Source organism: Trachypithecus francoisi, unplaced genomic scaffold (genome assembly GCF_009764315.1).
Source record: "Trachypithecus francoisi isolate TF-2019V2 unplaced genomic scaffold, Tfra_2.0 Lachesis_group8, whole genome shotgun sequence".
Classification (NCBI taxonomy): Eukaryota; Metazoa; Chordata; class Mammalia; order Primates; family Cercopithecidae; genus Trachypithecus; species Trachypithecus francoisi.
The window spans coordinates 106,723,419-106,939,776 of NW_022681473.1; the positions used below are offsets into that span (position 1 = coordinate 106,723,419).

Below are 216,358 nucleotides of genomic sequence, written 5' to 3' on the forward strand. Positions count from 1 at the left end.
TGGTATTCTCAGTATGTATCTTTCTAACATCTTTAACAGTAGCACAGAGCCCTACATTAGAAATCTGATTTTGATGTGTGTTATTCGTTTGTCTGGTTTTACTGCCTTTGCAGAAACAAAATGCCCTACAGATATTTAAACAAGGTAATAATTTAGCATCTTCCCGGGATCTAAATAGTATATTACATCCTGAAGTAAATGAAATGATTGGTATTAGTCTGTCTTCTGGAGCGATTTTATTGGGTACGTAGGAGAGATTGATCATTCCTTGGCTTTTCCCGGGGATCTTAAAATCCTTAATTGACTCACTGGTACTTTCCTAAATCCACTGTTATTCCTGCAGCCACAGCAAAACATACAATACCAACTGATGATAACCAAAAGGTGGTTGCATATTTATTATAAAAGCATTATGGCTCACAATATAGTATTATTAATCCTTTAATAGTGTTGAACCTTTATCCAGTCAATCCCAAATTTACCCACTGCATTTAGAACACTGCTATTTTAGCCTAATAAACGGCACAGCTTATCTAAGTGATAGGCAAGAAAGTTCCCATAGAGACTACCACGCTGCTAAAATGTGAAGTAATGCCTAACTTACTCCTGCAATAAACAGGTGGTCAAAACTGAAACGGCCTCTTTTCAAAAAGTGCTCAAAAAGACTGATATGAGAATGGCAGTCAGTTTCTTTTTCATACAGTGCATGATTATTCAAATTAACCGAAAAAAAACAAGGTAGGAGATCAGCTAGTACTAGTTAAAACCTACAGACACCTAGTTGATTAATGATATGTAATGTGATTGTTTATAACACCACTGTCACACCAGAAGGTCCTCAAAATAAACATTTGCTACTCACTTCACTGCAACTTCCTCTTTTGCCATACAGAACACCTCTGGTCTCCCCTGTGGCTAATAGTGCATGTACAGAATTTTCTTAGGTTAAAAAATAGCAGTGAGCTCCTTGAAGTGACCACTTGACTTCACCAGGCTTGTTTCTCTATTTTTTTTTTTTTTGTCCTCATGAACCCCAAATGTCTTCTAACAGAACTACTGAGGCTTTCACTGAATTTGTGTGCTGCCAAGTGTTTGTCATTGGCAAACTCGGTGTTTATTGTGCACCTCCTAAGTGTAGGCACAATTAAAATGGCAGAAACATTCAGGAACAAGACTGTTACCTGTTTCACAGAGTTTGATCTGTTAAGACAGGTAATTAGGCATGCAATTACTATAAGATGTGAGAAGTACTGTAATGAGGGAAGGGGAAGGTATGCTTGAAAGGCTAATCCAGGGCTGGGCGCAGTGGTTCACGCATGGAATCCCACCACTTTGGAAGGCTGAGATGGGCAGATAATGAGGTCAGGAGTTTGAGACCAGCCTGGCCAATATAGTGAAACCCTGCCTCTACTAAAAATACAAAAATTAGCCAGGTGTGGTGACGTGCACCTGTAGTCCCAGCTACTCGGGAGGCTGAGGCAGGAGAATCACTTGAACCCAGGAGGTGGAGGTTGCAATGAGCCAAGATCACGCCACTGCACTCCAGCCTGGGCAACAGAGTGGGACTCGTCGCAAAAAAAAAAAAAAAAAGGAAGGCTAACCCAGATGAGAAGGAGGTTCAAGAGAAGTTGTCAGAGACAATAGTAACTATATAAACCAGGAAAGTAAGTTAGCCAAGAAGAATGGAGCAAGGTATGCTGGGCGGGTGAAACAACCTGTGCAAAAGCTATTGTCAGAAAAAGTGTAGTACACTGATGATCTGAGAGTGTAAGTGTGGCCACATTGCCAGGCAGAGGAGGGCACTGAGAGGTAAAGCCAGAGATGGTGGGGACCAGATTGTATTTTATACCTGTTAAGGCTTGGACTTCTTTAAGGACAATGAATGGAAAGCCATTGAAAGATTTTGACAAGGCACAGTCCTGCCCTGAAGTAACTTGTGTGGTCTAACATCAGCAGGTAATTTCAGTTCCATGTAACAAAAGCCAGAATAGAAACCTGCAAACTTGCGTAGGGTTCATGTAACAGTGCATGTGGTCCTGCAATTTTCTCAGTATGTAAAAGTAGAAGTAAGTACTCATTTAGTAGTAGGCATCACGAGGAGAGAACATAATGGTTAAGTCAAAGCTAGTTATACGAATATTTGTCACTGTGGTCCAAAGGTTTATTCCTAAGGAAACTGCTATCTATATGTAAGTAAATGAGGCTTTTTGTTGAGGCTTTCATCATTTCAAAACTAATGTGGCCAGGCGCAGTGGCTCACGCCTGTAATCCCAGCACTTTGGGAGGCTGAGGTGGGCAGATCACGAGGTCAAGATATCAAGACCATCCTGGCCAACATGGTGAAACCCATCTCTACGAAGAATACAAAAATTAGCTGGACGTGGTGGCACATGCCTGTAGTCCCAGCTACTTGGGAAGCTGAGGCAGGAGAATCACTTGAACCTGGGAGGCGGAGGTTACAGTGAGCCGAGATGGTGCCACTGCACTCCAGCCTGGCAAAGAGCGAGACTTCATCTCAGAAAAAAAAAACTAATGTGAGGCCGGGTGTGGTGGCTCACACCTGTAATCCCAGCACTTTGGACGGATCACCTGAGGTCACGAGTTGGAGACCAGCCTGACGAACATGGTGAAACCCTGTCTCCACTAAAAATACAAAATTACCCGGGCGTCGGCACACATGCTACTTGGGAGGCTGAGGCGGGAAAATCTCTTGAACCTGGGAGGTGGAGGTTGCAGTGAGCCGAGATCATGCCATTGCACTCCAGCCTGGGCAACAAGAGCGAAACTCAGTCTCAAAAAAAAAAAAAAAAAAAAACGTGAAACTGTCCACATTGCATATTTCATCCCTTTTTCTTTTTTTTTTTTTTTGAGATGGAGTCTCAAAAACATGGCGTGCCACCATGCCTGGCTAATTTTTTGTATTTTTAGTAGAGTCAGGGTTTCACCATGTTGGCCAGGATGATCTCGATCTCTTGACCTCGTGATCTGCCCGCCTCAGCCTCCCAAAGTGCTGGAAGTACAGGAGTCAGCCACCATGCCTGGCCTCATCCTTTGTTTTATACATCTCAGCATTGTTCTTAGATTAACAGTTTCTCCTTTCTTTTCCATTCATCTCTTACATACCTAAGTATTCTACCCTGATTTCTAAGGATAGCTCAATACTTTCTTTTAAAATATTTCATATTTGTATAATACTTTACCTTTTCAAAGCACTTGCACCAGCTATCTCATGTAGCCCTCAGCTTTCCTCTGAAGCACGTGCCATAAATGATATACCATTTAACAAGAGAGGAACTAAGCAGAAAACATGAAAAGGCAGAAAATCCTTTATAAAAGACAATTTGGCTAGGATCCCAAGAGCAGTAAGTGGTGGAGACATAAGCTGGGCCAAGGTCATGATCCTGTGTTGTGCCCTGACTCTCTACCTGTGACCAGCTTGTGGATCCTGCTTTGTATTTCCAGTTCCATTCTGTATTATATATTCTTGGTCCTGCTTTGCCCTACTATTAAGTTATTTAAGATTTCTTGTCTCATTAGATATCAACCTCCCTAATCTTATGTAAAGTGATAGGTAGTTTAGTAGGACTTACTGTTTCCTAATTAGTGTGGTTTTTGTTTCTACCAGGACGTAAGATTCTGATCACCCTTGTGATGAATTCAGTAACAGTTCCACCAGAGGTAATCCCTTAGCAGGGAACTTACACTAGACCTGTTTACCAAACAAAAGGCCCTGATATAATAAAATAGTAGCATGCAAAGCCCTTGGCAATCTCCCTTCTGCCTCACCTTAGTCTCATTAGCTACCAACCATTGTTTCAGCCACAATTTCTTTTTTTTTTTTTTTGAGACGGAGTCTCGCTCTGTCGCCCAGGCTGGAGTGCAGTGGCTGGATCTCAGCTCACTGCAAGCTCCGCCTCCGGGTTTACGCCATTCTCCTGCCTCAGCCTCCGAGTAGCTGGGACTACAGGCGCCCGCCACCTCGCCCGGCTAGTTTTTTGTATTTTTTTTTTTTTAGTAGAGACGGGGTTCACCGTGTTCGCCAGGATGGTCTCGATCTCCTGACCTTGTGATCCGCCCGTCTCGGCCTCCCAAAGTGCTGGGATTACAGGCTTGAGCCACCGCGCCCGGCCCAGCCACAATTTCTAAACAATCCCCATAAAACCTAGCTTTAAACGTCATGTTATTAGAGCGTATATCCACTGTCCCTGATTGTTGCAGTTTTCCACTAATCAGTTCATTCCTTTTTATATCTTTTTGTCTTTTTTTTTTTTTTTTGAGACAGAGTCTCGCTCTGTCACCCAGGCTGGAGTGCAGTGGCGCAATCTCGGCTCACTGCAAGCTCCGCCTCCCGGGTTCACGCCATTCTCCTGCCTCAGCCTCCCGAGCAGCTGGGACTACAGGCGCCCACCACCACTCCCAGCTAATTTTTTTGTATTTTTAGTAGAGACGGGGTTTCACCGTGTTAGCCAGAATGGTCTCGATCTCCTGACGTCGTGATCCGCCCGCCTCGGCCTCCCAAAGTGCTGGGATTACAGGCTTGAGCCACCGCACCCGGCCTATCTTTTTGTCTTTTGAGACAGGGTCTTGCTGTGTCGCCTGGGCTGGAGTATAGTGGCATGATCACAGCTTACTGCAGTCTCAACCTCCCAGGCTCACTCAAGATCCTCCCATCTCAGCTTCCCAAATAGCTGGAACTACAGGCACATGCCACCACGCACAGCTATTTTTTTGTAGAGACAGGGTAGCCACATTGCCCAGGCTGGTCTCAAACTCCTAGGTTGAAGGAATCCCCCACCTTGGCTCCCAAAGTGTTGGGATTACAAGCGTGAGCCACCTCACCTGGTCCCCTTTATTTCTTGCCAATTTTGTGTCCTGGCTCACTGTTACTTTATAACACTACTTCTACCTTAATTCTTGACAATTGCAATTTCAACATACACATGGGTCAGTAGTTTCCAAAGTACAGTCCCTGGACCACAGCAGCATCAGCATCACCAGGGAATTCAGAAATGAAAATTACCAGGCTTTACCCCAGAAACTAGGAGTGGGATCTTGCAATCTGTATTTCTGTTGTTGTTGTTGTGTTGTTTTGCATTTTTTTAGAGATAGTCTCACTATGTTACCTGGACTGGTCTCAAACTCCTGAGCTCAAGCAATCTTCCCTCAGCCTCCCAAGTAGCTGAGACTACAGGCATATGTCATCGCACCCAGCACAATCTGTGTTTTAATCAACTTTCCATATATAAGTCTAATGCATGCTAAAGTTTAGGAACTACTAACATAAATGATCCTTCAACCAACCTGGGCTTTTGATTTCCTAAAAACTTAACAGTTACACCTTTCACCTTCCTTAAATACTGATTCCCATCTTTTTACCAAAAACATCAACCATCTTAGTTTCAATTTCATGCATCCCTCTCTCTGACCACCTATTATCTTCCTAGCCCATTCTGTCAAATATCTCAACTACACAAATTCAGAGTTTTCATGACCATCAATAAATTGATCCTACCATCTCCCTCATCCCCTTGATGTCAGCTTTTCCCTCCTGATACAACGTATGTTCCATGATCAATCATAAGCATTCTCCTGAATACACCTTCAACTTCCTTGCTTCTCACTCTCTTCGTTGTACTCACTTACCAAAACCACCTCCTTGGCTTAATTCAGCTTTCCACCTGCTCTGCACCTACGTAGCCAAATGAAGTTGGAGAAAACAAAGTAACTAGTCTGGCCAGGTGTGGTGGCTCACGCCTGTAATCCCAACACTTTGGGTGGATCCCTTGAGGCCAGGAGTTCGAGACCAGCCTGGCCAACATGGCAAAAACCCCTCTCTACTAAAAATACAAAAATTAACTGAGCATGGTGGCACACACCTGTAGTCCCAGCTACTTGGGAGGCTGAGGCATAAGAATCACTTGAACCCAGGAGCTGGAGGTTGCAATTAGCCGAGATCGCACCACTGCCCTCCATCCTGTTTTGGTGACAGAGTGAGACTCTGTCTCAAAAAAAAAAAAAAAAAAAGGAATCTCACTCTGTATTCATGATGGTCAGAACCTTAAGAGAGCACTTAATACTACCAGCCAATCATATTATGTTTCTTCAGACCGCAATTACATCCTTCAACAGATGACCTTACTTCCTACTTGACTAAGAAAATTTAAGCAATTGGAGAACTTCCAGTTACTCCCACAACATCATTATCTCATCTTACCACTCTCTCCACCTATACATATATATACACACACCACCTTGCCTGTACTAGATGGTTCATATCACATGCTCCAAGCACACAGAAGTCACTCAGTGCAAATGTGATGAATAAAGTGAATGTATCCATTAATGAATCTATATAAATGCTTTCCCCTCTGCCTTCATTCCTGGCACTTTCTACCTAGCACATCCACTTTCTTTTTTTTTTTTTTTTTTTTTTTTTTGAGACGGAGTCTCGCTCTGTCACCCAGGCTGGAGTGCAGTGGCCGGATCTCAGCTCACTGCAAGCCCGCCTCCCGGGTTTACGCCATTCTCCTGCCTCAGCCTCCCGAGTAGCTGGGACTACAGGTGCCCGCTACCTCGCCCGGCTAGTTTTTTGTATTTTTTAGTAGAGACGGGGTTTCACCGTGTTAGCCAGGATGGTCTCGATCTCCTGACCTCGTGATCCGCCCGTCTCGGCCTCCCAAAGTGCTGGGATTACAGGCTTGAGCCACCGCGCCCGGCCTTGCACATCCACTTTCAAAACCACTTCATCACCTTTTCGGAGAGGTTTTTTCTGATTTTCCCGAACTGCTTCCCTTTACCCTCCTGTTGATGCTTCTTGTAGCACACATCATTGTACTCTAATGCTATATTTACATTTATTTCCTTACTAAACTGTAAACTTCTTAAGGGAAATACTGTATCTAATACACCTTTGTAATACTATCCCGTCATATAATCTGGCTTCTATGTTTTTGGTTTTGTTGAAAACAGTGAAACAGCAGACTCTTCCTACTGTGTTTGGTACTGGGTTCATAAACAGCAGAGTTTAGTGGCAATTTGCCACAGAGGGAGATGCAGGCCTGGAGGACTCACTTCCTGAAGGCCTGCAGGCTGAGACTGCTACAGAGCTGATGCCAGCTGAGTCACTCTTGCATCTCAACCTCCAACTCTGAAACAGAGATTTGGATCTCTGATTAGCCTTCTCTACTGTGCTAGCTAATGCAAAGCTACTTTTGCATATATGAGGTCTAGCAGGGAAGAACCAGGAGGTATGCAGCAGAAGATCCTTTATAAAAGACCAAGCCTGAAATCTGAAAATCCCTGAAATTCCTTAGAAATTGATCATCTTAACTCTTTCTTTGCCAAGCCTGCATTTCCTGATTTATATCCTTGTTACAGCTCAAAGAAGCACATCATATAAAGGTTTATAGCACCACCATTTTCCTCAGAGGATTTTACGTATGCAACCTATGGATGGATTTTTATAAGAACTATACCTTGGACTTTTTGCATAAAGTTAGGAAGATTATCTTCAGAGGCTCCAAGTTTTAATGCATTCCAGTGTTGTCAAATCCAAAAGCAATTAAATACTGTTGTGTGGTTTTGAATTATAGCCTGCTTGTTAAAATAGCTATTGTTTCCCCTAAGGACAGCCTGCATTTTTACCTGATGTCATCTGACTCTGGGTCTCAAGAGAGTGGGGAACCTAATAGAACAACTGAATAAATGTAGTTCTAAGACAGTGAATTATGAGGTGATGGTGGAAGAGTGGTTACCAATTTTAGTGACCTCCAGGTAGAACAATGGAAAGAAAGTCATGTGAGCCCCAGATTGGTGAAAAAAATGAAAGGAATAATGACCAAGTAAACATTAAGTCAGGGGTGATGTGGAAGATAGTGTGGTGATTCCTCAAAGACCTAGAACCAGAAATACCATTGGAACCAGCAATCCTAATACTGGGTATATACCCAAAGGAATATAAATCATTCTATTATACCATTATAAATGATATAAATCATTCTATTACACAATGATGTGTGCTACAGGAAGCATCAACAGGAGGGTAAAGGGAAGCAGTTCGGGAAAATCAGAAAAAAACTTCTCCAAAAAGATGATTAAATGGTTTTGAAAGTGGATGTACTAGGTACATATAAAGATACATACATATTGCAGCACTAGTCACAATAGCAAAGACATGGAATCAACCCAAATGCCCATCAGTGATAGACTGGATAAAGAAAATGTGGTATATATACACTATGGAATACTATGCAGCCATAAAAAGGAACGATATCATGTCCTTTGCAGGGATGTGGATGGAGCTGGAAGCCATTATCCTCAGCAAACTAACACAGGAACAGAAAATCAAACACCACATGTTCTCAAAAGTGAGACTGAACAATGACAACACATGGACACAAGGAGGGGAACAACACCCACTGGAGCCTGTCAAGGGGAGGACAGAGGGAGGGAGAGCATCAAGAAATACAGCCAATGCATGCTGGGCTTAACACCTAGGTGAGGGGTTGATAGGTGCAGCAAACCACCATGACACACATTTACCTATGTAACAAACCTGCACATCCTGCACATGTACCCTGGAACATAAAATAAAATGACATTTTAAAAAGTCAGGGGTGATATTTTGCTCATCATAGCTTTACCTGAAACCCCTGTATAGTTTCATCTGCCTTTAGAATATGCTGGTGGAAATATGCTTTATTATCTGATACCCGTTACTACTGCAGCAGGGAAACTAATTTCTACCTCACCCTAGGCTCCAAATTTCACCCCCACTGCACTGAGGGTAAACACTGAAGCCAAAAGGGCCTTGATTTGGGACCTTTGTGTTCCTTTGCTCTCCCATCACCATCTGACCCCACCCCATGCCTCATATCCACCCATTCCAGAAGGAAGCTGCCTCTAAGGACTAAGTAGTAAATCTCTCAAAGTTATCTGTGGAGAGTCCTAAGGACACAAATCAGCAACAAAATCCGTTGGGTTTTTTCTCACCTCTCTTAAAACAATCTATAGTTGCATATTTTCCTTATTTGTTCATCTCAACTTCAGCAAAAGCCTTGCAAGGGAGCAGAGCCCACTCACCAATGAAAATTTGAAACAGGCCCGGCGCGGTGGCTCAAGCCTGTAATCCCAGCACTTTGGGAGGCCGAGACGGGCGGATCACAAGGTCAGGAGATCGAGACCATCCTGGCTAACACGGTGAAACCCCGTCTCTACTAAAAATACAAAAAACTAGCCGGGCGAGGTGGCGGCGCCTGTAGTCCCAGCTACTCGGGAGGCTGAGGCAGGAGAATGGCGTGAACCCGGGAGGCAGAGCTTGCAGTGAGCTGAGATCCGGCCACTGCACTCCAGCCTGGGTGACAGAGCAAGACTCCGTCTCAAAAAAAAAAAAAAAAAAAAAGAAAATTTGAAACAAAATATTACTCTCCTCACTTTTCAGTACAAAATGAAATGAAGTGGAACCATTTGCCTGAGGTGAATGAGTCAGTGGTAGAGGACTGGAATGCAGGACTTGATTCCTCGGTGTCCTAACTCTAACCACATTCCCTCTACTTTGCGATATTTAAGTTTTTTATTGTACTGTGAGGAGCAGGAGTAGGTAAGGGAGATGGTTCGCTTTTTATGTTTTTATTCAGAAACTTACATCTGAACTCTAATTCACATGTAAGACACTCCATTTCAACTTTAGCAGGAGTAAGTGAAGATTAGTAACATATAATTTGCATCAAGCCTTGGATACGGTGACTTTTCCTGGGCCTTAAGCAAGACTATTTGCTATATATTGATAGAGAGGGCTCTTAGTAAAGAAGAGAATAAGGCAAATAGCTGAGGGTGTTAATACCTAACCCTAAACATTTTAAAAAGTCATCAGTTAACTCCCTAGTCTCTACCCATGATGTTTCAAAATAAGTTCTCAGTTTTTAAACTTGACACCAGGAGCTTATATAACTTTTCATATGAGAGACATTAAGAAATGTATCTTTTAATTCAGGCTTATCTTTTTGCATCAGAGAGTATGAGGCCTTGAACAATGATGGCCATGTTCTCTTGGTTTTATCTGCTTTTACTTTAGTTATTACCAAAATATATACAGTTTTTTAAAAATCTAGGAATAAACAAATAAGCACAATGAATGCATTATAATGTATATTCAAAAATATATCAAAACAGCCTTACCCAACTGGTCTTGAAAAAGATAACCTTTGGGAAATCTTCCAGGCCAGTCATGACTGCTGGAAAGAAAATAAGCAAATGCCTACTAAAGGGCTTTCTCCAAGTGACATAGTTTTCTTTTTTTTTTTTTTTTTTTTGAGACGGAGTCTCGCTCTGTCACCCAAGCTGGAGTGCACTGGCCAGATCTCAGCTCACTGCAAGCTCCGCCTCCCGGGTTCACGCCATTCTCCTGCCTCAGCCTCCCGAGTAGCTGGGACTACAGGCGCCCACCACCTCGCCTGGCTAGTTTTTTGTAGTTTTTAGTAGAGACGGGGTTTCACCGTGTTAGCCAGGATGGTCTCGATCTCCTGACCTTGTGATCCGCCCGTCTCGGCCTCCCAAAGTGCTGGGATTACAGGCTTGAGCCACCGCGCCCGGCAGTGACATAGTTTTCTTAGAATTTCTAGTCTTTGGATACGGACACCTTCACCTTCATCTCAGATGATGTAGAAATTCATCTCAGAATTCAGAAATGGATAGCTTCTAGTTCCTCTGAGAATATTCCTCAATCAACAAGTTGTCTACCTAGCTAAGGCACAGCTTCCTGGAATTAAGACTGCATAACCTAGGTTATAATTAACTCAGATTTCCTCCTCCTCTTGTACCTTGTCCATGACCTTAATCCTCACCTAGATTTTCCATCCCATCTACGGATACAAATTTGTTCTAAATTAGATCAACTGAACTCTATTCCTGTTAGCCTAAGGTAAGTTGGCACTGGTGGCTGAAAGGAATCCTAAACCAACTGTAGACTACATAGTTAAACTTTAAGCATGACTCAGAAAAAAGCTAGACATCTCAGTGGGGAGATAATATTGCTCCGTTTTATCCATTTTTCCTCAAAAAAAAAAAAAAAAAAAAAGGGAGGACTTTGAGAATAGTCAGTAGCATTAGAATAATGAGAGCAATTGAAGCTATGTGAAGAATGATAGTTGATAGTGATTTATGCCTGTAATCCCAACACTTTGGGAGGCTGAGTTGGGAGGATCGCTTGAGGCCAGGAGTTCACGACCAGCCTCATCAACATAGCGAGACTTCATCTGTACAGAAAATTTAAAATAAAGCCAGGTGTGCCTCATGCCTGTGATCCCAACACTTTGGGAGACTGAGGCAGGTGGATCCCTTGAGTTCAGGAGTTTGAGACCAGCCTGGGCAATATGGCAAAACCCTGTCTCTGCAAAAAAAATAAATAAATAAAACCCAAAATTAGCTAGGCATGGTGGTGTGCACCTGCAGTTCCAACTCCACAAGAGGCTGAAGCTAGAGGATTGCTTGAGCCTGGGAGGTACAGGCTGCAGTGAGCCATGATCACACCACTGCTGCATGGGCAACAGAGCAAGACCCACTCTCAAAAAATAATAATAAAAACTAAACTGAAAACTTAGCTGAGGGTGGTGGTGCACACCTGTAGTTCCAGCTGCTCGGAAGGTTGAGGCAGGATGATTGCTTGAGCCCAGAAGTTCATGGCTGCAGTGAGCTATCATTGTGCCACTGTACTCCAGCCTGGTGACAGAGTGAGACCTATGTCAAAGAAAAAAAAAAACGAAAGAAAGAAAGAAAGGCCAGGCTCAGGCTCAGTGGCTCACGCTTGTAATCCCAACACTTTGGGAGGCTGAGGCGGGCAGATCACTTGAGGTCGGGAGTTCGAGACCAGCCAACATGGTGAAACCCCATCTCTACTAAAAATACAAAAATTAGCTAGGTGTGGTGATGAACACTTGCCATCCCAGCTGAGGAAGGAGAATAACGTGAACCCGGGAGGTGGAGGCTGCAGTGAGCCAAGATTGTGCCATAGCACTCTAGCCTGGGCAACGGAGTGAGACTCTGTCTCAAAAAAGACAAACAGTAATACTAGGCCTAGTGAATTTTTTTCAAAGCAATTTGGAGGCAAACAAAACATTTACAATTCTGGGAACTGCAGCATTGAAAATACACAGAAATAAAAGGAATGATAAAATGGCAGGGGCTTTGGAATTCAGCCGCTTTCAACTTCATGGATTTAAAGTCAGATTTAAGTGATTATCAGTAGGTCCATTGCTACTTATCTAAAGAGCTCAAAGCCCTATCCTATATGATCTTGTTGGTTCTCACAACTTTACAAGAGATATGGGTTAGAGAGTAGAATCAAGAATTTTGCTGGTATGAAAGTTGAGATTTAAAGAAACTGTTAGGTAACTTCACTGACATGCAGTGTCTTCCAAAAAAGAGGAATGCCTTACCTATTATGTTAGAGAGAAAATAGAAACCATCCAGCATGAACTCCTTCAGTTTTCTCCCTTTCAATTCGAACTGATGTACTTTTTTTTTTTTTTTTTTGAAACAGAGTCTTACTCTGTCATCTAGGCTGGAGTGCAGTGGCATGATCTTAGCTCACTGCCACCTCAACCTCCTGAGTCCAAGTGGTTCTCCTGTCTCAGCCTCCCAAGTAGTAGGGATTACAGGCATGTGCCACCATGCCCGGCTATTTTTAGTAGAGACAGGGTTTTCACCATGTTGGCCAGGCTGGTCTCGAACTCCTGGCCTCAGGTGATCCACCCGCCTCAGCCTCCCAAAGTGCTGGGATTACAGGTGTGAGCCACCACACCTGGCCTGAACAGATCTACTTCTGATTACACCCTCTTTCTGCTGTCCCTTCCCTTCTTTCTCCTATCGCAGAGGAAAACAGGACATTCTTTCCAAAACTATCTTTCTATGTTTGCTCTTGATTCTCTTCCTTTTCACTCTTCAGTAATCTGTCCCTATTTATTCCTCATTTTCATCGGTCCATTTATTTATTTGTTCAGCAAACATTTATTACGTTCTTGTTAGGCATCAGATTGTGCTTCTGAAATTTTAAAAGATATGTTTCCTATCTTCAAGGGGCTCACGGTCTAGTGGAAGAGGCAGTAAAAGAAACAACTACAAATCATACAACTGTGACACAGTATTTAAAGATCAACAAGAAAAGTCTGCACATTATGCTATGGTTGTGCATATAGCAGAGCTGGGTCTGGAGCTTAACCAAGAGGACAAGGGGGAAAGGCATTTTAAACAAAGATGCCTGCACCAAAGAATGATCACACAAGAGAATTCAAATAAAATTAGTTCACTAAGGCAAGAATACAAATAAAGATGTGTTTTGAAGACAAGGGGTAAGGGAGAGTTACACCAAAAAATAAAGGATCTTGAAGGTGATAAGGAACTATTAAAATACATTAAGGATGGAATAATATGGTCAGATATGCATTTTAGGAAATTCAATCCTATGTCAGAGGAGGAGACTGGGAACTGCCAGGGCGTGGTGGCTCACACCTGTAACCCCAGCACTTTGGGAGGCCAAGGCGGGCAGATCACCTGAGGTCAGGAGTTCCAGACCAGCCTGGCCAACATGGTGAAACCCTGTCTCTACTAAAAGTACAAAAATTAACTGGGCGTGGTGGCACATGCCTGTAGTCCCAGCTACTCTGGAGGCAGAGGCAGGAGACTCCCTCGAACCTGCAGTGAGCCAAGGTCGCACCACTGTACCCTAGCCTGGGCGACAGAGTGAGACTCTATCTCAAAATAGAAAAAAATAAAAGACTGGGAACTACTGCATAATCTTGAAGAGAAATGGGCAATTGGAAGTGTATGGTGGTATAATTAGAAGAGGGAATACAGGCCGGGTGCAGTGGCTCACACCTGTAATCCCAGCACTTTCGGAGGCCGAGGCAGGCAGATCACCTGAGGTCAGGAGTTCAAGACCAGCCTGGCCAACGTGGTGAAACCCCGTCTCTATTAAAAATACAAAAATTAGCCAGGTGTAGTATCACATGCCTATAGTCCCAGCTCCTCGGGAGGCTGAGGCAGGAGAATCCCTTGAACTCGGGAGGCGGAGGTTGCAATGAGCGGAGGTCCTACCACTGTACTCCAGCCTGGGCATCACAGCAAGACTCTGTCTCAAAAAAAAAAAAGAAGAAGAAGAAGAAGAGGGAATATACAAAGAGGCAAATTTCAGTGTAAAGAGGAATTCGATTTAAGGACATACAAATGAAGATGACTTACATAGTATTGGCTATATGTGTCTGAAATTCAAGAGTGGTTAGTGCTGGAGATGTAAATTTAGAAGCGATCAGCAGCTTGAGTATAGGTGAGATTGCTTAGGAAGAGTAGGTAAGCTCCATAAGGGAAAGCCAGGCATTTTTGTAGGTTTTGCTTATTGCTATATCCTCATCGCCTAGAAATGTGCCTGGCACATAGTAAACATTCAATATTTGAATGAATGAATGGAATAGTGAAAAAAAAAGGAGAGCTAAGAACATGACTCTGAGAAACATGAGCATTTAGGGGTTAAACAAGAAAAGAAGCCCAGGAAGGCGTTTGAGATGGAAAGGTTAGAGAGGTAGGAGGAAAGCAGGAGAGAGAGAGGTCACAGAAACCAAGGGAAGAAAGCTCCTCGAAAATCAACAATGCTGCAAACAGATCAAATACAATAAGACCTAAAAAGTGTTCCTTAGCCAGGCACAAGGACATGCACCTGTAGTTTCAGCTACTCAGGAGTCTGAGGCTGGAGAGTTCTAGGCCAGCCTGGGCAATACAGTGAGACCCCACCTCTTTAAAAAAAAAAAAGTGTGCTAGACTGGGTGTGGTGGCTCACGTCTGTAATTCCAGCACTACTGGGAGGCCGAGGCAGGTGGATCACTTGAGGTCAGGAGTTCCAGACCAGCCTGACCAACATGGTGAAACCCCGTCTCTACTAAAAATACAAAAATTAGCCTGGTGTGGTGGCACATGCCTGTAATCCCAGCTACTTGGGAGGCTGAGGCAGGAAAATCACTTGAACCCGGGAGGCAGAGGTTGCAGTGAGCAGAGACTGCTCCATTGCACTCTAGCCTGGGCAACAAGAGCGAAACTCCATCTCAAAAAAAAAAAAAGTGTCCATTAATTTTGGCAAATAGAAAGCCATTGGTGTTTTTTTGTGACAGTAGTTTCAACGGAGATGGCAGTCAGATGATACAGGCCTAAAGAGTATATGGGGCCAAGATCACATCACTGCACTCCAGCCTGGGTGACAGAGTGAGACTCCATCTCACACACACACACAAAAAAAAAAAATGCATGGAACATGACAAGGAAGTGGAGACTGTGAATGTAGGTGACTCTTTTCAGAAGTGTGGCTTTTTGGCCGGGCGCGGTGGCTCAAGCCTGTAATCCCAGCACTTTGGGAGGCCGAGACGGGCGGATCACAAGGTCAGGAGATCGAGACCATCCTGGCTAACACAGTGAAACCCCGTCTCTACTAAAAATACAAAAACTAGCCGGGCGAGGTGGCGGGCGCCTGTAGTCCCAGCTACTCGGGAGGCTGAGGCAGGAGAATGGCGTAAACCCGGAGGCGGAGCTTGCAGTGAGCTGAGATCTGGCCACTGCACTCCAGTCCGGGCGACAGAGCGAGACTCCGCCTCAAAAAAAAAAAAAAAGAAGTGTGGCTTTTTGTATGTGTGTGTGAGACGAAGTCTCACTCTGTCGCCCAGGCTAGAGTACAATGGGGAGATCTCGGCTCACTGCAACCTCTGCATCCTGGGTTCAAGTGATTCTCCTGCCTCAGCCTCCTGAGTAGCTGGGATTACAGGCATGTGCCACCACGCCCAGCTAATTTTGTGTTTTTAGTAGAGACGGGGTTTCTCCATGTTGGTCAGGCTGATCTCGAACTCCCAACCTCAGGTGATCTGCTTGCCTCGGCCTCCCAAAGTGCTGGGATTACAGGCGTGAGCCACCACACCCAACCTATTTTTTATATTAAATATTAAATATATATATATATATACTTTTTTTTTTCTTTTTGCTGTGGAGTCTCGCTGTGTCGCCCAGGCTGGAGTGCAATGGTGCAATCTCGGATCACTGCAACCTCCACTTCCTGGGTTCAAGCAATTCTTCTGCCTCAGCCTCCTCAGTAGTTGAGACTACAAGCATGTGCCACCACACCCGGCTAATTTTTGGTTTTTTGTTTGTTTGTTTTTTGTTTTTTTGAGATGGAGTCTCACTCTGTCATCCAGGCTAGAGTGCAGTGGCACGATCTCAGCTCACTGCAACCTCTGCCTCCGTTCAATCAATTCTCCTGACTCAGCCTCCCAAGTAGCTGGGATTACAGGTGCCCGCCACCACCACGCCTGGCTAATTTTTGCATTTTTAGTAGAGACAGGGTTTCACCAAGTTGGCCAGGCTGGTCTCAAACTCCTGACCTCAGGTGATCTGCCTGCCTCGGCCTCCCAAAGTGCTGGGATTACAGGCATGAGCCACCATGCCTGGACTAATTTTTGTATTTTTAGTAGGGACAGAGTTTCACCATGTTGGCCAGGCTAGTCTTGAAATCCTGACTTCAGGTGATCCGCCTACCTCAGCCTCCTAAAGTGCTGGGATTACAGTCATGAGCCGCCATGCCCAGCCCCAATATTTAAATTTTTAAAAAATCTTGGCTAGGCATGGTGGCTCATGCCTGTAATCCCAGCACTTTGGGAGGCCAAAGTTGGCAGATCACCTGAGGAGAGCGTCAGGAGTTCAAGACCAGTAAAACCCATCTCTACTAAAAACACAAACAAATTAGCTGGGCGAGGTGGCGGGCGCCTGTAATCCCAGCTACTCTGGAGGCTGAGACAGGAGAATCACTTGAACCCGGAAGGTGGAGGTTGCAGTTAGCGGAGATCATGCCACTGCACTCCATCCTGGGTGACAGAATGAGACTGTGTCTCAAAAACAAACAAACAAACAAAAAACTTCCCTTTACTTCATTCTCAAACTACTGACTTATCTTTCATTACTCTTCCCTATGAGTGAATGGTAGGGTATATGAGTGTATTTTGAATCCTCTTTCTTCTGTTGGTTCTCCTAATGTTTTCCAACTATTTATATTCTGACCTAATCAAGCATTTACTTATCTCTGCATCCTTGCCTTCTCTTTCACACCTTACATTTAATACAATCAGCAAATCAGCAAATCCTTACTTTTTTTTTTTCCATTTTTTCTTTTTCTTAGAGCCTACAGCTATTGTATCATCTGTCTTCAAAATGTATCCTGAATCTGACAATATTCCATCACCTCCACACTACTACCCAAGGCCCAGACACCATCTTCTCTCACCCAGACCACTGCAATAGCCTTCTGACTGCTCTCTCCACTTTCACCCTTGCCTTTCTATTGTTTATTCTTGTTTTGTTGTTGTTGTTGTTGAGATGGAGTCTCACTCTGTTGTCCAGGCTGGAGTGCAGTGACATGATCTCGGCTCACGGCAACCTCTGCCTCCTGGGTTCAAGCGATTCTCCTGCCTTAACCTCCTGAATAGCTGGGATTACAGGTATGCCACCACGCCCAGCTAATTTTTATATTTTTAGTAGAGACAGGGTTTCACCATGTTGTTCAGGCTGGTCTCGAACTCCTGACCTTGTGATCCACCCACCTTGGCCTCCCAAAGTGCTGGGATTACAGGCGTGAGCCACCGCGCCTGGCCTATTGTTTATTCTTAAACCAGCAGACAGAGTGATCCTTTCAAACATTAAGTCATATTTTGTTGGTCTTCAGAACCTTCCAATGGCTTCTCCTCTCATTTTGCATTCTCATATGCTCTGAAACCATCACCACCACAGACTTCCCTCATCTAGTTTCCTACCACTCTTCCTCCAGTCACCCTGGGCCTCTTCACCTCCAAACACACTTCACCTCGGGGCTTCTGCATTTGCTGTTTTATGCTTGGAATGCTTTTCCTGCAGACATCATTTGGTTTACTCTCATTTCCTTCAATGCTCTGTTCAAATAGCCCCTTAACCCAAAGTCTGGCCATATTTCATAAACTATTGTACCTCAGCCGCTCCCAACTCTCTACTCTCTATCCTGCTTATGTCACACTGATCACCACCTGACTTGTCCTAGTTATTTATTTATTGTCTGGTTCCCTTCACTAGACTGTGAGCACTCACAAAGCATACCTACCAAGAGCAGCTCACCTAAAGGAGCAGAGATAAAGATAGCCAGAGGCCGGGCGCGGTGGCTCACACCTGCAATCCCAGTACTTTCTGAGGCCAAGGCGGGTGGATCATGAAGTCAAGAGATTGAGCCCATCCTGGCCAACATGGTGAAACCCCATCTCTACTAAAAACACAAAAATTAGCCTGGTGTGGTGGCGCATACCTGTAGTCCCACCTACTTGAAAGGCTGAGGCAGGAGAATCGCTTGAACCCAGGAGGTGGAGGTTGCAGTGAGCCAAGATCACACCACTGCACTCCAGCCTGGTGATAGAGCAAGACTCCGTTTAAAAAAAAAAAAAAAAAAAAAGATAGCCAGGGAACTATTCCTGCCCTTGAGGAACCCACACCTCAGTGAGTCATATAACCTAACAAGTAATTAGAATGGAAATACTCAAAGCAGTTGGATGCCACAGACTGAGGCCCTGGGGAACCATGTGGTTTGGATGGCAGTTATGGCACTTTTCGGCCTGGGTGATAGTTAAAACTATGAGTTCACTCTAAGAGAATGTGAGAAATGAGAAACACTTAGGAGACACCACTGTTTAAGGGGCGAAGGACAAAGAAAGGAGGCTGAGACGGAATAATCAAAGAGAGGAAGAAGAGCTGGACCAGTAGGTCCCCAGATGGCAAAGCTCTTAGATTGCCTTTATCGAATACTACCGATAATCATGGCAATGGACATTTACTAACAATTCTCTACCCGTCAATTACTATTGTAAGCATGTTCCATATTTTCACACATTAATCCTCACAACAACCCAAGGAGTGAGGCACTAGTATAACCTCATTATACAGATGAGGAAACTGATTCACTCACCCAAGTGCACACACCTAATAAGAAATAAAGATTTGGGTCAGGCAGAGTGGCTCACGCCTGTAAAACCAGCACTTTGGGAGGCTGCAGCAGGCGGATCACTTGAGGTCAGGAGTTCAAGACCAGCCTGGCCAACGTGGTGAAACCCTATCTCTACTAAAAATACAAAAATTAGCTGGGCATGATAGCACGTGCCTGTAGTCCCAGCTACTCAGGAGACTGAGGCAGGAGAATCACTTGAACCCAGTAGGTAGAGGTTGCGGTGAGCCAAGATCATGCCACTGCCCTCCAGCCTGGGCGACAGAGCAAGACTCCGTCTCAAAAAATAAATAAATAAAAATACAAATACAAAAATTAGCCAGGCGTGTTGGTGGGTGCCTGTAATCCCAGCTACTCCGGAGTCTGAGGCAGGAGAATCACTTGAACCTGGAAGGCAGAGGTTGCAGTGAGCTGAGATCGCACCACTGCACTCCAGCCTGGGTGACAGAGTGATACTTCATCTCAAAAAGAAAAAAAAAAAAAGAAAGATTGGAATGCAAGCAATTTGAGCTTGCTCTTAATCATTACATTGTTATCCATAAGACCATATTCTGCCCACTCTCCATGCTTCTTCATATTTTCCTTTTTTTTTTTTTTTTTTTGAGACGGAGTCTGACTCTGTCTCCCAGGCTAGAGTGCAGTGGTCGGATCTCAGCTCACTGCAAGCTCCGCCTTCCGGGTTTACACCATTCTCCTGCCTCAGCCTCCGGAGTAGCTGGGACTACAGGCGCCCGCCACCTCGCCCCGCTAGTTTTTAGTAGAGACGGGGTTTCAACGTGTTAGCCAGGATGGTCTTGATCTCCTGACCTTGTGATCTGCCCGTCTCAGCCTCCCAAAGTGCTGGGATTACAGGCTTGAGCCACCGCGCCCGGCTGCTTCTTCATATTTTCTTGACCCTATTAAGGGTCATACGCTGTTCTGGGCTCTGGGTATGGAACAATGAAGCAAAGCCCCCTCCCTTCATGGAGCTTATATCCTTGTGGAGGAGACCGACGTTAAACAAGTAAACGAATCCATGGTAATAAGTGCTGTGAAGAAAAATGAAGTAGTATAAGGTATCATGAATGATAAGTGGTGGCCTCTGAGAAAGTGACATTTAAAGAGAGATCTGAAGGAAAAGAGAGAGTGAGCCAAGAGGATATCTGGAGGAAGAACATTCCAGGCAGAAGGAACAGCAAGTGCAAAGGCCTTAAGGTGTAAGTGTGCCTGACGTGTTCCAGGAACTCCAAGGAGGTCAAAGCAGTAGGGATACGACGAACTAGGGGTAGAGAGGCAGGAGGTAAGGTCAGAAAGAAATGAAAGGTTTCCAGGACATGCTGCTAAATGAAAAGATTAAATTACTCAGCATAGTAGCTTGTGTGGCATAATCACATTGATTAAAAAGATATATGGGTGTATGCTTATGTGTATATGCTTATATACACACACACATATATATACACATACACACACTTCTTTATAGTCTGAAATATCAGACAACAAAGTTAACAGTGATTACCTTGTGGGAGTTAGACTACAGTTGAAGAGAAGGAAGGGATATTTAGACTTTTTATTTTATTTTATTTAGTTTTTGAGAAGGAGCCTCCCTCTGTTGCCCAGGCTGGAGTGCAGTGGCATGATCTCAGCTCACTGCAACCTCTGTCTCCTGGGTTCAAGCAATTCTCCTGCCTCAGCCTCCCAAGTAACTGGGACTACAAGCACCCACCACCACGCCTGGCTCATATTTGTATTTTTAGTAGAGACGGGGTTTCACCATGTTGCTCAGGCTGGTCTCGAACTTCTGAGCTCAAGAGATCCATCCGCCTTGGCCTCCTCGGCTGGGATTATAGGTGTGAGCTGCCGCCCCCAGCCTAGATTTTCTATCTTATATTCTTACATAGTATTTGTAACTCCTTACCTTGCATATCCTACTTTTATAGTAACCAAAAATTAGCTTACAAAATCAACATTTCTTTTTTTTTTTTTGAGATGGAGTCTCGCTTTGGTTGCCTAGGCTGGAGCGCAGTGGTGTGATCTCAGCTCACTGCAACCTCTGCCTCCCAGGTTCAAGCGATTCTCCTGCCTCAGCCTCCCAAGTAGCCAGGATTACAGGTGCCTGCCACCATACCCATAATTTTTGTCTTTTTAGTGGAGATGGGGTTTCACCATGTTGGCCAGGCTGGTCTCAAACTCCTGAACTCAGGTGATCCGCCCACCTCAGGCCAAAATCAACTCTTAACCATGTGTTAAGGGGCTACAGCTAAAGCCCCTTCTCCTTCCTTTTGCAGCTGAGCTTCCTGAAAGAGTTTCCTACACGTGTTCCTCCTTGCCTTCTCCATTTTCTCCTTAACCAAATGCCATCTGATTTAGACTTCACCTTTCCCCCACGCCTACTCTTCCTGGGAACACTTGTGACTTCCCTCTGACTACAACGAACACTCTGCAGTCCTCTTGCTTCTTGACCTCTCTGCCACATTTGACATTGTTTACAGCTCCTCTGAAACGTTCTCCTTTGCTTTCCTTCTTGCCCCCTTTTGCCTTCCTGAGCTTTCTTTCTCAGTCTCCTTTCATTGGCTACTTTTTATAGCCCATCCCACAGACCTGGGTTTCTTCTGGTTCCAGTCTTAATGCCTTTGCCTCTGTGTGCTACACATACTCTTGTGTGGTTCATGCCCATAGTTTCAACTACCATCTCCATGCTTCCAAATCCCAGATCTGTATTTTTACCACTTTTTCCTGAGCCCGTGGCCAATGTACCCACCTGCTTGCCAGACAGCTCCACCTGCAGATCTCACAGACATCTCAAACTCTACTGTTCCAAAACCAAAGTCATCATCTCGAATTAAAAACATCGGCTTCCTCTTGTTCTCCTTAACTTAGTTGGTGGTATCACCATCTGCCCTATTGACCCCACCTAGCAACCTGAGAAAAGCCCTTTTTCTTTATCTTCTGTATCTAAATGGACAACAAAAGTGATGCTATTTGCTAAGAATCTCGGCAATCTGTCTTCATTCCTACATCTTCACTGTCACTGCATTCATTACCAATGATCTGGACTACTGCATGTGGATATATGAGTCTGGACCCCTAGGAAGAGACCAGAAATATCCTAACTGCATTTTCTGCCTCTATTCTCACTACCAGCCTTATACGCAGCTGCCAAGGGATGTGGCACAAATTCTATTATATCGGCTCCTGCTCAAAACTTTTCAATTTTTTCCTGACCTTTATGGAATAAAATTCAGACTCCTTAATATGCTCTGGCCAGTCATCTTCTGACACTTTCCCACATGTATCTTTTTTTTTTTTTTTTTTTCAGACAAGTCTCACTCAGTCTCCCAGGCTGGAGTGCAATGGGGCAGTCATGGCTCACTGCAGCCTCAACTTTCCAGGCCCAAGAGATCCTCCCACCTCAGCCCCCCAAGTAGCTGGGACTAGAGCACATACCACCATACCCGTCTAATTTCTTCATTTATTTTTTGTAGAAACAAGGTCTCACTATGTTTCCCAGGCTGGTTTTGAACTCCCGGGCTCAAGCGACCCGCCTGACTCAGTCTCCCAAAGTGCTGGGATTATAGGCATGAGCCACCTGCCCAGTCACCCACATATATCTTTTTTGTTGTTGAGGCAGAATCTCAATCTCAGCTAACTGCAACCTCTGCCCCCCAGGTTCAAGCGATTGTCGTGGAGCTGGGATTACAGGCGTGCACCACCACACTCAGCTAATTTTTGTATTTTTAATAGAGACTTGGTTTCACCATTTTGGCCAGGCTGGTCTTGAACTCTAGCCTCAAGTGATCTGCCCGCCTCAGCCTCCTAAAGTGCTGGGATTACAGGCATGAGCCACCGTGCCCAGCCACATATCTTAGGTTTAAATAATACCGAAGCACTCTTTGTTTCTCAAAAAAACCCTTGCCTTTTCCTGCTTCTGTGAAAGTTTTATGATGTAGCACCTTTGTATCTCCAGTTCTTACATAGTACCTGGTACAGAGTAGGTGCTCAACAAATACTTGTTGAATAAATAAAAGGACAAAAGAAAATCAGAAAGTACAAAGGTTGAAAGTAAGGACACTGATCAGAAGACTACTATGAGAGTAAAGTTTGGAGTAATCAGAAAGAAAGGGAAAGAAAATGCTTTAGTGTAATATTTCCTTCAAGCTTCTACGAGGTGAAACAATCATAATCAAATAATAATTACTCCTGTAATTTGTCTCTCTTTGAAAAATATGAACTTTTGTCATTGGTATGATTTCAAATGGGAACTGCTTAAGTGATTTTAAATAAAATGTTTCTTTAAAACACACACACACACACACACACACACACACAACCCCAAACAGCCCAGGACATGACATGTGACTGCCAAAATCCTGACAGAACATGACCCTTTCAGTATAAATCCCAAGGTCCAAGAGTGCATCTGGAAAGAGTCATTTATTTTGCAAACATTAATTGGGCTGGTATAGACACTCTTCGGCACAGGGAATACAACAATAAGTAATACACGGTTTCCTGTCCTCAGAGAGCTCATGGTCCAAGAAGCATCTAGCCCTTGCCTTTGTGCAGAACTCTACTGAATTCTTTTTTCTTTTTTTTCTTAATGGAGTCTCGCTCTGTCACCAAGGCTAGAGTGCAGTGGTGCGATCTCAGCTTACTGCAACCTCCGCCTCTCAGGTTCAAGCGATTCTCCTGCCTGGGCCTCCCGAGTAGCTGGGACTACAAGTGTTCCCCACCATGCCTGGCTAATTTTTGTATTTGTAGTAGAGACGGGGTTTTGTCATGTTGGCCAGGCTGGTCTCGAACTCCTGAGCTCTTTACAGAAAGCCAGATGTCTATGCTAGGGTTGTATTTAAAGTCCTTTTAGGCTAGGCATGGGGGCTCATGCCTATAATCCCAGCACTTTGGAAGCCAAGGCCAAACTCCTCTCCCACACTTAAGGTCAGGAGTTTAAGACCAGCATGGCCAAGGTGGTGAAACCCTGTCTCTACTAAAAGTACAAAAAGTAAGGCTGGGTGCAGTGGCTCACACCTGTAATCCCAGCACGTTCGGAGGCCGAGGCAGGCAGATCACTTGAGGTCAGGAGTTCAAGACCAGCCTGGCCAACATGGTGAAACCCTGTCTCTACTAAAAATACAGAAGTTAGCTGGGCGTGCTGACGCACACCTGTAATCCCAGCTACTAGGGAGGCTGAGGCAGGAGAATTCCTTGAGCCCATGAGATGGAGGTTGCAGTGAACCAAGATCACGCCACTGCACTCCAGCCTGGATGACACAGCAAGACTGTCTCTCAAAAAAAAAGTACAAAAATTAGCCAGGTGTCGTGGTGGGTGCCTGTAATCCCAGCTACTCAGGAGGCTGAGGCAGGAGAATCGCTTGAACTTGAGGGCAGAGGTTGCAGTGAGCCGAGTTTGCACCACTGCACCCCAACCTGGACGAGAGTGAGACTCTGTTTCAAACAAACAAAAAAGTCCTTTTACTCATAGGAATAGCTATATATAATTTTTCTTTTTTTTTTTTGAGACGAAGTTTTGCTTTTGTTGCCCAGGCTGGAGTGCAATGACGGATCTCAACTCACTGCAACCTCCACCTCCCGGGTTCGAGCGATACTCCTGCTTCAGCCTCCCAAGTAGCTGGGATTACAGGCATGCGCCACCATACCCGGCTAATTTTGTATTTTTAGTAGAGACAGGGTTTCTCCATGTTGGCCAGGCTGGTCTCGAACTCCCAACCGTAGGTCATCCGCTCACCTCAGCCTCCCAAAGTGCTGGGATTACAAGTGTGAGCCACCACGCACAGCCAATATAGATAATTTTTTTTTTAAAGCTCAGAAATGGAAATTCACGGATTCAGAGCAAAATGCAGCCATTGCTCCCTTATTTAGAAGAGTGCTTTTGTGGAAGAGTAATGGACTGTACCCTTCTTTCTCTAGAAAAAAAGCAGCACCTGAGCATTCTGAACAGTTCTCTGCTCAGTGATAATCAAGCCTTCCTTTGGACAAGCTTAAATAACTCAACCACTGTTCTTTGTTAGAGGCCTTTGGGACTACTGATTCAATGTGTCCACTTGGGGGCCCTTTGGAGAAAAAAATTGCTAATTTCAGAGGGGTAGCCGCACCAATGGTTAAGGAAATCCCTGGGGAGAAAATGTTTCTGTCTGAATTAGAGAGAAGACACTTTATTTACTCATTCAATCTTCAATGATAATCTTGTGAAGCTGTAATTAATATCTTTATTTTTGCAGATTAGGAAACTAAGACAGACTGAGGCTGGGTGCCTGGTTCAAGATCGTATAGCTAACATTATTGGACATGCAAATCAAGCCCAGATTTGTGACTGAGCTGAAGTTAATTCTATCACAATATTGGTTCTCAACATAAATCTTTCCAGATGAGGGGGAAAGGGAATAAATATCTAGAAGTCCCCTTAAACCAGAAGTAATTAATTAGTTTGCAGAAATTGGCAAAATTTGGGGTTCCCTTCTTAAAAGTTTCCTTCTGTTACTTAGAAAAAATTCAAAATGTGTGCATTAGGTTGACAAAGATCAAAAAAAGTTTTAAAAACCCTTTTTGGAACACCGTGGAGAAAGGAGCACTTTTATTTATTTATTATTTACTTATTTTATTTTATTAATGAATTAATTTTTTTCTTCTTCTTCTGAGACAAGGTCTCATCTCACTCTCTTGCCCAGGCTAGAGTGCAGTGGCCTGATCTCGGCTCACTGCAGCCTCAACCTCCTGGAGTCAAGGGATCCTCCACCTCAGCTCCACTAGTAGCTGGGATTACAGGCACATGCCACCACGCCCAGCTAACTTTTTCATTTATTTTTCATGGAAACGAGGTCTCACTGTGTTTCCCAGGCTGCTGTTGAACTCCTAGGCTCAAGCGATCCTCTCACCTCTTCCTTCCACCACGCCCAGCTAATTTTTGTATTTTCTTGTAAAGACAGTTTCCCCAAGTTTCCCAGGTTGGTCTCGAACTCCTGAGCTTGAGATCCTCCCATCTCAGCCTCCCGAGGCACTTTCTTCTTCTTCTTCTTCTTCTTTTTTTTTTTTTTTTTGAGACACTCTCACTCTGTCTTCCAGGTTGGAGTGCAATGGGGTGATTTTGGCTCATTGCAACCTCCACCTCCCTGGTTCAAGCGATTCTGGTGCCTCAGCCTCCCGAGTAGCTAGGACTACAGGTGTGCGCCACCACGTCAGGCTAATTTTTCTATTTTTAGTAGAGATGGAGTTTTGCCCTGTTGGCCTGGCTGGTCTCGAACCCCTGCCCTCAGGTGACTTGCCCACCTCTGCCTCCCAAAAATGTTGGAATTACAGTTATGAGCCACCGCACTAGGCCAAAAGGCACTCTTGAACATTGCTGGTGGGAGTATGAATTAGCATAACCTCTACTGGGGACAACTTGACACTATCTATTAAAACTATAAATGTACATACTCAGCAACTGCTCTTCTAGAAATCTATACTACAGATACATTTGAACATTTGCAAAATGACGTATATTAAAGGTTATGCACTGCAGCATTGTTCGAAATACATACAACAGATTGGAAACAAGTGCCCACTGATAGAGAACTGATTAAAGTAAGCTCTATTTCTATTCCATACAGCCCTAATAATGAGGAAACGGTCTACTGATAGTAATGATTTCCAAGATATAAGTGAAATAAGCAAAATTCAGGAAATGGGTTTGATATGCTTTTATTCATGGAAAAACTTCTATATGTGTATGCTTTTGTAGGCATAGACTATGTCTGGAAGAATATACAATAGACTGATAACAGTAACCCCTACTAAAGGGTAAGTAATATTACCGGGGTTGGGGAGAGGATAGTTCAGAACAAAAATAAAGTGAGGACTTTAATGACTTTAATTCCTTCAATTTTTTTTTGAGATGGAGTTTTGCTCTGTCACCCAGGTTGGAATGCAGTGGTGGGATCTAAGCTCCCTGCAACCTCCGCCTCCCAGGTTCAAGCGATTCCCCTGCTTCAACCTCCCAAGTAGCTGGGATTACAGGTGCCTGCCACCACACCCGGCTAATTTTTGTATTTTTCGTAGAGATGGGGTTTCACCATGTTAGCCAGACTGGTTTCAAACTCCTGACCTCATGATCCGCCTGCTTTGGCCTCCCAAAGTACTGGAATTACAGGCATGAGCCACCATGCCTGGCCTCCTTTAATTTTTTTGTTGTCGTTGTTTTAGAGGCGGAGTCTCACTCTGTCGCCCAGGCTGGAGTGCAGTGGTGCAGTGTGGGCTCACTGCAACCTCTGCCTCCCGGGTTCAAGTTATTCCCCTGCCTCAGCCTCCCAAGTAACTGATTACAGGCGCCCGCCACCACATCGCCAACTTTTGTATTTTTAGTCGAGACGGGGGTTTCACCATGTTGGCTAGGCTGGTCTTGAACTCCTGACCTCAGGGGATCCGCCCAGGCTGGCCTCTCAAAGTACTAGGATTACAGGCGTGAGCCACGATGCGTGGCCTTAAATTTTTAACTGTATGAATGTATTAGATATTCAAGAAAAATATGTTGAATGAAAATTTAAAATAAAAAGTAAAGCACATGGAGTTTAAGGTACCTAATGTGTAAGGCATAGAATGTCTTTTTATGATCAACAGGATGGTTAATGGATATTTGGTGTCAGACCCCAATTAGTTTTAGCACTTCTACTTTCTAGCTGTGTGACTTTAGACATTATTCTAAGCCTCAGTTTCCCCATATGTAAAATCAAATTTATCTCATAGGATTGGAGAGAATTGAATGCACATAAAGCACTTAGGCTCACAGAAAGCACTCAAAATGTTATTATTAATATTTTTGCCCTAAAATCTCCAACAATAAACCAAATTCTGACTTGCTCTGCTCCTTTTGAACTAGTCTAGAGGCAAAGAGTCAAACTATGTGATTTCTCAAGGAATTTTTCTGCTCAGAGGCTTGAGTCTGGAGACTGCAAACAATATTCGAAGACATTCTTCCTTCTTTCTGCTGCCTTCCAACCTGCAGACCTCCCACCTGTGTTAAATGAAGAGTGCTTGAAGTGAGGTTACTCAGAACCCACCCGGTTCATGTTTTCTCAAGGGTAGAAGGCGGGAAGAAATCTGTTGACACAGTTATATAAAGCCTGTCATTCAGTCCCCTGCCTATTACCTCTGCAGACCGTTATGCATATTAAAGAAGGGGGGGCGGTAAATACAAAAGAAAAATAAGCGAGAGAGAGAGAGAGAGAGAGAACAAATCAGGATGCTTGAGGGAATACACGTGGTCGCCAATCTGTAACTGATCAGAGCAGTTACACTGAAGCAAAAAACCCAGCGCCCAACGCTAAATATATTGCAATGGAGAAACCGTCCACAATGGGGTGTCTCTGTCCTTGGCAGAGCCTTGGGGCTGCCGTTTAAGACCCTCCTGCTACTCCCACCCTTTTAGCATCTAGTAAACCACGCGCTGTAACAACGGGATCTTGTTCTGTGTATGCGTTGTGTGAGTGTGCGCTTTGCAAACCATCTGGGCCCCATCCTGCGCGGTTGGAATGAAGATCGATTCGGGACGAGTTGGGGGAGTTGGGACTTGCCTGTGTCTCCTCCCTTTCACTGCTCCCCCCCAGCCCCCATCCCATCGTCCGCTCTGCACAAATGTTTCGCCAGTGGAGGGACGTAGGTTTTCAGCACCAGGAGGCTGTGGACCTTCTCTGGAGGCGTGCAGTGCACCCTCCGGAGGGCCAGAGCTGAGTGCAACCTGCTCACCACGACCCTCTCCCTCCTTCCCAAATTCGCCGCCCCAGGCTGTAATATTACATGCAGCGCGCTGTACCGGTGCGGGAGTCCAGGAAGGCTGCGTGACCTTCCAGCGAACTCCACCTCGGCTGGGGGGATGGAGGCTGCCCCGGGGCCTGCAGGCTGTGTATCGATCCCCCAGCTTCAACCAACGCAAGTTCCCCCGACACAAACCCCTCCCTACCCTCTCGGCTTTCCCAGCCTTGCAGGCTTCTAACGCTATGCTCGAGGCGCCCTCCCCTCTTTCCCGCAATAAAGTAAACCCAGTGGATATTCATTCCCCTCCCTAACTCGCCTCCTTCTTTCCCCCTCCCCCCCTCAGCTTACTAACCCCGCGCACAGAGCTCGCCGCCGGCGGGCCCCTTCCACCCAGTGTATCATAATGCCCAACGCTCTCCTCCTCCCCCTCTCTTAATCAGAAACGTGCTCGCGAGCCCCCCTCCCTCTGCGTGCATACATTAGGGTCTGCTTTGCATGCAGCGGCAGGCAGAGACCGGAGGAAGAAGGGGCGGGGGCGCTTTTGCCCGCCTCTTCCCTCCAGGCCCCGTTAGCCACCCAGCTTCAGCTTCGTTGTAACACCGCGTCGTTAGCGGAGCACGCCGTGGCCTCAGTGCCCGGGCTGGAGAAACACAACCCAACTCCCTGCAGAAGGGCACAAAAGCCAGACGAGTGCACAGTAGAGCGAGGAGGTGGCAGGAGACCTGCCACTCGTGTGTGCATTTTGGAGAGAGCTCCAGCATGAAAATGGGAGGGGCTCCTTTTTTATTTTTTAAAGTGCGTTCATTGAGGGCCTTTCTGTTTTGCATATAGTAAACTGGGCAGTGCTTCTGTTTTGCATGTAGTACAATAAGGGCTCTTTTATTCTAGAAGCGTTCAATTCGGGCTAACCCATCTTGTATCCGTGCCCTGGGGCGGAGGAGAAGGCTCATTGCTCCCCGACCCAGCCGCCGCGTTATACTGGAAGCTGCTCTCCCGGGCGGTTCGATTCCCAGCGCGTCCCGGGAACGTGTGTAATCGGCCTCTCAGCGCTCAAGGCTGCAGGCGGCCCGGCTCCCTCCGCCTCCATCTCCGCGTAGCCCTCGCCCCCTCCCCCTCTCTCCGGAACCCGCGCTCTGCTCCGGGCTCCCGGGCTTCCTTCCCCCCTCCTTTTCCCGAGCAATGCTTCTCCCGGAGGGCGGGGCATGCAGTTATCCAGGTTGCGGGGCGGGCGGGCGGGCAGGAGGGGGCGGCCCGGGCCTCGGGATGGAGTTGCAGCGCCCAGGCGTCAGAGGCAGAGGCCCGAGGCCGCTATACAGATTGCCGGGCTGGCGGGCGCGGCCCGGCGCTCTGCATAGCGGCCTGTAGAGTGCAGGCGGCCAGGCGGCGCCGAGCGGGTTAGGCAGGTTCCGGGGCCCCGTGCCCCCCCCTCCACCTCCCCGCCCCCCTGTGTTGTCGCCTCTCCCTCTCGCTGCTTCACTTCACGGGGCGAACATGGCGCACAGCTGTCGGTGGCGCTTCCCCGCCCGACCCGGGACCACCGGGGGCGGCGGCGGCGGGGGGCGCCGGGGCCTAGGGGGCGCCCCGCGGCAACGCGTCCCGGCCCTGCTGCTTCCCCCCGGGCCCCCGGTCGGCGGTGGCGGCCCCGGGGCGCCCCCCTCCCCCCCGGCTGTGGCGGCCGCGGCGGCGGCGGCGGGAAGCAGCGGGGCTGGGGTTCCAGGGGGAGCGGCCGCCGCCTCAGCAGCCTCCTCGTCGTCCGCCTCGTCTTCGTCTTCGTCATCGTCCTCAGCCTCTTCAGGGCCGGCCCTGCTCCGGGTGGGCCCGGGCTTCGACGCGGCGCTGCAGGTCTCGGCCGCCATCGGCACCAACCTGCGCCGGTTCCGGGCCGTGTTTGGGGAGAGCGGCGGGGGAGGCGGCAGCGGAGAGGTAAGGGGGCGAGGAACCCCCAGGTCCGGGGTCTCGACCCTCTGCGGAGCCCCCTCCCCTCCCCCATCCGGGATTGAGGAGCATCCCAATTCTGGGACCATCTCGGGGTCCCTCACCCGGGGCGAATGGCTCTCCCATCTTGGGACCCCCATGCAGGGCTGCAGACCCCCAGGCGCCCCCACCCCGGGATTTGGGCCCATCTGGCTGAGGGCGTTTGCCCCCCGCTCTCCTCCCCCTGACCCTTCCCCAAATCCCTTGGCACAGACCCCCTCGCCGGGGTTTCCCATCCCGGGACTGAACCCCTCCTCCCTTTCACAGATTACCTCATCCGAGCAAGATTCCTCCCTCCCTCCCTCCTAGAGACCTGATCCCGCCACATCCCCGCCTCCCTCTCTGGGCAGATGTGTTACTCCTAGGGCAGTTTTCCTCTCGGGCATCTCTCGGGTGATGGCCTCATCCAGGGCCACGTTCTCCTAGCCCTTGGGGATCGATGTCCCTTCCAGCACCTTGCTTTCGAAAACCCGATGAACCCTCGCCCCATCCCCGGGCCCGGTCCCTATACTGCCAGCCACTCCCCCTTGCTTCACCTCCACCCTCTACCCCCACCCCAAGCAGACAGATCCTCCCCCATTCCTCCCTACCCCACCGGGGAAAATCTCTCCTCTGCACCTTTCCTGGTCTCACCTCCTTTTCCTCTGAAGATAACGGTGATTCCTCATACAGCAGTCTCTTCCCCCCGCCCCCCCACCTCGTCTTACAGGGCTACAGTTTCTAGCCTATTGGTAGCCGGGAATTACTCTACCTTCACTCCACCCTTTCCCTCCTTTAGAATGAAGGATTAGTGGCATCTTGGAGGGGAAAATAGTCCACTGTCCCCTAGGCTTAGAGAAGAGCAGCTTTCCACCACTCCCCCTGGAGACGAGGCAGGCTTTCCCTCCAGCTCTGGGGAAGGGGGCCCCTGTGAGGGGAGGTGTTTGTGGGGGGACTGGGGCAGCATCCTCCCAGGGGAAGCAGCTGCTCTCCTACCCCACCCACTGCGCCTGAGAGCACGCAGTCTCCAACCCGAGCTCCCTCCCGCCCTTCTCTTCTCGTCATTTCATTATTGATCCACCTTTTCCTAGGCCAATCCTGGGGCTTGGAAGAGGTGGGGGAAGCCAGGTTGGGGTGAGGAGAGTAGATAAGGGACAGTTATACTTTAGTGTGGTGGCGGTGGTTGCTTTGGGATGGTAGAAAGAGGAGGACTGTGAAGCAAAGTTATCCCTTAGAAAGGACTTGGGGTTCTCTCTGATTCTTACAAGGAGACCCAAGGTGGATGAAGGGTCAGAGCGTTGCCCCTTCCCCATTAGTACTGGGGCAATAACGGAGTTGCTTCTGTAAACATTTTTCAGTCCCCTTCAGCAAAAAGGAAAGTTGCCCAGGGAAGGGAAGTTGAGTTCAGGTTCAGCCAGTGGCGTTGCGCATTTGTTTTCCATTGGATGCAGGAGGGGGGAGTTTGAATTGTAGAGGGGGGAGAATGGCATGGGGGATGCTAGGAGGAGGAAGAGCAGCTGCTAGGGGCTGAAGAGAAGGGGGGTAGGGGGTTGCTGCTCTGGAGTGCTCTTGATTGAAACAGAAAGGGAAAGATAACAACCAGCCGTTTCCTGCGTGCTCTGCCGTTGGTGCACACAAAATATCCTGGGCAAACCCCTTGTCCCCTATTGTGCCCCGCACCCCTTTAGATTTACAGAAAGATCCTGGGAAGAAGGGGAGGGAGGAGATCCCAAGGACCCCGGCCCCTCCTTTCGAGGAGCTGGCATTTTTTGGTTGTTAGTCTTCCTGCCTCCTTTTTTTTAATCGTTTCTAAGGCAGCCTGATCAGGAGACTGACAACAACCCGCCTTCTGACAGAGCAAGGAGGACATGATGGGGGCGTGTTCCTTGCTATGTAGCTAGCTGCAGCGTCCCCTTTCCCTGCCTCTCTCTGCGCTATCTCCACCTCCTTTTCCCAGCCTTCAGAAGGCAGCTGCAGTCAGCAGGGTTGTTTGAGACTATTTATTGGTTGCTGTAGATTATTATTTTTTTTTGAAAGGCCAATTCTGTATTTTTTAAGCTAACAACACAGATCCCATGTAGTTGGAGAACCAAAGGCCACATACTTGACAAAAAGACTGAACCGTTCAGGTTACTTGCATGGAGTTGGTGCTTAAATGTGAGTTGATTTTGCTTTTTTAAAAGATACAGCAGCAAAAAAAAAAAAAAAACTGACATTTCATTTATTTTCAAAATTGAGACTTGCCTGGTTATATGTAGCATTTTAGCGCCGTGTATATTTGAGTTTAATAAGAAAGTCTCTGTTAGGAGAAGTTAGTCCATTTTAAGGGGATCCTGAGAAGCATTTCTTCTTGTTCAGTATGCTTATTTATTTTGTACTGAAGGACCAAATGTTATCACATATTCAAAAGCAAAGTTTTATGCTGACAGCTTCCAATCATAGTTTTTCAAGAGACTGGTTAGAAAGAGAGCCACCTGGATTCAGGGACCTAATGTCTGGGCACCAGAATATTTTATCTGTTGGTCTTTGACAAATCACTTTTAAAGTTTTAATCAGGGGCTAAACGTTTTCTTACCTACTGGCATTATGAGATAATTGTAAACTAGTGTTTTATTTTGCTTAACACTAGTATATAGTGTAAAGCCTGTCAAGGAATTGCAGTTACTTCAAATTGGATCATATTTATAAGGGGTTTTTGTCTTTAAAACTTTTTCCTGAACAGTAGTTGCTGCTTCGTTATGAGAAGAGTAGTTGACTCCTTACATTAAACTTGAGTATTTTTTCTGACTTGGACTTGAATGAGCTCTGTTCCATGGGTAGGCTTTTTATGTGGTGTTTGAGGCAATCCAGTGTGAGTTGATGGTACGCATTGAGTAGCGGTAAACCTCTGACCTGGTAGTTTTCATTGTAGAAGCCAAGCATATATATATATATATTTTTTTTAACATAGCCTTACTAATCAATGATAAAGTTCCAAAAGGGAAGTTTAGGTTCACCCTGGGCTGACATAGAATTCTAAAGGTTGCTTCTCAGAACTCACTCATGGCTCTATATCAAGTCTTATCTGGATTCATGAAGAAATGGTTATATGATCCAAAATGATTCTAACCTCTTTAAACTCTGGTTCGCCTTCAGTGAATAATGACTATAACTTGCCTCTAACACCACCTGTGTTAATACTTCTAAAACTAGGTAACAGAACTTCCAGATGACTTTGTTGTTTGAACTCCCTTAGCCATAGGAGACTTGTCCTTCACTGCTGCTGGTTCCTGACTTCCTTTGTATGACAATTAGGAAGTAGAATTGAGGTTCTGTTTTATTGAGCACTGTAAGAAATCAGAGGTCCATTTTTTTCTTTCCCCTTCCCTCTGTAGTGTCAGTATCCCATTTTTCTAAGGATTGTCTCAGGTAATGTTCATGTTACTGTACTTTGCCATCTAAATAAACATAGTACAGCAGCACCCTTTCTGTTGACTAGAAGTTAGGCTTTTGTAATAATAAACCCCTGAAACAGTATATTTATCAGTAACTAGTCTTTGTTTATTAATGTCATAATCCGGTTACCTTCCCTACTACTTCACAAAATATTAAAAGCAAAATTTCCATCTTGATCATAACATAACAAACTTTAATTAGATACAAATTGAAACTGAGTTACAGCATTGGTGTGTATTTGTTTTCACTTGAAATTGCAGTTTAGTTCCTGTGGACTGAGACAGGCTTTTGGATTGGACCTGAAAAGATAGTACTCCTGCAGCTGAAAGGTAGTAGGAGAGTGTATGTGATTTTTTTTTTTTTTTTTATGTTTACTGATCACGTATGTACCAAGAGTGGGAGCTGCTCCTTCATTGCCTTCACAGCTAATCCTAAGATTGGCAGAAGGTAAATGAAGGAGGGAACACAAGTACAGTGGAGTGCACTAAGCCTCTGAGTAGAAGTCAGTGGATGTGGGCTCTCATCTCCGTTACTGAACAGTTACGAGACCCTGGGCAAATTCACTTTTAACGTTAAATTTCTGATCTGTAAAATGAAAAGTTTGGACTAAATAGCTCATGAATCTGTTCTGTGTCAGTATTATGATTCCTTTCTATTGTATTAAATTTTGGGTCAGATCAGAATTTCTTATTCTGAGTTCATTTCAAGAGTCAGAGTCAAGTGAGACAATTTGGTAATTTTTGTTTTTTTTTTGAGTCAGGGTCTCACTATGTTGCCCAGGTGCGTCCTGAACTCCTGATCCTCCTGCCTCAGCCTCCTGAGTAGCTGGGATTCTGTTTGGCAATTTTTTTTTTTTTTTTTTTGAGACGGAGTCTCACTCTATCGCCCAGGCTGGAGTGCAGTGGCGCGATCTCGGCTCACTGCAAGCTCCGCCCCGTGGGTTCACGCCATTCTCCTGCCTCAGCCTCCGGAGTAGCTAGGACTACAGGCGCCCCCACCGCGCCCGGCTAATTTTTTGTATTTTTAGTAGAGACGGGGTTTCACTGTGTTAGCCAGGATGGTCTCGATCTCCTGACCTTGTGATCCGCCCGCCTCGGCCTCCCAAAGTGCTGGGATTACAGGCGTGAGCCACCGCACCCGGCTGGTAATTTTTAGTATCAGATCATACCTTTGCCCGTATAACTGGCATTATTATTAGGAGGAGAAATTTCAAGTTGGAAATTTTTCATTGTGTAGAAAAAACATAAGGACTTTGGTGAAGTTGACCAGTTTCATTTATAAGAAAAATGAGGATAAAGTTTAAAAACACATAGTTCTGAGAACCTACAGAATCCCAGGCATTATCTGGTGTTTAGAGGCCCTTTTGTTTGGCTAAATGTGTTTTCTTTGTTGTGAATGCCAGACTATCCAAAAGAGAAGTTATTTTCAGTCTAGGTGGTGTATTCCTTTAGGTGTGTGAATTTTGAATGAAAAGAAAAATTCAGTACATCAATGTATTTATAAACTGAAGTGATAGTGCCTGCTTCATAGGAAGTAGTTATTAATATATTCTGAAATGGTTTATACTGAGCATTAGAAATTCAGTCTTTAGAACTTTTCTTCCTCTGTGACTGAAAGCCAGATGACATGTCCCCATCTTTCACTTCCATTTAATTATCTTAAGGCACATACTCCTGGAGGACATCATCATTCACACAACAGTGATCTGTCTTCTTATTGGAAGTTGAGAGAAACTATTCCCATCTTGACTTAATTCTCATTTCTTTGTTCACCTTGGAGCTATCCTTCCGGAGGGCAGCTGTGCAGACTCTATACCAATTGCCTCCCTTACCCTGTGGCTAGAGGGGGTGGCAACAGTGCTTTGCTTGCTCAGAGGCATAACAGACTGCAGTGCCTCTCTCTTTTGGAAACTCGCTGTGTTTTAATTGTAGGTCTCCTAATTAAGATCTCTTTGTGCCTGCCCACATTCCACTAGCGTTGGCACAGAACTTCAGCTTCCTTCTAGCACTTAACTGAAGGCCTTCAATCGGGCCTTTTGTGAATATCTTGTCTCCTTCCATTCTTCCTCTGCCAAGGTGGAGGGCCCAATGGCATAGACCTTTGAGAAGGGGGAAGCTTTGTGACTATCACTACTTTGGGAGGAATTTACTCAAGGATTGCTGGGATGGGACCTTCCTTTGTTTGCATATGTTATTTTCAGGGATTAAGAAAGGTTAAATTACTAATGAGTCTGGCATGACATACCTACATTTTAATCAGATTCTTAACCCTGTAGGCACTAGTAGGAAAGAGGATGCCACAGAGTTCACTGTTACAAAGTATTTCCTTGGATCTTATCTAGACTGGTTTATGAAGCTTGATGACTAAAATATTGTCATGGAGTAAATCTCAGACTTGTGATTTTTGTGGACTCCGAGGTTGTTGAAGACAAGACAATCAGATGAAATTATTGATTGCTCCTAGATTGTATCAGCTTTGAGACACAGACTGAATTAAAGTTAGCTTTGAGATCTGAATTAACTTTTGATTAGAAAGACTTTAGGAGGTTCTGGAAATTGTTGAGTTAATTAAGAATACCCTTGCAGGCTCCAGTATTTCTTGAGAAGTTCAAGAATTGTCTAGGCTTCTAGAGTATTTTCAGAATAAGATAAAATAGCTTTTCTGGAAAAAGTAGTTTGACTTTAGTTTCCAGGACCTTCGTATTCAAAATACAGTATGTTCTTTACTAGATCTACATGTGGCATGCTAGAGAATATGCTACCTTTTATTAAGAAAAAGGAATCTTAAATCCTTTACCTGGACCCAGATGGCTTCATTGATCACATCAGTATGAGGTTACGCAGACAAAGGGCTATTTTTGTTGTTGTTGTTGTCATTTCATTGGTTGTTGAAGAAGGCCTGGAAGAAGGAAGTACAGGATCTTTTATGGCATGCATTAAATAAAGCTGGAGGCCTGCACTCTTATACCTGAGTGGGTGGTTTTATGGCCTAATTCTCTAATTGCTGGCATTTATGACAGTGTGGATGGTACTGGCCCTGTGGCTGAGGTAGATTATGCTGGGAATAGGGAGAAAAAAGGGGTCCTTTTGTTAGCCTTTTCATTTTCCCCCTCAATAAAGTCTCTGAGAAAGCCCCAAGGAAATACAGAGACACTTGGACTGAGGGAATGATTTCCCATAAAATGGTTCTTTATGTTTTTAAAATGATGAGCTGCTTTTCTTGACCTATCCAAAGAAATCCATACCACCACTGTTAAATATTTCAATGAGTTTTTTACCTTGTCAGGTTACACACCAGGGGAAGCCAACCATGAGACTGTAGCTGCTGCCAGACATTTGCTTCTAAAGACTTAAGACATTTGAAAGAAGAATTTTGTTATGTGATTTGTAATTGTTGTGGATGATATAAATCCTCTTGAAGGATTAGTCTAAAACTTCTAAGAGGCCAAGCTTGGTTTAACTTTCAGATGTTGAATTGAACGTATTGCCCTAATGAGTTTTAGTTTTAAGGAAACAACAAAGATATGAGTTAGTTGGCAGTTTTCTGTGCAGTGTATGAAAATTCCCCTTCCCTTGAAATGAGTAGTTGTTTTTCTATTTGACAAATAGACTGAAGGGATTTCCCCAGATATCTTACCTTTAATTATTGCTACAGCAGTACCCTGTGAGGTACCTTTGGGTAGCATCTGTCCAGTGGCATCTATTTCAGGAGATGGAGTTTTTCCATATATAGTATTTTGTCCATTTTCTTGCATTTCTGGTTTTGTGTTTTGTTGGAATGTTTGGGTGTAGATGTTTTGATGTCTTTCAGCAACAAAAGCTATGAATCTTTCTAACATACTGTTTTAGAGAGATCCACTTGTATTATCTATGCTTTGCTGAGGCATCATTGTTTCATTCTCATTTTACAGCATCAATGTAATGGTAGCTTTCTGTCTTGAATTAGGAGAGTGATATTACTTGTGAGAAGTGTTTTTAGAGAAAAGTTTTTTCTTTAGGCTCTCCTTTATACTACCTCAGTTCTAAAAACTAGGGAGAAGTTAATTGTTATCTCTAATAAATATCCTACACCTAGAGAAATATTTACACCTGCCCATATTCAACCTCTGCCCATCCATGAAGATTGACCACTTTTTAGATCAAACACAAACATTGTCCCTAGATTATTGCCTTTAATTATAAGCAGTAAAACCTTGTGGATAACATCTCTTTAAGCTTAGCTAATGAGGAAATCCTTTTGTAATCTCTTTGGCTAGGATTTTTTATTTGTGCATATTTAAATGCCTTTACCGAAGAAAGGGAGAATCTCATAATCTAATCTGTACTGGTGTGAGACAGTATAGCACAGTAATTAAGAGTCGTTAAGACCATGGGCTCTGGATTTAAACTGCCTGAGTTCAAATCTAAGCTCAGCCATCTTGAAAAAGTTTTTTTTGTGTTTTGTTCAGTTTGTTTGTGACAGGGTATTGCTCTGTTGCCTAGGTTATAGTGTAATGGCACAAACATTTCATTTCAGCCTCAACCTCCAGGGCTCAAGCAATCCTCTTGTCTCAGCCTCCTAAGTAGCTGGGACTACAGGCATGCGCCACCACACTCAGCTAATTGTTTTCTTTGTTGTAGAGATGGGGGTCTCACCATGTTGCCCGGGTTGGTCTTGAACTCCTGGCCTCAAGTGGTCCCCCCACCTCAGCCTCCCAAAGTGTTGGGATTACAAATGTGAAGCACTGCACCCAACCAGAAAAGTTTTTGGACCTCTCCATGCCTCCGTTTCTTCATTTGTAAGTCAGGGGTACTCATGCTTCATAGCCTTATTATGAGGCTTAAGCGTGATCATGCATGTAATGTAAGCACTTAGCACTTTGCCTGGCACATAGGAAGCCCTAATTATTAGAACCAAGAGATTGAAAGGGAAGCAGGGTTATAATCTTTTTTTTTTCATCAAAATAACTGGTTTTTATTACATTGAGTTATACCTGTATATGTATGCATACGTACACCTGTTTGAGGGCTATAATCTTAGAATGTTCTTGATATTAGTTTGAGTGTCAAGTTCTTCTATAAGCTAGGTAGAACCAAATTGAAGGCCAGCCACCTATCTTGGTAACAACATTAGTGTCCAACTAAAACATATTAGAGATACGGCAAAAAAGAAGAAAGAGAACAAGATGGTAAATAGGCAGGTAAGATACCAAGGAACACAGTGCCTCCATGAGTTGCTCATTATCAGGCCAAGGCAGCTATAATGGGATTGCTACCTGTTGTCTCTATAACTAGTGTTCCTGATCTTTTTATGAGGAGAGCACTTGGTGGTTCCTTACAACAGCTCTGAGGCTCTTCAGGGTTCTTAGGCTCCAGGTTCAGATCCATTAGTCTATACTTGGTGACATTTGTTCTTAAGTGTCAACTTGAGGAGAATGAGTGCTGGTCTACAGAGATCAATGCAAGTAACCATTTAATTATAGAAGAAATGCTGAATTGTAGGTTGCAATTTCTGAGGGTTGGAACTTGAGCAGAATGGTCAAAAGCAGATTAGAGTTTTTTTTTTTTTTTTTTTTTTGAGGCGGAGTCTCGCTCTGTCGCCCGGACTGGAGTGCAGTGGCCGGATCTCAGCTCACTGCAAGCTCCGCCTCCCGGGTTTACGCCATTCTCCTGCCTCAGCCTCCGAGTAGCTGGGACTACAGGCGCCCGCCGCCTCGCCCGGCTAGTTTTTTTGTATTTTTAGTAGAGACGGGGTTTCACCGTGTTCGCCAGGATGGTCTCGATCTCCTGACCTCGTGATCCGCCCTCTCAGCCTCCCAAAGTGCTGGGATTACAGGCTTGAGCCACCGCGCCCGGCAAAAGCAGATTAGAGTTTAAGGGTAACTAGTTAAGAGTAGTGTGTTTAAGGAGGAAAAGTACAGTTTTGGGCCAGGCGCAGTGGCTCACGCCTGTAATCCCAGCACTTTGGGAGGCCAAGGTGGGAAGATTGCCTGAGGTCAGGAGTTTGAGACCAGCCTGGCTAACATGGTGAAACCCTGTCTCTACTAAAAATACAAAAATTAGCTGGGCGTTATGGCTGGCACCTGTACTCCCAGCTACTCGGGAAGCTGAGGCAGGAGAATCGCTTGAACCTGGGAGGTGGAGGTTGCAGTAAGCCAAGACTGTGCCACTGCACTCCAGCCTGGGCAACAGAGCAAGATTCCGTCTCCCAAAAAAAAAAGAAGAAAAGTACAGTTTTGCCATACTCTTTTTAAAAAAAGATTTGCAGGCCAGGTGGGGTGGCTCAGTCCTGTAATCCCAACACTTTGGAAGGCCGAGGCAGGCAGATCACTTGAGGTCAGGAGTTTGAGACCAGCCTGGCCAACATGGTGAAACCCTGTCTCTACTTAAAATACAAAAATTAGCTAGGTGTGGTGGTGTGCGCACCTGCAATCCCAGCTACTTGGGAGGCTGAGGCACGCGAATCACTTTAACCCAGGAGGCAGAGGTTGCAGTGAGCCAAGATCACACCACTGCATTCCAGCCTGTAGGACAGAGTGAGACTCTGTCTCAAAAGAAAGAAAAGAAAAGATTTGCTAATGTACTCAATACACCATCAGAAACCATCAATACACCTCAGAAACTGAGGCACAGACAAGTTAAGTAATTTTCTTTAAGTTATATGGCTAGTAAGTGGCAGAGCTAGAATTTAAATCTGAACCTACATCTTGCTTGAAAGTTGATTCTTGCTCTCTACACTGTGCTATCTTTAAGTCCTTTCTCTTCCCACTCCCCTCCAATCAATTTCTGAGTCTTGTCCATTATTTTACTGTAGTGTTTCTTTCCTCTGTCCTTGCTGTTCTGTTCCTGCTGTTCTAGTTTAAATTTCCATTACTTTTGGATAGTTTATTGTGGTAATCTTCTCATTGGTCTTCCCACCTATCTTTTCACCCCGCACAGTGCTACACAATATAATGGTTTTCTTAAATACAGATCTGATTATGTCACTTTATTCCTAAAATCCTTTGGCTTCTCACTGAATATAAAATTTAAGATTCTCAGCCCTGTATGATCTTGCTAGCCTGTATTTCTAAATTTTGAACCGTGTCTCCTGAATGTACATTGTTACTGCTTCAACCACATTGGACTACTGAACTATTAGGTATTCTCCACAGTCTTTGTTTATCTGCCTTTGTACCTTTGCTAAAGCCTCTCCTTTGCCTTAAAGTCTTTCCCATTTTGACCTGTCTTGGGCTTCTTACTCATCTCCCATGGTTCAACTCAGATCCCCAGATCCTAACTCTTCCATGTTTTCACAGATTGTACTGCTAGTTGAAACTCAACTTCTTTCTTGTTTTCTTTTTGTGTTTTGTACATTACCCTTAAAGAATTTAACCCAGTATACCTTATGCTGTGATACTTTTGAAATGTGTCTTTGTCCCATTAGATAGTGACTCCCTTAAGACATGGGCCATTTTTAAGTCATCATTTATGTTTTATGTTTTTTATAATGGTGACTTTTTATGTAGTATTTGTTGAATTGAAAATCTGATCTACATATAACTTTTAGGAATACTTTGCTAGGACACATTACATAAACTAGGAGAACTTAAGACTACGAACAGAATATTTGGACTAATCATTAAGAAATACTAATTTAAGTATGGCAAAGGAAACCATAGTAGCCATGATGGGACATTTTTGTAAAGGTACTGATTGGGTTTTGAAAGCGATGTTAAGGTATCCTGATGGAATGGCATTATCTTTTATGTAGATAATACTTGGCACTGATCATCCCCTTACTTGAGTGTTGTTTCCATTTCTAGGTTCCTCAACTTAAAAGGGATGAGGAGACCTTGGAGACGGTTCTGAGGAGACTCAAAAGATGATTATATGATTGGAAGTCAGTCCTATGAGGAAAGGTTGAGAGAATGAAAGGTTAAGAGGCAACTTAATAACTCTTCAAAAAACATGAATGGATCCATTATTAGGAATGGTAACCAGCGGTTTCCCAGCTCCACTGACAGCAGAATAAGAGAAAATAGGTTTAAACTGAAATAAGGGTTAGTTGTGTAAAGAACTTGTTGGTAATGATGGTTGTCATTATAGTCATGATAAAAAGGTTGCCAAAATAATTTTATTATCTTCTCTGGAAGTATATTTTTAAAGTACAGTCCTGCCTATATATGTATAAAATGACCTCTCAAGCTACCTTTTCCTTCTGTGAATCAGTAAATAAATTCTTATTCAGCTCCTCGAAGCAATAATTACTTTTCAGTAGGAAGCTTCCAGAGAAATTTCTTTATGAAGTAATGGTTTTTGTAGTGACTTTATAGGAGAATAAAAATTTTGTAAGTGGAGCTAAGAGAGAAATCTTAAACATCAAGAGAAACCAAGGAAAATAGTAGGTGTGGTATCAGTATAGGAAACAAATAAGTATTTGTAGCTTTTATGTTCATTTTCAGTTGTCATTTAAAGAGGTATGGTTCAGAATAGCTCTTGTTAAGGCTGTCACTGCTTGTGGATACATTATAACAAATGCTTATTAATCATTTCCAAACTAATATAAGTTTGCTTCATGTTAGTATTATAAAAGCCTCTGACCCTTGGCTTTTGAGGCTATGTAGAGGGCTTGCATCACTCAGAATGAAACCTTTTTAGATATGTTGGGTTGCAGAAAGCATTTCCTGTACAGTCAGAATGAAAACTTGAATTGGGATTATTCATGTAGATTACCAAAAGTCTAGGCAGAGCTGATATTACCACCAGCCAGTTTTCCTACTAACTCTTAACTCCAAAACCTTCATTGGGTTATTGAAGCTTTAGGACTTTTGAATTTCCTACTGGAATTGTGTATGAATTCCTTCTTTCAAGTGAACTGATACTAGATTTAAGATTAGTTGTATATCAAGTATTTTTTAAGTTGCATATAATAAATGGTCTCTACTTTTAACCAGTCTCATAAAATGCCTGTAGTTCATAGGTGAAGCTGGATTGTTGCAGGAATTCTGCAATTGTTGGCAAAGTGAAGGGCAGTTTGACTCCTTAATTATAAAGTTGGATGTCATTTGAGAAACTCTGGGAATTGGAAGTAGAACAAATTCATACTTTCCCTATAACTTTTAATTGCTTGTCATACATTCAGTAAACAACAGATATAAAATTCAAAAAACTGCTTGTATAAATTCAGAAAACGGCATTATAAAAGCAAAGACAATTTCTCTTATGATTCTTTGTTCTACTTGAGAGATTCAAGTGTTGGAGTAATAAAAAAATACCAGGGACTTTCTTTTTTTTAATAGGTTAATGCCACCTAATGTGGGCTTCTCAGAATGTGATGGCAAACTTCCAAATATGATGTGGTAGCCAGAAGAGACCAACTGGTTTTACAAAATATTAAGAACACAAAATTTCCCAACTCATATATTTGAATATTCCTAAAAAATAATAAGTCAAAATTGTGTTGGTGGGCTGGGCACAGTGGCTCACAAGTGTAATACCAGCACTGTGGGAGGCTGAGGTGAGAGGATTGCTTAAGGCCAAGAGTTCAAGACTAGCCTGGGCAACTTGATGAGACCTGATCTCTACAAAATAAAAATTTAAAATTTAAAAAATTAAAACAACAAAAACAGCCACGCATGGTGGCCTGCGCCTTATAGTCGCAGCTACTCGGGAAGCTATGATGGGAGGATTGCTTGAGCCCAACGGGTTGAGGCTGCAGTGAGCCATGATCATGACACTGCACTCTAGCCTGGGCAACAGAGTGAGACTCCGTCTCAAAAAAAAAAAAACAAAAAACAAGAAAAAAATTGTATTGGCCGACTTGGAGGCTTCGGTGTTATTTTGCCAAGAAGAATGTTCATTTTTGTCATCTAATTTTACACTGCTCCTTCAGCAAACTGACTTTACGGAGAGATAACCCTGTTTACCTTTAGAAGGAAGGAAGTTGTGGATTCCTCAGTGTTACTCTCGTTACTGTTGGTCATTCAACAGCCCATCTTCCCAGAAGGAAAGATGTAACATGACTTTTGCACCAGGATAAGAACAACAAACGGAAGAAAAAAACTGAGTTTTATAGTAGAAGTTTGTAGTTGAATGAGAATGTGGCTCAAAATGAAGTTAACCACTTAAACTTGTCATATGGGGGACCAAAATTTCTTATAATAAAAAGAACCATATCTGAAAATAAAGTTGGTGTTTGTTTAATTTTTCTAGCCTATTCAAATCAAGCTGGTCATTTATGGTACTTTCCTATTAGAGAAAAATAAACCCTGTGATTGTGATGCTTAACTTAATTTTCTACAGTGAATCAGTTAAGTGGGCTTATTTTTTCTGCTTTAGCAAGTAGATACATCAGTTCAGACTTGGAACCTGAGGAGTCTGGGAATACACCTTTTTTGAGTTTTTTTAATAAAGATTCTGCAGAATAATTTGGGGCATTGCCAGGAATCAGAATAGTTTACTATCTGAAGTAGTGCATTCATTTTGCTGTGTTTTTTTTTTTTTTTAAAGACAAATAAGCTACTTTGTGACTACCTCTTCTTCTGAAGCAGGATGGGTGGAGTTCACCTGTTTCATTTGCTTTGCTGTTTTCAGCATCTTTGCTGCTTGTTCTTGTTGACATGGAGTGGGGATGATGGGTAGTACCTATTTCTCTAGTTACAAAGTGAGTAGCATTTGTGTTTCTTAGGTGACAATTGCTAGGTAGAATTGAATTAAATATTTGAAAACTGGACTTCATTCTTGTGTGGGTGAAATTTTTACCTTCTGTTGTTATTGAAGAACAGAGAATTATTGTCTTGGCGCTCTTTAATCCTAAGTGACCTTTTTGTGTTAACATTTCTCAATATCAGGCAGAGATCATATTTAAACAGTTTAAATCTCTTCCTATCTGTTATGCATTCAAATAATCATTGTTCTCTTGATGCACCAATAACCAGAGAGAATCTGCCCTTGTTCCTACCCCTGACAATCTGTTCATAAGAGAATATGATGTCAGTTCATTAACAGCGTACATTTCTTGACTGGTGGAATTTCATTAACCATTTTGGCTTAAGAAGTTTGCCCCTTGATGTCTGTGTATTTGACTATGCTTGGGTATATTATACTTTTCTTACTGATTGAGCAGCATTATTTTTATATTCTGCTTTTGGAAATTATTTACAAGTATCACTGCATTTTTTTTCTACTGCAAATAATGAAAAAGTACCTGCAAAGAGGCACATCTTCCTACAAATGGCCATCATAAATATTGCATTACAAAGTAAGAAATAAAAATTGAAAAATCTAATTCATCTTTCAAAGAACATCTTTTGTATTCTAGGCAGATGACCAGCTATTGGGGCTCTACTACTGGAGATGTCCCTTCCCTCATGGCACTTGCTATCTAATTCTTTTTTTTTTTTTTTTTTTTTTAAGAGACAGGTTTTTGCTCTTTCACTCAGGCTGGAATGCAGTGGCACAAACACAGCTCACTGCAGCCTCAAACTCCTGGGCTCAAGGGATCCTCCTTCCTCAGCCTCCTGAGTAGCTGGGATCATAAGCTCACAACACCATGCCTGACTAATTTTTAATTTTCTTTTCTTTTATTTTTTGAGACAAAGTCTTGCCCTGTCACCCAGGCTGGAGTGCAGTGGCGCAAGTTCAGCTCACTGCAACCTCCACCTCCTGGGCTCAAGTGATTCTCTTGCCTAAGCCTCCTGAGTAGCCAGGACTACAGGCGTGTGCCACCACACCTGGCTAATTTTTTGTGTTTTTAGTAGAGACAGGGTTTCACCATGTTAGCCAGGCTTGTTCTCAAACTCCTGACCTCAGGTGATCCACCCACCTTGGCCTCCCAAAGTGAATTTTTTTTTTTTTTGTAGAAATGGGGGTCTCACCATCTTGTGTAGCTGGTCTCAAACTCCCAGGCTCAAGTAGTCATCCTGCCTTGACCTCTCAAAGTGCTGGGATTATTATTACCATGCCTAGCCTCTCATTCTTTTAATGAGCTCACCTTAAAATATAGCAGGAATATAAGTATTCACATTTTTATTTTAATACTTTGCAAGATACTTTGGAAATTGATAATATGAAGGTTGAAGCTCTCAGAACTAATGTTAACAGAATTGTCATTGGAAGCAATTCAGCTATTCTTCATTTACGGATTTAGTGGTTCTTGAGTCAGTTGTCTTATACCAAGAATGTAATATGTGAATCAGGAGGGGTTTTTTTGTTTGTTTGCTTTTTGTTTTTTTAAGAGATGAAGTCTCACTATGTTACCTGCGCTGGAGGGCAGTGGCTGTTCACAGGCATAATCATCATGTATTAAAGCCTTGAACTCCTGGGCTTAAGCGATTCTACTTCTTCAGCCTCCCAAGTAGCTGAGACTACAGGTGCACACAACTATGTCTGGCTCTAAATCAGGAGATTTTAAATGTTCTCAAAGTATGTAATAGCTTTTTCAGCCAGGCATGGTGGCTCATGCCTGTAATGCCAACACTTTGGGAGGCCGAAGAGGAAGGACTGCATGAGCTCGGGAGTTCAAGACAGTCTGAACAACATAGTGAGACCCCTTCTCTATAAGAGAATAAGAATAACCAGGCATTGTGGTGAGCACTGTAGTCCCAGCTCCTCTGGAGGCTGAGATGGAAGGATCACTTAAGCCCAGGAATTGGAGGCTACAGTGAGGTATGATCATACCACTGCACTCCAGCCTGGGCGACAGAATAAGATGCTGTCTCAAAAAACAAAACAACTTTTTTCCCTCCTGTTAAAATGGAATTTAAATGTGACTACATACTCTGCTACCTTCTACAATCAAAGAAGTGCCGCCTTCTTTTTTTTTTCTTTTTTTTTGAGGTGGAATCTCACTCTGTCGCCCAGGCTGGAGTCCAGTGGCGCCATCTTAGCTCACTGCAACCTCCGCCTCCTGGGTTCAAGCGATTCTTCTGTCTCAGCCTCCTGAATAGCTGGGATTACAGGCGCACACCACCACGCCCTGCTAATTTTTGTATTTTTAGTAGAGACAGGAGTTCCCCATATTGGCCAGGCTGGTCTCGAACTCCTGACCTCATAATCTGCCCACCTCGGCCTCCCAAAGTGCTGGGATTACAGGTGTGAGCCACCGTGCCTGGCTGAAGTGCCCCCTTCTATCTAAGGCCAACCTCTCCATTTGAGCTCTGCATTCCATCCTCTCTCATCTACTCAGGGTTATACCTGCAGTTATCTCATCTCTCCTGCTGCATAGGCAATTTCTCTCTCACAACTAGATTGGTCCCATCACCATATAAAACTATCTGCTTTAATATAATCCTTTAAAAAAACGCTGGACCCCACGTCCACCTCTAGCTACTACCTGATTCTTTTCTCCCTTTTCACAACAAAACTCCTTGAATGTGCTGTGTGTAATTGCTGTTTCTACTTTCTCACCTTTCATTCTCTCCCCAACTACTCCAGTTGGGCTTTTATCCCCATGATGCCTCTGAAGTAGCTCTTACCAAGGTCCTCAAGGAGCTCTGTTTTACCAGATTGAATAGATGATTCTCAGTCCTCATCTTGTTAAACCCTTTGGCAGCATTTGAACCAGCTGACCACTCCCTTCTTGGATTTTTTTTTTAACATTGTACTCACCTGTTTTTCTTCTTAACTCATTGGCTGTTAATTTTCAGTATTCTGTATGGCTCCCTCCTCTGCTTAACTCTTCCTGAATGTCTGAGATTCCCAGGAGTCTACTTTTCACTGCCTTCTCTGTCTACACACACTTCCTAGGTCATCTCATCCAGGCCTCATCTATACGCTGAGAACTAAGAAACCTTTTTCTCTAACACTAATGACTTCTCAGAGTTCCAGGCTTGTATAGCCTGCTGCCTATTTGATATTTCCATTTGGCTAATATTTACTGTGTGTTTATTGTGGGCCAGGCTTATTCTGAGCACTTCACATGAATTATCTCACCTAACTTTCATGACCATTGTCTGAAGTATCACTACTATTCCCATTTCATAGTCAAGGAAACACATATCCATTGAAGCACTTGGATGCCTAATAGATATCTCATACTTACCATATCTAAAAAGTCTTGACTTTCTCCCTCAAACCTTTTCCATTCCCAGTCTCTTCGTTTCTTAATTATTCCACCAAAAATCCAGTTGCTCAGGCCTAAGATGTAAGAGTTACCATCAATTTCTCTGTTTTATTCACATCCCACATCTATCCCATCAGCAAATTCTGTCTGCATTACATGCAAAATCAGCCCTAAATTCAACTACCTCTCAACAACTTCGCTACCAAAACCTGAGAGTCTCCCATTATAGTCTCTTGGTTGGACTTGCTTGTGTTATTGCCTCACTAAAGTTTGTTCCTCACATAGCAACAGTAAACTCCGGTATCAAATCCTATTCCTTCACTTTAAACCCCTCTGTGTCTCCCCACACTGCTAGGGTAAATCCAGATTCCTTACTATGGCCAACAAAGCCACACGTAATTTGGCCTCTGGTCAAGCCTACTTCTCGAGCACTGTCTCTTCTCATTTTCATCCATTCTGCTGTGCAGCCACACTCGCCTTTTTCTGTCAGGCATGCTGTGCCTGTTGCTGTCTTGGGGCCTTTGCACTTGCTCTCAGGCTAGAACACTACTCCACCAAGGTCTTTATATGTCTGACTTTTTCTCATTTAGGTCTAACCAGGTTTGGCAAGTTTTTTTCTGCAAAGGGCCAGATGGCCTCTGTTGAAACTACTCGACTCTTGTTGTTGTAGTGCAAAAGCAACCATAGGCAATGCAGATGCTCCCCAACTTACGATGGGGCTACATCCTGAAAAACCCATAAATCAAAATTGTCATAAGTCAAAGATACATTTAATACACTTACAAGCTCATTGTAAAGTCAAAAATTGTAAGTCAAACCATTGTTAGTCAGGGACCGTCTGTCCATCAACAATTGAACCTGGCCATGTTCCAATACAATTTTATTTATGAACACTGAAATTTGAATTTCATATAGTTTTCATATACACAAAATATTCTTTTGACTTTAAAAAAATGACTAAAAGTTTTTTAAAATTTTAATTTGCAGAACAAACAATAGGCGGTGGGCCAAATTTAGCCTGTGGCTCATGGATTTCTAGTCTTTGGTAAACCATTACCTTAGAGAAGCCTTTCCTGACCACCCTAGTGAACATAACCCCGCAGCTAACCCCTCCCCACCCCCTACTCCTGTCAATTCTTATTGGCCTAATGTCTTTTTTCTTCTTAGAGATGGGGTTTCACCCTGTCACCCAGGTTGGAGTGCAGTGGCTCAGTCAGTTCACTGCAGCCTCAAACTCTTGGGCTCACGTGAACCTCCTGCCTCAGCCTACCTGGTAGCTAGGATTACAGGCGAGAGCCACCATGCCCAGCCCCTAGTGTCTTTTATTTATTTGTTATATGTTTTATTTTCTGTCTGTCCATTAGATTGTAGCTTCATGGGGCAGGAATTTTGTTCTTTACATGTATCTTGAGAGTCAAACAGTACCTGGCAATACTCAGTAAATACTTATTGAATGATTGAATGACAGTCATATTTGAATTATGCCTGTAGCCTGCTATCTGGTCCCCCTTTTTTTAAGTCTTTCTTACTCTAGTTCATTATATATACCATTTCCAGAATAAACTTTACAGTTAATGCCTTCTCTACATTTGAGAACCAATGGTAGCAGTTTGTGTTCATTGCATTCACTTTGACCATACCATACTAGAATTAACAAGGTCCTGATATTTCATTTGTCTTATATCTTGGCCCTAGTGTGGCTACCCCTTTTGAGCCTAATCAGTTTTTACCAATCCTCCAATCCTTGCATCTGATTTTCTTCCCACCTCTCCATCCCTTATTATTTTTTTTTCTTTTTTTTTTTGAGACAGGGTCTCGCTCTGTTATCCAGGCTGGAGTTCAGTGGTGCAGTCATGGCTCACTGCAACCTTGACCTCCTGGGCTCTGGTGATCTTCCCATCTCAGCCTTCCGAGTAGTTGAGACTATAGGCACAAGCCACCATACCCAGCTAATTTTTGTATTTTTTGTAGAGATGGGGTTTCACATTGTTGCCCAGGCTGGTCTTGAACTGCTGACTCAAGCAAGCTGCCTGCCTCACCCTCCCAAAGTGCTGGGATTATAGGCATGAGCCAGTGTGCCCAGCCCTGGCTACATTTTTAATACATTTTTAATTATTTTGTAGATATGTCATCTCCCTGTGTTGCCAGGCTGATCTCAAACTCCTGGAATATCCCACTGCCTCAGGCTCCCAAAGTGCTAGGATTATAGATGTGAGCCACTGCACCTGGCCTCTCCCTATTACTGTTAATCAGCCATTGCTCATTACCTTCATGATCTATTTCCTTCAGAGCTGCATTCTTTAAAACTTTTAGAGCCATGCATGGTGGCTAATGCCTGTAATCCTAGCACTTTGGGAGGATTGCTTGAGCTCAGGAGTTTCAGACCAGCCTGCGCAATATAGTGAGACCTCGTCTCTACTAAAAATAAAAAAAAATGAACCTTTTTTTTTGAGACAGAGTCTTGCACTGTCCCCTGGGCTGGAGTACAATGACGTGACCTCGGTTCACTGCAATCTCCGCCTCCCGGGCTTAAGCGACTCTCTTGCCTCAGCCTCCCAAGTAGCTGGGATTACAAGCACCCACCACCATGCTCAGTTAATTTTTTGTGTTTTTAGTAGAGACGGGGTTTCACTATGTTGGCCAGGCTGGTCTCAATCTCCTGACCTCACGATCCGCCCGCCTTGGCCTCCTAGAGTGCTGGGATTACAGATATGAGCCACCGTGCCCGGCATGCCTGTATGTTTTTAAGTATATAGGTATTCCTCAGAGCTCTGCCATCTACCCTCCTTTTCTCTCAGTACTATATTCTTTCCCTGGGTGATTGAATTCATACACAGTTTCAGCATTCATATATTCATTAGTCAGATGTGTCTTCTTCAGATCATTATACCCTTTAGACAACGTGGATAAACATTTCAAATTCAGACGTCTAAAATGATCTCTCTTCCCACTCCTTTAAACCTGTCTCCTTTCTGTGTTCCCAGTCTTGGTAAATACCACCATAAACCTAATCAACCTAAGCCAGACATCCACAAGTGTTTTATTGATTCTTTGCACTCCCTTAAACCTTTATATCAAAGTCTTGTCCATTTTGCTTCCTATTGTCTATAGGATCTGTCCTTTTCCCCTCAATCCCTGTGGCCACTACCGTCATTTTATAACTGTTCTTCCTGCCTCTACTTCTCCACTGCTGTCATAGCTTTTGGCAGCAAAAATCCAAATTTAATCATGCTTCTCTCCTACCTGAGTCACTAATAGGCTATAGCCTTCAGGATGAGGTCTACACTTCCTCAAAGATAAACTTCAAACTACTGAAGGCATATAAGACCTTTCATGATACACCTCCTGCCTTTTATTTTTATTTTATTTATTATTTTTTTTTGAGACAGTCTCGCTGTGTCACCCAGGCTGGAGTTCAGTGGCACGATCTTGGCTCACTGCAGCCTCTGCCTCCTGGGTTCAAGTGATTCTCTGCCTCGGCCTCCTGAGTGGCTGGGACTACAGGCGCCCACCACCATGCCCAACTAATTTTTTTTTGTATTTTTTTAGTAGAGACGGGGTTTCACCATGTTGGCCAGGCTGGTCTCAAACTCCTAACCTCATGATCCGCCCACCTTGGCCTCCCAAAGTGCTGGGATGACAGGCGTGAGCACCACGCCTGGTCGCCTTTTTTCCCCCTCAGTATCTTCTGCCCCTTTCCCATATCAGCTAAGGCCTCAGTCATATGGAACTGTTTGTAATTTCACTCCATACCACATTCTTTTGTGCCTCTGTGCCTTTGTATGTGTTATTCTCTTCTGCTTGCAGTACACTCCTCCCCCACCCCCCACCAGCTTTATCATCCTTCGAAAGATTAAGTTTTCATCCTCTCTGCAATGGCTTTCCCGATCCTTTCTCCCTGACTGGGTTAATTGTCTTTCTGCTGTGCTCCTCTAGCAGTGTCTTCCTCTAGCATAGCAGGCAACATACTCTATTTCATTAATTTACTCATCTGTTTTTAAGACTAGCAGGTCCTTAAAGATAGAAGCTGTCCTTTATCTCTGTTTTCATACCGTAGCCTAGTAATGGCCGATACATATTTTAATGAGTGAGTGAATGAATGAATTGGTACAGTCTGTCCTCCCAACCTGAGGGCATTCTCCCTATGCATTTTTTTTAGATGCTTTAAAATTTATTTTGTTTTGTTTTATTTTTGAGATAGGGTCTCACTCTGTCACCTAGCCTGGAGTGCAGTGTCTCAATCACAGTTCACTGCAACCTGTATCTTCTGGACTTAAGTAATTCTCCTACCATAACCTCCCAAGTAGCTGGGACTACAGGCATCCACCACCACACCCAGTTAATTTTTTCTATTTTTTGTAGAGAGAGGGTTTCACTATGTTGGTCTAGAACTAGGCTGGTCTAGAACTCCCGGGCTCAAGCCATCCTCCCTCCTCCACCTCCCATTGTTATGATTTCAGGTGTGAGCCACCTCGTCCTTTCCCTATGCATTCTTTTTTTTTTTTTTTTTTTTTTTTTTTTGAGACGGAGTCTTGCTCTGTCGCCCGGGCTGGAGTGCAGTGGCCGGATCTCAGCTCACTGCAAGCTCCGCCTCCCAGGTTTACGCCATTCTCCTGCCTCAGCCTCCCGAGTAGCTGGGACTACAGGTGCCAGCCACCTCGCCCGGCTAGCTTTTTGTATTTTTTTTTATTAGAGACAGGGTTTCACCGTGTTAGCCAGGGTGGTCTCAAACTCCTGACCTCGTGATCCGCCCGTCTCGGCCTCCCAAAGTGCTGGGATTACAGGCTTGAGCCACCGCGCCCGGCCTCCCTATGCATTCTTAAAAGTAAGAATCATATTATGTAATTCTTTGAAGTCCTTCAGTAATTTCTACTATAGTACTATTACCACAGTAGGTATTTAATGTTTTTAAAATGAGTTTATTGAATTTCTTTTATTTTCATTTTACAAACATTTATTGGGTGCCAAATTTGTGCTAGATATTAGCAATACAAAAATGGATAGGGAAACTGTTTCTATCCTCAGAGTACACACTCTAAAGAAGACAAATGTGTGAACACATTTTTAAAAATTCCTTCTGCTAATACGAGTAATTATGTGAGCATGTCTTTAAAGTGCGACATTAAGACCTTGGTATTTTAAAGCTCGTGGCAGTAGCCACAAGGGGAAAATGTGCCAGCTGAAGTTATAGCTACCTGGAATAAATTCCCAAAGGGGAAGTGATATTCTTTTTAAACTTGTCGCTGCCAAGATGCACAATTTGCCTCCTGGATATTTCTTCAACTTTAGTTGTTTAGTTATAATTTTGTTAGTTCTCCTGTGGGCTCCTTGTTTGATTGAATGATATATAATGATACCAAAAACTGGAAGCCTTCAAAACAAAGTATTTCAAAAAACAAGTGCATCAGGAGTGATTTTGATACTGTCTATGGTGTTGATGTTAGTTTCAATTGATTCATTGAAATTAATTTTGCAATTGAAGGAATTTGATTTTTCAAACTCTTTTTTTCTTTTTTTTTTCTTTGAGACAGAGTCTTGCTCTGTTACCTAGGCTGGAGTGCAGTGCACGATCTCAGCTCACTGCAGCCTCTGCCCCCTGGGTTCAAGTGATTCTTGTGCATCAGCCACCTAAGAAGCTGGGATTAAAGGCATGCACCACTACACCCACCAAATTTTTTATTTCAGTAGAGACAGGGTTTCACCATGTTGGCCAGGCTGATCCTGAACTCTGGCCTCAAGTGATCCATCCACCTCAGCCTCCCAAAGTGCTGGGATTACAGGTGTAAGCCACAATGCTAGGCCCTGATTTTTCATAAGACTAAAAATTTTGGAGACAGAAGAATGCTAAGATACAGCTGCTAAAGGGCATGTTTGAGATGCCTACCACTTAATTAAGTGCTGTGAAGTACCTGGGAGTCTCTTGCTAGAAAAGGAAGGTGAGGATATGAGCAAAGTCATCCTAGGCTATATTCATCTGAGGCCAGGAGTACTGGAGCTTATTCAATAGAAGAATTCTCGGCCGGGCGCGGTGGCTCAAGCCTGTAATCCCAGCACTTTGGGAGGCCGAGATGGGCGGATCACGAGGTCAGGAGATTGAGGCCATCCTGGCTAACCCGGTGAAACCCCGTCTCTACTAAAAAATACAAAAAAACTAGCCGGGCGAGGTGGCGGGCGCCTGTAGTCCCAGCTACTGGGGAGGCTGAGGCAGGAGAACGGCGTTAACCCGGGAGACAGAGCTTGCAGTGAGCCAAGATCCAGCCACTGCACTCCAGCCTGGGCGACAGAGCGAGACTCCGTCTCAAAAAAAAAAAAAAAAAAAAAGAATTCTCAAAGTAGCCCTGGAGCCTCCATCTTAGCCTGGTAGGTAAAGAACTCTAGGCGGGTGATTTTTGCTCTGACTATGGTATATTGAAAATAATTTTTTTTTTTTTTTTTTTGGAGATGGAGTCGCTCCATTGCCCAGGCTGGAGTACAGTGGCATGAGTTACTGGCTTACTGCAACCTCTCCCTGACCCCCTACAACCCCCTGCCCTGGGTTCAAGCATTCTACCTCAGCTTCCTGAGTAGCTGGGATTACAGGCAGGCACTACCATGCCTGGCTAATTTTTGTATTTTTAGTAGAGACAGGGTTTCACCATGTCTCTGGTCATGCCAGGATGGTCTCAAACTCCTGACCTCAAGTGATCTGCCTGCCTTGGCCTCCCAAAGTGCTGGGATTACAGGCGTGAGCTACCTACCGCACCTGGCCCAACTGGGAAGAATTTAAGGGAGGAACTAAAAGCTATGCATTTTAGTTGGGGGTAGGGAAGAAAACATTGCAGTTTATCAGTTGAAATTTTATCAGATCAGTGGTATTACTAGAAACTGTGTCACATCTAATTACTACAAATAATTTAGGTCTTGATTGCCTAAACACTAATTCCCAGCTCTGGAGTGCCTAGTTATGATACTAAGGAATGGAGATATACATTGCCATCCTTTGAAAGAATTTTGAAATTTGAATATTTCTCCATGAACCATATATTAATATAGGAGGAAGAATGAGCTAACTTTTTTTTTTTTTGCGATAGGGACCTGCTCTGTCACCCAGGCTGGAGTGCAATGGCATGATCTCAGCCCACTTCAACCTCTGCCCCCGAGGCTCAAGGATCCTCCTATCTCAGCCTCCCTAGTAGCTGGACCACAGGCGTGCACCACCACACCCAGCTATTTTTTTGTATTTTTAGTGGAGATGGGGGTCTCACCATGTTGCCCAGCCTCGTCTCGAACTCCCTGAGCTCACGCAATCCACCTGCCTTGGCCTCACAAAATTCTGGGTTTATAGTCATGAGACACTACACCCAGCCTTCAAGATGTAAGCAAAATTTTTTATTCCAGAATATGAATTACATACTATTTTATCCTTCAGTAACATTGTTTTTTTAGAGACGGGATCTGGCTATGTTGCTCAGGCTGGAGTGCGGTGGATTCACAGGTGCAATAATAGGGCACCACAGCCTTGAACTCCTTGTCTCCAGTGATCCTTCTGTTTCAGCCTCCCAAATACTTGGGACTACAGGCGCATACCACCATACCCAGCTATTCTTTAGTGACATTTTAATGCGACTGAATTTTAAAAGGAAGACTGAAATTGCACACTGCCTGTCTGCCTTAGATACTTCTTGGGAGCAGGAATCATGTCTTATTCAATGTTGTATCTGGAACATATAGCCCTAGGGCAAGTGTATAAATGTTTTTTGAATGAACAAATGAATTAAATATTGCTTTGTTTGAAAAGTTGTCTTAGTAGTACATAATTTCTTGAAACACAGAATTTCATGTATTTTAAAAATATAGCTTATATTTTATACACAAACATTATGTGTAATACTTATTTGGGGTTCACTTAGGTTCTCTTGTGAGAGAAATATTCCTATTGCTTCGTCACTCACAAAAATAACTGGCCACTAAAGAACTGGCCGGGCGCGGTGGCTCAAGCCTGTAATCCCAGCACTTTAGGAGGCTGAGATGGGTGGATCACGAGGTCAGGAGATCGAGACCATCCTGGCTAACACGGTGAAACCCCATCTCTACTAAAAAAAAATACAAAAAAACTAGCCGGGCAAGGTGGCGGGCGCCTGTAGTCCCAGCCACTCGGGAGGCTGAGGCAGGAGAATGGTGTAAACCTAGGAGGCGGAGCTTGCAGTGAGCTGAGATCCGGCCACTGCACTCCAGCCCGGGCGACAGAGCGAGACTCCGTCTCAAAAAAAAAAAAAGAATTAAAATTTTGTCACTAAAATAAATTTCTGAATATTAAGATATTTATGAGTAAGCTGAATCTAGTGGTAAAGGTATGCTTGGAAGCTCTCAAAAACTGGTTACCCTAGAGTGGAGATGCAGGGGTCAGAAAGAAATTCTACATGTTTATTATTTCTACAATTGATTTGACTTAGGAAGTGACATTACACAGTGTAATTTGCTGTCTTAATCACTGGAAACTAAATATGATTTAATAGTATTTTACAGTGCTCTACTTGGCAAGGGTAGTTTTCTGTCTTTGCTGGTAAGAAGATGAAATCTTGGTGATCTAGTCTCCAAGGACATCAGTGTCAGCAAGGTTTAGGTTCTGTGGCTACACTGTCTTGGAATGCTGCGCTTATCAGAGTAGGCCATGTTGAAAGGAAAAGTATGTGTGATGAATGGTTACCTGGACCCAGTTCCCAGGAATCCTTAGTCATATATAGCATGATGTCTCCTGTACCCTCTCTCTTCAGGGCTTTCCAGGCTTATGATGCCACGATGCCAAATGTGGATTTAACTGCAGCTTCTTTTGTCTTTTTTATACACATATTACCTTAGTCTTTTGATTTCTAGGTAAGTTTAAATCCTTGGGAAGCCAACACTCTTGCCTTGTTTCCAACCTCCAGGGACCCCATGTGCTTAAGATGGGTGATGGAGCAAGCTGTTGATAGTGCAGTGTGTGCTACAAGGAGGACATTTTTGCAGCACCCTCTTTATTTATTTATTTATTTATTTATTTATTTTTGAGACGGAGTTTCGCTTTGTCACTCAGGCTGGAGTGCAGTGGCATGAGCTCTTGGCTCGCTGCAACCTGTGCCTCCCAGGTTCAAGTAATTCTCGTGCCTCAGCCTCCCAAGTAGTTGGGACTACAGGCACGTGCCACAACACCTGGATAATTTTTTATTTTTTGTAGAGACAGAGTTTCGGAGTTTCACCGTGCTGGCCAGGCTGATCTCGAACTCCTGGCCTCAGGTGACCCGCCCACCTCTACCTTCCAAAGTGCTGGGATTACAGGTGTAAACCACCGTGCCTAGCTGCAGCACCTTCTTGTAGCCTTCTTTCCCAGTGCTTTCTCAACTTGGCTTTACTTAGTTTTTTTGTTTGGTTTGGTTTGGTTTGGTTTTTTAGGGCTCTTACATAGGCTTGGAAGTTCAAAGTTAAAAGACTGGAGCTCTTTAACATAACAATGAGGGCTTTTGGTTTTGACTAAGCTGTCTGGATTATTTAAACAATGGTTACTTATGTTTTAAAGCGTGCTTCACGAAATCAGTATTTCAAGTGCAAAGAAAGTTCTTGGGTAAAAGTATAGTTCATTTTGACTACTTATTTTTATTTATTTTTTGAGACGGAGTTTCGCTTTGTCACTCAGGCTGGAGTGCAGTGGCATGAGCTCTTGGCTCGCTGCAACCTGTGCCTCCCAGGTTCAAGTAATTCTCGTGCCTCAGCCTCCCAAGTAGTTGGGACTACAGGCACGTGCCACAACACCTGGATAATTTTTTATTTTTTGTAGAGACAGAGTTTCGGAGTTTCACCGTGCTGGCCAGGCTGATCTCGAACTCCTGGCCTCAGGTGACCCGCCCACCTCTACCTTCCAAAGTGCTGGGATTACAGGTGTAAACCACCGTGCCTAGCTGCAGCACCTTCTTGTAGCCTTCTTTCCCAGTGCTTTCTCAACTTGGCTTTACTTAGTTTTTTTGTTTGGTTTGGTTTGGTTTGGTTTTTTAGGGCTCTTACATAGGCTTGGAAGTTCAAAGTTAAAAGACTGGAGCTCTTTAACATAACAATGAGGGCTTTTGGTTTTGACTAAGCTGTCTGGATTATTTAAACAATGGTTACTTATGTTTTAAAGCGTGCTTCACGAAATCAGTATTTCAAGTGCAAAGAAAGTTCTTGGGTAAAAGTATAGTTCATTTTGACTACTTATTTTTATTTATTTATTTTTTGAGACGGCAACTCCCTCTGTCGCTCAGGCTGGAGTGCAGTGGCGCGATCTCGGCTCACTGCAAGCTCCGCCTCCCGGGTTCACGCCATTTTCCTGCCTCAGCCTCCTGAGTAGCTGGGACTACGGGCGCCCGCCATCACGCCTGGCTAATTTTTTTGTATTTTTTAGTAGAGACAGGGTTTCGTGGTGTTAGCCAGGATGTTCTTGATCTCCTAACCCCGTGATCCTCCCGCCTCGGCCTCCCAAAGTGCTGGGATTACAGGCGTGAGCCACGGCGCCCGGCCTGACCTCTTATTTTTTTATTTCCTTATTCCAGCTACAAGACCAGAAGGAAAACGAATTAATGCTTCCTGTCATTTTGGAAAGTACTTAGAAACTTTAAATATTGACAGTTAAACTGCCTGACAGCTCAGTGGAACTCTTGTTTTGAAACACATTGCAGGCCGGGCGCGGTGGCTCAAGCCTGTAATCCCAGCACTTTGGGAGGCCGAGACGGGCAGATCACGAGGTCAGGAGATCGAGACCATCCTGGCTAACACTGTGAAACCCCGTCTCTACTAAAAAAATACAAAAAACTAGCCGGGCGAGGTGGCGGGCGCCTGTAGTCCCAGCTACTCGGGAGGCTGAGGCAGGAGAATGGCGTGAACCCGGGAGGCGGAGCTTGCAGTGAGCTGAGATCCGGCCACTGCACTCCAGCCCGGGCGACAGAGCGAGACTCCGTCTCAAAAAAAAAAAAAAAGAAACACATTGCAGTTAGGATTATATAGTTACATTTTGTTAAAGTTTGAAATATATAAAAATGACTCATTAGGTTGTTAATAATGAACCTAGCAGTGTGTATCTCTTACATTTATCTTTATTTCTTTTCTTTTTTTTTTTTTTTTGAGACGGAGTCTCGCTCTGTCGCCCAGGCTGGAGTGCAGTGGCCGGATTTCAGCTCACTGCAAGCTCCGCCTCCCGGGTTCACGCCATTCTCCTGCCTCAGCCTCCGGAGCAGCTGGGAGTACAGGCGCCCGCCACCGCGCCCGGCTAGTTTTTTTTTTTTTTTTTTTTTGTATTTTTAGTAGAGACGGGGTTTCACCGTGTTCGCCAGGATGGTCTCGATCTCCTGACCTCGTGATCCGCCCATCTCGGCCTCCCAAAGTGCTGGGATTACAGGCTTGAGCCACCGTGCCCGGCCTTCTTTTTTTTTTTTTAAATAAAGATGGAGTCTTGCTATGTTGCCCAGGCTGGTCTTGAACTCCTGGGGTCAAGCACTCCTCCTACCTTGTCCTCCCAAAGTGCTGGGATTACAGGCATGAGCCACTGAACCCAGCCCATTTCTTTTAAAGATTAATAACTTTTTATTACCTGTTGAATACTTTACCTGTTGATTATTACATGTATAGTTGCTTGAGCTGTCAGTCATTGTAGCATTTGGAGCATAAAATACATGTATTTAGCAATGTAGTCGTCCCCTAGTAAGTGTTGGAAAATCCCCAGATGCCTTTGTGAAATGCATAGATTAGCAGGTTGTTCCATGAGTATAATTCAGGAAAAGAATGAATTAATCAGAAATTTGAAGGATCTGAAAATGGCCATCATATGACTTTTACAGTAGCTAAAAGAATAGCATATTTTGTGGGCCGGGCGCGGTGGCTCAAGCCTGTAATCCCAGCACTTTGGGAGGCCGAGACGGGCGGATCACGAGGTCAGGAGATCGAGACCATCCTGGCGAACACGGTGAAACCCCGTCTCTACTAAAAAAATACAAAAAACTAGCCGGGCGAGGTAGCGGGCGCCTGTAGTCCCAGCTACTCGGGAGGCTGAGGCAGGAGAATGGCGGGAACCCGGGAGGTGGAGCTTGCAGTGAGCTGAGATCCGGCCACTGCACTCCAGCCGGGGCGACAGAGCCAGACTCTGTCTCAAAAAAAAAAAAAAAAAAAAGAATAGCATATTTTGTACTATAGACAACTTACTCAATTCCTTTAAATATTTACTGTTTTATATTGTACCTATTATGGTAGGAAGACTATTGTACAGCCAATTTAGACACTTAGGTTCTTTGTAGCTAACTGTGTGATCTTGGGCCTCTTAGAGCTTCATTTTCTTCAAACACAGCAAGAACCACTATGTGAGGGGACTTCAAAAAAAACTCATGGAAAATACATATTATGAAAAAACTGCAGAATTTCAAAATTTTTTTATGTACCAAAATAAACTTGCACTAACTTGTCATAACATGTCTGAACAAGATGCAGTTTGAGGCACTAAGAAGGATAAGACATCAGTTTGAAACGAGCCCCTATCAGAGCAGCATAAGTTGTACTAAAATTGAAGCAAAAACAAACGTAAAATTTATGGTGAAGCTGAGTGAAAGAATGGTGAAATCACTGACGCTTTACGTAAAGTTTATGGGGACCGTGCCCCAAATAAATAATTGGATAGCATTTTAAGAAGGGACAAGATGATGTTGAAGATGAAGCCTGTAGCAGACTGTCCAGTTTGCAAGGAAAAAATTCATCTTGTTCCATGCAGTAATTGAAGAGGAATGTTGATTAACAGCACAAATAATAGCCAGCACCATAGACATCTCAATTGGTTCAGCTTACACAGTTCTGACTGAAAAACTGAAGTTGGCTGGGCGTGGTGGCTCACGCCTGTTATCCCAGCACTTTCAGAGGCCAAAGTGGGTGGATCACCTGAGGTGAGGAGTTCGAGAACAGCCTGGCCAACATAACAAAACCCCGTCTCCACTAAAAATACAAAAATAGCCAGGTGTGGTGGTGCATGCCTGTAGTCCCAGCTACTTGGGAGGTTGAGGCAGGAGAATCACTTGAACCCAGGAGGTGGAGGTTGCAGTAAGCCAAGATTGTACCATTGCACTCCAGCCTGGGTGACAAGAGCGAAACTCTGTCTCAAAAAAAAAAAAAACACTAAACTAAACTAAAGTTGAGCAGCTTTCTATCAAATGGGTACCAAAACCATTGCACCCAAATCAGCTGCAGACAAGTGTAGAGCATTCAGTGGAAATTTTAAACAAGTGGGAGCGGCGGGGCGCGGTGGCTCAAGCCTGTAATCCCAGCACCGTCTCAAAAAAAAAAAAAAAAAAAAAAGAGCAAAGGTCAAGGCAACAGTTTTTTCAGGATGCTCAGGGCATTTTGCTTGTTGACTTTCTGGAGGACCAAAGAATGACAGCATCAGCTTATTTGAAAGTGTTTTTGGGCCGGGCGCGGTGGCTCAAGCCTGTAATCCCAGCACTTTCGGAGGCCGAGACGGGCAGATCACGAGGTCAGGAGATCGAGACCATCCTGGCTAACACGGTGAAACCCCGTCTCTACTAAAAAATACAAAAAACTAGCCGGGCGAGGTGGCGGGCGCCTGTAGTCCCAGCTACTTGGGAGGCTGAGGCAGGAGAATGGCGGGAACCCGGAGGCGGAGCTTGCAGTGAGCTGAGATCCGGCCACTGCACTCCAGCCCGGGCAACAGAGCGAGACTCCGTCTCAAAAAAAAAAAAAAAAAAGAAAGTGTTTTTGAGAAAGTTAACCAAAGCTTTAGTAAAAAAATACCCAGGAAAACTTCACCAGAGAGTCCTGCTCCATCATGATAATGTTCCTGCTCATTCCTCTCATCAAACAAGGGCAATTTTGTGAGAATTTTGATAAGAAGTCATTCAGTATCATTAAATATGCTGATTTGGCTCCTTGGCCTGTCTTGTTTCCCAATCTTAAAAATCTATGAAGGAAGCAGAGCATCTAGGCTGAGGCAGGAGAATCGCTTGAACCCATGAGATGGAGGTTGCAGTGAGCCAAGACTGTGCCACTGCACTACAGCTGAGTGACAGAGTGAGACTCCATCTTAAAAAGAAAAAAAAAAAAAAAAAACTATGAAGGGCACCCATTTTTCTTCAGTTAATAATGTAAAAGAAACTGCATTAAAAGGTTTCAATTCCCATGACCCCCAGTTCATGGGAATGGGCTAAATGGCTGGTATCATGGCTTACAAAAGTGTCTTGACCTTGGAGATTATGTTGAGAAATAAAATTTATATTTTTAATTTTTATCTTTTAATTCCATTTTTCCATGAACTTTTTGAAGACCCCTTATATGTATGTTGCCTATAGCTTTCCAAGTGATTTCACATAAATTATTTATTCCTTACAATGCTCAAATAAAAAATGAAATTGAGGGATAGATACAGTAAGTGAGTTGTCTAAGATTACATAGTCTGAGAGAACCAGACTGAGACCCTAAACCAACCCTTCTCTCCTCACATCGAGCAGTGTCCTTACTGGCATCATGTATGAGAAGATTGGATTGGCTGTCTACATCTACATGTATATAATATCTACAATTACATTCTATGATTTTTTTTGTTTCTGTTTTGTTTTTTATAGCATCTGAAGTGATTTGCCATTGCCTATTTTATTTGCTTTTTCCTCAAAATGTACTTTAGGGTTGCTATTTTTAATGTCTTTTTTTTCCTGCCCGAAAGTACATTTTAAAAGTTAACAGTATGGAATTTCATTATTGTGATAAGATGTTCTATTAATTGTGCTGTTAGGAGTTTTGGCTTGTTTTGTTTTGTTTTGTTTGGTAACATTGTAGCCTATAGTGTAAACCCTGAAAATGATTCCAGAAATTTATTTGGGGTTAAGATTCACATGTCTTAGGTTAGTTATATACTAACTTATTTCAAGATGAAAAGAGAGAGATAATTTTTTTATTTTAAAATTATTTTTAGTTTTTTTTAGATTGGGAGGCCAATGTGGGAGGATCACTTGGGCCCAGAAGTTTGAGACCAGCCTGGGGAACATAGCGAGACCCCGTCTCTGTAAAAGATTTTAAAATTAGCTAGGTGCTGGTACATGCCTGTAGTCCCAGCTGCCCAGGAGGCTAAGGCAGGAGCATTGCTAGAGCCCAGGAGTTTGAGGCTGTGGTGAGCCGTGATCACACCACTGCAGTCCAGCCTAAGTGACAGAGTGAGCACTGGCTAATTTTAAAATTTTCTGTAAAGACTCACTATGTTGGGTCTCACTATGTTGCCCAGGTTAGTCTTGAACTCCTGGCCTCAAACAGTCCTTCCAATCTTGGCCTCTCAAGGCGCTGGGATTAAGGTGTGAGCTACTGTGCTGGTCAGGAGAAAATTGTTTTATTCACAAATAATGTTCACAGTAATAATTTACTTTAAACTTTCTTAAAGTAAAAAGAACCGGCTGGGCACAGTGGCTCACACCTGTAATCCCAACACTTTGGGAGGCCGAGGTGGGTGGATCACTTGAGGCCAGGAGTTCAAGACCAGCCTGGCCAACATTGCAAAAGCCCCATCTCTACTAAAACTACGAAATTAGCCAGGTGTGGTAGCACATGCCTGTAACTCCAGCCACTTGGGAGGCTGAGGCATGAGAATCTCTTGAACCCGGGAGGCAGAGGCTGCAGCAAGCTCTGAGGTGGTGCCATTGCACTCCAGCTTGGGTGACAGAGCAAGACTCTGTCTCAAAAAAACAAAAAACAAACAAAAAAACAACAGAAAAAGAACTTACATGTAAGAATTTAAATTAGTGATGAAAGATGAAACTGTAAAAAGTACTCCAGTAAGCCAGGCATGGTGGTGCATGTATGTAGTCCCAGCTACTCAGGAGGCTGAGGCAGGAGTATCACTTGAGACCAGGAATTAAAGACCTGCCCGAGCAAAATAGGTAATTTTTTTAAAAAAGTACTCTAGTCTGTATTCCTTAAATTTAGGTTTCATACATTCTTAGAATTATAATACTTTTTCATGGCTGGGCATAGTGGTGCATGCCTGTAATCACAGCTGTTTGGGAGGGTGAGGCGGGCAGATTACTTGAGGTCAGGAGTTTGAGACCAACCTGGCCAACATGGTAAAACCTTATCTCTAATAAAAATACAAAAATTAGTTGGACATGGTGGCAAGGGCCTGTAGTCTTAGCTACTCAGGAGGCTGAGGCAAGAGAATCGCTTGAACCCAGGAGGCGGAGGTTGCAGTGAACTGAGATCACGCCACTGCACTCCAGCCTGGGTGACAGAGCAAGACTCAAAAAAAAAACAAAATTATAATGCTTTTTCAGATGTCTTTGAAGAGGAGAATTTCAGCCTTGTATTAGATAGTCCAATATGTTAATCTTAGCAATCTCAGAGCAAAAAGCCTTTTTAGATGCCAATAAGACTTGTCTCTCAGTTGCCTAGTATGCAAAGACTGGGCCTTAAATGTTTTGCTCCTCTGAAGCGTTTAAATTTAAGAGATGAACCTGCTAATTTGTCCTAAAAGTTACATATGTCTTTTAATATAGTCATGGCTGAAAAATGGCTAAGATGGTTAGCACCTGACTCTAGTTTTAAATTAACTGAGAAAATAATCCTTCAGAAAATTCATTGATGTTGTCCACATACCTGTGATCTTACCTCTTGAGAGGAAAATGTCAGTGCTTTTATCATTGGAACTCAGTTTGGGACTTACCACTATAAATTGGAGGTTCCAGAATGTCTGTTCTTCATTCCTTATTTTGTTCTTGTTTTATATGGATTTTGTTTCCGGAATCTGAAATTCTATCATTGTGTCTCTCTCTGGAAAGAACTCAATCTCTGAATCATTGACTTTCTATTAATCAGTTTGTTTAAATAGACCATCTTTCTTGATAACTTGTGCAAAATAGGTTAAACAAATCCTTTTTTTTTTTTTTTTTTAATAGAGCAGGTTAAAAATTAGAGGTGGCCGGGCGCGGTGGCTCAAGCCTGTAATCCCAGCACTTTGGGAGGCCGAGACGGGCGGATCACGAGGTCAGGAGATCGAGACCATCCTGGCTAACACGGTGAAACCCCTTCTCTACTAAAAATACAAAAACTAGCTGGGCGAGGTGGCGGGCGCCTGTAGTCCCAGCTCCTCGGGAGGCTGAGGTAGGTGAATGGCGTAAACCCGGGAGGCGGAGCTTGCAGTGAGCTGAGATCTGGCCACTGCACTCCAGTCCGGGTGATAGAGCGAGACTCCGCCTCAAAAAAAAAAAAAAAAAAAAAAAATTAGAGGTAAGCAGAAGCTTTTGCTTTTTGTCTTTTCCAACTATAACTGAAAATAGGATGTTTCCCTAAGTTTTAGTAAAGGATTTCATCCTATATGTGGTCAATTCATGATCCCTTTCACAAACACTGCTGCCCACCATTAAGTCTCTTATCACAGGCATTTTTAAAATTATACCATAAAATGCATGTTGAGACTCTCTGGATCTCAAATGTACAGAAATCACATCTAAATGTCAATTCCTGAGTTAAGGAACTGACAATTATGGCACTTTCAGTCTCTATTAATATTTAGAAGGCAAGAGATTATTATATTGTTTATGTTACTCCTTATGTGTCTATAGACTTAAATACTTGTTGAAAAGCATTTGTTGTATTGGGGCTGTATGTTTCTGCCATTATACTTATTTGCTTACCTGATTTAAAGTTGTCCTTTAATTGTTTTGGGCTGTATCTATAGTTTGAAATTTAGGACTATCCTCTGTGTACTATGCACCAAAGATGACATTTCAATGCATTGTTCAGTTACTACACAGCTCCTATTTGTCTATAATAAAGCTGTATGACTGGGTCCATTTATTTCTATATTAGTTATTTTATAGTATCCATTTGAATGATGATAATTAATATAAAAAGGCAAATTTTCCAAATTCATTTGTGCCTCCTCCGGGCATTTCTTTGGGATGTGTTTGTATGCACGTTTTTGCTTCTGATTTTAAAATAATTTTCCTTTGTTGTAGGATGAGCAATTCTTAGGTTTTGGCTCAGATGAAGAAGTCAGAGTGCGAAGTCCCACAAGGTCTCCTTCAGGTACGGCCAATTAAGTGCATGGTGCCTTTAAGTTTTGTTTGTTAGGCGATTGTGGCTTCCCCTTGCCTTCTTTGCATGTAAAGGATGCTCTACCATACTGGGGTTAGGAAATGGCTTATGAGCTAGACTTCTTTATGGGACTCTTCTCTGTCAGGCCACATTGGGCTTATTCTTTCTCTCTGGGAACAACTTGGGACATGGGAAGTAGGTTTCTACAGAATTACTGGGAAATCTGGTAGGCAAACTGAAGGTAACCTACTAAAAGCATCCTCAGATTTACACATTTTGTGTTATGTGGTAGTGTATATGTCTTTGGGAATAATTTGGCCATTGTTTTTTTCAGATTAAATTTGGTCTACTGTTGTCAAAGAACCAAAAACAAAATATTGGCATTATGTGAAACATTTTTACCTGATTCTTGAAAGGCTGTATTAAAATAAAAAAATGGAAAATTAGCAATATTTGTCATCATTCTCACCAACAAAATATCTAGAATATCTTGAAATTCTAGACCTACAAGCAGTTTCCTAAGAGAAGACCCTCAATGGGAATAACATTTAATGGCTTGCAGAATTCAGTTCTATATAGGAGAAAGCTATGCATCTTTTGATGAAAATGCATTCCCTATCTGTGCTGCCATTCTAACTTTATATATGGTTTTCTTTTGATTTTATGTGGATAGACACTCCAGCTAAATATGATATTGTTAGCTGTTTCTGCTTTTTGACATTGACTTAGCTTGTGATATGTGCTAGCATTAGGGTCTCACTTAAGAGTCATATATTATCATGTAATTCAAACATCCAAGTTGACAGTTTTCTTAAATAGGGGTGGTATTGTCATTCTAGTTGGGGCAGTAGTGTCCCAGTATCTGTGCTGTTCAGACAGTAGCAGTGTTCTCTTTAACATGTGATGAAGTCTTAAAACTTCATATAGGAAAGGAATTTGAGAGATCATCAGGGCTTTTTTTGGTTTATAGATGACAAAATGAGGTCCATAAAATATATGAGTAATGATTTATAACCAGTTTGAGAGTTCTTTGGATATGTTGTGGATCAGGGAAGTTAGCAGCAGTGCTGGGACTCTTCTCTGTTCTGCTGCTTCTACTTGTCTACCAAAAGCAATTTTTAAAAAGTAGGATAGAAGAGGTTTTCAGAATTGATAAAGCCCTCTGATTGGCCAGGTTCAAGTCTACCACAATGTTAAGGAATCGTTTGATGTATTTCCGGGCAGGAGTTGTTTTGTTTGTTTGTTCTTGTTTTTGAAACAGAGTCTCACTCTGTCACCCAGACTCCGGGCAGGAGTTTTATTTTGTTAATTCACCACTTTTTCATGATAGTTTTCCTCTTAAGTTTTTTTTCTTGACTACCAGTCTACCTTGAATGTTGTCTTCTTTTCTAAGAAACCATCTCGATATGTTTCATTATTTGAGAAATGAAACATGGTTTCTCTGCTGTCTCCTAGTTTATTACCTTTGTTGTAATTAGAATATGTTGAGAAAGGAGCTGTGAATCCTTAGTCTATTAAAGGAACTCTCATAAATTAATTGATGAGGAATGCATTTATATTTAGAAATCTCAACAATAAAATCTTTGTTGACTTCTGTTCTGTTAGAAAGTAGTTCCATTATAAAAATGTTCATCATAATGGCATAAATCTCTTTTGGTGCCTATTAAGGGAAGTTTTAATCTCAGAAGAATGTTATCAAGAGGGAAGAGAAGATTTGATAAAATAGCCAACTGTTACTACTTTTTAAAATGTAGACTTATACAAGGGTGTTTTAAAAACAGTCTTGTTTTCTTGAATGGCTTGAAAAGTAGCAAACTGAGCTTATTTATACATTGGAAAATTCCTTTTATTTAGAACAGAACTTTGATTTATTAAGTTGTCACTTTGCTGCTTACATCAGTTAAGGTTAAATCTTTTTGCAACTTGAGACTAACTAGCTCAAGAACCTCTATGCAGGGGAGTAGATTTAGTAGACACATCATTACGTTACTTCACTGATTAGTTCACATGCCACTGAGTTCAGTGATCTTATTCTGATGTGTCATGAATGAACATTTTTCTATTCAGTAAAACTTTTCTTAGTCTACTTTGGGAAAATAGATTGAAATATGGTACTCTGAACTGCCCAGGGAGTTGGTATGTTGATGATTAAAGAGCAGCGTGTTCAAATTTGTTCAAAGACAGAATTCTGAATTGAAAAGATGGGATGACTGACTAGAAGCATGTTCTTAAATGTTAATGTTGGTGGCTAGGATATGGCAAGGAAGTTCAGATTTTTTTTCTTTACAATTCCTTTGAATTCAGAAAAAACCTTCTTGCTCATCTAAAATTGTAGGAAAATCAGTTTTGTGGATTAATTGTTCAGTGGAAAACTCTTAATTATCTTTTTGTATCAAAAAAGTAATTAAATGTTCTTTCAGGTGGCATGTTATTTGCTGACTTCTTTGAGGCAAATTTTGGGTGAAAAGAAACTAAGCACAATTAAGATGTTTGATTGACTCATTAGACTCAAGTTGAACTCAGTACAAAATGGCCAGTGCTAAGTTATATTCAGCTTAGTTAAAACCTAAACTACACAGCTAAATATATGCTCTTCATTGTTTAATTTCTATACGCAGTTAAAACTAGTCCTCGAAAACCTCGTGGGAGACCTAGAAGTGGCTCTGACCGAAATTCAGCTATCCTCTCAGATCCATCTGTGTTTTCCCCTCTAAATAAATCAGAGACCAAATCTGGAGATAAGATCAAGAAGAAAGATTCTAAAAGTATAGAAAAGAAGAGAGGAAGACCTCCCACCTTCCCTGGAGTAAAAATCAAAATAACACATGGAAAGGACATTTCAGAGTTACCAAAGGGAAACAAAGAAGATAACCTGAAAAAAATTAAAAGGACACCTTCTGCTACGTTTCAGCAAGCCACAAAGATTAAAAAATTAAGAGCAGGTAAACTGTCTCCTCTCAAGTCTAAGTTTAAGACAGGGAAGCTTCAAATAGGAAGGAAGGGGGTACAGATTGTACGACGGAGAGGAAGGCCACCATCAACAGAAAGGATAAAGACCCCTTCGGGTCTCCTCATTAATTCTGAACTGGAAAAGCCCCAGAAAGTCCGGAAAGACAAGGAAGGAACACCTCCACTTACAAAAGAAGATAAGACAGTTGTCAGACAAAGCCCTCGAAGGATTAAGCCAGTTAGGATTATTCCTTCTTCGAAAAGGACAGATGCAACCATTGCTAAGCAACTCTTGCAGAGGGCGAAAAAGGGGGCTCAAAAGAAAATTGAAAAAGAAGCAGCTCAGCTGCAGGGAAGAAAGGTGAAGACACAGGTCAAAAATATTCGACAGTTCATCATGCCTGTTGTCAGTGCTATCTCCTCGCGGATCATTAAGACCCCTCGGCGGTTTATAGAGGATGAGGATTATGACCCTCCAATTAAAATTGCCCGATTAGAGTCTACACCGAATAGTAGATTCAGTGCCCCGTCCTGTGGATCTTCTGAAAAATCAAGTGCAGCTTCTCAGCACTCCTCTCAAATGTCTTCAGACTCCTCCCGATCTAGTAGCCCCAGTGTTGATACCTCCACAGACTCTCAGGCTTCTGAGGAGATTCAGGTACTTCCTGAGGAGCGGAGCGATACCCCTGAAGTTCATACTCCACTGCCCATTTCCCAGTCCCCAGAAAATGAGAGTAATGATAGGAGAAGCCGAAGGTATTCAGTGTCGGAGAGAAGTTTCGGATCTAGAACGACGAAAAAATTATCAACTCTACAAAGTGCCCCCCAGCAGCAGACCTCCTCGTCTCCACCTCCACCTCTGCTGACTCCACCCCCACCACTGCAGCCAGCCTCCAGTATCTCTGACCACACACCTTGGCTTATGCCTCCAACAATTCCCTTAGCATCACCATTTTTGCCTGCTTCCACTGCTCCTATGCAAGGGAAGCGAAAATCTATTTTGCGAGAACCGACATTTAGGTGGACTTCTTTAAAGCATTCTAGGTCAGAGCCACAATACTTTTCCTCAGCAAAGTATGCCAAAGAAGGTCTTATTCGCAAACCAATATTTGATAATTTCCGACCCCCTCCGCTAACTCCCGAGGACGTTGGCTTTGCGTCTGGTTTTTCTGCATCTGGTACTGCTACTTCAGCCCGATTGTTTTCGCCACTCCATTCTGGAACAAGGTTTGATATGCACAAAAGGAGCCCTCTTCTGAGAGCTCCAAGATTTACTCCAAGTGAGGCTCACTCTAGAATATTTGAGTCTGTAACCTTGCCTAGTAATCGAACTTCTGCTGGAACATCTTCTTCAGGAGTATCCAATAGAAAAAGGAAAAGAAAAGTGTTTAGTCCTATTCGATCTGAACCAAGATCTCCTTCTCACTCCATGAGGACGAGAAGTGGAAGGCTTAGTACTTCTGAGCTGTCACCTCTCACCCCCCCGTCTTCTGTCTCTTCCTCGTTAAGCATTTCTGTTAGTCCTCTTGCCACTAGTGCCTTAAACCCAACTTTTACTTTTCCTTCTCATTCCCTGACTCAGTCTGGGGAATCTGCAGAGAAAAATCAGAGACCAAGGAAGCAGACTAGTGCTCCGCCAGAGCCATTTTCATCAAGTAGTCCTACTCCTCTCTTCCCTTGGTTTACCCCAGGCTCTCAGACTGAAAGAGGGAGAAATAAAGACAAGGCCCCTGAGGAGCTGTCCAAAGATCGAGATGCTGACAAGAGCGTGGAGAAGGACAAGAGTAGAGAGAGAGACCGGGAGAGAGAAAAGGAGAATAAGCGGGAGTCAAGGAAAGAGAAAAGGAAAAAGGGATCAGAAATTCAGAGTAGTTCTGCTTTGTATCCTGTGGGTAGGGTTTCCAAAGAGAAGGTTGTTGGTGAAGATGTTGCCACTTCATCTTCTGCCAAAAAAGCAACAGGGCGGAAGAAGTCTTCATCACATGATTCTGGGACTGATATTACTTCTGTGACTCTTGGGGATACAACAGCTGTCAAAACCAAAATACTTATAAAGAAAGGGAGAGGAAATCTGGAAAAAAACAACTTGGACCTCGGCCCAACTGCCCCATCCCTGGAGAAGGAGAAAACCCTCTGCCTTTCCACTCCTTCATCTAGCACTGTTAAACATTCCACTTCCTCCATAGGCTCCATGTTGGCTCAGGCAGACAAGCTTCCAATGACTGACAAGAGGGTTGCCAGCCTCCTAAAAAAGGCCAAAGCTCAGCTCTGCAAGATTGAGAAGAGTAAGAGTCTTAAACAAACTGACCAGCCCAAAGCACAGGTACTCTTTTCCACCTTGCCTATTAAAACTAACAGTTCATTGAGCTCTTTCTGTGGGCAAGTTTTAGGCTAAGTGGTTCAGTTATATCCAGTTATGAGAACCAAGAAAGGTATGGTGGAGGCAGTGGTATTTGCAGTAGTCCTTCAAGGACCAGTAGGATTTTGATAGGTAGAAAATGGCAGGACATAACATTCTAAGTAGAGGGAACAGTGTGGGTAAAAATGGAAAAGTAAGGAACATATTTGAGGAATACTGGATAGCTGGATTGGCACCTGTGGAAAATTGGTGAACTAAGGCTGAATGAACTAAGGTTGGGACTTAGATAACTTAAACAACTCAGAGGATACTGAGTTGTTTGTACCTTGTAGGTTTGATGTAATTAAACCTGGGACTTAATTTTAAAGGTACATTTTAATAGTCAAGTTGTTTTACTATCCCCGATAGAATAGAAAACCGGAGGGGAGCATTCTCTTCCTCTGAGTAGTGAAGGATTAGAGCAATAGATAATATGTTCTTGCAGAATACAAATGAGAAGTACTGGCCGGGTGCCATGGTTCATGCCTGTAATCCCACCACTTTGGAAGGCCAAGGTGGGCAGATCACTTGAGGTCAGGAGTTTGAGACCAGCCTGGCCTGGCCAATATGGTGAAACCTCATCTGCACTAAAAAAAAAAAAAAAAAAAAAAAATTAGTTGGTGATGCATGCCTCTATTCCCAGCTACTCGGGAGATTGAGGCAAGAGAATCACTTGAACCTGGGAGACAGAGATAGCAGTGAGCTGAGATCCCGCCACTGCACTCAAGCCTGGGCCAATAGAGTAAGACTCTCTCTCAAAATAAATAAATAAACAGATTAGAAGCACTTAGCCTTAGGCCATGGAACAGGAAAGCTATAGAATTCTGTTAGTTAACAGGATGCCAAACAGATTTTTACAAAGACCAGCATTTTTGTTTTTTTTTTTATTGTTTTGTTTGTTTATTTGTTTAACAAAGTAAGCTAGTCACTGGCCTTTTCTGAGAAGTGTTGCTGATCTTTAGGGTCTTTTGAAAAGATTGTCATGTAATAGATGCCTATTGATGCCAGCATATCAAGTTAGATTAAGATGGCCATAAACTTAGATTTGTAATGGTATTCAGGGCCAGGCGCAGTGGCTCACGCCTGTAATCCCAGCACTTTGGGAGGCCGAGGCGGGCAGATCACGAGGTCGGGAGATCGAGACCATCCTGTTCAACATGGTGAACCCCTGTCTCTACTAAAGATACAAAAACTTAGCCAGACATGGTGGCATGTGCCTGTAGTACCAGCTACTCGGGAGGTTGAGGCAGGAAAATCGCTTGAACCTGGGAGGCAGGTTGCAGTGAGCCGAGATTGCGGCACTGCACTCCAGCCTGGGTAACAGAGTGAGACTCCGTCTCAAAAAAATAAATAAATAAAATTAATGTTATTCAACCTAGGGCCATAGTTACATTTAGTAATTCTGCCAGTTGAGAATTGTAGCAGGAATATAATGGGACTTATTTTTAACACCACGTTGGATGTTTTTTGTGATAGGAGCAGTGGCTCTTTAAAATCTGAGACATTTCTGTTGTAGCCTTTTATACTTCCTTTTTTTTTTTGAGACGGAGTTTCACTCTTGTTGCCCAGGCTGGAGTACAATGGCGTGATCTCAGCTCACTGCAACCTCCGCCTTCCAGGTTCAAGCAATTCTGCCTCAGCCTCCCGAGTAGCTGGGATTACGGGCATGCGCCACCACACCCGGCTAATTTTGTATTTTTAGTAGAGACAGGGTTTCTCAGTGTTGGTCAGGCTGATCTCAAACTCCCGACCTCAGGTGATCCGCCTGCTTCGGCCTCCCAAAGTGCTGGAATTGCAGGCGTGAGCCACTGCGCCCAGCCTATACTTTCATTTATAAGTTATCTCACTCCTACTTCTCTGTTGATCAAGGAAATATAAGAAATAGTTTTTGGTTAGATAAGCTACATTTATACCACACTGAACTTTTTGGTAATAGAGACTGGCAGCTTGAATTTTGAGGGGAATTTAAAATAGTAGTGTAATTGGGAATAGAAGCTTAGTTGTTTGTTTGTTTTTAAGATAGGGTCTCACTCTGTCACCCAAGGTGGCTCAAGTGATACTCTTGTCCCAGCCTCCTAAGTAGCTAGAACTACAGGTGTGTATTACCACGCCCAGCCAATTTTTAAATTTTGGGTAGAGATGGATTCTCGCTATGTTGCCCATACTGGTCTTGAACTCCTGGCCTCAAATGATCTTCCCACCTCAAGCTGTTTTTTATTTTTTGATTAGAGACCTTTTTTTTGTGCTGCCAATTAGGATACGGTAATAGCTGATTTCTGTTTTGATGTGATTTATCAGCTGGGAATAATTAGAGTTGTATGTTTTGATTCTAAGTCATCATGAAATTGATCAAGTATACCTTGGCTTCGTTCAGTTATAATTTTAACATGTATGGTTGTTACTGTTTTTGGATTGCCTCATATTCAGGGTCAAGAAAGTGACTCATCAGAGACCTCTGTGCGAGGACCCCGGATTAAACACGTCTGCAGAAGAGCAGCTGTTGCCCTTGGCCGAAAACGAGCTGTGTTTCCTGATGACATGCCCACCCTGAGTGCCTTACCATGGGAAGAACGAGAAAAGATTTTGTCTTCCATGGGGAATGATGGTAGGTCAGGAAGGTCAACTTGGAGTCGGAACAGGCTTTTGATTTGTTTGTTGATTATTCTGGGGATGCCCAGTAGGCTCTTCATAGTTAGTCTGGGTCCTCTGAAAAACAGATGGCAAGAGGGGATTAAAAACATGAGGATTTTATTAAAGGAAATGCCTGAGAAGGAAAACGGGGAGGTAGCCAGGGAAGGCTGGGAGAGCTGTCAGACTTCACCCTCATGAAGGAGAAGGGGAAGGAAGGCTAGAATCTTCCTAGACTGCTGTGCAGGTAAGAAAGGTTTAGAAAGCTGTCAAGGTGTCTTTGAGTAAAAGTGGACTGTCAGGGGAGTCTTGTGTCTCTCGGGAGCAGGTGGAGGAGTGACTCCTCCACCGAGTCACTGCCTGAAAGCCCGTGGTAAGTGTGGCCTCTGCACCACTCGATTTCAGAGCACAGAAGCGGGGGCCCAGATCAGTTGTGCTTTCTGTAGTTGGAGGTCTAGGAGGCACGTCATGGCTGCCATACAGTTCTTAAGTGCAGAGTAGCCACTCAAAACGAATTTAGAGGTTTGAAGAATCCTTAGAAGCATTTGGTTTCTATTCTTGATTTTAGATTAGACTGTTTTGTTTTCAATATTTGGAATTTTGCTTTCATCGAGACGCAAGTTGTTGGCTTTTTTTTTTTTTTTTTTTTGAGACGGAGACTCGTTGTGTCGCCCAACCTGGAGTACAGGGGCACGATCTCAGCTCACTGTAGCCTCCACTTCCTGGGTTCAAGCGATTCTCCTGCGTCAGCCTCCTGAGTATCGGATTACAGGCATGTGCCACCACGCCCAGCTAATTTTTGTATTTTTAGTGGAGAGGGGTTTTGCTATGTTGGCCAGGCTGGTCTCAAACCCCTGACCTCAGGCGATCTGCCCGGCTCAGCCTCCCAAAGTGGTAGGATTACAGACATGAGCCACTGTGCCCAGCCAAGTTATTGGCATTTTTACACATTTAAATAACTATTTAAAATAGATTCTGAGTTCTGTATATAAATATTTTAATATATTTTATTTTTGGAGTACCAATTAAAACAAGGTTTGAAGGTAGCTAATGACAGAAGGGGATTTTTGAGAACCTCTCCTTCTACTCCCAAGAAGGGATTCAGTACTCCCTTGGAACTAATGCCATATTTCTTTAACAGACAAGTCATCAATTGCTGGCTCAGAAGATGCTGAACCTCTTGCTCCACCCATCAAACCAATTAAACCTGTCACTAGAAACAAGGCACCCCAGGAACCTCCAGTAAAGAAAGGACGGCGATCGAGGCGGTGTGGGCAGTGTCCCGGCTGCCAGGTGCCTGAGGACTGTGGTGTTTGTACTAATTGCTTAGATAAGCCCAAGTTTGGTGGTCGCAATATAAAGAAGCAGTGCTGCAAGTAAGTGGGTGTTTTACTCTGAGATGTTGACCTCTCATCCATAAAGTTGCTTATTTATCCCCAGTTTGTTGCAGAGATGCATCAGGACACTGAATGTGGTTGTAATTGAGTTGCAACTTCTAACTTATTACAGTTAGATTTTGTGGTGTGGGCTGTTCTTAAATAAGAAATACTCTGGGGCCATGCTGTCATTAATAGAATGTTCTGCAACAATGGAAATGTTCTATTGGAATAGTAGACAACAGTAATGGAAATGTTTAGTTCAGTGTGGCAGCCGTTAGCCACATGTGGCTGTTGAGTGCTTGACATGTGATTAGTGTGACTGAGGAACTACATTGTTTATCTTGTTTAACTTTAGCCATGTGTAACTAATGGCTACCATATCAGACTGTAGCTCTGGAGGATTCCTACTTAAAACCTGACAACTTTATGAAATTATGTTGACCCAACAAAATTATGACAATTCAGGAAACATTGGAGATACACTGCATAAATATCTGTGCTTTCCGACTGTCTCTTAGAATATTTTTATGCACATGGAATTTTTTTTTTTAAGAGACAGGGTCTTGCTCTGATGCCCAGGCTGGAGTGCAGTGGCATGATCATAGCTCACTGCCAACGTTGAACTCCTAGGCTCCAGTGATCCTCCTGCCTTGGCCTCTCAAAGTACTGGGATTACAGGCATGAGCCACAGTGCTTGGCCTCATATGAAATTTCTGGGTTTTTTTTTTTTTTTTTGAGATGGAGTTTCACTCTTTTTGCCCAGGCTGGAATGCAATGGCGCGATCTCAGCTCACCGCAACCTCTGCCTCCCGGGTTCAAGGGATTCTCCTGCCTCAGCCTCTCGAGTAGCTGGGATTACAAGCATGCGCCACCATGCCTGGCTAATTTTTGTATTTTTAGTAGAGAGGGGGTTTCTCCATGTTGGTCAGGCTGGTCTTGAACTCCCGACCTCAGGTGATCCACCTGCCCCGGCCTCCCAAAGTGCTGGGATTACAGACGTGAGCCACCGCATCCGGCTGAAATTTCTGTTTTTAAGAAGTTTTGTTTTAATTTGTATGGGTACATAGTAGGTATATACATTTATGGTATATATAAGATGTTTTGATACAGGCATGCAATGCATCATAATCATATCATGCAAAATGGGGTATCCATTCCCTTAAGCATTTATCCTTTGTATTATAAACAATCCAGTTATACTCTTTCAGTATACAATTAAATGTACAATTAAATTATTATTGACTATAATCACCCTGTTGTGCTATCAAATGCTAAGTCTTATTCATTCTTTCTAATTATTTTTTTATACCCATTAGCCATCCCCTAATATGGAATTTTTTATGTTGAAATTTTTATTACTCTACTTTTTCTCCTCTTTTTTAGTCAGTTTGTGGATATACTTTTTGCCATCTGGGATACTTTATTTAAAGTAGATCAAGATAGTAGCATAAACAGAAATTTTGGTGATTGAGCATCTTGTAAATTACCTGGCACAAATAATAGGTATCAATAGATATTTGCTGAATGAGTGAGTGACATGAAAGTGAGAAATGCTACATTATTGGGAGAAATGCTACATTATTTACTTCAGGGGAGATAATTTCTAGGAGACAAGAAGTAGTTCTGTGCTTTGGTTTGGTCTGACCTTAAGCAAGAATCTTGTCTCAGTCTCATTAGTGGAAAGAAGTAAAGTACTTCACAGATCACAAAAAAGTACATGACAGCAAGATAAAGTTGTGCTAAATTTAAGAGTTAAAGTGGATTCAGTGCAATTGTAGACTTCAGATTACATTAGAATTTTATTAAATCTAAATTTAGGGGTGAAGTATATATCAAAGCCACCAGATTTAATTATAGCATTGTAGTGGTAGACAAAGGAGTTGTTTGATAATTTTAGTCTGTTTTGTGTTAAGATTACTTGATGAATATTAACCTCATAAGAGAGTAGGACTGATGCGACTACAAGAAATACTGACTGATGACTTTGTGTGTGGTGCTAGTCAGTGTTGGATTACAAGAAATTTGAGTCCCATTTCAAAAATAATTTGATATTTGCTCCTTTTAGATCCTAAAGGTAGGTGAATCCGGGGATTCAAAGGCTCAAATTTAATCTGAGTAATGAGTAGTCCTTTTTTCAGCTATAAAAATGTGAACCTGAATAAAGATTCACTGATTGTTGCAGGCAAAATGAACACTTGTTTCAGTGCTTCTCTTCTAAATTTAATTTGTTTCATGGTTTAATCCTTGTTTTCCTAGGATGAGAAAATGTCAGAATCTACAGTGGATGCCTTCCAAAGCCTACCTGCAGAAGCAAGCTAAAGGTAGTGTTGTTAAAAAGGTCTTCCCCCAAATGCTCCTTGCTTAAATGCTGTGTAGTTGTATACATCCAGTAGAAGAGAATACTTTTTTTTTTTTTTAAGTGCAACTCTTTCGCAGGGAGTAGATTGTTGAAGCTAGGTAATAGGTACATGGGGGTTGATTGGACTATTTCCTGTATTGGGGGTATTTTTTAAATTTTCCATAATAAATTTTTAAGATTTATATAAAAATTATAGTTCATTCTATTTCCTAGAGCAATTAAAGTATACCTATTTCACCTGATCAACTTGGCATTAACTTTCTTTAGCCTTTCAATGCTAACTTTTAGCTGCAGGAAACTGAGAATGTTGTGTCACATTTCTACGCTTCTATTTTTTAAAGGTATTTTTTTAACTTATTTTTAATTTTTGTGGATACATAGCAGATGTATTTATTATTTATTTTTTTGAGACAGAGTCTCACTCTGTCTTTCAGGCTGGGGTGCAGTAGCATGATTATGACTCACTGTAGCCTCAACCTCCCAGACTGAAGCCATCCTCCCATCTCAGCCTCCCTAGTAGCTGGGACTACAGGTGCGCACCACTATGCCTGGCTAATTTTTGTAATTTTCGTTTGCAGAGACAGGATTTTGCCATGTTGCCCAGGCTGGTCTTGAACTCCTGGGCTCAAGCGATCCTCTCGCCTTGGCCTCCCAAAGTTCTGGAATTACAGGCATGAGCCACCACTGTACCTGGCCAGCAGGTGTATTAATTTATGGGGGCACATGAGATATGTTGATACAGGCATACAATGGGTAATAATCACATCAGGGTACATGGGATGTCCATTACCTCAAGCATTTATCCTTTGTGTTACAAACAATCTAATTATACTCTTGTAATTATTTTTAAGGGTACAGTAAATGATTGCTGACTGTAATTACCCTGTTGTATTATCAAAAACTAGATCTTATTCACTTCTATCTAGCTATATTTTTGTACCCATTAACCATCCCCACTTTGCCCCTCAACCTCACTACCCTTCTCAGCCTCTCATAACCATCATTCTCTCTCTCTCTCTATCTCCATCATTTCAATTGTTTTAATTTTTAGCTCCCACAAATGAGTGCGAACATGTGATGTTTGTCTCTCTGTGCCTGGCTTATTTCACTTAACATAATGTCCTCTAGTTCCATCCATGTTGTTTCAGATGATAGGATCTCATTCTTTTTTATGGCTGAATAGTACTCCATTGTGGATATGTACCACATTTTCTTCATCCATTCATCTGTTAATGAACGCTTAGATTGCTTTCAAATCTTGGCTGTCATGAGTATTGCTGCAGTAAACATGAGAGTGCAGATATCTCTTTGATATACTGATTTCCTTTCTTTTGGTATATACCTAGCTGTGGGATTGCTGGATCATATGGTGGCTCTGTAATTCTATTTTAAATAAAATTATTCTCACTTATAGACAGCTGATGTTGTTGTTTTTCCCCCAGCTGTGAAAAAGAAAGAAAAAAAGTCTAAGACCAGTGAAAAGAAAGAGAGCAAAGAGAGTAGTGTTGTGAAGAACGTGGTGGACTCTAGTCAGAAACCTACCCCATCAGCAAGAGAGGATCCTGCCCCAAAGAAAAGCAGTAGTGAGCCTCCTCCACGAAAGCCCGTCGAGGAAAAGAGTGAAGAAGGGAATGTCTCGGCCCCTGGGCCTGAATCCAAACAGGCCACCATTCCAGCTTCTAGGAAGTCAAGCAAGCAGGTCTCCCAGCCAGCACCAGTCATCCCCCCTCAGCCACCTACTACAGGACCGCCAAGAAAAGAAGTTCCCAAAACCACTCCTAGTGAGCCCAAGAAAAAGCAGCCTCCACCACCAGAATCAGGTGAGTGCGGAGGGCAAGAAGGAATTGCTGAACCACAAGTACTAACAAAAAAGCACTGATGTCTCAAACAGCATTTGAAAGCAGGAAATGTATGATTTTAAGTCTTCAGTTCAAGAAAATCAGCATTCTTTCTAACTATTATGTATAATAATAAACAAACAAAAAACCAGGTAAATTGGAGGTATTGTTTTAATTTCCTGTTCGAAGCCTAGAGTTTAAATAGTTTTTTTTTTTTTTTCTAATGCCCCTTTCTTCACAGGTCAGTCAGTATTAAAGTAGTCGTTGCCAGCATCTGACTGCAATTTATTCTGAATTTTTTAGGTCCAGAGCAGAGCAAACAGAAAAAAGTGGCTCCCCGCCCAAGTATCCCTGTAAAACAAAAACCAAAAGAAAAGGTGAGGAGAGATTTGTTTCTCTGCCATTTCTCAGGGATGTATTCTATTTTGTAGGGAAAAAGCCTTATCCTTGACTTCTATGTATATGGCAGTGGAATTCCTTAAAATTAAGAAACTTCAAGTTTAGGCTTTTAGCTGGGCACAGTGGCTCACGCCGGTATCCCAACACTTAATGAGGCTGAGGTGGGAAGATTGCTTGAGGCCAGCAGTTCGAGACCAACCTGGGCAGCATAGCAAGACCCTGTCTTTATTTAAACAAAAAAAAAAAAAAAGAAGAAGAAGAAGTTAGCCAGGCATGGTGGCACTTGCCTGTGGTCCCAGGTACTCAGGAGGCTGAGACAGAAGGATCGTCTTGAGCCCAGGAATTCGAGGCTACAGTGAGCTATGATTGTACCATTGCAGTCCAGCCTGGGTGACAAAGCAAAACACTGTCTCCAAAAAGAAAAGTTTGGGCTTGGCAAGGCACGGTGGCTCATGCCTGTGATCCCAGCACTTTGGGAAGCCGAAGCGGGCAGATCACTTGAGGTCAAGAGTTTGAGACCAGCCTGGCCAACATGGTGAAACCCTGTCTCTACTAAAAATACAAAAATTAGCCGGGTGTGGTAGTGGGCGCTTGTAATCCTAGCTACTTGGGAGGCTGAGGCAGGGGAATTGCCTGAACCTGTGAGTCAGAGGCTGCAGTGAGCTTAGACTGCATCACTGCACTCTACCTTGGATGACAGAGCGAGACTCCATCTCAAAAAAAAAAGTTTAGGCTTTACCCTGTTTCCTTTTTGGTCTCTTCCTTGTTGCTTTTCCCTTCTTTGTGGCCCTGTATGTTCTAGCCTAGGAATCTGCTTATTCTAAAAGCCATTTGGCATAATTATTTTTTGACCCCAACATCCTTTAGCAATTATTTGTCTGTAAAAATCACCCTTCCCTGTTTTCACTATTTTTATTTATTATGGATAAAGAGATAGTGTGGTGACTTACATCTATAATCCCAGCACTCTGGGGGACCAAGGTGGGAGGATCACTTGAGGGCAGGAGCTGGAGACCAACCTGGGCAACAAAGTGACACACAGTTGCTATAAAAAATTTAAAAATCAACTAGGCATGGTGGCATGCACCTGTAGTCCCAGCTACTCTTGAGAAGCTGAGGCAGGAGGATCACTCGAGCCCACAAAGTCTAGGCTGCGGTGAACTATGATTGTGCCACTGTACTGCAGCCTAGGCAACAAAGCAAGACCCAATCTATTAAAAAAATTTTTTTGAAGATTATTTCTCTATTTATGTTGGAAACATGTTTTTTAGATCTATTAATAAGACTTGTCATTTGCGTTATTATCTGTTGCAAATACGAAGGCAAATAGGGTGTGATTTTGTTCTATATTCATCTTTTGTCTCCTTAGGAAAAACCACCTCCGGTCAATAAGCAGGAGAATGCAGGCACTTTGAACATCCTCAGTACTCTCTCCAATGGCAATAGTTCTAAGCAAAAAATTCCAGCAGATGGAGTCCACAGGATCAGAGTGGACTTTAAGGTAAAGGTTTTCAGTGACCGTAAAGTATATTGAGTGTCAAAGACTTTAAATAAAGAAAATGCTACTACCAAAGGTGTTGAAAGAGAAAATCAGCACCAACTGGGGGAATGAATAAGAACTCCCATTCACAGATGGGTTTAGCGCTGGGAGAGCTTTGGTCAGTGTTCTTAGGTCACTGTTTGTGAACTGACTGCAGAACATAGATAATGAAACATTCCTATCCATCCTGAGCAGTATCAGAGGAAGTAATTCCTTCACATGGAAAGTATCAAACCATAATGATTCCTTGAGTTAGCAAAACTGTAAGGGAAATTCAGTCCCAGTGTATCTTTGCAATATATTCAATATGAATTGAATAAGCAAGCCTTTTAATAGTCTGTGTCTGAGATTTAAACTTTCTAAAGCAGCAGTTATTTTTGGACTCATTGAAATGAAATACTCTGACATTCTGATGTCATACTAATTTTATGCTTTTCATCCTTATTTTCCATCCAAAGTTGTGTAATTGTAAAACTTTCCTAACTGACCTTTCTCTCTCCACAGGAGGATTGTGAAGCAGAAAATGTGTGGGAGATGGGAGGCTTAGGAATCTTGACTTCTGTTCCTATAACACCCAGGGTGGTTTGCTTTCTCTGTGCCAGTAGTGGGCATGTAGAGGTAAGGCATCCTGCTTCTTTGTACCCCAGGAAGTACACAGATTATTTTTCTGTGGATGAAATTACTATAGTCTGTTTTGTTGGTGTTTAGCAGGTACTATCCCCTGTTTAAACCAGCTAAATAAATGTTTTGAAGTATTTTAGAGATGTTAGGAAGGAATCTGCTATTAGAGTAGCAAAGTTATTGAGAGTGAAAAGATCAATAATCCCATCTCTCTTAAATTCAGTCTTTATTAGAGTTCTGATCTTTCTGTTAGATGTCTAAATAAGAGAAAAAATTATACAGTGGTCTATTAAAAGGGATGCTATTGGTGGTTGTTTTATATTGTATATCAGAGCCTCTTTGTCTACAAAGAGCTCTTACCAGTTAATAAGAAAAAGGAATGATATCCAGAAAAAAAATAGGCAAAAGACAGAAATAGATAATTCACAAAATTAGAAATAAATACATGGTAGGTGGCGGGGGAGGTGAAAGGAGGGTGTCTGTTTTTTAGCCCTCTAGTGACCAAAAACTGGAAATTAAAGCATGATAAAAAAGAATCCTGAATAAATGGGGACTTTCTGTTGGTAGAAAGAAATATAGATTAGTTACAATCTTTCTTTCTGAGGAAATTATTTGGAAATATATATTTATTTTTAAAATAGGTATATCCTCTAACATAGCAATTGCACTTCAAATACTTATGGACATAATTAGATAAAGTGGCAAATCTGTAGATATAAAGTAGTGTTCATTTCAATATTGTTCATGATAATAAAAAACTGGAAACAACCCAAAAGTCCATATAGGAGCATGGGTTAAAATAAGTATAGGGCATATATAATGGCAAATATGAAGTCCTAAAGATGATAATATAGATTGATGATATTAGGTTGGTGCAAAAGTAATTGCAGTAATAACATGGAAAGATGTCCATGACATATCACTGAGTGAAAAGAACAGGTTACAAGATAGTATATAAAGCACAATCCCATCTTAGTTTGGAAAAGTGTTTTTAGAATATATATCTAGAAAACAATCTGGAAGGATTCATAGCAAAATATTAAGAGTGTGGTTGGATTAGGGGTGACTTTTATTTGTTTCTCTGTTTTTTTGTTTTTTTTTTTTTAATCTTTCTGAGTTTTTTTGCAGTATGTACCACCTTTACAATGAGAAAGGAAAAAGTGCACAATTTTGAATAGGAAGCAGTAGTTTGTCATTTATAAGGGACATATCCTACATCCTTTACAGTTCTTAAATTCCTGGCAGATACCTCTTTGGCTTATTACTTACCACATATGTATGCAAAGGTAGTAAAGAAAATCCAGGTCGGGTGCAATGGCTCACGCCTGTAATCCCAGCACTTTGGGATGCTGAGGCAGGAGGACTGCTTGAGCTCAGGAGTTCAAGATCAGCCTGAGCAACAGTGAGACCTCATCTCTACTCAAAAAAAAATACCAGGCATGGTAGCATGTGCCTATAGTCCCAGCTACTCTAGTCCCAGCTACTTGGGAGGCTGAGGTGAGAGGATCACTTGAGCCCAGGAGACCAAGGCTGTAGTGAGCCATTATCACGCCACTGCACTCCAGCCTGGGCAACTAAGCAAGACCCTGTCTCAAAAAAATAAGAAAAAATAAGAAAATCCAAGCTAGGTTGAAATCTGAATGTTGAGCAGTCAGTGAGACACAAACTAGCTAAGAAACTCAACCCTGCCCACTTGCCATTTGAAGTTATTACTAGCAAAATTACAAATTATTGCCTGGTATTCATTTACTAAGCAAATATTCTCTTAGTCCCTATTACGAACAACTTATTGTTCTAAGTGCAGGAGTTGCTTCAGATATCATTGAGACTGAGAATATTCAGTCTACAAGTGCCAGGGGTCTGTATCTCTTTTCCCTCCTAATATAGTGCTTTGCACCCACATGTATGCCACCCACAGGTATAACTTATTTTTATAGCACCAGTCCTTCAACTTCTGAGATTAAACAGATTTCTTTTTCAGGGTATAATTGTTCTGATTTAAATTCTTTATAGTTGTACATAGCAATCTCACAGGATTCCTAAAACATGAATTAGAGAATAGCCTGCTGCCTGCACTGCACTCCTAAAGCATAACCAGTGCTTGATGAACTCTCTTCCAGGCGAATTTTTTTTTTTTTTTTTTTGAGACGGAGTCTCGCTCTGTCGCCCAGGCTGGAGTACAGGGGCCGGATCTCAGCTCACTGCAAGCTCCGCCTCCCGGGTTTACGCCATTCTCCTGCCTCAGCCTCCCGAGTAGCTGGGACTATAGGCGCCCGCCACCTCGCCTGGCTAGTTTTTTGTATTTTTTAGTAGAGACGGGGTTTCACCAGGTTAGCCAGGATGGTCTCGATCTCCTGACCTTGTGATCCGCCCGTCTCGGCCTCCCAAAGTGCTGGGATTACAGGCTTGAGCCACCGCGCCCGGCCCCAGGCGAATTTTTTAAACCTTTTATGTTGACATGATTTCAGACTTACAAAAAAACTATGAGTCGTACAAAGAATTCTAGGTACCCCTCACCCAGATTCCCTAAGTGTTAATATGTTTCTCTGTGTGTATCTATTTTACAAAATAACAAATAAAATACATATACACATTTTACCTATAGATATACATTTGTCTAAAAATTTGAGAACAAGTTGCAGACATACACCATTTTACCTCTAAATATTTTAGTATGTATTTTTAAAAATCAAAGACATTCTTGTATTTAACCATGGTATAATTACCAAATCAGGAAATTAACATTGGTACATTACTATTATCTGATCTATAGGCCTTATTTAGGTTTGACCAATTGTCCCAATAATTCCTTTGTGGCAAATGAAAATTCTGGATTATCCTAATTCGTATTTTTGAAAATCCTGTATCAATATAAAAATAACTTATTTCTAAAATTCGAAATGGAGGCTGGGCGTGGTGACTCATGCCTGCAATCCCAGCACTTTGGGAGGCCTAGGCAGGTGGATCACGAGGTCAGGAGATGGAGACCATCCTCGCTAACACGGTGAAACCCCATCTCTACTAAAAATACAAAAAATTAGCCAGGTGTGGTGGCACGCACCTGTAATCCCAGCTACTCAGGAGACTGAGGCTGGAGAATCGCTTGAACCCAGGAGGCGGAGATTGCAATGAATCGAGATTGCACCACTGCACCCCAGCCTGGGTGACAGAGTGAGACTCCATTTCAAAAAAATAAGTAAATAAAAATAAAAATGAATTTAAAAAAATAAAATAGAAATGGAAAGGACAAACCAGAGCTTAGAATTGTTTTGTATATTACAGAAAACGTTTAAACCCTCCCTATTTCCCTCACCCCACTCCTTTACATTCCCATAGCTCTCTGTTTATACCACTCTTAGGGCACTTAGCATGTTCTGTTAAATCTTGGATTATGTTTACTTTGTTACTTTCTAATTCCACTGTTATTACCACTTTAGTACTCTGAATCTCCCACAGTGCCCAATACTGTACTTTTTTTACATAGTCATTATAATGAATATGTATTGACTTAAATATATGCCAGTGGGCTACTAAAACCCAAAGTATATAAGGAGGGTATGGTTGATTATGTTTTTCTACATATTATTTGATGTACTTCTATCTTCCCATGTTCTTACTATAGTTTGTGTATTGCCAAGTCTGTTGTGAGCCCTTCCACAAGTTTTGTTTAGAGGAGAACGAGCGCCCTCTGGAGGACCAGCTGGAAAATTGGTGTTGTCGTCGCTGCAAATTCTGTCACGTTTGTGGAAGGCAACATCAGGCTACAAAGGTACAAAACTTGGTAACAGAACTACAGCTGGACCTCTGTGTCAGTGGGTTCTGTATCCCTGGACTCAACCAATCTTGGATTGACTATATCTGGGAAAAAATTAGTAGTTGCCTCTGTACTCTATGTGAACAGACTTTTTCTTGTCATTATTTCCTAAACAATACAGTATAACAACTATTTACATTGTATTAGGTATGATAAGTAATCTAGAGATAATTTAAAGTATATGGCGGGCGGATCACTTGAGGCCAGGAGTTTGAGACCATCCTGAGCTAACATGGTGAAACCCCATCTCTACTAAAAATAAAAAAATTAGCCAGGCGTGGTGGTGGTCATCTGTAGTCCCAGCTACTTGGGAGGCTGAGGCAGGAAAATCGCTTGAACTTTGGACGCAGAGGTTGCAGTGAGCCACTCCAGCCTGTGGTGCAGTCTGTCACGCCAGCCTAGGTGACAGAGTGAGACTCCATCTCAAAAAAAATAAGTATATGGGAGGATGTGCATTTTCTTATATGCAAATGCTGCACCATTTTGTCTATGGGACTTGAGCATCCATGGACTTTGGTATCCTCTGGGGGTCCTGGAACCAATCCCCCACGGAAATCAAGGATGACTGTGCTTAGAGTATTGCTTTCTTTTTCGATCTCTATTTCTGTCTTTCAGTTAAGATTTTGTATCTATATTATTTCTCTTTTTGCTTAGTCTGTCTTTAGTATTTAATTGAGTATCATCAGTTGCCCATTTTGTGTTTTAATTTTGGAACAATGGCAGAAAACATGATATTGAATAAAATTCCAAAAATAAGTCAAATCTCCCTAGTAAGAATGCTGATCACCAAGTGCCTTTGGCAGGAGTAAATAATGCGTGAGGAAATTCAAACTTAAAATTGTGTGCTCTACTTACTTGCCAGTAAATGTGAAATGGGGTACTAAGTAATAAGTGTTGGGTGAAGGTAATATGATGCTCATCTTTTTGCCATTATATTTTCTTACAGCAGCTGCTGGAGTGTAATAAGTGCCGAAACAGCTATCACCCTGAGTGCCTGGGACCAAACTACCCCACCAAACCCACAAAGAAAAAGAAAGTTTGGGTGAGTTATACACGTGATGCTCTTACAGAGAACTGTCCTGTGACTATTGGGCTTATGTAACTTGTATTACAAATATCTATGCTTGAGGATGTCAGTATGACAATCTTTTTGCCTCATTACTAGGAAATCATCTCAGTAGAGAAATGAAATCTATAAATGGATGCATTTAAGAACCTTTTAGTTAAGGAAAGATATTAAAAACAAGAAATTCCTATTGAATTTCTTTTCCTCTTTTCTAGATCTGTACCAAGTGTGTTCGCTGTAAGAGCTGTGGATCCACAACTCCAGGCAAAGGGTGGGATGCACAGTGGTCTCACGATTTCTCACTGTGCCATGACTGCGCCAAGCTCTTTGCTAAAGGTACCCAAAAAGCCAGTTTTGCCAGCTTTCGGAGGTTGTACTTGGTGTTTTGGAGGTGAACTAGACTCTCTAGTGAAATGAAATAAAAAGTCTCACAATTATGTCAAGGATACCATTTAGACACATTTCCTAAGTTCCTATTTAGAACTTATCAACTAGAAATGTCTTGTTAGTTTATATGGGAAGTGTTAAGAGGACTTTTCATTATAACTCACCACAAAGAAATCCTCTAAGCTAGTATTTCCCAAAGTGTGGTATATATATTATATATTTGATTATTTCAGAAGTGATTTTAGTTGGTACTCAAACATTTTCTTTTAATAGTTATATTAGGCCGGGCGCGGTGGCTCAAGCCTGTAATCCCAGCACTTTGGGAGGCCGAGGTGGGTGGATCACGAGGTCAGGAGATCGAGACCCTCCTGGCTAACACGGTGAAACCCCGTCTCTACTAAAAAAAAAAAATACAAAAAACTAGCCGGGTGAGGTGGCAGGCGCCTGTAGTCCCAGCTACTGGGAGCCTGAGGCGGGAGAATGGCGGGAACCCAGGAGGCGGAGGTTGCAGTGAGCCAAGATCGCGCCACTGCACTCCAGCCTGGGCGACACAGCGAGACTCCGTCTCAAAAAAAAAAAAAAAAATAGTTATATTAGAAAAAATATTAATATAATGAATACATTAAACCTATTATATTACTGACTTAGGATAATCATATAAAGTTCAGTATTTTAACTAAGATAAGCAGATCAGTTTGAAGAAGTTCATTAAGTAAAAAATAATAGAGGAGATCTCTGTATATAAAGAAAATTTATGAAGGTTATGCAGAGTACTGAATCTTAGGAAGTGCTCCTCTAAGCTCTAATGTAAATGCCCTAGAAATAAGGAAAAAGCTTACATGTACTGTTTCTGACTTCCATATTGCCACTTCCTTTTAAATATTTAAATACTTCTTTCAAATGTGTAAGAAATTTCTCTCTTCCATTCTTTTCGATTGTTTTACCTTGAAAATCTACCTCATGACCTTTAAAAATGAAAACTAGTAAACTAAAGAAAACTAGTGGCGTATAAAGCTTTTCTATGAGTATTTGAGGGGTTCAGAATAATCTTGAGACTGCAGATATGTGAACATTCCACAGTAGATCCATGCTGGTGTTCATGATCCCAGAAGAAGATTTAGATTGGGTTGGTATATGCAAGTCAAGGGCCGTAAAAACACATATATGTGAGCCAAAGCACTGCTGTAAACTTTGCTTTGCTTTCAGGAAACTTCTGTCCTCTCTGTGACAAATGTTATGATGATGATGACTATGAGAGTAAGATGATGCAATGTGGGAAGTGTGATCGCTGGGTCCATTCCAAATGTGAGAATCTTTCAGGTACAGAAGGTTGGAGTCTTTTTCTTTCAGTTTTCTTCTTTATAGGTACTACTGCATTTATAAGCCTCTAGAGCACTTTAAACCTAAAATTATGGTTGTGTTGTTATTTGAAATCTCTAAATTTATTTTTTAGTTTCTAGAATAAGCAGCATTGTATTACATTTGTGCTCACTTATCATGAATTTATGCCTTTAAAGTATTTATTTGCTGTCCTTTGTGGGTTCCATAACCTGATTCTCAATAACCAAATTCAGGATTAGTGTTAATTAATAATGCCACTTTTTGAGATCAATATGTGTGATATCCATGAGAATATTAGAATCTTAATGTGGTGCCCAACATGGCTTTATAGTAAGTTCAGTGGAATAGTTTCCTCTTCTTCCTGTCTCCCATTCTTCAGAGGACTTCATCATGGTAGGTTTTTGTTTTCTTAGATGAGATGTATGAGATTCTATCTAATCTGCCAGAAAGTGTGGCCTACACTTGTGTGAACTGCACTGAGCGGCACCCTGCAGAGTGGCGACTGGCCCTTGCAAAAGAGCTGCAGATCTCTCTAAAGCAAGTTCTGACAGCTTTGTTGAACTCTCGGACTAGCAGCCATTTGCTACGCTACCGGCAGGTAGGCCAAGCCTCATTTCTTTTCTGAAAGCTTGTTCTTAGGTAGTTTTTACCTAGTGTTTCTCTTGTTTTACTTCATTCTCCTCGCTTAATTTTTAGTTACTTGTTTTGACTATAACCATTAGGAAAATATTTAGAGCCAAGAGTAGGACCTGCTTTAGAGTAAGAAATGGGAAGGAGCTGTATCTTCAACGGTCTTGCTGTTACAATGAGACATTTGGACTTTATACTCTGAAGGTGATGGGGAGCCAGTGAAGCATTTCACCCAAGATAGTAACCTGATCAGAGTTGCTTCTTAGAAAAAATATTATTCTGACTGGAGTGGAGAAGAAGGACTGGAGATACCTGAGCCTAGAGGCAGGATTCGTAGTTAGGAGACAGTTATAGTAATCAATTGGAAAAACACTTTCTGTCTATGTAAGTTGTGAACTTTACACATTTATAAAGTAGTCATTAGAAGAACCATATGGATCACTTTAACTCAGAGCTAAGCTGCTGTTTTATCTTTTAATAGAGCTCCATTTTTTAAATAGGAAAGTTAGCTGCTTTCTATGTTATACTCAAAAGGAACTGAACACAGTTTCAGCTTCTTCATACTAGGTTTGGAAATTACCAAGAAAAGTTCCTAAGTTAGCCTAGCTAAGCTATTACATAACAGTCTCATTTTTAACTTTCCTTTTCTATTTGAGAAATCTGATTATTTTCATGTTCTTTGGAATATGAAATGAATATGAATCATTCAGTACCATCTTTATTAATTTTAATAGAATTTGCATGGACACCTTGGTTTTAGTGTTAGATAAAAGCAACATATCTTTCCTGGCAATAGGCTGCCAAGCCTCCAGACTTAAATCCCGAGACAGAGGAGAGTATACCTTCCCGCAGCTCCCCCGAAGGACCTGATCCACCAGTTCTTACTGAGGTCAGCAAACAGGATGATCAGCAGCCTTTAGATCTGGAAGGAGTCAAGAGGAAGATGGACCAAGGGAATTACACATCTGTGGTATGTTTCTACAGCGAGCCATCAAAATTTCTAGTGCCAGTGTAGCTTCCTTGGATCTGTGGGGCATGAGGCTGAGTATAAGTAAATTAAAAAATGATTTGTATTATATTTAGAAATGTCACATGGCTTTAGAAACCGAAAAATGTATGAGTTATTTTAGCTTTGTGTTTCAGAAGAAGGGTTATGATAGGGAAGGTAATGTCTTAAAATAGTTCTTTTATTTCACTGTCATCTCAGTTTTCTGAAAATTATTTTTATATTAAGAGGAAGCACTAACAAACTGTTGATGTGGAAAACGCTAATGTGAAATTAATTGATTCTCCCTCTCCTTTTGAGATCAGATCTGAATAATGTGCCTTTCTCTATAAGGTCTTCATTTGTAGATAGATGCCTGTTAATTTTATGATTTTAAGAATGTATAGGAAATGATCATTTATTATCTCATGGTCTATATTTGCTATTCTGTTCTTTATTTATTATTATTTTTGAGATGGAGTCTCGCTCTGTTACCCAGGCTGGAGGGCAGTGACAGGATCTCAGCTCACTGCAACCTCCGCCTCCCATGTTCAAGTGATTCTCCTGCTTCAGCCTCCTGAGTAGCTAGGATTACAGGCATGCGCCATCATGCCTGGCTAATTTTGTATTTTTAGTAGAGATGGGGTTTCACCATGTTGGCTAAGCTGGTCTTGAACTCCTATCCTCAAGTGATCCACCCACATCAGCCTCCCAAAGTGCTGGGATTACAGGCGTGAGACACTGTTTACTTATTTTAATCCAAATTAAAAACTGTGGACCTGCTTGGATAATTTATCATGATACAGCCAATTTGTTTGCATTCTTACCTCATTAGCCTGGCATCTCTTAATTGCTACAGGTTAATTGTGAATTGAATCTCAAAGGTCTCAGCCAGAGAGTATTATACCACATTAAAATAGGGTACGAGTTTTCTGTTGGATCTCTGTGCTGGATGATTAGGGAGGAAAAAGGAAATGGTTTTGAGAACACACTGTTTTAAGAATAATTAACATTTTGTTTTTGTATACAGTTGGAGTTCAGTGATGATATTGTGAAGATCATTCAAGCAGCCATTAATTCAGATGGAGGACAGCCAGAAATTAAAAAAGCCAACAGCATGGTCAAGTCCTTCTTCATTCGGGTGAATGAATATTACTAATTCATGGTTTTAATGCTTACCTATAAGTAACTACCCTCTGAATACAATGAACTTGTTCTCTTCTACTTTTTGCTTTGTCATGTATATGAAACATCTTTGGTTTAATTTGATCCTCTGATTCTTTGAGAGGAATTTGGTGAGGTTGCCAGAGTGGATGGATCTTTCCCTTGGTCGCCTGAAATTATCCTCATATTGACAGAGAAGCTGGTTTGAAGTTTTTTCATGTGGTATCTAAATGAATGTTTACATATTTACATTTTGTTTGTGTTTTATTTTAGCAAATGGAACGTGTTTTTCCATGGTTCAGTGTCAAAAAGTCCAGGTTTTGGGAGCCAAATAAAGTATCAAGCAAGTAAGTGAACTTAGCATCACTTTTTTTTTCTCCTCATCGGCTAGAAGTCTGAGAGTTCTCGTATTTCTAGATTGCAGTTTTCCTAAAGGTTTTAATACTAGAAATGAATTGGTTGAAATGCCTTTTCAGTGCTGTTTTGAGGACTATACTTAATGTTTGTTATAGGCAGTTGCCTTTTTGTTCTTTACTTTTGTATTTGTTTTATTGTAAGGATCTTGGTTTAATTGTGACAAATGTACAATACATGTGTGATATAGCCATGTAGCTGGCCTTGTTATAAATGGGTTCTGTTTGACTGATAGTTCAAATGGTGCTTTGTGCTGCTCTTGATTTTCCATATGTAAATTCTTTTGATTTGATTTGATTTGATTTGATTAATTTTTTTTTTTGAGACGGAGTCTTGTTCTGTCACCCGACTAGAGTGCAGTGGCGCGATCTCGGCTCACTACAACCTCTGCCTCCCTGGTTCAAGTGATTCTCCTCCCTCAGCTTCCCAAGTAGCTGGGACAACAGGCAGGCACCACCATGTCCAGCTAATTTTTGTATTTTAATAGAGGCTGGGTTTCACCATTTGGGCCAGGATGGTCTTGATCTCTTGACCTCGTGATCTGCCTGCCTCACCCTTCCAAAGTGCTGGGATTACAGGCGTGAGCCCCCATGTCTGGCCTCTTTTGATTTTTTGATAGGGTTATCATTTGTTTCAGCAAGTTTAACCAAGAGTCATATGTTGAGATATTTTTTAAAATATTAAGTCCTGTGTACTTCTGCGGTTTTCCAAACGCTGTGACTTTTTCTTATATTCTGTGAATGGCTCGTACATGGGGCAACAGGTGATATCAAGAATTTGATTATTTTATACATTTCTAGGTATACTGTAGGAGTTCAATAAATGCTTGTTGAATCAATTATTTTCAGCAGTGGGATGTTACCAAACGCAGTGCTTCCACCTTCACTTGACCATAATTATGCTCAGTGGCAGGAGCGAGAGGAAAACAGCCACACTGAGCAGCCTCCTTTAATGAAGAAAATTATTCCAGCTCCCAAACCCAAAGGGCCTGGAGAACCAGACTCACCAACTCCTCTGCATCCTCCTACACCACCAATTTTGAGTAAGCCACCAAAAGGAGCATCGTCACCCATTTCCCTCTAGATGCAAATGATTGACTTTGTGAATCCAATTCACTAAAATTAGATATACTTGGATATCAGAAAGGAATTTTAAGGTCATCCTTAAATGTAATACCATCATTAATTTTGCTTCACTTGAGGTGTTAATGAGGACTTGATATAAATACTCTTGAGTATTGTAACATAGACAATGAGATAGCGCTACTCTGAACACTTTGAAAAGCGGTTATTTTATAGGCTGTAGGCTATGTAAGCTGAATTGTTTTCTTTTTTCCTGGAAATCAGACGTAGTATTGCCAATTTTAACTGGATCTCAAGGTATTGATGGGAGTCTTTTGGATTTCAAGGTACTGATAGGAGTCGAGAAGACAGTCCAGAGCTGAACCCACCCCCAGGCATAGACGACAACAGACAGTGTGCTTTATGTTTGACATATGGTGATGACAGTGCTAATGTAAGTACTATGCGACACAGAGCCCTAGTTAATACATACCCCAAAAGAACTGTTTGTCCTTGTGTCCATACTTGATGACTGGGTGCCATTTATTTAATGAACTTACTTACAACTTACTAATTTATAACTTTTATTTACCTATAACTTATTAACTTGTAACTTTTATTTATTTGTCACGTAGTTCAAACTTTTATTTATTTGGCACTTGGAGTTTTTTAATGACTGATTTTCTTGATTAAAAGGTGACTGATTTGCCTTAAATTAAACCCTTGATGTCTAGTAATTTCTAATGGAAGTTCCTCAAGAATATTTTGTGAAAGTTAATAAAATCTAAGTTGCCTATTAAAAAGCTTATGTTTCATATAGGATGGCAGAATGGTTAAGAGCCCCAGTTCCGCCGCCTGTCTGAACACATTTCTGTGCTTAACTGCCTACTTATTGACTTTGGCAAGTAGTTTAACCTATCTGACCCTCAGTTTCATCTTTAAAATGAAGATAATAATGCTTACCTCAGAGTGGTTGTGAGGATTAAATGAAATAATGTATGTAAAGCCTCTATTAGTGCCTGGCACACATAGTAAGCCTACAATTTTTTTAAAAAGTTTTGGGTTTTTGTTTTTTTTTTTTTTGAAACGGAATTTCGCTCTTGTTGCCCAGGCTGGAGTGCAATGGTGCGATCTCAGCTCACTACAACCTCCGCCTCCCAGGTTTAAGCAATTCTTCTGCCTCAGCCTCCCGAGGAGCTGGATTACAGGCATGTGCCACCATGCCCGGCTAATTTTGTATTTTTAGTAGAGACGGGGTTTCTCCATGTTGGTCAGGCTGGTGATCCACCCACCTCATATACCAAAGTGGTGAGATTACAGGTGTGAGCCACTGTGCCCGGCCAAAAACTTTTAAATACAATCTGAGAGAACTGACTTTGAAATACAGTTTATAGACGTCAGTGCACATTTTTATAAACTTACCACCTATTGCTCTTTTTGTTTGTTTGTTTCCTTTTGAGACCAGGCCTCTCCCTGTCACCTAGGCTAGAGTACAGTGGCATGATCTTGGCTCACTGCAATCTCGGCTTCCAGGGCCCAAGCGATCCTCCTACCTCAGCCTCCTGAGTAGCTGAGACCACAGATGCGCACCACCATGCTGGATAATTTTTTGTTTGTTTTTGTTGAGACGGAGTCTCCCTATGTTGCCCAGGCTGGTCTCAAACTCCTGGGCTCAAGAGATCCTACCGCTTCAGCCTCCCAAAGTGCTGGGATTATAGACGTGAACCACCATACCCAGCTCATTTTTTTATTCTGTAGATTTGTAAAATAGTTTCAGTCTATGGAAAAAGTAATCTAGAAAAGAAGGAAGTGGAAACAGCAACGTTGCAAAATGAATTCTGATTTCTGTGTGCCTCCCTACATTAAAGAATTACAGTTGCTTTCTTGAGGTTATCCTCACTGAAGAAAAGCTAATGCCGAGGAAAACCTCCTTTGGCATTATATTCTTTAGGAAAAAAGAAATCTCTATTTTATAGGATGCTGGTCGTTTGCTATATATTGGCCAAAATGAGTGGACACATGTAAATTGTGCTTTGTGGTCTGCGGAAGTGTTTGAAGATGATGACGGATCACTAAAGAATGTGCATATGGCTGTGATCAGGGGCAAGCAGCTGGTAAGACCTTATGGGTAAATTTTATGCAAGGGATTCCCTCTCAGTTTCCAGATATTCTTCCTGTGGGTGAATATAGCCTCACTGATATTTTTCATAGTGCCATCAGGGTAGTTAGCCAACAAGTATTGATATACATAATTCAACAGACTACCAATAGATAAAATGAATTGTAGGAACTGTAGAATGGGATGAGTCTATAGAGGAGATGGTAAACGTCTTAAAACATCTGAAAGTCTGAATAGGGCTCTTTTCTTTTTGCATTTTTAGAGATGTGAATTCTGCCAAAAGCCAGGAGCCACCGTGGGTTGCTGTCTCACATCCTGCACCAGCAACTATCACTTCATGTGTTCCCGAGCCAAGAACTGTGTCTTTCTGGATGATAAAAAAGTATATTGCCAACGACATCGGGATTTGATCAAAGGCGAAGTGAGAGAGCTTTAGTTGCTTTTTAAAAAAAAAAAAAAAAGACTATTTTTTTAGAGTAGTTTTAGGTTCACAGCAAAATTGACTGGAAGGTACAGAGATTTCCCATATACCCCCGCACCCACATATGCACAGCCTCCCCCATTATCAGCATCCCCCACCGGAGTGGTGCATTTGTTACAATGGATAAACCTACACTGGACACATGGTTGTTACCTTGAGTCCGTAGTTTACATTAGCATTCACTCTTGGTGTTGTACATTCTGTGGGTTTGGATGAATATATAATGACATATATCCCCCATTATAGCATCATATGGAGTATTTTCACTGCCTTAAACATCCTCTGTGCTCTGCCTGTTCACCCCTGCCTCTCCCCAACCCTGGGCAAACACTGATGTTTTTATTATCTCCATAGTCTTGCCATTTGCAGAGTTTCACATAGTTGGAATCACATAGTACATAGCTTTTTCAGGCTGGCTTCTTCTGCTTAGCATTTAAGTTTCCTTCAAGTCTTTTCATGGCTTATTTAGTTGCTTTTTGAATTATTTAGAAATTCAAAAGAAAAATACAAAAATATAGCAAGATGATAAACTGTTTTGCTTTTCTATTAGGTGTTCCTAGAGGCACCATCTCTTTTGGGAAATACAGAAGTGTCCTGCTGAGTGAAACAGAAGGATGCTTTTGAGATATGCTGTGTGCCTTCCACTCTGAGACAGTCAGGATCATGAGTATAATGTGCAAAGGGACAGCCTATTAACAGCTACCATGGGTTTTATTTAAGGTGGTTCCTGAGAATGGATTTGAAGTTTTCAGAAGAGTGTTTGTGGACTTTGAAGGAATCAGCTTGAGAAGGAAGTTTCTCAATGGCTTGGAACCAGAAAATATCCACATGATGATTGGTATGACCTAGCCTTAGTTATTGGGGAAGGCTGTATATATCATTGGGGAAATTTCTGGTCCTCAGTTATAAAATGACCCTCAGTGTGGAATCTCACGCCTGTAATCCCAGCACTTTGGGAAGCTGAGGCGGGCAGATCACTGGAGGTCAGGAGTTGGAGACCAGCCTGGCCAATGTGGCGAAACTCCATCTCTACTAAAAAAAAATTAGCTGGGAGTGGTGTTGCATCCCTGTAATCCCAGCTACTTGGGAGGCTGAGGCATAGGAATCACTTGAACCCCAGAGGCAGAGGCTGCAGTGAGCTGAGATTGCACCACTGCACTCTAGCCTGGGCGACAGAGTGAGACTCTCTCAAAAAAATAAAATGACACTCATTATCTCCTCTAATCAGTTCTTCTTTCCTTGGTCAGGCTCTATGACAATCGACTGCTTAGGAATTCTAAATGATCTCTCTGACTGTGAAGATAAGCTCTTTCCTATTGGATATCAGTAAGTAGCACTATAAAGAGAAGACAGCAGCCCCACAACTTGAACACACTGAAGGTCATTAAATGTAGAGGCATACTTGTTAGCTACTTTAAACTGCTACTAAGAATTAATTACTTAGTTTGCTAGTTCTCTGATTCATCTGCTTGTAGATTGGGACTAAAGCAGCATTTATGTTAGCTGAATCCAGTTATAGAAGGAAAGCATTACTGACATCATTTCAGAATTACATAAAAATAAAACCTAAGTAGAAAACACAAGGTCAGTCTCTTAAGATTCCTCCAAATTGCCGGGTGCAGTGGCTCAAGCCTGTAATCCCAGCACTTTGGGAGGCTGAGACGGGCGGATCACGAGGTCAAGAGATCGAGACTATCCTAGCTAACACTGTGAAACCGTCTTTACTAAAAAATACAAAAAACTAGCCGGGCGAGGTGGCAGGCACCTGTAGTCCCAGCTACTCGGGAGGCTGAGGCAGGAGAATGGTGTAAACCCGGGAGGCAGAGCTTGCAGTGGGCTGAGATTCGGCCACTGCATTCCAGCCTGGGTGACAGAGCAAGACTCCGTCTCCAAAAAAAAAAAAAAAGATTCCTCCAAATTACATTTATCTCCATGCAGGAGTGCAGATTGTTTTCGTGGATAAAACAGCTCATGCCCTGTTCCCAACTTTACATTTTATAAGTCCTTCTAAAACTATAAATCCCCACAATAATGATCAAATTTTTCAATAAGAATTTATAATCTTACCTATATGAAGCAAGTGTTAAAATGTCTAACAAGCTAACAATATAAGTTCAAAATTCCCCTTCTACTGCTCTCGCGTTGGAGTCTCATTTTGCAATATATGCTCCAACTTACTCTATTCCTATTCCGATGACACAGTCTTTGCTACACATTTAGCTGGCAGCTTTTCACACAAACCAGACTCCACTAGCATTCAGCAAATTTGAAGCAATTACATTTCTCTTGTCTCATGGAGCTTTTCTCCCAAAGGAAACACCACAGGTTTGCCCTTTGTTTTCGGACCATACTTTGTATACATCGTAAGGCAGTAGTTCTGTCCTGAAGGCCAAAACTAATTTTTGTAGTGTTAATATTTTTCTTTCTCTTGCTTTTAGGATATTTTACTATATTTGGTGCCTGCTTATGGTACAAGAAAAAAAGATCTTAGGCTATTTTCTGAGAGGCTAAGAAAAACCAAGGACTTCAAAAAGCTTAGAACAACCTAACTAGGGGAATCTGTACTAAGAACCCATGAAATAAAGCTAAATTCTGTAATTAAAAGGACCTGGGAACCTAGGATGAAGAGAGGTTTTGAAAAATACTAGTTTCTGTTTCTGTCCTCTCCCTTATGATGATTTTCCCAAATCTGTTTACCCAGGTGTTCCAGGGTATACTGGAGCACCACAGATGCTCGCAAGCGCTGTGTATATACGTGCAAGATAGTGGAGTGCCGTCCTCCAGTCGTAGAGCCGGATATCAACAGCACTGTTGAACATGATGAAAACAGGACCATTGCCCATAGTCCAACATCTTTTACAGGTTAGTCTTGAATCAAGACAGGACTTGAGTCCGGGCACAGTGGTTCACGCCAGTAATCCCAGCACTTTGGGAGGCTGATGCAGGTGAAGCACTTGAGGCCAGGAGTTCGAGAACAGCCTGGCCAACATGGTGAAACCCTGTCTCTACTAAAAATACAAAAAAAATAGCCAGGCATGGTGGCGCGCACCTGGAATCCCAGTAATTCCAGCCACTCAGGAGGCAGAGGCACAAGAATGACTTGAACCCGGGAGGCAGAGGTTGCAGTCAGCCAAGATCACGCCACTGCACTCCGACCTGGGTGACAGAGTGAGACTGTCTCAAAAAAAAAAAAAAGAAAGATGGGTTGGAACTTGAATTCGATTCAGGGAGTACTATGATTGAAAGCTGGGGGAAAAGTCATTTACTTGGGAGGTCTCATTTGCTTCTAGTTTTACATTTACCTGATAGCTGACTATTGGTTAATTAGTTTGATATTTTAATTGGGCTTTTTCAGTTAAGAGTTTTTATTTCCTGCCACAGAAAGTTCATCAAAAGAGAATCAAAACACAGCTGAAATTATAAGTCCTCCATCACCAGACCGACCTCCTCATTCGCAAACCTCTGGCTCCTGTTATTATCATGTCATCTCAAAGGTCCCCAGGATTCGAACACCCAGTTATTCTCCGACACAGAGATCCCCTGGCTGTCGGCCATTGCCTTCTGCAGGTAAAAGACTTTATTGACCTACTTGACCTAAGAAGATCAGCCCAAAGATTAATTTGTAATTCTTTCAGGCAGCTTTATCTCGGTGACTTTTACTGATTGAAAATGTAGATTCCGGTTGGGTGCGGTGGCTCACCCCTGTAATCCTAGCATTCTGGGAGGCCAGGGCAGGTGTATCACCTGAGGTCAGGAGTTCAAGACCAGCATGGCCAACATGGTGAAACCCTGTCTCTACTAAAAATACAAAAATTAGCCGCGTGTGGCGGCACATGCTTGTAATCCCAGCTACCCGAGAGGCTGAGGCAGGAGAATTGCTGGAACCCAGAAGGTGGAGATTGCAGTAAGTCAAGATCATACCACTGAACTCCAGCCTGGGTGACAGAGTGCGACATTGTCTCAAAAAAATAAATAATAAATAAATAAATAGAAAATGTAGATTTCCAGTTATCTATAAATATATGTATATATATATATAGTCAAATCATTGAAACCAGTGACTTCTACATATTTGTTCTATCTACAATAGCATTTATTACTTTTTCTCTCTTGTTTAGGAAGTCCTACCCCAACCACTCATGAAATAGTCACAGTAGGTGATCCTTTACTCTCCTCTGGACTTCGAAGTATTGGCTCCAGGCGTCACAGTACCTCTTCCTTATCACCTCAGCGGTCCAAACTCCGGATAATGTCTCCAATGAGAACTGGGAATACTTACTCTAGGAATAATGTTTCCTCAGGCTCCACCATTGGGACCGCTACTGATCTTGAATCAAGTGCCAAAGCAGTTGATCATGTCTTAGGGCCACTGAATTCAAGTACTAGTTTAGGGCAAAACACTTCCACCTCTTCAAATTTGCAAAGGACAGTGGTTACTGTAGGCAATAAAAACAGTCACTTGGATGGATCTTCATCTTCAGAAATGAAGCAGTCCAGTGCTTCAGACTTGGCCTCCAAGAGCTCCTCTTTAAAGGGAGAGAAGACCAAAGTGCTGAGTTCCAAGAGCTCAGAGGGATCTGCACATAATGTGGCTTACCCTGGAATTCCTAAACTGGCCCCACAGGTTCATAACACAACATCTAGAGAACTGAATGTTAGTAAAATTGGCTCCTTTGCTGAACCCTCTTCGGTGTCGTTTTCTTCTAAAGAGGCCCTCTCCTTTCCACACCTCCATTTGAGAGGGCAAAGGAATGATCGAGACCAACACACAGATTCTACCCAATCAGCAAACCCCTCTCCAGATGAAGATACTGAAGTCAAAACCTTGAAGCTATCTGGAATGAGCAACAGATCATCCATTATCAATGAACATATGGGATCTAGTTCCAGAGATAGGAGACAGAAAGGGAAAAAATCTTGTAAAGAAACTTTCAAAGAAAAGCATTCCAGTAAATCTTTTTTGGAACCTGGTCAGGTGACAACTGGTGAGGAAGGAAACTTGAAGCCAGAGTTTATGGATGAGGTTTTGACGCCTGAGTATATGGGCCAACGACCATGTAACAATGTTTCTTCTGATAAGATTGGTGATAAAGGCCTTTCTATGCCAGGAGTCCCCAAAGCTCCACCCATGCAAGTAGAAGGATCTGCCAAGGAATTACAGGCACCACGGAAACGCACAGTCAAAGTGACACTGACACCTCTAAAAATGGAAAATGAGAGTCAATCCAAAAACACCCTGAAAGAAAGTAGTCCTGCTTCCCCATTGCAAATAGAGTCAACATCTCCCCCAGAACCAATTTCAGCCTCTGAAAATCCAGCAGATGGTCCAGTGGCCCAACCAAGCCCCAATAATACCTCATGCCAGGATTCTCAAAGTAACAACTATCAGACTCTTCCAGTACAGGACAGAAACCTAATGCTTCCAGATGGCCCCAAACCTCAGGAGGATGGCTCTTTTAAAAGGAGGTATCCCCGTCGCAGTGCCCGTGCACGTTCTAACATGTTCTTTGGGCTTACCCCACTCTATGGAGTAAGATCCTATGGTGAAGAAGACATTCCATTCTATAGCAGCTCAACTGGGAAGAAGCGAGGCAAGAGATCGGCTGAAGGACAGGTGGATGGGGCCGATGACTTAAGCACTTCGGATGAAGACGACTTATACTATTACAACTTCACTAGAACAGTGATTTCTTCAGGTGGAGAGGAACGACTAGCATCCCATAATTTATTTCGGGAGGAGGAACAGTGTGATCTTCCAAAAATCTCACAGTTAGATGGTGTTGATGATGGGACAGAGAGTGATACTAGTGTCACAGCCACAACAAGGAAAAGCAGCCAGATTCCAAAAAGAAATGGTAAAGAAAATGGAACAGAGAACTTAAAGATTGATAGACCTGAAGATGCTGGGGAGAAAGAACATGTCATTAAGAGTTCTGTTGGCCACAAAAATGAGCCAAAGATGGATAACTGCCATTCTGTAAGCAGAGTTAAAACACAGGGACAGGACTCCTTGGAAGCTCAGCTCAGCTCATTGGAGTCAAGCCGCAGAGTCCACACAAGTACCCCCTCAGACAAAAATTTACTGGACACCTATAATACTGAGCTCCTGAAATCAGATTCAGACAATAACAACAGTGATGACTGTGGGAATATCCTGCCTTCAGACATTATGGACTTTGTACTAAAGAATACTCCATCCATGCAGGCTTTGGGTGAGAGCCCAGAGTCATCTTCATCAGAACTCCTGAATCTTGGTGAAGGTTTGGGTCTTGACAGTAATCGTGAAAAAGACATGGGTCTTTTTGAAGTATTTTCTCAGCAGCTGCCTACAACAGAACCTGTGGATAGTAGTGTCTCTTCCTCTATCTCAGCAGAGGAACAGTTTGAGTTGCCTCTAGAGCTACCATCTGATCTATCTGTCTTGACCACCCGGAGTCCCACTGTCCCCAGCCAGAATCCCAGTAGACTAGCTGTAATCTCAGACTCAGGGGAGAAGAGAGTAACCATCACAGAAAAATCTGTAGCCTCCTCTGAAGGTGACCCAGCACTGCTGAGCCCAGGAGTAGATCCAACTCCTGAAGGCCACATGACTCCTGATCATTTTATCCAAGGACACATGGATGCAGACCACATCTCTAGCCCTCCTTGTGGTTCAGTAGAGCAAGGTCATGGCAACAATCAGGATTTAACTAGAAACAGTAGCACCCCTGGCCTTCAGGTACCTGTTTCCCCAACTGTTCCTATCCAGAACCAGAAGTATGTGCCCAATTCTACTGATAGTCCTGGCCCGTCTCAGATTTCCAATGCAGCTGTTCAGACCACTCCACCCCACCTGAAGCCAGCCACTGAGAAACTCATAGTTGTTAATCAGAACATGCAGCCACTTTATGTTCTCCAAACTCTTCCAAATGGAGTGACCCAAAAAATCCAATTGACCTCTTCCGTTAGTTCTACACCCAGTGTGATGGAGACAAATACTTCAGTACTGGGGCCCATGGGAAGTGGTCTCACCCTCACCACAGGACTAAATCCAAGCTTGCCAACTTCTCAGTCTTTGTTCCCTTCTGCTAGCAAAGGATTGCTACCCATGTCTCATCACCAGCACTTACATTCCTTCCCTGCAGCTACTCAAAGTAGTTTCCCACCCAACATCAGCAGTCCTCCTTCAGGCCTGCTTATTGGGGTTCAGCCTCCTCCAGATCCCCAACTTTTGGTTTCAGAATCCAGCCAGAGGACAGACCTCAGTACCACAGTAGCCACACCATCCTCTGGACTCAAGAAAAGACCCATATCTCGTCTACAGACCCGAAAGAATAAAAAACTTGCTCCCTCTAGTACCCCTTCAAACATTGCCCCTTCCGATGTGGTTTCTAATATGACATTGATTAACTTCACACCCTCCCAGCTTCCTAATCATCCCAATCTGTTAGATTTGGGGTCACTTAATACTTCATCTCATCGAACTGTCCCCAACATCATAAAAAGATCTAAATCTAGCATCATGTATTTTGAACCGGCACCCCTGTTACCACAGAGTGTGGGAGGAACTGCTGCCGCAGCGTCGGGCACATCAACAATAAGCCAGGAGACTAGCCACCTCACATCAGGGTCTGTGTCTGGCTTGGCATCCAGTTCCTCTGTCTTGAATGTTGTATCCATGCAAACTACCACAACCCCTACAAGTAGTGCATCAGTTCCAGGACACGTCACCTTAACCAACCCAAGGTTGCTTGGTACCCCAGATATTGGCTCAATAAGCAATCTTTTAATCAAAGCTAGCCAGCAGAGCCTGGGGATTCAGGACCAGCCTGTGGCTTTACCGCCAAGTTCAGGAATGTTTCCACAACTGGGGACATCACAGACGCCCTCTACTGCTGCAATGACAGCAGCATCTAGCATCTGTGTACTCCCCTCCACTCAGACTACAGGCATAACAGCCGCTTCACCTTCTGGGGAAGCAGACGAACACTATCAGCTTCAGCATGTGAACCAGCTCCTTGCCAGCAAAACTGGGATTCATTCTTCCCAGCGTGATCTTGATTCTGCTTCAGGGCCCCAGGTATCCAACTTTACCCAGACGGTAGACGCTCCTAATAGCGTGGGGCTGGAGCAGAACAAGGCTTTATCCTCAGCTGTGCAAGCCAGCTCCACCTCTCCTGGGGGTTCTCCATCCTCTCCATCCTCTGGACAGCGGTCAGCAAGCCCTTCAGTGCCGGGTCCCACTAAACCCAAACCAAAAACCAAACGGTTTCAGCTGCCTCTAGACAAAGGGAATGGCAAGAAGCACAAAGTTTCCCATTTGCGGACCAGTTCTTCTGAAGCACACATTCCAGACCAAGAAGCAACGTCCCTGACCTCAGGCACAGGGTGAGAGATCCAAATACTACCTAGGCTAGGTCTGTGGGATTTCATGCTGTAAATTAGGGGCTGTTGATGTGGTACTCTCTGGGAGAGACACTCTTCTGTTCAAGTTGCGTTACCTGGGAGTTTTCTGGGTTTTGAATTTTTTTCTCTCTGAGTGGTGATTTATATAGCAAAATGTAGTTCCATCCATGGGCAGTTTGTCTCTTGGATAGAACCACATCTAATTACTTTTTGCTCTGATTTCAAACAGTGTTGCTGTTTGTTCCTGTTTCTTTTTTACTGAGGCTTATACTAGAGAATGATTATTCTTATCTTGAGGGCAAAGCTCCCTCTGGTAAATCCACATAGAGTCCTTTTTTTAAAACTTTATCATTGAAAGCCAAGCATAGTGACTCATGTCTGTAATCCCAGCACTTTAGAAGGCTGAGGCAGAAGGATTGCTTGAGCTCAGGAGTTCAAGATTAGCCTGTGCAAAATAGTAAGACCCTGTCTCTACAAAAAAAAATTTTTTTGTAGAGTGTTTGTGGTGTGGTGTTGCACACCTGCAGCCCCAGCTATTCAGGAGGCTGAGGTGGGAGGATTGTTTGAGCCCAAGAGTTAGAGGCTAAATGAGCCATGGTCATGCCATTGCACTCCAGCCTAGGTGGAGTGCACCTATGTAGCGACCACTCGGATCAAGATACAGAACATTTCTAGCAACCCACAAGGGTGCCTTCTCTTATAAGGTCAGTGCCCCCTCAAAGTAACCATTATTCTAACCTTTATGACCTTAGGTCAGTTTTGCTGGCTTATAGACTTTATCAGATCCTGATAGAGCCATTTCTTTCGACTCACCTCCACATTCTGTACATATTTACTGGTGGTTTGTCTTGAAAAGATACAAACGCCTGTGTTCCAGGACTCCAGGAGCAGAGGCTGAGCAGCAGGATACAGCTAATGTGGAGCAGTCCTCCCAGAAGGAATGTGGGCAACCTGCAGGGTAAGCTGAAGAATTTGTCCTTTAAGACTAAGCTCTCAGTTTTGTCCACCTCATTTAAAAAATAGTTCTTCCAGGCCAGGTTCACGTCTGTAATCCTAGCACTTTGGGAGGCCAAGGCGGGTGGATCACGAGGGCAGATCAAGACCATCCTGGCTAACACGGTGAAACCCCATCTTTACTAAAAATACAAAAATAATTAGCCGGGCACGGTGGTGGGCGCCTGTAGTCCCAGCTACTCGGGAGGCTGAGGCAGGAGAATGGCGTGAACCCAGGAGGCGGAGCTTGCAGTGAGCTGAGATCGCGCCACTGCACTCTAGCCTGGGCGACAGAGCGAGACTCCATCTCAAAAAAAAAAAAAAAAAGGTAAAAAAATAGTTCTTCCTGATTCACATTTTTGTTTTCTTGCCAAAGTTTTTAAATGGGAATAATACAGGCTTGTAAAAAAGTAAACAAAAAATAGAACAGAAGAATTATTTAAATAATGGATAATAGTTTCCTGTTTGTCCCCCTCACCCCCGCCCAATCTATTCCCTAGAGGTGGTCATTGCTAATAATTTGTTTTTATCTATGCAGACATTTCTATGCATATACAGATAAACATGGTATATATATGAATATGTATATGCTTTTTTACATAAAAGGAATAATACTGCACATACTGTTCTGTATTTGGATTTTCACTTATGTACATCTTTCTGTGCCAATATATATAGGTGTGCTTCAATTTTTAAATCGCTGCCCCCAATTCTGTTGTGTGGATCTACAGTAATTTAATGAGTCCTCTATTGATATATATTGGGATTGTTTCCAGAATTTATTTAGTTTAAAAAAGTGAAAATTGGGCCTGGACACAGTGGCTCATGCCTCTAATCCCAACACTTTGGGAGACCGAGGCAGGAGGATTGCTTGAGCCCAGGAGTTTGAAACCAACCTTGGCAACATAGAGAGACCCTGTCTCTACAAAAATTAAAAATTAGCCAGGTGGTGGTGCACATCCACAGTCCAAGCTAATGTAGGAGGATTGCTTGAGCCTGGGAATTGGAGGATGCAGCAAGCCGTGATTGCCACTGCACTCCAACCTGGACAACAAAGTGAGACCGTATCTCAAAAAAAAAAAAAAGTGAAAATTGGTGGTGGTTTATAAGCTCATGCAGCTTATTTTTTATTTTTAGTTAAACCAGCTAACTTATTTAAGTAACTTTAGAATTGCTTCTGACAAGTGTCCTTTCATTTTTTTCTAATACTAAGAGTATGAGAAGAATTTCAAGGGCACAATTTACAACTTTAAAAACAGAAACTTAATGTCAGTATTTGGTAAAGAATCTCACAAAAGAGTTTTATATTATGTACTATACGGTGGTGTGGTGGTTGTATTCATTCAACAAGTTCTACAGAAAGCCCCCTGTGGTTCATTTTCTAGCAGTTATTTTGCATACCAGAGCTGTACAGAAAATTATGGATGTTTTTCTTCAAATTGAAGAACTAGCTGATATTATATCTTACATTTGGTTTTTATTTAGGCAAGTGGCTGTTCTTCCGGAAGTTCAGGTGACCCAAAATCCAGCAAATGAGCAAGAAAGTACAGGTATGTGGGTGGGTAACAGGTTAGAATCCGAGAATATCAATGTTAAAAGGACCATGAAAATGACCCACTTTACCTACTTATTTTCTACATTAAAAAAAAAAATGTCTAAGCTCCAAAGAAGTTAAGTGATTTGGCCCACATTGGAGACTGAAACTTGGCGCACCTGTCTCTTGGTGCAGTGTTCTTCCAGTACATATTCTGTGATCATCTGTCAGCTAAGGACTTAAGACAATACGCATACTCTTCTGCTGTACTGGTTTTACCAGCACTGAGGTTTAAATAGCTAGTAATAACCTGACTTCACTTTTTAGTTGTCACTAAAGAAAACTAAGAACGATTTTTATTAGATAGTCAGATTTTGGTTACAATACCAGATACATCGCCATAGCATTTTCCATCAGTTCTAATGAATTTGATGAGGAAACAAATGGTCACTTTAAGATTAGAGAGTTCTGGCTATAACTTTGTTGAGGACAGTTGCTTATTGAAATTCTACCAGAAATTCTACCACAGAGACAACTTCATGTAAAAAAAATTCTGGTTTTAGTCACTACTTTCTAGCAATGACCTAGGCAAGCTCTTTTGAGTCTTGGATTTGTTATGTGTAAATGGGAATAATAAACCAACTGTGGAATGTGGTTACGCTTAGAGATCATTTATGTAAAGTACTCTACAGGTAGTCAGTGCTCAGTGAGCATTTGTTGCTGCAACCACTTTGGCTCCTATCTATTTTCTCCCTGTTAGAACCTAAAACAGTGGAAGAAGAAGAAAGTAATTTCAGCTCTCCACTGATGCTTTGGCTTCAGCAAGAACAAAAGCGGAAGGAAAACATTACTGAGAAAAAACCCAAGAAAGGACTTGTTTTTGAAATTTCCAGTGATGATGGCTTTCAGATCTGTGCAGAAAGTATTGAAGGTGAGTGGATTAAATCAGGTTGACTCATCAGCAGAAGCCCTGTTTCAGCTAGAGCTTCATTTTCCGAGTATTAGCACCATTTAGGTGGATGTTTTATGCTAGGAAGTATGGGGGATACCTGGAGGCATCATACATTTTCCTTGTCCTTGAGAAGTTTATCTTGTTGGAGAAATAGCTATATTTTACATGAAAAGTCAGTGATACAGATTATGTTTTCAACATTGCACACACTTTAGCGGAGCCCATGAGAACCCTGCTTCCCCCGCCAGCCTTGTCTTTTCCCATTCCCTCATGCGCGTTCTGTGCCCTTCTCTCTCCCTTGTGTGCCTTCACACATGCTTTCTCCTCTGCCTGGAGGTCTCTCCCTGCCCTCAATCACCTGGTGAGCTCCAGCTCACCCTTCAAGATCCAGCTCAGACGGTCTTTCCTGACCTTCTGAGGTAGCTAAGCCCTCCCTCTCCCTCCTTTTGAATCTTACATGTTCTTCTCTCATAGCTTAAAATTTATTTTGTACATGTTTGTTTACTTTTATCACTCACTCAACAGCGAACTCTCCATAAGGGCTGGAATTTTATTTTCTTATTCATCTTTGTATCGCAAGCATGTAGGTATTCATCCGCCTTTGAAGGACTAGTAAATGTTCTCTAGGCCGTAAGTACTAGAAGAGTTCAAGGAGAGAAAGGTCACCATTGGTGAGTTAGGGTTATCAAAAACCCATGAAGATTAAAAGAAGATTCTATTAAAGGAGAAAATGGAATTTTGGTTAGGCAAAGAAGAATGCAGGGCTCTCTAGGAAGAAGAAGGAAGGTAAGCAAAGTTAGAAAGGCATGATTGCATTTGATGGGTTTAGAGTAGTGTCAGGTGAGATGGCGTTGAAATCCATGTCAGGTCGTAGTGAAAGAAAATTGGGAAGGTGGATTGGGACAAGTTTTAGAGAGCCTTCAGTGCCAAACCATGAGGCCTTTGAAAACTTGAGGGAGTGGGCCGGGCGCGGTGGCTCAAGCCTGTAATCCCAGCACTTTGGGAGGCCGAGACGGGCGGATCACGAGGTCAGGAGATCGAGACCATCCTGGCTAACACGGTGAAACCCCGTCTCTGCTAAAAATACAAAACTAGCCGGGCGAAGTGGCGGGCGCCTGTAGTCCCAGCTACTCAGGAGGCTGAGGCAGGAGAATGGCGTAAACCTGGGAGACGGAGCTTGCAGTGAGCTGAGATCTGGCCACTGCACTCCAGCTTGGGTGACAGAGCGAGACTCCGCCTCAAAAAAAAAAAAAAACTTGAGGGAGTGAATAGAAGCAGAATTTCAGGAAACATAATGTGATAAGCTCTCTATATAAGACATTGAACTGGAGATGCTCAAAGACGAGAGTTCACTAATGAGAGTATTGCTAGAGTAGAGATGTCTGGTAATAAAACCCACATTTGGTGGGAAAAGAAAGGAAAAAAGAATGAACACACTTGGTTGAATATGGAGAGGGGAGAGTCAAAGATGACCCTAAAGATTCAGGCCTGGGTGACTAAAACAAAAGATAATGCATGGAGAACAAAGGAGATGAGTACGGAGTATGGAGGCTCCACAAAAGACATTGATGTGGAGTGATGTAAGAAATCCATGTGGAAATGCCTAGAAAACTGGAAGAGATCACAGAATCTTGGGTTAGAGCTGGAAGAAACAGTAAGGATTTTCAAGTTCTGCCTCTTAACTTTAAGGAACAGAGAGGTTATGATCTTCCCACAGTCCTGGTTAAATCTTTTTTTTTTTTTTTTTGAGATGGAGTCTCGCTCTGTCACCCAGGCTGGAGTGCGATCTCGCTCACTGCAAGCTCCGCCTCCCGGGTTCACGCCATTCTCCTGCCTCAGCCTCTGGAGCAGCTGGGACTACAGGCGCCCACCACCACGCCTGGCTAATTTCTCTTTGTATTTTTAGTAGCGATGGGTTTCCCTGTGTTAGCCAGGATGGTCTCCATCTCCTGACCTCGTGATCCGCCCACCTCAGCCCCCCAAAGTGCTGGGATTACAGGCGTGAGTCACCGCGCCCGACCTAAATCATCATTACTAGTGCTGTTTTGATTAGGGGTACAGGGAACATAATAGTACCAAACATTCAGATGTGAGACCCATACTTATATCAAGGGTTGTGAATGCGTTGGGGATTCAGATGTGATTTCGGAAGGTCTGACTTTCCTTAGTGCTTCTGTGTCCTCCAGCAGAAAGAAGCCCTGCTGGGGAGTGCACCTTTCCAGCTCCTTTCACATGTAATGAACTGATTTAAACTCTAAGCAAAATAACAAAACACTGTTCTAGGAGGTCAAGTGTTCACACTCTAGGGATTCTAAGCACAGTGCTTGTGCACATCATTGGTATTAAGAAGGGTTTATGTGCATATTTTCTGGCTTACAGTTTTCTTTATTTCCTTTCAGATGCCTGGAAGTCATTGACAGATAAAGTCCAGGAAGCTCGATCAAATGCCCGCCTAAAGCAGCTCTCATTTGCAGGTAATGGCTGGAGGTGTTATTCCACTCCTGTCTCAGAATACTGTGGTAAATTGTTTGCCTAAGGCAGAGTTGATTCTGTGAAACAAAAAAATCCGTTAAAAAAATTTTTTTTCACAGCTTTATTGAGATTTAATTCATGTGCCATACAGTTCACCCATCTAAAGCATACAATTCAGTGGTTTTTAATATATTCAGAGTTGTACAACCACCACTACCCTATAATTCCAGAACATTCTCATCATCCCTAAAAGAAACCCCCTATTCCTTAGGAGTCATTCCTCATCCCCTGGCAACCACAAATCTACTTTCTGTCTCTATGGATTTGATTATTCTGGACATTTTATATAAATGAAATCAGATAATATGTAGCCTTTTGTGACTGTCTTCTTTCACTCAACACAGTACTTTCCAGGTTCTTCCCTTCTGTTACATCTTGCCTTCCACATCAGTACTTCATTCCTTTTTATTGCCCAAGATTCCATTGTGTAGATATACCATATGTTGCTTATCCATTTATTAGTCAATGGATATTTGGGTTTTTTCTACTTTCTGCTGCAAATAATGTTGCCACAAATATTCATGTTCAAGTTATTGTGTAGACATGTTTTTATTTTTCTTCGGTATATACCTCAGAGTGGAATTGCTGGGTCATAGGGTAACTCTTTAACTTTTTGAAGTACTGCCAGGTTGTTGTTTTTCTTCCAAAGTGGCTATACCATTTTACATTCCCACCTGCAATGTACAAGTGTTCCCATTTCTCCACCTTTGCCAACACCTGTTTTTTTTTTTTAAGACATGGTAGTGTGAAATGTTATCTTTTCTTAAAGTTGAAATCATTTACCATTGGTATTAGACTTCATATTAAATTAGGTAGCATACAAACTTATTAATACACTTGTTTTGAGCAAACACTAAAGATTTTAATCAGCTGGATACTGTGGCTCACACCTGTAATCCCAACACTTTGGGTGGCCCAGGCAGGAGGACTGTTTGAGGCCAGGAGTTCAATACCATTCTGGGCAACATAGAGAGACTACTTCTCTACAAAAAAATAAAAATATAGCTGGGCGCGGTGGCTTACACCTGTAATCCTAGCACTTTGGGAGGCCGAGGCAGGCAGATCATAAGGTCAGGATATCGAGACCATCCTGGCTAACATGGTGAAACCCCATCTCTACTAAAAATACAAAAAAAATAGCTGGGCATGGTGGTGGGCACCTGTAGTCCCAGCTACTGGGGAGGCTGGGGCAGGAGAATGGCGTGAACCCGGGAGGCAGAGCTTGCAGTGAGCTGAGATTGTGCCACTGCACTCCAGCCTGGGCGACAGAGCAAGACTCCATCTCAAAAAAACAAAAATAAAAATAAAAATATATTAGCCGGCACCGTGGCATGCACCACGCCACTACTCTGGAGGTTGAGGGAGGAGGACTTGAGCCCAGGAGTATGAGACTGTATTAAGCTATGACCTTGGCACTGCACTCCAGCCTGGGTGACAGATAAATACCCTGTCTCAAAAAAAAAGAAAAAGAAGATTTTAATTAAGCTAAGGTAGAAACTTTCCACTGACTTTGTTTTATCCATATGTACCTTTCCTACCTCCTTTCAGATTGCTCCTGGAAAGGTGGGTGAATAGGTACTTACAGGAATTTTAACTTCTTTTTTTTTTAGGAATTTAATTTTATCTGTGATGTTTTTCTTTTAAGAGGGAAGGGAAGGAAAATATTTGGATGCACAGTAGAAAATACTAACATATGTTCATTTTATGTGACAGGTACATGTGTGACTGTTAAAATACCCTGTGTATTTTTTTATATTTAAAATTTTCCGGAACTTTCTTAATTAAAAAAGAGCAAAAGACCCAACAGGCAGTTTATCTCCCACAAAATACAAATGGCCCATAGCATGAAAGGATACTCAATCTTAACTGGACAGTGGCTCACACCTGTAATCCCAGCACTTTGGGAGGATTGTTTGATTCTAAGAGTTCAAGACCATCCTGGGCAATAGAGTGAGATCTCGTCTCTAAAAAAAAAATTTTTTGGCCAGGCACGGTGGCTCACGCCTGTAATCCCAGCACTTTGGGAAGCTGAGTTGGGTGGATCATGAGGTCAGGAGATCAAGACCATCCTGGCTAGCACGGTGAAACCCCATCTCTACTAAAAATACAAAAAATCAGCCAGGCGTGGTGGCGGGTGCCTGTAGTCCCAGCTGCTCGGGAGGCTGAGGCAGGAGAATGGCGTGAACCCGGGAGGCGGAGCTTGCAGTGAGCAGAGATCGCGGCACTGCACTGCAGCCTGGGCAACAGAGCAAGACTCCATCTCAAAAAAAAAAAAAAAAAATCAGTTTTTTAATTAGCAGGCATGATGGCACAGGACTGTGGTTCCAGCTACTTGGGAGGCTGATGTGGGAGGATCGCATTGAGCCCGGGAGGTCAAGCCTGCAGTGAGCCAAGATTATGTCACTGTACTCCAGCCTGGGTGACAGAACAAGACCCTGTCTCACAAAAAAAAAAAAAAAAGGTTATCCTGCTCATAATTTTTACAATTCTACCCCAAAAATACAAGTCACATCCCTTTCTTTTTCTTCTTCCCTTGTTATTCTCTCACTCTCAATGTTAAAAAGCCCTATAACTGAGTCTCCTATCTCGCCTCCTTGTACCCTCCGAGTCTCCAGAGGTGCCTCAAAATTTTAGTATTGCCTACTAGTTACAGAGTACAATCTTCAACCCTTACGTATTTGTTATTAGTAAATATTTACTGACCACTCGTCAAATGCCTGGTACCATGTTAAACACAGGATACAGTCGCTGAGTAGCGACCCAGCCCTGCTCTTTGAGGTTTCCAGTCTATGGATCCTTACATGGCGAGGGCCTCTTCAACCAGATTCATCTGTTCAGTCTCAGCTTTCCCCGCTTCCCTCACTGCTCCAAATTCTTTTCTGCAGCCACACTACACTATTTACTGTTCCAGATCCATCCATTTGTCTTTTTCCCCCCGAAGATGGAGTCTTACTCTGTTACCCAGGCTGGAGTACAGTGGCGCGATCTCAGCTCACTGCAGCCTCCATCTCCCAGGTTCATGTGATTCTCCTGCTTCAGCCTCCTGAGTAGCTGGGACTACAGGCGCATGCTACCACACCCAGCTAATTTTTGTATTATTATTTTTTTTGAGACGGAGTTTCCCTTTTGTTGCCCAGGCTGGAATGCAATGGCATGATCTCAGTTCATTGCAACCTCCACCTCCCAAGTTCAAGCGATTCTCCTGCCTTAGCCTCCTGAGTAGCTGGCATTACAGGCATGTGCCACCACGCCTAGCTAATTTTGTATTTTTAGTAGAGATGAGGTTTCTCCATGTTGGTCAGGCTGGTCTCGAACTCCTGACCTCACATGATCTGCCCACCTCGGCCTCCCAAAGTGCTGGGATCACAGGCGTGAGCCACTGCACCCGTCCCATCCATGCGTCTTAAAGTGTAGTTTGTAGGTGTGAATCAGAATCTCTGGGCTTGGAGCTGAGAAAGCTGAATTTGTAACATGCGTCCCCACGCAATTCTAATTACTTACCCTACATGTGCTTTCACATCAGCATAACATGGTTCATGCAGTTCCCTCCACCAGGACCTACTTCCTCCATCTACTCTCTTCTCTCCAAATTCCCTGGTTTACACAACAAACTCCTCAAGGTCAGCTCTTTTCTTTAACCTTTTTTGATCATTCTTCCTGTGCCTACAGAAATCCCAACTCTTAACTGATTTAAAGAGTGAAATAATTTATCATCTTATATAACAAAGTCCAGAGGTAGGACAGACGTCAGATCGATTAGTACAGGAGCTTGCAATGTCATCAAATACCTAGATTCTTTCTTCTTTCCACTTTACGATCTATAGTAAAACTTCATCTTCAAGCTGATAGCAAATGGCCACAGCAGTTCCCACAATAACATTCAGTCATTGCAGTGTTCAGAGGAACAGGAGAGGCTCTTTCTTAGGAACAAATGGACATCTCACAGACCAGAATTTGGTGCCATGTCCATTTCTTTTTCTTTTTCTTTTTCTTTTTTTTTTTTTGAGACAGAGTCTTGCTCTGTTGCCCAGGCTGGATTATAGTGGTGCAATCTTGGCTCACTACAACCTCCGCCTCCCGGGTTCAAGCGATTCTCCTGCCTCAGCCTCCCGAGTAGCTGGGACTACAGGTGCACACCACCACACCCGGCTAATTTTTGTATTTTAGTAGAGACAAGGTTTCCACCAGGATGGTCTCGAACTCTGACCTCAGGTAATCCACCCACCTCGGCCTTCCAAAGTGCTGAGATTACAGGCGTAAGCCGCTGCACCCAGCCCCATGTCCATTTCTAAGCCAGTCTCTGGCAAAGGGACTGGGATTCCCAGGATTGTCTTAGACGAATCATCTGGGGTAGAAGGTTTAACTTGGAGGTTAACCACAATGACTCTTGTGTTCCCCAATCCAAAACCTGTCCATTGTTCTCCATTTCCAGTGCTGCCACCTTGTCCTTACCCTCATGACCTTATATTCTAGTGGTGTATATGTGTATGTAAATACCATGAAGAAGATACCATGGGGAAATGAAATAGAGAGTGACACAGAGGTGGGCAGTTGGTGGCAGGAAATCTGGAATCTCTTGATGAGGTGACATTTGAACTTAGACCTGTGTGATGATAAGAAGCCAATCATGCAAATACATAAAGCGGAAGTCCTAAAGGCAAGCTAGGAAGCTGAGGAAGGAGAGTTTGAGCTTATAGTGTGCCAAGATCATACCTGTGAATAGCCACGCACCAGCTGGGCAACATAGTGCAACCCCATCTCTTAAAAAAAATTGAATTACATTAACTGTGCTTTCTAAAGTCCTGACACAGAGGAAACAGCAGATGAAAAAGTCCTGAAGTGGGAATATCTTTGATGTGTTTATTGTCTGTCTCTTCCATGAAGTAAAAGCTCTATGAATACAGGTACCTTGCCTGTCTGGCTCACCTCTATGTTCCCAAGGTCCTGTCTGGCACAGTAGAAAGATGGAAAGAGTGCCTGGGATATTTTAGGCATACAGTAAATATTTATTGAATGAATAAATGAGTCTCCCACAAGCAGAACAGATTGTTCCTTCTTAAGAGTTCCCATAGTACTGTATATTATACCTTAATTTGGACACCTGCACATTGTATATTTTGTATACATCTCTGCCTTCCTCTGCTGTGAGCTCCTTAAGAATAGATAGGGGCCCACACATAATGCATCTTTGTTTTCCCATTATCAACACAATATTAATCTCATTGTAATCCCTCTGGTGAATGAGAGTTGAACATTCAGCGTACATATTAAAAGGAACTTTATGTGAAAATATACTTGAGTAGGTAGTATGTTTTTCAATGTCTTTTTGTTTAACCTAAGAATTCACAGCAATCTAGAACTTCCAGGAAAAAATTATTAAGGAAAATTAGTGGTCTGTAGAAAAAAGAGTTTGCCCGCCAGTTGCAGTGGCTCATGCCTGCAATCCCAGCAGTTTGGGAGGCCGAGGCAGGCAGATCACGAGGTCAGGAGGTCGAGACCATCCTGGCTAACACGGTGAAACCCCATCTCTACTAAAAAATACAAAAAATTAGCCGAGCATGGTGGCGGGTACCTGTAGTCCCAGCTACCTGGGAGGCTGAGGCAGGAGATTGGCGTGAACCCAGGAGGCGGAGGTTGCAGTGAGCCAAGATCACGCCACTGCACTTCAGCCTGGGCCACAGAGCGAGACTCCATCTCAAGAAAAAAAAGAAAAAAGAGTTTGCCGTTACCTTATATGGCTTAAGTTCTTATCTTGTAGAGTTGTGTTATATACTTCAGCCAAAGTCTTAGGGGACCAACAGTTGTGATCATAAGAATGTCACTTATCTGGGGCTAGTGCAGTGGCTCACACCTGTAATCCTAGCAAGTTGGGAGGCCAAGGCAGGAGGATCACTTGAGGCCAGGAGTTCAAGATCAGTCTGGGCAACACAGTAGGACCCTGTCTCCACAAGAAATTTAAAAATTAGCCAAACACAGTGGCATATGCCTGTAGTCTCAGCTACCCAGGAGGCTGAGGCGGGAGCGGCTTGGGCCCAGAAATTCAAAGTTACAGTGAGCTACAATCATGCCACTGTACTCCAACCTGGGCAACAAAATGAAACCTGTCTCTTAGAAGAAGAACATTGCTTATCTAGAGACAATGTTCTTTTTGTTTGTTTTTGAGATGAGGTCTCACTCTGTTGCCCAAGCTGGAGTGCAGTGGCATGATCATCTGCTTTTTCATCTGCTGTTTCCTCTGCACCAGGACATTACACCAAGGTTACATCTCTAAATATGCTTCATAACACAAACTGTATGTCTGCTGGAATTGCATATGTGCAGTTGCAGTCCTAATATAGTTACACTTATGAAATGGATACCTGATCCACAACAGACACCATTACTGTTTCTGTATCTATTAATAATACCAAAAGCAATATTTATAAATGAAATAATATATTGTTTACTTAATAAAAATATAAAGAACATTAGCTATTTGCTAGTGTCAAAAAGAAGGGTGGCAGTTGTAACTGTGCCCTGTCCCTTTAATGGAAAAAGCCAAATAATTTTAAAATGAAAGCCTTGCACCATCGATGCCAGCAAACTTATATAAATGTTGTTTTCATAAAATAAAAATAAATTTAAAATGCTCATTAACAGCATGAGACAGTGAGTAGAACAAAGCAGCTACTGAGTGTATTACTCCACACATCATAAAAACACAAGAGAGTTCTGTGTTAGGGGTGTATTAACATTGCTTTTAAACTTTAGTGAGGCTGGCTGGGTGCTGTGGCTTACACCTGTAATCCCAGCACTTTGGGAAGCCGAGGCAGGTGGATCTCCTGAGGTCAAGAGTTTAAGACCAGCCTGGCCAATATGGTGAAACCCTGTCTCTACTAAAAATACAAAAAAATTAGCTGGGCAAGGTGGCGTGCCCCTGTAGTCAAAGCTACTTGGGAGGCTGAGGCAGGAGAATTGCTTGAACTCAGGAGCTGGAGGTTGTAGTGAGCCAAGATCGGACCACTGCACTCCAGCCTGGGTGATAGAGTTAAAGTCCGTCTCAAAAAAAAAAAAAGAAAATTAAACTTTAGTGAGGTATCTGGGGGAATATGAGCTTATAGAACCTAGGTAATCCATTCCTAGATGGATTATATTTATAGTTATGCAGTCTAGAGTTCATATCTTGTCAAATCATGTGGCCTTGGGAGTGTTACATCCTTTTTTTTTTTTTTTTTTTTTGAGACAGAGTCTCGCTTTGTTGCCCAGGCTGGAGCGCAGTGGTGTGATCTTGGCTCACTGCAAGCTCCACCTCCCGGATTCACGCCATTCTCCTGCCTCCGCCTCCCGAGTAGCTGGGACTACAGGCGTCCACCACCACGCCCAGCTAATTTTTTGTATTTTTAGTAGAGATGGGGTTTCACCATGTTAGCCAGGATGGGGATGGTCTCGATCTGCTGACCTCATGATCTGCCCGCCTCGGACTCCCAAAGTGCTGGGATTACAGGCATGAGCCACCGCACCCGGCATTACATTAATTCTTTAAGCCTGTTTGCTCACCTGAAAATGAAGCTGGTAATTCCTGCCTTGTGTGGTCATTATGAGCATTAAATGAAATAACACATGTACATAGCATTAGCATATAGCATTTCTGTGTAATACAGCACATACAAAATAGTCCGTAGTTTGGTGACATGCTTTTTTCACTTAACTGTCTATCACGAACATTTTCCATATTAATAGATCTGTATCAACATCATTTTAAAGGCTATCTGATGCTAATTTCGAGGTAATATGTACTATAATTCACCCTGGAGTAGCCTCTGGCAGAGCGACTGTAGCATAGGCATTTCTGTAGGAGTGTGCTGTTTCCTGTTGACTGCACTCCTCACTGCCCTAGTGCTTCTGATTCTTCTAGGTGTTAACGGTTTGAGGATGCTGGGGATTCTCCATGATGCAGTTGTGTTTCTCATTGAGCAGCTTTCTGGTGCCAAGCACTGTCGAAATTACAAATTCCGTTTCCACAAGCCAGAGGAGGCCAATGAACCCCCCTTGAACCCTCATGGCTCAGCCAGGGCTGAAGTCCACCTCAGGCAAGTTCCCTTCTTTTCTGTCAGCAGTTTTGGATCTCGGTTTTCTTATCTCATGACACAGTCGTCTTCCCACATACCCTTTGAGATTTCCAGTGTTAATGCCATCGTCCTTTACTGCTTTATTAAAGCATTTCTCTAAATGCTTTTTCATCTTTTGGCCCCAGGAAGTCAGCATTTGACATGTTTAACTTCCTGGCTTCTAAACATCGTCAGCCTCCTGAATACAACCCCAATGATGAAGAAGAGGAGGAGGTACAGCTGAAGTCAGCTCGGTAAGTCTTGAGTGGGGAGCAGTCATTAGAAACTGCTTTCCCTGTCCTCTAGCTGGTCAGGGCACTATGTAGGAATGTGTTTGCATCAGAATTTCCTGGATAAGATTTAAGAAGACTGAAATCCATTTGTGTTGAAGTAGCAGTAGGTGCCCAGTAAGGAGTGAGGAATATAAGGTACAGAGGAGAAATTCAAAGAACTGTAAGATGCATATTTTCTTTAATGACAGTATACTCTGTCAGCTTTGGTTGTACTACCATAGTCGTCATGGTCAGAAAGTACTATATATACTAAAAATGGGGCCCATTGGCCAGGCGTGGTGGCTCATGCCTGTAATTCCAGCACTTTGGAAGGCTGAGGCGGACAGATCACAAGGTTAGGAGTTCAAGACCAGCCTGACCAACATAGTGAAACCCCGTCTCTACTGAAAATACAAAAATTAGCCCGGCATGGTGGCGTGCGCCTATAGTCCCAGCTACTCAGCAGGCTGAGGCAAGAGAATCGCTTGAACCCAGGAGGTGGAAGTTACAGTGAGCTGAGGTTGCGCCACTGGACTCCAGTCTCGGTGACAGAGCAAAACTCCCATCTCAAAAAAAAATGGGGTTCATTTTATAAGGCACTTACTCAGTTTGGCATTGAACAAAGAGTGTACTAATTTTCTCTAGGAACCTTCAGTTCAAGACTCAAAACATTATTTCCTGAAGAAAATTCGTTAATAGTATATCTTATCTCTTAGGAGGGCAACTAGCATGGATCTGCCAATGCCCATGCGTTTCCGGCACTTAAAAAAGACTTCTAAGGAGGCAGTTGGTGTCTACAGGTATGGCTAAAATTCTAGAAAGAACTATAGAAAACGAATGCAGTTTTTCAAAATCAAAGTAGACCAAATGCTGAAGTGACCTTCCTCAGTAAGTGAGGATTTTACGGATACTGTTTATTGACCCTCATATCCTGGGATCCTGCACCTGCTTGTGTTGAACAAGGACTTTAACACAATAAGCATTAAAACATTGCTGCTTCCAGTGGGTTGCAGAATGGAAATACCTTTTATCTTTGGCCATTTGTTAGAACAATATACACAAATCAAGGGTCCATATTTTTATTTTCTCAAGTATATGTCCCTCCTGAGGAAATAACAGACCAGGAGAACTTATTCATGTATTCATGCACTTAACCTTACTTGCAAAATGTATGTCTGACCTCTTTTCCATCTTTGTCCTAGGTCTCCCATCCACGGCCGGGGTCTTTTCTGTAAGAGAAACATTGATGCAGGTGAGATGGTAATTGAGTATGCCGGCAACGTCATCCGCTCCATCCAGACTGACAAGCGGGAAAAGTATTACGACAGCAAGGTAAGTCTCCCACTTGCACTCACCCAGTTCTTTTGTTTTGCTGTAGAAAGGGACCAGTATGATCCCTGGATCCCAAAAGAAATAGTGTATGCTATCAATTCAAAGACGCTAATTAAAAAAACAAAAAACTGAAATTCGTGAGGGGCCCAGTAAAAATACAGAATCCACTCTGAGGATTAGCATAGAAAGTTACTCTTAGAGATCTATCTCAGTGGCTCCTGGTATCAGAAGCAAATAGCTATTCAAGTTTTAGGTTTCTGTTTCCTGCAGAGACATTAGAAAAAGTGGCCTGTAATCTAGGAACTCCTCATGGAAGCATCTTGAAAGATAGGTACTGGGAGAAATCTGGGAATTTTACTAGAAGAAACTTTATCAGCAGCTATAGGTAATATCAAGAGAAGATTGGGAAATGTTCTTAAACCTGAGTTTATAAGAAATGACAAGTTCTTCTCCTTTCTCCTGCATGTACAGGGCATTGGTTGCTATATGTTCCGAATTGATGACTCAGAGGTAGTGGATGCCACCATGCATGGAAATGCTGCACGCTTCATCAATCACTCGTGTGAGCCCAACTGCTATTCTCGGGTCATCAATATTGATGGGCAGAAGCACATCGTCATCTTTGCCATGCGTAAGATCTACCGAGGAGAGGAACTTACTTATGACTATAAGTTCCCCATTGAGGATGCCAGCAACAAGCTGCCCTGCAACTGTGGCGCCAAGAAATGCCGGAAGTTCCTAAACTGAAGCTGCTCTTCTCCCCCAGTGTTGGAGTGCAAGGACGTGGGGCCATCCGAAGCAACGCTGAAGGCCTTTTCCAGCAGCTGGGAGCTCCCGGATTGAGTGGGCACAGCTGAGGGGCCTCTGTGATGGCTGAGCTCTCTTATGTCCTATACTCACATGTGATCATAGTCCCGGAGAGAGAGTTGAGGTCTCGAAGAAAGATCCATGATCGGCTTTCTCCTGGGGCCCCTCCAATTGTTTACCGTTAGAAAGTGGGAATGGGGTCCCTAGCAGACTTGCCTGGAAGGAGCCTGTTATAGAGGGTTGGTTATGTTGGGAGATTGGGCCTGAATATCTCCACAGAAATAAGTTGCCATCCTCAAGTTGGCCCTTTCCCAAGCACTGTAAGTGAGTGGGTCAGGCAAGGCCCCAAATGGAGGGTTGGTTGGATTCCTGACAGTTTGCCAGCCAGGCCCCACCTACGGCGTCTGTCGAACAAACAGAGGTCTGGTGGTTTTCCCTACTATCCTCCCACTTGAGAGTTCACTTCTGGTTGGGAGACAGGATTCCTAGCACCTCTGGTGTCAAAAGGCTGTCATGGGGTTGTGCCAATTAATTACCAAACATTGAGCCTGTAGGCTTTGAGTGGGAGTGTTGTCCCCAGGAGCCTTATCTCAGCCAATTACCTTTCTTGACAGTAGGAGCGGCTTCCCTCTCCCATTCCCTCTCTTCACTCCCTTTTCTTCCTTTCCCCTGTCTTCATCCCACTGCTTTCCCATGCTTCTTTCTGGGTTGTAGGGGAGACTGACTGCCTGCTCAAGGACACTCCCTGCTGGGCATAGGATGTGCCTGCAAAAAGTTCCCTGAGCCTGTAAGCACTCCAGGTGGGGAAGTGGACAGGAGCCATTGGTCATAACCAGACAGAATTTGGAAAAGTTTTCATAAAGCTCCACGGAGAGTTTTAAAGAAACATAAGTAGCATGATTTTTTAGGAGATGAAAAAGATGATTTAAATAGGATTTAAATCATGCGACAACCAGAGTATCACAGCCAGGATGACCCCTGGGTCCCATTCCTAAGACATGGTTACTTTATTTTCCCCTTGTTAAGACATAGGAAGACTTAATTTTTAAATGGTCAGTGTCCAGTTGAAGGCAGAACACTAATCAGATTTCAAGGCCCACAACTTGGGGACTAGACCACCTTGTGTTGAGGGAACTCTGCCACCTGCGTGCAACCCATGGCTAAAGTAAATTCAATGACACTACTGCCCTGATTACTCCTTAGGATGTGGTCACAACAGCATCAAATGTTTCTTCTCTTCCTTTCCCCAAGACAGTGCCCTGAACCTGTTAAATTAAGTCATTGGATTTTACTCTGTTCTGTTTACAGTTGACTATTTAAGGTTTTATAAATGTAAATATATTTTGTATATTTTTCTATGAGAAGCACTTCATAGGGAGAAGCACTTATGACAAGGCTATTTTTTAAACCGCGGTATTATCCTAATTTAAAAGAAGATCGGTTTTTAATAATTTTTTATTTTCATAGGATGAAGTTAGAGAAAATATTCAGCTGTACACACAAAGTCTGGTTTTTCCTGCCCAACTTCCCCCTGGAAGGTGTACTTTTTGTTGTTTAATGTGTAGCTTGTTTGTGCCCTGTTGCCATAAATGTTTCCTGGGTTTGCTCTTCGACAATAAATGGAGAAGGAAGGTCACCCAACTCCATTGGGCCACTCCCCTCCTTCCCCTATTGAAGCTCCTCAAAAGGCTACAGTAATATCTTGATACAACAGTTTCTCTTCTTCTTTCCCGCCTCTCTCCTTTCCGGCGCGACTTCCAGAGTGGTGAGAGACGGCAATCTTTTACATTTCCCTCATCTTTCTTACTTCAGAGTTAGCAAACAACAAGTTGAATGGCAACTTGACATTTTCCATCGCCATCTGCCTCACAGGCCACTTTTCCCTTTCCCTCTGCCCACCAAGGCCTCGTATCTGCAGAGAACCCATTGATCACCTTGTGCCCTCTTTTGGGGCAGCCCGTTGAAACTGAAGCACAGTCTGACCACTCACGATAAAGCAGATTTTTCTCTGCCTCTGCCACAAGGTTTCAGAGTAGTGTAGTCCAAGTAGAGGGTGGGGCACCCTTTTCTCGCCGCAAGAAGCCCATTCCTATGGAAGTCTAGCAAAGCAATACGACTCAGCCCAGCACTCTCTGCCCCAGGACTCATGGCTCTGCTGTGCCTTCCATCCTGGGCTCCCTTCTCTCCCGTGACCTTAAGAACTTTGTCTGGTGGCTTTGCTGGAACATTGTCACTGTTTTCACTGTCATGCAGGGAGCCCAGCACTGTGGCCAGGATGGCAGAGACTTCCTTGTCATCATGGAGAAGTGCCAGCAGGGGACTGGGGAAAGCACTCTACCCAGACCTCACCTCCCTTCCTCCTTTCGCCCATGAACAAGATGTAGTGGCCCTAGGGGTTCCACTAGTGTCTGCTTTCCTTTATTATTGCACTGTGTGAGGTTTTTTTGTAAATCCTTGTATTCCTATTTTTTTTAAAGAAAAAAAAACTTAAGCTGCATTTGTTACTGAAATGATTAATGCACTGATGGGTCCTGAATTCACCTTGAGAAAGACCCAAAGGCCAGTCAGGGGGTGGGGGGAACTCAGCTAAATAGACCTAGTTACTGCCCTGCTAGGCCATGCTGTACTGTGAGCCCCCTCCTCACTCTCTTTCTACCAACCCTAAACCCTGAGGACAGGGGAGGAACCCACAGCTTCCTTCTCCTGCCAGCTGCAGATGGTTTGCCTTGCCTTTCCACCCCCTAATTGTCAACCACAAAAATGAGAAATTCCTCTTCTAGCTCAGCCTTGAGTCCATTGCCAAATTTTCAGCACACCTGCCAGCAACTTGGGGGATAAGCGAAGGTTTCCCTGCAAGAGGGAAAGAAGGCAAAAATGGCATAGCTATCTCCAAAACACATCTGAGTTCATTTCAAAAGTGACCAAGGGAATCTCCGCACAAAAGTGCAGATTGAGGAACTGTGGTGGGTCATTCCCAAGAATCCCCCAAGGGGCATCCCAAATCCCTAAGGAGTAACAGCTGCGAACCTGGTCAGTTCTCAGTGAGAGCCAGCTCACTTACAGCTTTGCTGCTAGAACCTGTTGTGGCTGCATTTCCTGGTGGCCAGTGACAACTGTGTAACCAGAATAGCTGCATGGCGCTGACCCTTTGGCCGGAACTTGGTCTCTTGGCTCCCTCCTTGGCCACCCACCACCTCTCGCACAGCCCCTCTGTTTTTAGACCAATAATAAGAATTAAGGGGGAAGCCCTGGCAGCTATACGTTTTCAACCAGACTCCTTTGCCGGGACCCAGCCCGCCACCCTGCTCGCCTCTGTCAAACGCCCGGCCAATGCAGTGAGCACCATGTAGCTCCCTTGATTAAAAAAAAAAAAAAAAAAAAGGAAAAAAAATACAACACACACACAAAAATAAAAATAAAAAAATCTTCTAATGAATGTATCTTTCTAAAGGACTGACGTTCAATCAAATATCTGAAAATACTAAAGGTCAAAACCTTGTCAGATGTTAACTTTTAAGTTTGGTTTGGGATTTTTTGTTTTAAATAGAAATCAAGTTGTTTTTGTTTTTAAGGAAAAGCGGGTCATTGCAAAGGGCTGGGTGTAATTTTATGTTTCATTTCCTTCATTTTAAAGCAATACAAGGTTATTGAGCAGATGGTTCTGTGCCGAATCATGAATGCTAGTCAAGTCACACACTCTGGAAACTTGCAACTTTTTGTTTGTTTTGGTTTTCAAATAAATATAAATATGATATATATAGGAACTAATATAGTAATGCACCATGTAACAAAGCCTAGTTCAGTCCATGGCTTTTAATTCTCTTAACACTATAGATAAGGATTGTGTTACAGTTGCTAGTAGCGGCAGGAAGATGTCAGGCTCACTTTCCTCTGATTCCCGAAATGGGGGGAACCTCTAACCATAAAGGAATGGTAGAATAGTCCATTCCTCGGATCAGAGAAAAATGCAGACATGGTGTCACCTGGATTGTTTTCTGCCCATGAATGTTGCCAGTCAGTACCTGTCCTCCTTGTTGCTCTATTTTTGGTTATGAATGTTGGGGTTACCACCTGCATTTAGGGGAAAATTGTGTTCTGTGCTTTCCTGGTATCTTGTTCCGAGGTACTCTAGTTCTGTCTTTCAACCAAGAAAATAGAATTGTGGTGTTTCTTTTATTGAACTTTTAACAGTCTCTTTAGTAAATACAGGTAGTTGAATAATTGTTTCAAGAGCTCAACAGATGACAAGCTTCTTTTCTAGAAATAAGACATTTTTTGACAACTTTATCATGTATAACAGATCTGTTTTTTTTTTTCCTTGTGTTCTTCCAAGCTTCTGGTTAGAGAAAAAGAGAAAAAAAAAAAAAAAAAAAGGAAAATGTGTCTAAAGTCCATCAGTGTTAACTCCCTGTGACAGGGATGAAGGAAAATACTTTAATAGTTCAAAAAATAATAATGCTGAAAGCTCTCTACGAAAGACTGAATGTAAAAGTAAAAAGTGTACATAGTTGTAAAAAAAAAGGAGTTTTTAAACATGTTTATTTTCTATGCACTTTTTTTTATTTAAGTGATAGTTTAATTAATAAACATGTCAAGTTTATTGCTGCACATGGTTAAGCTTCCTTTTGGCTTTGGTTGGAGAGGGTGGAGGAAAGGGGGAGGGGACATGGCCTGTGACCTGGTCACAAAGTACCTTCCACAGTCCTTGACTTTAAGGTGGCATCACTAAATCATTCCCTGTCGCCCACCTTCAGGTCCGCTCCACACTGGCTCTCGACTGTATTTTCTTCCTTTATTCATCAGTGATGTATGTTCAAGACCTAATTAATTGTGGATATGAGGCAGGGTCAAGAGCACAAAGGAACAGGGCCTTTACCTTCTACATAGCTCCCCTGTTTTATCCAAGGAGGTCAAGTAGTGATTTTTATCTATTTTCTCCTCAACTGTGAATATAATAAACAAAGCATTTCAGGGAGAAGCTGGAGAGCACCTTCTCTTAGCTGCACTCCACCTTAAGGCTGAAGCTGGATTTGTTTACTGTTTCTCCTGGGGGCAGAGGCAGTTGAGAAGTAACCAAATAGTCTGCCAAGCCAGGGTCAACCCTCCAGGCCACAGGTTGAGCAAATGCTAACGGCCAAGGACCGGGAGACACTCCTCATGAAGGGGTGGTCCTCATCCTTTCAGATCAACTTCCTGCTGGAGGCTCCACCCTCACCACGTCCCTCCCTCTTCTCTCATCCGGAGTCACCTTTTGGGATTTTGGAGTCGGGCACCATGGGGACTCCAAATGATCGGGCAGTGCTGCAGGCCATCTTCAACCCTGACACCCCATTTGGAGACATTGTTGGACTGGACCTCGGAGAGGAAGCAGAAAAGGAAGAACAAAAAGAAGGTGGGCATTTGATCTGAAGTATAGCTCTGCACATAGGCTGGCCTGCTGGCCTCCCGAGGTGGCAGAGGTAGTGGTCTTATAAGGCCCCTTGTTCCATGATTATGATTGAGATTGGAATCAGAGAGGCTGGCTGCTCCTTAGTGCACTGATGGGGGTTTGGTAAGAGACGTCCTGCCAAGAGGAATAACCCGGGGTTTGTCTCTGAATCCATCAGCTCTTAGGCCTCTGAACTTACCACTTAATTAATTGTATGATCCAAACTTAATTGCCAGGTGATGTTAAACTCTCATATTTTTGTCATAACAGAGAACACTACCACCAGAGCGGAGGACTGAGATAAGGCAGGGCATGGTTGCTCAGTTGAGTGGTTCCAATATAGCAAGCACAACTAGGATCCGCTAAACACCCACAAGCCGAGCTCCAAGCGAACTCTTCTGCAGTGAGTGTGTTCACTGCCTTTTCCATTAGTCCCTAATGAAGAAGTTTTTGATATCTTTTGTTTCTGAGGATTAAAGCCTACACCTTACTAACTCAGGCCGAAACGCTGAGGGATACATAAGAAGTGATGTTCATGATCTGGGAATGTCATGGGGGCCTTTGCATAAGAGGCAGTGTAGTCGAGTAAAATGCAGACAGGAGCCAGAATGACCTGGGTTCAAATCCAAGCTCTGCAATGTATGGCCTGTGTGACCTGGAGCAAATGCTTTAACAGATTGAGGAGTTTGGGCTTCATTCTCTTGGCAATGGGGAACCCACCAAAGCCCCTTTCCAGGTCCCTTGGAACTCAGGCAATGCTAGCTCCCAGCTTTAGAGACCTCATCTCCCCCCACCTCAAACACTGCAGCTGACCCCTGCTGTGACCCATTCCCAGTCAGCTCTGTCTCAGATCTCAGAATTCCAAAGCCTGAGGTGACTTTTTCTTCTTGCTACCAACTGCACACCTGGCCCTCCTGGCTCCTTCCCTGGCCCAGATGAAGTTTTCCCTCAAGCACAGCTGGAACAGTCCAAGGCCCTGGAGCTGCAGGGGGTGATGGCAGCAGAGGCTGGGGACCTCAGCACAGCCCTGGAGAGGTTTGGCCAAGCCATCTGCCTGCTGCCTGAGAGGGCTTCAGCCTACAACAACCGTGCCCAGGCCCGGCGACTCCAGGGAGACGTGGCAGGTAAGGGGAGATGCCCTGTATCCTCTGCAAAAGGGCCCACGGGAGGGCCCAGAGCAGAAATGAAGTGGCTGTGGGGCTGGGGTGGCCTTGCTAAACCCCTCTGGAGCCTGTCTTCTTACCTATAAGGTAGGAGATGTATCAAGGGCCCTGCTAATATCATGGGGCTAATGTGAAAATCAGAAGAGACTGCATTCCATTAAGGAACAGTTAATGAGAACCGACTATGTGGCAGTAGGCTGGTGCTGAGGACACTGAGATAAAGGGTATATGGATCGCCAACATTTATACAGCAGTCACTATGTACCAGGCATTAATCACTTTACATATAAACTAGTAAATCAATCCTCACAACAACCCTAAAAAGTAGGTACCATTGTCACCCCCAGTTTATAGATGAAGAAACTGAAGCATGGAGAGGCTAAGTAACTTGCCCACTATCATACAGTCAGGTAGCAGCAGAGCTGAGATGTGAACCAGGTGGTAGGGCTCCAGAGTGTGTGCTCTTAATCCCCACATGATACTGCTCCTCAGAACGCTCCCACTCCAGGGGGCAGAACAGACACATAATTCTGAGACCAGCAAAACAAGTTTGAGAGGGGTCAGCGTGGGACCTGTTCCTGAAGGGTGAGTTTTAAAGCATGAGTAGGAGTTAGTTGGTGAGTGGAGAAGGTACAGTCTGTAGAGGTCCAAAAAGCAGGCACAAGTACAGAGAGCTTCAGGTCTTCAGGCTGGGTGGAGCAGGGAGTGGAGGAGGGATGGAGAGCTGAGCCTAGAGCCGTGGGCAAGGGCCTGATGAACAGCTTGGGAGTATTAGGCTGAGACTGCACTGTCTTGAAAACAGGGGGGTTCACTCAAGGATTTTAACAGGAGAGTGACTGGATCAAACTCCTGCTGCATTCAGGTTATTCTAATTAAGTGGAAACAATGGGACCACACTGGGGACCAAAGATGAGGCTAATGTGAAGGTGTAAACCACGGAAACCTAGTACTACTTGACTGTTAGGAGCCGTGGTGACGCAGGTGCTCCCAGAACCAGCAATGCCAGGCTAGGGAGTTTTGAGCCCACTCCAAGAACAATGGGAACCTCCCAAGAGCCCCTTTCCAGGCTTATCTGCCCCAGATCGCTGGAGACAGCCTGCAGACGAAAACCCCAGAGAGATGCAGAGGTGCTTCCAACTAGAGATTCCTCCAGACCAGCTCCTCTGAGGGAAACCAAGGAGTACTGCAATCTGAGCGCTTCTCCGGAGGCTCAGGCTCTTTGGGAGACTAGAGAACATGAGTGAATTGAAGCAGAGCCCGAAAGAAGCCAGCCTGATGGACTTAAGAAGGTGGCTGGCTGCCTGAGGTTCTGAGTTCAGAGTTCTGAGGCCCAACTCAAGTATTTTATGAGAATAATAAAACTAAAAACGATGCAGGCCAGCTCTGGCTCCAGGACCAAGGAAATTACATACATGGAGATAACTAAAGAATAACGAAAGGCAATCAGTCCAGGATATAGGAGAGAGAGAATGTGTTCTAAAGCAAGCAATGGAAAAGAGAAAAGGGCCCTCAAAAGGAAAACAATGAGAAACTGTCTTGATTGTACTTGTAAGAAATGATTATGCAGTTAATATTATTTTTTTGAACCCTGACATTCAGAGTCAGTCACCTGGCACATAGTGGATGCTTAATAACAGGTGTGGAATAAATTAGCTGCTACTTGCCCGGGCAGTGGGCCAGACTCATAAACATAGTGACCATTCAGAATCCTGCAACGTTCATGTTTTCGTATATTAGCGGTGGAAAAAAATAGTAACAAGGCGAGACCTGGACTTCAGTCCCAGCTCTGCCACTAAGTGGCCTGGCTGTACAGCCCTGGGCAAGTCCTCTCAACTCTCCCACAGTCTTCGTCTGTGTAATGGGGATAACGATCCGTACCTCTAGCAGGTGCGAGGCGGGTTGTAAATGGCCACGGCCGGGAGCCGCAAGGACCACGGTGATCCGCGCGGCAGCAGGTGGGCTGGGGCTCCGGCAAGGCCGCCCCGGCGGCCGTTGACCCCCGCCCCGCCCGTCTCGTCGGTCCCGCAGGCGCCCTGGAGGACCTGGAACGCGCAGTGGAGCTGAGCGGCGGCCGGGGCCGCGCCGCCCGCCAGAGCTTTGTGCAGCGCGGCCTCCTGGCGCGGCTGCAGTGCCGAGACGACGACGCCCGCAGGGACTTCGAGAGGGCGGCACGGCTGGGCAGCCCCTTCGCGCGGCGCCAGCTGGTGCTGCTCAACCCCTACGCCGCGCTGTGCAACCGCATGCTGGCCGACATGATGGGGCAGCTGCGCCGCCCCCGCGACAGCCGCTGAGCGCGGCTGGCCCGCGCGTCCGTGGGCGAGGGGACGGGAGGGGGCCCTGAACCAATAAAGCCGTCGGGCCTAACCGACTCCGCCTGCTCCTGCGTCCTGCCCGCGCCCGGAGAGAAGGGCACGCGGGGGCACTCTGTGCGGGGGGCTCTCGGCGCGGGCTAGGCACCAGCCAGGCGGATGGTGAGCCGCGACCGCCCACCTGCCGGGGGAGGGCCCGTGGGGCCCGGGCATCGATTGGCCCTGCCTGACGCAGCCCCCGCCCTTGCAGCGGACTGCGGTGCTCATCAGACCTGAGCAGTTGCTCCGGCAGCGCTCGGGGAAGGAGCCAGGTGAGCCGCCCCGGTGGCGGGGGGCGGGGGGCGGGGGCAGGATGCTCGGCGACCCCACCCTCCGACCCTCTCCTCTTCCACCCACATCCACCGGAGCCACCAACACCAGGAAAGGGGGCGTAGGGCGAGGGATGGGAGAGGGAACAGGGCAGGAGAGAGGATGGGATCGGGAGAAAGGCGATTCCTTTGGGGGAGGGGCGCGTGGAGACCGAGTATGAGTGTGTGTGAGTGCGTGTGTGCAAGGTGTGGTTGCACGGATGCTGGTTGCTTCTGCGTATCTGCGGGCGTGTGTCTGTTTGTATTGTAGCCTGGAGTCAGTGCTCGGTTCTGCACCTGCAGGATGTCCAGGTGTCTGCTGGGTGGGTCTGTACCTTTGGGCTTTGCCGTTGGTGTCCGTGCCTTCGCCACTGGGGGCTGGTCTACATTTGTGTCTCCGTACATGGGTCTTTTTGTTTCTGGGGAGTAAATTCCTGGAGCAATTGCTAGACCTGCCTGCTGTCACCTGGCTGACACGGAGGCCCGCCCCCTTCTCTCAGCAGCCTGGGGCCCAGGCCCGGGCCACCATGGCACTACCTCCAGGCCCAGCCACCCTCCGGCACACACTGCTGCTCCTGCCAGCCCTTCTGAGCTCAGGTACACCCCTGTTCAGTCCTTGACCAAGTCATTCTGGGACCAAAGCCCCCTCACTCCTCTGTCTGCTCTTCTGTTTGGGTACCTACTCCAGGCCCCAAACCCTGGAGTCCCTGTTCCCTTCACCCACCTACCTAGGTCCAACCAGCCAGTCCCTGGTGAGAGGACTCAGGCGCCCTTTCCCTTGGCCTGGTGCTCCTCTCACTGGGGCAATTCCTGGTCACAGCACAGTACCAACCCTGCCTGACCCCTTCCCAGAGGCCCCCTGCTGTGTTCCAGGTTGGGGGGAGTTGGCGCCACAAATAGATGGTCAGACCTGGGCTGAGCGGGCGCTTCGGGAGAATGAACGCCACGCCTTCACCTGCCGGGTGGCAGGGGGGCCTGGCACCCCCAGATTGGCCTGGTATCTGGATGGACAACTGCAGGAGGCCAGCACCTCAAGACTGCTGAGCGTGGGAGGGGAGGCCTTCTCTGGAGGCACCAGCACCTTCACTGTCACTGCCCAGCGGGCCCAGCATGAGCTCAACTGCTCCCTGCAGGACCCCAGCAGTGGCCGATCAGCCAACGCCTCTGTCATCCTCAATGTGCAATGTGAGTGACCCTGAGGTGGACAGGGAGAGAGGTTCTCTGCCCAGGGACCCCCAGCACCCACCAGGCAGGTGGTCCGCAGGACATTTAGCAGACACTTAAGCACTTTGCAAATATGAACTCATTTTATCCTCTGAATAATCCCATGAGGTCATTACTATTTTTGTCACCATTTTACAAATAAGAAAACCGAGGCAGAAAGAGGGTAAGCAATCCGCCCAGGGTGACGATCCCGCTGGTAAGAAGCAGAGCCAGGATTCACATCTGGGCATTTGGCTCTAGTATTTACACTCATAATCACTACGAAATGCTACCTGTCTGGCAGACCCAGCCATCCTGTTCCTCAGCATCCCCTCTGAGGAGAGGCCCAGGCCCCTGGCTCCCATCTGGGTTTGGGAAGAAAGGGCCAGAAGTATAAGGGGCTGTGGTGACAGCATATTGGCCTCTGCTTTGCACCAGTCAAGCCAGAGATTGCCCAAGTCGGCGCCAAGTACCAGGAAGCTCAGGGCCGAGGCCTCCTGGTTGTCCTGTTTGCCCTGGTGCGTGCCAACCCGCCTGCCAATGTCACCTGGATCGACCAGGATGGGCCAGTGACTGTCAACACCTCTGACTTCCTGGTGCTGGATGCGCAGAACTACCCCTGGCTCACCAACCATACTGTACAGCTGCAGCTCCGCAGCCTGGCACACAACCTCTCGGTGGTGGCCACCAATGATGTGGGTGTCACCAGTGCCTCACTTCCAGCCCCAGGTGAGCATGGCCAGCAACTGGCCCAGCCAAGCCTCAGGTGGGTGCAGGAGTCCACATCCCCATACAGCAATGGGAGTACTTGTTTCCCTGTGAGTTGGTCTTGTGGATGAACTGTTCCCAGCCCCCCTGGGCAAGGAGGGCAGAGTAGTACCTATGGCGTGTTGGGGTTGGGGCACTGCCCACTTGGGACCTAACCAGAGGACATCCTCCAGGGCTTCTGGCTACCCGGGTGGAAGTACCACTGCTGGGCATTGTTGTGGCTGCTGGGCTTGCCCTGGGCACCCTCGTGGGGTTCAGCACCTTGGTGGCCTGCCTGGTCTGTAGGAAAGAGAAGAAAACCAAAGGTAGGCCAGGGACACTGGGGGTAGTGGGGATGAGGTCAGGCTGAGCAGCAGCCAGGACAGCAAGTGCAGCTGGGCAGAACCAGTCGTCTCTGACGGTGGCAGAGCACTTCCAGGGTGTGGCCATGGGTAGGGTGACATGCATCCCAGGTAGCAGGGTCAGGCACTGGGAACCCAGTCTCTGGCCCCAGGGCCAAGCCTGGGCATTTGAGAGACCCCTTGCCTGAGGGTCCTGGCTCTGAAAGGGTAGGAGGAGAGCCCAGCGTGGGAGGGCACATTGAGAATTAGGGACATGGTTTCATTCTCCACAGGCCCCTCCCGGCGCCCATCTCTGATATCAAGGTAATTCTTCCTGGGGCTGGGTGGACAAGCCTCACCGAAATGCAGGATGGGGACAGGAGGGAGCCTGCGGTTTCTGGTAGAGGCAGCCATGAGTGCCTGTGCTGGGACACATATCCATCCCGACCTTTATCCTCCCTGTAGTGACTCCAACAACCTAAAACTCAACAACGTGCGCCTGCCACGAGAGAACATGTCCCTCCCGTCCAACCTTCAGCTCAATGACCTCACTCCAGATTCCAGAGGTATATATAGGGCCCTGCTCTTTGCCTCTGCTTCATCTCCAGAAGTGCTTCTGAGAAAAAGAGAGCTTGGTGCTTGGGAGGGGCGAGGCCCCATCAGGCACACTCCTGTTCCTGAACACTGCCCTCTTTGTCCACCAGCAGTGAAAGCAGCAGACCGGCAGATGGCTCAGAACAACAGCCGGCCAGAGCTTCTGGACCCGGAGCCCGGCGGCCTCCTCACCAGCCGAGGTACTGGGGAAGGGGCCTGCCACCCTCCTCCTCTGCCCCCCAGCCCTGTGCTTATGCCAAAGGCCTCCAAGTGCCCAGGAGGCAGAGAGGGCTCTCCCAAGTTCCAAGGAACAAGCATTACTGAGTCCCTGCGGGCTTCTTTGATCCTGCAGGTTTCATCCGCCTCCCAATGCTGGGCTATATCTATCGAGTGTCCAGTGTGAGCAGTGATGAGATCTGGCTCTGAGCCGAGGGCGAGACAAGAGTATTCTCTTGGCCTCTGGGCACCCTCCCATTCCTCCAAGGCATCCTCTGCCTAGCTGTGTCACCAACGTGAAGAGGTCATGCCACTGCCACTTTTGCTTGCCCTCCTAGCTGGGGTGCCCTGTATGTCATGCATGTGATGCATTTCACTGGGCTGTAACCCACAGGGCCACAGGTGTCTTTGGCAAGGCTACCAATTGGACCTAAGCCCCTCACGCTGACTCAGGGCGGGCCCTGCATGTGATGACTGGGCCCTTCCAGAGGGAGCTTTTTGGCCAGGGTGTTCAGATGTCATCCAGCATCCAAGTGTGTCATGGCCTGCTGTATGCCCACCCCAGTACTCCACAGCACCTTGTACAGTAGGCATGGGGGTGTGCCTTTGTGGGGGACAGGGAGGGCCCTGCATGGATTTTCCTCCCTCCTCTGCTATGTATCCTTGTTCCCTCAGGTAAAACTGAGGACCCTGCTAGCTATGTAGAACCAAATTGCCCTTTGTACAGGAGCCAACCCCTGGCCCAGGGGCACTGGCGAAGCACAAGTCTTTTTTGCTGCACAGCTCTCTGCTCTTCTCTGCCCCTTCCTTCCCCACCTCCTCTAGAGAATTCTAGGTTACATGTTGGACCTTCTCTACTACTTCGCTGGACACTAGACTTTTCTATTGGCCTGTGGCACTGCTCAGTATTAGCACAAGTCAGGGAGGAAGAGGCAAGCGATGAGTCTAGTAGCACCCAGGACGGCTTGTAGCTATGCATCATTTTATTACGGTGTTAGCACTTTAAGCACATCCCCTAGGGGAGGGGGTGAGTGAGGGGCCCAGAGCCCTCTTTGTGGCTTCCCCACGTTTAGCCTTCTGTGATTCACTGTGAGTGTCCTGAGCTCTCGGGATTGATGGTTTTCCTCTCAGCATGTCTCCTCCACCATGGGACCCCGGCCCTGACCAACCCCTGGTTGCCCCATCAGCAGGAAGGTGCCCTTCCTGGAGGATGGTCGCCACAGGCACATAGTTCAACAGTGTGGAAGCTTTAGGGGGACATGGAGAAAGGAGGAGACCACATACCCCAAAACAACCTAAGAATGCTTTAAAAGGCAACATGTAAATGATTGGAAATTAATATAGTACAGAATATATTTTTCCCTTGTTGAGATCTTCTTTTGTAATGTTTTTCATGTTACTGCCTAGGACAGTGCTGAGCACACAGTAAGTTTAATAAACTTGACTGAATTAATTTACATATCTCTGCTTCATTTCTTCTATTAATATATTTTCATTTCTGTTTTATTTTGTTTTGTTTGAGATGGAGCCTCACTCTGTCACCCAGGCTGGAGTGCAGGGGTACGATCTTGGCTCACTGCAACCTCCGCCTTCCAGATTCAAATGATTCTCCTGCCTCAGCCTCCCAAGTAGCTGGGACTATAGGCGCCTACCACCATGCCCAGCTAATTTTTATATTTTTAGTAGAGATGGGGTTTCACCATGTTGGCCAGACTGGTCTCGAACTCCCGACCTCAAGTGATCTGCCCACCTTGGCCTCCCAAAGTGCTGGGAGTACAGGTGTGAGCCAGCGCACCCAGCCTTCTTCTAATATGTTTTTTAAATGAGGTTTTCCAATCTCACAGTGGAAAAAAATATGGCAAGCACCTGTATATCCACCACTCAGCTCTGACATTACCAAATTTGCTTCAGAAAAATAAATAATATTTCTTTAATTACACTGTTCCCAGCAGCAGGATTGGCATCCTCTATTTCAGGAGTGCTGCGTGGGGGGCTCTTGGCTATAACTAGCATCTCATTCTCACGTGGTCCATATCACTGAGCTGCTTCTTCCCACCTCAGGACTGGGCTAAAGTATGCTGAGCCCCTTCGTCCTGCCCATGGGAACAGAAGGCTCAGACTGGGCTGTGATTTTTTTTGGTACAAAGTTATGAGGTTCATTGAAATTTTGTTACATATATATGTATGTATGTGTATAGAGAGAGAGAGAGCCCGAGAGAGCACGCGTGTGTGTGTCTTGCTCTGTCACTCAGGCTGGAGTGCAGTGGTGCAGTCATAGCTCACTGCAGCCTTGAACTCCTGTGTTTAAGGGATCCTCCCACCTCAGCCTCATGAGTAGTTGGAACTGCAGGTGTGTGCCATTGTGCTCAGCTAATTAAAAAATATCTGGGGGGACTGGACACGGTGCCTTACGCCTGTAATCCTAGCACTTTGGGAGGCCGAGGCAGGTGGATTGCCTGAGCGCAGGAGTTCGAGACCAGCCTGGGGAACATGGTGAAACTCCATCTCTACTAAAATACAAAAAAATTAGCCAGGCATGGCGGCATGCGCCTGTGGTCCCAGCTACTCGGGAGGCTGAGGCAGGAGAATTGCTGGAACCCAGGAGGCAGAGATAGCAGTGAGCCGAGATCACCCCAATGCACTACAGCCTGGGTGACAGAGCAAGACTCCGTCCTTAAAAAAAAGAAAAAAATGTGTAGAGACAGGGTCTCACTCTATTGCCCAGGCTGGTGTGACATGTGTATAATATGTAGTGATCAGGTTAGGATATTCAAGGTGTCCATTACCCAAGTACAATACACTTTTGTTAACTATACTCACCCCCCTCTGCTATCAAGCATTTATTTTATTCCTTCTAACTATATGTTTGTACCTTTCAACTCACTTCTTTTCTTTATCCCACATTTTCTTGACCCATTCATCACCTGATGGTCACTTAGGTTGATTCTGCATATTTGCTATTGTGAATTGTGCAGCAATACACATGCAAGTGCAGGTGTCTCTTTGCTATTTTGATTTCCTTTTTGGAGATACCCGGAAGCAGGATTGCTGGATTGAATGGTAATTCTATTTTCAGGTTTTTGAGAAATCACAGGCCGGGTGTGGTGACTCATACCTGTAATCCTAGCACTTTGGGAGGCCGAAGCAGGTGGATCGCTTGAACCCAGGAGTTCAAGACCAGCCTGGGCAACATGGTGAGACTCCCGTCTCTACAAAAACACAAAAATTAGCCAGGCGTGGTGGCGTGTACCTGTAGTGCCAGCTACTTGGGAGGCTGAGGCAAGAGGATCACTTGAGCCCAGGAGGCAGAGGCTGCAGTGACTGAGATCACCCCACTGCACTCCAGCCTGGGCCACAGAGTGAGACCCCGTCTCCAAAGAAAAGAGAGAATCCCCATACGGTTTTCCGTAGTGGTTGTACTAGTTTACATTCCCACCAATGTAAGAGTTCCCTTTTCTCCTCATCCTCATCAATAGCTGTAATTATTTGTCTTGTTTTTTTGAGACAGAGTCTCTGTCACTCAGGCTGGAGTGCAGGGGTGCGATCTCAGCTCACTGCAACCTCCACCTCCCAGGTTCAAGCAATTCTTCTGCCTCAGCCTCCCCAGTAGCTGGGACTACAGGCATGTACCACCACGCCTGGCTAATTTTTGTATTTTTAGTAGAGACGGGGTTTCACCATATTGGCCAGGCTGGTCTTGAACTCCTGACCTCATGATCTGCCCACCTCGGCCTCCCAAAGTGCTGGGATTACAGGCGTGAGCCACCATGCCCAGCTTTGTCTTCTTAATCATAGCCATTCTGATTGGGGTCAACTCATTGTGGTTTTGATTTGCATTTCTCTGATGATTAGTGATGTTGAGCATTTTCTCATACACCTGTTAGCCATTTGTATGTCTTCTTTTGAGAAATGTTGGCCAGCCGTAGTGGTTCACGCCTGTAATCCCAGCACTTTGGGAGGCTGAGGCGGGTGGATCACGAGAACCTGGGAGGTGGAGGTTGCAGTGAGCCGAGGTTGCGCCACTGCATTCCAACCTGGGCGACAAGAGCAAAACTCTGTCTCAAAAAAAAAAAAAAGGCATCCATATTGTTGCACGTGTCAGAATGTTGTTCATTTTTAAGGCTGAATAGCATTCCATTACTTACATATACACATTTGTTTATCTATTTATCTTTCAATGGACATTTGGGTTGTTTCCACCTTTCGACTATTGTAAACAAGATTACAGGTGTGCACCGCCTTGGCCACCCAAACTGCTGGGATTACAGACCTGAGCCACCATGCCCAGCCGGAAAGACTTTTTATTATGGCTTCCATGTTGTTCCTTGTTATTGGCCTGTTCAGGTTTTGGATTTCTTTATGGTTAAATCTTGGTAGGGTGTATGTGTCTAGGAATTTATCCATTTCTTCTAGATTTTCCAATTTCTTGGCATATAATTGCTCATAGTAGCCACTAAAGGTCCTTTGAATTTCTGAAGTATTGTAAAGTCATGTCTCCTTTTTCTTTTCTTTTTGAGACAAAGTTTTGTTCTTGTTGCCCAGGCCGGAGTGCAGTGGCAACCTCTGCCTCCTGAGTTCACAGGATTCTCCTGCCTCAGCCTTCCGAGTAGCTGGGATTACAGGTGCGCACCACCACGCCTGGCTAATTTTTGTATTTTTAGTAGAGATGGGGTTTCACCATGTCGGCCAGGCTGGTCTCAAATTCCTGACCTCAGGTGATCTGGCCTCCTCAGGCTCCCAAAGTGCTGGGATTACAGGCGTGAGCCACCGCGCCTGGCCATAATGTCTCCTTTTTCATCTCTGATTTTATCTGAGTCTTCTCCCTTTTTTTCTTGGTCTAGTTAAAGTTTTGCCAATTTTGTTTAACTTAAAAAAATAAAAATAAAAAAATAAAAACAGGCCGGGCACGGTGGCTCACACTTGTAATCCTAGCACTTTGGGAGGCCAAGGCGGGCAGATCACCTGAGGTCAGGAGTTCGAGACCAGCCTGGTCAACATGATGAAACCCCCATCTCTACTAAAAATACAAAAAAATTAGCTGGGCCTGGTGTTGGGCACCTGTAATCTCAGCTACTTGGGAGGCTGAGGCAGGAAAATCACTTGAACCCAGGAGGCGGAGATTGGAGTGATCCGAGATCACGCCATTGCACTCCAGCCTGGGTGACAAAAGTGAGATTCCGTCTCAAAAAAAGACAACAACCAGAAAACCCCAACTTTTTGTTTCATCGATCTTTTGTATTATTTTATTCATTTCAATTTTATTTATTTCTGCTGTGATCTTTCTTATTTCTTTTCTCCTACTAAAACTGGGTCTGGCTTGCTGTTGCTTTTCTAGTTCTTTAAGATGCATTGTTTGGTTGTTTATTTGAAGTCTTTCTTCTTTTTTGATGTAGGCACATATAGCTATAAACTTCCTTCTTAGTACTGCTTTCACTGTTCTCCATAGGTTTTGGCATAGTATGTTTCCATTATTTGTTTAAAGAAATTTTTCTTTTTTTTTTTTTTTCTTTTTTTTGAGATGGAGTCTCACTCTGTTGCCCAGGCTGGAGTGCAGTGGCCGGATCTCGGCTCACTGCAACCTCCGCCTCCCGGGTTCACGCCATTCTCCTGCCTCAGCCTCCCACGTAGCTGGGATTACAGGCGCCCACCACCTCGCCCGGCTAGGTTTTTTTTTTTTTTGTATATTTTTAGTAGAGACGGGGTTTCACCATGTTAGCCAGGATGGTCTCGATCTCCTGACCTCGTGATCCGCCTGCCTCGGCCTCCCAAAGTGCTGGGATTACAGGCGTGAGCCACCGCACCCAGCAAGAAATTTTTCAATTTCCTTCTTAATTTCTTCATTCACCCACTGGTCATTTAGGAACATATTTTTAAATTCATGTATTTGTATAGTTTCCAAAATTCTTGTTATTTATTTCTGGTTTTATTCCATTGTGGTTACAGAAAATGCTTGATATTACTTCAATTTTTTTTTTTTTTTTTTTTTTTTTTTTGAGACAGAGTCTCGCTCTGTCGCCCAGGCTGGAGCGCAGTGGCCGGATCTCAGCTCACTGCAAGCTCCGCCTCCCGGGTTTACGCCATTCTCCTGCCTCAGCCTCCCGAGTAGCTGGGACTACAGGCGCCCGCCACCTCGCCCGGCTAGTTTTTTTTTTTTGTATTTTTTAGTAGAGACGGGTTTTCACTGTGTTAGCCAGGATGGTCTCGATCTCTTGACCTCGTGATCCGCCCGTCTCGGCCTCCCAAAGTGCTGGGATTACAGGCTTGAGCCACCGCGCCCGGCCTACTTCAATTTTTGACTTCAAGTTTTAGGACTTTTGTGACCTAACATATGGTATACCCTTAAGAATATTCACATGCTGAAGAGAAGAATGTGTATTCTGCAGTTGCTGGGTGAAGTGTTCTCTAAATATATATTAGGTCCATTTGGTTAACAGGGCAAATTAAGTCTGGTGTTTCTTTGTTTATTTTCTGTCTAGAAGATTTGTCTCTGCTGAAAGTGGGGTGTTGAAGTCTTCAGTTATTATTGCATTGGAGTCTATCTCTTTCTTTAGCTCTAATAATATTTGCTTTCTATATGTGGGTGCTCCAGTGTTAGGTACATATATATTTACAATTGTTATACCCTGTTGCCAAATTGATCCCTTTATTATGATATAGTAACCTTTCTTGTCTCTTCTTGTAGTTTTTGTCTGTAATCTATTTTTTCTTAAAGAGGTATAACTACTGCACTTGTTTTTGGTTTCCATTGGCATGGAATATCTTTTTCCATCCCTTTATGTCTATGTGTCTTTTTAGGCGAAGTGTGTTTCCTGTAGGCAACAGATCATTGGGTCTTGTATTTTTTTTATGCATTCAACCACTCTGTGTCTTTTGATTGGAGAGTTGAGTCCATTTACATTCAATGTTAATATTGATCAGTAAAGACTTACTGCTGCCGGCCGGGCGCGGTGGCTCAAGCCTGTAATCCCAGCACTTTGGGAGGCCGAGGCGGGTGGATCACGAGGTCAGGAGATCGAGACCATCCTGGCTAACACTGTGAAACCCCATCTCTACTAAAAAATACAAAAAACTAGCAGGGCGAGGTAGCGGGCGCCTGTAGTCCCAGCTACTCCGGAGGCTGAGGCAGGAGAATGGCGTAAACCCGGGAGGCGGAGCTTGCAGTGAGCTGAGATCCGGCCACTGCACTCCAGCCCGGGCGACAGAGCGAGACTCCATCTCAAAAAAAAAAAAAAAAAAAAAAAGAGACTTACTGCTGCCATTTTGTTATTTGTTTTCTGGCCTTCTCTTCCTTCTTTCCTTCCTTCCTGTCTTTCTTTTAGTGAAGGTAACTTTCTCTGATATGATTTAGTTTCTCACTTTTTATTTTTTGTTTCCATTGTGTGTTTGTTGATTTGAGGTTACCATGAGGCTTGCAAATACTATCTTGTTTCGTTTTGTTTGTTTTTTTGAGATGGAGTCTCGCTCTGTCACCCAGGCTGGAGTGTGGTGGTGCAATCTCGGCTCACTGCAACCTCTGCTTCACAGGTTCAAGTGATTCTCCTGTCTCAGCCTCCCGAGTAGCTGGGACTACAGGCGCATACCACCACACCCGGCTAATTTTGTGTTTTTAGTAGAGACAGGATTTCACCATGTTGGCCAAGCTGGTCTCAAACTCCTGACCTTAAGTGATCCGTCTGCCTTGGCCTCCCAAAGTGCTGGGATTACAAGCGTGAGCCACCGCGCCTGGCCGCAAATAGTATCTTATAATTCATTATTTTAATCTGAGAACAACAACACTGTTTGCATAAGCAAAAAAGCAAAAAGAAAACTAATAAAAACTCTACACCTTAAGTTTGTATCCCTGCTTTTTACTTTTTGTTGGTTCTATTTATATCTTGAAAAGTTGCTGTAGTTACTATTTTTCATTGGTTCATCTTTTTGTCTTTCTACTTCAGATACAAGTAGTTTATACACCATAGTTACGAGGTTATAATATTCTGGTTTTTTTCTGTGTACTTACTATTACCAGTAAATTTTGTACCTTCAGATGATTTCTTATTGCTCATTAATGTCCTTTAGCATTTCTTGTAGGACAGGTCTGGTGTTGGTGACATCCTTCACCTTTTGTCTGGAAAAGTCTTTATTTCTCCTTCATGTCTGAAGGATATTTTCACCAGATATGCTACTCTAGGGTAAAAGTTTTTTTCCTTCAGCACTTTAAATATGTCAAGCCATTCTCTCCTGGCTTATAAGGCTACCACTGAGAGGTCTGCTGCTAGATGTATTGGACTTCTTTGTATGTTTCATTTCTCTTGCTGCTTTTAGGATCCTTTCCTTATCCTTGACCTTTAGGTGCTTGATTATTAAATGCCTTGAGGTAGTCTTTGGGTTAAATCTGCTTGGTGTTCTTTAACCTTCTTGTACTTGGATATTGATACCTTTCTCTAGGCTTGGGAAATTCTCTGTTATCCCTTTGAATAAACTTTCTACTCCATTTTTTTTTTCTCTACCACCTCTTTAAGGCCAGTAACTCTTAGACTTGCGCTTTTGAGGCAATTTTCTAGCTCTTGTAGGCATGCCTCATTCTTTTTTATTCTATTTTCTTTCATCTCCTCTGACTGTTTTGTTTTGTTTTTTGAGACAGAGTCTCACTCTGTCGCCCAGGCTGGTGTGCAATGGTGTGATCTCAGCTCACTACAGCCTCCACTTCCTGGGATCTAAGAATTCTCCTGCCTCAACCTCCCAAGTAGCTGGGACTACAGGTGCCCGCCACCATGCTCAGCTAATTTTTGTATTTTTAGTAGAGATGGGGTTTCACCATGTTGGCCAGGCTGGTCTCAAACTCCTGAACTCAAGTGATCCGCCTGCCTTGGCCTCCTAAAGTGCTGGGATTACAGGCGTGAGCCACCATGCCCGGCCCAGACCGTGCATTTTCAAATAGCCTGTCTTCAGTTCACTAATTCTTCTGCTTGATCAATTCTGCTATTACAAGACTCTTATGCATGGCCCACATATGGTAGCTCATGTCTGTAATTCCAACACTTTAGGAGGCCAAGGCAGGTGGACCACTTCAGGCCAGGAGTTCCAGACCGGCTTGGCAAACATGGCAAAACGGTCTCTACTAAAAACACAGAAAATTAGCCAAGTGTGGTGGCACATGCCTGTCATCCCAGCTACCTGGGACGCTGAAGCACGAGAATTGCTTGAACACAGGAGGTGGAGGTTGCAGTGAGCCGTGGGATCACACCATTGCACTCCAACCTGGGCAACAGAGTGAGACCCTGTCTCAAAAAAAAAACTCTGATGTGTTCTTCAATATGCCCATTGCATTTTTCAACTCTAGAATTTCTGCTTGATTCTTTTAAATTATTTCAATCTCTTGGTTAAACTTATCTGATAGAATTCTGGATTCCTTCTTTGTGTTATCTTGATTTGAGTTTCCTCAAAACAGCTATTTTGACTTCTCTGTCTGAAAGGTCGCATACCTCTCTCTCTCCAAGATTGGTCTCTGGTGCCTTATTTAGGTTTGTTTGGTGACGTCATGTCTTCCTGAATGGTGTTGATGCTTGTAGATATTCGTCAGTGTCTGGGCATTCAAGAGGCAGGTATTTATCGTAGTCTTCACAGTCTAGGCTTATTTGTACCCATCCTTCTTGGAAAGGCTTTCCAGGTACTCAAAAGGACTTTGATGTTGTGATCTAAGCAGTCTCTGCATTAGGGATCACCCCAAGCTCAATAACACTCTGGTTATTACAGACTCATAGAGGTACTGCCTTGGTGGTGTTGGATGAAATCCAGAATTATCTGTATTACCAGTCAGAGACTCTTGTTCTCTTCTCTTACTTTCTCCCAAACAAATGGAGTCTCTCTGTGTGGTGGGCCACCTGGAGCCAGGAGTGGGGTGACATAAGAACCCCTGTGGCCACCGCCACTGGGACTTAACTGGGTGAGACCTGAAGCCAGCACAGCACTGAGTCTCGCCTAAGGCCCTTGTATCCACTATGTAACTACCGCCTATGTTCACTCAAGGGCCTGGGGGCCATATAGTCAGCAGATGGCGAAGGCAGACAGGCCTGTGACCTTCCCTTTAGGGTGGCAAGTTCCCCATGGCCCCAGTGGGTCCAGAAATGCCATCCAAATGCCAGGGACTGGCATCAAAAACCTCTACCTGTTCTATTGTTCTGCTGCTGAGCTGGCTTTCAAACCATGGGACTCTGCTTTAATCTTTATTTCCTTTCTTCTGTTAGCTTTGGGTTTCTTTTTTTCTTTTTTTTTTTCCTTCAGTTTTACTCTTCTTTTCCTAGTTCCTTAATTTGTAGATTATTTGAAATCTTTTTTTTTTTTTTTTTTTGAGACAGAGTCTCACTCTGTTACCAGGCTGGAGTACAGTGGCACAATCTCAGCTCACTACAACCTCCGCTTCCCGGGTTCAAGCAATTCTCCTGCCTCAGCCTCCCAAGTAGCTGGGACTACCGGCATGTGCCACCACACCCAGCTAATTTTTGTATTTTTAGTAGAGACGGGGTTTCACCATGTTGGCCAGGATAGTCTCGATCTCTTGACCTTGTGATCCACCGCCTTGGCCTCCCAAAGTACTGGGATTACAGGCGTGAGCCACCATGCCCGACGAGATCTTTCTTAATATAAACATTTACACATAAATTCCCTCTTGGCACTGCTTTAGCTGTATCCCGTTAGTTTTGGTATGTCGTGCTTTCATTTTTTGTTTCTTTTTTTTTTTTTTTTTTTTAGACGGAGTCTTACTCTGTCACTCAGGCTAGAGTGCAGTGGCATGATCTTAGCTCACTGCAACCTCTGCCTTCCTGGTTGAAGTGATTCTCCTGCCTCAGCCTCCTGAGTAGCTGGGATTACAGGTGCCCATTACCACACCCGGCTAATTTTTATATTTTTAGTAGAGACAGGGTTTTACCATGTTGGCCAGGCTGGTCTCCAACTCCTTATCTCAAGTGATCTGCCCACCTTGGCCTCCCAAAGAGCTGGGATTACAGACGTGAGCCACCACGCCCAGCTCATTTGTTTCTAATTTTCTAATTTCTCTTGTGACTTCTTCTTTGACCTATTGGTTAAGAGTGTATTGCTTAATTTCCACAAATTTGTGAATTTTCCTGTTTTCCTTCTGTTATTGATTTCTAACTTCATCCTGGTACAGTCAGAGAAACTACTTTGTATGTCTGTCTCTTAAATCTATTGGGACTTGTAGCCCAACATATGGTCTATCCTAAACAATGTCCCATGTGCACTTGAGAAGCATCTGTATGCTGCTGTTAGAGTGTTTTGTATTTCTTTTTTTTTTTTTTTGAGACAGAGTCTTGCTCTGTCGCCCAGGCTGGAGTGCAGTGGCATGATCTTGGCTCACTGCAAGCTCCGCCTCCCAGGCCCACGCCATTCTCCTGCCTCAGCCTCCCGAGTAGCTGGGACCACAGGCGCCTGCCACCGCACCCGGCTAATTTTTTGTATTTTTAATAGAGACGGAGTTTCATCGTGTTAGCCAGGATGGTCTCGATCTCCTGACCTTGTGATCCACTCGCCTCAGCCTCCCAAAGTGCTGGGATTACAGGCGTGAGCCACCGCGCCCGGCCAAGTGTTTTGTATTTCTGTTAGCTCTGATTGATTTATTAAGTTTCCTATTTCTGGCCGGGCATAGTGGCTCACACCTGTAATCCTAGCACTTTGGGAAGCCAAGGTGGGTGGATCACTTGAAACCAGGAGTTCAAGACCAGCCTGACCAACATGGTGAAACCCTGTCTGTACTAAAAATACAAAAAAATAAATAAATAAACAAACAAAAAAACAGAAAAACCAGGCATGGTGGTGCATGCCTATAATCCCAGCTACTCAGGAGGCTGAGGTGGGAGGATCACCTGAGCCCAGGAAGGGGAATTTGTAGTGAGCCGAGATCTCATCACTGTACTCCAGCCTGGGCAACAGAGTGAGACTCTTTTTTTTTTTGAGACAGAGTCTCGCTCAGTCGCCCAGGTTGGAGTGCAGTGGCCAGATCTCAGCTCACTGCAAGCTCCGCCTCTCGGGTTTATGCCATTCTCCTGCCTCAGCCTCCGGAGTAGCTGGGACTACAGGCGCCCGCCACCTCGCCCGGCTAATTTTTTATATTTTTTTAGTAGAGATGGGGTTTCACCATGTTAGCCAGGATGGTCTCGACCTCCTGACCTCGTGATCCACCCGCCTCAGCCTCCCAAAGTGCTGGGATTACAGGTTTGAGCCACCGCGCCCGGCCCAGAGTGAGACTCTCTAAAAAAAAATTTAAAAATTAAAAAAAGAAGAAGTCCTCTATTTCCTTCTTATCTTCTGTATGGTAGTTTATGATTTGTGTGTGCATACACATGATTAAGACAAAAAATCTGGAAGTTGATGTATAGGTAGGATCTGGACATTTGCTTAAAGAATCCTAATTGTCAGTATCTGTAGGTCTTTCCTCTTTGCCTGATCAATTTCCTGGAAGTAGACTCTTTCAGTATCCTGCTTTGGAGGTATCAGCTTGACACAGGGCTGGATGCAAACTCATTCCTTTATTTAATCCTTTTATTTAAACATTGCCCCTTACTTCCGTCCTCCTAGTTGCTTGGTATTCTCATGTCCGAGCCTACCTGGTTCAAAGGTGCCCATTTTCTGTTAAGCTAAGGAGGTGGGTGCACAGTGGGGGAAGGTTCTGGGGATCTGCTTCCCGTATAAACCTTCAACCAACCTCCTGTTTTCAGCCCCACCCTATACACTTGCTATCAGAATTATCTGGCACTTTCTGTTGCCGATCCTTTCCAGGGTTCCACAGTGTGAAGTGGCTTACTTCTCACTGACTCTCAGACCCTGTCCTCTACATGCAGTTAGATTTCAGGTTTTTTATCTTTCTCCTACTAAATCAGTTACCCCTTCATCTTCTACAATTGTTGCTCTCTAGTCTCTCATCATTTTCTTTCCTATTATCTGTCCTCGCTGGTTTACATCTATTTAGTTTCCTATACTGACATTTTAGTAGGATTAAAGGAGGGAGTGAAGATGTAAATACTTGAGTTTGATTTTTGTTTACTTGGAAGTGCCAGGAGCCTAGGATCAGCAGAGAAGGCGAGGGACACTTTCAGCAAGGAAAGTCGCCTACCTAAAAGTTTAGTTGGAACAGAGAACTCATGAGTCACGTGCATAGCATGACAAGCAAATTGGTTTTGCAGTTTACCTCGGACAATTGTAGAAAGTGAGGATCTTGGGGTAGGGAGAGAGTAGCCAAATGGAAGTCTAAAAGGCCAGAGTTGAAAATTTATACTTAGTAACAAAATTATTATATTTTACATTTTATGGCACTGGCACTTATTTTTTGGAGACGGGGTCTCACTCTGTCACCTAGGCTTCAGTGCAGTGGTGCAATCGTAGCTCACTATAACCTTCACCTCCTGGGCTCAAACGATCCTCCTGCTTCAACGTCCCAAGCAGCTGGGACTATGGGAATGCGCAACCATACCCAGCTATTTTATTTTTTGTAGAGACATGGTCTTGCTTTATTCCCTGAGTTGGTCTCTTAACTCCTGGGCTTAAGTGATCCTCCTAACTCAGCCTCCCAAAGTGCTGGAATTACATGTGTGAACCACTGTGCCCAGCCCACTTAATCTTTTCACATTATTTTTATCCACAGGACAAAGTTAGTGTTTATTGTAACTGTTTCATGGCTGGGAAGTTAATTGACTTTTCCTAGGGTTACAGAGCAAGTAGCCAAAAGGGAGTAACTGGAGACTGTTGGAGAGAGAAGCCTGGTGAAAGCCATCTGAAGATGATCCCTAAAGAGGTGCGGTGGATGTGCTAGAGGAGACAGAGAAGCTGAAAGGCCCAGGCACCAACCAGGAGCTTAAGCAGGGAGTCCAGCTGATTCTCAGTATTTGCAGATTCTGTATTTGTGAATTCACCTACTTGCTAAAATCTATTTGCAACCCCAAATTACTACTTGTTTCCATGGTCATTTTTGGACATGCTCGGAACACTGAAAAATTCTGGTTTCCTGATGCCCACATTCCCAGCTGAGGTTGAAGGTGGCACTCTGCCTCATTTCAAGTCATATTAGAAACAAGTGTCCTTTTTGCAGTCTATGTAGTGCTACATTTTGAACATTTTTTATGGTAATTTCGCTGTTTAAAATGGTTTCCAAGAGTAGTGCTGAAGTGCCAACTTGTGTTCTTAGGTGCAAGAAGGCTGTGATGTGCCCTATGGAGAAAATAAGTGTTAGCAGTATAGCTCATTCAGGCATGAGTTATAGTGCTGTTGGCTACGAGTTCAATGAATTAGTGGTCAGCTGATGAGATGTTATGACCAGAGCTACACAGGAACCTAACCCTGTATTTCCTCTAGGAACAATGGTTCTATAGTTCAATATTTGCTAAATAAGTGTTCACAGTAACTTTACAGAATAACCACCATGAATGAGAATCAACTGTATTTATTAGTGTTATCTTTCAGCTCAGAAGGCCATCTGATTGCTTCCTGAAAACCTAATGGAGCAAACCTAATGGAATCCTATCCAATTTTGTCTCCCTTCATTCCCTATGAGTTGAATGTAAGCATTAATGGTACCTATCTGAGAGCAAAGCATGTGGGCCTGATATGTCAAACTTAGGCCAGCCATGGTGGTGCACCTGCAGTTCCAGCTAATTGGTAGGCTGAGGCAGGAGGATGGCTTGAGCCCAAGAGTAGGGGCCTATGAAATGCCACTGCACTCCAGCCTAGACAATACAGCAAGACCCTGTCTCTTAAGAAACAACAAAACAAAACTGAGGCTTCAAGCATGATGATCATAGTTAAAGGGTTTATAAGAAACAGTTCCTCTCCTACCTATGTGTTTATTGTGTATCTGTTAGGCTGATGGTATCGATTTTTTGTTTTGTTTAGACAGCAGTGTCTTGCTATGTTGCATGATCATGGCTCACTGCAGCCTTGACCTCCTGGGCTCAAGGGATCCTCCCGCCTCAGCCTCCCATGCCCAATTATTATTTTTTGTAGAGACAGGGTCTCCCTATGTTGCCCAGGCTGGTCCCAAATTCTTGCGCTCAAATGATCCTCCCATCTTGGCCTCCCAAAGTGCTGGGATCACAGGCGTGAGCCAAACCAACTGGCCTGGTATAGCATTTTAATGTAATCTTCCCCTTCAAACAATTTCTGTCCCGTATCAGTATTTGGCTTCATTATCCATTCAGCTGCTCACGCCAAAGAAAAGCTGGGAGTCATCCTTGATTTCTTTCCTTCCATCCCCCATGCTGACTCGATCAGCAAGTTCTCTTGGTTCTATGTCTACTGGATATTTCTTTGTCGTCTCTCAGTCCTATCCTTCACTTCTACACTCTGCTTTCTACTGCCAGATTCCCTGGCAAACTATTAACCTCTGCCAGTAGCAGGCACCAGCAGGGGACGAGACGGTGGGAGAAGGAAGCAGCAGCCACTGCTCTAGTCACTGTAGTGGTGGGAGTACACACCTGTGGTGGTCAGCAGTGCCCGAGTATGGCACCTCCTCGGCTACTGAACACCTGGCCCCAGCCAAGCACCTCTGCTACCAGCGCTGGCAATGGCTACCACCCCTTTAACTTTTATGTTCCTCAGTACCCTCCATTCTCCCTTTTGCTCCTTCAGCCTCTACAACACTTTTGTAACCAATTTATCATACTATTACATATATTTTTTTAAGAAAGAGTTTTACTCTGTTGCCCAGGCTGAAGTGCAGTGGCACGATCTTGGCTCACTGTAACCGCCACCTCCTGGGTTCAAGTGATTCTCCTGTCTCAGCCTCCTGGTAAGCTGAGGTTACAGGTGCCCACCACCACACCCAGCTAATTTTTTGTATTTTTAGTAGAGACAGGGTTTCACCATGTTGGCCAGGCCAGTCTTGAACTCCTGTCCTCAAGTGATCCACCCACCTCAGCTTCCCAAAGTGCTGGGATTACAGGCATGAGCCACCGCACCTGGCCAATTCCCCATATTAAACACCCTTTTTTTTTTTTTGAGACGGAGTCTTGCTTTGTTTCCCAAGCTGGAGTGCAGTGCCACGATTTTGGCTCATTGCAACCTCCACTTCCCAGGTTCAAGTGATTCTTCTGCCTCAGTCTCCTGAGTAGTTGGGACTATATGCATGTACCACCACGCCCAGCTAATTTTTGTATTATTGGTAGAGATGAGGTTTCACCATATTATTGGCCAGGCTAGTCTCAAACTCCTGACCACATGATCTGTCCGCCTCAGCCTCCCAAAGTTCTGGGATTACAGGCATGAGCCACCGTGCCAGGCTAAACACCCTTTGTTAGAAATAACTAGCATGGTTTCAGACTTCCTGACTGGAGCTTGGCTGACATAACTCCAAAATATTTCCTGAATCTGTCCATCTCTACTACTGCCACCCCAGTCACCTCTCACCCAGATTACTGCAATAGCTACGCTCCCTGAGACCACAACCAGACAGGTCTGGAGCCAGACAGCCTCAGGAAGGCAGCATTAACTGAAGAGAGACCCTTGGAAAATTAAATTCCAGCAGAAAAATGATTCCCCTCGACTGCCAATCTTGGAGGATTGGGGTTTCATTTTATTTCACAAAATTTGTTTGCTTTAACTACTCTTCATTTAATGCCCATTACTAAGCAAAGTTCCTGTGTCTCTGCCTTATGCTCAGTCTGCCTTTTCTCTTTCATATTAAATAGCAGAATAATCTGACAATATAATAGAGCATCTGATTTATAAAATTTTTACCAACTTTACGAATGAAAGAACACAATTCCATCCCTCTCACGAAAAGGAAATCTTTGAAGCTTTCCTCCCAATCCAAGCTCCATGGGTCTCAGAAATTCCAGTTCTTCTAACTCAAATCCCCGCAGTGGTACGGACGCATTAACTCGCCGGGGACAGCAATCTGAGGCAGGCGGGTTCATTAAACAAACATGTTCTGTGCCCTCTGGCAGGGGGCAGCAGGGCATGCACTGGCCCTGAGCCAAGCTGTGGCATAGGCAAGGACATCAAGTAGCTGACAACGATCTGTCCATCTCAGCTGGGGCAGAGGGGCCAGCTCGGCCTTGAAACAGCAGCTTGGGAGCTGTCTCAGCTGAAGGTTAATGTCTCCATGTCTCCAGCTTGGGAGGTGGAGTTGGATGAAGGAGTGAATGCTTTCTTGCCTTCAGCGAGGGCTTTAAAATGCTGCAAGGAAAGAGGAGAGGGAACACTGAGTATTAGGGATAGGCTAGTTGCTATATTTTAGCAAGAATTAATTTCTTTAAAATGACCCCCCTTTATTTCCTTCCTGCTTCCATTCATGAGGCCACTGGTTCTCCTGAAAGAATGAGTATCCTCTGTAGATCCTCAGCTAATTTCATCTAAGGCCCACATCTCTTACTTCCCCCCACCCTTTTTTCCTCCACTTTCCCCTTGAAAACCCCATCCCTGCCTCCTTTGTTCTCCTAGTTATGGGAAAGGGCAAAGGTAACTGGGCAGAGACATCCTACATCGCTATAGGATGCAATCACAGCAGGCTCAGAACAGTAGAAACTGTAGTGATCCTCTCTACAGCTTAAGTCAACCCCTGATGCTTGGCTCACCTGGGAGTTCTTGAATTCTGAGTAGAGGGAAAATAGCAGATGGAGGGACTGAATCCGACTCTTGTAGACAGGGATGTCTAGAATGGCTGAAATGAAGAAGAACTTCCAGGAACAGAACCAAACAAACTCTGGGAATCGGGGCACTTCTGTTTAGGATAGCCAAACCCCTGGCAGATGGGGTGTCACTATGACTTTGGGGGTTAAACACCCAGCAGGTAGTCACATAAGCCCAAACACCACCTTCGAGTGCTGCCAAAGAGCACAACGGGCTTAACGTGAAAGCTAAAACTCAAGATGCTACCTTCCCAGAGTAAACAAGCCTGTCCAAAAGCCTAGAGCGTCTCTAACCAGAGATGGGGACGAGGAAAGGAAGGAGGAACTCACCGCAGATCATGTCAATGTACTCTGCCAGGCTGCAATCAATCTCTGCTGTGGGCAGGCTTACCTGGAAGAGGCATGGGAAGGACCAAAGTCAAAAGGCTGGTGTCAGTGGTCCCAGAACCACTCTCTCTCTGAAGGAAAAGAGCTTCTAGCATAAGACACATGTTATGGGCTGAAATGTGTTCCCCTAAAATTCAGATATTGAGTTCCTAACTCCCTGTACTTCAGAATGTGACCATACTTGGAGATAACATCTTTAAAGAGATAATTACGTTAAAACAAGGTCATTAGGGTGGGCCTTAATCCAACATGACTGGTGTCCTTATAGGAAGAGGAAATCAGGACAGAGACACATAACAAAGGGAAGACCATGTGAAGACACAGACAGAAGATGGCCAAGGAGAGACCCCTCAGAAGAAATCACCCTTGGTGGGGCATGGCGGCTTCACGCCTGTAATACCAGCACTGTAGGAGGCTGAGGTGGGCAGATCGCCTGAGCCCAGGAGTTCGAGACCAGCCTGGGCAACATGGTGAAATTCCATCTCTACAAAAAAAATTAGCCAGGTGTGGTGCTGAGTATCTGTAGTCCCAGCTATTTGGGAGGCTGGGGTGGGAGGATCGCTTGAGTCCAGCAGGTTGAGGCCGCAGTGAGCTGAGATTGAGCTACTGCACTCCAGCCTGGGCACAGAGTAACACCCAAAAAAAAAAAAAAAAAAAAAGGAAGGAAAGAATGAAGGAAGAAAGGGAGGAAAAAAGGAGGGAGGGAGGGAGGGAGGGAGGAAAGGAAGGAAGGAAGGAAAATCAACCATGCCAACAAATTGATCTCAGACAGTATACTACTGGACTATTAGCCTCCAGAACTATGAAATAATACATTCCCGATGTCTAAGCCACTCAGTCTGTGGTACTTTGTTATGGCAGCCTAGCAAAATAATACAAAATGCTACTTTTCCCCCCGATCAGTATGGAATTAGTCATACATTTTACAGGTAAAATACACTGCCATACTCTTTTCCTGTGGGAATCTGTGCAAAAGAAACTGATACCAAGTTATGGGCAAGTATTAACAGTGATATATGCATGACTTGGTGTTATAATGCCTAATGATCCCAGGACACCATATGAACAGAGAAAATGGGCATGACATCTAACTCAGGTAACAGGCTCTGAATCTAAACAGAGAAACTAAAAAGTCACAGTGTGAACTTTTTAAACTACTGGTTTCTTAAAACTTCTTTTCTCTTTTTACAAAAAATGGAGTACATATAGTTCTGCAACTTGCTATGATTTGCTTTTTTCATTTAACAACATATCACTGTTATTTCTTCGTATTAGAGCAAAATAAGGTTAAATAATATTCCATTGCATAGTATTTCACTGAATGACTGTACTGCAACCTAGCTATTCAATCCCCTAATCAGACACCTTCCCCTCAACTACAGCTTCAAAATGCTCTGAGGAAAGCGACTATTTCCAAATTCTTTGCGTTTACAATCAATTCCTCATATGAAAAAAAAAATCTGTCTTCATAGAGCTTACATTTTACTCAGAAAGAACAAACTAAACAAATTAAGTCTATGGTACCTTAGAAGCTAAGTGTTATCAAGAAAAACCAGGGACAGAGGGCAGGGAATGCTGGGGAGCTGGTGCAGCAATTTCAACATGATGGCTAGGAAGGACCTGTTGGTCATCTTTGTTCAGTTTCCTTTTCTTTTTTGATACTTAAAAAAAATTTTTTTTTATTTTTTTATTTTTTTATTTTTTTATTTTTGAGACGGAGTCTCGCTGTGTCGCCCAGGCTGGAGTGCAGTGGCGCGATCTCGGCTCACTGCAAGCTCCGCCTCCCGGGTTCCCGCCATTCTCCCGCCTCAGCCTCCGAGTAGCTGGGACTACAGGCGCCCGCCACGTCGCCCGGCTAGTTTTTTGTATTTTTAGTAGAGACGGGGTTTCACCGTGTTAGCCAGGAGGGTCTCGATCTCCTGACCTCGTGATCCACCCACCTCGGCCTCCCAAAGTGCTGGGATTACAGGCTTGAGCCACCGCGCCCGGCCAAAAAAAATTTTTTTTTGAGATAGAGTCTTGCTTTGTTGCCCAGACTGGGGTGCAGAAGCATGATCTTGGCTCTCAGCAACCTCCATCTCCCGGATTCAAGTGATTCTCCTGTTGCAGCCTCCTGAGTAGCTGGGATTACAGATATGCGCCACCACCCCCAGTTAAGTTTTTTGTGTTTTCAATAGAGACAGGATCTCACCATGTTGGCCAGGCTGGTCTCAAACTCCAGACCTCAGGTGATCCACCCACCTCAGCCTCCCAAAGTGCTGGGATTACAGACATAAGCCACCGCGTCCAGCTCCTTTTACTTTTCTTTTTTTTTGTAGAGAAGAGTCTCCTATTGTTGCCCAGGCTGGTCCTGAACTCCTGGCCTCAAGTGATCGTCCCACCTCAGCCCCCCAAAGTGCTGGGATTACAGGCTGGGATTACAGGTATGAGCTACCATGCCTGGCCCAGTTTCCTTTTCTTATTAATATATAAGAGCTCTTTGCTTGGATAGTAATTTTTTCTATTACATACATACATAAAATATTTTTTCTCAGACTGCCACTGTCTTTTAACTTTGTTTATGGTATCTATTGGTATGTAGAACTTTTCATTTCTATGAGTTTAAACTGTCACATTTTCTCCATCATGACTTTTTTTTTTGACAGAATTTCGCTCTGTCACGAGGCTGGAGTGCAGTGACACGACCTCGGCTCACTGCAACCTCCGCCTCACGGTTCAAGCAATTCTCCTGGCTCAGCCTCCCGAGTAGCTGGGACTACAGGCATTAGCCACCACGCCTGGCTAATTTTTGTATTTTTAGTAGAGATGAGGTTTACCATGTTGGCCAGGATGGTCTCGATCTCTTGACTTCGTGATCCGCCCGCCTCGGTCTCCCAAACTGCTGGGATTACCGGAGTGAGCCACTGCGCCCAGCCTTTTTTTGTTGTTTTAATAGAGATGGATCTATGTTGCCCAGGCTGGTCTCAAACTCCTGGGCTCAAGCAGTCCTCCTATCTCAGCCTCCCACTCCATTACGACTTCTTGTTTTTTTGAGATGCAGCCTCGCTCTATTACCCAGGCTGGAGTGCAGTGGTGCAATCTTGGCTCACTGCAACTTCCGTGCCCCTCTCCACCCCCGGGTTCAAGTGGTTCTCCTGCCTCAGCCTCCCGAGTAGCTGGGATTACAGGTGCCCGCCACCACACCTGGCTAATTTTTGTATTGTTTTAGTAGAGACGGGGTTTCGCCATGTTGACCAGGCTGGTCCAAACTCGTGACCTCAGGTAATCCACCTGCCTTGGCCTCCCAAAGTGCTGGGATTACAGGTGTGAGCCATCACGTCTGGCCTAAGCCACCACGCCTGGCCTCAATATGACTTTTAAGTTTCTTTTACACTGAGAAACACCTAACACCTAACCATCCTAATAGAATTAAATTTCCCTAAGTTATAAGACACTTGAATTTTTTAAAAAGAGAGAATTAAATTTCTCCTATATTTTATTTCATTTATTTTTTCAGTCATGCTCCTTCTGTATCTCCTATATTTTATTATATTACTTACATGGCTTTATTTTTACATTAACTCTTTTTTTCCCTTCTTTTATTTATTTACTTATTATTATTTCTTCTTTTGGAGACAGGGTTTCCTTATGTTGCCCAGGGTGGTCCTGGGCTCAAGCAATCTTCAGGCCTCAGCCTCCCAAAATGATAGAACTACAGGTATGAGCCACTGTGCCCAACCCACATTAACTCTTTAATTCATCTGAAATTCACATACATATATGGTTGAGGCAGAAACCTAATTTAATTTTTTTTCAAATAGTCAATTGTCTCACTATACCCTCATTCTATCACCAATCATTTAAAAAACTATCTTTCTTGGCTGGGCGTGGTGGCACACGCCTATAATCCCAGCACTTTGGGAGGCGGAAGTGGGTAGATCATGAGGTCAGCAGTTCAAGACCAGCCTGGCCTACATGGTGAAACACTTTCTCTGCTAAAAATACAAAAATTAGCTGGGCACAGTGGCAGGCGCCTGTAATCCCAGCTACTTGGGAGGCTGAGGCAGGAGAAGTGCTTGAACCTGCACGGGGGCGAAGGATGCAGTGAGCCGAGATCGCACCACTGCACTCCAGTGAGCCGAGATCGCACCACTGCACTCCAGTGAGCCGAGATCGCACCACTGCACTCCAGTGAGCCGAGATCGCACCACTGCACTCCAGTGAGCCGAGATCGCACCACTGCACTCCAGTGAGCTGAGATCGCACCACTGCACTCCAGCCTGGGCAGCAGAGTGAGACTGTGTCTAAAAAAAAAAAATCTTTCTTTCTTATATATCAAATTACAATATATACAAGGGTTTCATGTGTTATCATTAAAAAGTTAATGAAATCTCAGCACTTGGGAGGCCAAGGCAGGCGGATCACTTCAGCTCAGGAGTTCAAGACCAAGACCAGCCTGGTCAACATGGTGAAACCCTTTCTCTACTAAAAATATAAAAATTAGCATGATGGCATGGTGATGAGCACCTGTAATCCCAGCTACTAGAAAGGTCGAGGCAGGAGAATCACTTGAATTGGGTGGTGGGGGTTGCAGTGAGCTGAGATCATGCCACTGCACTCCAGCCTGGGCGACAGAGTGAGACTCCATCTCAAAAAAAGAAAGTTGATCTCTGGGCGGAGTGGCTCGTGCCTGTAATCCCAGCACTTTGGGAGGCTGAGGCAGGAGGATTGCTTGAGAACAGGAGTTTGAGAACAGCCTGGGCAACAAAGCAAGACCTCATCTCTACCAAAAATTTAAAAACTGGCTGAGTGTGGTGGTGCATGCCTGTGGTCCCAGCTGCTGAGAAGGGTGAGGTGGGAGGATCGCTAGAGCCTGGGAGGTAGAGGCTGCAGTGAGCCATGATCATGCCACTGCACTGCAGCCTGGGAAGAGCAAGACCCTGTCTCCAAAAAAAAAAAAGAAAAAAAAAAAGAAAAAGTTGCCAATAGGCCAGGCACGGTGGCTCAAGCCAGCACTTTGGGAGGCCAAGACGGGCGGATCACGAGGTCAGGAGATCGAGACTATCCTGGCTAACACGGTGAAACCCCATCTCTACTAAAAAATACAAAAAACTAGCCGGGCGAGGTGGCAGGCGCCTGTAGTCCCAGCTACTCAGGAGGCTGAGGCAGGAGAATGGCGTAAACCCGGGAGGCAGAGCTTGCAGTGAGCTGAGATCCAGCCACTGCATTCCGGCCGGGCGATAGAGCGAGACTCCGCCTCAAAAAAAAAAAAAAAGGTTGCCAATAATAATAATGGGGGAAGAGAAAAAACACCGGGCCCTAGAGCGAATACCGTATTTTCTTATCTTACCTCCGGCTACCTTCCACTCACCTTGCCCAAAAGCTCTTCAAACTCTGGGGACCATTCCTGCATCAGTGTGTCAATGTCGGGCATGGGCCTAAAAGTATAAAGGTAACTATGAACAAGAAACACGAACTGATAATATCAGCAACCTCTGGATCAGCATATTCTAGGATGAAGGAGAGGTCTTCAATCTGGCACATCAGGAAGCCTTCAGGAGAACCTAGACTGGGCATACCAAAGTTACCCAGGCCTGGGGTTTGGAGGAGCTAGCTAAGTAATACTAGAGAAATTACAATCTTTATGTCTACAATCTCAGCTAGTAGTTGCCAGGATCCACAGGACCTCAGGTTGATCAAATATGTTCCCAGCCTCTGGGCCTCTTCTCAGGAGCAATAGTTCACAGGTGGTGAAGGTTACTATGTGTTACTGTTGTAAAGAATGTGGTATTTCTTACCTGGTATAGTGCACAGTCGCAGGGGGCTTAGAATGGTGTAATTCAGAGATGCTCTCAATCCACGTGTCAATGGCTTTGGGATTCTTTTCTGCATCTTCCAGGCTTTTTACTTTCATATGTTGCTAGGAGAAGAAGGAGAAAGCCTAGCTGATGGCACTGAAGTAGCTCTCTTGTTTTTACAGTGTTCTCATTATATCCGCTGTTGTTTCATATTCAGGCTTGCTGATGGCAGCCGCTGCCACATGAAACAGCAGTCAAATGAAGGGGATAGGAAACCCTGATAAAATCTGCTGAAGCCAGGCCAGGCATGGTGGCTCACACTTGTAATCCTAGCACTTTGGCTGTCTGAGGTGGGAGGATCACTTGAGACTAGGAGTTCAAGACCAGCCTGGAAAACACAGTGAGACCTTGTCTGTATTAAAAATTTTAAAATGAGTCAGACGTGGTGGTGTATGCCTATGGTCTCTGTTACTTTAGAGGCTGAGGTGGGAGCATTGCTTGAGCCCAGGCGTTTGAGGTTACAGTGAGCTACGATTGTGCCACTGCACTCTAGCCTGGGCAAGAGCGAGATCCTGTCTCAAAAAAAAAAAAAAAAAAAAAAAGCTGGGCGTGGTGGCTCATACCTGTAATCCCAGCACTTTGGGAGGCCAAGGTGAGCGGATCACGAGGTCAGGAGATTGACACCATCCTGGCTAACACGGTGAAACCCCATCTCTGCTAAAAATACAAAAAATTAGCTGGGCATGGAGGTGCGTGCCTGTAGTCCCAGCTACTCGGAGTCTGAGCCAGGAGAATGGTGTGAACCCTGGAGGCGGAGCTTGCAGTGAGCCGAGATCGGGCCACTGCACTCCAGCCTGGGCGACAAAGCAAGACTCCGTCTCAAAAAAAAAAAAAAAAGTAAAATGCAGTGGCTCACATCTGCAGTCCTAGCACTTTGGGAGGCTCAGGCAGGAGGATCACTTGAGATCAGCCTAGGCAACATAGGGAGAACTTTGCCTCTGCAAAATAAAAGTTGAAAAAAAAAAACACAAAAACCCTAGCCAGGCATGGTGGCACACACCTGTGGTCTGTCCCAGCTACTTTGGAGGCTAAAGTAGCAGGATTGCTTGGGCACAGGAGATCGAGGCTACAGTGAGCCACAATCACACCACTGCACTCCAGCCTGGGTGACAGAGTGAGACCCTGTCTTAAAAAAAATAATAATTTGCTGGAGCCATGGAAAGGGGACAGGTCAAAATGGCAGGACTGACCATAATGAAATACTATTTAGGCGGGACTTGGTGGCTCATTCTTATAACCCCAGCACTTTGGTGGCTCATGCCTATAATCCCAGCACCCGAGGTGGGTGGATTACCTGAGGTCGGGAGTTTGAGACCAGCCTGACCAACATGGAGAAACCCTGTCCCTACTAAAAATACAAAATTAGCTGGGCGTGGTGGCGCATGTCTGTAATCCCAGCTACTCAAGGCAGGAGGATTGTTTGAACCCTGGAGGCAGAGGTTGTGGTGAGCCAAGATTGCGCCACTGCACTCCAGCCTAGGCAATAAGAGTGAAACTGTCTCAAAAAAAATAAAATAAAATAAAATACCATTTCACATCTACTAGGATGGTTGAATAAAAAATACAAACAAAAAGTATTGGTGAGGATGTAGAGAAACTGGAACTCTCATTCACTGCTGGTGGGAATGTAAAATGGTACAGCCACTTTGGAAAACAGTTTGGTAGTTCTTCGAATGGCTAAACATAGAGTTTCCATATGGCCCAGCAATTCTACTCCTATGTATATACCCAACAGATAACAATATATACCCACACAAAAACTTGTATACAAATATTCAAAGCACTATTATTAATAAGAGTGGAAAGAACTAGAGAATGAATAAAGAAAATCTGGTAAATCCACACAGTGTATCTTATTCAGCCGTAATAAAGGAATGAAGTCATTACCAGGGTCTAGGAGGAAGTGGGAGAATGAGGAGTGAATATTAATGAGTATGAAGTTTCTTTTTGAGGTGATGAAATATTCTAAATTAGGTAGTGGTGACGGCTATAAAACTGTGATTATATTAAAATATGTTGTACAATTTAAAAGGCTAAACTTGCTGGTACAGAAATTATATATAAATAAAGCTGTCATTTAAAAAACAGGGCTGGCCAAAAGCGATCGCCATCTCTTTTGATAGGCAGTAAGTCAACTGTATGAGTGCCAGCAAGGCCTCCTCCGCTCTTGGACCCTCTCCAGCTGGGGCCTATACTAAGCTAGTATCTTACCGTGATGTTGTGCTGCTTAGAATTCTCTGTTAACCAGAGTGAGAGCACTGTAGGGTCTGACTGCTTTGTAGAAGGTTCATCCAATACCAACAGGCCAAGGTTGTCAGGCTTTCCATCAGGACGTGGGACCTGGTTAAGAAAAAGGTAAGAAAGCAGAAAGGAACATGTTTCCAGTAAGTTATAGAGGAAGAACTCTTCTGGTTCATCATTATTACTAGTATTAAAAGCATGCTTATCCTGCTGTACTCAATACCATCCAGAAAAAAATATATGATCCATAGCAGCTTAAACATAAACCTGTTGTCATAGATAATTAGGAAGCAAATACATGACAAACTGTTAATGTATAATGAGATATTCAGTATTACTTAAGAGCAATGAGTGTAAACTGGAGTTGAGAGCAAGGTTAAGAACTCCAATGAAATGAACATGACTAGCCAACGCTAGTCAAAGAAATTCGGGAAACTGTTAAGAGTAACGGGCATCAGAAGAAACACTTAAGGAGTCATTTTCAGTATGTACTGACTATACCTTTAAGAATGCATCAATATCCCCGACAGCTGGGATAAAATCAGGAATGAAAGGCTTCAGTTTGTGGTCCAGGTCAATCAACTGAGGTGTGTACCTAGGAGATATTGCCAAGGGAAGGTGGAGACAGTCAGAGAAAATTACTTTACTATTCAGGCTAAAAAAAATCTATGGAGAATGGCCCTGTTTCAGACTAGAGGTAGGAAAGGTTTGGGGCAAGGTAGGGATAGTGGGGTATGGTGGGAGGTCCTAGTACTCACCTACTGATGTACTGGAAGAGTTCCTTAATCTCAGCAGAAACTGGCAAATGCTCATAATCTGCAGGGTCATAGGCCCTGGGAAAAGGAAAATAGTTTGTTCAAGGTGGCCAGAGAAGAGCAGAGGTGGCAGGGTCCTAGGTGCTGCTGTGTTACTGACTATAGGGACATGATCCTAAACCTAGCTTCTGCCTCTCCAATATCTGCCTTTCCTGGTGGCTTGCAAGGCAACTTTAAGGTTGATCATACTTAACTCTCAATTATCTCTGACTCTGAAGGACAGAGGTGCAGAAAATCCAAAACATAATATTTTTTGATGTTAAAATGTAGCATAAATGGTTCACCCTTTTTTTAATGAAAGGATGACAAGAAAAGGTACAAGAGATTTTAGGGCTGGGCATGGTGGCTCACACCTGTAATCCCAGCACTTTGGGAGGCCAAGGCGGGCGGGATCACCTGAGGTCAGGAGTTCAAGACCAGCCTGGCCAACATGGTTGAAATCCTATCTACTGAAAATACAAAAATTAGCCAGGTGTGGTTGCACACACCTGTAGTCCCAGCTACTCAGGAGGCTGAGGCAGGAGAATCGCTTGAACCTGGGAGGCAGAGGTTGCGGTGAGTCAAGATAGTACCACTGCACTCCAGCCTGGATAACAGAGCAAGACTCTGTCTCAAAAAAAAAAAAAAAGAAAAAAAAAGAGAGAGATTTAAATATCTGACATGAAAATAGTTTGCACCAAGAAAAAAAGAAATTTTTATACAAGTGTTTTTAGCAGCGTTTTTTTTTTTTTTAAATATTTAATTAATTTATTTTTGAGACAGGGTCTCACTCTTGACCAGGTTGGAGTGCAGTAGCCCAATCATAGCTCATTGCAGTCTCAAACTCCTGGGCTCAAGTGATTCTCCTGCCTCAGCCTCCTGAGCAGCTGGGACTATAGGCACACACCAGCACGCTAGGCTCATTTTAAAAAAATTTTTGGGCAGCCAGGCACGGTGGCTCATGCCTGTAATCCCAGCACTTTGGGAGGCTGAAGTGGGCACATCACGAGGTCAGGAGATCGAGACCATCGTGGCTATCATGGTGAAACCCCGTCTCTACTAAAAATACAAAAGAGTTAGCTAGACATGGTGGTGGTTGCCTGTAGTTCCAGCACTTGGGAGGCTGAGGCAGGAGAATGCAGGAACCCAGGAGGCAGAGCTTGCAGTGAGCCGAGATCACACCACTGCGCTCCAGCCTGGGTGACATAGCAAGACTCCATCTCAAAAAAAAAAAAAAAATTTGGTAGAGACGAGGTCTTGCTATGTTGCCCAGGTTGGTCTTGAACTCTTGGCCTTAAGCAATCCTCCCACCTCAGCCTCCCAAAGTGCTGGGATTACAGGCTTCAGCCACCATGCCTGGCCACCACCTTTTAGATTTACTCAGCAAAATCTCATGTAATCACCAAGCCCACAAATGTTTCAGATAGTACAAGTGATACTATAGGACTGGATGAGGTAGTGGAGTCAGAAAGGGAGGAAAACTCATGTTGGGTTTCTGAGACATCTGAAAATCCTAAATATAGGAGATCAAAAGAGATGCTGGAATTTCACTTCTAACTGATGTCCTCCCACTCCAGTGTTTTGAAGGAGGTATTCTGAAGAACACCCTTGGCTTGGGTGTTCTTTCCTCACCCTTCCAGAGGGGCTCCGTGCTCTTCATCAACATCATCAGAATCAGAATCAGTTTCAGATGAATCATCATCATCATCGTCATCATCATTTTCACTAAAGCCCCGCTGAGGTGTCAATTGTGAGGTCTTTTTCTTCTCCTGAGATAGGGCAGGGCAGGCATAGAAAGCTTCAAGTAAAAAAATCAAACATACCTGTGCCCAGTTCTCTATTGCTCTAACCAATACCCCAACCACCTGGCACCTAATCACCAGAAAGAGAAGGGAGCACTTCCCAGAAGGGGCTTGAGAGCCTCCTTCTGCCCCTGCTCAGCTACAAATGGGGACTCCACTTGCTAGAACCATATTCCATTTCTCTACTTGAGGCTGGGGTATAAATTCCATCTAATTTTATCTACTGTACATATTACTCAGATCTTCAGGGCTCTGCATACACTTTAGACAGCTTCGGCCCAAAAAGCTATGGACTTTCAAAGAAGAGGATGGCAACTCTAGTTATTTTGGAAGAAAATCGGGGAAGATGAAGTGGGAATAGAAACTTTAGGGGTCTTAATACTCACAAAGACCATAGAGAGGAAATCTAGTACTTAATTTGCAAGACTGCCCAGCGTAAGCTGCTTGAAACTATCAAAAGAAGAAAGTTCAAAATTAACCTTGTGCCCATCTAACCAGCAGTTCCAGAGACTATGGACTTTCCATTTTTGTTCAGTGATATTTCTCTTCATGGAGTATCTGACCTATCCGTATTTCCCTTCCCTTACCCCATAAATTACATACAATGACTACACATTCTCTCTCAAGACAGCAGCTCTTCTGTCCTTGGCATTATAACCTACCTTTCTGTGCTTCTGGCTCTCTCTGTACCATCCCACCCTCTCAAGTCCATGAGAAGGGGTCTGGTGGCACTTGAGACTTTCAGGGGCAGGTGGAACAGGGTCCATGTCTTTGCCTCTGTGGCCTGGAACCTGTGGCATGCCCTCCCTTAGGACCTGAAGGATGACCAATTGGCCCCCTTTAAAAGTAGGTTTTCAAAACTTGGTTTCTATATACCACATGTCTTATACTGAGGTTAACACGTTAACACGTTTGATTCCAGTTGTTTAAAATTAATTTGTTTTTATGGTAAAGCAGCTATTGACACACAAAATTGTGACACGTTACAGGACACCAAAAACTGTTTTTGGTCACATTTTGCTCTAAGAATAACAAATTTATACATAGATAAAAGTATATTCTAATTTTTTTTTTTTTTTTTTTTTTTTTTGGAGACAGAGTCTCGCTGTGTCGCCCAGGCTGGAGTGCAGTGGCCGGATCTCAGCTCACTGCAAGCTCCGCCCCCGGGGTTTACGCCATTCTCCTGCCTCAGCCTCCCAAGTAGCTGGGACTACAGGCGCCCGTCACCTCGCCCGGCTATTTTTTTGTATTTTTTAGTAGAGACGGGGTTTCACCGTATTAGCCAGGATGGTCTCGATCTCCTGACCTCGTGATCCGCCCTTCTCGGCCTCCCAAAGTGCTGGGATTACAGGCTTGAGCCACCGCGCCCGGCCAAAAGTATATTCTAATTAAGCTGTAATATGCACGGCAGATAATGAAACACGGTTGCAGAATTTATTCAGTGACTATGCCTTATTAGTATATGATTGATAAGAACTTTCTAGAGCATTCTTTCTCAATTCAAGATTTGCCAAAATTATCCTTAGTCACATAGGAAGCAGTTTTAGCACAGGGAACTTTTAAAAATATTGTCAGCCCGGGGCGGTGGCTCACGCCTATAATCCCAGCACTTTGGGAGGCCAAAGCGGGTGGATCACGCGGTCAGGAGTTCGAGACCAGCCTGACCAACATGGTGAAACCCCGTCTCTACTAAAAATACAAAAATTAGCCAGGCGTGGTGGCACACGCCTATAATCCCAGCTACTCAGGAGGCTGAGGCAGGAAAATCGCTTGAACTGGGGAGGTGCAGGTTGCAGTGAGCTGAGATCGTGCCACTACACTCCAGCTTGGGCAACAGAGCGAGATGACTCTGTATCAAAACAAAACAAAACAAAACAAATCATTAAAATGCAGCCATCAGGCCAGGTGCAGTGGCTCACATCTGTAGTCTCAGCACTTTGGGAGGCTGAGGTGGGTGGATCACCTAAGGTCAGGAGTTCAAGACCAATATGGCCAACATGGTGAAACCCCCTCTCTACTAAAAATAAAAAAATTAGCCAGGCGAGTTGGTGCAGGCCTGTGGTCCCAGCTATTCAGGAGGCTGAGGCATGAGAATCACCTGAACCCAAGAGGCGGAGGTTGCAGTGAGCCAAGATCATTGCACTCCAGCCTGGGTGAAAGAGCGAGACTCCATCTCAAAAAAACAAAAACAAAACAAAACAAATCATTAAAATGCAGCCATCAGGCCAGGTGCAGTGGCTCACATCTGTAGTCTCAGCACTTTGGGAGGCTGAGGTGGGTGGATCACCTAAGGTCAGGAGTTCAAGACCAATATGGCCAACATGGTGAAACCCCCTCTCTACTAAAAATAAAAAAATTAGCCAGGCGAGTTGGTGCAGGCCTGTGGTCCCAGCTATTCAGGAGGCTGAGGCATGAGAATCACCTGAACCCAAGAGGCGGAGGTTGCAGTGAGCCAAGATCATTGCACTCCAGCCTGGGTGAAAGAGCGAGACTCCATCTCAAAAAAACAAAAACAAAAAAAAACAAATCATTAAAATGCAGCCATCAGGCCAGGTGCAGTGGCTCACATCTGTAGTCTCAGCACTTTGGGAGGCTGAGGTGGGTGGATCACCTAAGGTCAGGAGTTCAAGACCAATATGGCCAACATGGTGAAACCCCCTCTCTACTAAAAATAAAAAAATTAGCCAGGCGAGTTGGTGCAGGCCTGTGGTCCCAGCTATTCAGGAGGCTGAGGCATGAGAATCACCTGAACCCAAGAGGCGGAGGTTGCAGTGAGCCAAGATCATTGCACTCCAGCCTGGGTGAAAGAGCGAGACTCCATCTCAAAAAAACAAAAACAAAAACAAAAAAAACAGGCTGGGCACAGTGGCTCATGCCTGTAATCCCAGCACTTTGGGAGGCCGAGGCAGGTGGATTGCCTGAGGTCAGGAGTTCAAGACCAGCCTGACCAACATGGTGAAATCCTGTCTCTACTAAAAATACAAAAATGTGTCAGGCATGGTGAACCTGTAATCCCAGCCACTCAGGAGGTTGAGGCAGGAGAAACACTTGAACCTGGGAAGCAGAGATTGCAGTGAGCCAAGCAACAAGAGTGAAACTCCGTCTCAAAACAAAACAAAACAAAACAACATAACCTTTGGATAATGTGCTAAGGCTAAACATAAATGGTTGTTTTTTGTTTTTTTTTTTCGAGATGGAGTTTCGCTCTTTTATTTTATTTTATTTTTTTTTTTGAGACAGAGTCTCGCTCTGTCGCCCAGGCTGGAGTACAATGGCACGATCTTGGCTCACAGAAACCTCCGCCTCCCGAGTTCAAGTGATTCTCCTGCCTCAGCCTCCCGAGTAGCTAGGATTACAGGCACCCATCACCACGCCCAGCTAATTTTTTGTATTTTTAGCAGAGACGGGGTTTCGCCATGTTGGGCAGGCTGGTCTCAAACTCCTGACCTCAGGTGATCCGCCCGCCTCGGCCTCCCAAAGTGCTGGGATTACAGGATTGAGCCACCGCGCCCGGCCAACACAAATGGTTTTTAAGAAATCGCATGTACAACTCTAAGGTCCTACATGTTTCTAGAGAGATGGGCATCTTGCCATCTTTCTTTCAGAAGCAGGGTGGTTCTCTAGGTTCACAGAATAACAGCAGCCAATATCTGGGTCTTAAGACCTCAAAATTAAAATCTCTTTCACAAAATACTGACAGTATCACAAGTATCGATAATGAAAAAATGCCTAGACTAATAATTTCAAACTCATTTTAGCATAAAATTACCCGGACTGCTTCCTAAAACATATAAATTCCCAGGCTTTTACTTTTGAGATTCTGGGGTGGGACCAGGAATCTGTATATTTTATTTTATTTATTTATTTATTTATTTTTTTTTTTTTGAGACAGAGTCTGGCTCTGTCTCCCAGGCTGGAGTGCAGTGGCCGGATCTCAGCTCACTGCAAGCTCCGCCTCCCGGGTTTACGCCATTCTCCTGCCTCAGCCTCCCGAGTAGCTGGGACTACAGGCGCCCGCCACCTCGCCCGCTAGTTTTTTGTATCTTTTAGTAGAGACGGGGTTTCACCTTGTTAGCCAGGATGGTCTCGATCTCCTGACCTTGTGATCCGCCCGTCTCGGCCTCCCAAAGTGCTGGGATTACAGGCTTGAGCCACCGCGCCCGGCCTATTTATTTATTTATTTATTTATTTTTTTTTTTTTTTTTTTTTTTTTTTGAGACGGAGTCTCGCTCTGTCGCCCGGGCTGGAGTGCAGTGGCCGGATCTCAGCTCACTGCACGCTCCGCCTTCCGGGTTTACGCCATTCTCCTGCCTCAGCCTCCCGAGTAGCTGGGACTACAGACACCCGCCACCTCGCCCGGCTAGCTTTTTGTATTTTTTTTAGTAGAGACGGGGTTTCACCATGTTAGCCAGGATGGTCTCGATCTTCTGACCTCGGGTAATCCGCCTGCCTCGGCCTCCCAAAGTGCTGGGATTACAGGCTTGAGCCACCGCGCCCGGCCTATTTATTTATTTTTGAGACAGAGTTTCGCTCTTGTTGCGCAGGCTGGAGTGCAATAGCACGATCTCGGCTCACCACAACCTCCACCTCCTGGGTTCAAGTGATTCTACTGCCTCAGCCTCTCAAGCAGCTGGGATTACAGGCATGCGCCACCACATCTGGCTAATTTTGTATTTTTAGTTGAGACGAGGTTTCTCCATGTTGGTCAGGCTGGTCTTGAACTCCTGACCTCAGGTGATCCACCCGCCTCGGCCTCCCAAAGTGCTGGGATTACATGTGTGAGCCACTGCACCCAGCCAGGAATCTGTATATTTAAAAATAAGTATCTCAGTTGAGTCTTATCATCAAGAAAGTTTGTGAAACACTGGCCTACATTACATGAAATTCCTCACCAAAGTCAATTGTAATAGTAGGCTTTATTCCTGAAGAAGGGTCAAAATCTCAAGGTTCTTTGTAACTGATTTTCCTCCATGAGCTCAAAGGTCCCCATCCACTGAAGGTGAGTGTTCAAGAAATGTTTAGCATTAAACTGGTGTAATCTCTAACTACTAAAAACCCAAAGCAAAAATTCTACAAGAAGCTGTGAGTATTACTGTACCTTGTTATTTTCCTCTTCATACTCATCACTGCTGTTATCAGCCATAGCCTTGTTAGGAAGATGGGCAGAATGAGGAAGTCCTTAGAAAAAAAAGTTTTTCCTTTAGATTATTGTTAAAATGATTTTTAAAGACAAATATTTTTTAGTTTGTAGCATTTTATGCTCTAACCATTTTATAAAACAAAGTTTATTGGAACATCTAACTAAAAAGACAGGAGACAGAATTCTAGTCATGGCTCTGCCAATTCAATTCAAGATATATTTACTAAATATTACTATGCTTAAAGCATTGGGTTAGATATTATACTAATCAAATTATCGGCCATTACATAAATAATATAAACTCTGGCCAGAGGCAGTGGCTCATGCCTATAATCTCAACACTTTGGGAAGGGGAGGCAGGAGGATCACTTGAGCCCAAGAGTTTGAGCCTAGCCTGAAAAATATGGCAAGATCCCATCTACAAAAAAAGAAGAAAAAAAAATTAGCTGAGTGTGATGGTGTGCGCCTGTGGTCCCAGTTACTCGGGAGGCTAAAGCAGGAGGTCTGCTTAAACCCAGGAGTTTTAGGAGTTTGAGGCTGCGGTAAGCAGTGTCCAGTGTTCATGCCACTGCACTCCAGCCTGAGCAACAGAGTGAGAGCCTGTCTCAAAAAAAAAAAGACAAAGAAAAAAATATACACTCTGCCCTTAGTTTACACTAGTAAAGCACAGACTGCTGAATTTATACTAAGAGTGGGTTTGAAGACAAATTACTTAAAATGATTTTGCCTTTCCACCCCCTAGTGCTGCTGTGCCTGCAGGTCTCTGTCGAGCCGTGGACGCGGGTCTCTGTTCCGCAGGATGAGGTTTGTTAAAGCTGTTAAGAATAAGGCCTACTCTAACAGATATCAAGTGAAATTTAGAAGACGAGTGGGTAAAATTGATTACTATCCTCAGAAACACTTGGTGATACAGGATAAAAATAAATACAACACACCCAAATACAGATGATAGTTCGTGTAACAAACAGAGATATCATTTGTCAGACTACTTATGCCCATATAGAGGGGGATACAGTCTGTGCAGCATATGCACAAAAACTGCCAAAATATGGTGTGAAGGTTGGCCTGACAAATGCTGCTGCAGCGTATTGTACTGGCCCGCTGCTGGCCCACAGGCTTCTCAATAGGTTTGGCATGAACAAGATCTATGAAGGCCAAGTGGAGGAGACTGGCAATGAATACAGTGTGGAAAGCATTGATGGTCAGCCAGGGGCCTCTACCTGCTATTTGGATGCAGGCCTTGCCAGAACTATCACTGGCAATAAAGTTTTTGGCGCCCTGAAGGGAGCTGTGGATGGAGGCTTGTCTATCCCTCACAGTACCAAATGATTCCCTGGTTATGATTCTGAAAGCAAAGAATTTAATGCAGAAGTACACCAGAAGTACATCATGGGACAGAATGTTGCAGATAATATGCGCTACTTAATGGAAGATGATGATGATGCCTACAAGAACCAGTTATCTCAATACAAAAAGAACAGCGTAACACCAGACATGATGGAGGAGATGTATAAGAAAGCTCATGATGCTGTACAAGAGAATCCAGTCTATGAAAATAAGTCCAAGGAAGAAGTTAAAAAGCAGAGGTGGAACTGTCCCAAAATGTCCATTGCTCAGAAAAAACATTGGGTAGCTCAAAAGAAGGCAAGCTTCCTCAGAGCTCAGGAGCAGGCTGCTGAGAGTGAAATCAAACAATTTTCTATAAAGATTTTTCAGATAAAGACAATAAACTTATGGACAGAAAAAAAAAAAGATTTAACCTCTTTCAGTCTCAGTATTCCCACCTCTAAATGGGTCACTAATATTTCTCACCCAGGCCCCTTATAAGGATCAAATGAAAAAATTTATGTGCAAGGAACTGACCCAGGGCCTGGCAAATAATAGTCACAAGTTTGAATCTGAATCAGTAAGCAAAGATAAGAGCAACTTTTAAATACTCTGAACAATTAAAAGTATAATTAAGGCCAGGCGTGGTGGCTCACACCTGTAATCCCGGCACTCTAAGAGGTGGAGGTAGGCAGATTGTTTGAGCCTAGGAGTTCAAAACCAGCCTGGGCAACACGGTGAAACCCTGTCTCTACAAAAAATACAAAAATTAGGCCAGGCATGGTGGCTCATGCCTGTAATCCCAGCACTTTGGAAGGCTGAGGCGGGTGGATCACCTGAGGTCAGGAGTTCCGAGACCAGCCTGGCCAACAGGGTGAAATCCCGTCTCTACTAAAAATACAAAAAAATTAGCCGGGCATGGTAGCACACTCCTATAATCTCAGCTACTCGGGACGCTGAGGCAGGAGAATTGCTTGAACCTGGGAGGTGGAGGTTGCAGTGAGCCGAGATCATGTCACTGCACTCCAGCCTAGGTGACAGAGCAAGACTCCATCTCAAAAAAAAAAAAATTAGCTGGACATGGGGGCATGGGCTGGAAGTCCCAACTACTGGGGGATCTGAGGCAGGAGGGCTGCATGAGCCCAGGAGGTCGAGGCTGCAGTGAGCCATGATCGTGCTACTGCACTCCACCCTGGGTGACAGAGCAAAACTCTGTCTCTACAAATAAAAAATTAAATTAAAATAAAAGTATAGGCCAGGCGCGGTGGCTCACACCTGTAATCCCAGCGCTTTGGGAGGCCGAGGCGGGTGGATCACGAGGTCAGGAGATCGAGACCATCCTGGCTAACATGGTGAAACCCCGTCTCTACTAAAAATACAAAAAAATTAGCCGGGTGTGGTGTTGGGTGCCTGTAGTCCCAGCTACTCGGGAGGTTGAGGCAGGAGAATGGCGTGAACCTGGGAGGTGGAGCTTGCAGTGAGCCGAGATGGTGCCACTGTACTCCAGCCTGGGCGACAGAGCAAGACTCTGACTCAAAAAATAAATAAATAAATAAATAAAAGCGTTATTAGATGTAAGGCATTAACTGGAATGAAAACATGATAAATGATTTCTATATCAAAGAAATACAAATTAAACACTATTTTTTTGTTTACTAAATTCGCCCAAACTAAAACCAAATTATAATATCTGCAGCTGTCAAGAGCACAAACATGCTCAAGTCAAAAACCTAGGTGGCTAGGTCCCAAAGAATTGAAAACAGGGACTCAAATGGACACTTGTACACCTCTGTTCATAGTAGCGCTGTTCACAATAGCCAAAACATGAAAACAACCTGAATGTCCATTAACAGATGAATGAATTAAAAAAATGTGGCATAGGCCAGGAAAACAACCTGAGTGTCCATTAACAGATGAATGAATTAAAAAAACGTGGCATAGGCTAGGCGCGGTGGCTCACGCCTGTAATCTCAGCACTTTGGGAGGCCAAGGTAGGTGGATCACAAGGTCAGGAGATCAAGACCATCCTGGCCAATGTGGTAAAACCCCATCTCTACTAAAAATACAAAAAAATTAGCTGGGTGTGGTGGTGTGCACCTGTAGTCCCAGCTACTCAGGAGGCCGAGGCAGGAGAATCGCTTGAACCTGGGAGGTGTAGGTTGCAGTGAGCTGAGATCATGCCACTGCACTCCAGCCTGGGTGACAGAGCGAGACTCAGTCTCAAAAAAAGAAAAAAAAAAAAAAAAAAGTGGCATATACATGCAATGGAATATTAGCTTTAAAAAAGAAAGTCTACATTCTATACAGATGAACCTTAAAAACATCACAGTAAGTGAAGTAAGTCAGCCACAAAAGGATAAATACAGCATGACTTCACTTACGTGGTTCCCAGAACAAGCAAACTCATAGAGACAGTAGAATAATGGTTACCAGGGAAGAGTGGAAGCAAGCAATCAGGAGCTATTGTTTAAAGGGTATGGAGTTTCTGTTCGGGATGATCTGGAAATAGTAGTGATGGTCATACAACATTGTGAATGTACTTAATATTATTTAATTGCACACTTAAAAATTGTTAAAATGGCAAATTTTATGTTATGCATATTTTACCACAATAAACAAACAGAAACCCTGGATGTCATCCTTGATTCCTAACTCGAGTCAAATCCAATCCATCAGCAAGTCTTAGTGATTCTACGACAATCTGTCTTGTACTATATTTGCCTCTTTTCTTTATTCTCAACTTCCTCACTAGAGGTCAAGCCACTATCATCTCAACTCAGGCATCGCAACAGTTCATTCCACACACGACAGCAACACAGCCTCCAAAGCTCTGCTTATTATGCTTCCTGCCCTACCTCTCTGATCTGACCATATCATACAGTAGAGTCCCCTCTACCGTAAACTGGTCTCTTTCAGGTCCTCAAACTAAGCCAAGTTCCTTCAGGCTTCAAGGTTTTTCACATCTCACATACTGTTTCCTCTTCCTGGTCTACTTTTCCTCAGTGTCTGGATCCCTGCCATCTATCAGTCTTACACGTCACCCCTTTAGATCTTCCCTGACCACCCTATCAAAAGTGGGTCTCTGGCCGGGAGTGGTGGCTCATGCCTGTAATTCCAGCACTTCGGGATGCTGAGGCAGGCAGATCAGTTGGGGTCAGGAGTTCAAGACCAGCCTGGCCAACATGGTGAAATCCCGTCTCTACTAAAAGTACAAAAGTTAGCTGGGTGTGGTAATCTCAGCTACTCGGGAAGCTGAGGAAGGAGAATCACTTGAACCCAGGAGGCGGAGGTTGCAGTGAGCCAAGATCGCACCACTGCACTCCAGCCTGGGTGACAGAGTGAGACTCCGTCTCAAAAAAATAAAAATAAAAATAAAAATAAAAAAAAGTAGGTATCCTTCCTCACTGTTATTCTCCTTAACAGAAACAATCTGCCTCCATCAGTGTGCACTTACCACATTTGGAATGTGTTTACTCATTTGTCATCTGCCTCCCATGATTACAAGCATCAGGATGGCAAGGACATTGTGTCATTTAACACTATTTACCCAAGTGCCAGGCATAAGGCTGGCACACAGTAGGCATTTTTAAATGCTTGTTGGCCAGGCACGATGGGTCACACCTGTAATCCCAGCACTTTGGGAGTTACGGGTGGAAGGACTACTTGAAGCTAGGAGTTCAAGATCAGCCTTGGTAACACAGCAAGACCTCATCTCTATAAAATTAAGGAAAAAATTGTTGAATAAATAAATGGTGTTCAGCCCGTTAAAAACATTACACTGTGATTTTGGTTGGGGTTGCAGTCTAAGGGGAGGTTATGAAGCATCTTCAAAGCTGGGAAAAACATGTTAAAAAAAAAAAACAGAACAGTGAATTCCTGGTAGACAGTGAGCAACGCAGTAATATGAAGTAAATGGTGAGAGGGCTGAATTGGGGGAAGATCCTGTAATTTGGAAGGCTATGATTTCTCCCCCTTAACTAGTTAGAAAACAAACAATGGCAAGTGAAGAAACTTGACTCTGAAAGTCAACATTTGCTATTATAAAATAAGAACTTCTTGAAGACAACTGTGAATCCATCCTGCTCTTTGAGTACCATTTCTCTTCTTTCCTCTCTTACCTTGGTGTCTTGGGGTTCGAGTATAAATACTTGCAACCTCTTCAGAGTCGTTAATCTCTAGACGTTCATCATATGTCTGGTTTTCAACAACCTTGGTCTAAGCAAAAGGAGACATGATTACATAGTTCCTATCATGGGACATCAAGCACTCTGCCAGGAGGTATATTCCAAACCAGCATTGGCTCCTCTTCCTTACTCAAGAAACTAGTTTTTCATAAAACCGTCACCCCATCCAAACTTTCCTTAAGGTTTCCTGGCCCTCAGTCAAGCAGTTAAGTCATTCTGTTGCAGCCCGTATTTAGGAACTGCTGGCAGTCTGGCTGAGGAACGAGGGAATCGTGGAGGGAAAGAAAGCCAACTTCTGCAGCTTCCCAAAGATGTACTGTACCATCACACGCGACGGCAGAACACTATTCGTCGTATGTAGATGGCCAAGGCTGTTGAGGTTTCTCAGGGGAGGCTGTAGAGGTTCCAGAAAGAGTTCTGTCTCTGGAGCCACCTCTGGGGTGGGGTGGGGTGGGGTGGGGTGAGACAGGGTGGGGTGGGAGAGTCCCGGAAGAGAAGGGAAACTCCAGTCTCTCGGTCCCATCCAATAATCAGAAAAGCATCACCTCCAGTTTCACCCTTATCTTGCAGATAGGATCCCACCTAAGTTTCTTGGTGAATAAAGGAAGCAGGACGGTTAGTGGTGAGCTGACGAAGGAACAGTTACCACGGAGATGGGAAGAGGTAACCGGGAATGGGGTAAAGGGGAGTCCTCTTAAGCCTCTCTAGAAAAACAGTTCCCTTTTTGCTGGGGTGAGTACTAATTACCTGTAGCCCTTCTGAATCCGTCTCCTCTATAATGGAAAGAACCCCAGCCTAGGGCTGGGGTCCCACTCCAGTCTCAAAGCCAGGCCACTTTACGATTCCACGCCAAGCAACCAGCCTGTTGTCAGTCGCTAGGCAAAAAGATAATTTTTAAAATTCGCGAGACTTGCTTCCACTCTCGTGAGACCTCCTGCACGTTACGCCTCACCCGCGAAGGCTCTCTGCGCAGGAAGAAGATCAAGGGGGGCACGGATAAAGCCTCTCTGGGCGGCCAAGTCGCCTGTTTGTCTATGGTTTCAGTAAATGCGTCTGTTACGGCATCTAGCGGCTGCGGGTGGCAACGCCGGTTGATAAATTTCGGTCTGGTATAGAGTTAGCCCTCCAATCTGGAAACAGGGTATGCGTTTGTTCCCCTAGGACAACAATCTCTGGGGTTGCAGTTCCTCCCAGATCAGTCTTACAGGAATGTAGACACACTCTCCAGGGGAAATTCCGCAGCACTCTGTACGTCCTTTTCTAGCACTATATTACATTGTAGTCTTTCCCCTCCACAGGGTGCCATGGCATGGGACATACTTACAGTAATAAATTATTCCTTGTGTATCTGAGGTTCAAATTTTACTCTGTGTCCTGTCTTTCTTATTTGCTAAAGAAGACTGTGAACTTATTTAAAGCAGGATCTGTGTCTAATTAATTTTTAAACTTTGTAACACCAGTACATTGCAGAAATTAGACACTAACAATGCTCATCGGGTGGATGAATCGAGGAATGAGTGAATGGAGACGTAAGGAACAAGTATTTCCAAACTGTGGACATAATTAATTTGGGAAGTCAGGGAGAGAGAAACATAAAATATTGGAGGCCGGGTGTGGTGGCTTATGCTTGTAATCCCAGCACTTCAGGAGGCAGAGGCGGGAGGATTGCTTGAGTTCAGGAGTTTGAGACCAGCTAGAGCAACATAGCGTGAACCGCCCCTCTCCACTCTATTAAAAATAAAAATTAAAAATTAAAAAAAATTAGCCAGGTGTGGTGGCACACGCCTGTAGTGCTAGCCACTCAGGAGGCTGAAGCAGGAGGATTGCTTGAGCCAGGGAGGCAGAGGTTGCAGTGAACCGAGATTGGACCACTGCATTCACTCCAGCCTGGGCAACAGATTGAGACCCCATCTCAAATATAAATAATGAATCATAATAATAATTTTTTGGCCGGGCACAGTGGCTCACACCTGTAATCCCAGCACTTTGGGAGGCCAAGGCAGGTGGATCACAAGGTTAGGAGTTCGAGACCAGCCTGACCAACATGGTGAAACCCCCCCCATCTCTACTAAAAATACAAAAATTAGCTGGGCGTGGTGGTGCGCACCTGTCATCCCAGCTACTCGGGAGGCTGAGGCAGGAAAATTGCTTGAATCCGGGAGGCAGAGGTTGTGGTGAGCCAAGATTGCGCCACTGCACTCCAGCCTGGGCAACAGAGTGAGACTCCATCTCAAAATAATAATAATAAATTTTTAAAAGAAAATAGTATTGGAAATTTGATCCTGAAAATCTGCCAGAGGAAAACAAGGAAAGCGGCTTTAAAAAATGAGAGACACCTTTTCTGGAATACTGATAGTTAAAAATGGAACTGCATTAAAAAAAATTTTGTGATGTGTTTTGCTCGTAATAGTGGATATGTAATGTGGAGTACTTACTATGTAGGAGTACTTAGATTTGTTGCAGGGGAGCACTTAGATTATATCATCTAATTTACTTCACAACCTTATGAGATAGATGTTACTGCCAATTTACAGATTAGGTAATTGAGGCTTAGACAGTTAAAGTAATTTGCCTGAAGTCACTCAGCTAATAAGTCCCGAAAACAGCAGCCAAACATAGGTCAGTCTGATTCCTAAGTCTCTGCTTTTAACCATTGTAATATACTGCCACTATGGGACTCCTCGAGAAGCATACTTACAAGGTTGATTTTTCTTTTGCGGTTTAATTCAGTTACGGTTATATTTCCGAAGAATCAGCATCAGTTGGTCTTGCACAGCTTCTGAGATCCAAGTCGGAAGACCTGGAAGGTGCCACAATAAGGCAATAGTTTCTAACAGGATTTTTACTTTTCTAAAACAATAAGAATTTGTTCCATCTTTCTTAAAACATGTCTGCTTTTTGTAACAAAAATTAAAATTGCGCCAGGCGAGATGGCTCATGCCTGTAATACTAGCACTTTGGGAGGCCGAGGCGGGTGGATCACCTGAGGTCAGGAGTTCAAGACCAGCTTGACCAACATGGGGAAACCCTCGTCTCTACTAAAAATACAAAAATTAGCCAGGTGCAGTGGTGCACGCCTGTAATCCTAGCTACTTGGGAGGCTGAGACAGGAGAATCGCTTGAACCCGGGAGGCACAGGTTGCAGTGAGTTGAGATGGCACCACTGCACTCTAGCCTGGGCAACAGAGCAAGATTCCATCTCAAAATAAATTAATAAATAATAAATAATAAATAAATAAAAATTTACCCCAGAAATGTGTACAGTTGTTATCTTTTTTAGGACATTTCATCATCCCCTAAAGAAAGCTTGTACCCATTGACACTTTTTTTTTTTTTTGAGACAGGGTCTCACTCTGTTGCCCAGGCTGGAATACAGGGGTGAGACTTCAGCTCACTGCAATCTCTGCCTGCCGGGTTCAAGCGATTCTCCCGCCGAGTAGCTGGGACTATAGGTATGGGCCACCACGCCCAGCTAATTTTTATATTTTTAGTAGACATGGGGTTTCACCATGTTGGTCAGGCTGGTCTGGAATTCCTGACCTCAGGTGACCCGCCTACCTTGGCCTCCCAAAATGCTGGGATTATAGGTGTGAGCCACCATGCCTGGCCAATGTGTACAGTTATTATGTGTCAATCAAAAAATTTAAAAATAGGCCAGGCGCTGTGGCTCACGCCTGTAATCCCAGCACTCTGGGAGACCGAGGCTGGCGGATCACCTGAGGTTAGGAGTTCAAGACCAGCCTGGCCATGGTGAAACCTCATCTCTACTATAAATACAAAAAATTAGCCAGGTGTGGTGGTGCACGCCTGTAATCCCAGCTACTCAGGAGGCTAGGGCAGGAGAATCACTTGAACCCAGGAGGCAGAGGTTGCAGTGAGCCCAGATTGTACCATTGCACTCCAGCCCGGGCAACAAAAGTGAAACTCCGTCTCAAAAAAAAAATTTTTTTTTTTTTTTTTTTTTTTTTTTTGAGACGGAGTCTGGCTCTGTCGCCCAGGCTGGAGTGCAGTGGCCGGATCTCAGCTCACTGCAAGCTCCGCCTCCCGGGTTCACGCCGTTCTCCTGCCTCAGCCTCCCGAGTAGCTGGGACTACAGGCGCCCGCCACCACGCCCGGCTAATTTTTTTGTATTTTTTAGTAGAGACGGGGTTTCACCGTGTTAGCCAGGATGGTCTCGATCTCCTGACCTCGTGATCCGCCCGTCTCGGCCTCCCAAAGTGCTGGGATTACAGGCTTGAGCCACCGCGCCCGGCCAAAAAAAATTTTTTTTTTAAATATTGGCTGGGTTCAGTGGCTCATTCCTGCAATCCCAGAACTTTGGGGGGACAAGGTAGGAGTATTGCTTGAGGTCAGGAGTTCGAGAACAGCCTGGGCAACATAGCAAGACCCCCATCTCGCTCTAAAAAATTTTTTAATGAAAAAAACTTTAAAATACAGTTTGACATATATCCTCCCAGACATGTAAAAATTAAAAATATTTGAGCTTTCTAGAGATTTCTATTAGAAGGCCATTGGAGATGTAATTGATACGGATAAGAGCAAGAAGTCTATAATGCAGTGCTTAAGGGTATAGTCCAAAATTGAACAGGTTTTGTTTGAATCCTTGCTTATCTACTTTTTTTTTTTTTTTTTTTTTTGAGGCGGAGTCTGGCTCTGTCGCCCAGGCTGGAGTGTAGTGGCCGGATCTCAGCTCACTGCAAGCCCCGCCTCCTGGGTTCACGCCATTCTCCTGCCTCAGCCTCCCAAGTAGCTGGCACTACAGGCGCCCGCCACGTCGCCCGGCTAGTTTTTTTGTATTTTTTAGTAGAGACGGGGTTTCACCGTGTTAGCCAGGATGGTGTCAATCTCCTGACCTCGTGATCCGCCCGTCTCGGCCTCCCAAAGTGCTGGGATTACAGGCTTGAGCCACCGCGCCCGGCCCGCTTATCTACTTTTTAGCCATGAGACTTGTGGTGGGATAGTTTTCTTCTCTATACCTTGATTTCCTCGCGTGTGAAATGGAGACAATAAAGGTACCTATCTCAGAGGATTCTTGTGAGGATTAAAGGAGATATTCTGTGTAAAGTTAGAGTAATGGCTGGTACACTCTAAGTGTTCAATAAATGTTAGAGAACACACAGGAGATACAGAGGCAGTGTGTTTTAATGGAAAAAGCTGACTTTGTTTTTTTGTTTGTTTGTTTTGAGACCGAGCCTTACTCTGTTGCCCAGGCTGGAGGGTAGTGTTATGATCGCAGCTCACTGCAACCTCCACCTCCTAGGTTCAAGCAATTCTCATGCCTCAGCTTCCCAGGTAGCTGGGAGTACAGCCATGAGTCACTATGCCATGCCAAGCTATTTTTTTTTTTTTTTTGAGACAAAGTCTCCCTCTGTTGCCAGGCTGGAGTGCAGTGGCATGATCTCGGCTCACTGCAACCCAACCTCCGCCTCCTGGGTTCAAGCGATTCCCCTGCCTCAGCCTCCCGAACAGCTGGGATTACAGGTACGCACCACCATGCCCAGCTAATTTTTTTTTTTTTTTGTACTCTTAGGAGAGACGGGGTTTCACCATGTTGACCAGGATGGTCTTGATCTCTTGCATCCACCTCAGCCTCCCAAAGTGCTAGGATTACAGGCATAAGCCACCATGCCCAGCCAGGAAAAAACTGACTTTGAACTTGGCTCTACCACTTACTAGTTGTGTGAGTTTGGACAAATGCTTAACTTTTTTGATCCTCAGTATCTTTATTTGGATTGTTGTAAAGGATTGGAAATAACATGTGTAAAGTACCTGACACAAATTAAGCACTCAATTAAAAGTTGCTATTATACTTAATTGTGGACATATAGGTTTAATATGGGTGAGTGCTGTTGGGTTGAGCTAAGGATGTGGGATAAAATGATTTAAGGATGAACTACTGAATCAGCTATACTCTGAAAAATCTGAAATTTGGCATACAAGAAATAACATGAGAATCACAAGAACAGATTTTGAGTCCTGGTTCCATCATATACTGGTTTAGAAACTTTGAGTAAGTCCCTTAAACTTTTCATCATTTTCTTCATATACAAAATGGACATAAGCACAACTGCCCTGCTTCCTGTGCGTTTTTTTTTAAAGATATAATTTACAAATCATGAAAATTCACCTTTTGAAAGTATACAATTTAGTGGTTTTTAGTATATTTGCCTCTATCTAGTTCCAGAACTACTATTTTTTGTCTGTTTGTTTTTGTTTTAAGAGTCTAAGTTTCAGGCCGGGCACGGTGGCTCAAGCCTGTAATCCCAGCACTTTGGGAGGCCGAGGAGGGCGGATCACAAGGTCAGGAGATCGAGACCATCCTGGCTAACATGGTGAAACCCCATCTCTACTAAAAAATACAAAAACTAGCCGGGCGAGGTGGCGGGCGCCTGTAGTCCCAGCTACTCAGGAGGCTGAGGCAGGAGAATTGCATAAACCCGGGAGGCGGAGCTTGCAGTGAGCTGAGATCCGGCCACTGTACTCCAGCCTGGGCAACAGAGCAAGACTCCGTCTCCAAAAAAAAAAAACAAAACAAAACAAAAAAGAGTCTAAGTCTCACTATTTTGCACAGGCTGACCTTTAACCCCTGGTCTCAAGCCATCCTCCCAACTCAGCCTCCCAAGTAGCTGGGACTCTAGGATCATGCAACCATGCCTGGCTTAATTCCAGAATGTTTTAATTATTCCAGAAATAAATCTCACACTAATTAGCTCTCACTCCCTATTCCTACCATTCCTGAGCCCCTGGAAACCACTAAGCTAGTCTCTGTCTCTGTGGGTTTTCTTCTGTTCTGGATCTTTCATATTAATTGAATCATATATGAGTGCCCCATTGTATCTGTCTTTTTTCACATAATATTTTCAAGGTTCATCCATATTGTAGCATGTCAGTACCTTATTCTTTTTTGTGATTAAATAATATTCCACTCCATATATATGCCACATCTATTGATGAATGGATTTGTTTGGATTGTCTCCACTTTCTGGCTACTATGAATAATGCTGCTATGAACATTAGGGTACACATTTTTGTGTTAACATATATTCAGTTCTCCTGGATATGTACCTATGAATAGAATTGCTTAGTCATATGGCAATTTTGTTTAACTTTTTGAGGAACTGCCAAACTCTTTTCTAACGTGGCTGCGCTATTTTACATTCATCCTCACCAACAATTATTATGATAGCCATCCTAGTGGGTGTGAAGTGGTATCTCACCATGGGTCTGATTTCCATTTCCCTAAGGATATTCAACATTTCTTAATGTGCGTATTAGCCATTTATATATCTTCTTTGGACACATATCTATTCAGATCTTTTGCTCATTTTAATTTTTTGTTTTCTACTCTCTCCATTTTGCAGATGAAGCCCATTTTTAGACAGGAATACTGTATTTGTCTTTTTATTGCTGTGTTGTAAGAGTTATTAGGCTGGGCGCAGGGGCTCACGCCTGTAATCCCAGCACTTTGGGAGGCTGAGGCGGGTGGATCACTTGGAGTCAGGAGTTCGAGACCAGCCTGGCCGACGTGGCGAAACCCCTTCTCAACTAAAACTATAAAAAACAGCCGAACGTGGTGGCCCGTGCCTGTAATTCCAGCTACTCGGGAGGCTGAGGCAGAAGAATCCCTTGAATCTGGGAAGCGGAGGTTGCAGTGAGCCGACATCGCCCTATTGCATTCCAGCCTGGGCGACAGAGTGAGACTCCATCTCAAAAAAAAAAAAATTTATTTATATATTCCGGATACTAGTCCTTTATGCACACGGGTTATCTTGTATATTAAATAATAGTGGCTGTGCCAGCGGCTTAATAAACTGTAAGATGTGACGCAAAATAAATGAAGGCGATGAAAGTGAAAGGGCAGAGATATAAGGTTCCACAGTTGGGGGGTGAACGCTCCCTACACCGCCTGGGCACAGTTTAACCCGAGCGGGGTACCCTCAATTTCCCCAGCCCGCAGGCCCCGCCCTGCCCTGCCCTTTGACCTGCGCCGCTTCCGGTTGAAGACGTGGCTCGGGGCCGCCATCTTGGCAAGAGGCGAAGCGGCAGCGGCTCCTGTCAAGCGGGCAGCAGATCGAGAGCGGCCCGTGCTCCCCTTCCCCAGACCCTCCCCCTATCCCCAGTGGAGCCGGAGAGCGGGCGCGCCCCACCACCGCCCTCACCATGGTAAGATCCGAGCCAGGACCCGAACTCCTGGGGTCCGAGCCTCACCGTCTCTCCTTGTCGGCGGGCCTGGGGCCGGGGCCGGAGGAGCCCCGCCCTGAGGGTCTAGGGCCGGGTGCTTTGCTCGGGACTCGGGGAGCAATGTGGCCTCCCGTGCCCGGTCTCCTGGAGATCCGACGGAGCTGACTTCAGTCCATCTGTCGTCGTGCCCGCTTCCCCACCACCCCCAACCAGCTGGACTCCCTCGTCTGCTGGGACCTGCCCCTGAGACGGCCCGGCGTTTTTGCTCTGCGAGAACTTCGTGGTGGTGGTGCGGGTCCCAGGCTGCGGACCTCGGAACTGATGCTGTCCTGCCGGTTCCCTGGCGCTTAGGCTCAGCAAGCTGGGCCTGTCTCCGGAGGTTCTGGTCCTTCTTGTTAACCAGCTTGTCTCCCACCCCCGGTATTTGCTAGGCCGTTGATAACTCGAAATGCAAATCCACTGGTGTCCAGAAATTTTTCTTTTGTTTGTTCAGAAGGGAGAAATGGAGATACAGAGCGGAAAGGAGTAACTTCTAACATTAATTTATAGGACCCAAGTGTCCCTGAAACCTTCCACTACTTCCGTAGAACTCACTTGTGTCCATTTGTTAGTGTAACTCAGGGTACATACACTGTGTAGACCACTGGGAAAATGTGAGCAAGTTCTAGAGAACACAGGGTTTGCCTTCAAGCAACTTATTGTTCAGGTGAAGTAAAATGTGTATGTGGCATGTCGTAGTCAGATGTCTCACAGGAGGAGGAATAAGAGGGGTGAGTTATCCTCTGAGACCAGTTACTTGCCTTCACATGGGTTATCTTTGTATACTCATCTGTTACAAGGATGAGAAAGGTAATGTGGTTGAGGATGGAGGAAATCAGAACTGCTGACATCACTCAATCTTTATCGCTGTGATTTGTAGATATTCATAAAGTAGTAGACATTCTTTGGTTGCAAAAAAGCTAGTAATTTATTTTTCAGTGCACCTTACGTCCTTTAATCTTTTGAAGGATGTTCTGTTCTGTTCTTTTTTATTCTTTTGTCAATAGATAACTTGATTTAAAACATCGTCCAGTGTACCTGAGAGATGACAGAATGTAATTTGGTGCCAATCCTAATCAGTTCTATTGACAACCCTTTAGATAAGAACTTGGTTAGTGGGGGGAACTCATGCTGAGCTTTAAGCCACTGAACAGCTTTTCTCAGCCTCAGGTATATAAATTGCATCAAACAGGTTTGCCTCCTAAAATTTTTGTGTTGGACGTAAAATTTATAGAAACTTGTATTTTCAGTTTCTCCAGGAGGTTCTGTATTTGGTTAGTGATTTTGAAATTAGTTCCTGTTTACACCCTGGAATTAATAGTGTATTTTAGAGCTTTTTTTAAATTTTTTTGAGACGGAGTCTTGCTCAGTCGCCCAGGCTGGAGTGCGGTGGCGCGATCTCGGCTCACTGCAAACTCCGTGGCGCTTGCCATTACGCCCGGCTAGTTTTTTGTATTTTTAGTAGAGACGGGGTTTCACCGTGTTAGCCAGGATGGTCTCGATCTCCTGACCCGTGATCCGCCTGTCTCGGCCTCCCAAAGTGCTGGGATTACAGGCGTGAGCCACTGCGCCCGGCCGAGCATATTTTTATTTTAATGGTAAAGTTAAGGTCTTGTATTATATAAACCAGATATAGATAATCTTTATAAAAATCTTATTTGTTAAAAGGTTATTGGAACTTAGTATTTTTAATTCATTGATAACTGAGGGATGGTAAAGCCCTACATGATGTATATAAAATGTAACTTTTGCATGCTATTTTGACTTGTGTACGTACACATAGAGTTGTGTCACATATTTCTGAATTATTTGGAACTTAGCATGATCCAGATACCCACAGATTTGTGTACTCTGGAGAACAATTTATCTCAGTACGTTCTGCTCTGTAGAGTCTTAAGACATTGGTGTTATTTCTGTGTAATGTTTTTGGGTCCTGTTCCTTTACAAACATATCCCTGGACAGTAGAAATGTCCAGATAGGGTGAAATATTGATCTGAAAGTTGTATCAAAACTTCTAGCAATGGCCGGGCGCGGTGGCTCAAGCCTGTAATCCCAGCACTTTGGGAGGCCGAGGCGGGCGGATCACAAGGTCAGGAGATCGAGACCATCCTGGCTAACACGGTGAAACCCCGTCTCTACTAAAAAATACAAAAAACTAGCCGGGCGAGGTGGCGGGCGCCTGTAGTCCCAGCTACTCGGGAGGCTGAGGCAGGAGAATGGCGTGAACCCAGGAGGCGGAGCTTGCAGTGAGCTGAGATCTGGCCAGTGCACTCCAGCTTGGGTGACAGAGCGAGACTCCGTCTCAAAAAAAAAAAACTTCTAGCAATTTATTTTAGCTCAGCATTTCATTATGAAATTTTCAAACATCTGGAAAAATTGAAAGAACTTTGTAGTGAATACCCATATAAACACCAACTAGATTCTGTAACTAACATTTCACTATATTTTATCATACATCTAACCATCCATCCATCCCTGTCTCCATTTAAAAAAATATACATTTCAAAGTAAGTTGCAGATATCACATAAACATTGATTTTTTAAAAATAAATTCCTTTTGGCTTTAGTTATTGAAGTGCAGAATGTCCTAGACTGCAAAGTTCCAATAGATAAATAAGTGAACAAATGCAAAAACAAATGCCTTCTCATGACTTCATCATAAAGTAAAGTACAAAGAAAGGCATCGTTTGATTTACTTATTTTTTTAAGAGACAGGGTCTCACTATGTTGCCCAGGCTGGAGGGCAGTGGCTATTCACAGGCACTATCACAGTGCACTATGGCCTGAAACTCCTAGCCTCAAGCGATCCTCCCACCTCCATCTCCCGAGTAGCTGGGACTGTAGACATGCGGGCCTTGGTTTGATCTTTTTCTTGTATTCTGCAAATTAATGAGAACATGTTCTGACTTTTTTTCTTGTTTGTTTGGTTTTCGAGACCGAGTCTCACTCTGTCTCCAGGCTGGAGTGCAGCGGCACAATCTCGGCTCACTGCAACCTCCACCTTCCACGTTCAAGCTATCCTCCTGCCTCAGCCTCCTGAGTAGCTGGGACTACAGGCGCATGCTACCATGCCCAGCTAATTTTTTGTATTTTTAGTAGAGACAGAGTTTCACCATGTTGGCCAGGATGGGCTCTATCTCTTGACCTTATGATCTGCTCTCGGCCTCCCAAGGTGTTGGGATTACAGGCGTAAACCACTGTGCCCAGCCCCTTTTTTTCATATATGATACAGCAGCAGCACAGCTATTGTATTCTTTTTTTTTTTTTGAGACGGAATCTTACTCTGTCACCCAGGCTGGAGTGCAGTGGCGCAATCTTGGGTCCCTTCAATCTCTGTCCCCCAGTTTCAAGCTATTCTGCCTCAGCCTCCCAAGTAGCTGAGATTACAGGTATGTGCCACCACGCCCAGCTAATTTTTCTATTTTTAGTAGAAATGTGGTTTCACCATGTTGACCAGGCTGGTCTTGAACTCCTGACCTCAAGTGATCCTCCCACCTCAGCCTCCCAAAGTGTTGGAATTACAGATGTGAGCCACCATGCCCAGCACTGTATTCTTTATGTATCTTTTTAATTGTGTTTTGAGAGGACAGCAGAGAATGAAAATGATTCTCTTGAGTTTCCATTGATTTGCCGTCTATTTATGTCTTCATATAGAAGTTCACTGCAGGAACTGATAATGGGGGTGTGTGTGTGTGTGTTTTAATTCTCTACAAGCTTTTGTTTTAGAACAGAAATGTGATGGATTTAAAACCCTCACTGAGTGAATTACTTTTCAACTTTTAGGTTTTGTATGTGGTCTACATTTTATTGTAATCTTCTTTCTGATTTTATATATAATAGCTTCACGTAAATAGGAAAGACAGAACAGTCCTCCCTGACAATTATAGTAACTAGCCTTAATATGGCCATGAATCGTGTGTGTGTGTATAAAATATTGCAGTGAATTACAAAGGAGAAGGTGACTATAATTCTGGAAGTAAGGAAACCTGAAGCATTTAGAGGTTCAAGAAAGAACCTGACTTTTTTTGAGAGAGTTGTGCATATTTATGCTGAATTATTATACCACCTGTTATTCTTGTACCTCTCTTGCACACACAATTTGTTATGGTTAGACAGTTTGCCTTCTTGCAGCCTAATATTACCATAAAATATTGTTCCAAAGTGGTTAGAACTGGAGCAGTGGGTATAAAATGGAAGTTTGTACGTTTTCTGTCACTGTAGTTTTTTTTTTTTTTTTTCTGTTACTGTAGTTTTCAAATGCTTAGACTTATAGAACTTTAAAGACACAGCACTTTGGATTTCATATAAACTAACCTCCTACTTTAGGGATATTTCAATAATCAATTAAGTGACTTCTCCAAGGTCACATAATTAGTGGCAAAGGCAGAACAGAAACCTAATTCTCCAGGTTTCTTAACTTGAGGCACTTAACAATTCATGTAGTTAAGTCTGTGTAGCAGAGAGTTGTTATTTAGTCCAAAGATAGTGTACTCAAACCATGTAAGAATTATTAAAAGTTGTTTGGCAAAGCTTAACTTAATGGGAGAATTTTTTTTTTTTTTTTTGAGACGGAGTCTCGCTCTATGGCCCAGGCTGGAGTGCAGTGGCCGGATCTCAGCTCACTGCAAGCTCCGCCTCCCGGGTTTACGCCATTCTCCTGCCTCAGCCTCCCGAGTAGCTGGGACTACAGGCGCCCGCCACCTCGCCCGGCTAGTTTTTGTATTTTTTAGTAGAGACGGGGTTTCACGGTGTTAGCCAGGATGGTCTCGATCTCCTGACCTCGTGATCCACCCGTCTCGGCCTCCCAAAGTGCTGGGATTACAGGCTTGAGCCACCGTGCCCGGCCTTTTTTTTTTTTTTTAAGCAGTCCTGGAGAGATCATCTAACTTATGGGCCCTCAGTTTTCACATCTGTAAGACAATCAAGTGCTCTTGCAAGTTCCTTTTAGATCTGGAATTTTTTTTCCAAAAATGTTAAAAAAACAAAAACTTTGTAATCATGTTTATTAATTCTTCCTTGGAGAAAATCAGATCAAATTTCAATAGGTAAAATTGTTAACTTACCTTTTAGTATATGCTATATTTTAATAATTGTTAAACCAGTAAACATTGATGTGAAGAGGTTTATTATTTCAAGAACTTTAAGAAGACAGATGTTAATTTAGGATAGGATAAATTTATCTTGTTTAGAGGTGACTATACGTTCTAGCCGTGTTAGTAGCTGTAACAGAGAGACCTGTGTCAGCTGCCTGGAACCTGTGATTTGTAGTGTCCTGGATGTTTTGATATTTATGCTATACTTAGTATGGGGAACTTTGGTCCTACTTTGGAAGCCTTGTTTTGCTTGTATCTGGATAATGGAATGACTCAAAGAGAAACATATGATTTTACCCTACTGCTTTCTTCATCTTGACATATGAAATCCTGGAATTCTGGCCAGGCGTGGTGGCTCATGCCTGTAATCCCAGCACTTTGAGAGGCTGAGGCAGGTGGATCACTTGAGGTTGGGAGTTTGAGACCAGCCTGGGCAACATGGCAAAACCCTGTCTCTACAGAAAAATACAAAAAATTAGCCAGGTGTGGTGGCATGTGCCTGTAGTCCCAGATACCTGGGAGGTGAAGTGGGAGAATCACCTGAGCCCAGAATGTTGAGGCTGCACTGAGCTGAGATCACACCACTGCACTACAGCCTGGGCAATAGAGCAAGACTCTGTCTCAAAACAAATCCTGGAGCAAGACACTCTCTCAAAACAAATCCTGGAGCAAGACTCTGTCTCAAAACAATCCTGGAATTCATTAAAGCATGATTTAAATACTGTTTCTTTTTTTTTTTTTTTTTTTTTGAGGCAGAGTCCCACTTTGTAGCCCAGGCTGGAGTAAAGTGGTGTGATCTCGGCTTACTGCAACTTCCGCCTCCCAGGTTCAAGCAGTCCTCCCACCTCACTCTCCCCAATAGCTGGGACTACAGGCGTGCACCACCACACTCGGCTAATTTTTTGTATTTTGTGGTAGAGACAGGGTTTTACCTTTTTGACCAGGCTGGTCTTGAACTCCTGACCTCAGGTAATCCGCCTGCCCTGGCTCCCAAAGTGCAGAGATTAAGGCATGAGCCACTGCTCCCTGCCTAAATGCTATTTCTTCTATCAAGTCATCCCTGACCTTACCAGCTGGAAGTAATCTCTTCCTCTGAATTTCCACGCACTTTATCAGTGACTCTCTTATGTTACTTAACACATTCTGCCGCACATTACAGTGATTTGCGTTTGTGTCTTATCCCTATTAAGCTTCTTGTAGGCAGAATGCTAGTCTGTGTCATCTTAATTCTCAGAAAGCATGTTGTATGCATAGTAGGTGTTCAATAAATAATTACTCAGTTAATTCTTATAACATCACAAAAATGGAGATTACCAGTACCTATAATTAGTTTTTGAATGTGCTCATCAGTAAAGTGGATGGGCCGGGTGCAGTGGCCCACTCCTGTAATCCCAACACTTTGGAGGCCAAGGCGCGCAGATGACTTGAGGCCAGGAGTTGGAGACCAGCCTGGCCAACATGATGAAACCCTGTCTCTATTAAAAATAGAAAAATTAGCCAGGCTTGGTGGTGCTGGCCCGCACCTGTAATCCCAGCTGCTCGGGAGGCTGAGGCATGAGAATTTCTTGAACCCAGGAGGCAGAGCTTGCAGTGAGCCGAGATGGCACCACTACACTCCAGCCTGGACTACAGAGTGAGACACTCTCTCAAAAAATAAATAAAGTGGATAGTAACACACCTTTTTGTTCCTTTTGCCCTTTCAAGTTGCTTTTGATGTTTTTACCTAAATTTTACCTGTATGGTATAGAGGTGTTTTTAACTCTAGTTGGAAACCTAAGAACTACCCTTGAGCCTGTAAACATTGTTTCTAACAGTTTTATTATTAGATATGGGGTTTCTATTAAATGCAGCATGTTTATATAGGTCTGAAGTTTTGGTCTGAGCTGTCCTTTCTTTAGATGTGCATTTGATTTGTCTTATTCCTTCAGAACCTCATAAAATTCTAACATAGAGGACCATAACTTCCTAGAGCTATGATTCTCAAACTTTTAGGGATAGGAGGCCCTACAGGGATTACATTTGCAATATGCTCCCATTTATTAATAATATCTCTCATTGCATGAGGGGATTTTCTGTGGGCCATTTGAGAATAACTTCTCTAGAGGATCAATGCATTCCCTGAAACTATATGTAAAATTTTGGGGGGAGAATCAGTATTCATTATTTGAATATCAAAATATTGACAAAAGCAAAAATCCATTACCTTGGCCGGATGCTATGGCTCACACTTATAGTCCCAGCACTTTGGAAGGCTGAGGTGTGCAGATCATTTTAGCCCAGGAGTTTGAGAGCATCCTGGGCGACATGGTAAAACCCCGTCTCCTTTTTTTTTTTTTTTTTAAATAAAAAAAGAAAAATCCATCACTTTGAAGTGACATAATTTTTTTCATGAGATGCATGTTTGTTATTACTAATGGTGCTGTTTTACATCATGAATATATGTGCTACAAGTTGTATAGCACTTTTGAAGTACAGTTTCATTATAGTCATTTGGCCCTCATAATAGCTTATAAGGTCATTAGATAATGCTGCATTTTATAGGAAAAGAAAGGAGGTTAAGAGAGGTTGAGTAACTGAAGGTCAGACAGGTGGTAAATAGAAGAACAAAACTAGAATATAGATTTTCTCACTCCCATTTAGTTTTTCCGATATATCAGCTTGGTTCTTTGCAAATTTGGGACACTAATTCTAACTCAGTCTTTGGGAAAAGGAGAAACCAATGTGAAATGATCCCAAATATAAGAGAATTCCCCACTTTTCTGATGAGACTATTAAGAAGAAAAGCTTTGGCCGGGCGCGGTGGCTCAAGCCTGTAATCCCAGCACTTTGGGAGGCCCAGACGGGCGGATCACGAGGTCAGGAGATCGAGACCATCCTGGCTAACACGGTGAAACCCCGTCTCTACTAAAAAATACAGAAAACTGGCCGGGCGCGGTGGCTCAAGCCTGTAATCCCAGCACTTTGGGAGGCCGAGACGGGCAGATCACAAGGTCAGGAGATCGAGACCATCCTGGCTAACATGGTGAAACCCTGTCTCTACTAAAAAATACAAAAAACTAGCCGGGCGAGGTGGCGGCCGCCTGTAGTCCCAGCTACTCGGGAGGCTGAGGCAGGAGAATGGCCTAAAAAACCCGGGGGCGGAGCTTGCAGTGAGCTGAGATCCGGCCACTGCAGTCCAGCCTGGGTGACAGAGCGAGACTCCGTCTCAAAAAAAAAAAAAAAACAAAAACAGAAAACTAGCCGGGCGAGGTGGCGGGCGCCTGTAGTCCCAGCTACTCGGGGGGCTAAGGCAGGAGAATGGCGTAAACCTGGGAGACGGAGCTTGCAGTGAGCTGAGATCCGGCCACTGCACTCCAGCCTGGGCGACAGAGCGAAACTCCGTCTCAAAAAAAAAAAAAAAAGAAGAAAAGCTTTTTGCCAATTATGTAAACTTTTAAGAATGTAACAAAAATAGAAAAATAGTCTGGGCGCGGTGGCTCACACCTGTAATCTCAGCACTTTCGGAGGCCGAGCTGGGTGGATCCCCTGAGGTCGGGCATTCCAGACCAGCTTGGCCAACCAATATGGTGAAACCCCATCACTACTAGAAATACAAAAAGAAATTAGCTGGGCATGGTGGTGGCGCCTGTAATCCCAGCCACTCGGGAGGCTGAGGCAGGAGAATCACTTGAACCCAGGAGGCGGAAGTTGCAGTGAGCCAAGATCTTGCCATTGTACTCCAGCCTGGGCAACAAGAGCGAAACTCTTTTAAAAAAGAAAAAAAACAAAAAACAAAACAAAACAAAAATACTCTCTTCGGTCCCTGCCTCTAAGATGACAAAGAAAAGAAGGAACAACGGTCATGCCAAAAAGGGCCACGGCCACATGCAGCCTATTCGCTGCACTAACTGTGCTCGATGTGTGCCCAAGGATAAGGCCATTAAGAAATTCGTCATTCAAGGCCGGGCGTGGTGGCTCAAGCCTGTAATCCCAGCACTTTGGGAGGCCGAGGCGGGCGGATCACGAGGTCAGGAGATCGAGACCATCCTGGCTAACACGGTGAAACCCCGTCTCTACTAAAAATACAAAAACTAGCCGGGCGAGGTGGCGGGCGCCTGTAGTCCCAGCTACTCGGGAGGCTGAGGCAGGAGAATGGCGTAAAGCCAGGAGGCGGAGCTTGCAGTGAGCTGAGATCTGGCCACTGCACTCCAGTCCGGGCGACAGAGCGAGACTCCGCCTCAAAAAAAAAAAAAAAAAAAAGAAATTCGTCATTCAAAACATAGTCCCACAGCAGTCAGGGACATTTCTGAAGCGAGCATCTTCGATGCCTATGTGCTTCCCAAGCTGTATGTGAAGCTACATTACTGTGTGAGTTGTGCAATTCACAGCAAAGTAGTCAGGAATCAATCTCGTGAAGCCCACAAGGACCAAACACCCCCTCCCCAATTTAGAACTACAGATTGCTGCCCCACGTCCCCCACCAAAGCCTATGTAAGGAGCTGAGTCCTTAAAGACTGAAGACAGACTATTCTCTGGAGAAAAATAAAATGGAAATTGTACTTAAAAAAATATCAAAAATAGTCCAATATGTTCTTAAAATGGTTAACAATTTGCATATATGTTTTAAATTACATAAATCTTAATTTAGAAATAATTTTTTCCATTTTTATATTCATAAAGCAATTTTGTCTAGATTCTTTTTTTTTTTTTTTTGAGGCGGAGTCTCGCTCTGTCGCCCAGGCTGGAGTGCAGTGGCTGGTTCTCAGCTCACTGCAAGCTCCGCCTCCCGGGTTTACGCCATTCTCCTGCCTCAGCCTCCCCAGTAGCTGGGACTACAGGCGCCCGCCACGTCGCCCGGCTAGTTTTTGTATTTTTAGTAGAGACGGGGTTTCACCGTGTTAGCCAGGATGGTCTCGATCTCCTGACCTCGTGATCCGCCTGTCTCGGCCTCCCAAAGTGCTGGGATTACAGGCTTGAGCCACCGCGCCCGGCCTTGTCTACATTCTTTATGAACATCATATCATCACTCGGGCCACTTTTTGAATCATCAGTTTGCTCTTTAGCAGTTTTGAATCCATGTGTGATATATTGGCAGTTTGGGAAATTTTATCCCAAGTCATAAAAACCCATTTATAGGCCGGGTGCGGTGGCTCAAGCCTGTAATCCCAGCACTTTGGAGGCCGAGACGGGCGGATCACGAGGTCAGGAGATCGAGACCATCCTGGCTAACACGGTGAAACCCCATCTCTACTAAAAATACAAAAAAACTAGCCGGGCGAAGTGGCGGGCGCCTGTAGTCCCAGCTACTCGGGAGGCTGAGGCAGGAGAATGGTGTAAACCCGGGAGGCGGAGCTTGCAGTGAGCTGAGATCCGGCCACTGCACTCCAGTCCGGGCGACAGAGCGAGACTCCGCCTCAAAAAAAAAAAACAAAAAACATTTATATAATATTAGGACAGTTGCTTTTAAAAGGAATATTTATAACTGATATTCAACACATGAAATTGTGAGTTCTGGCTAGGCGTGGTGACTCATGCTTGTAATTCCAGCACTTCGGGAGGCCAGGGTCGGCTGATCACTTGAGTCCAGGAGTTCAAGACCATCCTGGGCAACATGGTGAAACCCCCACCTCTACTGAAAATACAAAAATTTGCCAGGCATAGTGGCACCTGCCCATAGTCCCAGCTCCTTTCAAGGGGCTAAGGCAGGAGGATTGTTCAAGCCCAGAAGTTGAGGCTACGTGAGCCACGATCGCACCATTGCAGTCCAGCCTGAGTGACAAAGTGAGACCCTGTCTCCAAAAAAAAAAAAAGACATTGTAAATTCCGATCCTCAGGATAATTACTAAATCCAGTGACCTTTCGTTAGTACCACATGCAAAACTAGCATAGTTTGAGGATAAGGTGTATCCCAGACAACTCTTTTAGTTCAATATAGTCATTGAGGGAGCACCTTTAATATGAGAGACTGTGGAAGGATTCAAAACTACACAACTCTTTTTTAAAAATATATAAGTATTCCTTCCATAAAAATACATTAATATAATAGCATATTTTCACACCTAAAAAATGAGCAGTAATTTTTTAGTATTATCAACTATTCAATCACTGTTCAAATTTGATTTGTACATTGTGATGGACTGACATGTCTAAGTCTCTTTTAACGTGTGTTTGTATTTTTAGTAGGGATGGGGTTTCTCCATGTTGGTCAGGCTGGTCTCGAACTCCCGACCATAGGTGATCCACCCGCCTCTGCCTCCCAAAGTGCTGGGATTATAGGTGTGAGCCACTGTGCATGGCCCAAGACTACTTTTTAAAAACTGTTTAGGGCCTGTGCCCTAAAAAGAGCATGAGCACATTGGCTTATGCCTGTAATCCCAGCACTTTGGGAGGCCGAAGCGGGTGGATCACTTTGACCTTAGGTGATCGAACTTAGGAGTTCTAGACCAGCCTGGCCAATATGGTGAAAACCTGTCTCTACTAAAAATACAAAAAAAGGCCGGGCGTGGTGGCTCGCGTCTGTAGTCCCAGCATTTTGGGAGGCCAAGGCGGATGGATTACTGGAGGTCAGGAGTTCAAGACCAGCTTGGCCAACACAGTGAAACCCCATCTCTACTAAAAATACAAAATTAACTGGGTATGGTAGCATGCACCTGTAATCCCAGCTACTTGGGAGGCTGAGGCAGGAGAATTCCTTGAATCTGGGAGGTGGAGGTTGCTGTGAGCTACGATCACGCCATTGCACTCCAGCCTGGGCAAAAAGAGTGAAACTCCATCTTAAAAGGAAGTTAAAATAAAAAAAAAAAATTAGCTGGGTGTAGTGTTAGGCACCTGTAGTTCCAGCTATTTGGGACCACTTGCTGTTGAGAAATAAGCATGATTGTGATTGTCTCCCACATACCCTAATTACCTATTTTTAGTGGATAAGGATGTTATGTTCTCCTATAATACAAAACTATTGATGTATTGAAACTATAAGAATATTAGGCTGGGCACGGTGGCTCAAGCCTGTAATCCCAGCACTTTGGGAGGCCGAGGCAGGCGGATTACCCGAGGTCAGGAGATCGAGACTATCCTGGCTAACACGGTGAAACCCCGTCTCTACTAAAAAATACAAAAAACTAGCTGGGCGATGTGGCGAGCGCCTGTAGTCCCAGCTACTCGGGAGGCTGAGGCAGGAGAATGGCGTAAACCCAGGAGGCGGAGCTTGCAGTGAGCTGAGATCCGGCCACTGCACTCCAGCCTGGGTGACAGAGCGAGACTCCGTCTAGCCGGGCGAGGTGGCGGGCACCTGTAGTCCCAGCTACTTGGGAGGCTGAGGCAGGAGAATGGCGTAAACCCGGGAGGCGGAGCTTGCAGTGAGCTGAGATCTGACCACTGCACTCCAGCCTGGGCGACAGAGCGAGATTCCGTCTCAAAAAAAAAAAAAGAAAGAAACTATAAGAATATTTATTTAAATTGGCTAACTTGTTTTTCTTCAAGCTACTCATCTGTAGAGCTTTCTATAAAGCTGAGAAGCCTGACCAGTAGGATTTTGATATTTCAGAGGTTATATCCTAGCATTGAGGCTTCCTAAATGTTTTAATAGTGTTTGTTACTTGTGCTTGTGAATGAGCTCTTGGGTTCCTGCACTGAGGAGACTGGACTTAATTTTCTTACTCCCCTGCTCATGGCATTTGAGGTCTCCGCTTCTTCCTTTGGTGCTTAATTTGTTTTGTTTAGTGAAATGCCAGATGCTAAAATAGGGGGCTATTAGGTCTTGATCATTGCCTAGTATCAAAACCTATGTGAAACATTGAGCCATTTAGATTTTTATTTTGCAGATTGTTTGGATGTCCGGGAGTAAGACAGTGTGAATGGGAAAGTTAGTCAAGGAGCAGAAGATAAATTTAGACTCGGTAGCTTGGTTTCATATTCTAGATAAAAATAATAAATGTAAGGGGCTTCTTATGTCTTTAATATTTTTAATCTGCCTGATCACACTTCAGCGTGGGCTTGGAAATATCTTGTTCTTTTTAGAAAAAGTTTTAATCTCTTCTTTATGGGTTTGCCAAAGCAGAGAGCAACCCAATTCTGAGTCACAGGAGACTCATTAGTATATGTATGGTCTTGGAAAAAGGTCATTTCATTACACAGTTTTTCTATAGGTATGTTATTGAAAAACAGGAATAATGGCGTTAGTTTTGTCTACCTTAGCTTTGTCTTATGAATTACGTATTACAATGAAAAGAACAATGGCGTAAAAGTTTGAAACTCAGCATTCGTTTTTTTTTTTTTTTAAAGACAGAGTATTGCTGTGTTACCCAGGCTGGAGGGCAGTAGCTCGATCTCTGCCTCCCGGGTTCAAGTAATTCTCGTGCCTCAGCCTCCTGAGTAGCTGGGATTACAGGTGCATGCTACCATGCCTGGCTCATTTTTGTATTTTTAGTAGAGATGGGGTTTCGCCATGTTGGCCAGGCCTATAATCTCAGCACTTTGGGAGGCCAAGGCAGGAGGATTGCTTGAATCCAGGAGTTCAAGACCAGGGAAACCTAGCGAGACACTGGGAAACATAGCGAGACACTGTCTTTACTAAAAGCTTTTTAAAAATTAGTGAGGCTTGGTGGCACGCACTTGTAGTCCTAGCTACTCAGGATTTCTTGAACCCAGGAGTCTGAGGTTGCAGTGAGCTGTGATCTTGCCGGTGCACTCCGGCATGGGTGACAGAGTAAGACGGTCTTAAAAATAATACTACTACTAGTTCTGTCACTAAATAAATATGTCATTCTATGGAACATTTCCTGGGATATTGAGAAAACAGATGTGAAGAAATAATAGTACTTATTTATGCATATGTTCCTGGCAGGTGCTGTTGGCAGCAGCGGTCTGCACAAAAGCAGGAAAGGCTATTGTCTCTCGACAGTTTGTGGAAATGACCCGAACTCGGATTGAGGGCTTATTAGCAGCTTTTCCAAAGCTCATGAACACTGGAAAACAACATACGTTTGTTGAAACAGAGAGTGTAAGATATGTCTACCAGCCTATGGAGAAACTGTATATGGTACTGATCACTACCAAAAACAGCAACATTTTAGAAGATTTGGAGACTCTAAGGCTCTTCTCAAGAGTGGTAAGAGTACTACTATAATACTGGGTTCCACTTTTTGTTTTACATTTTGTGCAAAACTAGTTTTTCCTCCAAAGCAGCTGATGCTCACCAGTTTGCAGGCTCCTACTCCCCACCCCAGCGACTTACTGCTGCAGCTCCTTGTTTATTCAGCAGACATTTATTGGGTGTCCTCTTAGAATATAGGTGTCCCAAAAGAATATAGGAACTACTCTTTCATTTCCCAGTTCTTAAGCAGTTGTTCTAATCTGCCGTTCTAGTTCTGATACTTGTTTGGTTGTGCTTTTTAGATAATGTTTTTTAGGTAAGACTTACTGATCCAAACACACACACACACACACACACACCCCTTCTCTTTAAGACTTTATGCCAAAGTCTTGCTTAAAATGAAGACTAAGGCCGGGCGCGGTGGCTCACGCCTGTAATCCCAGCACTTTGGGAGGCCAAGGCAGGCGGATCACAAGGTCAGGAGATTGAGACCCTCCTGTCTAACACAGTGAAACCCCAGCTCTACTAAAAATACAAAAAAAAAAATAGCCAGGCATGGTGGCAGGCACCTGTAGTCCCAGCTACTCGGGAGGCTGAGGCAGGAGAATGGTATGAACCCAGGGGACGGAGGTTGCAGTGAGCCAAGATCATACCACTGCACTCCAGTCTGGGCAACAGAGCAAAACTCTGTCTCAAAAAAAAAAAAAAATGAAGACTAAGGCCAGGTGCGGTAGCATGTGTCTGTAGTCCAAGCTACTCAAGAGGCTGAGGCAGAAGGATTGCTTGAGGCCAGGAGTTCAAGTGAATAGGCATTATACTTTAGTGTGGACAACACAGCAAGACCCCAATTCCTTTTTTTTTCTTTTTGAGACAGAATCTCGCTCTTGCCCAGGCTGGAGTGCAGTGGCACAATCTTGGCTCACTACAACCTCCGTCTCCCAGGTTCAAGCAATTCTCTGGCCTCAGCCTCCCGAGTAGGTGAGATTACAGATGTGCACCACCATGCCCGTCTCATTTTTGTATTTTTAGTAGAGACAGGGTTTCACCATGTTGGCCAGACTAGTGTTGAACTCCTGACCTCGAGTGATCTGCCTTTCTTGGCCTCCCAAAGTGCTGGGATTACAGGCATGAGCCATTGCACCCGGCCGTAAGAATCAGGGTCTTGGGCGCAGTGGCTCACACCTATAATCCCAGCACTTTGGGAGGCCGAGGTGGGTGGATCACCTGAGGTCAGAAGTTTGAGACCAGCCTGACCAACATGGTGAAACCTCATCTCTACTAAAAATACAAAAAAATTAGCTGGGTGTGGTGGTGGGCACCTGAAATCCTACTACGCAGGAGACTGAGGCACAAGAATTGCTTGAACCCGGGAGGCGGGGGTTGCAGTGAGCTGAGATCGTGCCATTGCACTCCAGCCTGGGCAACAGAGTGAGACTTTGTCTTAAAAAAAAAAAAAAAACAAGGTCTTAGGCTGGGTCCAGTGGCTCACACCTGTAATCCCAGCACTTTGGGAGGCCGAGGCAAGCGGATCACCTGAGGTCAGGAGTTCAACACTAGCCTGGCCAACATGGTGAAACCCTATCTCTACTAAAAATACAAAGATTAGCTGGGCGTGGTGGCGTACACCTGTAGTCCCAGCTACTCCGGAGGCTGAGGCAGGAGAATGGCCTGAACTTGGGAGATGGAGGTTGCAGTGAGCCGAGATGGCACCGCTGAACTCCAGCCTGGGCAGCAGAGTGAAGCTCCATCTCAAAAAATAAAATAAAGACTAGAAGTAGCTAAGGGATTTGGGTTATTGAAATTTATGTAATTTAAAGGATAAGACTTGGAAATATAGCTGCTGATAAATTCTAAATCTTTCTTTTTTATTGGTGTCCATGATTAGATCCCTGAATATTGCCGAGCCTTAGAAGAGAATGAAATATCTGAGCACTGTTTTGATTTGATTTTTGCTTTTGATGAAATTGTCGCCCTGGGATACCGGGAGAATGTTAACTTGGCACAGATCAGAACCTTCACAGAAATGGATTCTCATGAGGAGAAGGTGTTCAGAGCTGTCAGAGAGGTAAATAGGATCTTCTCTGGGACTACCCGTTTGTGTATCTTCGTCTTAGGCTTCACTAATCTGATTTTCCTGTTTTTACTTGCTAATGTATAGACTGTATTCAAAGCTACGTCCAGGCTGGGCACAGTGGCTCATGCCTATAATCCCAGCACTTTGGGGAGGCAGAGGTGGGAGGATCACTTGAGTCTGGGAGTTCAAGACCAGCCTGGACAGCATAGTGAGACCCTGTCTCTACAAAAAAAAAAAAAAATTAGCCAGGCATAGTAGCACATGCCTGTGGGTCCCAGCTACTTGGGAGACTGAGATGGGAGGATCACTTGAGCCCAGGAAGTTGAGGCTGCAGTGAGCCGTGATCGTGCCACTTGCACTCCAGCCTCGGTCACAGAGTGAGACCCTGTCTCAAAAAAAAAAAAAAAACAGCTACATTCATGTATGTCTTTTTCTGTAGACTCAAGAACGTGAAGCTAAGGCTGAGATGCGTCGTAAAGCAAAGGAATTACAACAGGCCCGAAGAGATGCAGAGAGACAGGGCAAAAAAGCACCAGGATTTGGCGGATTTGGCAGCTCTGCAGTATCTGGAGGCAGCACAGCTGCCATGATCACAGAAACCATCATTGAAAGTGATAAACCAAAAGTGGCACCTGCACCGGCCAGGTATAATCCATTGTACTTTAGAATGCTAGATGACGGGTTTATATGTATCTATCTTTGAAGTGATAATCTGATTTCTTGGAAAGCTCTAAATAATGAAGGACTTGATGAAGTAAGATATGACGTTACATTTGGCCACATAAAATGTGAGGATAAAGAAGAAATCTGAATGTGATGTTTTTCCTTTTGTATAAAAGTTATAAATTATGTCATGACCTCAGTTTCCTATGAGAGTTGCCTTATTGTGGGGGAGAAAGGGATATTTAATGCTTTATGGAATGTAGATTTTTAATCTTGATGTTCAAAGATTGATTTTAGGGGTAATCTGTGAATTACCCGAAATTATATGCAAAATTTTGTGCACAGGTATGTTTCTCTGGATGGAAGATACAAAGTTTTCATCACATCATATGTGCTTGTAAAAATATACCTTTGGGTAATGAATTTCACATTCTTCCACTTAGGCCTTCAGGCCCCAGCAAGGCTTTGAAACTTGGAGCCAAAGGAAAGGAAGTAGATAACTTTGTGGACAAATTGAAATCTGAAGGTGAAACCATCATGTCCTCCAGTATGGGCAAGCGTACTTCTGAAGCAACCAAAGTGCATGCTCCACCTATTAATATGGAAAGGTAAGTAGGAACTTTGAGTAAGAATTCAAGCTTTGAATACAGTCCACATAATTTTTTAAAAATCTTATTTCAGTGTGCTATGAATTCTTTTTCTGTCTTTTAATCTTTCCTGATTTAAAAGATTTATTCAGAGCATATTCTATGTATTAATATAAGGTCGTTTTTGGTTTTGTTTTGTTTTATTTTTTTGAGACAGGGTCTTACTATGTTGTCTAGGCTGGCCTCCAACTCCTGAGCTCAGTTAATCTTCCTGCCTCAGCCTCCCAAGCAACTGGGATATAGGCATGCATTGCTGCACTTGACCTTTTTTTTTCCTTAAACCCTGATTGGTGGGCCCTCAGCCACCTATTTTCTATGAAGTTTAGAACTTTCCTTTTACAGCTAAATTAAAGTTACTCGTAGTCACACCTAGTGTATAGCTTATCTCTTAGAATGGACCTGAATTAGGGGACTAGAGCTATGGTGACCCCAGACTGTATTTTGGCATGACTTTTTGTAATTAAAAACTCTTAAGTAGAACCAATATTTAATCCAAAACTTGTAGATATCTTTAATAGCAAATTAATATATTTTGCATTTTTATTTTATTTATTTATTTTTTTGAGATGGAGTTTCACTCTGTCACCCAGGCTGGAGTGCAGTGGTGCAATCTCAGCTTGCTGCAAGCTCTGCCTCCCAGGCTCAAGTGATTCTCCCACCTCAGCCTCCCAAGTAGCTGGGACTGCAGGCATGCACCACCATGCTGGGCTAAGTTTTGTATTTTGGTAGAGATGGGGTTTCGCCTTGTTGCTCAGGCTGGTCTCGAACTCCTGGACTCAAGCAATCTGCCTGCCTCAGCCTCACAAAGTGCTGGGATTACAGGCCTGAGTCACCATGCCCAGCCATCTTTTGCAGTTCAGATATTTGAAGCCGTTATGGAATATTTTGATTCATCTCTATCTCAGGACTGTGGTACTGGCTGGTGACATTTTTAAGTGGTAGTTATCAGGTTCATATATTCATGACTCAGATTTCTCGTCTTGAAGTCAGACCTTCTACTGTTGCTGATGGTTTTGAGGTCAAGTGAAAGATAATACCAGGAGGATACCTCTATCAGGTGTGCATAAAAGAGGAGTATTTACTCTTTTTCTTTCTTGCTTTTTTTTTTTTTTTTTTTTTTTGGAGACAGAGTCTTTCTCTGTCTCTCAGACTGAAGTGCAATGGCGTGATCTTGACTTACTGCAACCTCTACCTCCCGGGGTCAAACAGTTCTCCTGCCTCAGCCTCCCAAGTGGCTGGGATTACAGGCGCACACCATCACACCTGGCTAATTTTCTTATTTTTAGTAGAGATGGGGTATTGCTGTGTTGGTTAGGCTGGTCTCGAACTCCTGACCTCAAGTGATCCGCCTGCCTCCACCTCCCAAAAGTGCTCGGATTATAGGCATGAGCCACCACACTCAGCCAAGTATTTACTCTTTATATGCTCTGTTCTGTATGAAATGAACAGGGTTACACTGGGATAAATTTCTTGATTCACTAAAGCCGCTGTGCTCTTCCTAGTGGTTGCTTTGAGTGAGACAGGCTTCACACTTTTAAAAAGATGTTCCTGAGTGCAGTGGCCCACACCTGTAATCCTAGCACTTTGGGAGGCTGAGGTGGGTGGATTGCCTGAGATCAGGAGTTCATGAGACCACCCTGGGCATCATGGTGAAACCCCGTCTCCACTAAAATACAAAAATTAACCCCTTCTCCATGAAAATACCAAAAATTAGGTGGGTGTGGTGGCGCATGCCTGTAGTCCCAACTACTCAGGAGGCTGAGGCAAGAGAATTGCTTGAACCCGGGAAGCAGAGGTTGCAGTGAGCCAAGTGACTGCACTCCAGCCTAGGCGACAGAGTGAGACTCTGTCTCCAAAAAAAAAAGATGTTGGAGATCATCACATATTACAGAGAATTTGAGACACTCTTTTTTCTAAATGATAAAATGCCTCTTGAGCACAGAGCAAACTTTTTTGAAGGTAAAATGGTGCCATGCATTGTCTTAAGATACACTCCTTTATGATCTTGACTCTGATGCCTTTGTTTCTAGGAAGACTTAAGAGGTTGGAACAGGGTAGGATAACAAAATATTCTTTGTAGCCTCTGTAGTTCATCCAGCCAAACATATTTCTGTTACTGAATATGAATAGATCGTACTTAGTAATTGTAACAGCAGCACTTTTTAATCTTTTTAAAATTGGATTGTACTTTAGTATAAAATTCAAAAGTTTTTTTTTTTTTTTTTTTTTTTTTTTGAGATAGAGTCTCGCTTTGTTGCCCAGGCTGGAGTGCAGTGACCGGATCTCGGCTCACTGCAAGCTCCGCCTCCCGGGTTTACGCCATTCTTCTGCCTCAGCCTCCCGAGTAGCTGGGACTACAGGCGCCCGCCACCTCGCCCAGCTAATTTTTTGTATTTTTTAGTAGAGACAGGGTTTCACCGTGTTCGCCAGGATAGTCTCGATCTCCTGACCTCGTGATCTGCCCGTCTTGGCCTCCCAAAGTGCTGGGATTACAGGCTTGAGCCACCGCGTCTGGCCTCAAAAGCTGTTAACAGTCAGAAGTCTTTCTCTCACGCAGCCATGCCAGTTTCTCATTTTGGAGACAACTAGTGTTAACAGAGTTTTTTTTTTGTATCCTTCTGAGGGGGGTGGTCTATGATATATAGATTAATAAAAAACGTGTATACAGTGTGTCTAGTTTTCCCCCTTTTATGCAAAGCAGTAAAACTAGACACGTCTTCCAATTGCATTTTTCACTTAATTATTTTGGAGATAAGAATTTCCTTATTTGAAACTAGGGTAAATGTAATACCTTACCTAGACTAGATCCTCTGCTACTGTAGTGTAGAAAAAACAACTCAAACTGTTTCTTTTTTTCTATTTTCTCATTCAACAGCAACAATCAACACAGAAGACTTCTGTTATCCAGTGTGTTTAGGTTTTTCTGCACACATCAAGCAGTCACACCCAGCTGGTGTCCTCCCATTCAGTTCAGTTCTGATGCTATCTACCTGGGAATAGCCTCAGATTCTACAGGTTGAGAGTTGAGTCCCCCAAGACTGATTCTTCCTTCCCACCAGTCATAAGTCCAGGCTTTCAGAACTTCTTACTGACCTCAAGTTTGGCCTCCCACGACCCCATCTTTGGGTTCAATTAATTTGCTAGAGCACCCCACAGAACTCAGGGAAACTTACTTGACATTTATCAATTTGTTACAGAGGATATTTTAAAGGACACAAATAAGCAACCAGATGAAGAGATACATAGGGCAAGGTCTGGGAGGGTCTTGGGTGCAGGAACTTCTGTCCCCAGGGAGGGGGGTACGCACTCTCCTGGAAAATGGGTGAGACCTTGTTCATCTTCCTGTAAGCCTCCATGTGTTCAGCCGTCCAGAAGCTTCCCAGACCCTGTCCTCTTGAGCCTTTTATGGAGACTTCATTGGATAGGCATGATTGACAGGTGTGCAGAAATGTGATTGGACAAAGGGTATGACCTAATACTGATAGGCTGAGTGGGGAAACCCAGCAAGGCCTGTCCAGATTCTTGGCCTCTCTGTGCAACACACATTAATCTTCCTCCAGGATATGGTGCAGGACCCCTTTTGGAGATTAGAGTCCTGCCTTTGGCTGGTGAAAGGAGGGCAGGAGAAGGTCAAAGAGAGATTCTGTTTTCTGAGGGCTGCTCCTGAGGCCTAAAGTGCCCCAACATTACATGTAATAAGGGATATGGGAGTTATGAGCCACGAACCATGGATGAAAACCAGTACATATGTATATCATAATATCACAACTACTATTAAAAATATTATTAGGTTGGCCGGGCACGGTGGCTCAAGCCTGTAATCCCAGCACTTTGGGAGGCCGAGACGGGCGAATGACGAGGTCAGGAGATCGAGACCATCCTGGCTAACACGGTGAAACCCCGTCTCTACTAAAAATACAAAAACTAGCCAGGCGAGGTGGCGGGCGCCTGTAGTCCCAGCTACTCGGGAGGCTGAGGCAGGAGAATGGCGTAAACCCGGGAGGCGGAGCTTGCAGTGAGCTGAGATCTGGCCACTGCACTCCAGTCTGGGTGACAGAGGGAGACTCCGCCTCAAAAAATATATATATATATATTATTAGGTCAACTGATGAAATTGACATATGATTGATAGATTGGATACAATTATTATATCAGTGTTAGCCTGGCATGATGGCACATGGCTATAGTCCTTGCTACTCAGGAGGTCGAGATAGGAGGATTGCTTGAGACCAGGAGTTCAAGGTTATAGTGAACTGTGATTGTGCCTCTGAATAGCCACTGCACTCCAGCCTGGGCAACATAGCAATATCTATCTCTTAACAACAGGCTGGGTGCGGTGGCTCACATCTGTAATCCCAACACTTTGGGAGGCCCAGGCGGGCAGATCACCTGAGGTCAGGAGTTCAAGACCAGCCTGGCCAGTATGGTAAAACCCTGACTCTACTAAAAATACAAAAATGAACCGGGCGTAGTTGGAGGCGCCTGAAATCCCAGCTATGCGGGAGACTGAGACAGGAGAATCACTTGAACCCGGGAGGCAGAGGTTGCAGTGAGCCGAGATTGCACCGTTGCACTTCAGCCGGGCGACAAGAGAGAAACTCCATCTCAAAACAACAACAAAAAGCTAAAAAAAAGTATCAGTGTAAATTTGTGTAGTTAGTACTATGATTGATTATGTAACAGAATATCCCTAATCTTATAAAAATAAGCACTAAAGTATTTATGGGCAAAGTGCCGTGATGTATATAATCTGCTTCTTAATGGTTCAGGGGAAAAAAATCAAATGTATAACATACATATATAATGTTTAGAGAGAGAGACACACATATGCAAATTATAAAACAAATGGGGTAAATGTTAACAATAGGTGAATCTGAAAAAGGGTATATATGTCTTCCTTGTATAATTTTAATTTTTTTAAGCTTGAAAATATTTTCAAATAGAACCTTTTTTCATTTGTTTTCTCACCATTGCCTACTATTCATTTGGGTGAATATTCCTTTATTTTTTATTTTTATTTTTTTTTGAGGTGGAGTCTTGCTCTGTTGCCCAAGCTGGAGTGCAGTGTCGTGATCTCAGCTCACTGCAAGCTCCACCTCCTGAGTTCACGTCATTCTCCTACCTCAGCTTCCTGAGTTGCTGTGACTACAGGTGCCCGTCACCACACCCGGCCAATTTTGTTTTTGTATTTTTAGTAGAGATGGGGTTTCACCGTGTTAGCCAGGATGGTCTCGATCTCCTGACCTCATGATCCGCCCACTTTGGCCTCCCAAAGTGTTGGGATTACAGGTGTGTGCCACTGCGCGCGTGGATTTGCCTTTATTTAAGCAGCCCCCTAGTGGCAGACATTCGTTTCTAAACTTTTGCCATTACAAACAATTCTTCAGTGAATAACTTAGCAGATTGTTTTGCACAGATGAGAATTTGTCTGTTGAGTTGCTGTATCAAAGGGTATCGTCTTTTAAATGTTTATAGCTATAGCAGTAGCACCTTTAAAAAAACATTGTTGAATGGCTAATCAGACCTTGGAGAAAGGGAGTTCTGGTTTCTACCTTTCTTTTTTCTTTTGTTTTGTTTTGGTTTGTTTTGTTTTTGAGATGGAGTTTCACTCTTGTTGCCCAGGCTGGAGTGCAATGGGACAATCTCGGCTCACCGCAACCTCTGCCTCCTGGTACAAGGATTCTCCTGCCTCAGCCTCCCAAGTAGCTGGGGCTACAGGCATGCACCACCACGCCTGGCTAATTTTTTATTTTTAGTAGAGACGGGGTTTCTCCATGTTGGTCAGGGTAATCTCGAACTCCCGACCTCAGGTAATCTGCCCACCTCAGCCTCCCAAAGTGCTGGGATTATATGCATGAGCCACTGTGCCCGGCCATAGGTTTCTACCTTTCTGAACAAATGTTTTACTTTCTCTTTGTAGTGTACATATGAAGATTGAAGAAAAGATCACATTAACCTGTGGACGAGATGGAGGATTACAGAATATGGAGTTGCATGGCATGATCATGCTTAGGATCTCAGATGACAAATATGGCCGAATTCGTCTTCATGTGGAAAATGAAGATAAGAAAGGGGTGCAGCTACAGGTGTGTAGAAGCTTTTGATAGGGAGTGTTAACACTTTGTCTGCCTATTATAGTCTTTGTGAACTAGAGTTCCCAATATGAACCACAGAAAATTATTTAAGTTATATAACTAGCATCACTCTAAATGCATAGGAAAGAAGTTAATTTATTGCATACAGTAGCTACCTGTGAGTAAAGCAGCTCTGTTAGGATGGCTTTTAAATATTGGAACTGAATAAAAGGTCATTTTGAAATCTAATAAATGACTTCATACTCACTAGCAAAAGGTAAAAAGAGATGTTTATCTTTTGCTGTTATGAAAACAGTAAATTAATCACTTAGGATCTTGCTTGAAATATAGTTTTTTAAAAAACAAGGCTTTAGGACAGGTGTAGTGGCTCACGCCTATAATACCAACACTTTGAGAGGCTGAGGCCAAAGAATCGCTTGAGCCCCGGAGTTCAAGAACAGCCTGAGCAACGAGGGCTGAGCAACAAGACCCTGTCTCTACAAAAACTTAAAAAATTAGCCAGGCATGGTGGCACTATACGAAATTTACTCATTTTGCTATTAAATAAACTACCAGTGCTTGTTTTGTTAACTGAAGGGCAGTATCTAATGATGTATTTGAAAAGTACATAAAATCCTTTCAGTATAAATGTGTGTGTTCCAACTGTTGGATAGATATATATATAAGCCCTTCTTTATATTACAGGTGTTCTTGTCACATTTCATTTAGCTTGACATCTCGTCACAAGAACAAAGCCTTTTTAGGGAAGAGTGTTTTTGTCTACTTTCCCTCCCGTAGTCAGCACAGATTTGTCTTTTGGAAGCAGTGCTTATATTATTTGACAACATTTTTGCTGGCTTGTAAAGTGCTATCCAAAAGTGATTTCTGGTTTTTTTTTTTTTTTTTTTCGGAGAGGGAGTCTCTCTCTGTCGCCCAGGTTGGAGTGCAGTGGTACGATCTTGGTTCACTGCAACCTCAGCCTCCCGGGTTCAAGCAGTTCTTCTGTCTCAGCCTCCTAAGTAGCTGGGATTACAGGCACTTGCCACCACGCCCAGCTAATTTTTTTTATTTTTAGTAGAGACAGGGTTTCACCATGTTGGCCAGGCTGGTCTCAAACTCTTGACTTCGTGATTCGCCCACGTCATCATCCCAAAGTGTTGGGATTGTAGGCATGAGCCACCATGCCCAGCCCTTCTGGGTGTTTTTGTTTTTGTTTTGTTTTTTGTTTTTTTGACACAGAGTCTCTCTCTGTCATGCAGACTGGAGTGCAGCGGCACAACCTTGGCCTGCTGCAGCCTCAACCTCCTGGGCTCAAGCAATCCTCCCTCCTCAGCCTCCATAGTAGTTGGGACTATAGGTGTGCACCACCACACCCAGCTATTTATTTATTTATATCGCTTCTCGGCCTTTTGGCTAAGATCAAGTATATTTATTTATTTATGTATGTATTTATGTATTTATTGAGATGGAATTTCGCTCTTCTTGCCCAGGCTGGAGTGCAATGGTGTGATCTCGGCTCACTGCAACCTCTGCCTCCCGGGTTCGAGCCATTCTTCTGCCTCAGCCTCTCAAATAGCTGGGATTACAGGCATGTACCATCATGTCTGGCCCCAGCTAACTTTTGTATTTTTAGTAGAGATGGGGTTTTGCCATGTTGGTCAGGCTGATGTCAAACTCGTGACCTCCAATGCCCCGCCCACCTCAACCTCCCCAAAAACAATTTCTTTTAAAAAGATAAGACTATCTTAATTGGCTTGGATTTTAACAACTTTAAGTCTCTAGGCAAAATTGCAACTAGACTTTACACAGAGCTTGCCCTTTTTCTGCTAAGGCCAAAAATGCTATCTGACCTAGGCAGCTGATCAGGGTCTTACTAGAGCCTTCTGCTTGGCAAACCTGGCCCCACCATGAACCTGCTCCCTGTGAAGTATTTTTGGAAAGGACTTGGTTAATGGTCTTTTAACTTTTTCAGGTGCAAACTTGTTCTATAATGGCTTTTAGAGTTGAAAATTTTTTTTTTTTAATTACTGGTTTTTAAATATCTTAAATTATTTTAAAAGTCTTTGAAGAAGGGAAATCTTTCTTGAAAATGAAAGAGAATTGGAATTTGTTAGGTACTCTATTTTAGATGTTTAGATTATGGGCCATATCAGCCTAGAGAGGGGTTGTTTCTTGTCTGTCTGAACCTCAGGAGTTTTCCTTTCCTTGTCATTCTAGACTCATCCAAATGTGGATAAAAAACTTTTCACTGCAGAGTCTCTAATTGGCCTGAAGAATCCAGAGAAGTCATTTCCAGTCAACAGTGATGTAGGGGTGCTAAAGTGGAGACTACAAACCACAGAGGAATCTTTTATTCCACTGACAAGTAAGTGCCTCTGGCCAGTCCCACTAAGCTAGTTTGCATTGAGAACTGGAAATAGCCCTTGCTTGTACACTTTTATTTTTATTGCCATAGCAAAGTTCTTTTTGACAAAATGACTTTCTTTTGAAATGGACCTGGTGCTGCATTTTGTATATTTTTATCATTAGTTTTCATTTTTAATAGCTTTTATTTTGAAACCATTCTGGTTTTGTTGTTGTTATTGTTTTAGAGACAAGGTCGTCTTCTGTTGCCCAGGCTGGAGTACAGTGGGGCGATCATAGCTCACTGCAGCATCAAACTCCTGGACTCAAGCCATCCTCCTGCCTCAGCCTCTTGAGTAGCTGGGACTAGGACTACAGGCACATGCCACCACATCCAGCTAATTTTTTTTTTTTAAAGACACAGACTCCCTCTGTCTGTCACCCAGGCTGGAGTGCAGTGGTCTGATCATGGCTCATTACAACTCCTGGGCTCAGCTGATTTCCCACCTCAGCCTCTTGAGTAGCTAGGAGAACAGGGAAGTGCCACCACCCCTGGCTTTTTTTTTTTTTTTTTGTAGAGATGGAGTCTCACTTTGTTGCCTAGGCTGATCTTGAACTCATGGCCTCAACCAGTCCTCCCACCTCGATACTACCCCCTGGGTTGTCTAAAGCGCTGGGATTATAGGCATGAGCCACTGCACCCAGCCATCTTTTTCTAATACTCTAGTATGACTGCTTTGCTTTCTTCTCAGTTAACTGCTGGCCCTCGGAGAGTGGAAATGGCTGTGATGTCAACATAGAATATGAGCTACAAGAAGATAATTTAGAACTGAATGACGTGGTTATCACCATCCCACTCCCGTAAGTGCTGTCCCCGTGTCCCCTATGTTGGATTTACAGAACTGGTCTTTTGGAACTCATTTGGAGTCAGCACTTACCTGACCTGACTGTCCATTCAGAGATACTTGTTTCTTTAAAAAGCTAGTTGTGAAAGAAGCCAGATATAAAAGGCTGCATGTTATGTAGTGATTCCACTTCTTTGACTTTCTGGAAAAGGTAATACTATTGAATAAAAATGAGGAGGTAGAGAAGAAGGTACTTCACTTCAGAAGGATACAAGGGAACTTTTGGGAATGATAGGAATGTTCTAGGACTTATGTTTGCTTTGGCAGCACAGGTACTAAAATTGGAACCAGAGAAGATTAGCATGGCCCCTGTGCAAGGCTGACATGCAACTTTATGAAACATTTCATATTTATAAATAAGTAAAACAAATTTTTTTTGAGAGTCTCTCTCTGTCACTGGAGGTCACTGGCACGATCTCAGCTTATTGCACCCTCCACCTTCCAGGCTCAGGCTATCCTCCTGCCTCACCCTCCCAAGTAGCTGGGACTACAGGAGCATACCACCACGCTTGGCTAATTTTTGTATTATTTGTAGAGATGGGGTTTTGCTGTGTTGTGCAGGCTGATCTCAAAACTCCTGAGCTCAAGTGATCTGCCTGCCTTGGCCTCCCAAATGCTGGGATTATAAGCGTGAGCCACCACACCCAGCCAAGAATTGTTCTGTGACTTGATTGTGGTGGTGCTTACTGCATACACTTGTTGAAATACATTGCGCACTTTGAATGGATGGATTTTACTGACTTTAAAACCAAATTGAACAAACAAGCCACTTGTAGATCTGGAGCTGTTTTTATTTTTTATTTTTATTGGAGACAGAGTTTTGCTCTTGTTGCCCATGCTGGAGTGCAGTGGTGCGATCTCAGCTCACTGCAGCCACCACCACCTGGGTTCAAGTGATTCTTCTGCCTCAGCCTCCCGAGTAACTGGGATTGCAGGCATGTGCCACCATGCCCAGATAATTTTGGTATTATTAGTAGAGACGGGGTTTCACCATGTTGACCAGGCTGGTCTGAAACTCCTGACCTCAGATGATCCACCAGCCTTGGCCTCCCAAAGTGCTGGGATTATGGGCGTGAGCCACCGTGCCTGGCTGTTTTTATTTTAATTTTTTTGAGACACAGTCTCACTCTGTCGCCCAGGCTGCAGTGCAGTGGTGCAATCTTGGCTCACTGCAACCTCCACTTCCCAGGTTCAAGAGATTCTCATGCCTCAGCCTCCCAAGTAGCTGAGATTATGGGCATGTGCCACCACGCCCAGCTAATTTTTTTTTTTTTTTTTTTGAGATGGAGTCTTGCTCTGTCACCGGCTGGAGTGCAGTGGCATGATCTCGGCTCACTGCAACCTCTGCCTCCTGGTTCAAGCAATTCCCTTGCCTCAGCCTCCCAAGTAGCTGGGACTACAGGCACGGGCCACCACACCCGGCTAATTTTTTTTGTATTTTAGTAGAGACGGGGTTTCACTATATTGGCCAGGATGGTCTCGATCTCTTGACCTTGTGATCCACCCGCCTCGGCCTCCCAAAGTGCTGGGATTACAGGCGTGAGCCACCACACCCAGCCTAATTTTTGTATTTTTAGTAGAGATGGGGTTTCACCATGTTGGCCAGGCTGGTCTCAAACTCCTGGCCTCAAAATGATCCACCTGCCTTGGCCTCCCAAAGTGCTGGGATTACAGGCTGGAGCCACTGCACCTGGCCTGGAGCTGTTTTTAGATGTTGGCCCTCAGCTTGTTTGTGTAGTAATGAAGGTTTCCAGAAGGAGGAGCCATTTCTCAGTCAAACTTCCTGTTTTGCAACTTTCAAAGAAATTGAGTCTATCAGGCTGAACGTTTTATTTTCACATGCTCTCTAAAACTTTCACTAAAGATGAGAGTGTGTTCAAGGGAACTGTTGATTCTTGTTAAACAAGATGTCTACATTAGTTACAGTAAATATCCTAACAGCCCTTTTGGAGCGTAATTTATATACAACAAACTACACATATTTTAATTGTGCAATCTTGACGTTTACACCTGTGAAACCACCACCATAATCAAGATAACAAAAATGTCTTTCAACCCCAGAAATTGAGTTCCAGTAAGCTTTTGTTGTACACCTAAGTGTCCCACTCTCTAGGATCATCTGGAAATGGTCTCTACCTTATCTGTTTAGTAGCATTTCCAGTGAGCATGCAGTTATTACTTCACCAGTAAATCCTAGCTCCTTTCACCTACCCATCAGCCCTCATGATTAAGCACAGGGTCTAATTATGAGTACCAGTAAGTGTATCCTTAGTGTAGCTTTACTGTTATATTGTTCAGTTATTGCTGCAGAGAAAATGGTACTAATTTAATTCATAGTTTTCTTCCCTTTTTGATAATTCAGGCCTTTACATTATCAGGTCTGGTTTTAGTCATTGTTAGTTCCACTTTTTAAAACATGCTTTTTTACTAGTATCCCCTTGAATGGGTAACCATCTTATCCTCTGCAGTATGGTTATTGCTTCAGAACAGTAGATGGCTGCCTTGAACTGTTGTAGGACTTGGGCATTGGTGACAGGTAGAGTTTTGTTTGTCAAGATTTCGTTTACTAGACTATTTATAGAATGCCACAATGTTGAGGCCTGTCTACCCTATAATTGTGGTTGTGGTGGTTTCCTGTATTCTAGTTCAGTTTTGCAATGGTCTCCAGAAGAGACCCTTACACAACATTTTACTCCCGTTGTCTAGAACTGATCAAATTAGAAGAGATCAGAATCAGAATTAGAGCAAGTGCACAGAGAAGGAACATAAAAGAACCAGGACCCTGAAATTGATAGGGAAGAATTAATAGTCTTACGCCACTCGTAAAGTTTACTTTGTCTCCCTTATTTACCCTATCCCTAATATAAACATTGAGTGTCACTGGTGAATTAAAAGCCAGTAAATTTAGAATGTGTAGGAGTAGGTGACACTGCCTGTCAGCCGTGTGTAGGGGTGCAGAGTAAATCTTAACTAGCCCTGCTTCTCTTGCAGATTAAGGACAGCTATGGATCTGTTTCTCCCATCATGTTTCCATTTGCCCCAGGGGTAATTGTGCTTTCCCTTATCAAATAAAAGTCCATTTACTGGATTGTAAATCAAATAAACCCATTGGTGTCAACTTCAGTAAGTTTGAAACATTCTGAAATCTTTAAAAACAAATTCTCGGCCGAGTGCAGTGGCTCATACCTATAATCCCAGCACTTTGGGAGGCCGAGGCAAGCAGATCACAAGGTCAAGAGATTGAGACCATCCTGGCCGACATGTTGAAACCCTGCCTTTATTAAAAATACAGAAATTAGCTGGGCATGGTGGTGCACACCCGTAGTCCTAGCAACTTGGGAGGCTGAGGCAGGAGAATCGCTGGAACTGGGGAGGGAGAGGTTGCAGTGAGCTGAGATCGCGCCGCTGTACTCCAGCCTGGCGACAGAGCGAGACTGTCTCAAAAACAAAACAAAATAAGTTCTCTCAGAGGCCTCCATTCATCTCCATTATTGATGTTTAGAGTTTCCCCCCAAATCAACGTGCTTGTTTCCCTATTGTTTCCTGTAAAGAGTGCTACATTATGTTAAAATTCCTTATTTACAAGGCAGCAACCTATTGGTGCAGGGTTTTTGGAAACATAGCCATCTTTTTTTTTTTTTTTTTTTTTGAGACGGAGTCTCGCTCTGTCGCCCAGGCTGGAGTGCAGTGGCCGGATCTCAGCTCACTACAAGCTCCACCTCCCGGGTTTACGCCATTCTCCTGCCTCAGCCTCCCGAGTAGCTGGGACTACAGGCGCCCGCCACCTCGCCCGGCTAGTTTTTTGTGTTTTTTTTTAGTAGAGACGGGGTTTCACCGTGTTAGCCAGGATGGTCTCGATCTCCTGACCTCGTGATCCACCCGTCTCGGCCTCCCAAAGTGCTGGGATTACAGGCTTGAGCCACCGCGCCCGGCCGAAACATAGCCATCTTAACACATTTGTTGGTCGCAGTCCCCAGATCTAGTCCATAAGTTGGAGCAGCTCATAGACATATCTGCCAAATACCTATTTTTGCATATTAACTATATCTACAGAGGGAATTGAGTGAAACTCTTAGCCAAGGCACTAGGACTTCATCGTTTGATCCTTGAAGTTATTAGGGAGCCTTTTTTTTTTTTCCTGAAATTGTAGTCCAAGAAGGCAGAATTTGAGGATCGTAATCAAATTTGGGGTTGGTTTTCCTTGGTAGAGTTCCAGCTCTGAACAGCTACCTTGACCAGAATGTTTCTTACAACAGGTCTGGTGTCGGCGCGCCTGTTATCGGTGAGATCGATGGGGAATATCGACATGACAGTCGACGAAATACCCTAGAGTGGTGCCTGCCTGTGATTGATGCCAAAAATAAGAGTGGCAGCCTGGAGTTTAGCGTTGCTGGGCAGCCTAATGACTTCTTCCCTGTTCAAGTTTCCTTTGTCTCCAAGAAAAATTACTGTAACATACAGGTACTCCATTTTAGTTGATAACATGTATAGGGAAAGTGGTAGGACAGTAGGAACATGTATAGGATGCCAGACAGGTAGCATGGCTTTTTCTGGTCAGATAAAGCTCAGAAAAAAGCTGATGTCTTCTACAGGAATTCCCTTTCTAATTCATTGTGTGATCGTGGTCAAATTCTTTTTTTTTTTTTTTTTTTTTTTTTTTTTTTTTGAGACGGAGTCTCGCGCTGTCACCCAGGCTGGAGTGCTGTGGCCGGATCTCAGCTCACTGCAAGCTCCGCCTCCCGGTTCACGCCATTCTCCTGCCTCAGCCTCCCGAGTAGCTGGGACTACAGGCGCCGCCACCTCGCCGGCTAGTTTTTTGTAGTTTTTAGTAGAGACGGGGTTTCACCGTGTTAGTCAGGATGGTCTCGATCTCCTGACCTCGTGATCCGCCCGTCTCGGCCTCCCAAAGTGCTAGGATTACAGGCTTGAGCCACCGCGCCCGGCCTCGATCGTGGTCAAATTCTTTATCGCTTTACCTCAGTTTTCCTCTCTAAATCAGACAAAGTAAAGAAATTGAATATTAATACGTAAAAAAGTACTTGTGGATTGTGCAAGGTTCATAAACACTTAGTTGCCTGTTTTTTTTGACCTTATATATTTTAAAATTGATTTGCCAAAACACCCAACACATGGTTTTTTAAGGCCTTGCTGTCACTTGATTTATAACCAAAGGATGACAGTTTTTTTATTTGGAAGACAAAATTCCTGCAAAAAAAAAAAAAAAATCATTCTATTACAAATGGAAATTATTTGGGAGTTATTTATGTCACAGCTCCCTTTATTAGTACAAATAATCATGAGCCAATTCTGTTGCAAACTCTGTCCTTTAGGTAGGCAAAGCAATGGAAATGTGTGAACTGTTCCTTCAGAATTTTTTTTTTTTTTGACATGGAGTTTCGCTCGTTACCCAGGCTGGAGTGCAGTGGCGCGATCTTGGCTCACCGCAATCTTGGTTTCTCTATGTTGGTCAGGCTGGTCTTGAACTTCTGACCTCAGGTGATCCACCCACCTCAGTCTCCAAAACTGCTGGGATTATAGGTATGAGCCACCGTGCCCAGCGGATTTTTTTTTTTTTTTTTTTTTTTTAGAGTTTCACTCTTGTTGCCCAGGCTGGAGTGCAATGGCATGATGTTGGCTCACTGCAACCTCTGCCTTCCAGGTTCAAGTGATTCTCCTGCCTCAGCCTCCTGAGTAACTGAGACTACAGGCACGTGCCACCATGCCCAGCTAATTTTGTATTTTTAGTAGAGACGAGGTTTCACCATGTTGGCCAAGCTGGTCTCAAACTCCTGACCTCGTGATCCACCCACCTCGGCCTCCCAGAGTGCTGGGATTACAGGCGTGAGCCACCATGCTCAGCCGGAACATTATTTTTTAACTCATCATTCTTCCAGTTTTTGTTGTTGTTGTTTTGAGATGGAGTCTCACTCTGTCACCAGGCTGGAGTGCAGTGGCGCGATCTTGGCTCACCGCAATCTTGGTTTCTCTATGTTGGTCAGGCTGGTCTTGAACTTCTGACCTCAGGTGATCCACCCACCTCAGTCTCCAAAACTGCTGGGATTATAGGTATGAGCCACCGTGCCCAGCGGATTTTTTTTTTTTTTTTTTTTTTTAGAGTTTCACTCTTGTTGCCCAGGCTGGAGTGCAATGGCATGATGTTGGCTCACTGCAACCTCTGCCTTCCAGGTTCAAGTGATTCTCCTGCCTCAGCCTCCTGAGTAACTGAGACTACAGGCACGTGCCACCATGCCCAGCTAATTTTGTATTTTTAGTAGAGACGAGGTTTCACCATGTTGGCCAAGCTGGTCTCAAACTCCTGATCTCGTGATCCACCCACCTCGGCCTCCCAGAGTGCTGGGATTACAGGCGTGAGCCACCATGCTCAGCCCGGAACATTATTTTTTAACTCATCATTCTTCCAGTTTTTGTTGTTGTTGTTTTGAGATGGAGTCTCACTCTGTCACCCAGGCTGGAGTGCAGTGCGATCTCAGCTCACTGCAGCCTCTGCCTCCCAGGTTCAAGTGATTCTCCTGCCTCAGCCTCCTAAGTAGCTGGGACTACAGGTGCGCACTACCACACCCAGCTAATTTTTTGTGTGTATTTTTAGTAGAGATGGGGTTTCACCACGTTGACCAGGCTGGTCTCTAACTCCTGACCTCAGATGATCCGCCCACCTCGGCTTCCCACAGTGCGGGGATTACAGGAGTGAACCACCGCGCCTGACCATTCTTCCAATTTTTGAATTTGAGTTACTAGAACCCAGTTTATATTGTTAATATTCCCCTCTTTTTGACTTGCTTGTTGTTCTGGCCCTACCTTAGCTTCCTGTATGGTTTCCATCTCCCCTGTAAGTGCTTAGAAAGTTGCAGCTTCCTCCCTTGGATGATTCCAAAGAGCAGTTCTCTCTCCCTAACCTGTTAGTTAGTGACATAACCCCATCAGTGTTGGAAGCTACTGTATTGAACTCAAGACATTAGATAGAAATGGGTAAATTTTCCTATTGGGGCTCTTCAAAGATTAGGACAGTGTAGTTGCTCTCCCAAAACCTCATTAGGAAGTATGAATCAGTGGTTCAAGTGTTGTGTTGGTGCCATTATAGGTACCTTTGCTACAGGTAATTAATTAAACTGGACATTTATTTATTTAAAAAGGAGAAACCTCATTGGAAGGACCCAGCCATGCCTGAAAAATAAGTATGATAGAGCAGCTTACTGGGACTTTTAACACGGGACTTTGAGAGCAGAGCAAATGAATAATGTGAAGAGCTAGAACATTGCCTTTTGGGTCAGAATGTTAATATATCATCCTGATAGAATGTCTATGAATTTCATAGGTTATATAGGGCAGAGCTGGGCTATGGCCACTCATTTTGGAGCTTTTACTTAATACTACTGTACATCTCATCCCAACAGTTGTCTTTTCTCTATCTAGAAGGAGAGCAGCTTAATCATGTTGGTGGGAAAGAGTGATGCTGTGACTTTCAGTTATGAACTGAACATTTTTCTAGTATTTTACAGTTACTTTTAATACCACTTTTAGGGAAATTGATATGTTCTGTAATGAGAATGTAGTCAACATCATGGAGACTCAAACCTCCTGCTTTACCTTACTCTTTGTTTATTTTCCTAGGTTACCAAAGTGACCCAGGTAGATGGAAACAGCCCTGTCAGGTTTTCCACAGAGACCACTTTCCTAGTGGATAAGTATGAAATCCTGTAATACCAAGAAGAGGGAGCTGAAAAGGAAAATTTTCAGATTAATAAAGAAGACGCCAACGATGGCTGACGAGTTTTTCCCAAATTTACAAGCCATTGGAGACCCCTTTTTAATGATACAATGCACGATTCTCTGCGCGCAAGGACCCTCGACTCACCCCCATGTTTCAGTGTCACAGAGACATTCTTTGATAAAGAAATGGCACAAACATAAAGGGAAAGGCTGCTAATTTTCTTTGGCAGATTTTATTGGCCAGCAGGAAAGCAAGCTCTCCAGAGAATGCCCCCAGTTAAATACCTCCTCTTCCTTTACCTAAGTTGCTCCTTTATTTTTATTTTATTATTATTTTTGGGTTTTTTTTTTTTTTTGAGATGGAGTCTCGCTCTGTCACCCAGGCTGGAATGAAATGGCATGATCTTGGCTCACTGCAACCTCTGCCTCCTGGGTTCAAGCAGGTCTCCTGCCTCAGCCTCCCGAGTAGCTGGGACTATAGGTGCACACCACCACCCCGGCTAATTTTTTGTATTTTAGTAGAGATGGGGTTTCACCATGTTGCCCAGGCTGGTCGTGAACTCCTGAGCTCAGGAAATGCACCCACCTCGGCCTCCCAAAGTGCTGGGATTACAAGCATGAGCCACTGTACGTGGCTGCTCCTTTATTTTAATCCCTAAATATAGTTATATTTCATACTGTGTTTTTAAAAAGTTTTCTCGCCAGGCACAGTGGCTCAAGCCTGTAATCCCAGCACTTTGGGAGGCCGAGACGGGTGGATCACGAGGTCAGGAGATCGAGACCATCCTGGCTAACATGGTGAAACCCCGTCTCTACTAAAAAATACAAAAAACTAGCCGGGCGAGGTGGTGGGCGCCTGTAGTCCCAGCTACTCGGGAGGCTGAGGCAGGAGAATGGCGTGAACTTGGGAGGCGGAGCTTGCAGTGAGCTGAAATCCAGCCACTGCACTTCAGCCTGGGCGACAGAATGAGACTCTCTCAAAAAAAAAAAAAAAGGTATTCTCTGTAGAAGATTTTAATCTTTCATACCCTTTTCCTTTAGGTTTTTCTTTCTATACATTCAGTCAGGCACTGGGATCATCTGTTTACAGGCACGGTGTTTATTTGGCACTCCTGCAACAAGTATATCTAACCCATTCTTGATTTTTGGACTATTCAGGTGAACTGTTTGAGGGGT

The 216,358-nt window shown here is 43.9% G+C and overlaps 5 protein-coding genes, 3 long non-coding RNA genes and 2 pseudogenes across 38 annotated transcripts; 6 read left to right on the forward strand and 4 right to left on the reverse strand.

The window, feature by feature from the left end:
- Positions 1-30,184: 30,184 nt before the first annotated feature.
- On the forward strand, positions 30,185-125,041 carry KMT2A (lysine methyltransferase 2A). 8 transcript variants are annotated; one of them, XM_033207331.1, is made up of 38 exons: positions 30,196-30,685; positions 32,774-32,872; positions 66,145-66,214; positions 68,842-69,165; positions 71,359-71,495; positions 73,998-74,175; positions 75,340-75,574; positions 77,834-77,898; positions 79,379-79,756; positions 80,078-80,151; positions 81,543-81,674; positions 82,218-82,331; positions 85,957-86,103; positions 87,095-87,190; positions 87,430-87,550; positions 88,808-88,930; positions 89,356-89,540; positions 90,369-90,542; positions 91,588-91,698; positions 91,995-92,068; positions 92,984-93,177; positions 93,544-93,650; positions 95,173-95,310; positions 95,578-95,736; positions 96,517-96,634; positions 97,044-97,122; positions 98,498-98,658; positions 99,178-99,363; positions 99,915-104,163; positions 105,059-105,139; positions 106,660-106,724; positions 107,469-107,639; positions 110,060-110,134; positions 118,087-118,261; positions 118,426-118,533; positions 119,268-119,351; positions 119,754-119,883; positions 120,355-124,071. In XM_033207331.1, the coding sequence occupies exons 1-38, from the start codon at positions 30,254-30,256 to the stop codon at positions 120,628-120,630; spliced, it is 9,825 nt and encodes a 3,274-aa protein (XP_033063222.1). In that variant the 5' UTR covers positions 30,196-30,253; the 3' UTR covers positions 120,631-124,071. The 8 variants fall into 8 exon arrangements, with proteins under 8 accessions (XP_033063217.1, XP_033063216.1, XP_033063218.1 ...); XM_033207326.1 differs by having other exon boundaries at positions 30,185-30,685; positions 68,842-71,495; positions 87,098-87,190; XM_033207325.1 differs by having other exon boundaries at positions 30,186-30,685; positions 68,842-71,495.
- Positions 36,952-48,242, reverse strand: LOC117081440. Its single transcript, XR_004436165.1, has 3 exons — positions 48,152-48,242; positions 37,428-37,498; positions 36,952-37,048 (listed from the first exon to the last, which is right to left on the reverse strand). It is a non-coding gene; the product is annotated as an uncharacterized LOC117081440 (long non-coding RNA).
- On the reverse strand, positions 74,174-119,785 carry LOC117081439. Of its 2 annotated transcripts, none has more exons than XR_004436164.1 (4): positions 119,732-119,785; positions 110,038-110,209; positions 104,995-105,144; positions 74,174-74,276 (listed from the first exon to the last, which is right to left on the reverse strand). It is a non-coding gene; the product is annotated as an uncharacterized LOC117081439 (long non-coding RNA). The 2 variants fall into 2 exon arrangements; XR_004436163.1 differs by having other exon boundaries at positions 119,712-119,785.
- On the reverse strand, positions 123,810-129,272 carry LOC117081441. The gene is made up of 2 exons (XR_004436166.1): positions 129,160-129,272; positions 123,810-125,510 (listed from the first exon to the last, which is right to left on the reverse strand). It is a non-coding gene; the product is annotated as an uncharacterized LOC117081441 (long non-coding RNA).
- On the forward strand, positions 125,497-129,649 carry TTC36 (tetratricopeptide repeat domain 36). The gene is made up of 3 exons (XM_033207352.1): positions 125,497-126,082; positions 127,054-127,242; positions 129,310-129,649. The coding sequence occupies exons 1-3, from the start codon at positions 125,815-125,817 to the stop codon at positions 129,570-129,572; spliced, it is 720 nt and encodes a 239-aa protein (XP_033063243.1). The 5' UTR covers positions 125,497-125,814; the 3' UTR covers positions 129,573-129,649.
- Positions 129,650-129,712: 63 nt separating this feature from the next.
- Positions 129,713-147,148, forward strand: TMEM25 (transmembrane protein 25). 17 transcript variants are annotated; one of them, XM_033207346.1, is made up of 9 exons: positions 129,713-129,901; positions 130,441-130,534; positions 130,811-131,122; positions 131,579-131,869; positions 132,082-132,213; positions 132,522-132,552; positions 132,694-132,794; positions 132,933-133,022; positions 133,175-134,495. In XM_033207346.1, exons 2-9 carry the CDS (start codon positions 130,465-130,467, stop codon positions 133,246-133,248), a joined length of 1,101 nt encoding a protein of 366 aa, XP_033063237.1. In that variant the 5' UTR covers positions 129,713-129,901; positions 130,441-130,464; the 3' UTR covers positions 133,249-134,495. The 17 variants fall into 17 exon arrangements, with proteins under 17 accessions (XP_033063237.1, XP_033063240.1, XP_033063239.1 ...); XM_033207344.1 differs by having other exon boundaries at positions 129,766-129,901; positions 130,790-131,122; XM_033207347.1 differs by having other exon boundaries at positions 129,766-129,901; positions 130,907-131,122.
- Positions 147,149-149,579: 2,431 nt separating this feature from the next.
- IFT46 (intraflagellar transport 46) lies at positions 149,580-173,394 on the reverse strand. Of its 5 annotated transcripts, none has more exons than XM_033207354.1 (13): positions 173,112-173,394; positions 172,299-172,395; positions 166,813-166,892; positions 162,377-162,529; positions 161,545-161,681; positions 159,877-159,951; positions 159,620-159,713; positions 159,089-159,217; positions 156,818-156,939; positions 156,391-156,457; positions 150,984-151,044; positions 150,600-150,727; positions 149,580-150,201 (listed from the first exon to the last, which is right to left on the reverse strand). In XM_033207354.1, the coding sequence occupies exons 3-13, from the start codon at positions 166,855-166,857 to the stop codon at positions 150,106-150,108; spliced, it is 1,107 nt and encodes a 368-aa protein (XP_033063245.1). In that variant the 5' UTR covers positions 166,858-166,892; positions 172,299-172,395; positions 173,112-173,394; the 3' UTR covers positions 149,580-150,105. The 5 variants fall into 5 exon arrangements, with proteins under 5 accessions (XP_033063245.1, XP_033063248.1, XP_033063247.1 ...); XM_033207357.1 differs by lacking the exon at positions 162,377-162,529 and adding an exon at positions 162,101-162,164 and having other exon boundaries at positions 173,112-173,344; XM_033207355.1 differs by having other exon boundaries at positions 149,733-150,201; positions 150,600-150,685.
- On the forward strand, positions 167,637-168,228 carry LOC117081443 (annotated as a pseudogene).
- A 6,950-nt stretch (positions 173,395-180,344) lies between the features above and the next one.
- Positions 180,345-215,265, forward strand: ARCN1 (archain 1). 3 transcript variants are annotated; one of them, XM_033207359.1, is made up of 10 exons: positions 180,345-180,527; positions 194,500-194,763; positions 196,634-196,813; positions 197,262-197,467; positions 197,929-198,093; positions 204,053-204,218; positions 206,424-206,571; positions 207,302-207,410; positions 211,711-211,915; positions 215,084-215,265. In XM_033207359.1, the coding sequence occupies exons 1-10, from the start codon at positions 180,525-180,527 to the stop codon at positions 215,171-215,173; spliced, it is 1,536 nt and encodes a 511-aa protein (XP_033063250.1). In that variant the 5' UTR covers positions 180,345-180,524; the 3' UTR covers positions 215,174-215,265. The 3 variants fall into 3 exon arrangements, with proteins under 3 accessions (XP_033063250.1, XP_033063252.1, XP_033063251.1); XM_033207361.1 differs by lacking the exon at positions 211,711-211,915 and having other exon boundaries at positions 215,084-215,234; XM_033207360.1 differs by lacking the exon at positions 194,500-194,763 and having other exon boundaries at positions 180,357-180,527.
- Positions 207,710-207,808, forward strand: LOC117081813 (annotated as a pseudogene).
- Positions 215,266-216,358: the final 1,093 nt, after the last annotated feature.

Bases quoted from the DNA above. Each gene is read 5' to 3' on its own strand.
- KMT2A (XM_033207325.1), top strand. From the start codon at position 30,254: ATGGCGCACAGCTGTCGGTGGCGCTTCCCCGCCCGACCCGGGACCACC. The intron at 71,496-73,997 runs GTACTCTTTTCC...CCTCATATTCAG, and splicing joins CTGACCAGCCCAAAGCACAG to GGTCAAGAAAGTGACTCATC. The intron at 80,152-81,542 runs GTGAGGAGAGAT...TTGTCTCCTTAG, and splicing joins AACAAAAACCAAAAGAAAAG to GAAAAACCACCTCCGGTCAA.
- TTC36 (XM_033207352.1), top strand. From the start codon at position 125,815: ATGCTAACGGCCAAGGACCGGGAGACACTCCTCATGAAGGGGTGGTCC. The intron at 126,083-127,053 runs GTGGGCATTTGA...TCCCTGGCCCAG, and splicing joins AAAGGAAGAACAAAAAGAAG to ATGAAGTTTTCCCTCAAGCA. The intron at 127,243-129,309 runs GTAAGGGGAGAT...TCGGTCCCGCAG, and splicing joins ACTCCAGGGAGACGTGGCAG to GCGCCCTGGAGGACCTGGAA.
- TMEM25 (XM_033207351.1), top strand. From the start codon at position 130,159: ATGCTGGTTGCTTCTGCGTATCTGCGGGCGTGTGTCTGTTTGTATTGT. The intron at 132,214-132,521 runs GTAGGCCAGGGA...CATTCTCCACAG, and splicing joins GAAAGAGAAGAAAACCAAAG to GCCCCTCCCGGCGCCCATCT. The intron at 132,795-132,935 runs GTATATATAGGG...GTCCACCAGCAG, and splicing joins CCTCACTCCAGATTCCAGAG to TGAAAGCAGCAGACCGGCAG.
- IFT46 (XM_033207354.1), bottom strand. From the start codon at position 166,857: ATGGCTGATAACAGCAGTGATGAGTATGAAGAGGAAAATAACAAG. The intron at 162,530-166,812 runs GTACAGTAATAC...GTCATCCTTCAG, and splicing joins ATGAAGAGGAAAATAACAAG to GTCCTAAGGGAGGGCATGCC. The intron at 159,952-161,544 runs GTGAGGAAAGAA...TCCTTTTCCCAG, and splicing joins CACGGAGCCCCTCTGGAAGG to GGCCTATGACCCTGCAGATT.
- ARCN1 (XM_033207359.1), top strand. The intron at 197,468-197,928 runs GTATAATCCATT...TCTTCCACTTAG, and splicing joins GTGGCACCTGCACCGGCCAG to GCCTTCAGGCCCCAGCAAGG. The intron at 206,572-207,301 runs GTAAGTGCCTCT...CTTTCTTCTCAG, and splicing joins ATCTTTTATTCCACTGACAA to TTAACTGCTGGCCCTCGGAG.